General features: G+C 39.9%; 6 protein-coding genes and 1 long non-coding RNA gene across 21 annotated transcripts in view; 3 read left to right on the top strand and 4 right to left on the bottom strand.

Moving 5' to 3' along the window:
• Positions 1–770: 770 nt before the first annotated feature.
• C5 (complement C5) lies at positions 771–86,387 on the bottom strand. Its single transcript, XM_042912455.1, has 41 exons — positions 86,323–86,387; positions 82,500–82,692; positions 79,719–79,881; positions 75,663–75,733; positions 72,423–72,514; positions 69,096–69,178; positions 66,387–66,477; positions 63,961–64,075; positions 62,037–62,163; positions 59,887–60,002; positions 58,315–58,500; positions 56,829–57,032; positions 54,862–55,071; positions 54,583–54,735; positions 53,392–53,521; positions 52,011–52,073; positions 50,408–50,605; positions 47,923–48,013; positions 45,822–45,895; positions 44,984–45,123; positions 42,769–42,996; positions 41,262–41,322; positions 36,277–36,366; positions 34,190–34,402; positions 33,645–33,720; positions 30,158–30,317; positions 28,106–28,201; positions 26,414–26,585; positions 23,745–23,950; positions 22,302–22,454; positions 19,827–19,889; positions 17,978–18,059; positions 17,395–17,452; positions 12,430–12,532; positions 11,958–12,032; positions 11,736–11,841; positions 10,803–10,886; positions 9,784–9,873; positions 7,510–7,593; positions 1,937–2,075; positions 771–1,355 (listed from the first exon to the last, which is right to left on the bottom strand). Exons 1-41 carry the CDS (start codon positions 86,385–86,387, stop codon positions 1,217–1,219), a joined length of 5,043 nt encoding a protein of 1,680 aa, XP_042768389.1. The 3' UTR covers positions 771–1,216.
• Positions 86,388–96,006: 9,619 nt separating this feature from the next.
• On the bottom strand, positions 96,007–153,091 carry LOC122204766 (complement C5-like). 6 transcript variants are annotated; one of them, XM_042912448.1, is made up of 23 exons: positions 152,930–153,091; positions 152,163–152,292; positions 151,470–151,528; positions 137,570–137,908; positions 135,604–135,766; positions 133,944–134,014; positions 132,376–132,467; positions 130,631–130,713; positions 125,718–125,820; positions 124,675–124,789; positions 124,022–124,148; positions 123,124–123,239; positions 122,496–122,681; positions 119,907–120,110; positions 118,677–118,886; positions 118,431–118,580; positions 116,841–116,970; positions 109,259–109,321; positions 106,550–106,744; positions 103,858–103,942; positions 101,885–101,958; positions 99,677–99,797; positions 96,007–96,209 (listed from the first exon to the last, which is right to left on the bottom strand). In XM_042912448.1, exons 4-22 carry the CDS (start codon positions 137,648–137,650, stop codon positions 99,712–99,714), a joined length of 2,334 nt encoding a protein of 777 aa, XP_042768382.1. In that variant the 5' UTR covers positions 137,651–137,908; positions 151,470–151,528; positions 152,163–152,292; positions 152,930–153,091; the 3' UTR covers positions 96,007–96,209; positions 99,677–99,711. The 6 variants fall into 6 exon arrangements, with proteins under 6 accessions (XP_042768382.1, XP_042768383.1, XP_042768381.1 ...); XM_042912449.1 differs by lacking the exon at positions 152,163–152,292; XM_042912447.1 differs by having other exon boundaries at positions 152,163–153,091.
• LOC122204768 (60S ribosomal protein L6-like) lies at positions 136,024–136,941 on the bottom strand. Its single transcript, XM_042912453.1, has one exon. It carries the CDS (start codon positions 136,939–136,941, stop codon positions 136,075–136,077), a length of 867 nt encoding a protein of 288 aa, XP_042768387.1. The 3' UTR covers positions 136,024–136,074.
• An 86-nt stretch (positions 153,092–153,177) lies between the features above and the next one.
• CNTRL (centriolin) lies at positions 153,178–236,685 on the top strand. 7 transcript variants are annotated; one of them, XM_042912440.1, is made up of 45 exons: positions 153,178–153,286; positions 155,742–155,853; positions 160,163–160,410; positions 163,916–164,046; positions 167,691–167,821; positions 169,122–169,263; positions 171,651–171,837; positions 175,143–175,336; positions 182,755–182,874; positions 183,415–183,643; positions 185,067–185,176; positions 187,185–187,379; positions 191,374–191,527; positions 192,597–192,817; positions 195,787–195,963; positions 198,090–198,224; positions 201,790–201,935; positions 202,584–202,791; positions 203,276–203,455; positions 206,103–206,282; positions 207,030–207,146; positions 207,412–207,556; positions 208,267–208,415; positions 210,089–210,278; positions 211,321–211,634; positions 213,133–213,338; positions 215,575–215,767; positions 218,212–218,342; positions 218,483–218,623; positions 218,725–218,851; positions 219,892–220,056; positions 220,816–220,975; positions 222,104–222,219; positions 222,302–222,519; positions 225,292–225,449; positions 226,478–226,551; positions 227,933–228,121; positions 228,529–228,754; positions 230,231–230,436; positions 231,438–231,578; positions 232,155–232,427; positions 232,598–232,660; positions 234,347–234,553; positions 235,772–235,857; positions 236,101–236,685. In XM_042912440.1, exons 3-44 carry the CDS (start codon positions 160,194–160,196, stop codon positions 235,826–235,828), a joined length of 7,023 nt encoding a protein of 2,340 aa, XP_042768374.1. In that variant the 5' UTR covers positions 153,178–153,286; positions 155,742–155,853; positions 160,163–160,193; the 3' UTR covers positions 235,829–235,857; positions 236,101–236,685. The 7 variants fall into 7 exon arrangements, with proteins under 7 accessions (XP_042768374.1, XP_042768373.1, XP_042768375.1 ...); XM_042912439.1 differs by lacking the exon at positions 155,742–155,853; XM_042912441.1 differs by lacking the exon at positions 155,742–155,853 and having other exon boundaries at positions 160,163–160,359.
• Positions 236,686–240,093: 3,408 nt separating this feature from the next.
• On the bottom strand, positions 240,094–263,445 carry RAB14 (RAB14, member RAS oncogene family). The gene is made up of 8 exons (XM_042912454.1): positions 263,170–263,445; positions 254,406–254,464; positions 253,227–253,280; positions 251,549–251,726; positions 246,833–246,899; positions 241,923–242,010; positions 241,490–241,520; positions 240,094–240,502 (listed from the first exon to the last, which is right to left on the bottom strand). The coding sequence occupies exons 2-8, from the start codon at positions 254,455–254,457 to the stop codon at positions 240,325–240,327; spliced, it is 648 nt and encodes a 215-aa protein (XP_042768388.1). The 5' UTR covers positions 254,458–254,464; positions 263,170–263,445; the 3' UTR covers positions 240,094–240,324.
• Positions 253,288–263,229, top strand: LOC122204587 (collagen alpha-1(I) chain-like). Its single transcript, XM_042912106.1, has 2 exons — positions 253,288–253,953; positions 261,445–263,229. The coding sequence occupies exon 2, from the start codon at positions 262,672–262,674 to the stop codon at positions 263,227–263,229; it is 558 nt and encodes a 185-aa protein (XP_042768040.1). The 5' UTR covers positions 253,288–253,953; positions 261,445–262,671.
• A 149-nt stretch (positions 263,446–263,594) lies between the features above and the next one.
• The window catches only part of LOC122204772, a 19,256-nt gene continuing 9,106 nt past the window's right edge, over positions 263,595–273,744 (top strand). For 2 of the 4 annotated variants that reach the window (XR_006195779.1, XR_006195780.1), the window contains exons 1-3: positions 263,595–263,903; positions 264,036–264,221; positions 267,552–267,690. This is a non-coding gene — a long non-coding RNA (uncharacterized LOC122204772). Of the gene's footprint in view, positions 263,904–264,035; positions 264,222–267,551; positions 267,691–271,140; positions 271,326–271,446; positions 271,689–273,744 lie in introns of all 4 variants that reach the window. The other 2 variants (XR_006195777.1, XR_006195778.1) reach the window with 2 other exon arrangements.

Below are 273,744 nucleotides of genomic sequence, written 5' to 3' on the forward strand. Positions count from 1 at the left end.
TTTGGTCTCCACTGCTGCCCCTTACCAGGCTGGGAAAATTGCTTCACTTTTCTGAGCTTCCATTTCCTCCTCCATAAATTGGGGATAATAATAATCCCTGTACCTTGTGAGATTATTGAGACATTAAATGGGAATCTATTGGGAAAATTCTTTCCTAAGATCTAAAAGTCACTTAGGGGCACCTGGGCGGCTCAGTCGGTTAAGCGGGCAACTTTGGCTCAGGTCATGATCTCTCAGATCGTGGGTTTGAGCCCCATGTCGGGCTCTGTGCTGACAGCTCGGAATCTGGAGCCTGCTTGGGATTCTGTGTCTCCCTCCGTCTTTACCCCTCCCCTGCTTGTGCTCTGTCTCTCTCTTTCTCTCTCAAAAAATAGACATTAAAAAAGAAAAAAAAGAAATGAACATCCTGTTATAGACCCTCTTTTAGAAAAGTTTAAACACGGCTCCAGGACCTGGTTAGGGCCCAGCAGGAAGGTCTCCTGATCACCACTTGGCTTCTCCTCACCAGGTGCTGCACTGCGGGCTGCCTCCCAGGGTGATTATTGCTGAGGGAGACTCTGGGGGAAATGGACAGGTGCTGGGAGGGAGCGGAGGGAGTCGTGGGACCCCCACGGGGGGAAGGGGAGCCACAGGGGCGAATGCTCCCGCCTTCTCAGTTTGCTGAGGACTCTGAGGCTGGGCCTTCTCAGGTCTTTGTCTCTCAACTTGCCCATCTGTGTGGGTCCAGCTGGCCTCGCATAAAATAATAGGCCTCTTCGCTTTTTCCCACATTTTGAAAGCAAAGTCAGGTTTTAATGACCAGCTCTCTGCCCCTCGGTATTTTCTTTCAAGCAAAGGCCATGTTATTGTAAGATACTCCATTTCAATGGGGGCTATTCTTTGGTCCCCGGCAGACATTCCTGAGCGGTAGGTTTTAGGAGGTGGTCCAATTTTTATTGCTTCTGGTGTCCGATAACCTTGGAACGGGTGTCTGTCTCCATGCTCCCTAAGGCCGTGTTATTTCCGAAAGTTACGCTCTTAAAATCATCCTCTACTAAAAGCAAAGTGCCACTAATTCTAAGTAAAGTGAGCTTTCCAAATAAGACCAGCTGTGAATGTTAAAAAGAAGAAGAAGAAGAAGAAGAAGAAGAAGAAGAAGAAGAAGAAGAAACAAAAGAAAAGGAAGACACTTCCACAACAGGAGTCCACAGTGAAAACCCTACATGATTGAACTTCCTCAGGGGTTTTCGCAGCCATTTAGAAAAATGTCTTCAGCAAACTCATCTAAATTAGCCAAGAATGCCTGGCATGATGGGCACATTGCGTTTGTAGGCCAATATTCAATCCAGGTGGACGAATCCAAAGGGTAGAGGTACCTGCCGAGAAAAAAGGAAAATGAATAGCGAAGAGCCCAATTCAAAGGCACTCAGGCTGCTCACCCCATGTGTCAGCCGGACTCTGCTGGGCCGGCCTCCCCCTGGGAAGGGCCACAAACCCTCAAATCTCATGAAGCTGCTTGGGGCCCCACGATTAAAGGCGGGAATGGCATCTGTTTCAAGATCTATTTTTTTAAGAAGAGATCATAAGATGCATATTTAAACATCTCCCTCTTTACAAACAGAACAGTCTGAGAACTTATTGAGGGGGCAGATGTGGCGGAGAGGGGGTTGGAGGGGCGCCTTCAGAAACACCTACACACCCAGGTGCTCAGTCGGTTTGTCCGTCATTGAGTTCCCGGCTACCCTGATGGTTATAAGTAGTTCTTTGTTTCCAATTCTCATTGTTTCACTGCTTCTTGGCCTTTTGGCTAAGGTCAAGTGTAAAGTCACATTATTTTATTTATGCTCCTAATGGTTTGTTGGTTAATAGCAGGACACATGAGAAACGTATAGTGTATTTAAGAATAAATTACACCTAGTTTTGAAGGAAAGATCAGAGGGACTCCAAAATGACTTACTTGAAACTGAAATTGTATTTTATCTGGAGGGCTTCTTTACCCATAATCAAATATTGTCTTCCTTTTTCCAGATCAGCGTTAGCACACGTTGCCTTTTTAATGAAGGTGACGTCAGAGTCTTTCTGGGCAACAGCTTCTCCTGAGAGGCACACACATGTAAGGTTATCACATTCATGTTATAATGTCACGATTATAAACTCTCAGAATTCTAGTACCTCGTGGCTATTTACTCAAGAGTATATGTTTATCTCGAGTGGCAATTGGAAAGTGACAATGTCTATATGGTTAAGACTCTGGAATCTGGAATCAGGCTCTCTGGGACAAACCTCAGCTCTGCTGCTTGCTGGCTGTGTGGACCCGGACAAATGAGGCTCAGGTCCCTCATCTGAAAGATGGAGTGACGATGAAACCCACCTTGGGAAACTGATGTGAGATTAAATGGGTTAACATATATATGAAAAGTGATTAGAACACAACAAGTGCTGTATAAGTGCTTGTTATTGTAACTCCTGTAGAAACAGGAATTAAAAGAACGTCTCTATAGTTAAACAATATTAATCCCCAAAATACCAAAAAAGTATTTGGTAGCTGGCAATGGACAACTTTGTAGAAAAATGTAAGCCGTGTGAAGGACTTGGAAAATTTTAAGGAGGATAACTTGGGATTCCCAAAGAACTCAGAGATTGGCAAAAAGCTATCTCTTCTACCTGGAATGCATTCCTCCCCATGTTGTCCTGTTAAATTTCTACCCATCCTCAAACACATCATCAATTCTCAAGGTATCCAGTAAACACTCCCAGAGGCTCTTTCTCATAAATATCTCTCTGTCTCTCCCTTACTCCCATTATACTTGAGCTTCTATCACAGTATTTCACCCCACATGTATCTTCAGCTAGGCTGGAAGCTTCTTGAAGCAGGGACTGGGCCTGATTCATTGCTATAGATTCAGGACTGATGATCAGTTATTAAACTCTGACAGAGTTATCCTAAGCATTAAATCCTGAAAATCTTCTGAACCTGTACATAATAGTAACTACATCAATGGCAAACTTTAATTAGTGTTCTTTAACTAGTGTGCACACATCAGCTCTCCTGATGACCATTAAAACATACATGACTTCCCCTGGCAGCAATATCTAAACAATATTCCCAGCACTGTTTACCAACTCAGCCCATGTCACGGCCTTATCATTATTTTTAAAAGCCTCTGGTTATGGAAAATTTCAAGCATATTCAGAAAGAGGGAATAATTAACCTTGGCTCAACAATCACTGATCTTTTTTTCTTTTTTTCCCATTTATATCTTCACTCCAAGCACCCTATGATTTGGGGGAAACACCAACTTGTCATTATCCTTGAACTGTATAATTGCTCTCTGTTTTAAATAGTTTAGGTTTTAGTTTGGCTTATTGTTAGTGTGCAGCAATTCTTGGGTAAGTGGTAAATGTGTGATGTTTTGATATTTATAGACATTTAAAATTTGTATATATTAAAAAATAAACACCCAGAAAGAAGAGATAATAAATTATGCAAAATTTTCTTAACATTTCCTTTTAAATGTCATAAATGTGAATCTTCGGAATGGACAGGAGAACAGAAAAGAAATGATATTAAAAAGAACTACAGCTTGGGGGGCACCTGGGTGGCTCAGTTAGTTAAGTGCCTGACTTTGGCTCAGGTTATGGTCTCATCAGGCTCTGTGCTGACAGCTTAGAGCCTAGAGCTGCTTCAGATTCTGTGTCTCCCTCTCTCTCTCATTGCTCTCTGCCTCTCAAAAAATAAACATTAGGAGCACCTGGGTGGCTTAGTTGGTAAAGTGTCTGACTTCGGCTCAGGTCGTGGTCTTGTGGTCCGTGAGTTTGAGCCCTGCATTGGGCTCTGCTCTGTGCTGACAGCTCAGAGCCTGGAGCCTACTTTGGATTCTGTGTCTCCCTCTTTCTCTGCCTCTCCCCGCTTATGCTCTGTCTCTGTCTCTCTCTCTCTCTCAAAAATAAATGTAAAAAACAAAAAAAAATTTAAATAAATAAGAATAAATAAACATTAAAAAAAATTAAAAGAACTATAGCTTGGGAATCATCTGATACTGCACAAAATTGAGAACAGTCTGGAATGTCTTTTGATTCTGTGCAAGAATTGGTGCAAAATAAAACAAATAACTTGCATTTCTGTAATGAAAAGCACTTGATTATTTCAGCAAAAATAGGAATGGCTTATTATTGCTTATAATGTGAAAGCTGGATGCAATTGGTGCTCAAAAGTTGGGCTGTGAAACGATCGAAGTGCTAAACACCTGTTTTGTCAGAATGACGATCATGGTTCAAATAAACAAACTTTGTGATCATCAATGAGAAAAAAACAGAATAACATGCTAAATCAATTTCATACAGTGAAACATTTGAAACAATAAAAACCAGAAAAGCATTTTATCAGAGTATTGATCCACCAAATAAATATTTGGAAAGTATTATTAGAATCCAACTCTAGTCTATGGCTAACAATGATCAAGCATTTTCAGACTCAAAACTCTTGATAGAATATCAAAAGAGAAAGAAAATCAATATAAACATATTGCAATTTAGATTTATGGTCCTACTTATTGTAAAATTTATATCTACTGAAATGAGAGCACAGCTTTTTGGAAAATCTAAATAAGGTGATAAAATTAAATTCCAATATTTTTTTATTAAACTCTTTTTTAAAATGTTACTTGTTTATTAATTAATTCATTAATTAATTTAGAGAGCACATGAGAGTGGGGGAGGGGCAGAGAGAGAGGGAGACTCCCAAGCAGACTTTGCACTGTCAGCACAGAGCCTGATGTGGGGCTTGATCCCATGAAACATGAGATCATGACCTGAGCTGAAATCAAGAGTCAGACGCTTAACTGACTGAGCCACCCAGGCGCCCCTTAAATTTCAATAATTATTGAGAAAATCAAGTACTTAACATCAAAAGTGTTTAAAATAATGTAAAAAAAAACCTGCCGACTTCGAAGACTGCTTAATGGGTTTTATTGATATCAAGGTACTGGAAGGAATAACTGAACAACTGTTTGAGAGAATGGAGTCAATGAGGAATATTCATGTGAACTCCTTACTGGTGCAGATGCAATGCCAAAGAGGAGTCTGGGTTTCAGCAAAAATTTGGAAGTTCCCAGCTGTTCAATTTGGCTTTGACTGAATTATGTATCAAGTAGATATCAAGTATCTCTGGACAATATAAAGATATGAGCCAAGCAAAAGATCACTTTAAATATTGTCTTAATAAATTTAGTGTTTACTACCACATATCTAATACACACTAGACAGAAGTAAGTAATAAGAAGAAAGCTTTAAAAATTGTAATAATGAAAACAATTGCAATAATCAAAATTGGAAAAATATTGGGATTTTGATGGGCAGCTGGTAGTGCTAGAATCGTGAAGGCAGTTTGGAAATTATAAGTTTGATAGATTCACTTTGATACATAATTATGTACACAATTGTGTTATAGGAGCAAATATTTAGAAAGTGGATAGATATACTTTTTGGTGATTTGCTTATGATAGTCTAGCAATTTTGTCAATATCATCTTTAGCTGTTCAAGAAAAGATATTTCAGTTTTGATAAGCTCACAGATTACAGAATGATAAAACCATATAAAAATAAGTAAAGGAAACTACAAAAGTGGAACAAGAGCTGTTATAAAATCAAGAATGATCATAAATTTGACATAAAACAAAATAAAGTCAATTTAAGGGAAAAGCAAATTTATGAAAATATTTTTGTTTTAGTGACAAGAGTTAAAAATATGACAAACTTTTCAGTTTTTTAAAAAATTTATGAAGTCTACAGTTTTGCCTATGACATTTGGAAAACTGAGGGTTGAAGGGGAATAAAAATGAAGAAAATTGGGAAAACTAAACATGGCATTTCAATAAATTGTTTTTATGATTTAGCTGATAATAGAGATATGTTGAACATGAAAAATGTCAGACAGTATCCAAAGGACTAGAAACATTTTGAATGTAATTACTACCAATTTAGCTTGAGCTGAGAGAGACTTCATTACCATGAACAATACTGTCACTATAGGAGAAATTACTTATTGAGATTATAGGTTGTGTAAAGACTATCAATGCAATAAAGATGTAATTGGAAATGTTTGAGGTGGTTCCTCATTGTCAAATCAAAGCTCAGATGGGCAATTCTGTAGTGAGGCAAGCAAAATAAAACTGACAATTTCTAAAAATAAAAAACTTATTTGGAATTATTAGAATGATTTAATGGGGGCGCCTGTGTGGCTCAGTTGGTTAAGCGTCCAGCTCTTGATTTCGGCTCAGGTCATGATCTCACAGTCCTGAGGTTGAGCCCCACATCAGGTTCTGAGCTGATAGCACAGAGCCTGCTTGGGATTCTCTCTCTCCCTCTCTCTGCTCCTCCTCAGCTTGTGCGTGCGCACATACTCTCACTTTCTCTCTCAAAATAAATAAATAAACATTTAAAAAAGAATGATTTAATGAATCATTTGTGTGGTAATTTATGTAATTTGACAAGCAGCATTATAACATTTATAGCTTAGTTTGATTAGAGAATAAAAGGGAACATATTTTTAAATGTTTTATGTGTTATTTTACATACAAGTTCATTTTATTCTATTGGTTATTGAAACTCTCATTTATCTTCACTGAGCCTCTAACCCAAGCCTTTGCACTTCACAGATGTCCTTAACTGGTTTCCCTCTTTCTATTTGTGTTCCCTCCAACAGAAGAAAGCCAGAGTTATCTTTTCTTTTTTTTTTTTTTTTCAATTTTTTAAATGTTTCTTTATTTTTGAGAGAGAGAGAGAGCCAGAAACAGAGTATAAGCAGGAGAGGGGCAGAGAGAGCCAGAGATGCAGAATCTGAAACAGGCTCCAGACTCTGAGTTGTCAGCACAGAGCCTGACACGGGCTTGAACTCACAAACAGTGAGATCATGACCTGAGCCGAAGTCGGATGCTCAACCGACTGAGCCACCCAGGCACCCCCAGAGTGATCTTTTAAAATCATAAATCAGATCATGCTATTTGCCTACCTCAAACCTTTTATTAGCTTCCCTTTGGACTTCTAGAATAAAATCCAAATTTCTAGCCATGCCTTATAAATCCCTGTATGACCCAGCTCATGTCTATCTCTCAGCCTCTTCTCAGGCTAGGCTCTCCCTGTCTCATTACAGCCCAGTCACCCGGGGTTCATCAGTTCCCTGATGATGCCTAGTTGCTTGCTGTCTCGGGCCTTTGCATATTTGGTTCCCTCTCTGCCCCGTCCCTTTAATGGCCACACCCCTAAACGATGCCGTCTGTTATCACAATACAGAAGCTTCTCACACTAATTCCATATCTCAAATATAGTGCTGGCTATGATTAATAATTGTTTAATTTGTTTTTTTCATTTCCTTTTTAAAAACACGTGTCTCCTTATATTATGGAATATAAGGTTTATGAAGGCAGGAACTCTGGTTGTGTTATTCAAGTTGTTTTCTCTGTGTCTAATAAAATGGCCCATAGTAAGTACTAAATATTGGTGGAGTGAAAGAATAAATGAATGAATTCTCACCAGCTTTGTAGATATCCAGGAGGGTTGCCGTGTACTTAACAAAGACATTTTCTTTGGTGATGGATGTGATACGAACTTTATAAGCTGGTAGAAGAAACAACACAAGAATTCATGCTTAATGTCACTAATGCCGTGTCCAGTAGAAGCCAGAGTTTGTCAAACAAATGAGAAAGGAAGCATAGCAAGCTTTTACGGGCACCCTGAAGTAAATCTCATTTCTTTCAAAAGGCCTTCCTAGATTCTGATAATGACTCATGGTTCCATTCTACTTAGAACCATTTGCCCTCGCCACTGTTACAGAACGGGCTGATCGGGATAAGAGCAATATTAAATTAAAAGACAGAAGCACACTAAACAGACAAAAATATGCCTTTGTTAGATGGAGTGTTCAGATTCTGATCCTTTAAGATTAGTGGGGTCACACCCATGGGGAACGTGGAGGAGATCCTTCTCCATAGGCCCACAGACAGTTTATCTACCATTCAGGCCTGCCCTGTGGGCCTCCTGTCTCCTTGCCTTGATCCCTTGCCTACCTCCACTGGCTTTGATCTTTGGGTTTTGACAGGATTCCGTTTTCTGACTCATCTTTGCTTGGATTGACAGCTATCTGACACAAGACATTCTCTATCCTGGTTTCTCTTCCTTCAGGCGTTACCTTTTAATCCATGGTATTTGATCTCACTTTTGGAATGGGAAGCTTAAAGAGATCTATCCCATCTATGTGGCCTAAGAAAAGATCTCATTTTTGCTTTGGGTGGGGTTGAAGTGAATGATCTGAAAGGTTTGCCCATTTTGGGGATTCTAGCTAGCGAGCTAGATGAATGAACTCATTGTGCCAGAACAAAAGCTGAGTGAATTAGTAGTTTAAAACAGATTTTAAAATGTCCCGAATTTCAGATTTATGTCTCTATGGTGCATATGGGCAACGTACCTGCTCTGGACATAGGTGGAGAGAGGGAAATATTTTATTTTGTTTTTATTTTATTATTCTAATATCAACCCATAGTCTTCAAAAAAGCCAGATAAGCCTTTTCTTGAGAATAATAAACTACATCCAGATTGCATTTATTCTATGTGTTAAAACAGGTTTTTGATATTCAAGAGTTAAAATAGTTCTAAAATGGAGGGAAGAAATAATTTGGTGAAATTTTTATTTATTAAACAATATAGTATTCAAATCTTAATGTGTTTTAAAACCTGCAGTGGGTCTTGGCTGAGTTAGGCAGCTTTTTTAGCTTTTTTAAAAAAATCAAGATGAATTCTAAAAAAAGAAAGACTATAAACCATACCCAATTCATCCTGAGATGGCTGCATTTCCACTAAGAGAGGTCAGTATAATATAACGGAAATGACACTGGAGACCAGGATGCATCCTCATTTTCCTACTGACTTCTTGCATAAATTTGAACAAATTACTGAGTCTCCCTGAGCCTCAGTTTCTTCACTGGCAAAATGTAGATAATTCTCTGTTACCTCAAAGAAGTCTTAGGGGACCCCACTGAGGAGCCATATATGAAAACAGTTGGTAAACACAAAGTGCTGAATTAGATGTACTTATCTTTCATTTATAAATAACACCCTACTTACACACACACATGGCTTGAGATAGTGTACAAAATGCTCTCTTTCTCTCTCAAAACACACACACACACACACACACACACACACACACACACCAGAAATAAATAAACACTAGAAACTATGGGTAGAAAACAAGACTACAACCATACTGGGCATCAGATTTAGCTCTGTGCTCCGGGTAAACAGAAGGAGATGCTCCTTTTGAAGTGAAAGATTGCAGTTCTGCATACATTTAAAATGATTTAGTACCAATATTTTTACCTTGTCTTTAAAGGGAGTTTGAAAAAACTCCAAACCCCCGAACGACCTTTGTCTCTCCCTCTGCTCTATTGACTGGAAGAATATGCTAGTGAAATCTTACATCTTCCTGGCTTCTCAAAAGTTTTCTTTAACTATATTTTAGTTCAGTTTAATTCAATATGTTTAATTCAATGTGATCTATTGGAGTAAAGTGTCTTGGCCAGGTGTGTACATCACTCCAATCATTTTAAATGAAAGTTACATTTCTTTCCTGAAGGATGAATAATTTTGCATGTTAATGCCAAAAATTGATGGCATTTTCCTTCAAGGGAACACATGGAGTACAGTATTCACAGATATAATCATTGTGAAAGGTTGTTGATCTTTCTAACTGATCACGTATTCATAACATCTCATGTTTAATGGAACTCTACATTGAACCTTTGAACTTACCATAGGCAATGTCTGGTTTACAGGCTGTTTCTTTTCTAGCATCTGCAGAGATTGTCAGATCCAATTCTGTCTGCATCTGTCCGCAGTCAGCTGGATTTTGCGAAAAGTGCTAAAAGTTAGGTTAACGTAAAGAAGCAGCCACTCCCTTTGCATTAAACACAGTTCTCATGAGTCCTGAGACAATCCAGTATAACCTTACAAATACCAGACACCTACAACCTGTCCATTTTCTCCTCTTCCACAAAGTAAAACATTATGCAAAGCAAAACCAAAACAGACACAAGCACAAACAAAATCTTGAACATGAAGGCTTAGAATGGGCAGTCACTCCACATTCAGTTCTTTAGAAATGTATATGTTTTCACGGAAGAAAGGAGGAAAATTTTCCCATTCCCTTCCTGCCTTGAAGGAACCAAGATGATAACTGGACTGATTTACGGTTATAAAATGGTATAGTAGGTACCTAAGAAATGTATAGATGTTAAGGTTTCTGAAAAACAAAATAAACCCCAAACCAGCTCAGACCCACATGGAATCGGTTGTTGACTGTTGTTGGGTTCTGGGTCTTTTTCTTGACCAAGAAGACTGTCTTAGGTTTACAGAAGACTGAAGGTAACTGAACAATAAACAGAGATGTCACAAAGTGGGAAGGACAAGGGAAAAAAAAAAAAAGAAAGAGGAGCTAGTGGCTCAGTCTTGAGCCTCTGTTCTCTTAGGTTGTGGTCCTATTACATTAAAAAGACCATGTGAAAAGTAAAAATTTCGCATCATGCTATCCCTCTGATATCCAACAATTGTCTAGAGGGTGTTTCTCCCGCTCTGTATAGTAGAAGCTATCAGGATGTTCACGAGTTGTTGAGTAGTTTTATCATATTAAAGGAATCAGCTTTCAATCAGCTGAGATTATATGTCTACTTCTGAGAAATGAGTTTGTCAAATAGCTTCCCCCAGATTAGCCCTGGATTATGAGTGGCTGCTTTAAACAAGCATGCAGCCTAAACATGTTAAATGAAGTTTACCTTCTATGCATTTGCATGTTACTCCTTCACAGACTTTCTGCAGTCTGGCATCGAATGGGTTATAGAACATGGTGCACTGCTTATCTGTGGCAATGAAAACATAGTTAGGAGAAGTGGCTTGATTAACTCTCAATACATTCATGGATCAGTGAGTCTCCCATGGGAACTTGGAGATCGCGTATCCCAAACCTTTCGATTTTGTAACTTAGGTGCAGGGAGGTTAAATTGTGAATTGCCTCTCCTGGCATGGGCCCCTTCCACCCTCCCTCAAAGACTTGCCTTTCTATGCTTGAAACTTACTGTTCCATATTTATTTCTTAGAATTAAAATATTTGGTGCTTCCATAAATGAGAGGAAATAAATTGTGTTACACGAGAGTCAATCGAAAGAGCTGTAATTGTTTGGGCTGGAGAAGAACAGGGGAAGTGGGGCTGAGTGTGTTCCATGTGATTCCAGAAGACACAACTAGAATGAATGGATATGAGAGTTTGGTTCAAGAATTTTTTTTTTTTTTTTTTTGGAATAAGTAGAACTGCTTAATGTGGACTTGTCTGCCCTGTGACCCAAAGAGCTCTCCAATCACTTAGTATTAGAGGCTGAGTGATCAAAAGTGGGGGTCATTCACTCAACATTTATCAATACGTGTTATATACTGAACACTGGGTTAGATGCTGGGGGCACAAGGACGAAAGCCTTCCATCTGGGTTTGGTGAGAAAGACATGCAAACAGATAACAACAAAGCAATGTGACAACTGCTACAACGGAGCCCTTGGCAAAATGTGATGAGACTATCAGTGGACAAGGTGATTCTTGGAGGATGAAAGAAATAGGGGGGCGGGGGAAATGGGCTTCTCCAAAAACGAGAGATGCGGTGAGTAGTGTAACGAAGGCAAAGTCATCCTCTGCAGAAATCTTCAAGTCAAGCTGATTACCTGGTCTGTGGTATTCATACACCGTGAAAGTAGCAGGATTCAGAAACCCAACTTGAAACAGCTCAAATATCCGGAACCGAACACAAAGGAACTCATCAGAAGGAATCTGTCCGACAAATTCAAGGTTTGAGGAAATTAATGGGAGAGAAGAGACTCAGCATTTTTAGCCTGTAGATTTTGGATAGTGATTGGAAACGGAGAACGGTGGGAGGTGGAACTTACCGAATTCAGTTGCAGAATAATATGTCCATCTTTGATTTGGTAATCAGCTAATAGTTGGTCCACCCTTTCCACAAGCTAAGAGAGGAAAGTGAAGGCTTGAATTTAATTTCATGATCTTTAAAAAAATTTTTTTCTCAAAGTTGATCTTTTTGTTTAAATGCTTTCATCCAATATTGGGATGTTAGACATGGGGATGTAATCCACTATTCAAAAAAGCTGAAAAGCAGCTCCTCTTCTTGAAGAAGTCTGGACATGTTATCATATGCACTCACATTTTGTTCAGACCATGCACACATATGTCCCCACTTTACTTCGGAAAATCAAAGCTTAGGTAGATTGTTGGTTTGGAAAGAATATTCTAGGTGGTTCCATGAAAGTGATATATTAAAAGGAAAGAAAATAGCTTTATCTGTAAAATAATGCAGTAAAGAAAACCAAACATCCATAACCATATGTAAAAGACAACATTTACAGCTTTTAAGTCTTCCTGGTTTGCACCGATTCCAGTAGGCAAAGAGATATCCATCACTGCATGGGAAGATCCCGATGATGATTCTTCTTTGCTGGGCTTGTAGCTAAAACAAATTAGAGATTAGGAAATGCAATAAATACGTGGACAAGATTCTTCAAGAAAAGGTCTTATTTCTTAGTAGGCTTTAATTTTTAATTTGGGCCTCCACTTCCTTGCCTCTCTACAATACATGCATTGCAATCTCTAAATTTTAGAGTTGCAAGAGACTTTTGAGTCATCTATTCTAACTCTTGCTCACTTGGCAAATACTTTAAATGGACCACCATTCTGGAGCTGGAAAACATCATAGAAGTCATTCAGTCCAAGCTCTTTAATTAACTAGTTGAGGAAACTGAGGATGAGAGTAAGGTACTTGTTCAAGGTCACATGACTAGTTCACCCCAGAGCTGCATAAACCTCTTGATTTCTATTCTAGTTCTTTTTTTCTAACAGAGCACATTTGAAAAAGAAAATTAGTTCTATATTGGAAAAAGACTCAATAAACATGTTTAGGAAAAGACTGGAAGGAAATACCTAAAATGTTAGCAGCTACTTTCTCTGGATGGTGAGATTATAAGTGATGATCTCTTTTTCTTACCCATGCTTTTCTGTGTTTTCTAAATTTTCCATAATAGATAATTTATTCTTTAAAAAAATTTTTAATGTGTATTCATTTTTAAGAGAGAGAGAGAGAGAAAGAGAGAGCGCACAAGCATGGGAGGGGCAGAGAGAGGGAGACACAGAATCTGAAGCAGGCTCCAGGCTCTGAGCTGTCAGCATAGAGCCTGATGCGTGGCTCGAACCCATAAACCACGAGATCATGACCTGAGCTGAAGTCAGGTGCTTAACCAACTGAGCCACTCAGGTGCCCCAATAGATAATTTATTTTAAAAAAGTGTTTGAGGACTATCCTTTGCTAGGAATTGTGTTTGGGAGGAAGCTAAGGAAAAAGGCAAAGGGGGTAAAATGGGAGATTTAGTGTTTAAGTTTTTTTTGTTTTTCTGATAAGAGAGAGAAAAAAAAACCACTGAACTGGGGAATCAGGAAACTTGGGATTCACCCAGTTCTGCTGAGACATTTCCACAAATTGTTCTCCCTTTCTAGAGCTCATTTTCTTATTTGTAAAATAAACTGTGAAGAAGAATGAACTTGTGTGTTAGTTTTATATTTATAATTCCAAGGCTTCGTTTTGAGTGGCAGAGGTTGATGCTACCATTAAGCAGAATTAGAAGATTTAAAAGGGGCAAGTTGGCAGGTCCGGGACTGGGGCCCAGGGACAGGGGCAGAGTGTGGTTCTGCAAAGGTTGAGTTTCAGGTCCCAGCTTCACCTCAAGATGCTTGACAGGTAGCCAGACTTTTGAGAGTGGAGCTTAAAGATCAATCAGGATTAAAGGAAGAAACGGGGGAGACAGTGTCGTAGGGGGGCAGATAAAGTGATCTCACCTGAAGGACTGAGTTTTAATTAAATGGGAGGCTTTATTTGAGATAGAGGTGGCAAGGGATCTCTTTCCCCCAATTGCACCTAATCAGGGCAGACCCCCTTAGATGTCTTGCATGTAATAGTTACCGTAAAAGATATTATAAAATCTCTGGTTACAGAAATTTAACCCCATTCTTCACCAAATTAACAATTAACAACAGACTGTAAGACAACGTGGAACTGTAAAGTGATATCTGGACATCTCTCCGTAACAGGGCGGGTGAGTATCACCAGAAGCAGAGACCCCTTGCTCACAGATGCAAATCCTCTGTCAACAGAATGGAAAAGGGCCTCCTGAATGGAGAATGTCTATGAAAAGTTGCTGGAGCCTTGATGACTGGTTGCCATGGTGACTGTTTCAACCATGGAACAGAAACCTTCCTTTCAAGAAGCCCCTTGCCTGCTGCCAAAGACAGCAATCTCCCCCAAAGGCATTTTGTTCAGAGAGGAGAGAAGAGAAATCCTTTTTTTCTTCTCTTATGGATACAACAGAGAGGTTATAAGAAGCTAAATACAGGAAAGAGACCCCCTGAATACAGAAACTGTATGCTGGTGTGGTTTTTTGTTTTTGTTTTTGTTTTGTTTTGTTTTTTGTTTTTAATCAGGAGAGAGAATATTGGATGGGCAGAGAATTTTTCACAGAAATAAGTACTACACAGTCACTTTTGGACTTTATCCAACCACACTTCAGCTTTACAGAGCCAAAGCATATTCCACCTGGCTTTTTTGAACATTCTGTTCCAAATTTGTAAAAGTCAAAAAATAGAAAATTCAATATTACATCTCCATTTGCCTTCTTTTGTATGTTAGCAATCTGGAATTAGGCCTCCTGTCAATGAATTCAAATGAATGAGTTTGGTTTTTTTTTTAAGTTTAAATTTTTGAAAGTGAGAGAGAAAGCATGAGCAGGGGAGAGGGACAGAGAGAGAGAGGGAGAGAGAGAGTCCCAAGCAGGCTCCACGGTATCAGTGCAGAGCCTGATGTGGGGCTTGAACCCACAAACTGTGAGATCACGACCTGAGCTGAAATCAAGAGTCGGAAGCTTAACGGACTGAGCCACGCAGGTGCCCCTCTCATGAATGAGGGTTTGATAAGAGCCTTTGTAGGTATTGCACAGCTGTGGAACATAAGAATTGGAAAACACCTGGGGATGAGATAGTTCGGTATCCTTGTCCTACAGAAGAGGCCCAGAGAAGTGAGCTGGTTTGCTACAGGTCACATGAGGACTTTGCAGCAGAGGCTACCCCCCAGGTGGCCTCCTCCACTATCAGAGAGCCCTCCTTTGCGCCCACTATAGGGTCCCACGCCGTGACTCTGGCTTTGCCCTGAACAAGTTTGCTCACCTCTCCCTGTGACAAGTATTGTGAATATAAAGACAACTCCCCCAGAAGAGAGGTACCCAAGAGCAGAAATGGCAGTTAGGAGGAAGGGAAAGGGGAACCTTCTTCGCAGAAAGACATGAGGGAATGAGGAAGGATGTCTGAGAGGGAACAGAGGGCAGAGACTGGACAGGGATGGAAGGAGATATCGTGAGCAGACTGGCCAGTGAGGGAATCCTGAAGAGAGAGAGATTGGGCAAGCATTGGCAATGGCTGGGAAGGAGGCAGTGGGAAGCAGTGTGCTGTTCCTTGAGGTCAGTGGGTTCAGGTTATACTGATTGGAGGAGGTGGCTCAGATCCTGGACTGGGTGTCAGGGTCTGCGGCTTGAGGCCCTGGCTTTGCCACCAACTCTGTGACAACTTGGTGGGTTACCTCACCTCTTTGTGTCTCTTTATTTCTAAACTTTTTTTTAAGTTAATTTATTTATTTGGAGAGAAAGAGAGAGAGCATGAGCAGGGGAGGGGCAGAGAGAGAGAGAGAGAGAGAGAGAGAGAGAGAATCCCAAGCAGGCCCAGCACTGTCAGTGCAGAGCCTGATGCAGGGCTCAAACTCACAAACTGTGAGATCATGACCTGAGTCGAAACCAAGACTCGGAGGCTTAACAGACAGAGCCACCCAGGCGCCCCTCTTTATTTCTAAAATAAGGGATTACAATATCATCCCTAAAATCCTTTTCATCTCAAATCTATGACACAACTCGATGGAATTTCTGAGTTATCCATACTGAGTGCTTTGACATCACATGTGATGATCAGTAAAATCAGCAGAGTACCAACCACAGAAATCAGCTATTGAGAATATGAAGAATAAGGAAACAGAGCCCAACAGGAAGTGCTGAGGGGTAATGAAAGGAAGAAGGCAGAAGCCTGCGCTCGAACATGGCTTTGCCACTGACTGATTCACTCTATGTGAGCACTAAGATACGTACACATAGAATAATGGCCCCTGAAGACGTCCACGTCCTAATTCCCTGAACCTGTGAATACGTTACCTTATGCAGCAAAAGGGACTTGCAGATGTGATTAATTTAAGGGTCTTGCAATCAAGAGATTATTCTGGATTATCTGGGGGGGTGCTCAGTGTAATCACTAGGGTCTTTATAAGGGAAAGAAGCAGGGGAGATGGTGGCCTCCAGCATCTGGAAGAGGCAAGGAAGTGGATTCTCCCCTAGAGCCTCTAGGAGGAAGGCAGCCCATTGATTTCAGGCAGGACTTCTGACCTCCAGAATTGTAAGAGAATAAATCTGGGCTTTGTAACCATTAAGTGTCTGGTAAATTGTTACCAAGGAGCAACAGGAAACTGATACAGTGGCCAGTTCGGGGCTCTGGAGTTAGCCTGCAGAGGGCTGGTGGCTCTCGACACTGGCTGCCATCAGGATAACCTCTGGGGGTGAGGCTAGAGTTTTGGATAGTTCTAAAAGCTCTCCAGCTGACTTCCATGTGCAGCCTGAGTTGAGAACCACTGGCTGATAATGGCTAGGGAATTTTCTGGGGGAATGGGATCTAAGTAAGAGAGTAGAAGCTGCTTATAAGAAAATCTTTTGCTTTTTCTTTTCCTCATCCTTCTATCTCCTCTCTACCTTTCTGGAAGACAGAAAAAATAGATATTATAGTGTTTGAATTAGAAGAAGGCCAAATGTGGGAGGGAAAACTATGAGCAAAAATGAAGCTGTTCTACAAAGTAGCTAAGAATACCCATTATGGGGGCACCTGGGTGGCTCAGTCGGTTAAGCGGCCAACTTCGGCTCAGGTCATGATTCGTGGTCCGTGAGTTCGAGCCCCGCGTCGGGCTCTATGCTGACAGCTCAGAGCCTGGAGCCTGTTTCAGATTCTGTGTCTCCCTCTCTCTGACCCTCCCCCGTTCATGCTCTGTCTCTCTCTGTCTCAAAAATAAATAAATGTTGAAAAAAAAATTTTTTAAAAGAATACCCATTATGTTCTGCATTTTAACAAGCGCACAATTTTGCATCTTCCGGCCATCTTAAAACTCCAAAAGATGTAAAGAGATAATACCACGGCACAAGTGAGGCCCTGAGTCTGTGCTCCCCTCTGTGGAAACAGGCTTACCTGGCACATGCTACTATGCGTTTGTAATCTGAGTCGCTGTAGCGTCTGTAGCTGGAAGCTGCGCATAAAAAAACAAGCAAACAAAAAATGAGAGTAAACCATTCTTAGCTGTTTTGTGCCCTGTTGCAACAGAATAATCAACGAAAAGGTCCCTGAACACATTTAAACATGATTTTTGACTTGGAAGCTGGCGCTGCTGGTGATTTTAATGGCAATTCATGGCTGCTGACAATACCAATAGCTGTAACAGTTCCCTGCTCTCAAAGAAGTTACGATTTAAGGAAGGAGTTATTGAAGGTAACGTGTTTGCAGAAGGTTGGAGGGAGAAAGGGCCGATGCTTGGATTCACTGGTGGCCGGAAAGTTTCCTGTAGGAACAGGCCTTTGAGCCACAAATGGAAGCTATCAAGGCAGAGGAGAGCATGTATCCTGACCCCAGAGCCAAGGTTAGAGGGGTACCTCAGGGTGCAAGGGGGCTTGCTTTTGGAGTGGAGGAGAGAACCAACCCACCAGGAGAGGGATGTGAAGGCCACAGGTAGAAAAAAAAAAGGCACACAATTACAGTGTGTATCATTCTGTTTTACCTTCTATGTCTTGGGCTTCAATTTTCAAATGAAAGCTGCAGATTTCCTCAGAAGTACTGGTTTTCTGAACCACGGTTGTTACCTACGTTGGGACGTGTGAACAATAGTCTATTTAAAACAGGACAGGGCAGCCACTCTGGAAAACAGTGTAGAGGTTCCTCCAAAAATTAAAAAGAGAACTACCCTATGCCCCAGCAATTGCACTACTAGGAATTGATCCAAAGGGTACAGGAGTGCTGATTCAAAGGGGCATATGCACCCCAATGTTTATAGAAGCACTATCAACAATAGCCAAAGTACGGAAAGGGCCCAAATGTCTATCAACTGATAAAGAAGATGTGGTATGTATGTATGTATATATACATACACACACACACACACAAATATATATAATGGAATACTACTTGGTGATGAAAAAGAATGAAATCTTGCCATTTGCAACAACATAGATGGAACTGGAGGATATTATGCTAAGTGAAATAAGTCAGAGAAAGACATATATCACATGACTTCACTCATATGTGGAATTTGAGAAACTTAACAGATGACCATGGGGGAAGGGAAGGAAAAATAAGATAAAAACAGAGAGGGAGGCAAACCATAAGAGAGACTCTTAAATACAGAGAACAAACTGAGGGTTGATGGCGATGGGCTAAACGGGTGATGGGCATTAAGGAGGACACTTGTGTCGTATGTAAGTGATGGATCACTGGGTTCTACTCCTGAAGCCAAGACTACACTGTATGTTAACTAACTTAAGAATAAAAAACAAAAAACAGGACAGTGGGGAAGGCATCATGGCTGTACTGTTGCTGCAGGTGAAATGCCCAAAGTATTGACTCCACAATCCAGTACAAATGGGGTGTAGCAAAGACTCATTTCCCAACAGCTGGACTTTCAGCGAACTCTATAATTTGAAACATACCTGAGAAGCCCAAGTAGGCAAAAAAAAAAAAAAAAATGACATCTAGCCAGGCAGAATCTTGCCAAATCCCATGTGGTCAAATCTGAGTACTTTACTGTATAGAAAAGTTCCTAAGCCTCTTGTCCTGGAACCTGTATACTCTAGTTTCATGCAAAACACTTCAAGGCCAGGAAGTATGGTTTTCTCCTAACCCCCATGCCACCATAGTAAATGACAAATTACAGGTGTGCAGGGAAGGACAGAGGTGCTGCCAGAAGTAGATATACTGAGAACAACTACAAGTGACAGAGAAAATGCACAGTCTGTCTCCCCCACCAACCCAACCATGCAATCTCATAAAGTCTTAGACGGAATGGACATGCCAAAGATAAGAGTGTAACTGAAATCATCAGTAGAGTGTTAACTGATGCTTAGAATATGTAGTTCATCTTAGCCATTCGGCAGTCAGTCACACGTTTCTCTAAGCTGTTTGTGTATGTGCATGCAGTCTACAGTTAAAATAATAGAAACTTAAGTCCTTACATATATTCATCAATCTGCAATGATGCTGGAGAATTGCGATGTGACTATGTTACTAACCATAGAAAGCAGGGATATGTATGTGTGTATAATCACATACATGCATCATATGCACATACAACTACAGAACCGTAAAATTATATATATATGTATAATTATATATATATATAATTTCCACAAATACAAAGACTATATACGTACAAGGATTAACGTAGCCATCTGCAAAAAGAAATTGTGAGGACCGCTACTGAGACAGCTAAAAAGAACGAGTAAATGAATCCTACTTTAGTCCTGGTTGCCCAAGCCTAGATCTCTGTAACTTTGTGGCAAAGTCCCTAACTTTCTTTCATGTTACTTAGGACAAGCAGACATATGGTTGAAATCGGCTCTCAATGAAATACTTACGTGCACCGTAGCCACGCCATTGCTATACCCAGTACTGACGACGAGGTCATCATTGAGGGGCACCTGGAAAGGTGGATGAGAAACTGTGCTTTGTTTTCTTCTTCAATAGGGAGGGAGGACAGAACAATGAAAAGTAGCCTGACACCTGCCAGCTTCCTCTCTCTGGGCTTCTGTGAGATTCAGTGGATAAGACAGTGGAGATCCTGTGCACACAGACGCTAGAAGTGCTGGAAATTCCTTTTCCCTTGTCCGTATGAATACCACGTCTTGAGCTCTCCTGAGCAAGCCCGCAAAACCAACACAGCAGAAGCCACTTTGGGTTATGTTTTCATTTATATATGGTTATGATAGAACTGGATCTTCATCTCCTTTTGCCAACGGAATAAATCCCTTTCAGTGCCTCAGGAGGAGGCTCATCTCCTCCACTTCCACTGGTCTTTTATTCAAACCCCGTTGCCCCATCCGGCACCTCACTTAAGCCTGCCAGATCCTTAGGTGCTGACACTCTTCTTCCGTCCTTCCAGGAGGAGAGCGAAGGTCAGGACTGGGTTAAGAAAGCCTCCCCTCCGGAGAAGCTCTGTTGTACAAATGCTCCCTGATGTGTGGAAGGCGTGGGAGAGGCCATCCTGAGCAAGAGGCCCAAAGAGTAGGTTTCTTGCTCGCTCCAAGGCTGCGGGCTGCCCCTTCCCTCACTTAGCACACTAGTGCAAAGGGGATCCGGTGTGCATGAAGAGTTGTCAGCCCTTCCTCTAGATTTTAGTAAATGTAGATAACAAGGCCAATTCTCTTGTTCTCCCTGATGGAAGATAGCAGCATTTACTGAAAAGCCAGTGCATCAAGATGCTGCATGAGGAATGGGTTCTATGAACTTGAGTGACAGATAGGTTTGGGAAATGAATACTGTTGCCCTGCCCCCGTCCCCATGTCCCTCCATTGCCCATTCTTCCCCAGGGTCACCACAATTACTCATATACATATGAAGGGTGGGGTAGGAATCCTCTATGAACAAACTTGATTAACTTCATTTAAACTAGAGTGTCCCACACTAACTTGACCACCAAACCTTTGTTAGGTAATGCATTTCAGGAAATGCTGGCATAGAGATATTCCAGACTAGATACTCATAGCCTGAGTTTTATACAAAGACAGCGTCATGGGCTGAGTTTTAGTTATTTAAAAATGGCAAGAGGCCCTTACAGCATTAGCCCTGTAGAGAAGAATTGACTGCGGTTACATCTCTGGTGGGCCTACCTTGCCGCTCAGGTCAAGAGCTCCTCATGAGATCTTACACCATTGGCTTGGAATGTGAACCTCTGGTGAAGTCTACACGCTCCCAGAGAAAGGAGACACATTGCCAACCCTGGGGGCCATAAGCACACGTGCCTGCAGAGGCCCAGGCACCAAGCAAGGGCACACAAAGAGCGCACACACACACACACACACACACACACACACACACACACACACACACATATCACGTGACTGCCAGAAACTGGGACCGGCTGAAGAGTGCTTGCTGTGGCCAACACCCTGTTGCCTGATCGTCCGGTTTTTTAAGAGTTTGGAGGCAGATTTTTATTTGAGGTCTCTGGACTTTCAAGTGTTGGAATATTTCTATATCTCTGTCTATATATCCGTATCCATACCTATCTTTTTCTTTTATCTGTGGGCCAATTGTTTTTAATTTTCGCGTTCAATTTTATTTCTCATGCCTACTTACTTCTCCCAACCATGGATTTGTAGAGCATGTAGACAGTTAAAAACTATTTCCAGTCATCTGTGTATTTAAATATGACCTAAAAGAATCTGAAATGTGGTAATTAGAAAAATATATGTTAGCAGCCGTTTACTAGCAGCTACTCTTATCGACACAGAAACTAGTTCTTCCAACGTGTCCTTTACTTTGGGAAATTTTCACAGGCCATTGAGGTTTTCATAAAAAAAAAAAAATTCAGCAGGGGTACATGGGGTAAGCTGTCAGGGGACCCAAAGGCCAATCCCTCAGTTTGGCCATACTTTGTGTGTATGACGGGCCCACATGGAACCACGTGGATGTCCACACGTGTCTTCCCTCTCACTCTACCACTGCACCTTTGTGCATACTGTTCTCTCTGACTAGAATGTTTTCCCCCTTTTCTTCACCTTGCTAACTCATCCTGATTCTCCCAGATTTAACCTGCGCATCTGGACGCACTTGACAAATTCCTACCTCTCACCTTGGGTCAGGAGGCCCTGCTCTGTCCTTCCATGTCCCTACCAAGGCTCTTATTTTTTTACTGTCTGTTAAAACAGCAGTCTCCCCGAGTACCCAGTTTCTTCATACACTTTGCTTTTGAATTCCCAGTGCCCTGGGACATAGCAGGTACTCAATGTATTTTTAAGTAGTAAATAGATACATTTGTAAAGTAAGAGGGGAACACATGACTTCAAAGGGCCCACCCACTTATAAAATTTTATAAAAAGTCCTTAATTTACCTCTATTGGCCTCCCAAGGAAATTCGTCTCTGTCATCTTATAACGGTGGAGGTCACCTTTATGCTTGTAAGAGACATTGATGTCCATGTTCAAGTGGAGTTGTTTTATCAGGAGTGAATATTCCGTCAGGCCCTCGATGGCATTAATCGTATCCTGTCAGCAATCAGCAAGGCACAAAAACAGGTTTAGCTCATTTATATCTTCCCTGTATTTACAAATCCGCTTTCTTATGAGAGAGTGAGGATGCACTGACCAGTGGGGAAACTCCAACTGACTGAGTGAAACTGGTGAAGGGCTCCTAGGTGGAGGTCTCTCCCTCCCCAGTAGGGATGCTGCTGTTGGCAGGGAGAGGAAGGAGGTGTGGCCTCAGTTCCAGGCTCTCCAGGTGTCCTGGGTGCATGACCTCAGGCCAGTCACTCTTTGCAGAATGCCTCCTAATCCTTGCATGACTGTCTCCTTTTTATCCTTAAGTCTCACCTCAGATAACTCCACAGTGAGGCCATAAATACGTTCTCCCTCTCTATTATTCCGTTTTCATTTTCTGCTTCTACCACTGTAATGTAAGATTTCTTGGCATCCATTACATTTAGTAGCTACTGAACAAGTATTTGTTGAAGGAATGAATGGGTGAACTTTATTTTTCTAGGTCTCCTCTTCCTCATGTGCAAGATTGGGAAATGTGACTGACTAGATCAGAGGCGTCAAACACGTGGCTACCCCGTCTGCCTGTGACATGGCATGATAATCAATGGGACACTCTTCCCTGCTAAGCCTACACTTGTCTCCAAGATGAAATTCATTTGCCTCCTCAGATTACATAATCACTAAAGTAACCTTAAAGGACCCCTCTAGCTCTAAATTTTATAAACACATAGAAACACATTCTACGATCATCCAAACATTCAAGGAACAGAGAAGATGCTAACGTTTGAGCTCATCTTTGAAACCAGAGCATATTATACAACTACATAATAACTATAAAACATACATACATAAATGAGTTTACACTGGTAGCTAGGCAAACCGTAAGAGTCAGTATTTCTCTCACTTTTTACTCATTTTGGGGGGGAGGGAATCTCAGTACTTTGGTCCACACGGTGGCCTCTGTTCATTACATAGGATGTGATGGAATCACTGATAACCTTACTAGCCCTTCGTGATCATTAAGAATCATAGAGGAAGTACTGGATTTAGAGTCAGGAGATGTGAGTTTTGATTTTGGCTGTGCCACTAACTCCATGAACGAACCTCTTGGGGCTGACTTCCTCTGCTGTAGGAGAAGGGTGTCACTGCAGATAATCTCCAAGGGTCTTTTGACTCTAGTCATTTATTCAGATCTTGGCGGGAGGACGAAAGCATGGGCGACAGAATGAATGTGGCACATGTCATGCAGGAGGAGGGCAAATGTCTTCAGGAGGGTAAAACCAGACAGAGAAATGTTACCTGGGTTGAATAAAAGCCGCCTCCGTACCTCTGCTCTTCAGATAGCCATCTGATGATTGGGTTAACGTAATTTATGTCTTTCAAGCTCAGACTGGTGAGTAAAGCGTAGGCAGTGGTTTCTACCACGTGTGCTGTACTGGGGTTAGGTGTGGATGTGCTTTCCTGTTGAAGATCGTCTTTCCAGAAGCGATAAATGACTGGATCGCCTGAACATCAGCAAATCACATTCATTAATGTGATTAAAAATGTGAATTTGAGGGGCGCCTGGTGGCTCAGTTAGTTAAGTGTCTGACTCTTGATTTTAGCTCAGGTCATGATCTCACAGTTTGTGAGACTGAGCCCCATGTTGGGCTCTGTGCTGACAGTGCGGAGCCTGCTTGGGATTCTTTCTCTCCCTCTCTCTCTGCCCCTCCCCTGCTCATGCTTGTGCTCTCTTGCTCTCTCTCCCTCTCTCAAAATAAATAAATAAATTAAAAAAATACATGTGAATTTGATATACTTCTAGCAGGTTTCTAGACATTTTTACTGGTAGTGGCCTTCTGATTTCTAGAAGTTTCTTATTCTTTTGTAAGAAGAACTTCTTCAAGGTGACCAGTACATAATAAGATCTCTTAATACAGTGCTCTTTGTCTTTACTCAAAAAGGTCATCATGCAAAGCCCGCATGTACTGGGGAGAAGCAGTACTGTAAAGGGAGAAGTGTAACCAACTGGTAACCAGTACACCCAGGTTCTAATCTCTGCTCTACTAGGAAATGACCATGTCATTTTGGAAGAATTCTGTTTTGTTCTGTGGGACTCATTTTCTAATACCTAAAGTGTACGTAGTACTTATTTCCTTGTAGTGAAACTCAGATGAGATACCAGATGTAACTTTTTATCAACCAGAGAGCACCATACACATAGAAAGCTTTATTGTGATTATTGATGCGGTGAGATAGATTGGAGAACTTTTCTCCCTGACAGAAAAAAAATCTACAACCTAGAAATTGAGATCACACCCAAAATCTTAGTTCATTCTTTTTTAATCTCCTCAAGTTTAAAGCACTAAAGATAATTTCATATATGTAGCACTTTTCATAAATTAGGTTCTAAATTATATTTGTTATTGCTGTAGTAATTTAAACTGTCACTTTAAGTCCTTTTTTTGTGCAAATTATATTTTAAAAAACAGTGAGGCATATTTGGAAATTATTTTTGAAGATTAGTCAAAATTTTGATGTATCTGTTTACAATTCATAATTACATTATTTACATGACTTTGGGTAATGCTTCCCCTCCCTCTCAGAGACTCAGATTTGCTGTATTCAGAATAAAAGATTTGGTTTTTAAAGATATTTGCAGCTCAAACATTATTTGAATTATTAAGATCTCTTCTAGCTCTTCAATTCTATGATTTTATGATCCCTGTCTTACAAGACCCAAGACATTTCTTTTGTGTTATTTTAAAAGCACTGTACAAGTGGTTTCGAGGTGTATTTTATGATTCAGTCATTTTTAAACGATGACAGAAATAAAATCTTGTAAACAGTGACACACCTCGTGTTAGATTTATTAAGCTTTCAGAAAACCTCAGCCAGAAGAGGGCTCAGAAGTACCCAACCATATCCATGCTGGTACGGGCACACTGGCCAATGATCACTGCTACCCTCTTTCCATTTCTTTACTCTTGACCTATAGGAAGTGGTATCTTTATGTTTCAAAATGAAATACGTATATAGCCAACTCAGTACAATATAAGCCAGAGTGGAAAGTGCAATAAACTGGTAATCAGTACACCTCTGATAAAAAATCCTCCAATGCCTTTCCTTTTCACTCAAAGCAGAAGTTAAAGGTTTAGTGCTTCCACTGCCCCCCTCCCCCCCACCCATCCAGTACCTTGATGTGAATGAGACACAGGCACCCTTTGCTCTGGGCAGAAGCAGACCCAAACTAGGATGCATGGCTAGGGGGGTGCCCGGGCTGGATTTCAGCCTCAGTTCACTGGCTTGGGTGGGGGCTGTCTACATTGCACAACTGTATACAGGGGTCTTGCAGAGCTCCTGTGATGACCTCCAAGGCTGTATATGACCTTCCTTGTCATTCATGGAGCTCCAGGCACCCTCCTGCCTCAGGCATTTGCACATGCGGCTTCTCCATCAGGAACATTCCTCAAGATATCCACCAGCTTGCTTCCTCACCTCCTTCAGGTCTCTACTCAAGTACCACCTTCTCAGTGAGGCTCAAGCCTGACCACTGTATCTAAAATTACAACCTACCCCTTCTCCTTGTCTCCTTTCCCTGCTTTATTTTGCTTCATATCAATCGTCCAACCTATTCACTGTATGCACTATTTTACTTACCATGTTTGTCTGTCTCTCCATAACTAGAATGTAAGTTTCACAAGGACCTGGATTTTTTTTTTTTTTTTTTTTTGTTGCTTTGTTTTGTTTTATTTTGGTCTGTTGCTTTATCCCCAGAACCTGGAACAGTATCTGGTACATAGGAGGTACTCAGTACATAAGCTGCGTGAATGAATTACAGCACTTAATATATCGTATTGTGACGGTTGGTTTCTCGAGGGCAGACACCGTGCCTTACTCAACTTTGCCTGCCCTAACCTCCTTCACAGAATTGGCACACTCTACATGCTTAAACGCTTGCTGAAAAAATTGTGTGAAATAAGTCATACCTTTAACCAAAGCTTTCTTCTTCAGGGCTGAGACAATTGAACGAAATTGTGGGTGGGTTTTATCTCCCAGGGAAAGAGCGTAAGCAGCAATGGCCAGTGTAAAGGTGCTCTGGGCTGAGAGGGTATTTTCAAGCAGAAAGGTGTCAGCTTTAGTGATAGCCGTGTTGATTTTCTGGAACAAGAGCAGAGGGTACCTAAGTTTGTCAAGCCTCAACCTGTCAACTGATGGGAACCACCCCCGGGGGGGCACCATCCTGGGGCAGGCAAGGCGAAGGGTGGAAAGAAGACTGTCCTCATAGAAGTGGATGGTGTCTCACTGGAACAGATCCCTCTAGGAGAAGGAGCAGAGCCTAATCTCAGAAGGGGAAACATGCTCGTCCAAACCGGGTTAGGCTTTTTGCCCCTGGCAAAGGGCATCTCTGGAGACGTTTTCGCCTTTAGTTTCTGCTTCCCGCAGCAGATGCAGCCCCTGGGAAGGAGAAGCCAGGCCTAGACTTTCACCACTCCCCCTCAGCAGAGCTGGGACAGACTCACATTTTCCAACGTTTTTTTTTTTTTTTTTTTTATTTTTTTTATTTATTTTTGGGACAGAGAGAGACAGAGCATGAACAGGGGAGGGGCAGAGAGAGAGGGAGACACAGAATCGGAAACAGGCTCCAGGCTCCGAGCCATCAGCCCAGAGCCTGACGCGGGGCTCGAACTCACGGACCGCGAGATCGTGACCTGGCTGAAGTCGGATGCTTAACCGACTGCGCCACCCAGGCGCCCCCAGACTCACATTTTCAAACAGAGTTTTACTAAAGAAAACCATAAATAGCAGGAAAAGAACCAAAAGCTACCAAAGTGCTTTTTGATCCTAAGAATTCCTGGGAACATCGTCTCTATTACTCGGTCCCGACCTAAGTGCGTGAGGAGGAAGCCGGAGTGATGTCGTGGTCAGCTCTCCTGGCTCCTCCCGTCCCAGCTCCCCTGCCCCTCCCTCACGCACCAGTGGGTGTCAGCTTGTCCTCTAGGCCCCTGGGAACTTGTCCTTGTTGACTATTTTGCCTCGTTAAGTATAAATAACAATTCTCTTGGAAAAAACTACAAACATTATTTTGTTCTGTGGCTGAAACCCTATAACCCCCTTTGGGATTTTCCATGTCTGTTCTCTATGCTGGTTTGAAGGACATGTCTCATTCGCTTCCGATTTGTAAGCAGGCACGTTTGGCCTCAGTGTGGGATGGTCTCTCCCCCGATCAGGGAAGCTCCTGCTCCCTTGGAGTCTTTCACATTGATCCACGCAGGCGAATCCTCTCCTCTCTCCCCACAACTTCCAAGCAAATGAAATGGCACAGCCCAAAGAAGCAGACAGGCTATCGTGTGTTCTCAGAGGTTCCACAATACGAGATGCCTTGGGTGTAGGGTAACAGTCACATCCGCATCAGAACATTACCAGAGATGCAGGCAGGAGGCAGAGGAGACACCGCCATTTTCCCATGTCAGCCAAAAGTTACTGGTTCTGCTGTCAGCGCCACAGTTTGCTGGCCTGTGACACTGGACAACTGAATTCACCTTACCCAGGGTCTCTAATACCTATCATAATTCTGAAATCCTTTGACCCTGAAACTAAATTCATTTTCAAGGTGGCCCCTCCCACTAAATGGTTAGGAAACAGAGGATGGGTGTTGGAGAAAGGAAACTCTTACTTACCACCAGGGAGCATATATCAAAAGCCTTTCTAATTCCAATCACAGCAAAGGCTGTCAGATATAAGGTGTTCTCCCGGGCTTCGACAGGCAAGGTACCCTACAAGTAAGCAATGTTTTGTTTTAAAAACAGAATGAAATGGCGTCCTCACAGTAAAATGACCTGGGTCTAATCTCCGTTTTGAGCCTAATCTCGCCCTCTCCCTTCATCATCAGTCCTGCAGGACTGCTTGCCATTTCTCAGCAAGATCTGGGTCTTTCTTACTTGCATATGTTCACGTGACTTTCTCCCCCTCATCTCCCCCCTCTGAAGCTCCGATTCATACCTCTTCACCACAAACTCTCCCCCTCCTTCGAGACTCCGTGAGGGACACCTGGGTGGCTTGGTTGCTTGAGTGACCGACTTGAGCTCAGGTCATGATCTTGCGATTCATGGGTTTGAGCCCAGCGTTGGGCTCTGTGCTGACAGCTCAGAGCCTGGAGCCTGCTTCGGATTCTGTGTCTCCCTCTCTGCCCCTCCCCTGCTCACACTCTCTTTCTCTCTCTCTCTCTCTCTCAAAAATAAATAAACATTAGAAAAATTTTAAAAACTATTTAAAAAAAAAAAGACCCTGTGAAAATGCCACCTCCTCTCTGCAGCACTATCCAGCCTCTGTTCTCCCATGCTATTTCCTCTTAGGGCAGTAACATTCCAATGCGATGCTTATAAGACCTTCCAAAGTGCCCTCTATTTACCTCTCCAGCGTTATTTTATGCCACTCATCCCCTAGCTCTCTTAGCCCCAGTTATTTGAGTGAACCTCCCTCCCTCTCCACCTCAAAGTGCCAGGCACACTGTTTGCGTCAGATGGAACATTCTTCCTGCCTCCCTCCTACGTATTTCCCAGGGTCCTGGCCAAGTCATTTTCTTCAATTCCCCCACACCAGATTAGATCCCCTGCTTTCAGTGAAACTGTATTTCCCTTTTCTTAACATGCATCGCACACTTGAAATAACTTGCTCATGTCTGACTTCTCTGCTAGATCGTAAGCTTTATGGCCTCAGCGACCACATTAGTTTAGTTCACTGTTGTGTCTCTACCATGCAGCCCTTAGTTCCCATTCAGTAAGCGTTTCTCGTATGAATAAATGAACACACACAGTTATATGTAGATTAGTGTTGTGAGTATGTAGAGCCTACTTTCCTTACCAGTGTGTGAGCTTCTCTGTGGCGGGCCATCCTTCCCACACCTCCTCCCAGATTGTGCTCAAAATAGACCCTTGCCTGTATTAGGTGCTCAGTGAATGGTTGTCGAATAAATATGGATAGATGGATGGATGGATGGATAGGTGGGCATCTTAAGTAAAACACTGTTGTAGTATTTTACTCTTCAAATAGCACCTGCATGGTGTCAGTTGCCCTCCATTTCTTGTGGGAGTCCTAATCTGCTATTGGTGCAGCAGAGTACCATTATGAGCCCCATGTTAGCCAGGGAGGGATTGGGTTAGGGCAGGCAAAAAAATAAAATAAAATTTAAAAAAAGGCTGTTGAATCTTAAAGAAACATTCTAAGGAGCAGAAGATACTGTAATGACATTTTGGAGAGATACTATAATTGCTTTGTAATTCAAGTTTATAAGTAGATTCTAACCTTAAACAACACTTTGTTGCAGTTTAACAGACTGACCCCAATCTCTCTTACTACTAACAGGATATAAATAGAGTCTCACCTTTCATGACAACACCTTGCAGCCTTGACCTGTAAGAGGGCTCTGAACTTCACATACAGGTTCTCTACCAAGGGTGTGGGGACATATTAGTACATTTTGCCTGTTCTGAGATCTCTAGCACTTACACCCCATGAGCCACCAATGCCTGTTACACAAGATGATGTCAAAGACATCACTCATGTGACCTATACTGAATTTTCTGAACTTTCATATTCTTTGCTTGTACGTGACAGGACTTTCTTAAAGGGTTACGTATGTTTTCTCTTCTTGAAACTCCTAAAATAGGATGAGAACAAAACTCAAACTTGTAAATTAAACTGTTGCTAATCTGTATACTTGGTTTCCTTACCTGTAATTTTATTGGTTGATAGCCCGAATTCTCCTTGAAAGATCCATTTTCTAGTTGACAATTCTCCACCAGCCACAATAAAGTATTACAAATTGAATTTCGGTTCTGTTCTATGTATTTATTTAATTGTCCAAGCACTCTTAAAGCAAAGGCTGTTAACCTTTAAGACAAAATCACATGATGAATATTTAGATGTTCAATCCCTATGGGCTCCCAATTTATAGTGTGTTTTAGTTAAAGCAATATTTATTCTTTAAAAGAAAATAATATTTTTAATCATACAGTTCTGAAGTAAGTTGTCACCATTGCACAGAGGAAGAGAAGATTTTAGGAAGATCTCCAAAAGCATTCAGTCAACAAATGTGAACAGCACATCTTTGGTGATTGCAGTATTGTTGACCAGCACACAAACTAAAAAGTGGTGCCTGATGATTAAAAACAAAATTACTCTAAAGTTAAAGACAATAGTGGTGAAGCAAATAGTTTTGAGTCAGGGCATGGACACATGAACTTGAGACACTGAGGAGCAAAATCCTAAAACTCTAGATTGTAAAATGGGTAAAGCGGTCTAATCTAAAGTCTTGTCCAAAGCCTGAATTTTCCTCCCCAACATTCGTGGGAGTGTTTGCCTCGTTTCTCCTTGAGCCATGCCATTGATGCAGAACTCACCACCTCACAAGGAAGCTTGAACTGTCATGATTACTGAGGTGTTTGGTTTTTTTGTTTTGCTTTGTTTTTGCTTTTTGAAGCAATGTCAGTCTTTACTAAGATCTCTCAAAGAATACATAAGAGTATCTAATTCATAAGCCCACAACGCCTCTACTCCCTCCTCCCGCTCCCGTTCTCTCTCTCCGAGCTGCCAAGAGCTGCCCACTCTTCGGCCCCTCGGGTGCTTTTGAAAGTCAGCCCACTTGACTTTCACCCTCACTTAAGAAATTTATTTTCATTTTTCTTTCTACAAGGAATGATGCATTTTTCTACGTACTTTTTTTGTATCTTCCTTATATTTCTCAAAAAAATATTTTGAAAGTATTCAGGTACTGACCATTTTCTTCTGTGTATATGTTTCTCTCAAGGAACTTGTAGAGTTGGGTCTGGGAAAGTACCCAAATATTTCTGTGTTTCTGGCTGAACTCAGGCTTGCCTAGAACTCTTGAGAGGTATTTACTGAGAGGTGTCTACTGAGAGGTTATTGTATCTTCTGGGGGGAAAGGGGGATTTTCTGTTCTCTAGGCATTTAGTCCCCAGCTGCTGCTGTGCTGGTTTCCAGTCTCACCAACACCAACCCCTTGCATCCTGGTTGGTATCCTCCAGTCGGCATGTTCCAGGGGTCTATGTGTCTTTTAAAATGTGCCACCCACACATGGTTAGACCCACTTCTAAGGTACAATCCATGGGACTTGATCACTGATTGGATATAGAACAAAAAGGAAAGGGAAGATTCAAACTTTAGTATAGAGTATTGCTGCCCACATATTAAGGAAACAAAAACAAAAGAATGAATTTGGCATAGATTATGTTTGAAGGGCTTTGATTCCCAGATCCCTAGAAATATGAATCTGGAGCTTAGGAAAAAAGTTAGGCCTTGAGACATTAATTAGGGAATCACCTGTGTAGAAATTATGGAAATCATGCGTTAGGATGAGATTGCACAATGAGAAACTACAGAAAATAAGAGGGTCAAGAATGAAATCCTGGGGACTGTCAGTAGTTAAAAGGGCATAATATAAAAGTCAGTTATTCCAGATTGTAAAGTTCTTTTTTTTAAATTTTTTAATGTTTATTTATTTTTGAGAGAGAGAGGACAGAGTGTGAGCAGGGGAGGGGCAGAGAGGGAAGGAGACACAGAATTGGAAGCAGGCTCCAGGCTCCAAGCTGTCAGCACAGAACCCATGAACCGTGAGATCATGACCTGAGCAAAAGTTGGACACTCGACAGACTGAGCCACCCAGGCGCCCCGTGGATTGTCAGATCCTTAAAAGTGTTTCACACAGTTGAATCTACAAGGCACCTGGAACACCATGTTTTCATTAAATATTTCGTCAGCACATGATAGCATTTTTTGAAAGCAGATTGCCTTGTAGCCTTTCAATTAATTCCAATGGTCTTTCCTTCAAATCATCAGAAATAAGGAGGTTATCATGCTTCACTGAATAAGCACTTCGTGAGCACCTGCTATGTGTCAGGTATGTACCAGGCACGAGGAACCCTTGGAACTGCCCGTGTGGAGAGTACATTCTAGCGGCAAGATAGACTACACGTGAGATAAGTAAGAATGTTAGTGACAAATTTTAAGGAGAAAAGGAAAGCTTGGGATGAAATGTTGGGATGAGAATGAGATTAGAATGATTAGCAGAGGCCTCGCTGAGAAGGTGACTTTTGGTAAAGACCTGAGGGAGGTAAGGGAACTAGGCACTGATGCCTGGGGAGGAGCATCTCGGACAGAGGGAACAGTCAGTGCAAAGGCCCTAAAGTGGAAGCATCCCGCTAGGTTCAAGGAACATCGAAGAGGCCAGTAGGGCTTGCGTGGAATAAAAGAGAGAAGTGAGGGATGCAGTTGGAGAGGTGAGGCGAGGCCAGACCAGGTAGGGTAGTTCACAGTAAGAAGTCTGGTTTTTACCCAGGGTAAGTTGGGAAGCTCCTGAACCGTTTCGAGTGACGTGACCTAACTTATGTTTTAACAGGGTCACTCCAGCAGCTGTGTTCAGCATAGACAAAGAAGGGCAAGGGCTGAAGACAAAAGACAAGGGGAGGTTAATGCAATAACCCAGGTAAGAAATGATATATTACTTGGTCATCAAAAAGAATGAAATCTTGCCATTTGCAACAACATGGATGGAACTAGAGTGTATCATGCTAAGCAAATTAAGTCAGTCAGAGAAGAGTAAATATTGTATGATTTCACTCATATGTGGAATTTAAGAAACACAACAGATGAACATAGGGGAAGGGAAGGAAAATTCAGATAAAAACAGAGAGGGAGGCAAACCATGAGAGACACTTGAATACAGAGAACAAACTGAGGGTTGTTGGAGGGGAGGTGGGTGAGGGGATGGGCATTAAGGAGGGCACTTGTTGGGATGAGCACTGGGGGTCGTACATAAGTGATGAATCACTAAATTCTACTCCTGAAACCATTATTACACTATATGTTAACTAACTTGGATTTAAATAAAGTTAGAAAAAGAAAGAAAGGAAGAAAGAAAGAAAGAAAGAAACAAACAAACAAACAAACAAACAAGAGTGGCTTGGACCAGGATGGTGTGATGGGGTTGGTGAGAAGCAGCCAACTTCAGGATATGTTTTGAAGGTACAGCCAAAAGTATTTGCTGGATCGGATGTGGCTTGTAAGAGAAAGAAGGCAATGAAAAATTACTAGACTTTTAGCCTGAGCAACTGGATGAATGGACTTTCCATTAAGACCGTTATTCTTTAGTTAGTTAGGCAACCATTTTATGAAAATGCAAATCAAAACCTTTATACTCACCAAGTGCTAGCACTGCCACCCTTCCACATGCTGTAAGAAGAGTCAGCATTTCTGTAGGACATGATGCTCACCATCCCTACGAGGCACCAGAGAAAGAACACAGTGCTTCACTGACCTCTATCTCTACTCACAGAGTGCTTTATTAGCTCCTGGGAATGGTAAACTTCCTTCGGTGTTGGGCAGCACGCATGTGCTCTGTGGCCAACGTTAAATTTCTCAAAAGAAGTATGTGAACAGCTTGAATTGGGAATTATCAAGTAGAACATTTTGAGCTCATTCAAGAAGTAAGGAAGTGCTCTGTAGAGTTTGGAAGGCAGATGTCTTGTCTCTCATCCAGGCATTTTGGTAAGTTAAGCCAAAATGCTACAGAAAATAGTGTTTATTTATGTAGTTGCATCTACCTCACGATTCTCTTTTTGTAGAAATGCTTTTACAATTATGTGTTTGTATAATTCATAAAATTATATATTGGTTTAATGGCACCATTGGTTTAAGAACCACAAGATCTTTAGGTATAATGTGTAAAATGGATTTTTTTTTTTTACCTTCTTTTAATTTTTTCCTCAGGTTCTGGTTTTGAATAAGTGAATTAGTAGAAAAAATGTTCCAATTTTTTCCTGCTTCCAGGTAGTGAAAAACATAGAATACTGGGACAATGCTCATCAGTTCTGCTTCTGCATTCCCCTTGGGGAGGTGGGTAAGAATGTCAATGCCTTCCTGACTCAGAACTGTAGACATGACCTCTCCTATAAGCAGTCCTGTAATAGACAAACAAACAAAAACTCAAGGTAGATGAAATCAATTGCTATCAACTTCTGAGTAATGGTATATTTTAAACAGAGAGCAGACTTGGGGTGTCTGGGTGGCTCAGTAGGTTAAGCGTCCAACTTCGGCTCAGGTCATGATTTAATGATTCATGAATTTGAGCCCCATGTCGAGCTCTGTGCTGACAGTTCAGAGCCTGGAGCCTGCTTTAGGATCTGTGTCTCCCTCTCTCTTTCTCTCCGCGCCCCCCCCCCCCCCCACTCTGTCTCTGTCTCTCTCTCTCAAAAATAAACACTAAAATTAAAAAAAAAAAATTTTTTTTAAATACAGAGAAGAGCAACTCTCTCTGTTCTTTCCTTTTTATCTAAGCAATTGAATTCCTTCTTAGCTGGGGAGAGACAAAATAGATCTGGTCAGGAATATGGATTTAAAAGAAACACCAAGGAGCACCTGGGTGGCTCAGGTGATTGAGCGTCCGACTCTTGATTTTGTCTCAGGTCATGATCCCAGGGTCATGGGATTGAGCCCCACCTGGGGCTCTGCACTGAACATAGAACCTGCTTAAGATTCTCTCTCTGCCCCTCCCCTGCTCTCTCTTTAAAATAAAATACATTAAAACAAAAAAGAAAGAAACATGAAGAATAGCCTTAAAAATAACCACTCAAATATGGTGGTAAGATGGTATAATGTAGTGGGCAGATTACTGCATAGAGGACATGGAAAATTAGTTGTCGTTCAACCTGATAGCTTTAGACATTGTAGACCCTATTAATCAATTGCTCCCACAAAGGAAAGCAAAAGCCTGGACTGTGAGGGCTTTGTCCATAACTCATCATGCAATGTTGGGCAAACCAGTATTTACACATCCAATAGGATTGCACATGATTAGACAAGTTGTTCCCTGGGGTGCCTGGGTAGCTCAGTCTGTTAAACATCTGACTTTTTTTTTTTCTTTTAATGTTTATTTATTTTTGAGATAAATAAAGAGAGAGAAAGACAGACATACAGACAGACAGAATCCAAAGCAGGCTCTAGGCTCTGAGCTGTCAGCACAGAGCCCGATGCGGGGCTTGAACTCATGTACTACAAGATCACGACCTGAGCCGAAGTTGGAAGCTTAACCGACTGAGCCACCCATGTGCCCCTAAACATCTGACTCTTGATTTCAGCTCAGGTCATGATCTCAAGTTTTGTGAGATTGAGCCCTGTGTCGGTGCTGATAGTGTGGAGCCTGCTTGGGATTCTCTCTCTCTCTCTCTCTCTCTCTCTCTCTCTCTCTGCCCTTCCCACCCTCACACTCACTTGCATGCTCTCTCTCTCAAAATAAATAAACTTAAAAGTTTTCTCCAGTACTAACATTCTGTGAGTCCAGGGCTCTCTCTGAGCTAAAATGCAGTCAGGACATTCTATTATTTTAATGATATGTTATTGACTTATAAAGGCTAGGGACGAGGGAAAGCCCACCAAAGCTTCCCCTTCCGCCAATGTACCAGAAGGAAGAGAACCCCTTTGGGACTGATGTTGTGTTTCAGTAGAGCAGTGCACCCCTGGTGAGGCCACATGTATGTCGTAGAGCCTTGTCTGGTGCAAGAGTGGTCGCTAAGATCATGGAAAGTTTTAGAGAAGTCTTTGGGTCAATGACAGCCCCCCACCCTCCATCATGGGAGCATGAACCTCTATTTAAATCAGGCCAGTGGAAGAAGACGGTCGGAAAAGTGGTTGGAGGTTTGAAGGTGGAAGGGGTAGAGATGGGTTTGTATATGCTGCTGAGGAGAGAGGAGGAGAAACAGAATAATCACGAGGATATTTGATTGTAGTGCAAAGCATAAAGTGAAATGAGAAATGAAAATGGCATATGTCAATTTACCTTTTACGCTCACGATCCTTTTGACTTTTGTTTTGGGGACCAAATCTAACGGTATCCTGTATGGGAACTCTTTTCGTCTACTAACGACACCTGAAAATTAAAAAAAAAAAAATTAGATTGGGGTGGTTGGGCGGATCAGCTAGTTAAGCATCTGACTCTTGATTTTGGCTTGGTTCGTGATCCCATGGTTCATGACATTGAGTCCTGCATTGGGCTTTCTCTCTGCCCCTCCCTCCCTCTCTCTCTCAAAATAAATAAATAAACATTTTAAAAAATTATTGGATTTACACAGAATTCTTGAGGGAGCACCAGTAGCAGATTATTTATAATATACCAGCTTCCAAGGAATTGTTTTAAAAGACTCTTTTATAATAACATTAAAATCTAAAAAGGAAATTAAAAATAATCAAGGATTTTTATCAAACCCTAGGCTTATATAATCTCTTTAAATAGAGCATTCAATTTAACTGTAAGCTTCCTGGTCATTACAAGATAGGAAATAAATAGGATATATAAATTTTATCCACCAGAAAAAAGGAGCACGCCGTTTTGTCCAAAGAGAGAAAATTATTCTCAGAACTGAAAGCTAAAAATAACTAAAGTAATTCCTTAGTCAAGGGTACATGAGATTATCTCCTTTGGGAAACATGCCCTGAAATTCTTTCCAATCTCGCTTGATTTAACTTAGACACTTTTGCTCTATGCGCAATAACAGAATTTTAGCATACCTGTATCAGAGCATTTTTCTACTTTAATCGTTGGTTTATTTCACAAAAATGACATTTATCATTCTATTGGTAGAACAAGCACTCTGCTGAGCTCTTAAATGCATTGTTATACTGGATCTTACAACAATCCTGTATGCCAAGTCTATTGTCATTATTTTTATTTTATAGATGAGGAAACTGAGGTTTGGAAAGCAACTTGCTCAAGGTCACAGAGCTGTGCAGATGGGGCTTGGATCTGAGCTCAGGAAGTGTTACTGCAGAGCCCACAGCAGTCATCACAAAGAGACCCCCCCCCCCCCCCCCCCACACACACACTATTGTCTTGCCAAGAAAGCTCTGAGGGCAGGAACCATCTCTTATTAAATGTTGTAATCCCAGCATTTAGCACAGTCCCTGGCACAGGGCAGATGTTAACAGAAAATAGTGACATTTTGCCATTCAATGGACAAGCCAGAGGACTTTGCAGAAGAGACAGGAATGTTCCTCAGGTAACTTCTTTCTTCACTAACCTTTAATAAATGCCGAGGATATAATATTGAAATAAAACTCAGTGAAGACATTTAAGAGATTTGCGGTGTGGTTGAAAGAGCATGGGGTTCAGATGGAGCTCACTCTATACGTGACACGGGGCAGGACACTTCAGCTTTCTATGCCTCACTGTGCTCCTCAGTTCAACAGAGGCAATCACATTTTCCTCCAAGGGTTTTTATGAGGGCGAAAGTAATACAGACAAAGAGTCTGGCAAACAGTTCATGCTCAATACATTGTACTTAATGACAGTAGGCTCTCTGAAATTATCTAAATTCGATCCCCCACTATTTTTCCACTGATGCCCACCCTTGACTATCTCAATTCTCATTAGCAACTGTGCTCCCAGATGGAAAAGGTACAGAAGAGAAAACTAAAACTAAGAGAAGTAAATTTTACTCTTTGTCAGAAAGCATGATAGAAGACTCATCAAGACATCACATAAGAAGCTGGATGCCAGAGGTGGGGCCCCTGGGAGGCACAGTCGGTTAAGCATCCTACTTCAGCTCAGGTAGTGATCACAGTTCCTGAGTTTGAGCCCTGCGTCAGGCTCTGTGCTGACAGCTCAGAGCCTGGAGCTGCTTTGGATTCTGTGTCTCCCTTTCTCTCTGCACCTCCCCTACTTGTGCTCTGTCTCTCAAAACTAAATAAACATTAGAAAAATTGTAAAAAAGAAAAAAAAAAAGGTAGATGCCAGAGAGATTAAAACATTTACGAGTTAAATCTATAAAACCAATAGTATACAACATTATCTTTGTGAACTAAGGGTGGGGAAAGACTTCTTAAAGATTACCCCCCAAATATATAACAGCCTTAAGGTAAAATTATAATGAATTTGACCGTATCAGAGTAAAGGATTCCTGTTAAAATTATTGCTCAAAAAAGTACACCAGAGACAAAAATCTTAGTATATGTGCTACCAAAGCAAGCACATCAGAGACAAAAATCAATAGACAAGAAAACCCAAATGGCAAATAGGAAATAGGGCAAAAGATAAGAATAGGTAATTCACAGAATAGGAAGCGCAAATGGCCCATAAACATATGGAGAAAGGTTAAAAATCATTTGTAATCAGAAAACTCCACATTAAAACAACGAGATACTGTATGCCCAAGCGGCACATTTTATAGATGCAGGTAATAATACCAAGGGTTGGTAAGGATGTAGGCAGATGACAAGCTTTATGCAATGCTGGTGGATCTGAAAGCAGCACAGTGGTTCTGAAGACCAATATGACAGCTGTAAATAATATTCAGGATATGTATGCCCTTTGACCCAGGGGTCACACTTCTGGATATACAGTCCAGCTAAAGGCTGATGCGGATTTGTAAAGGGAGACGTGTAAGGATGTTCAGCATGGTTTATGGTGGTGGAAAATCTGTCTCTAAGAAAAACTGTGGTGGAATAGACTCTGAGACACTGTGTAAGAAGCAGTGACTATTTCTTTAAGACAGAGTGTTGCGTTTACAAACTGGCGACATAGAATAGGATGTAGATAGAATAGGATGTAGACGAGGATTTGAGTGCATGTCAGGAGGAGAATGGAACTAAGAGTAGGGGTCAGCAATGCAGGGAGAAAACACGAGAGGGGTCTGCCCTGACCTCCAACGATGTGGTGTGCCAGGAAGAGAGGAGGGCGAGACGGGCTCCCTGCAGCCGAGGGAAGAAAGGATTTGGAGGCAAAGGGCTCGTTGGGGAGAGAAAGCAGGAAGTCAAGATGAGGGCTTGTGGGACTGAGTTTCCAAATTTAGTTCTCATTTTAAGCTGATGTCATGCAATTTTAATTACTTTACAATTTGCTCTGACACTTCCTTCTCCCTCACTGACATATAGTTTTTCAAATTTTCAGTGATGTTATTGTCCATTTACTTTTCCAAATACATCTTAGCCTTTTTTTTTTAATGGAATTTTAGGGGCATCTGGGTGGCTCAGTCGGTTAAGCGTCAGACTTTGGCCCAGGTCATGATCTCAAGGTTTGTGAGTTGGAGTTCTGCCTCTGTCAGCGCAGAGCCTGCTTGGGATTTTCTTTCTCTTTCTCTCTGCCCCTCCCCAGCTCACACTCTCTCTCTTTCTCTCTCAAAAATAAATAAATAAATAAATAAATAAATAAATAAATAAATAAACAAACACTTAAAAAATGGAATTCTATAAAGTATCATACTGGTATAGAAATTCCAATATATAAATATTGGAAGTATTTAATAAAATCTCCAAACTCAACTGGACAGAATTACTTGTCATCTTTACCCTATTTAGCTCTCCAGAAAGTAACAAAGCTGCTTAAATCTAAATTGTCTCAAACAATAAGGGAAAAAATCAGATGGCAAGATTGGAAAGAGACATAGACATATTATTTATTTGATCAAGATTTTTGATGGAGAGATTTATCTCCAGATAAAAGATCAATCCCATCTTGTGGCCCTGATGTCCACGCCTGGGATGTGTAAGACAGGGCCATTTTGGGCACAGGAGGCATTAAAGGTACAAAGGAAGGAAAGCCAAAGGACCCAGTGGCTCTGAGGGTTGATTTAATTGCATGAGGCCCCAAACCTCAGGATTTGTAATATCTCTACCCACAGATCCTTCACAATGGACAGGCTGGAAGAAGGTCTGTGGGAAGATAAAATTAAAGAAAAAAGTTAGCATATGCATGTAGGATGAATTTTTCTTTTTGTTACTCTGTTGAAGTCATCCTTAGTATGCTTATGATTCTCAGCTGATTTAAATGTAAACGTCTGAATTCTTTGCTTTCTCAGAGGAAATGTCTTTCTTGATGTGTAAGTAAACTTTTTTTCTCATTGCTATATGACTGAAAGAAAAGGAAAATGATTCGATGCAATAATAAGGTTAAATTTTAACCATTTACTAAGGACTATGGAAGGCTGTCTTCTTTGTTGTTGAAAAGAATTGTTAGTTGAACACATTCTAAATTTCATATATATATATTATAAATATAAGTATTTATATTTACATATTTATTTCATGTAGGTATATACTTAGGCCTTGATTAGATGCTCAAATGTTTGCAAAATTCTAACTGTGAGAAGATTCAGAATATCTTTATTGATGGGTAAAATCAGGGAAGCAGGAACAACGAGGAATGGGTTAGTTAAGTGATTAATCAGCATTTTTGTGTTTTCAAATCATGCATGTTAAATTAGTACATAGATGACTTTTTCTTAGGTGTTCTTTGGATTGATAGCTCTATAAGAAAGTATTGTAAATTATTGTGATAGATACAAAATGACTAATATATAAGAGAAATCATGCAATTATTACTATTTCAATGCTTTGCACTAAAACTAATGGAATTATTTCTCTTTGTTCTAAACACGTTCAGATTACAGTATAACACATGCTATCAAGAATGTCAATGAACTAAGAAGTGGTATTTCTGATCCCATACAATTAACATTAAAAAAATTTTTTTAATGTTTATTTTTGAGAGACAGAGTGCAGGCAGGAGAGGGGCAGAGAGAGAGGGAGACACAGAATCTGAAGCAGGCTCCAGGCTCTGCACTACCAGCACAGAGCCCGACTTGGGGCTCGAACTCACAAATTGTGAGATTGTGAGATCGTGACCTGAGCTGAAGTCGGTTGCTCAACCAACTGAGGCACCCAGGCACCCCCAGACAATTAACATTTTAAAAAACAGTGTTTCAGGTTACCTATACACTTGAATTTCTAGGGCAAAAGATAACATATAAAATACAAAATCATTTTGCCTACCATAAATACCCCTTGGGTCCAGAGTAACACCAGCATAACTTTCCTTTTTGACACCTTCTGGCTAAAAAGGCAGAAAACATTCAGTCAAGAATATAATTAAACTTAACTCCCTCAGTTAACTTGTTCCTCATTTAACTGTAACTTAATTTGTTCACTGGATTTTGGATGCCCCCTTCAAATGACAAAAGAACATAATTAAATTTATATGACCTGAATTCTTGGATCAACTTGACCACTTTCTGATTGAAAAATCATTTTTTTAAAGGTCAAATATGTTTAGATATTTACATTCATACATGCAAGGATAAGATTTTCTGGCTATTTTCATAATAGAGCAAATACCTAAATAGAAGTTATTATAAGCCAGGTAATTGATCTAAGTGCTTTGTATGTATTAGCTCATTTAACCTCAAAAAATACTCTATGAAGTAGATGATATTATTACTCCCATTTGATAGATGAGGAAAATGACACATAGAGAAATCAAGAAACTTATCCAATGTCACACCGCTTGTAAGCAGTGGAGCCAGGATTCAAACACAGAGAGCCTGTCTCCAGAGTCTGTGCATGGAAACACCATGCAAGGATGCATAGAGCATGCCTTGGACAAAATAGGTCAGTACATGTTTACTGAAGTGATTTCATGGCTTAAAACAGAAATCAGAGAATGAAGACCCAAGAAGGCCCAGTTCTGTCATTAACTAGCCATGTGACTCTTGGTGAGAATCTTAATCTTAGTAAAATAACATGAAAACACTCAACAGACTATGTGGGTAAATAGTACTTTAATAAATGATAGTTTTCTTTTTTACCCTGTTTACTCATTTGTAAATGGAAAATTTCTGTAGACTATAAATCCTAAACTGTAAATGCATGGGCTGTATCTTATCTACTGTTATATCTCCAATACCTGGCATAATGTCTGGCACATAGATTTTAAGACCTTCTGAATGTGCTAGGGGGAAAAAGCTTGAAAGGCTAGATACCAAATTGTTAAAGCTGTATATCTCTGGGTGTGGGAGGTATCAGTGATTTAATTTTCTTCTCTGTGGTTTTTCAGTATTCTATATTTTCTACAATAAGCAAGTATCATTGTTTTATTTAAATTTTAAAACACTATGTCAGACTTAAGGAAAAGTTATGATAATAGTAAAAAAAAAATCTGAGATAACCTCCCCCCCAGTTTCCCACAAATGTTACCATTTTATTACATTTACATTATTCTTCTCTGTGTTCTTTCTGAACCACTTAGTGATAAGTTGCTGACATTTTTTTCAGACTGAAAAAAGTTGGGTTTTTTTGTTGTTATTGTTCTTTTCCTTTCTTTTTAAAAATTTTAATTCCAGTGTAATCAACATACATCATTATATTAGTTCCAGGTGTACAATACAGTGATTCAACAATTCTATACATTACTCAGTGCTCATCACGGTTAAGTGTACTCTTAATTCCCTTTCTATGAAAAAAGTGTTTTTAAAAAGAATCAGAAAAAGCATATTTTTCTTACCACCACTCGTAATGTTTTTACTAAGATTTCTTTTCCAAGTGAAGTCTCCAGTGAAAAGTTGATGTTGTGGAGGCCGATTTCCAGGGGAAGCACGCTGAAGGTCACCAAATGACTGGAGGAACCTTCTACTCTCTGGGACAGACATTTGGAGGGATTTATGCCCTGGTGGCCAATGGCTTGGCTTCCGGATGTACAGATTCCCTCCACGGTAGACATTTTAACACAGAACTGAAATATCACCAGTAAACAGTTACATTAAAACACTTTATGATAAGGAAAGTATGCCTGGACCATGTTTGTCTGGATACAAACTCTCCCTGATATTTTTACAGTGTTAAATAATCCCTTAGATTCTAAGGCAGAGGAGAAATGTGTATCAAAATCCTTATACAATTTAAACTAAATCCTCAAGCAATTACTTGACACTTGGGGTCTTATAATCATAGAATTTAAATATATTTCAATGTCAGCGGCACCTGGGTGGCTCAGTTGGTTAATCTTCGTTTCGGCTTGGGTCTTGATCTCATGGCTCATGAGTTCTAGCCCCCATTGGGCTCGATGCTGACAGTGTGGAGCCTGCTTGGGATTGTCTCTCTCTCCCTCTCTCTGCTCCCCCACAGCTTGTGCTCACTGTCTCTCTTTCTCTGCCTCTGCCCCTACCCTGCTCATGCTCTCTCTCCCTCAAAATAAATAAATAAACTTAAAAAAATATTTTGATTTCAGATATCTACTTTTTTTGCATCATAGTATGAGGGTGATCAATAGAAAACATTCAAGCATAGCATATACAACATTAGGAGAGTGAAATGGAAATATGTATTCACAGAGGAATTGGTATTTAATCTGTTGGTAATTACAGTTTATTTGGGTATATTAAAATGGAATTTTATGGCATTTAGATTCTGCTATATACATTCAGAAATTTGATATAACCATTTCATTAAAATATTAATATTTAAATATTCCAAAAGTTATAGATTAGCATATTTTTTGAACTTATGATAAAAAATTTTAGAAGCTAATTCAAAATATGCCAATGGGGTACATAGCTTTCCCCTCAGCATTTAGAGAGCATGTAAGCAAAATTTTTGGAAACCGCCGAGAATGAAATTAGAGCTTTTTAAAAAATATAGTTATTATGTGGATGGAACTGGAAGGTATCATGCTAAGCAAAATTAGTCAGAGAAAGACAAATATATGACTTCACTCATATGAGGAATTTAAAATACAAAACAGATGGACATAAGAGAAAGGAAACAAAAATGATATAAAAACAGGGAAGGGGACAAAACATAAAAGACTCTTAAATATAGAGAACAAACAGGGTTACTGGAGGGGTTTGGGGAGGGGGGATGGGCTAAATGGGTAAGGGGCATTCAGGAATCTACTCCTGTAATCACTGTTGCACCATATGCTAACTAACTTGGATGTAAATTAAATAATACATAAATTTAAAAAAAATAAATAAAAACTATAGTTAGATTTTTGGACACACTGAGTTCCCATATAAAGTTTTGTGACTGTGATTTTCAAATGAAATCAGTCACCCTATTGCATAATTCTCTATTTAGCTGTGTGCGGCAAAAAGAAGAGAAATGGTGGGTCCAACCATGGTTGGAGTTTTTCAGGGAGTGTACCCAGGAGTGAGAGAGAATTAAGGGAATTAACATGACTTTAACTAGTGTGGTTTATTATTATAGTGGTAGTTTATGGATTCTAACCTGAACAAGGAGCGAAGTAAAGACAGCAGAGGGCTAATGGATAACAGAGGAGTGACGAAGTCAAGGGATTGGAGGTTTCAGTGATGTGCAGACCTGTAGCTACAAAGTAACGGTGCGATGTCTGAAATAACTTTCAGAGGGGACCCGGACATCTACAAAGCAAAGATGAGCATGACTGGTAAAGACAGAGAGAAGGAAAGGGCTGTTAGATGCAAGACGATGAAGAAACTCAGAATCCAGGGACATAAATGAACTGCCTGTGAAGCCCTTTCTCTGAGCCTCCACAGTATACTGATTATCTTACAGACTTGTATTCTTCTTTAAATTGGAGTTATAAGAATACATGTCTTAAGTCTGCCTTTCTTCATCCCTTCACTGAGCTGAATTTTTGTGTTTTGTGTGTGTACGTGATCATTCCATGAATAGAATTCATATAAAATCAGAGAATTCTTCCTTTTTCCATTTATCTGAACATACCATAAATACCTACTCACCTGCATACCAGACATTCTATAGTTGTAAACAGTTCCTTTCAACTGGATCTGCTCCCCTCGCACAACAGAATATGGTATATTCACTTCCAGGAAGACATCTTTGAACACCTGTGCCTTGAGAGTATCAGCAACACATATACCTTCGGTCCAAAGGGAAAGCAAAGTAGAGGCATATTAGGGAATTCCTATTAATGCCTTGTTAGTACTACTACACCTAAGAATTGCTTTCCTTCAAGGAAAAAGGAATACTGTATCATATTTTTCTGTGTACTGTCATGTCCTTGAATTTTCCACTCATTGATCTTTATTTCAATAATTGTTGGTATTAACAGAAAACTTCATTTCTCCAACAAATATTTAATTCTATTTAAGGCATGAGAATGTTTATCAAACTGAAGTGCCAAATCTCTTTTTGGATATGCATTATTGGCTCTATTTAATAGGTATAAAATTTTGATTGTGGAAACCACGATTTTAAAGAAATAAAAAATACAAACAGATGAAACCAACCCTGAAGTGATTTATAAAGTACCTCCACTAAATCACCACAAAAGGGAATTAGCCCAAGGGAAAAGTAATACATTTGCTTCTAACTCTACTCAAGCTCCCAGTCACTGAGAAAAACAAAGGAAATGGGAAATGGACATTAGCATTTATAAAATGCTCGTCAATATGGTCAGAGATATGGGCATATCCAAGTCTTTTTGTAGTATATTAAAAAGATATTTAACAAATGACACCACTGAAGTCCTGGGTGAGTTTATAAATTATAACAAAAAAACCACATTTTGCTAACAAAATCACTCCTTAAATGAGCATACAACTTAAGTTTGCTTACCACTATTTGAAATGCCAACACCTTGAATTTCCCAGGTAGTTAGAGAATCAGGTAGCACAAACTGCAATCGGCTTCTGAAAATTAATGTGTTAATATTCAAATACAGTGAAACATTGAGTAGCCCAATTTGCCCCCATTCACTAAACAGAATGTTTGCTGCCTACTACTTTAGAAGAAAGAAAAAATTCACAATAAAGCAAAATGACGTCAGGTGTTAAGGAAAAATCAAACCAGAAAAATATATTCATTAAGTCTCCTACTTGTTGCTTGTTTTTAAATATTTCACTTGTATGAGAATTCAAATTCAGAAAGATGCCTTTGAAACACCGCGAACTCAAAACATACAGAAAAAATATTTCTCGTGTGCTATGTTCTAAAATAGGGCAGAAAGGTAATGCATCTTAACGGTGCTCATAACAAAGTCAACATAACTAAGAATTTCTTTTTTTAATATATATTTAGGGAGAGAGGGCGGGGTGGGGGAGGGAGGTAGAGAGAACCCCAAACAGGCTCTGCTGTGTCAACATGGAGCCAGACTAGGGCCCCATCCTGAACCGTGCGTGACCTGAGCTGAACTCAAGAGTCAGATGCCCAACCGACTGAGCCACCCAGGGGCCCCCATAATGAAAAAATTCTGATTAAGATTAAGCTTATACGTTTATTTCTTTGATCCAACAAACAGCTGTTGTCCACCAACCTTGAGTCAGGCATAGCACTGAATACTGAATATGCAGCACTTACGAGATAAAAACCTATTCTCAAGTAGTTTATAGTCTAGTAGAAGAGACAGTTAAGTAAATACATTGTAGTTCATTGTAATAACTGTACCAATAAATCATCTAAAAAGTTCAGAGCCAGTGTGCATTGATTCAACAGATTTATTTGAGTGCCTCTAACAAGCTGGACCCTATGCCAGGTCTGGAATATAAAAGAGTAATCTGAATTTAGTCTTTGCCCTGAAAGAATCCTTCTCATGTGGGAGACAGCAGGTAAACAGGCCATTATAACACTGTATGATATAGGCAACAGGGTTGACTGGGAGGGGTAATTACCCCAGTCACTGATAGGGTGGGGGAGAGTGGTGGGAAGGCTTACCAGAGGAAGTGCTAGCCCCGGGGGAATGTCAGCTGAAATGGGTGACACTGTGGAGGAAAACTTAGAGGAGACGAGGGTAGAGACGAGGAGACCCATTTTAAGACTGATGCCAGTGTTGGGCCTTGAGGCTTGAAAAGTCGATGCTTGGAGCCCCCAAGGGACAGTGATGCTCAGGGACTCAGCACTGTTCATCACTGTTTCCAGTGCCTGGGATAGAGTAGGCGTTCCCTAAGAGTGTGTTGAAAAACAAGAAGAGAGTCTTTCTTCTTATTAATCAGTATTTATTTTCTAATACAGATATTTCAGGATGAAAATGCCTGCTTAATTCTCTCTCTGCCTCTCCTCTGTTCTCTCTCTCTCTCTCTGTCACAAAAATAAATAAATAAATAAAAATAAATAAATAAATAAATAAATAAATAAATAAATAAATAAATAAAATGGGGCACCTGGGTGGCTCAGTTAGTTAAGCATCTGACTCTTGATTTCAGCTCAGGTCCTGATCTCAGGGTTTGTGAGTTTGAGCCCCGTGTCAGGCTCTGCACTGTCAGCATGGAGCCTGCTTGGGATTCTCTCTCTCCTTCACTATCTGTCTCTTCCCTGCTCTCTCCCTGCCCACCCCCCCCCCAAAAAAAAAAGATGAGGGAGAAGAAGAAGAAAAAGAAGAAAGAAAGAACAGAAAAGAAAAGACAAGACAAGATGATGGCTGCTCACTGCAGCATATAGCACACATTTGAGCAAAGGCTTACTGAAGCGGGATGAAATTAAATAGAATAGTACCCTTCCTTACCAAGAGTTAATTTTGTCCTGGAAGTAATGACTAGAGCAAAGCACACATTAAAAAAAAAAAAAAAAAAAAAGGTAAAGCAAATAAAACAAAATTTAACCAAATGGTAATATTGCCTTAACTCTTAAATAAACTATTGGGAAATGGGTAGTTTCCAGATTTATGGCCATAATATTTGCATTTTCCCACATTTTTCAGAGGAAAGTCAAAGAAGTATAATACCTTCTGGGGACATGATGAACTTCCCATAACCAGCTTTCTGGAAAATAGCTCCTTATTTCTGGCTTGCTCACTGGTAACAGGGTCTTTATATCTGGGGGGAAAAAGTATATGTGATTATGAAAAAACAACACGCATTTTATTTAGAGCCAAATTTTAAAACGTGGACAGACATTAATCTATAACTTAAATATTTTCTGAAAGGTCAATGAAACATTTTGTTTAGTGATTTTCAAATAGAGCTTTATTAATTTTTTTTAATGCTTATTTATTTTTGAGAGAGAGAGAGAGAGAGAGAGAGAGACAGAAAGCAAGCGGGGAAGGGACAGAGAAAGAGGGAGACACAGAATCTGAAGCAGGCCCCAGGCTCTGAGCTGTCAGCCCAGAGCCCAACACAGGGCTTGAACCCACAAACCGTGAGATCATGACCTGAGCCAGTCAGACGCTTAACCAAGTGAGCCACCCAGGTGCCCCCCAAAATAGAACTTTATTTATTTTTAAATAAAGTTCATTCATTCATTTTGAGAAAGAGAGGGTGCAAGCAGGGTAGGCACAGAGAGAGAGAGGAGAGAGAGAATCCCAAGCAGGCTCTGCACTGTCAGCACAGAGCCCAATGCAAGGCTTGAACGCATGAACCGTGAGATCGTCACCTGAGCTGAAGTTGGACGTTTAATGGGCTGAGCCATCCAGGCGCCCCACAAAATAGAACTTTAAAGGTCTTGGAATTTCTCCACTAATAGTACTGAGAGAACAAATAAAGCACAAAAATATCTTCAATGATTTGTTTCTTAAATTGCTAAATGTTTAGTGTTCCTGAGATTATAGAAGATACTCATCAATCTATAAAGTTATTTGCATTTTTTCTATTACAGTAATTATGTTTATATTATAAAATAAAGAAGGTTTACCTAAGGGAAATTTATTTCTACTTCCCTTAATAAAATGGACAGAATTTCTGCTTCTGTCCAAGATGCACTGATAAGAGTTACTCTTTTGCCTTAAAAAAAAAAATCAAGAAAGAAAAAAACCCCAGGAACTAAAAACACCAGGCACGTTATATAAAACAACAGTTTTCAGACATTAGAGCATAAGTGACCCAGGGCCATGATTCCTGAGAGAAGGGACACTGGTTTGTTGAACCCTGAAATTGTCCAGGTTTACTGTCTGCAGGCAGTTTTCAGGCTGCAGAACAGGGAAAGAAACCCATGTAGACCTTTGCAGAGTTGCAAAACCCGTAGGAGTTTTGGGAGGCCAACCTATCTAGAATGAGGGGCAGAGCGGAGCACCAGAGAGGTGGGGTGGATTGGGGGCAATAGCAGAAACTCAGTTCCATGCAGTGGAAGCCAAACCAGATGATTACAGTTGAAAAACCGGACAATGAAAAATATATGTACTAGGTGGCTTGTGAAAATGCTCCTTGAAATAAGCAAACATCTGAAAACAACCTAAATATATCTAATAACATGGTTTTTAAGAAATGACCACAAAAATTTACGTTTGCAGAAATATATCCATTCGGATGGACGCTGTTTAAGACACACTGTTAAGAGAAACAGATTCTGAAAACAGGAGCTGTCATTCTGCTTTTGTTCCTTTTGTTTTGATTAGATATAGATGCAATGAAAGTCCTGAAAGTTCTGGAAACATATCAATGAGAGTTTTCTAAATCCTGAAAATATATTTTATTGAAATGGAAGATTTAATCTTTTGTGTAAGTACACTTAACCTCATGCTAGGTTTAGAAATTGTTTGCTATATTTGGTCAACATAGGCATCAACAAAATTTTTAATGGTTGTAATATCACAGAACCCTAGAATTCTAGAACTCAAAGGCATGTTGGAGATCATCTAAGCCTACACTTCTTGCTTTAAAAATGAGGAGGTTGAGGCTCAGAGGAGATACATAATGATTCAAGTTTATAGAAAGAGCTGGCCTTACACTTGCCCTTGGGTCTTGACTGTGGCCCCGTGCGCTCTGTTCTCTACTACATATGCCTCCTTTGATTCCCAAAAACAATAACTGATTTTCTTCTAATGGGCATTTTTTTTCCTAATTTCAATTAAAAATTTTGTTCTTTTTTTATGTTTATTTATTTTTGAGAGAGAGGGAGAGAGAGAGAGAGAGAGAGAGCATGAGCAGGGGAGGGGCAGAGAGAGAGAGAGAGAGAGCATGAGCAGGGGAGGGGCAGAGAGAGAGAGAGAGAGAGAGCATGAGCAGGGGAGGGGTTAGAGAGAGAGGGAGACCCAGAATCTGAAACACGCTCCAGGCTCCCAGATGTCAGCACAGAGCCCAACGTGGGGCTCAAACTCATGAACTGTGAGATAGTGACTTGAGCCAAAGTTGGCCGCTTAACTGACTGAGCCACCCAGGAGCCCCAGTCTAATTTCAATTTTAAATAGAACATGAAAACTGTCCTTTTTTAGCAGAACAGGATCACACAAAATTCCCCATACTGAGCAGAATTCTGATAGAAAATGTCAAACTCACGCAGCCTTCCCAGCCGGATGTTTTTACTAAGATCCTCATCACGGTGCTGCTTTGCTATAAGACAACATTCCTTGAAGATCCTGATGCATCTGGGACCTAGTGTAATGCGGGCAGCACGCTGCTCACAGTCCTCATCGTCGTTACGGTAGGCTCCGTCGAGGCAACATTTCTTGAATAGTGTGTATTTGTATTTAGCAACTGAAATAGTAATGATGCAAATGTCCTTGATTATGCACAGAGTCGTAGCACCCCAGGTTCAGAAAGGATCCTGAGGGGTCCTTGGGTCTACGGCCACATGACCCTGCCCCCATCCCCGGACCCGTAGCAACAGCCAAGGCTAGGTGAGTGACCCCCCACACTCAGCTGGGTACTCCAGGAATGGGGAGAATGTGGTCTCACAAGGCAGATCATTCTCATTCATATTAAATGTTTAAAGAGCTTCTTGCAATTAAGCTAAATACTGACTTTTGACACTGGCACCTTGGGTTCAGCACCCTTTGAGTGAAATAAGTTAATGGAGAAGCCTTCAAATATTTGAAGATGGCTATCAGCACTGTATAAGTGCTTCCTTCTTTAAGCCACATATCCTGCTTTTTAAAACTTTTCTTATAGGATGTGGTTTGTGGAACTCCACTGGTGGCATCGTAAGAGCTAATATTTAAAAAAATATTTTTAACGAATATAAATTTGAATGTATAAAAATGAATATGAATAAAAAATTTTTAATGTTTATTTATTTTTGAGAGAGAGAGACAGAGCATGAGGTGGGGGGGTGGCAGTGCAGAGGGAGAGGGAGACACAGAATCTGAAGCAGGCTCCAGGCTCTGAGCTGTCAGCATAGAGCTCGCCTTGGGGCTTGAACTCACCAACCATGAGATCATGACCTGAGCCGAAGTTGGACACTTAGCCAACTGAGCCACACAGGCATCCCAATAAGTGCTCATATTTTATCATAAGTGCCCAAACTACTCAGTGTCTTTCATATTGTTAGAACTTAGAACTAGGGTTGGAATTAAAATAACTCCTATATAGATGGAAGGAATTCTTATCTTACTCTAAGCATGATTATTAGTTGAACTCTGGCCACTGACTTTCAGTTCAACATTCTTCCTCTTTTAATATCACCAGTGATCATATTTCCATTTAAATAATTGTTCAAAAATAATTTCTGTTAGACTGATTTCCCAAAGAATAATCCAAAATACTATCAGCTGTTAAATACACGGAATAGAAGAAATAGGTTTCTAGGTACACTCCAAAGTTAATCGAATCATGATTTTGGTCAGAAGAAAATGGAAGAATATAATTTTAATTGCCAAATGAAGTCTATGCAGAGGAAATATTTGTAACAAGTAAAAAGTTAACCTTTTAACTTTAGAGATAGAAATAATACTTATTTTCCTCAGACTGAGGTTATGCCAAATGAAGTTGTAGAGTTATTTGGATTAATATTTCTGAGAGAGGTAAGCTAAGACATCTGTACATATCTTTCTTTTCATCCATTCCATTTGGATTAGGAATAATTAGATAATGGTTCGTTCTCTCCAGCTTTTGAATAATAGGATCATAACCTTTTTATAATTGCATAAAACTTTTAGAGTACCTTTCTCCTCTATTTTCTTTTCCAGCATTCTCTTTGGCCTGAGAATTTCTTTGCAGGGCTTATCTGTTAAAGGAAGAAGGAGAAGGAGAAGGAGAAGGAGAAGGAGAAGGAGAAGGAGAAGGAGAAGGAGAAGGAGAAGGAGAAGGAGAAGGAGGAGAAGAAGGAGGAGAAGGAGAAGGAGAAGAAGAAAAAGAACAAGAAGAGGAAGAAAAAGAAGAAGACAAGAAGAAGAAGACAAGAAGAAGAAGAAGAAGAAGAAGAAGAAGAAGAAGAAAAGAAGAAGAAGAGAAGAAGAAGAAGAAGAAGAAGAAGAAGAAGAAGAAGAAGAGGAGGAGGAGGAAGAAGAAGAAGGAAAAGGAGAAGGAGGAGGAGGAGAAGGAGGAGGGGAAGAAGAAGAAGGAAAAAAGAGTTAAAATGACAAAAAAGAAAATTCCATGAAATTATTTAAGTACTTAAAACATTCATAAGTCATTCATGTATTCCACAAATTCTGAGAGCCTGTGTTTGACTAGGCACCATGCACAACACATCTTAACATTTATCTTACCTTAGAGGAGCTCATGATCTAGTGTCCTCTAGTTTGACTTGTTTGATCCAAGTTTGGCTTTGAATCCTGCAACCTCTTTGACCCACTGATTACAGAGAAATAGCTAAGCATTTAAAGTGAGCAAAGTTTTTGTTGGGTATGCTACTTTTATCATTTGCTCTTTGTGCTCTGTTATTATGAATAACAGGTCAAATATAATTATGAACAGTTTTATAGCCACAGAAAGAATATGATTAAGATGTGGTCCTTGTCCTTCAAGAGCTCACAGTGCATTGGCTGAGGCAAAATACATAACGAAATGGAAGAATATTCAGTGATGCCCTGCTACTGTGTTACTTATAAATAGAGCTAGTCGCCACAGTATTCTCTCTGTGAAAGGAGGAGGGAATGATCAATTCTGTATGGGGAAGAAACCTTATTGAGGAGGGGATTCTTTTATCGGCTTCTCCAGGCTAATACAAGGGAAAGCAGTCCTGATGGGGAAAGGCCTAAAGGTATAAAATAAAATAGCAGAGAGCCACCCCTAGAACTACACTTGGGTCTGCACAGCTTAAACCTCAGGTAAGATAGAGCAAGACAAAAGATAACTGGAGAGAGCTGGGGAGAAGACTGTGGAAGATCCCTGAGGACTACACTAAAGATTTTGTACTTTATCTTGATGGCCAGTAAAACATTTTGTACTGGGGCGTTACGTAGTCATGTCTCTCTAAGATGAGCATAGAGAATTTGTGGAAGACAATTACAAAAACGGTATCAATGTAAATTGATCAATGTAAATTTCAGTAACCATTTTGAAGAATAAACCAAAAAAAAAAAAAAAGCTGAACATTTTACCATCTTCTCGGGTGTCATCTACATTTGCGTTGGTGAGAAAGAGGAGTCCAGCCAGATGGAATACATCTGCATTGTTGCGGCCACCACCTGCCCCACAGCCCAGGTCGCTCGTCTCTAAGACTTGAAATACCTGTCCAGAGGTGGTTAGCTAATTTAATAATTCTTAGGAATTAACTCAAGGCAAAATGTGGAGTCTACTTAGATGTATAAATTATTTCCCCGAAGAATTACAGGTACTGGTTGTCACATGGGTAGAACAAATCAGGCCATCGTTCATCTGTCAAACGGCCAAAGACCAGATTTCCCAACTTCATTATTTTAGTGTGTCCTTTTATATTTATAAATACACACACATTCAATATTAAAACAAGAACTAAGTTTTACACTTTGGTGAGAAGATTCTTAGGAACTAACCCATGGTGTGTTGGACATAGAACGAATGCTGTGGTCAATATAAGATCCAAACAAACAAACAAATAAATAAATGCATGAATGACTAAATTAACAGACAAATTAATTTTTAAGTTGCTAAAAAGAAATGAGCACAACCTCTTATGTTTAGAGGAAGAAGGCTCTAGGTTCTAAGTGGGTGAGAACTTGTTTGGGGAAGCTTATTCCAGTTTTAATTTTGATCCCAAATGTTTTTTTTTTTTTTTTTCTTTTCTGAATGGTTTTAACTGTATAGTTATCTTTCTTTTTTGTTCAAAGAAATTCAAGCCTACAAAACAGTTAGCAGGGCATAGGGGAGATAAATGGGAACTTAGGGGAAGTGAATAATTCTCACATTCTTTTGTTCCAGATTTTAATGAGAGTAAAAAAGAAAACAAAAAACAGAAAAGTCTCCATAGGCTGCCTATCCAGTCTTCCATTATGCTGCCACTTTATAAAGCCCCCTGCCCCCAGGTTCAATCTCAAAATCGTCCAAATTGATGGCACTTTTGTCCCAGGAATATAATTGCCATTATGGTCATATGCTACACTTGGAAAAACAAAAAAGGATGAATCAATGTTTTAGAGACTAACACGAGGATAGCTTACCTTCCTAAGAGCCATTGTTTTGAGTATATTTACAGAAGAGCAGATCCAGTCTTCCCTAATTCTTCCCCACAACCTACCCTTGGGGCCACACTTTGTGAAGCATTATGCAGAGCCACCCCAAGACCCAGCAACCAAGGCCATGCACCACTTAACTCTTTCCAGAGGTTTCTTGGCTCTTCTCTGGACTCCATATATAGCACTGTCCACTGCTGATAAAGCCACCCAGGAATTTGACTCAGTTGCCATATTAAGAGATACATGTTGGCTTGGAGAATATGATGCATCTGCACTTGGAGACAGATGAACCTAAAAGATCATTTGAAAAAGAAAAGACAAGGTTATTTGCATGAGACAAAACTTCACAAGTAGTTATATTTATAGTCTCCTTTATTCAGAAGAAAATTTGATTGTGACTCATAATTTGTGGCTTACCTGGAGCTGATTGCCACACTTTTCTTCGATATTTAACCAGACTGAATCAGACACCAACTCTGCTGTCTGCTCTCCTGTGACGATGTAATAGACCAGGAGACGGGCTGAAGGAACCATGTTTTGTGTCACTGGAATGTTTATGTTTTGATAGGATGAATCTGGAAGTTTCTCTCTTGTGCCAAAGTGGACAATTTTGCCCTTAGATAAAATCTAAAAATAAACAGCAGTAGTGACCATGTTAAAAAACAAAAGTTTTGCTTTCAGTATGGAGCTTGGAGACGGAGTAGAAAGTATGTTAAAGAGAAAGAAAGGTTCCTGGTTAACAGGAACCAGGAAAGGTCAGGAACCTTTCCGTTTACTTAATTCTTTTCTTTCTCACAAGTCAGTTGGATAGGAATATTACGCGCACTGTGTAGATAGATAAAGGGACTGGGGCTTGGGAATTAACTAAATGTCATACTGATTTTAGCTCAAAATCACATAACTAGGAAATCAGAGAGCTAAGAGTTGATCCCAAATCTATTTAAAGTCATCATGCTGTCACTAAAATCTCTTTTGTTTTATTGATTGAAACAAAATAGATGCATGAATAGAGTGCATCTTATTTGGGAATTAAGGTTTTTTTTTAATTAAAACATTTTTTCTTTTAATGTTTATTTATTTTTGGGAAAAAGAGAGAGACAGTGCAAGTAGGGGAGGGGCAAAGAGAGGGAGGGAGACAGAATTTGAAACAGGCACCAGGCTCTGAGCTATCAACACAGAGCCTGATGCTGGGCTGGAACTCGGGAACGGTGAGATCATGACCTAGGCCGAAGTTGGATGCTTAACCAACTGAGCCACTCAGGCGCCCTTTTTTAAAAATTTTTTAATGTTATTTATTTTTGAGAGAGAGAGACAGAGTACAAGCAGCGGAGGGGCAGAGAGAGGGGGAAACACAGAATCCCAAGCAGACTCCAAGCTCTGAGCTGTCAGCACAGAGCCTGATGCGGGGTCCAAACCCATAAGCCGTGAGATCATGACCTGAGCCAAAGTCGAAGCCTTAATCAACTGAACCACCCAGGTACCCCTGGGAATTAAGTTTTAAAGCCAGAGATTAGGTTCTGTATTGGAGACATATGGTTAAAAAACAAGTTACAAACCACATGAACCCAAAATGTCCTCAAACTTAAATTGTCCTCAAACTTAAATAGACTGCATATGTGGTTTTGGTACATAGTTCCTAAACAGGTCCCATAATTCTTCATCCATCAATATGATCTGTGTTCCTCATTTATTTTTTTAAACTTCTTTCTCAAAAATGTTGAAAAAGCTATCACCACCTGTTTGGCCTGGCCACTGGAATAATTCATTCCATTTCTTTGGCAATGTCAGGAAGCCCTTAAGATTTCCCCCACCTTCTGTCCTAGGTTTCACCTATAGGCTTGATTGGCCACCTTTGTTTAATATAAGGGATGTAATAGGGATGTTGCTAAAGGGTAGAATTGTGGTAGATATCATATGACTCAACTCTTAAGAGCAGGATTTGAGTCTCCCTTTTATGCCAATGAAATGCACATATTTGAAATAGGTTTAGGCCTGTAATCTTTGGCCATGAAATAGAGCAGAGGTAATGTGAAAATTTAATCAGTCTCTGTGGAGTAATCAGGCTCTCTTAGGCAAAGGGCGTATCAGATAAGGAGTCAGAGGTTCCCAGTTCAAATAAAAAAAATATTCCTCTTTCAAGCTGAGTGACCATGGTGAGCGTTTTAACCTCTCTGTTCCTCAGTTTCCTCCTCTGGGAAATGGTCATGAAAATCATGACCCATCTCAAAGGTTTTTGAAAAAACTGATTATCAAATTGAATTATGTCCTTGAAAGTACCTTGTACAAACAAATATAAGGGGTCATTCTAATGTTCCTCTGTAAGCAAAGAGAAATGTTCAAGGTGGGGGAATAGATAGTTTTAAATCTATCATTCCTGTACTTACCAAGTAATTATAGTGAGATATTTTGTTAATATATGGACTTCTGGGGGTAACAATAATATTCAGATATTCTCCCACAAGCAAAGGTTTATAGTTTCCAGTCCAGTCAATATAAAGGTAACTTTGGCTGAGAGATGAATATGCTATTGCTTGGTAAACTTTGCCAGCTTGATTTTCTTCCGGAAGAGCTGGGTCATCAGTCTTGACCTGAAAAGGGAAATTTCAAAAAAGACATGTGGACTGTGATGAAATATTTTTTATGAAACATACCTTGTAAATTTCTTTCTTTGCTTTATAAATTTCTAACTTTCACAACACCAGATGCTAAAGAGGAAAAAAAAAAAAACCTCCACTACTCCAATGTTTGTACAGCTGTGATATCAAGTAACTTTACAAAGACTATGGACAATAATTGGAATAATATGGGGTTATGAGCTATGGTGGGAAAGTCTGGTGAAGAGGAGAGGCAAAGATGCTTCTGGAACAAATATTGGCACCTTTCCTGAAATGTCATGGAAAGTTGGGGACTCCTCTTCCCATGGGTTAGCAGGGATTGGGGGTAAGAGAAGGGTGGTAAGAGGAGGCCTTGAGGACTGGGGACAGGAGTGAACATTGCACAGACTTTCTGGTCCAGTTTCATTGTAAAGGAGCAGCACGGAAGTGTACTTATAAATATGGAATGGGGCAGAAATGATATCATGGCTAATAACCCCTTTGATAGCAAAGGGGTTATTAGCTCACACTCTGGAGTGAGCTATGCATTGGTTTGCATCCCAGAGCCACCATTTATTAACTCTGGATAAGTTAATCACAAGAGAGGTTAGAAGCCTATATTTCCACAGCTGCAAAATGGCAAAAATAATATTCTCTAATTCATAGAGCTGACTAACTGGGTATTAAATGTGTTCAACAGAAAGCTCTTAGCATTTCCTAAGTGCTTAGTAGATGATAGTGAATGTATGCATGTCACTGTCATTAATGTGCATTAACTAATCATTTATGGGGCGGTGGGGAGGGGGGCGGATTGGGAACTTATACATTAGTTGCTGAGAGAGAAACCTGTTAACTGAGCTCTAAAGTAGAGTGGCTCATGAAGCTAGGAAAAAGGGAGACTTCCATGTGTGACTCCTTTGTGTCCCTGAAAAAAGATAAGAAGTGGGGGTGAGGGAGAGAATGTTTCTACCACTGACTTCCACTGCTATACTTATTCCGAAGCTATACCTATCCTAATAAAGTCTTGCTAATGTAAGAGAAAATCATTAATTCCCAAATAGAAAATGATAGATTTATCTTCCTCAAGAACCAGGCAATGGATTAGCATATTGCCTCTGGTGCCTTCCCCCCACCCCCCCCCTTTGAATGCAAAATTGCGGATCTGTTCTCTGGACTCATGTTTAAAATCTGCTGCATCTGTTCTGCACACTAGCCAAAACACACAGTCAAAAAGCACACATTGTCCCAGAAAGTCCAACAGGAGAATTCAGCTCACGTTAAACTCCAACATCCTTGCTCCAGATGGAAGATTAACCATAAACGAAGCTACTCCATCACTGGAACGTGTTACACTTTTCTTCGACTCCAAGTTAGACATCTCTTGGTTTACATCGACCGTTTGTGCGCTCAGGGTCACCGGGACCCCTCCTACCAATTGGTCAAATGAATCCTTAACCTGCACCTGTTTGCCAGAACAGTCCAGATCCATTTCAGCAGCTCATCACTTTTTTTTTTTTTAAAGCGGAACAATTCTGAAATAATTTTTCTTCTTCCCCACCAAAGTATAAATTATTCACATTTAACTCAGTAGAGAGAGGCATGGCCTTAGATTATAGAACGGCCTAATTCTATTTAGATACTTTAAGCACATACAAAACTTGCTTTAGCTTGGTAAATCTTTCTCTCTTAAAAGCCAGTGACCCACAGTGAATATTAAGTAACACATTTTAATTATACTAAAGTTGAGTTTTAATAGCAACACATTTCCAAAGAACAAAAAGGTAAAACACTCTGTTCTAGCTTTCTAAGTTAAGAACAGGGAACAAAAATTTTCATCTTAAAAATGATTATTTTTTTATATTATAAATTATAACATGTACTGTATATAGTGAAATATAAAATACTAAATAAAATATAATTAGAAAGTCAAATGAACACATTAACGCTATACTACCAATATTTTAAAAAGGAAAAGTAGAGGGAGGAGAGAAAATAGTAAAAAGGAAGGAGGAAGCAAAGAGAGAGAGAGAGAGAGAAAGAGAGAAACAGAGAAGCAAGAACAGAAAGAGCCAAAATGGAAAGCATGGCGAATAACACAGAGAGAGGTGAGACAGGTGTATGCAAAGACCACAGGGGCAGACTGAAAAGCACAGAAATGCAAACTCAGATAAGACACATGGGAAGTAGAAAATGGGGAGAGAAAGGGGTTTTATTTTCAAGGAGTGATATTTCTGTTTTAAGGCTTTTGAAGAACATGCCACCAAATAATTTTAAATGTTAGCATTATTTTTACTTTTTAAAAATTTTTACTTTTTATTTATTTTTGGGAGAGAGAGAGAGAGAGAGAGAGAGAGGACGGACATGAGCAGGGGAGGAGCAGAGAGAGGAAGACACAGAATGTGAAGCAGGCTCCAGGTTCCAGGCTCTGAGCTGTCAATACAGAGCCTGGCGTGGGTTTTGAACTCAGGGACTCTGATGAGATCATGACCTGAGGTAAAGTCAAACGCTGAGTCACCCAGGCGCCCCAAACGTTGGCATTTTTTTTTAACTATAAACTTACGGTGTTTTATTTACATATAACTTAATGTAATGCTTTTTAAGGGAATGCCTAGCACAGGCTACCTGACTACTTGCTAAATACCGGCACTTGCCCTACAGGCTGAAATCACTCTGAGGCTGAAGCTGGCCAGCAGTTTCCCACCTCCTTTTGCATCTTAAGGAGCAGGTTTTACAAATGAATTCCCTCTGTGATTCCCTTCTCCAGCTTCCCTCCCCTGTTTGCCATCCCCATGCTCTCTGTAAACAGAAAAAGAGAACCATATTCAGCAATCTTCCCTCCTTCATCTACCTTGATAGAATACGGAATCCCGGGCTTCATGAAAAGAGGAGTAGCAACCAAATTCAGTTTGTAGGGAGAGAGGACATATTTGATGCCAGGAATTTCTGCCTCTTCAGAAAATCCACCTAAAGAAATGACATGCATCACGTTGACCTTTTTTAAGAATATGCCAATCCTTACGGGGATCTGTTTGACCTGTATATGTCTCCACAGACTTATTCACTTACTTGCTCCATTCCTGCACTCATTCATTTATCAGTAGTCTTGGTTCAAAGGGGGTAGTGCAGAGAAAAGTTTAGACCTCAGGTGTTTTCCAAAGCCTTATATCCAAGGCTTGTGCAAGGAGAGCTACAGGGTTGGACTGGGGAGGAAGGTGAGGAAGGGCCACCACTTTTTCTCAGTGGCCTGAGTTTCAGTTGAATATGTACAAGGGATTATGGAGAGAGGGAAAGGACTAGGCACTGAGCTTTGCAGGGATTCACCTGTAGAGCACAGGGATATGGAGAGATATGGAGAGGAAAACAGAAAAAGAGTGCCTGAGGTAGAGGGAGCCCTGAGAGTCCACTGGCAGGGGCCCAATAACATACAAAGCTCCAGTATCCCCAAAGTCCTTTCCAATATTACATCCGTAACACCCATATGCATATCCTATACTTCGGCCAACTGGATAATCAGCCAGATAATCTCAAAGATCAAGTCTTGCCTGCTACCTGTGGTATGTCCTCTCTATGGATGGTGTCCCACTTCTCCCCATCTACCATCCCTGCCTCAAAACCCTACTTATCCTCAAGACTGATTACATTCAGGGTGCTATACTTGGTTGCTCAGCAATCATCTAGGAGCTCACCTACCTCTGAAGGTCAGTAGCATTAAGTACTTTGCCTAGAGGGCAAATAGAATTCCTGCTTATAACAGAATTCTTCGTTTACCTGTCTTACAGCCGATGCTAGTTTGTAAGCCACTTGAATGCTGGGATTACACACATTCATATTTGTAAGCCTGTATGTTTAGCAACACTCTTTGAATATCTCATAAATGTAGCTTAAACTGAATTTATTTGAAATAAATTGAGAAAAAATAAAAGTAAAAAACAAACATTAAAATAATGTCGAAAGTAATATCCTGGGCAAGGAGTATCATTCTCCAACATCTATCAACCATTTGATAAATACAAGGTACTCAATAACTGGATAATTATCGCCATTCTTCATTCTACTACCCTTCAAGGACAAATACAAAGAGGCGGAAGGGGCCTTGGGGACCATGTGGTCTAACTCTCATTTCACCACAAAAAGGAGAGGCTAGTGTGGTTACATAACTTGTTCAAGTTAGTTTGGAGGTTTAATACAAACCTGAAAATATAAAGAACATCAGTAATCAAGACGCCAGAAGTAAGACAAATTGACCGAATTTGGAGTAATATTTAACGACTATTACAAACCACTGGAGTCGGGGTTGAGAGCACAAAATACTTTTAAGGATGCTAGGAAAGTAATAAGTAGAAAGAAGGAGGAGGAGGAGGAAAAGGAGAAGAGGGAGCAGGAGAGGAAGAGGGAGGGAGGGAGGAGAAAAGAAGATAGAGGGGAAGGGGGAGGAGGGGGCTAATACCTTATATGGTATTCACTAGCTGACAGGTATTATTTTACGTGCTTTGCATATATTGACTCTCTGATCCTCACCACAACCCTATATGTATGCTATTATTGTACCCATTTTAAAACCATTATCTCTGATTTTAGATAGAATTCCTGAATATTACAGCTGAGAGGGGCTTTAGGTGGTATATTCGTTGTACGGATAAGGAGACTAAATGATAATGCAGTATCTTCCATTTGCATAGCATTTTATCACACATTTGTACATACCTAATGTCATTTAGATTTGTATTCTTACCAGGTGAGAACATTGGGGTGCTACATGTTCAAGTCACATAGCCTGCTAGGCTACTCAAGATGTCAACTGGGCAGTGCTATCCCATTTTTGCACATGGGGTGATAGAGACCCAATGATAGAGTGGCAGAGCTCTACTCTAATCTGTTTTTAATGATATGAAAAGGAATATTTAGCTATGGAAGAAAATAAAATATGAAAGAATTTTAGAAATTATTTATACTTTTAATATGCTGTCTAAATATTATTCAAGGAAAAAAAAAACTTACCTGTAGACTCTATGACTGTGACACCAATATAAAGGTACTTGTTGTTTAAATCTTCCAGACTTTCATAGGACAGTTCCTTGGTTGCCATTTTAGAGTTAAATGTGACTTGAGCAATTCCATTGATCAACTTTTTGAAAAGGGAAAATGAAAGAGGTATTTCAGAGAAGAAAGAGGTATTTTAGAGAAAATGAAAGAGGTATTTTCAGAAAGAGGTATTTCGGTTTGTTGGGGCACCTGGGTGGCTCAGTCAGTTAAGCGTCCGACATCAGAGAAGGGAAAAATTAACAAAATCTGCCTTTATTACCTTCTAAATAGAAGGCAACTATCAGAGGAGTAGTTTATTGTCACCAGTAGAGTCAATGATTGAGTCTACAGTTGAGCCCAGAATACTATTTTCTAACTTAGTTTGGGTAGATGTATAGGAAGAGTCTTAAACACTATATGGTTCAACAAGGTTGGTTGTTGTTGGTTTTTTGTTTTTTATACTAGCTGACACAGATTCCTTCTTCTAATCTTTGAGTTGTCACCCATGTTTCTGGGCCTGCTTTTAGTTCACTTTTGCTCCTGAGAGTTTGTTGGGTTCTATGATATTTAATTTGGACTTCACTGCGTACACATGGAAACACTAACTTAAAAACACCCAATGGGTAAAGGGACATAGAGTTAAGTCATATCGTATTATTTAATTATTAACCACAACAGTGAAATAGATGTTGCCTTATTTTTCTTCTAAAATCCAGTAGCTTGAGGCCAGGGACTTTTGTCTTATTTACCTTCAAATCTCAGTGTCCAGCATAAAATCTTACATTAAAAAGAGGTGTCTGATTTATAACTTGAATAAATAGAACTCTTTGGAAAACTATAGGCTAAATACAAACCACAAGATGATACAAACCACAAGAATATACAAGAATCAGTAGAATGTATACAAGAATATACAAGAATCAGTAGAATGACATGAGCCCTTATCATCTGAGGTATAGTGTCAAGAACACTGAACAAGGGATAAGGGGACCAGGGCTCTAGTCTGAGCTCCGGCAACCACTAGCCCTTGACCATGAACAAATAACTTCCCAATGAGTTCATTCACTCAGAAATATTCATAGAGCACCTGTCATTTGCCAGGAACCAGGTTGGCTCTGGGCATATAATGGGAACAATTCAGACCCACAAAGGGTTCAGTGTAGAGGATGAGAGAGAAGCAAGTAAACCATTGCAGTAAAGAAGGGCTTCTCAGTCTCAGCCCTGTTGACATTTTGGACAGGATAACTTGTTGTTAGGGCTGCTCTGCACATTGTGGGAATTTGGCAACATGCTGGCCTCTACTCACTAAACACCAGTAGTACCCCCCTCCTTCCCAGCTGTGACAACCACAAATGTTTTCTGGACATTGCCAAATGTGCCCTTGGGGGTAAACGATGTCTCTGGTTGAGAACACTGTAATAAAGTACAAAACGTACTCCAGTAAGGGAGGCTCGAGAGCTGGCAGGGGCAGCCAACCTAATTTACGGGAGTCAGGGAAGACTTCTCAGAGAAAGGGTGTTAACACTGAGACTTAAAGAGTAGGAAGGGATTAGCCAGGCCACAAAGAGGCAGAAGCCACAAAGGGACAGAGCATTCCCAGGCAGGAGCGGCACTGCAAACACCTGGAGGCAAGAGAGACTAGTGAGAGTTCCAGGAACTAGTGACCCGAATAGGAGAGAGGGAAAGGGGAAAGAGCAGGAGACAGGCTGGTGAGGGAGGCTGATGTCACGCAAAGTGGACTTCATCCTGAGGCTCAGGAGAAGCCAAGAGAGCATTTTAGCTTCGACTTGCACACCTGTGTAAAATGGGGGGTTGGACTCGATGATTTGGAAGTGACTTTTCTCCAGCCTTTGTGATGCATCTTTAGGTACAAGTGAACGCACGTGTCTTAACATCTTACCATTGTGTTTTGCATGGCTTCTTGCATCATTTCTTTTTGATCATCTTTTAAGTCGTCTCTTATTCCGAAAGTGACATAAACTTCAGCCTCATTGACGACTTTATTATAAAAATATCTGCCAAACAATAATGCCATAGAATTGTTTTGCTAACATGGTTACAATAATAAAATTCAGATCAAATGTAACAACTCGAAATTACATAAAGCACTCGATACACTTTTTTTTTTTTTTTTTTTCAACGTTTTTTATTTATTTTTGGGACAGAGAGAGACAGAGCATGAACGGGGGAGGGGCAGAGAGAGAGGGAGACACAGAATCGGAAACAGGCTCCAGGCTCCGAGCCATCAGCCCAGAGCCTGACGCGGGGCTCGAACTCACGGACCGCGAGATCGTGACCTGGCTGAAGTCGGACGCTTAACCGACTGCGCCACCCAGGCGCCCCAGCACTCGATACACTTTAAAGTGTCTTCCATCCCCTATTATATCTCATCCTCATAAAGCTATAATAATAAAGCCGAAGTGCGGATTTTTATGACTCTGTGCTAGATGAAAAAAACGGATCTTGCTTGAGGAGATCAAAAGACCTCAGGTCCGGGATCAGGAAACACTGCTTCCTTGATGATTTTGGTATCAGTGAAGCACTGTGCCCTACCTTCTTTGACACCTTTGGAAGCAGCACGCTCAATCTCATTGTTAGAGGAGATAAGTTCTTTTTTAACATTCTAACTTTGTATTTCCTTTTTTTAGTTTAGAACTAAAGAGAGGCTAAAGGAAACTTGCTGCATAGAAAACAATACTATAAAAAAAAAAACAAAAAAAAAAACAAACAAAAAAAACAATACTATAGCTAGAGTTAACCTCCCTTATCCGTGGTCTGCACACGTAAAGTAAGTTCCTCCATTAAAAGAAGTCAGTTTGTTGGGGTGCCTGGGTGGCTGAGTCAGTTAAGCGTCCGACATCAGCTCAGGTCATGATATCGCAGTTCATGGGTTCAAGCCCCACATAGGGTTCTAACAGCTCGGAGCCTGCAGCCTGCTGTGGATTCCACGTTTCCCTCTCTCTCTGCCCCTCCCCAGCTCGTACCGTGTCTCTCTGTCCCTCAAAAATAAATAAAACATTAAAAAAAATAAACTACAAGAAGTCACTTTGTTAATTCTCTGTCAGATGAGTCTTTATGTTGGTTTAGACTAAGTAACACTCTATTTTAGGAATAAATGCTACTAAGAAAGGCAGTGTAGGATAGGGTTGAAAGGCCTGAACCCTGAAACCAGACAGACCATGGGACTTCCTAGCTGTGAGATCTTGGGCAAATTACTTAACATTCATGTACCTCTGTTTCTTCATTTGTAATATGGGGACAGAAATAGTAACTATCTCATAGCGATTTCATAAAGATTAAGTAAGCTAATATATACAGAGTACTTAGAAAGATGCCCAACACATATAGTTATGCAAATTGGTTATTGTTACTAATAATGATATTATATTGTCATTTTTAAATGACCTGAGCTTTTGTGGGAGATTGCTTGCAAAACTAACTCCAGTTCTCCACTGCCCCATATATCTACCACCTTTGGAGCTCCTTGTGGGTAAAAGGTGTAAAAGAAATCTGTTTCCTTTGGGCTGGTCTTGTAATTTGCTTTGGACAAAAGAACGTGGTAGAAGTGATGGACTTTTATGCCTTCCATATTCTTTCTCTGAGCACTGCTGCTACTACAGACAGATCTGCTAGATGATGAAAGATACACATAGTCCAATTATCTTTGTACTTTCAGTCAATCTAAGTCAACTGCCAGGCATGAAAATAAGACCTCCCTAGACCAGCCAGCCCCCAGGTGAGCTGCCAACCGACCCCAGGCACACGGGGGAGCACCGCTTACATTCAGCCTGGACCAGATCAGCAGAACTGCCCAGCTGTGTTGTAAATGGTTGTGGTTTTAAAGCATTGGGTCTTGAAGAGGTCATGCAGCATTAGCTGGTTGATTAAGCCATTAAAAAATGACGAGAAGTAAACTCTTCACATCTCAACCCCAATATCCTTATGTCATGCTGGTTCCTAAACACACACATTGAACTTAAAACTTTAGGAGTTTTTGCTGTTGAGTAACCAACAAAACTAAAATCAGAATCAGCAAAAAATCAAAACAAATAAACTATAAGCCCAATGTTTCCTCAGTCAATCCCAAAGTCACGAAAAACACTGCCAGTAAATCACAGATCTCTGCAATATATATGCAGATTAGATCAACACATTGTACACCTTAAACTTGCACTATGTTACATGTCAACAATATCTCAATAAAGTGGATGGAGGAATCACACTTCTCACTTTGGGCAACTATCACCAATAAGAGTTAGCACTCAATTTAACTGGATGATCTGAAAAAAAAAAAAAAAAAAGAAAGAAAAAAGAAAACTTTCTTACCTTGCTTTTATAGTAATTTCAAAATCATTGAAGTCCTTATAGCCAATGAAACTATTTTCTGGTTCTATTGAGACAGAAAAATGTGGCAACACTGAAAATAAAAACAAAGAGGCAATTTTACCGTTTAAATTAGAGTAGCCTTCTTTCCGGTATAGTTAGACAAGCTGTGACATCAATACAACATCCACCTTGCCATCGTCATCCTCCTTCTCATCACTGTCAGCAATATCTCTGGGACACCTCCTACTCTACCCATCAGAGGTTTATCCAGCTCTGTGTACCAGAAGCACTTTGCTTATACTTTGATTACAGCATTTATTCACTAAAGTATAAGCTCCTTGAAAACCAAAAAGGCTATACTCTATGTATCTTTGTATCTCTCCCCCTCCCATGCTTCTCATGAGCCTTAAACATAGTATATGCTCCATGAGTTTTGTTAAGTTTAAAATAGAAGAGGAAAATTCTGGCTGATTTAACAGTTCCCTTTTTTGTCTTGTAGATAAACCCATCCAGTCTCCAAATTCCAACATAAAACTTTGACTTTAGTCAAGAAGAGAAAGCTTATAATTAGCTAAAAGAAAGAACATTCATGCAAAATTTAAAATTAGGGTAGACAGGAAGGAGTTCTTTCCCTCTCTCTGTCTCTCTCTGGTATCTTGATTGCTCAAGAAAAAAGAATTTCACCTGTCAAAAGGGCACTGCCTTCTCTTTATACTAAAGCTGTGTACCAGGGCTTATGGATTCTTTATTAATTTTTTCTTGAGGGAGAGAGAAAGAGAGAGTGCTCGAGTGGGGGAGGGGCAGAGAGAGAGAGAGAGAGAGAGAGAGAGAGAGAGAGAGAATCCCAAGTAGGCTCTATGCCCAGTGCAGAGCCCAATGTGAGCTTGATCCCATGACCATGAGATAATGACCTGAGCTAAAATCAAGAGTTCAACGCTCAGCCAACTGAGCCACCCAGGGGTCCCATAGATTCTAGTTCTATTAACCACCGAAACTGTTAATAGAAAATTGGGTAATTGGGGCGCCTGGGTGGCTCAGTCAGTTAAGTGTTCCACTCTTGGTTTCAGCTCAGATCATGATCTCATGGTTCATGGGATTGAGCCTGACATTGGGCTCTGTGCTGACAAAATGGAAATAAAGAGGAATGCACTTTGTTGCTCTAGGGTGCATTCCCTATTTTACCAAAGATGAAGGCAGGTGTGTTCTCTCTGATATGACATGGAGGAAAACATTTCATCCTTTCATCTAATACCTATTTGCTATGTGGCAGGCATGCTCCTATTGACAAGGATATCCCAGTGAACAGAAAGATACAAACCTTGTCCTTAATGAGCTCATTAGTCAAACAGTAAAGACAGTGGTAAGCAAATAATTACACAGAAAAACACCTATACCACAGTTATGAAAACCAATATACATTACAGAGAATCCTTCCCAGGAAAGAGAAGTTAGGAACAGATTTGCTGAATAAATGGCTTTTCAGCTGAGACTTGAAACATGAGTAGGAGTTGGCTAGGTAGTGGGGGAGGGGAAGAATGTTCTGGGCAGGTGGAACATTGTGTCCAAAGTCACCACTGCTGGAGGGAAATAAGAGGATGAATGGTATAAAATGAGGCTGCAGAGGAGGTAGGCAGGGGCCAGCTCAAAATAAGGATTTTGATTTTGATTAGCAAAGGAACAAGGAGCTATTGGGGACTTTTCAATAGAGAAATAACATGATGAGATTTGCATTTCAAGATTATTTTGGCCAATACCAAGTGAGAATAGCTTGGAAGAAGGGACAGCAATTAGGAGACTTTTGCAGTAGTCCGGGGAGCGGGGGGAGCCTGGTGATGAATGGATGAGGATGGTCTCAGATGGTAAGAGGTGGATGAATTCTAGATATACATGAGAAGCAGCAAACATACTTGGAGGGAGTGGGATCAGGTAGGCTTATAGGTATTGAGAGGGTAGAACCTTTGAAATTGTTTCAGCATAACAAGTTATTTTTTGTCACTGTTTTGTTTGCCAATCGTTAACATCTGTGGATTTATTCTCCATATTATTATGAGTCTCCTGGAGGAATAAAAAATGACTTCAAGCAAAACAAAGTTAAATTTGATATCAAAGCACATAAATACTCTAGTAAACAACTATAAGAATGGAAAGATAAGCTATTTATATGTTAATTATTAGTCCATTAATACGATTGATTTCGAAATAAGAATATCTTAAGTTTTCAGATAAATATATTAGGGATTAGTGAGCCAGAAGGAAAATAGCACTGAACTTGGGGGATGCAAACCCAATTGCTCTCGTTCTTGCACCAGTTGGTTTTAATGACTTGAGTAAATCATTCGTCTTACTGGGTTCTGCTCACTTCATCTCAGCCTACTTAAGCTTCTCCTAAAATCATAATTTTTGACCGTCATTAGTCAAGCTCCCTGGGGGACTAGGTCTCTTCTGGCTCTCTGATGAGGAACACAAGTCCAGAGAGGTTTGTGAGCTTATTGGAGGGTAACAAAGGCATGCTAGAGCCAGAGCCTAGGCCTTCCAACAATGAGCACACACCCCCTCCCCCCCGTCCCCGCCCCCAGCCACTGTTTACAACCATGCCAGCCGGGCTGCCTCTTCATCTGGGACTGATTCTGCCGTAAGTTCACTAATGGAAAGCATTAGTGCACAAACACTAATTTTTTTACAGGTAAGCTTTTAATTATCACAAATTACCATATTCTTTAATCTCAAAATATGCGGTTGCAGTCGTTGAAAAGTCCTCTTTATATTTAGCTCGGATTGTCCACACACCGTATCTGTGGAAGGAAAATATTTAAAATTATGGAAGTCATCAAGTAGTTTTAATTTGCCCAGAGGAAATCCAATTGATTCGTGTTTTAAGGAGGAGAAAATGGGGCGCCTGGGTGGCTCAGTCAGTTAAGTGTCCGACTTTGGCTCAGGTCATGATCTCACGGTTTGTGAGTTTGAGCCCTGCGTGGGGCTCTGTGCTGACAGCTCAGAGCATGGAGCCTGCCTCAGATGCTGTGTCTCCCTCTCTCTCTGACCCTCCCCCGCTCATGCTCTGTCTCTCTCTGTCTCAAAAATAAATAAATGTTAAAAAAAATAAAGAGGAGAAAGTAAGTAGAGATGAATTTAGCCTACGTAATGTATTTTATTTGTGTAGAACTTTAAGTAACAAACAAATAATTGAGCATTTTCAGGACAATAGAAATTGTTTGGTAATTAGTTCTTCATATATTGTTATTTTTTTCAGGAATTTTGTCTTAATCTAGTCAATGGCTTTGATTTGAAGAGCTTGTGAAACTTGAGGATTAACTTAATTAATCTAAACCATAATTATACTAACATAATACTAAAATCTGCACTATAGTAGGACAATGTTTGTAGAAAGATACAAGTCGAGCTTACCCAGATGATACAGCACACACCTCACATAAAAGAAGTTATGGTTAGAGACAAAGCATGGTTCATTTAAAGAGGAAAATGTCCTGGGTTTAATTAACAACCTCTATTTAAAAATATTTACTGAGCACTGGAGAAACAACTGGAGATAAAAATGAACAAAATGGAAGAATTTGTCTTCATAGAGCTACAGTCCAAGAGATTTGTAATTCCCACTTTTCCATTTACTGGCAAATTGGATTTGGGCAAGTTGCTTAACCTCATTTGTGAAATGAGAAAAATGCTATTTATCTTGCATGTTGGTTATGCAATCAATATACTTAATATTGTGACTATCATCATCATCATCATCATCATCAATTCAATGAATATTTGCCAAGTGCCTGTTATGTTGAAGTGCTAACGATGTAACAGTGGGCAAAAACAGACAATAAAGAGGCATATAAATAAATGTAACATTGAGGTAAGTACCATGAAGTAAATAAATAAGAGAGTAAAAAAAAAAAAAAAAGAGAAAGAGAGAGGGACTACATTAGATGGTGCATCCAGGAATAGCCTCTTTGAAAAGGGAGCATTTACTTTGTGTCCCAAAGAATGAGAGGAAGCCAGCCTTGTGAAGAGCAAGGTGAAGCACATTCTAAGCAGAGGGAACACCATGTGCAAAGGTACTGGGGTAGAAAAGTAGTGATCGTGAGGGGTTACCATGTCTGATATAAATAAAATCTGTTAGGGAGCAAATGGCACAAGATGAAGTTGGAGAAATGATAATAGTTATAAAATAATAAGATCAGTTCCGTGTGATAGAGCATGTAATATTTTCAAGGAAGTATGCATTATAAAAATTAAATCCCCAACTTCACTCACATTTCTAGAACATCTTCAGTGAATTAATTGCAAACAGCAAATTAACTGCAAACTCCCTTCCAGAGGTCAGAAAAATGACCATAAGGAGATTTTGCTTTAAAGTTGTATTTAGCCATTTATTTTTTTTAACTTTCAAATTGATTTTTTTTTTTAATATGAAATTTATTGTTAAATTGGTTTCCATACAACACCCGGTGCTCCTCCCAACAGGTGCCCTCCTCAATGCCCATCACTCACCCTCCCCTCCCTCCCTGCCCCCCATCAACCCTCAGTTTATTCTCAGTTTTTAAGAGTCTCTTATGGTTTGACTCCCTCCCTCTCTAACTTTTTTTTTCCCCCTTCCCCTCCCCCATGGTCTTCTGTCAAGTTTCTCAGGATCCACATAAGAGTGAAAACATATGGTATCTGTCTTTCTCTGTATGACTTATTTCACTTAGCATAACACTCTCCAGTTCCATCCACGTTGCTACAAAAGGCCATATTTCATTCTTTCTCATTGCCAAGTAGTATTCCATTGTATATATAAACCACAACTTCTTTATCCATTCATCAGTTGATGGACATTTAGGCTCTTTCCATAATTCGGCTACTGTTGAAAGGGCTGCTATAAACATTGGGGTACAAGTGCCCCTATGCATCAGCACTCCTGTATTCCTTGGGTAAATTCCTAGCAGTGCTATTGCTGGGTCATAGGGTAGATATAAGTACACTTATTTGTCTTGCTCTATTATAATTTCCATGAAGACACGGACTGTAGATTATTCATTTCCATTTTGTGTATTCATTCCCTATGTGCTTTGCACATACCAGGAAGATGCTCACTAAATATTTATTACATTGAATTCATTTTATTACACTGAGCAGTTTAAACTGTTCTTACATCCATTTTTAAAATGTTTACTTATTTATTTTGAGAGAGAGAAAGAGAGAGAGGGAGCATGGGAGGAGAAGCAGAGAGAGAGAAGGAGAAACAGAGAATTCCAAGTAGGCTCTGCACATGGGGTTTGAACCCATGAACATGAGATCATGACCTGAGCTGAAATCAAGAGTCAGATGCTTAACCACCTGAGCCACCTAGGCGCCACCTTAAATCCTTTTCACAGGAGGCCTAAATAAATAAAGAAAGAAAAGAAAAAAGAAAAGAAATGGCTCTGAGAACACTCTCCCTCCTGAAATCTGTCTTCTGGTAGTCTACACAGACAAAGACTACAGAGGACCAATATTTTTATAACTCTCAGAGCAAGGCATGGGACCATACCAGCCTTTTAGACTGATAGTCTCTTAGGTTCCTTGAAGGGTAGAGGGTTGATGGTTTTAATGAAAAAAAAAAAATCCTGGGGACTATTTTTGTCTCTCCCAAATTTTTATTTCTATATATAAAGAGGATTGATGAGAAGTGGGAGGTTTTTGTTTGCCAGAAACTGAGCCTCACTTCTCATTAGACTTACATTTTGTTTCACACTTACGTTGTGCCCTTTTTGTTTAAGAACATTTTTTAGGGTCTTTCTACTTTTTCATTATTTATTTTATTTTAGTTCCAGTTAGTTAACACGCAGCGTTATAGTAGTTTCAGTGTATAATATAGTGATTCAACATTCCATGCATCACCCGGTGCTCATGACAAGGGCACTGTTTTGCACAGCCTCCTTTCTTTCACGCTTACACCATTTGTTAGCACTAGGTGGCTCCATTTGACGGGTTATCTGCCTCACAACCAAAAGTTCCAGATGTGCTTTTTAGAGAAAACTTATATTAACAAATACTTTAAAGTACTTAGGATTGGATGGAATCTTGAAGTCAGGAAAAGAGATGATTCCGGTATAATCATTTTCTTCCATAATGTCCACTTCCGATCCTTCAGGATCCTTTGAATAAAAACAAACAAACTCAAATCACATAAGCCACATTAAACAAGTCAATTGATTTATATTATCTTTGACTTGTGGAAATATTTACTAACGAATATCTATGTCTCCAAATTAAATATGAAGGAGGAAGATCACTTAAATGTTGTGAAAGGCAAATATGGTTCATTTAAGCTCCCTCTTTTTAACCTCTCCTCCATGTCCTGCCACAGGGAGAGGGAGGGAGAGAGAGGGAGAGAGAGTCAAAGAGAGAGAGGAAAGGAGGGAAAGAAGAGGGAGGGAGGACAGAGAAAGAGAGAGAGAGAGAGGTTTATATTGGTGTTCGGCATATCCTAGTCTCAATTATCTGGAAGAGACTCAACTTTCTGTTGTAATAACTAAAAAAAGAAGTGTAACAATAACTGATGTTATAACTAACCAAATGTGAACTTACAGGCTTTATAGGTACCACAACCCAAATTCCATATCTGTTCATGTGAAGTTTTCCAAAGCAAACATGCTATAAAATGCTTTTATTAGCAAGACATTTTAGAATTGTGCCCTATGGACATTTTGAACTTGATTAAACACCCAAAATGGTTAATCAAACTTGAAAGTTTTCGTAAAGCTTCCCCCATAAATTTCCTTCTATGTGTGGGTTTGAAAATTATTGAAAGGAGGTTTTTTTAATTTTCTTTGGACTACATGCAGAGGTCCATTTTGACCTTAATCCAGAAATTTACCACCATGTGCCATGACTATGAAATTCACGGCCAGGATTTTAAGGTGTTTTTCCCTCGAGGTACAAAGGCCTATTCTGAACCAGAATCAGGATGGCAGCTAAATATCTTCTGTGCTGTTCTTTATCCCTGGAGTTCGTCCCACCCAGTGCTTCCGTGATGATCTCTCTTGAGCACTATTTTCGGGACACTTCCTGTATACAGATTCTCTGTGGCTCTGGGATCAGATTCCTCAATCCTCTCTTCTTGGGGCAGCTTATACATGGGATGACTGGCATCCAGTCTCCCTTGTGCCAGGATTTTTCAGCACTGAAGCTCAACTGGGAGAAATAAAATAAAATAAAAAGCATCTGTCCACATCCTCTTGTGTTTTCTGACAGAAAAAGGGCATTTGAGCTGACACTGCCTCTCCTCACTCTGTCCCCTCCCAGACTCCCAATACCACTTGGCCAGTTTATTTGCGATCTCATTTCTTACTCCCTCCTGCTGCCATTGGAAAACTCATCCTGTTCCCTACATAGGAAGTTCTCCACTACTTTTACAAATCTGGGTCTACTCTTTTAATTGAAACCTGTTCTATTCCAGAAAAGGATCGCTTCAGCCCTCCCTCTCACCTCCATTTAGCCTTCCCTCTGATCTCATGTGCCATTGGCCCTACTGTATAATTTGTTTGGTTTATACTCCAGTGGGTTTTGTCCTGTAGTATCTACTCCAGTATGTATAGCTATTCCTCAACTCAAGTCTTGGTTCCAGAGGAAAAGGCTCATAGTTTTAGGACAAGCCAGCCCACACAGACCCGTTATAAACTGGTAAATTCACATTGGCTTCCTAGTGGCTGTCAATGCCACTCTCACAGGCTTCTTCTCCTCACCCTCATTCAGGCAGTCTGAGGGGCCTCTCTCTGCACTTCTTCTGCTGCTGCTATCACACCTCTCCCTGCACCTAGGTTTCTGCAGCAGCCCAGCATGGGATTCCCTTACTGCACATCCCTTCACTTCTACTGTAGTGGTGCTCATGACTACACATTTGCCCTCCATTCTTTTCCCTGGTCTCTTCAGTAAATCCGCAGGGGTTCTTCCCTACAACCTGCTACATCAACTCTCAACTTCCAGGTCTGGTTATTCAAGCCTCTGGTGCCCTGTTCTAACTTTCAGATCTTATTGACCCCTCTCTTCCCAGGGATGCCTCTGCTCTGGAATCAGATTGCTTTCTTCCTGTCCAGTTCCTTTCACCTCTGATTCTGTTCTCGGTTGTTCCTTTCTAGCAACCTGCCCATGTCTTCTCCACCACTCTCAATTTGGCTCAATTGTTACAGGCCTAGTCCAAATCTCACTTCTTCCTTGACCTATCCCTTGGCCATCCTAAACTCTTTTCTGGACTGCTGGAGTTTACAGTCTATATCAATAGTTATCAGCCACATTCTTGGCACACTCTGATGTTTCACAAGTAAATCGTTATCACATAGTCAGAGGTTAAAGTTTGTTAAAGGTTTATGATTTTTGTAAGCTATACAGCATTCCAAGTTATCCCTGTAGTTCACTCCTTCTTGTGTTCTGGTAAGGTTTTCATCTTACAGGCTTTTTTAGTAGGAGAAAAGGGGCTGCAGCCTATTGTGAAAGACCATGACTAATATACCTGCTGTTAATGGGTGAGTGTTACTTCCTCACAAAAGTTTTATAGGGCTGTGACACAAACTGGTAAGACCACAGGAGGCATGTCTTCTATTATGCATGTTATGGCTGATAAAGGGTTGATAACTACTGATCCTTACTTATCTCATGTTTTAACACTATTTTTCGCATGTGTTAGTATGTTACTAAACTCTAAGGTGTTTTTTTTTTTTTTTTAATGTTTATCTATTTTGAGAGAGGGAGAGCAAGTTGTGGAGAGGCAGAGAGAGAGTGAGAGGGAGAATCCCAAGCAGTCTCCCCACTACCAGCGCAGAGCCTGACGTGGGGCTCGATCTCACGAACCGCGAGAGATCATGACCTGAGCAGAAATCCAGAGTTGAATGCTGAACTGACTGAGCCACCCACGCGCCCCTAAACTCTAAGTTTCTTAAGTGTAAGTGGCCCAGATTATAATTCTTTATCTTGAATGGTACAAATAAAAAATCTCAGATGTAATATTCAATTAATAGTCAACCAACTCTTAGTGGTTGATTGATGCATTTTAAGAAAGGAATCATGAAGGATATATTTAAAGCGTTTAGCTCAAAGTCATAACTGCTGAAAGTTAATTTTTATGAGTTTTTTTTACATATATCTATTGTCGAGGTGTAGACTTACAATGTTATACTTACAGAAGATGTTCAATAACCGTTTACCAAACATTGAATGAGTTATTGTGGGGTTAGGGCAGAGTTATGGAACCACATACCTAATCCTGAAGATGAGCTAAATTATTATTTAAATAAATAACATACTTACGATGTAAGTTAAGACAGTTTCTCTTTTGGCTGGTTTCAGGTCATCATTCAGTGAATAAACTCTAACCTTTACTGTAAGAATAATTGATATTATCAAAACCTCCATTAAACACAAGAGTATTTTGATTTTTTTTACAATAATCATCCTTAAAAGAGATGAGTATAATTAAAAAAAAACTCAATCACAAAAATCTACACAGGAAAAATCCATATTTGGAAGAAAGAAAAAGTTAGTTTACAGACATATACATTACTGAAGATTATTTTCTTTTAAAGAGAATTCTCTTGGATGTCTTTAAAGAGCTACTTTTCCTAGTGAAAATAAAGTACAGGTCATTTTGTTAAAATGTATATCCATACAACTTTTTGGGGAACACACATTAGGCCACTGTTTATCAAGAATTTCATGGTAAATAAAAAAAGAATTTCATAGTGATCTCTACCATATGGTTATATGGGAATATAATGTCTCGTATAAGAGTTGAAGATTTCGGTGGAAAATTAGGTAGTTTGATTTCAACATTATATACTTTTGCACTTATAAAAACCAGCAAGGCCCCCAAAGTATCCCTTATTGTTGCTAATGGCAGCTTTGAATTGTGTGGTATTAGATTCATTGAGCCAGATCCTACCATTGTTCTGTCATTGTTGAATGTGTAATGGCAAGGGCTCAGGAACAATTAGTTCTCTTCATTTGTTTTCGCCAGCTAATAGATCCCTCCCTGCCTTTTAAGCAAATGCATCTGCTTAGAATTGAACTCTTAACTGCTTGAGACCTGCTGATCTAGTTCCTCCCAATACGACATATTGTAATTTCCCTGATGTTCATTTACTGATGCTCAAATCATTTCATGACCAAAACTTTAGCCACAAAATAAAATTGAAGTGGAGCCATAATCCTTTTAAAGGGTTAGTATTATGCAAAGCTCTACATAAAGAAGCCACATTAAGCTCTCTAAAATTGGTTTCAATAAGGTCAAAGCAAAATGTTCAGTAAATCTGCCCACCCCCCACCCCCCCTCCCCCGCCACGCACACTCTGCTGTCTCCCTTGCCCTCATTCCCCTTCTGCCTCGTGTCCTCCCTTCTGCATTAGGGACATACCCAGTTCAGACTGAGTGTCACTGGGATGCTGCCAGATGCAGTATGTCACAAAAAGTTAAGAGCTCAGGCCCTGGAGACTCTGGAGGTCAAAACTTTGGTTTCATTCCTGGGAAGGTCGCTTCCTAGCATGCCCCGGAGTGAGAGACTTAATCCCTCTAAATCTTAGTTCCCTCATCTGTAAAACAGAACTGCTGGTATCCATTCTGTAGCATTGTGAGGGCCAAATGAGACAAAGCTGTTACACAGCCTGGCGCATCATAACTACTCAACGAGTGCTTATTACTTTTATTTTAGTATTGTTATTTCTACAACTGCTACATATCTACTTTTTACCCAGTTGGAGTCTAGATTAGAAAATTAATCTTGTCTTCATGGCAACAGTGTATTGGAGGCAAGATCAATATAATTCTTTAGTACCAAAGATAATGGCTTCTTAGGTTTTGAAAAAAGCGTATCGAATGCCTTCTATGTGTCGACACGATGCTAGACTTGGAGATAGGGCGGTAAGAAAATCAGACACGGAGTGGAGGAGAGAGAGAACCCATGATATCACAAGTGTATGTGCAATCCAGGGTGAGAAGCACTACGAAGACACTGCCTGGCTTTCTGAGAGCATAGAAGAGGGAGATCCGAAGCAGTCATAGAGGTCAGAGAAGGCCGTGCTCTATGGATAACATGTGGGAATCGAGTGGGTGTTAATAAGGCAGGCGGGGGCGGGGGGCATGGATGTACCAGGCAGAGATATACAGGATTTAATATGGGCAGGAACGTAGTGTGAGAAAGCAGCTAGAAAGAGGTCAGTTTGACTGGTTTCCACAGATGAGGGGGAGCATGGTGGGTGATAAGGCTGGAGGGGAAGGCAGGACACAGGTTGTATGGAATTGAAGGATTTTGGTTAATATTCTGAAGTCCTTAACCTACAAAGCCTTGAAGACTTAAGCCTTTAGCCTTAAAGATGGTTACACTAAATCCCTCAAGGATCTTCAGATTAAATGTGTGGATCAAGACATGAGAGCTAGAAATAACAAGATTTAATCAGTTCTAAGAGAATTACTTTTAAGTAATTTTTTTTCTTCTGTGTAAATGAAGCTTTGTGCTATTCCACAGATCAAATAGTAATGGAAAACACTTCCCTAGTGCTTACTCTGAGCTAGGCATTGTCTTAAGTGCTTTATCCATATGAATTCACTTATCTCTTACAACGATTCTGTGAGGTAAGTTCTAGTAGTATCTCTATTCTACAGATGAGGAAAGTGGGGCTCAGAGAGGTTGAGTAACATGTGCAGGGTCATAGAGCTCACAACAGCCCAAGCTGGGGTTTGAACCCAGACACTCTGGCTCCAGAGTGTCTAATCTCCTAAATTAGTCCTTTGATATAAGAGGAGGACAAGGGCAAAGATATGTCTGTTTCTAGGTATGATTATGTTTTAATGTTTGTTTTTGAGAGAGAGAGAGAGACAGAGTGTGAGTGCGTGAGGGGCAGAGAGAGAGGGAGACAAAGAATTCGAAGCAGGCTCCAGGCTCCGAGCTTCTAGCACAGAGCCAGATGTGGGGCTCGAACTTACGGACTTCAAGATCATGACCTGAGCTGAAGTCGGTCGCTTAACCGACTGAGCCACCCAGGCACCCCAAGGTATGATTATGTTTTAAAGGGCCCAAGCTTTATGGGCTCTATGTACATACTAAGTCCTCTTCCTGGAGTCAAGAGATGCTATTACTCTGCCAATGACCATCTGTCCAAGCTGACAGCAATATCCCACCCTTTCTAGGCCTTTCCTTTCTGAGCTTGTCTGAACAGGAACCCCTAGTGCAGTGGTCACGGTTAGGCCTGTTCCTTCCTACTACTGTCATCACCAACATCAACCAACATTTAGCAAGTATGCACTGTGTGAAAAGCATTTCCACAAAGCTGGCTGGTCCCTCTACCCTTCCCCCTGTCCTTCACCAACAATAACATTATTGAAAGTCCATAAACTCCCCTCCCACATGTAGCTCTCTTATAATGCTATCTTTGATGTACTCAAAAGTTAACGATGGTGAGAAGAAGATACAGAGGAGTCAACTGACTGCAGACATGTGACCTTTATTCAGTTTTGAGAGACAGAGCGCAAGCAGGGGTGGGGCAGAGAGAGAGGGAGACACAGAATCTGAAGCAGGCTCCAGGCTCCGAGCTGTCAGCACAGAGCCTGACACGGGGCTTGAACTCACGAGCTGTGAGATCATTACCTGAGCCAAAGTCAGACACCCAACCAACTGAGCCACTCAGGCACCCCTACACTTTTTTGAGTTTTACTTTTGGTTCACTGGGAATAAATCCAGTCATCCATCAGTCATAGAATGTTGCCTGCTATCCTGCCCTTTCTCCCACTAACAGAGGAACCACGAATATGAAGCAATATTCTATTAGAAACTTTCTTAAGTAGAGTCCCTCAGAAAATTAATATCCATATATCTGTTATCTAATTTATTCTTTGCTGAATCATCTGATTCCCTAGGGTTGGATTTGTTTTCTGAATTTGAGGAATAGCTCCAAAGTCAAAGGAACTTTTTAAAAAATGAACATGGCTCCATAATAAATTATTTTCTCATTTCCAAAATTATATTTGCAATTACATCTTCTACTTGTTTAACAAATAAAATATAACACAATATTTCACAATTTTTAAAAAAGCTTTTTTCTCCATGGAAACAACTAATGGGGCAGATTATATAATGGTTCATTTTGTACTTTCCATACGAATTTAAAAGTTATACTTAAATGGTGTATTTAGTAATTTCTATATAAATTTTAGATTAAAATGCTATTTATAAATATAGAAGTCATTGGGAATTGAGACTCTTTTGATCAAGTGGGAAACTTGTGTCCATTTAATTTCAAGTGTAAAAAAAAACTCTACAGTATAATGTTAATCCCCCCCTCTCCACCACAGAGGAAGAGGCATCTTATACCCTACCTGACTGTTGTGGAGTGTAAACAGGCTTGTCTGTATGAATGAAGAGAAATCCATTGTCATAGGTTATTGGCACTTTTTTTGATCTTGAAAAATGCTTCGATACAACTTCCAAATACACATGTGAAACTGGGTTCTGTCCTCCAGACAACTGTTTGGGTTGTACCTGTTAAAGAAAATGTTGATGGACTATAGTTTTTAGGTTATAAAAACTGTTGATTTTCTGAGTCCTACTGTCATTTCAATAGAACAAAAAAATGGGTATGAGTATTTAACCATTTAAAAGTCGTAGAGGAGCCAGAATACTGAATAAATTTTACCCAAAGTGTGTCATGTCAAATATCATAGTCAGGATTTAGCCTTAAGCAATTAAAAGTCTTTTGGTTTCCATGTTTCTTAAATTTTATATACCCTTAATAAAGCTGCTACTATAGAAGCTTCTTAACAAACGTTCATTTCATCAGCTCACTGGATTAGCCCGTGCTCTCCAGTCCCTCAGTGCCACATCCTGCCTGATGTTCAGGACACTTTGTACTCTCTCTATCCTTCTGCTCCCACGGGTTGATCTGCCTGCTTTCTCATTTGGTGTATGTAATTGTAATTACTTTACATATGTTTGCATGATATGCAAATATAATACATAAAGAGTAATAAAAGAAAGAAAAGTGTTTCTATGAAAACTCAGGCTTTGGAAACATGGGGTAAAAGTTAATCCCTAAAACCAACACCCGTGGAATTAAATCTGTGAGATCACTGTCAAAGTTTGGAAGACAGTAAAAACCTATAAAGACTGCACTCAGATTGCTTTACAAGTGTCTTTACATTCTTTCTCTGCTTTAAAGAAACAGAAACTGTAAACAAAGATGATTTGTTAAAGGTGCAATGCATAATAAATAAGATTTGACACTCCAACCAGGGTGCCCATGCTTAAAGAAAAGACTTTGGCACAACATCAAACAATTGGCAAACAAAGACACATTACGATGTAAAATTAAATGCCGAAGATATGCATCAAATTTTATGATTGCCTACTTAATCTACTCTTTGAATTAACTATCTAAGTCTGCTCAAGTCATGAGCACTTTCTGTGATGATGGAAATGTTCAATATCTACATTGTCCAATATGGTAGCCGCCAGGTCACATGTGGCTATTTGAGCACTTGGAATGTGGTTATTGTGACTGATGAACTGAATTTTTTATTGCAGTTAAATTTGATTGATTTAAATTTAAAGGTAACAGCCACACATGTGTGGCCAGTGACATCAGATATAAGAGTGTCTACTGAAATTAATTGGGAAATTAATTTTAATTCTTAATAAACTTAGTAACTGGAAGTATTTAAGAGATTAGAGGATTTGCAATCAAGAACATTAATGAAAAAATTCCTACATTTGGTTACAATTTATTTAGATCAGTGTTTCTCAAACTTGAATAATATACAGACTCCATTTAAAGGATCAAATGTGGGGTGCCTGGGTGGCTCAGTCAGTTAAGCATCCAACTCTGTTTTGGGTCAGGTCATTATCTCATGGTTTGTGAGTTCAAGCCCCACATCGGGTTCCGTGCTGACAGTGCGGAGCCTGCTTGAGATTCTCTCTTTCCCTCTCTCTCTGTCCCTCCCCCTCTCACTCTCTCTGTCTCTCTGTCTCTCAAAAAATAAATAAATAAACTTAAAAATTTTTATAATGGATAAAATGTTCTGGAGGACTCTCAGTGCTGACTTTTTATTGTTTATAATATAATAAAAATTTATTTTTATTACAATGTTACTTAAATATGTAAAACCTCAGACCAGTGTAATCTTCTTATGCTTATGAGTTTTATATAATTATAAAACCAAAACAGATTTATGAAATAAATTCAAAATACTGAATATCAATATAATTCTCATCTTAAGCTCTTTTGCTTTTTATTTTTATTTTTTTAAATTTTATTATTTTTAAGTAATCTCCACACCCAGCGTGGGGCTTGAACTCATAACCCCGAGATCACAAGCGCACAATCTACCGACCGAGCCAGCCAGGCACCCCTCTAATCTTAAGCTCTTTTAAAATTTCAAATATAAATTATTTTTTAAGGCGCTCATTTTAAAGAAACACTGGTCTAAATGAGCTTCAGAGCCCCTTCCACGTCTAGTTGTCTTTGATTTTCTGGTTGTTTACTTTAGAATCTATATCAGAATTTAAAACAGCATTTTGAGCAGGAAGTAATTTTTAGTTAGAATTTTAAATAAGAAATGGCTGCAAACACTACTCTAACCAAGGTACACTACAATATCTTCATAGAAGGAAAAGTTATTTGATCCAGAATGATACAGCTTGTCAATGGGAGCTGTTCACTCAGGTAACCAATAATTTTATTAGTTTGGGAAGCTATAATTGCAGAATATTGGAGTTCAAGCTAACAAATGTTCTATAGCATCGTTGGGGTTTTGTAGGCAGTGCATTACAGATCAAGATGCATATTCATATTTTTCAATTTCTTTGTAATGGTAATTTTCACAGTTAGCTAGTATTTTCACTTCATTTCCAAATATTTTTGCATTAGTACAATTTTACTTTTCAATACGATCATTACAATTTACATGCATTGCTCAAAAATCAGATACAACTCTTCTAGAGTTTTCTGTTTCATCCATATTATCAGGGGTGACTGACATCATTTAATAATTACACAGTGGTGAGTGATAATAAATGGCCAAATCTCTACAACATTCAAAGTTGGTACACATTTTGTTGAGAATATTCTGTATGTATAAAGAAAATGAAGAATAAATACATACTGTTAAGACTGCAGAGTTTTGGAATTTATTCTCCATGGATAAAGTAACATAGCCTGAAGAGTAACTAAATTTTTTATCAGGATAACTTTTAAGAGAGATTGTTGCATCAAATGCTTCGGTGTATCCATAAACTTGAATTACAATATTTTCAGATGCTCCAACACGGAATATTTTTGGCGCTGAAATGACATACCTGTTGAAACAGGATAAAAAAAGGGCCGTTATCTTTAGGTGATTGCATTTCGTCGTGTTTCTTATTTTTTCATCTCATTTGAGAAATTCAAATAGGCACATTTTCTCAAAAGTGGTATTTTTAAATCAAAGTTTATTAGTGATCTATGATAATTTCGGCATGGCTTCCAAGAAGAAGACGCTTGGAATTAAGACTTGAGAAACAGAGCTGGAGATTTAGTTAGCATTTAGAAAGGTACTAATAACACTTTCCCTGAGCCGCTGCAGCAAAGAGAGACTCTGAATGCTGTTGACTGGAATATGTACCTAAGGTCAATATATTTACTCAATGAAGAAGGCGACAAAGGCACCAGGGATTGAATTCCAGTCTGTCATCTACTGGTTGAGTGACCATGGTAAAGTCACTAACCCTTTCTAAGACCAAAATAATTTACCTGTGAAAATAACACCTTCTTTACCAGCTTGCAGTAAGGACTAAATGAGAATATGTATATGAAAACACCTAGCGTGCTTAGTACTTGATAAATGTTAAGTTTCATTAATTTGACTAAAATGAGTTAAAAGCTATTCCCAGTATTGTTTTTCACATGGTTTATACAAGAATGCAAATGAGTCTATATAGATTTTTGAAATAAATTTTTTAAATGTGTGTATTTTCATTGGTTTATTAAAAGAACACTTACAAATATAAACTCTTAGTTATATTTCATGAAAGTGGCTAATTTGGATAGTGAGAGCCATATGTGTGATTACACAGGAAAAGAAAAGTGTGCTCCAACCCAAAAGGTCACAGTGACGGACTAATTCAAGTGGCCGAACAGGCCTGGAGACCACCTGCCACGGCACCTGGCAGAATTATTGCGGGCCCCTGTCAACAATATGACGTTTAAAAAGTCAGGAAGTCTTTGGTAACAAATGAAATTAATTTGGAAACAATTAAGTCCTTTTAAAGCATCTGGCAGCAAACAAATTGTAAAAGAGGGGAAAGATCTCCAGATTTCCAACCGTCATCTGAATTCCTCAAATGCTTACCCAGGAAGAGGAGGAAATGAGAAAAGTTAAGTTTTGCTGATAATAAGATACATTTCCTGAAATCTGTGCTAGGTACTGTTTTAACAACTAGATAGATAGATAGGTAGATAGATATACTCACTTTGTGCTACAACCACTCTGTGAGGAAGATCTTATTATTACTCCCATTTTACAGATGAAGAAACTGATAATTTACTTGCCGAAGGTCACACAGTTAAGTTACAGAATTAGGAATTGAACCCAAGCAGCCCGTTTCCTGGGTTAACAATTTCAATTGCTATACTAGACTAGATAGCAAGAGTTATGCAATCTGAAAAATCTAGAAAAATACGCTATTTTAATTTCAGCATTCTCGTAAGTTTTATCTTTTTCAGTTTAATATTGTTTTAATTTTGAATTGTCCATGTGGTGGTGGTGGTGGTGATAAGACATAAAGTATTCAGTATTTAGAAGTCCCTAAAAGATGGCTTTGGAATCACCCTTCATACAGATTCTGGTCTTTATTGGCTTATCAGTACCACAATCTATTTACATAAAAAAGTCATTCTTAAAAAAATATATCCTACTTTTCTTATTTTCTTTCAACAGTTTAAGAGGGTCAGGCCAGGGACGCCTGGGTGGCTCAATTGGTTAAGTGTCTGGCTCTTGGTTTTGGCCCAGGTCATGATCTCATGGTTTATGAGTTTGAGCACCACATTGGACTCTCCACTGACAGTGGAGAGCCTGCTTGGGATTCTCTCTTCCCCTGCAGCTACCCCACTCGCTCTCTCTGTCTCTCTCAAAATAAATAAATTAATTAAAAATATTTTAAAAAGAAAAGAAGATCAGGCCACTGAGCTTGCAGAGAGGCAAAAATATGACTTTGGCCTCTACCTGGAATACTCTTTCCCCAGATATTTGCATAATTTGTTTCCTCTCACTTTCTACAACTTTGGGGTAAGGCCCCATCATTTCTTTATCCTCTGACTCTATTTTTTTCTTCCTTGTACTGATAGCCACCTAATATTATTCATTCATTCATTGGTTCATTCATCCACCCATCATTTGCTTCTCCCACTAGAATGCAAGCTTTATACCACCTATTACATCCCCAGTGCCTATCACATGGTAGGTGCTCAATAAATTTTGCTGAATCAATCAATCAAATTAATTATATTGTTTGCTATGCTGTAAACAGCACACTGTCATTTTTTCAGAGAAAGGAGATGCTCATTAAGGGCCAGTACGGTGTAGTAGAAAGAATTCAGAATCATGAGACCCAGGTTCTAGTCCTAATTCTACTACTAATTTGAAGTCACTTAATCTCAATCTCCCTGAACTTTTACCACTTGCCTCTCAAAAGCGAGTATATAAAAACTACCGAGGGAAGGGGGTAAGACTGTGGCCATGTGAGAAAATCAGATAGGGGTGGGAGAGTGTTGTAAATTTATGACATCCTGAGTATACATTTATATTTATATTTTCAATATTTATGTATACATTTATGACAAAATGAAAAAAAGAAAAAGCAAACCAAAGTGGAAAAAAAAAGAATCCTTAATACAAGCCCTGCTTTTGTCCCCCTCCAGCAGCATGATCTTTGGCAAGTCACTTTCCCCTCTGTCTGGGTTTATCCTTATATGTGAAATAAGTAGGTTCAATTAGATACTTTCCAGTTCCTTTTCAGTACTAAAATGCTATTTCTAGATACAAAATCATTTATTTATTTATTCATTTATTTATTTATTTAGAGGGAGTGAGAGTGAGCACGAGCGGGAGAGGGACAGAGAGGGAGACAGAATCCCAAGCAGGTTCCACGCTGTCAGTGCAGAGCCTGACCCATAACCTGAGTTGAAATCAAGAGTTGGACGCTTCACTGAGCCACCCAAGTGCCCCCAAAATCAGTATTTTTTTTTAACATTTATTTATTTTTGAGTGGCAGAGTGAGACAGAGCATGAGCAGGGGAGGGGAAAAAAGAGAGGGGGGACACAGAATCTGAGGCAGGCTCCAGGCTCTGAGCTGTCAGCACAGAGCCCGACATGGGGCTTGAACGCATGAACCTCGAGATCGTGACCTGAGCTGAAGTCAGATGCTTTACTGAATGAGTCCCCCAGGCGCCCCCAAACCAGTATTTTTTAAGAAATACTTTAAAATGCACAATATTTCTATAACACCAAAATTTGTGAAGAATTCATAAATTTAGAAACAGTTACAATAGGTTTTCAAATCACAGTATTAGAATTGACCTCAAAGTAACATGTGCTTTACTATGTACAATAAGTACATGGAATATACAAAGAAAATTATGAACCAAATAGAAATAAGCAATCAATGGCAAGAAAGTTTATTATCTTGAGTTTATTTTCTGCTCTTCTGAAGAGGAATTCAAACAATCACTTATGTAGATTTTTATAAATAACAATCCCATAAAGCTGCTGTGTTGTAAGCCACTCCTCAAATCAAAATGCTTCCATGACTTTCTCATTCAGAGGTGAGACTATTCACCAGGTGCTCTAGGAAGTAGAAAGTTATTTTCAAATTAGCACCATCTACTGAATTTATTTTTCACTCATCACAACTAAGATGCATTGATAAATGAAGATGGGTTCTTTTACTTACGTTTGTTCCTGTCCCCAACTTTTACCCAGGAAGATTAAAAAAACAAGTATGCCCCAAAGGCCCATGGCTGGAGGTATCAGTAAATCATGGATATAACCTTTTTGAATCTACTCTCCTTTTAAATAAACTGAGGTTGAAGAATTTGGGTACATTAGTTTACTGGTTAATTATTAATGCCAGAAAGAGGGACTTTTAAGTCGGAAAACTAAAATCAGAACTGAAAAACACCCTTTAATGCCCAGATGCAGAGGTGGGAGATCTTTTAGAAAGGGATTTACACCTAGAGATTTATTTTGATTAATACAAATAAGGAGATTCTAACATGGGAATTTGACAGAATGAATGGCTCAAAGCTAGAAGCCAGTAGGTCTCTTTGCCTTTGGCCTTATCCCTTTTGACCAGGACACCTGCTCTGAAGTTGTATCAATCTGTGAGCATGCCTCTGATGAATCTATATGCTCTGATACTGACAGAGACCCACCAGGATTCAGTTTCAAAATGAGATGATTTTAGGATAGGTCTGGTTTAGACAAGGCTCATGAAGTAATCTTTCTAGAGAAATCCTGAGTGGTCACGTTATTGGCACTGGAAATGGCCTAAGGATAAGACAGATCTTCAGAGAAGCTCTATGGAATTGTTCCTTGGTCTGTCCCAGTCTACAGAAGATGCTGAACATTAGGTAGAGGAAAGATTGTGATAGGCAATGAAAATGCCATGCTGAGGACACTGGCATTGTTTTCTAGGAAATAACCCATCAAATACTTTTCTATTTAGCAGGGAATGGATATCCTCCAATATCTATTAATTCATATGACACAAATTCCAAATTTGCATTCATTCAGATGCAGAATATCTTTTTTTTAAAATAAACTCATGTTTATACCTTTCAATGAAGATTTTAATAATTTTAATAGAAGAGCTGAAGAAAAAAAAAGCTTCCTATAACAAACAAGTCTATTAACTTAGAATGAAATAAAACTTTATCCTTGAGATTTGTATGTTTTATGTTTGCTAGAAAAAATTTTATGTACAATCTTCCTTATATTTGTACTCATCTACCTTAGTACGTAATAGGTACTTTATTCTAAAGTAACAGAACCAATTTCTCTAGACATTTTTCAATTATTCAGATGTTTTAGGGTCACATTGGCATTCCTTGCTTTGAATTAATAAGGTTTTAACCTTACCAACATTTTAGTACTAAACTCATTAGAAAAATGTCACACAAAAGAGAATTTGATATACAAATTTCACTAAAGATATTTCTTGCATGTTATTGAGGTGATAAAAAAAAATCTTCCATGATTGTCTGACAATCTAGTACATTTATTTCAAAAGGGAATCTGTGAAATGATTAAACTGGGTTACGAAAGATGGGTCAAGTTAAAACAAACAAAGTCCTTTTGCCATCATTTTCGGGAAAAGATACTTAGGAGAAAGCAAGAATACTCAAATCATCGTAGATATCTGTGTTTTAAGCCCAAGGAAGTTTGCTTGTATTATAGAATCAATAGTGATAAATGATATTTGCAAACATTTCCAAACATTTCCAAACATATTGGCATATTTCTGTGAAAGAAAACACTTTTTATTTTTTTTAATTAAAAAAAAAATTTTTTTTTAACGTTTATTTATTTTTGAGACAGAGAGAGACAGAGCATGAATGGGGGAGGGTCAGAGAGAGGGAGACACAGAATCTGAAGCAGGCTCCAGGCTCCGAGCTGTCAGCACAGAGCCCAACGCGGGGCTCAAACCCACGGGCGGCGAGACCGTGACCTGAGCCGAAGTCAGACGCTTAACCGACTGAGCCACCCAGGCACCCCGAAAACACTTTTTAAAATAATGGATCTCAGAGGTCCCCACTAAAACCAAAATTCAATTCACAGATTTTCAAGTGTGTTTGAAACTTTTTAACTGCCTTTTAAACATGGCTCAGAGGTGGATTCTTCTTCACAATGTTGCCTTTCGGGGGTAGTTTTTAGCTTTTACACAAATATGCAACTCTAAAAGAGGAGAATCCAAGTCTGGCAGAAACTTTGCTGGTCATCTGGCCTTCCTGCTAATGCCATGTTGATTCTACCCTCAGGACAGAGCCCACATGACTTCACTTAGTTCACAAGGCCCCTCCTGATCTGGATTCTACTTGATTCTTCAGCCTCAATGTTGCCCTTCTTCACTCCAGTCAAATAGCGTAATTCCTTATTATTATTCTCGGAAGTCACCATGATATGAAGGTGTTCCTACCACCTAAATAGTCAGCCCAATACTATCACTATTATTCTTAACTTATTTATATCCTCAAGTTGGTGTGTCATCAGAAATATGGGATATATATGGGTTAGTGCTACCAGCACTGAAGAATGCAGCCCACTCAGTCTATTTATAACAGCCGCGTGAGAGGGAATATTGGGGTACAAACTACAACTAATTGGGAACCTCATATATAAATATCTCTCCTTAGTCACTTGTCTTCCTATATATTTAAATGGATTTTTAAAAGTTTATTTATTTATTTTGAGAAAGAGAGAGAGTGAGCATGAGTGGGGAAGGGGCAGAGAGGAAGAGAGGGAGAATTCCAAGCAGATGTGGGGCTCAAACTCACAAGCCCTGAGATCGTGACCTGAGCTGAAACCAAGAGCTGGGCACTTAACTGACTGAGCCATTCAGGTGCTCCTATTTAAATGGATTAAAAAAAACCACTTAGCTACAATAGTTTACTGAAACAAAGTCTTGCCAAAAATTCCAATGTGTAAAATAGTTGGAGTAGAGGTGCTTTGAGAGAAGCACAGTGGGGTGCAGGCTGTCTGCCTGTCTCCCCCAGGTGCACCCCCAGGTGGCCCTTGAGGAGGCTTAATGGGAACTCTGGGGTCCCTGGGCACATGGTTTAAAAATTGTTGACTTAAAGTACCAACAACCTCTTCCAAGCGTTCTTGCTTCACTTGGTCCTTTCCCGTTACTTCTACTAACATCTCCAAGTCCAGCTTGAAATTAGTTTTTCAGTTGATCAGGCCAAAGGAGAAACTAATCTCTTTTTCATCTCGTGCCCAAGAGCCACTGCTTTAGCTGCAAATTAAAATTCCTCTCCCAAGTGACTTGGGCTGTCAACACCAAGTCCTCTATAAGTCCCTTGTTCCTTCACAATCCTGTGCTTGTATCCTACAGCCAAGACCCCAGTACCCCAACATTGCTCAGCAATTCACCACAAGCTCCAAGAGGCCTGGTAGAGGATAATGGAAAGGTCGAAACTCTAGGTATATACCCCAGAAAATGTGCACACATTTGCCTAAAGAGACTAGCACAGGAATGCTCTTTGTAGCATTATTTGTCATAGCAAAATGTGGCAGCAACCTAGAACAATAGAAAAACGGTAAATACATGACTGTATTTTCATGCAATGGAAAGCAATGTTGGCTGATAAAACCAACCTGCAAAATGACACAAAGACCATAATAACACAAACATAAATTTAAAAAAATGCAAAGCAATGTTATGGCCTATAGACATTTACATCAGTAGTAATAACATAAACATGATTGTGAAAGATAAATACTGCATCAGGATAAACGGTAATGTCTGGGAAGGGAAGGAGAATGGGGGAAGGGGTAGGAAAAGGGTACACAGACTGTATCCCTTATGTTTTGTTTTAAAGGAAGATCTGAAGTCAGTATGGCAATATTTTATAAATAATTCAGGGGAGTTTCGCAGTAGTTATACTGGTGTTTGATACATCACTCACTGTACTTTTCTAAAAGTTTGAAATGTTTCATTGAAAAAAAAGAAAGGATGGTTTGAAGTGAGGCAGGCTCGAACTCAAATCCTAACTGCCTATCTAGGGATAGGATCTTGGCCAAATTAAGATCCACTTTCATTGCCTATAAAATCAAATGATAATTCTTCATAGAGCCGATGGGAGAATGATATGAAACATGTATGTAGTTCTTGACACATAGCGTGAATCTGAGAATGGTCACTGTTCTTCTTATTGGCTAGGACAGACTTATGACCTTCTACTCTTTTTTTTGGAAATATGTGCACAGCATCACGGCAATCTGTATTTGATACAGTTTTATTTTCCTGGCCGCTGCCGGGCAGACCACAACACCAACGGTAGCATGACTCTCAGGATGAAAGGTTATCTTTATCATCGAACCCAGCAGATTTTGCTTCCCACTTCTTTTGTTTGCAAATGTCAATTAAAGGTCTGGGATTAGATGACTAACATTTTAAGAATCTATCTAATTGCTACATCCTGAGAGTCTGATAGCCTAACTTAGCAAAGGAGCACAAAAAGGTTTCTATGGACCAGAACCTTTTTAGAAGGCATTTAAAGAAAATTTGCTTTTGTTTATGACATTGATTTCCATTAGCAGATTATGTGTACCCTACTATTTTCCTTATAAACCGTAAGAAGTCTTTGCTCAAAAAGGTCCTCCTCACTCTGACCCTTATGAAAGATACTGTTTGAAGCATTTTCTTATTTCGCAGGAGGAGGTTTAGTAATTAAGAAGGAAAGCCATAGGGGCACCTGGGTGGCTCAGTTGGTTAAGTGTCCAACTCTTGATTTCGTCGGCTCAGGTCATGATCTAACCGGTTCATGAGATCGAGCTCCGTGTCTCTCTCTCCCTCTCTCTCTGCCCTTCCCCCACCTGTGAGTGTGCACACACTCTCTCTCTCTCTCAAAATAAGTAAATATTTTTTTTAAAGGAAGGAAGGGCATAAATGTTAATTCACCATCTCAACAAGACCTATTGAACTCCAGTGAATTTTAATAGGTGCTTTGTGAGAGCCAGACATAGAGGACATGTTCTCAACTTTTAAAGAACTTATCCAAATAATGACAACGTAATAGCCACCGATTACTAGCTCCTAATGTGTATCCATTATTGCAATAATGAAGTTACACAAATGGTCTCTGATCTGCACAACCACTCTGAAGGGTGCTATAACCTTCAGGTCACCAATGAAGAAACTGAGGCTCAGAAAAATACAGTGGTTTGCCTCAGGGAACACATCTAATAACTAGCAGAGATGGGGATTTGATTGTGGTAGGGTCAGTAGGAAAAAGAAGAGAGACATACCAAATCAGGCTGCAGTCTTAGCTTCTCTTTGACCCCTCCTCCAGCTATTTGTAATTGATTCTCCATTTTATAAACTCTATAATACTTTATACAGCCTTATCCACACATTCTGATTTTTATTTACACACCATTGTAAATTCTAGACAAAGGCTCAAAGGTACTACATGGGAATAGGTATGACATTAAGTGAAGGACTAATCTGACTTCTGTCCGGTTCTCTCTTCCTCACGGGGTGCTGAGGTAAGACTAGCTGATCAGACAACCAGGCAGATCGTAGACTGGGGAGATGACCTGACAAGGCTAGAGGTAGGCACAGCCAGAGAACAACCAGGTAAGCCACACCCTAGGAAACACGGCGATTCAAATCCAAGGATGGATGATCTTGTATTTAGGTCCTTGAGAGAACCCAAGTCAAAATGACCCAGCTAAGGCATTCCTGAATCCCTGCCATTACCTAGCAACACTAAACTTGTACACTAGAATAGCTGCTTCTCTAAAGATACAATGCTGGGGAAAGCTCCTTGTGCTCAGTACCACCACTAATGGGCACTTGCTTACCAGTCAATAATTCCCAAGCATACTCTAGGGGTGCCTGGGTGGCTCAGTCGGTTAAGCGTTCGACTTCGGCTCAGGTCATGATCTCTCAGTCTGTGAGTTCGAGCCCCGCATCGGGCTCTGTGCTGACAGCCTGGAGCCTGCTTTGGATTCTGTGTCTCCCTCTCTCTCTGACCCTACCCCGTTCATTCTCTGTCTCAAAAATAAATAAAAATTAAAAAATAAAAATTCCCAAACATACTTTAAGTTCTTAAAGAGCAGCAGGTTCAGACAGCTCCTTGAAAGCGCCACCTGCTGGTAGTAACTTAACCTCATCCCAAAGCAGACTGGAATAATTTGTGCTGTGCTGATGGCCAGTGCTAACACCTAACACCTTCTCCAAGGTAGACTCAGACTTCCCTTTTCTCGTCCCTTCTGAGAACTAGTCTCTTCAGTTCCTGGAGAGAGCAATGCCTACCTTGCCTTCTTATAGGAATCCTGAAATGTGATATCCCTGAGCATTGGAAATCATATAAACATGTAAGTTCTTATGATTATTTTTTTAAGCATCTTATCTCTCCTGCTTTATCAACTTCTTTCTTTCTGCCTGCAAACATGCAGAAGTCTCCATTAATTGGACGACAAAAAAAAAAAAAAGCCAAATATCACAGAACTTTTCAATGGATTTTTCTCCAAAAATCACTGCTAAACCTCTCAAAGGCTTAGTCTGCTCCCTTTTTAGAATTTTCTTTTCCTCCATTTATCCATGGACTCCCCCTCACCAGACTGCTGCACAGATATCTTCATGGAAGTTATTTAGAAAGAAAATAAGGAATGAATAAAGTGATTGCTCAGCAGCAGAGGCCACTTGATGTTGGTTGGCATGATTTGGCATTGTTCTCATTTTACACACAAAGACCCTGATGATCAGAAAGGGCTCAAAGGAAGGAAGGGGGCCTAGAATCACACAGAAAGAAGTAGCCAAGGCCACCTGTACAATTTGAGGGTCCCAGTGTAAGATGAAAATGTAGACCTGCTTATTCAAAAAGTAAGAAAAGGTGCGGTATTAAAACATAAAAACCATTTCTTCTGTGGTCTCTTCCTCAACTTGCAATGGTGTTTTTTACTTGCTATTTTTAATGTCATTCTAAGTCAAGCAAAATCAAAGGTTTAAATTAATGGCGTGAATTTTACCATTCATCTTCATTTAGCGCGATGCTAGTTTTAAATGCTAATACAAGGGCCCTTAATTCATATGTAGAATCACCAAGACCACGCAGTTTGTTTTTCAGATCTCATACATTCATGTATACTTTGTTCTTATCAGAACATTGGAAATGCAGTGCAAAACAAACTCAATTGTTATTTTACTTTTTGACATGTGTGTATTCTACCAACACTCTCTACCTTTGCTTACTGAAGAATAAGAAAAGCCTGAATGGAAAAGGAGCTATGGGTTATCCTGTATTTCCCCTTCCTTCTGTGTCATCATATTTAGTTCAAGTCATTGGCTAATAACATGAACAAGAAAGAATATGATGAGTTTCCTCTGTCATTTGTGTTTCTTAGAATGCCATTGTGGTTGTTGTTTGTTTGTTTTTGCATTCAAACCAAGTTCTGGCTCCAAAGGAATATATGGCCTCTAAAGGCTGTCAGCACCCTGCTTGCTGAGTCATAGACATGACATACTTACTTTGTATTCACTTTGAGTCTCCCTAAACTGCATTGTGGGTCCACTGGTATTCTGTGTTCATGGGGTATCGTGAATGCTCTATGTGAATGGGGTGAAAAGGAATGGTGGGCACATGTGTTTGCACATATCTCCTCTGTTCACCTACATGCTCCATTTCCCCATCAGACTTATAAGACACAGGTTCAAAGATATAACTATTAATAAATTCAGAAGTGTGGGCCCTTTTGAGTGCTGGGCCCTCTGTGACTACACAAGCTGAATGTCCACGAAGCCAGCTCTGGAGTAGCAAAGCCAGGAGCAGAGCCATATAGGACTCCAAAGTCTCTTAACATCACATGGAGTCTCTTCAAATAGCACAGGGCAAGTAGCAAAGGGATTGCAATCTGGGAGGAGAATGATAAGGAGGAAGAAGTGTTTGGGAAGATGGTTGTCAAAAGGACACAATAGCTCAGTTACTTTAGGCAGACGTACAGACTGGCATGAGCTAGGAGATATGACCTGGAAGCAAGCCAGCTCCCAAGGGTTGGACAGACAGTGTCCTAGCTTGTAGATGCTTAGAAAGCATTCCTTTTGGCAGCCAGCATCTACAGAGCACTTTCAAAACGAGGCAAAAGAGAGGCAGCCAGTATCAGGGGTCTAAGAAAGTAATATCTTAACAGGTAGGTCATGTTGGGATGCGTTCCTCAAGAGGCCAGGCAGAAAATCACATTAAGATGGACTATTGGCAAATAGGTAGGACCTACCTAACTATACGGCTGAGGTCAGGGGATGGCCACAATGGAGGCAGGGTCCCTGATCAAGAAACAGACCAGGATGGGGGAGTCATCATTTAATAGGCACAGAGTTTTTGTTACAAATCATGAAAAGGTTTGGGGTATAAATGATACTGATGGTTACACAACATTGTGAATGTATTTAATACCACTGGGTTGTATATTTATGAGTGGTTAAAATAATATTATGTTATATATATTTTACTATAATTTTTTTAAGCTGCAAAGAAAAAAGACCAGGGAGGAGGCAGACATTCAAAGATCAGAATTGAGGCATATATAATATGAGCAAGGAGAAGTAGATGCCAAATCCTATACCACATGTACTCAGCATTTAATAACATCTTGCCTCTAGACCACATAGAATCACTTCTGGGAGTTCTGCACTTTTCCCTTAAGAAAATAAGATCTTGGGGGATGATGGATGTGATCTGGCTGGGGTGAGGGTAGGGCCTCTTAAAAGCTTTTCCCTACTCTGTTAGGGGAGCAAGAAAGGCAGTTCAGTGTGGACATCTCTGGTGGCCTCTTCACTTGCTTGGACAGGTTTCCTCATCTGAGCAGCTACTATGCCAGCTACTGTGGGACAGAACCTGGGGCTGAGACCATAGGGATCTGGGAAAGAGGGAGGGCTAATTCTGCCACATAAGGGGGGGATCCTGTGCACCAAGCCCTGGCACAGGCCATGGGTAAGGGGCACCTTGAGAACTGCTAAGACCATGGTTTGGGCTTGGAATTGTCTCTCAGAATTCCCCAAGGGTCCTTGGAACCCCAGCCCCAGGTGCCACATGGGATCTAGCTTCAAGTGCACTTGGCGAGAAGGCCTGTATTAGCATCCTAGCTCACCCTTTTAAGAATAATGTCCTTCACCCTTGTGAAATTGGTGGAGTGCATCCCAGGTATCCCTGGCTTAGGAATGAAGGATGTGGTGGACAGGGATGGGAATGTTGCAGGGGGTGGCAAGAGGCTGGGATGAGATAGAGAGATGACTGGGCTGTCATTAGGGATGGAGAGAGATGAAGGATGACTTAATCAGATGGAGAAGTCTGATAGCAGGAATAATCTATAAAGGATGGAGAAGAGAAAGAGAGAAGAGAGAATTGAGATTTAGGTGTGCCTGCAGTCAACCATTCAACAAATGTTCATTGGGCACCTAAAATGTACCAGACAGTGGTTGGGGCAGCAATGCAGAACTAGACAGGATGTTCAAGGAACTTGGGGTCTTGTGTTGAAGACAGACCATCAAATGAACAGTTAAACCAAACTGTGATGAGCGTTATGACAGGGGAGCTACACAGGGCCAGAGAAAGAAAATGAGTTCATAATAATTAGAATTAGGTTCTGCTGGGGCGCCTGGGTGGCGCAGTCGGTTGAGCGTCCGACTTCAGCCAGGTCACGATCTTGCAGTCTGTGAGTTCGAGCCCCGCGTCAGGCTCTGGGCTGATGGCTCAGAGCCTGGAGCCTGTTTCCGATTCTGTGTCTCCCTCTCTCTCTGCCCCTCCCCCGTTCATGCTCTGTCTCTCTTTGTCCCAAAAATAAATAAACGTTGAAAAAAAAAATTAAAAAAAAAAAAGAATTAGGTTCTGCTGTATATAACACACAATCAAAATCACTGTTGCCCAAATGAGGTATATGTTTATTTCTCTCTCACATAACAGAAGTCCAAGGCTGCAATGGCATTTCCATATGTCCTCAGAGGCAGGGGCCGTTATTTTTTTGTTCCACCATGCTATCACCTAGCTTCCATCTTCAGTGTTACCTCATGGTCCATGTTGGCTGCTGGAACTCCAGCCATTGTTTGTAGGATGAGGGCTGCAAAAAGGAAGGCAGAAAAGAGACCCCTCCCTGTTGAATCCACTTGCTTTGAGCAGCCTTCTCCAAAGTCCCATACATACATTTCATTAAGAGACTTGGGAATAGGCTGTGTCCAACTTCAAGGGAAATGAAGGCCAGCTAAAATTCAGGTTTTGATAATAAGGGGGAAAGAAAGAATGAATTCCAGGTTAGTTAGTACTCGCTGACACAAGTGTTTTCATCTTTTGCATTCCATATTCCTGAATATCAAAACATGATGTTGAATTCTAGCAGAACTCCCAAAGATTATTATTTTTGGCAATACAGAGTATTCTTTTGTAATGAAAGGCCGAATTCATAAATATATTTAAATATTTCATTTTAAGACCTTGAGCTTATGGGGGGGGGGGGGAAGGTGAATTTTTCTGCCAGGAATGTACTCAACTAAGGAGATCTTTTCTCTGGCCATCAGTAGCCAGAGATGAGCAAACCACCACGAAGATACTCAAGGCAAGGGCAAGGACCCGGGGCCAAACAGTACAAATCAGGGTATCAGGTCAAGTTTGGTCAAGCATACCTTGCTATTACAAAATTATCTCAGTTGCAGAAAAAAAGGAAATTTCTATATTGATAACAGTGGTAGGTGGTGTTTGGGAATTTTTCTGTTTTTCTGCTTCAGCAGTCACTTCTTATTGCCATCTCAGTGCCCGCCACCTGAGTCAATGCTAATAACTGTGGGCTGAATGAACACTGGCAATGAATTTGTCTCTGAGAGATTCCCTCTTTTTACTTGCTTTAATATAGAATGACTTGAAATCCATAACTTCAAGTTGCCATAGTATTTCAAAGGAGTCAAGGAGCTGAGTACAAACCTGAAGGTTTAGTTATGGTGCCAGAATTTGGGGTTGATGTCTAGGTTTGGATCTCTACTACAGGGCTTGCTCCAGGGCCCTCACTTCTAATAAAAGCATTAGAAATAAATTAGAAATAAAAGTGGGCACCATAAATAAGAGCAATTCACTGCTTTTGATTCATCTGTTTAATAACCTCTTTCTTTTTTTAGGTAACCATTTATTTAGTGGCTTTATAATTAGGACAGCCAATCAAAAGTGAGTGACCCCATTACTGTTTTTAAAATGGAAATCAATTCCCAAGTAAGGTTAAGTGTGCTTTTATTCTACTTGAGGCCTTAATTAAAAGCATAAATAATACACATAAATCTTATGAATGCTGAACTCTGAAGGAAATGAAACTGAGCCTATTCCAATATATGAAGGAAGAAGTTAAGATCTATGTGAAGCCTCTGTCCAAAAGGCAATTAGCTGTCATTGCTGGCAGGTTACTCAAGCCAGTGAGAATTGTTACCAAATAATGCGTCTCATTGAGGCAAATCATGCCACTGAAAGAGACTTCTACCTGAACTTTTCTTAAAATGCTTTTTGAACAAAAGTGAATCCAAATCTATGATTCTCTCAAATAATTAAAGTATTTAGAAGAATATAATTTATGAAGCATCCTTACTATGTCATCCTGTACATTTGTATTTATTTAAACATTCATTCTTGTCCAAGGTGTTTTCACATCCATGATCTCATTTGGGCTTTACAACTCTAAACATGGTGGTTAGGATAAATGTTGAGTTCAGAGAAGCCAGGTGACTTGCTCAGGCTACACAGCCAAGTATGAGCCATTCCTGAGCTCGCATTGAGACCATGCGTTTGTTTGACAGTCGTGCACACGCTCTGGGCAGGCAGGTGCCGAGGATGCAATCATAGAGACAGTCGCTGCTGCTCTCAGGGAGGAGCTTCAGTGTGTGGACTCGTGAATCAGTCTGCTGGGGTTGGGTCCTGGTTCTGCTACTCACTGTTTGACTTGCACAAATTAATCGCTGTGTGCCTCAGTTTCTCTATCCGTAAAGGGAGAACAAATGAAATATCTACTTCATAGGGTTATGGTGAAAATTAGGTAAATGAATTCTTGCAAAAAGCTTAGGATGGATCTGACCTTGATTAAGTCCTCAGTAAATGTTAGGTCGGATTAGTAGGAGACTCAGACATTAGCTATATAAGCATGCTTACGAGTGTAATGATAGACTTGAGATAAATAGAAAGGAAAGTAACAGTTCTATCAGGGCTTGGGGCTAATAGAAGGTTCCCCAAGAAAATGGCTCTCACTGGAACTCTGAAAGACAAACTGGTGTTAACTATATGGTCATTCCAGACTGAGATTTGGGGTTTTAATTCCTGGATTACATATTCATTTTTAAACATACTGCAACTCTTTTTTTTTTTTTAAGGTTTTTTATTTTATTTTTTATTTTTGAGACAGAGAGAGACAGAGCATGAACGGGGGAGGGGCAGAGAGAGAGGGAGACACAGAATCGGAAGCAGGCTCCAGGCTCTGAGCCATCAGCCCAGAGCCCGACACGGGGCTCGAACTCACGGACTGTGAGATCGTGACCTGAGCTGAAGTCGGACGCTTAACCGACTGAGCCACCCAGGCGTCCCTATACTGCAACTCTTAGTACAATTTATTTAAGACCAATTTGTTGATCTAAAGCATATGGAATCAATTATTTTCTATAGCGAAAAGAGCACAAGCCTAAAAGTCAAAAGACCAAAGTTCTAGGTTTAGGTCTGCCATCAACTCACTGTAAGACTGGGAAGGGTCCTTTAGTCTGCTTCTGGGAATAATTTAGAAGTTCAAAAGAATGTTTTACCTCTAAGCCTACTAGGGTCTGGCTGCAATAAACTGTCCATGGTTTCCCCTTTCCATATGTATGCTGTTTTATCATCATAAAATACTCCAGTCGTTATTTCTACTTGTGAAAATCCTACCCATTCTCTGAGATCCATCCCAAATGTCCAGAGTGATGTGGGGGTGGGACAGCGATGATTTTATCTGCCAATCCTCCTACTTTTACAGAGGAGGGGACTTCCACTGCCCTCCCCACCATTAGCTAGTACAAGAAGACTTCTTTGTTTTGAGGTGAAATTCATATAAAATTAACCATTTTTAAGTGAACAATTCAGTGGTATTCAGTACATTCACAATATTATGCAATTACTACCTTTATCTAATTCCAAAATATTTTCATTGCTCAAAAAAACAAAACGAAACAAAACAAAAAACCCTTACCCATCAGGCAGTTACTCCACATCTCTCGCAGCCCCCAACCCCACCACTGGCAACCACCAGTCTTGTGCTTCTGTGGATTAATTTAAGGAAGACTTCCCTCAACTCCCACCATTCCCAACAAAAATATGACCTTATTCTCACCTAAACTTCCATTCCTTTTCTCTGGCGATACGTTAATTATATACAACTTGAGAGTCTCTCACTCCTTCCCCCTCACCCCAATCCTCCCTGATGTCAGACCCTTTTGCATTAAGGGCGGTGTTCATGCCACATTAAAGTGAATTGTGTGTAGTGGATTTACCATCAGATTTCTCAGCCCTTGACTCTGGTGCCACATATTTACCTACTTGCTTAGGAACTTTGGTGTGGGAAACTGTCCCTCTTAATTGACGATCGCCATATTGTTGTCTCCGACCAGGAAACTGTCTTTGTGCACCTGGAGCTGCAGCACATCAGCAACGCACAGACCTGTGAGGGGTGACAGCGCACAGAAGCACATTAGGGGGCCCCCAGGGTACTTCTTCTTCTCCAAAATTCTTGCATTTGACTTGGAGGAAGAGAAAAAGACGATATTGAGTTTCCTTTGTTTTCCCCCTGTATTTCTCTCTTCTTCTTGAAAGTTCTACTTAGTGATGCTTATTTCTCGAATCAATTAATACTTAGTCTCCTACCATGGGCCACTGTTCTAGCTAATGCAGATACAATAGTGAACAAGACAGGCAAAATCTTCCCTCTAGTCACGAAGACATAAACAACATGTGATAAACTATCAGGCAGTGACACATATAAAGAAGATAAGGTCCGGTACACAGGTTGGTCAGGGGAAGCCCGGAACCTGTGGCAGAGTGAGCCACGGGGCTATCTGGCGGGCAGGCCTTTGTCTTCAACATTCAAATAATGGCCGTAAACAAAGAGGCCTTATTATGATTATTTGTAAAGTTAAAAAAGTACCCTTTTGGTTATAGGAAAAATCAAACTTATATAAACAGTAGAAAGAATGGCATAATGAACCTCCACGTTCCCACTACCCAGCTCAGTGATTATTATCAACTCATGGCCAGTTTTGTTTCCTCTGTACCCATCTCTCCTGAACTTCCTGAAATATCTTGAAGCAAATCTCAGTATCACGTTATTTTCTCTGTCAATATTTCAGCATATATCTCTCAAAGACAATAACTTCCGTTTTTTTAACCTCACTGTCAAAAACAATGAGAGTTTTTAGTATCATCAAATATCCACTCAGTGTTCACATTTGCACCATTAGTTTGTGAACTTCAGCCACCACCACCACAACAAAACATTAGTAACTTCCATTAGCCTGAGAATCATTTCCTTAAGGCACTGGCTAAAAATATTAAGTACACACGCACAACATTTTTTTAGGCACAGTCTGTTCAGCTCCAGGTATAGGCCTGAATGTTCTTAGCTTGCAATGACTGCTAAGACAGGGAATGATGGCAATGCATCCTGGTGATTCATGTGCACTTTTTCGCCTAACACTTCAATATTTTTGGCCACCATGTAATAGGAGCTGAACACAAGTACATTACTCAGCTGAAAGCAGCCAGCAAATGAGGAACCGAGTACTATGACACAACGTCCATTTGCCCCACATATTTTCATCGGCTCCATTTGGCCATCAGCTTCCCCAGACGTCTACACATTTCTCCATAACTCAGCCACCACAGCCATCCCTCACACAACCTTCTGTTTAGCTACCTTTACTTGTGTTCTTTTTAAAGATTAAGTACTGTATGTACTATAATATTTTCTGTTAGAATTTAATATCTTTGGAACTTTATCAGATTATTGTTCTTTTGTTGCTGTTGTTAGTGCTCTGGTTACAAAATTGCATAGTTTTTTTTTTTTTTTTTTTTTTTTTAAGCAGTCTGTCTCCATCCTATTTTTCAGTGTAGCCAAAGACATTAATACATTATGGAAACCATTTAATGGGTGAAATATTGAATTATAAAAAATGAAATAACTTTTTTTTTTAATTTGAGAGAGAGAGAAGGTGTGCACAAATGGGGGTGTGTGAGCTGGGGAAAGGGAGAGAGAGAGAAAAAAAAAATTCCCAAGTAGGCTCCATGGTCAGGCAGAGCCTGATGTGGGGCTTGATCTCACAACCCTGGAATCACGACCTGAGCTGAAATCAAGAGTCAGATGCTCAACCAACTGAGCCACCCAGGCACCCTTCAAATAAATATCCTTAAAAATAATTTACAAATGATATTGATTTGCACTGTTACCCATAGTTTGAGGGAAAACTCAGTAATGAGTCCTGTTTTTATCCTCCACCTCAACCTCCCAGCAAATCATAACAGTTTTAGGAAAGTAGGAACTTAAAACTGTGGCTCATATAATGATGGCTTACAAAAACATTAAATGAACAAAATATGTTCAAAAACATATAGATAACTCTTGTTCATACGAGCTTATAATGAGAGTCTAAAATATGCTATCGCCAAAGTTCTGGATAAACTGTCAATAAAATGATAAACACATTGCAATGAATAAACTGCTCCTTAATTCAGTATATCATACTAGCTGTTTACCTTGATTTGAGATGCCAACACCTTGAATTTCCCAGGTAGGTAGAGAATCAGGTAGCGTCAACTCTATCTGATGCCTAGAAAATAAAATATTTCACAGCTATCACACACAGGTGAGCCTTAGTTAACCTGGAACCAATTTAACATGGTCTATTAATCAGAAATGTTTACAGTTTTCACATATGGGCTCTTGAAGCAAATCACAAGAAAACAAAGTTAAATCAGTGACCATAGGTGGGGAGAAAGTCAAGAAAAGAACAAAGGACAACAAGGGACTCCTACATTCTCAGAATGATTGCCTATACACCAATTAAGTTGAAATATATGAAATTGCTGTGTGGGTCAAGAACGTTTGGTTACAGGCATATACATGTGGTTTGGCATAGATTGAATGTTTGCATTCCCCCCAAAATTCATACATTGAAATATAATCCCCAGTGTGATGGCATTTAGACGTGAGATCTTTGGGAAGTGCTCAGGTCATGAGGGTGGAGCCCTCATGAACTGAATTAGTGTCCTTACAGAAGAGGTCCTGGGGAATTCCCTCATTCCTTCTGTCATGGCTATCCGTGAACCAGAAAGTGGGCTCTCACTGAACATTAAATCTGCCAGTGCCTTGATCTTGGACTTCTCAGCCTCCATAACTATGAGAAATAAATGTCTTGTTTATAAGCCACCCAGTCAGTGGTTTTCTGTTATAGCAGCCCAGATGGATTAAGACATGGTTCAACATACTCCCATGTTTTGTTTTCATTGCCCTACTTTTATAAACTGAAAGGGCTGTGATAAGTTATCAAATTAAAATTATATTATTTTCAGTGAACTCTACTTTTAAGAAAAGTAATCAAAAACAATTGAAACAAAAAGGAATTTTCAGAATATCAAAGTCCATTTAGTCTAAACAGTACATTTCCTAAGTGCCTATCATGTGCATGGCACAGTCCTAAGACTAAATACAGGGATAAGTAACAAGCTGTCTGCCTCAAATAACTTATTCTAGAAGAGGAGAGAAATACGTAAACAAATACATGATCACAGAGGTAATAGGGCTTCAATACAAGCAGTAAGAATGCAGAGAGGTAAGTATTTAATTCTTTGGGGGCCACTTTCTGGTGAACCCAGTGTCTGAGTTGGTTGTCAAATGTGAAATGCCTTTTGTTAGGAGTGGAGGGTTAAGAAAGAGGATTTCCAGGAAAAGGTAAGAAAACTGCACAGACCAAGTACTGCTGGAGCACAGAGGGCACAATAAAGGATAGTGGCAAGGGCTTCTGGGAGATGGGCTGGAGCCATTGGCAAGAGCAGTGGATGAGAGGGTCTTAATCTACATTGATTTTGCCTGATGGGTCATGGAGAAATGGTTTTAGGTGGGGAAATGGCATGATCAGATTTGGATTTTAACATAATCACATGGGTGGCTGTGCTTAGAAAGTGAATCAGAGAAGTGGATAGAGCTGGAATCAGGGAGGGTAAAGGAGGCTGTTGGGCATCAGGCAAGTCATGATAACTGAAGAAAAACTGATCATTTCTCAAACCTTATGGATAATCGGTTATTTACAGCGTGTGTTTATAATACAAGGAAAATATTGCCTTCTCTTATTTGTTATGTAGATAAATAGCATTGGAAATACATACCTAAATGGATGATATACATTGTTGGTGTGTTTGTTACACACCAGAGTCTGTTTAGAAGTACTGAAACAACTACACAGAAGTATAATGCCCAGATATCACCCCAAACTACATGCTCAGTATAAGTTCAAGGTAAGTGAAATGGCATTCGTCTACAAAGATCAGTGCTCAGTTAACCCTGCTACTGAGGGAAAAACCAGCCCAATAGCCAACCAAATTAACCTTGATCAAATGTCAGTGCTATCTTTAATAATCAAAGAAACCCTCTGAAGATTGACAGACCACTTATATATCATATTTGAATAATTTTTAAAATTCCTAAGGAAAAGAATAAAATCTTAGAATACCTTTTAGAGACATGATGTACTTCCCATAACCCGTTTTCTAAAAAATTGCTTCTTTCAAACATTATTGGGTACCTGCTTGATGGCTCTAAATTATAAATATGAAAACACAGGGTAAACATAACATACAATAGAGTTACATGTTAAAGCATGATGGCTAACTTTAAATTAAATATTTTAATGAATTTGATCAAACATTTAATTTTTGTAATATCAAAATAGGAAAATAAAATCCTCGATTTAAGGTGTCTAATATGCATTACATGCAAAAAGCAAAATACAGAATGGTAACCTCCCATAGGTATAAAACAAAATGTTATACAGAGATACAGCTACAGGTGTAGACATAAATATTTACATAGGCAGAGAAAATTTCTGGAAAGATAAAAAATTTTAAACAATGGCAATGTCTTAGAAAGCAGGTAGTACAGGGGTCAGGAATTTTTACCTTGTACTTCACACTCTTCTATTACAGTATTGTTTTTGTAATGAAAACTAGTGCAAATTTTTAATAAAAGGGTAAAGAAGGATGTGCCAAAGCAAATCAACAAAAGGCAAGAAAGGATATAAAGAAACAATAAGGAAGCATATTCAATAGAAAATATAAGAGAACATGAATAAGTATAAACTCAACAAACTTGAGTGGGCTTAAAACATCTCATTAAAAGTTAGACATTCTCAAAACAGGTTAAGAAAAGAAAACTTATCTAGAAACAGATTTAAAAGCTATACAACAGCACCAAGTGATAGAGAAAAGTTTAAAATAAAGGGATAGAAAACCATATATAGGCCAAATACTGACAAAAGATAAGCTAGTAGTTAAATAATAACTTCTGATAAAACAGAATTCAGAACAATTTAAATGGGGTAAAAAAATATTTTATGTGGATAGAGTTACATTTTGCTAAAAAGAAGAGGTAGGCATAAACTATGTACGTAAGAACACAGCTTTGAAGTACATACAGCAAAAACTGTAAAAAATACAAGGAGACACCTGAATCAATAATTCATATGAAAAATAAATGTAGTTAACTTACAAAGTTAGAAAAAGAACAATAAAACAAAAAAAAAGTAGAAGGTAGAGATTAATGGACCATATAAAACAGAAAACAATTATAGACGTAATCAACAAAACTAAAAAATTGTTTCTTTAAAAAGATCAATATAATAGAGAAAGCTCTGGCAAGTTTGAGAAGAAAAGAGGACATGAATTAACATGGAAGGCATTATGCTAAGTAAAATAAGTCAGGCTAAGAAGGACAAATATCATATGATTCCACTCATAAATGAAATCTAAACAAAACAAAAACAAAACAGTAAGCAAACAAAAAGCAGGATCAGACCTATAAACACAGAGAACAAACTGATGGTTGCCAGAGGGAAAGGAAGTAAGGAGTTAGAAAAAAATGGGTGAAGGGGAGAGGGAGGTACAGGCCTCTCCAGACAGGCAATGAATAAGTCATGGGAACACAAGGCAGAGCATAAGGAAAACAGTCAACTGACAGAGCTTTTTTTAATGTTTATTCTTAAATATTTTGTTGATTTTCCTCTAAATTTTATTATTGGGCTTTTTTAAGCCTATAGGTTATATTACTTTCATATATTTTTTAACTAATAAAAATATTTTAATCATATGCATTCATAAGTTTAGAAAGATTTCCCAGCAATATCACTATTATTGAAGATTTAAGATAAGTTTTATATTTTAAAATATTTTTCAGAGCTTACTTGTTTATATACTTTTATAGGTTCATGGAAAGGCACAAAGAAGTTATTAAATCCTTTTTTTAAAAAAAGTTATTTAACAAGGAAAAAAATTGTAAGTATGAGAGGTAATAGATGTTAACTGAACTTACTGTGGTAAACATTTCACAATATATACATAATCCAAATGATTACGTTGTACACCTTAAACTTACACAATGTTATATGCCCATTATATCTCAATAAAATTGGAAAAAAACTAAAAATAAAAAATTTAAAAAATAATTTAAAAGTTACTGACTTTTTAAAGCACCAGATTAAACAAACATTGCAATATTTTTTCTTAATTATGATCATGCCTTAACTTGCATGATCTGCACAGTAGGGCAGTTAAGTAGAATTCAGATGAAACCAAGGAAAATAGGTGGAAAAGGTTATTAAAATTAAACAAAATTGTAATAAGTTGTACTCATCAGGATTTTCCATGAAACCATGTGAAATTGAAGTAAAGGAAACTCTTTTCTGTATATACTTACTGGGATTTCTTCTACTTCTAAAATTTCTTATTGGTTATGCTTTATGGCAGAATCAATAATGATATTTTGATTCTTCAAAGTCTCCTATTGTCTTTTTGCAAGATTTTAAGTATCATGTGTGGTCAATGATGTGTGTACAAAGTGAGTATCACAGAATCATTCCGTCAAATATTTCCATTTCACAAACTAGCTCTTAGAGGATAAATAACGACCTGCAAACGCTACACACTGAGTTAGTGAGAAAGCTGGTCAGTGGGACTAGTGGGACTAGTGGTATCCAAACTAGTATTATTGCCACTGACCACTCTGTTTTTTTCAAGCCAAATTGGCAGGAGTTCATACTTCATCTTTCCTACATGAAGCCAAATTTGGAAGTACTTCTTCCAATGGCAGCACAGACTCTGCTTGGCACCCTCTTACTGTACTGCACACAAAACAGGAGCGCTTACACATACCATGCCTTCCAATCATTACATGGATGTAAGACGTGTCCTCCCGCAGTTTATTTGCCAGCTCACAACACTGAGAGAAAGCTCTGGAACAACGTGGGCCAAGGGTAATCTTTGCAGCTCTCTGCTCACAGCTCTCCTCGCTTTTAAAGGCTCCGTCATAACAGCACTTCTGGATCAATGGGTGTTTGAACGTGGATGCTGAGATAATACAACTGCTCTTAGTCAAGTACAGATTCAAAGTCTTGGGGCTAGACTTACAGGCCCTGGTTCATCTTCCTCCCTGGTACCCCCGGCTCCACCCCCTCCAGCACCAATGGTCAACCAGCCCCTGCTGGAACAGCTATCAGAATGGGAAGCTGCTTCCTCTCCAGGCAACCTGTTCCATTTCAGAGAGCTCTAATTGCTGAAAAACTCTTCCTGACATCTTCTAAATCAAACTCTCACTCCTATTTCTTTATAGGTACTCATAGAATTAATCCTCTTGTGCAGCAAAAGTCACATAACCACCACTTCCTTGAATATTTGAAGACAGTCATCATGACTACCTAAATCTCATCCTTTCTCCAGTAAACATCCCTGAGGCTTTTTTATTTGGACCATGTTTTCACAGGATATGGTTTCAAAGCCCTTGTACAGTCACTCTCCCCTGGACACGCACTTGGCCAAGAAGGTCAAGCCAGCCAGCACAAAGTCTGAGTGAGTGAATAGAAGAGTAAGAACTTTCACTGAGGTTGCCCTCCTGTTTTCTCAAAAACCTCTGAAAGGGACCTTAGACTTGGTCATGTCTTCTCTGTCATTTAGAAAGGAGGAAATAATAGTACAGATAGGGGAAGAGACTCGTCCCAGTGGGTGTAGCTGCTAAGAGGCAGGGCCGGGGCTGGAGCTAAGAGGCAGCATCATGTAGTGAAAAGGCCACTGGGCCACAGAATAGAAGCTCTGACACTTGTGGCTGCCCCACCTCTTCCAGTCATCTGGACTTTGCAACACAGTTCAGTTTTCAGAAACTCATTTTGCCATCATTAAATGATTATAGTTTCTGCCTAGCCTCGGTCAGAGTGTGGCTTTGGTGAGAAAGAGCTTTAAAAAGAATAAAGCACTGGGGCACCTGGGTGGCTCATTTGGTTAAGTACCTGACTTCAGCTCAGATCATGATCTCGCGGTTCGTGGGTTTGAGCCCTGCATCAGGCTGTGTGCTGACAGCTCGGAGACTGGAGCTTACTTTGGATTCTGTGTCTCCCCCTGTCTTTACCCCTCCCCTTCTCACTCATTCTCTCTCTCTCTCTCTCTCTCTCTCTCTCAAAAATAAATAGGCATCAAAAAATTTAAAGCAATAAAAAATAAAAAGAATAAAGCATTAAACATTAGTTCCTCCTAAGCTAAGTGCTTTAGCTGTACAATCTCATTCAATTCTCCTAAGAGCAGAGCAGAGAGAAATTATCTCCATTTAACTTGGCAAAGATCACTTAGCTGTAAGTAGTAAGCTGAGACCCAAACCTGGTCTCTAATTCTAAAAACATTGTTTTATGTGATGCCTTCTAAATATGCTTTTGTGGCAAATCCCTGCTGGAAATGGGGGGGGGGAGCTTTATAATAATATTATTATCATCATTATTCTACTAATAATATTATCATCATTATTATTAATGACATATACTAATGACAATATTATCATTGTTATTATTAAAGCACAATATCTGTAACTCCTTGACATTATTGATAGTATAACTGAAATGTAAGTGCTATATTAAAATCAGTTCTCTCTCTCTGTCTCAAAAATAAATAAATGTTAAAAAAAAAAAATTTAAAAAAAGGGGCGCCTGGGTGGCTTAGTCGGTTGAGCGTCTGACTTCAGCTCAGGTCACGATCTCGAGGTCCGTGAGTTCGAGCCCCGCGTCAGGCTCTGGGCTGATGGCTCAGAGCCTGGAGCCTGCTTCTGATTCTGTGTCTCCCTCTCTCTCTGCCCCTCCCCTGTTCATGCTCTGTCTCTCTCTGTCTCAAAAATAAATAAATGTTAAAAAAAAAAAAATTTAAATCAGTTCTTTCACACGCATCTTCCAAGTGACCCGGACAGGTTCTGAACATCCAAAGGATAGAAGTAGTGCCCAGCAGAGCACAGCAGTCACTAGTGTAGTGGGCTCTGCTGTCAATCTGACCTGTGCCACTCACTATCCCAAGATGTTGGACATGTTACTTAGTATTAAATTCTCTGGGCCTTGATGATTTCATCTGGAAAATGGAGGCAATAAGAGTACCTACTGCATGAGATTGGTGTGAGTGTTTAAGGAGAAAATCTGATTATGAGGCATCCACAGTGCCTGGCATGTAGTCAGTCCTCAATTAGCATTAGCTATTATTTCAACCTAAAGTTCATCAGACCTAGCTTTTGTGAGAATGTGGGGGGAAGCTACACATTTAACTGCTGCACCAGCTACTCTGAGAGAGAGAGGAAGATCTATGAGACAATTAGAAAGCAACTCTATCATCACTATAGAGAATGGCTATGGTGGTGACCTATTTCTTTTAAGTTAAGACTCTGCGAAGTAAATGTGTGTTAATTTAACCAGTTTGCTTTACTCCTATAAAGAGCAAAAGCTGGGTGTGCCTACAGATCTTTTCATCTGGTCTACATCAATTAGCTAGAATGAGAAAATGTAGCAGATCCTGGATCACTTCATCATAACCTCTGAAAACAACATGAGAACTTTGGAGCACCTAGACTTTCTATTTTCTCTTTTAATTCTCTTCTTGATCTGGGAATTTTCTCCAACAATCCACCTGTTAAAAAACAGAGAGAGAGAGAACATACCTCAGAATAAATGCTTCCATCAGATTATCTAAATTACCAGTTCACAGAATGGACTGTGTATATTTTATCAGAGATCTGTTCTATTTCCCACAACAATTCTGATCTGTATACCCGTAAAACAGAGATGTATAAGAGCAGAGTAAGCATATTTTTTGGTAGCACTATTATTATTTGTTCTTTGCTAAAGTATGACCTCAAGAAGCTCAAACATAATAAGACAGAAAGCATCAAATACACACATTTTTAAGGTGTTTGTTCATCTGTTTAAAACACTTAGTGAGTGCCTTTTGTCTCCCAGTTAGGAAACAACAAAAATCAGTAAAATCCTGTCCCTATCCTGGATATCACAAAAATCTAAAGACACGAAATATGGTGGCACAAAAACAGACACTCAGATCAATGGAACAGAATAGAGAGCCCAGAAATGGACCCACAAACGTATGGCCAACGAATCTTTGACAAAGCAGGAAAGAATATCCAATGGAATAAAGACAGTCTATTCAACAAGTAGTGCTGGGAAAACTGGACAGTGACGTGCAGAAGAATGAACCTAGACTACTTTCTTACACCATACACAAAAATAAACTCAAAATGGATGAAAGACCTACATGTAAGGAAGCCATCAAAATCCTCGAGGAGAAAGCAGGCAAAAACCTCTTTGATCTTGGCCGCAGCAACTTTTTACACAACATGTCTCCAGAGGCAAGGGAAACAAAAGCAAAAATGAACTATTGGGACCTCATCAAAATAAAAAGTTTCTGTACAGCAAAGAAAACAATCAGCAAAACTAAAAGGCAACCAACAGAATGGGAGAAGATATTTGCAAACTACATATCAGATAAAGGGTTAGTATCCAAAATCTATAAAGAACTTACAAACTCAACACCCAAAAAACAAATAATCCAGTGAAGAAATGGGCAAAAGACACAAATAGACACTTCTCCAAAGAAGACATCCAGATGGCCAACTGACACATGAAAAAATGCTCCACATCACTCATCATCAGGGAAATACAAATCAAAACCACAACGAGATACCACCTCACATCTGTCAGAATGGCTAACGTTAACAACTCAGGCAACAACAGATGTTGGTGAGGATGTGGAGAAAGAAGATCTTTTTTGCATTGTTGGTGGGAATGCAAGCTGGTGCAGCCACTCTGGAAAACACTATGGAGGTTCCTCAAAAAATTAAAAATAGAACTACCCTAGAACCCAGCAATTGCACTACTAGGTATTTATCCAAGGGATACAGGGATGCTGTTTTGAAGGGGCACATGCACCCCAATGTTTATAGCAGCACTATCAACAATACCCAATGTATGTAAAGAGCCCAAATGTCCATCGATGTATGAATGGATAAAGAAGGTGTGGTATATATACACAATGGAGTATTACTCGGCAATCAAAAAGAATGAAATCTTGCCATTTGCAACTATGTGGATGGAACTAGATGGTATTATGCTAAGCAAAATTAGTCACTCAGAGAAAGACAAACATCATATGACTTCACTCATATGAGGACTTTAAGACACAGAACAGATGAACATAAGGGAAGGGAAGCAGAAATAATATAAAAACAAGGAGGGGGACAAAACATAAGAGACTTAAATATGGAGAACAAACAGAGGGTTACTGGAGGGGTTGTGGGAGGGGGGAAGGGCTAAGTGGGTAAGGGGCATTAAGGAATCTACTCCTGAAATCATTGTTGCACTATATGTTAACTAATTGATATAAATTTAAAAAATAAAATTAAAATTAAAAAAGAATGAAAAAAGAAAGACATGAAATTAGGGTTTCATTCTATTAATATTATAAAGTCAGACTGAGTATAAAGGGATTGTTAGGTGCTGAATTCAGTTTTCCTCCACAAATTCATATGTTAAAGTCCTAACCCCCGTACCTCAAAATATCTGGAGATGAGGTTGTTAAAGAGGTAATTAAAGTTAAATTAGGTCATTGGGTGGGCCTTAATCCAATATGGGGTGGGTCCTTATAAGAAGAGATTAGAACACAGATACACACAGAAGAAAGACTGTGTGAGGACTCAGGGAGAAAGTGGCCATCTGTAAGCCAAGGAGAGAAGGCTTAGAAGAAATCTATCTTACTGACACCTTGACCTTGAACTTCTAGTCTCTAAAAACTGTGGGGAAACAGTTTCTGTTGTTTAACCCACCCGGTCTGTACTACTTTGTTTTGGCAACCCTAGCAAATTAGCACAGGGGGAGAGGTCATTCTCCAAGGCCAGCTTGGGAGTGGGGTTGGAAGAAAAGGTGAAGCTTGAGCTTTTATGGCAAATGATAGGAGAAAGGCATGCCAGGAAGTGGTTTGACAGAACAAGACCCCCTCTAAGGTGCTCCCCAAGAAGACAAGTGAGGTCTGATCACAGGGGCCTAAAGCAATGCAAGAAAGGAAAAGATCCAGAAGCAGTTTGATCTGACCTAAGACAGACTCTCTTCCTTAGAGGGACGTGGATGCTGGTGGGGGGGGGGGGGTTCATGCAGAGTGCTGACAAGCTTATCAGAAATGTGTTGTGGGAGTAAAGGATGGAAAAAGATATCCCATGCAAATGGTAATCAAAAGAGAGCAAGGGCGGGGCGCCTGGGTGGCGCAGTCGGTTAAGCGTCCGACTTCAGCCAGGTCACGATCTTGCGGTCCGTGAGTTCGAGCCCCGCGTCAGGCTCTGGGCTGATGGCTCGGAGCCTGGAGCCTGTTTCCGATTCTGTGTCTCCCTCTCTCTCTACCCCTCCCCCGTTCATGCTCTGTCTCTCTCTGTCCCAAAAGTAAATAAAAAACGTTGGAAAAAAAAAAAAAATTAAAAGAGAGCAAGGGCAGCTATACTTAGACAAAATAGACTAAGTCAAAATTGTCACAAGAGACAAAGAAGGATATTATATAACGATAAATAAAGTCAATCTACAGGAATATATAACAACTAAAGATGCATCTAACATCAGAACACCTAAATATATAAAGCAAATATTGACAGAACTGAAGGGAGAAGTAGGCAGCAATATAGTAATAGGAGGAGACTTCAGTATCACACTTTCAATAATGGGTAGAACATCCAGACAGAATATCAATAAGGAAACAGAGGACTTAAACAACACTATAGACTAAATAGACCTAACAAACATATACAGAGCATTCTAACCAACAACAGCAGAATATATATTAATCTCAAAGGCACACAATCCTTGTCCAGAATAGATCATATGTTAGGTCACAAAATAAGTTTTAACAAATTTAAGAAGACTGAAATTATACCAAGTATCTTTTATGACCACAATGGAATGAAACTAGAAATCAACAACAGAAGGAAAATTGGAAAATTCACAAGTATGTGCAAATTAAACAGCATACTCTTGAACAACCATTAGGTCAAAGAAGAAATCAAAAAGGAAATTAGATAATACTTCAAGAAATAAAAACAAAAATTCAACATGCCAAAACTTATAGGATGCAGCAAAAGCAGTACTAAGAGGGAAGTTCATAGCAATAAATGCCTAATTTAAGAAAGAAGACAGATCTCAAATAAACAACCTAATGTTACACCTCAAAGAACTAGAAAAAGACCAAACCAAATCCAAAGTCAGTAAAAAAAAAAAAAAAAAAAGAAAGAAAAAAAAAGAAAATAACAAAGATTACAGCAGAAATAAATGAAATATTAAAAAAAAAATCAATGAAACTAAGACTTGGTATTTTGAAAAGATAAACAAAATTGGCAAACCTTTAGCTAGCCTAACTAAGAAAAAAAGAAGACCCAGATAAGTAAAATCAGAAATGAAAAAGGAGACATTACAACTGAGGCCACAGAAATAAAAAGGATCATAAGAGACTACTATGAACAGTTACACGCTAACAAACTGGATAACTCAGAAGAAATTAAATGGATAAATTCCTAGAAACATAAAACCTACCAAGATTAAATCATGAATAAACAGAAGGACCAAAAAACCCTATAACTAGTACAAATTTTGGGTCAATAATCAAAAACCTCCCTGAAACCAAAAGTCCAGACCAGATGGCTTTACTGGTAAATTCTACCAAACATGTAAAGATAAATTAATTCCAATCCTTCTCAAACTCTTCTCAAAATTAAATAGGAAGGACACTTCCAAACTCATTTAATGAGGCCGAAATTACCATGATACCAAAGACAAAGACACCAACAAGAAAATAAAATTCCTTGATGAATATAAGTACAAAAATCCTCAACAAAATACTAGCAAATAGAATCCAACAGCATAGGAAAAGGCTCAAACACCATGACTAAGTGGGATTTATACCTGGGATGTAAGGGTGGTTCAACATATGAAAATCAATTAATGTGATACACAGTGATGCACCACATTAACAAATAAAGAAATAAAAGCTACACAATTGTCTCAATAGATACAGAAAAAGCATTTGACAAAATTCATCATTCTTTCATGATAAAAAAGTCTCAACAAACTGGGAATAGAAGGAAAGTACCTGAACATAATAAGGGCCATATATAAAAAGCCCACAGGTAACATCATACTAACATCATACTCAATGGTAAAAAACTGAAAAGGGGGCACCTGGGTGGCTCAGTCGGTTGAGTGTCTGACTTTGGCTCAGGTCATGATCTCACAGCTCGTGACTTCGAGCCCCTTGTCGGGCTCTGTGCCGACAGCTCAGAGCCTGGAGCCTGCTTTGGATTCTGTGTTTCCTTCTCTCTCTGCCCCTAACCCACTCACATTCTGTCTCTGTCTCTCTCGAAAACAAATAAACATTAAAAAAAAAAAAAAAAAAAAAAAACTTAAAAGCATATCCTTTAAGATCAGGAACAAGATAATGATTCCTACTCTCCATCATTTCGATTTAACATACTGCTGGAAGTTCTAGCCAGAGTGATTAGGCAAGAAAAAAAAAGGCATTGAAACCATAAAGGAAGAAGTAAAATTGTCCTTGTTTGCAGATAAAATGGTTATATATATAGAAAAAAAACTGCATAAAAAACTATTACACTAATAAATTTATTCAGTAAAGTTGCAGGATAAAAAAAATCTACATAATCAGTGGTGTTTCTATACAGTAACAATGAACTATCCAAAGATGAAATTATGAAAACAATTTAATTTACAATAGTACCTCTCCATAAAAACCTTAAGAATAAACCTAGTTAAGGAGGTGAAATATATGCTTGCTGAAAGCTACAAACACTGATGAAAGAAATGAAAGAAGACACAAACAAGTGGAAAGACATCCCATGTTCACAGACAAGAAGACTTAATATTGTTAAAATGTTTGTACTACCAAAAATGATCTACAGATTAGATGCAATCTATCAAAATCCCAATGGCATTTTTTTTATAGAAACAGAAAAAGCAATTCTATAGTTCATATGGAAGCACAAAAGACCATGAATAGCCAAATCAATCCTGAGAAAGGAGAATAAAGCTGGAGGTATCACACTTTCTGATTTCAAGCGATATTACAAAGCTACAGTAATCAAACAGTATGATCCCAATATAAAGACAGACATGCAGACCAATGGAACAGAATAGAGAGCCCAAAACCAAATTCATGCATATATGGTCAACTGATGTTCAATAAGAGTGCCAAGAGTACACAATGGAGAAAGAAGTTCTCTAACAAATGGTGTTGGGGAAATAGGATGTCCACATGCAAAAAAATAAAATTGGGCCCTTGTTTGATACCATATACAAAAATCAACTCAAAATGAATACAGATGTAAATGTAGGATTTACAACCCCAAAATTCCTAGAAGAAAACATACGGGAAAAGCTTCATGACATTGGTTATAACAATGATTTCATGGATATGATATCAAAAGCACAGCAACACCATTTGCAATGACATGCAAGGAGCTAGAGTGTATTATGCTAACCGAAATAAGTCAGAGGAAGACAAATACCGTATGATTTCACTCATATGTGGAATTTAAGAAACAAAATAGATGAACATTTGGGAGGGGGGCAAGAAAGAGAGAGAGGGAAACAAACCATAACAGGCTTTTAACAATAGAGAACAAACTGAGGGTTGATGGAGGGAGGTGGGTGGAAGATGGGCTAGATGGGTGATGGGTATTGAGGGCACTTGTTATGATGAACACTGGGTGTTGTATGTAAGTGATGAATCACTGGATTCTACTGCTGAAACCAGTATTGCACTGTATGTTAACTAGAATTTAAATAAAAATTTGAAGAAAAAAAATATTTCTGAGGAGCTACAAAATAAAAATAAAACAACAAAAGAACAGCAACAGAAACGATAAACAGGTAGAATCTCATCAAACTAAAAAGCACAGCAAAGGAAGCAACTAACAGAGTGAACAGGCAACCTAGGAAAGGGAAGAAAATATTTGCAAACTATATATGTGATAAAAGGTTAATCTCCAAAATACATAAAGAACTCCTACAACTCAATAGCAAAAAAACCTAATAACCCAATTGAAAAGTGGGTTAAGGACTCCAAAAGACATTTCTCCAAAGAAGATATACAAATGGCCAACAGGTATATGAAAAAGTACTCAATGTTACTAATCAGAGAAATGCAAATCAAAACCACAATGAGAAATCACATCTGTCAAACTGGGTATGATGAAAAAAAAAAGATAAATGTTGGCAAGAATGTGGAGAAACTTGAACCCTTACACACTGTTGGTGGGAATGCAAAGTAAGGCAGTGAAAAACAGTATAGAAGTTCTTCAAAAAATAAAAATAGAACTACCATATGATCCAGCAATCCCACTTCTAGATACTTATTATCTAAGAAGAACTGAAATCAGGATCTCAAAGAGATACTAGCACTCCTGTGTTCATTGTAACACCCATTCACAAAAGCCAAGGTATAGAAACAACTTACATGTCCATTAACAGAGGAATGAATAAAGAGTATGTATGTATAGTATTCCATTGTGTGTATGTATGTTACACACACATTATATACATATACACACACACAACATACATGTGTGCGTATGTATACATGTAATACTATTTAGCCTTAAAAGAGAAGAAAATTCTGCAATATGCACTAACATGGATGAACCTTGAAGATATTAAGCTAAATGAAATAAGCCAGTCACAGAAAGGCAACCAGCATGGTTCCACTTATATGAGCTATCTAAAATAGCCAAGTTCATAGAATCAAAGAGTGGAATGGTGGTTGCCAAGCGCTGGGGGAGGAGACAATAGGGAGTCACTAATCAAAAGGAATAAAGTTTCAGTTAAGCAAGACAAATAAGCTCTAGAGATCTGCTGTACAACACTGTACCTATAGTCAACAATAATGTATTTAACACCTCACTTAATTTGTTAGTAGGGTAGATCTCATGTTCGGAGTTTTACCACAATAATATAATTTTTTTTTTTTTAGTTAAAAAAATTACGCAGTGGAACAGGGAGGATTTGGAGGGAAAATTAGTATGGGTCCAGGAAAAGAGGTGTATTTTCATAACAAGAATATTCAGGTTAGTTGGTTGAAAACAGTTCATTACCATCTTGTTGGGAGTCATCTCCATTTGCATTGGTGAGGACAGTGAGTCCTGCTAAGTCAAACACTTCAGCATTATTCCTGCCACCACTTCCTCCACAGTCCTGGCCAGTTTTATCAAAAGATTGCAGTATCTGTTGAGAAAGGAAATCATTCCCCACCCCCCAAGAAAAACAGTTAGTGGCCATTATGAGGAATTCTTGAATTGGGGATAATGTTAGTTGTAAGTCTCTCACTTATTAAATGTTAAAATCTAGTTCCCTGGTTTTCCCAAACCCTACTGCATTTCACTGGGTTTCACTTCTTGAATATATACTATCAAAATTCATTCAGTATAACTTTGATATGGAAGTTCTTAGGAAACAGCTTACATTCTCCCTTCTTAGAGCTTTGTACAGTACATTGAATTAATAAAATATCCTTTGCACAAATGTATGAGTGAATGAATGAGTAAACAAAACATTCACTACCTCTCATGGTCCTTTTCCAGCTCTAAATTTTGAGGGGGATCAGACCCCATGTTTTGCTGCTCTACCCAACATAGGGCAGAGCATTAAAATCGGTTGGGGATACCCAACGAATTATTTTTGATGACGAGGGTTGGCTCCTCTGAAGAGTTTGTGACCATGACCCGAGTGGCCCCTGAGAGTGGCTGGGGAAGGGGCAGGAGCAGACAAAACAACTGTTCATGGCCACAGTGTTCATGTGTAGCCACAAAGTCTCCCCCCACCCCCTGTTTTTCTGCTCCCCTCTCCATACCTCTTCATTGACTTTAATATATTCAATTCACCAAACCCCAGCATTTTTATTCATATCCCTGCCCTGGAGTAAGAAATTTAATTTTATAGATTTGCTTAAAAGGTATCCACACACACGTGCTGCTGAGAGTCAATAATGTTATTTTTAAAAAATGGTTTAGTAAACAAGATGATGTCATCAGTCTCTGAAAGGAAGCTAGTTTGGAATTGATTGCATCTGAAGGTTTCTGAATGTGGATCTAATTACATTTTAGTTTATTCCCAGAGAAAACTGCATTTTAGCATTTAACTGAAGATATTCCCAAATAAAGTGTGTTCATATAAAACAAAATAAATTGGAGAGTAAATTAACTGGATAATTATCCTTTATATGTCTAAAAGAATAACCAAAATGGGTAACTCAGATCAAACAAGTTCACTCGATTATATCCTGTGCTGGGATTCTACTCAGGTCACAAGAAACCTAATCTGTGACTTAGTTTTCCTCATTCATAACACAGGAACTCCACTAATAAGGACTCAATACATTTTAAATATCTTTATTGTTGGTTTTTATCTCATAGGATTGTTGTAAATATTCAATGGTATAATAAATTAAAAGGTCTTACAATAATACTCAGCATATAGTGTTCAATGAATGTTAGCTGCTGGTATTACTATCCTTAAATTTAGCTGAGAAGATAGACATTGGTGCAACCATATTTTTTTCCTTTATTTTTCTCCCATGAGTGACCCACAGAACAACGAGAGAACCATGGTGGCCACCTGGCCCCGAGCCATGTAATAACATGTAACGACATGTAACAACAGGAATGACAGCATTTATTCTACTTAACTCTTTCCATGTTATTTTTGCTTCTTTCTTGGATGCTATTTATAGCACGGCTCACTGATGATAACGCTACCCACGATTCTGACTGAGTTTCCATAGTGAGAGATACAGTTTCGCCTGGAGAATATATATCTTTATTTGGAGACAGATAGATCTAAAATGAATTGAAAAAAAAAAAAAAAGTATCTCAAGGTGAAATTAAACAGTTACTCAGGATGACCTCAGGCTAGGGAGAGTCTCTGTGGCTCACCTGAAGCTGGTTGCTACATTTTTCTTCAATATTTAGACAGACTGAGTCAGATACTAATTCTGTTATCTGCTGTCCTGTGACAATGTAATATACCAGGAGACGGGCTGTAGGAACCATGTGCTGAGTCACAGAAAGGTTTAAAAGCTGGTAAGATGAACCTGGGAGTTTCTTCTCTGTGCCAAAGTGTATGATTTTGCCCTTAGATGAAATCTAAAAATACATAACAACAAACATCTATCAAAGTGGGCTTAAAGTTGGACTAGTAATTAGGCAGTGATTAAAAAAAAAAAAAAGAATTACTATCTCTTGGGCATCTACTATGCATTAGGTATATATAGATGGACATATTTAATCCTCACAATTGTATGTTGTGATTTTATTTATTAGCCCATTTAGAAGTTGTAGAAATTGAAGCTCAGAGATGTAAACTGCCCCATTATCTTAAAAGGTTCCTCTCTCAGAATTGATAAGGTTATTGCTTACTCCAACAAATGGCTTAGTAAACAAGATGATGTCATCAGTCACTGAAAATAAGATAGGTTGGAACTATTTGCTTCTAAAGGTTTGTTTTTGAACATGGATTTATCCAGGAAGTGAACTCTGATCTTCCTGACTCAATGTCATGTAAAAGACCCATGTCTTTTTCAATATATCATGCTGCTATCCTTGCTAGTTTGTATTTTAAACAGCAGTGAGCAATGCCTGGAATCACTATATCTGTTCTTGAGCACAGGACTTAAATTCTTCCCTTTGTAAATAGGGCATGTTCTTAAGGAATGTTAGCAAGGCCTAGCAATCTAAAACGTGGTAATGCTCTGGTTGGTCATGAAACATTGCTGAGGTCACTGACTAGTCTGGGGACTGAATGAAGGCTGTGATCAACCCTTGGCATCATGCTGTGCAGAGAATATCAGTCCAAGATTCAGAAGACCTTGAACAAAATCCTAAACATACCACTAAAAACTTGTGCATATGGCAGGTCATTTGACCTCTCCAATTGGTTCCATTGTTCACTGAGCTCAAAGAAGTGTTGTGAGCTCTGTTATGAGGATGTTTGTGAACGTACTTTACAGATTATAAAGTGCTATGTAAGTTCATCCATTCATTCACTAAATATCAATTGGGTACTACTTTGTGTCACGTAAGAAATCATTTAAAGGATTATTTGCATAAGTAAAGAAAATGTTGCAAGCAGGGGTCTGGGTGAATGTAAGATATTATTGAGCTTACCAAGTAATTGTAGTGTGTAATCTTGTCAACATATGGACTTTTAGGGGTAATAGTTATGCTCAGATGTTCTCCCACAAGCAAACTCTTGTGACTGTCTGTCCAGCTAAGGGAAAGGAAACTTTGGCTATGTGATGAGTAGGCCACAGCTTGATAGTCATTGCTGGCCTGATATTCTTCTGGAATGTCTGGATCATCAGTTCTGACCTAAAAAGACAGTGTCAAAAAAAGTACAACACTGAGGCTTAACGTGATGATGATGATGAAGATGGTAAATGTTAACACTTTTCTAGTACCCATTTACTGCCAGGTCTGGCTTTTAGCGCTTGACATGTGTGAATGTATCCATATACCTTATACATCTCTCAAGTTTCACAACATCTTATGAAAAGGCAAATTAGTATTCTACTGCCTTAACATCATGGTAAGCCACATTATCAAGAGATTACAGAAAAGGATGTTAATTTTAAAAATAATAAAGTTAACTATGAAAATCTAGGCTATTGTAGAAGAGTGCAGTGAAGTCAAAGAAAAGATCTTAGATCTAAAGTTGGCTCTCTTTCTTAAATGACATGCCAGCTTACTGACTCATTTCCTTCTGCCACAGGTTGGCAGGAACTAGGAATTTGGAGAGGGGGAAAATATGGGAAGGGATGTAGCAATAATTCTTTTTATAAAATTTTTTAATATTTATTTTTGAGAGAGAGAGAGAGAGAGAGAGAGAGAGAGTGAGAAAGTGAGTGCAAGTGAGTTGGGGAGGGGCAGAGAGAGAGGGAGACACAGAATCTGAAGCAGGCTCCAGGCTCTGAGTTGTCATCACAGAGCCGGACATGGGGCCCGAACCCATGAACCGTGAGATCAATAATTCTTAAAAGCTAATAGAGATATTGGTTGTGAATGGAAATGGTGGTAAATAATCTCAATTCTTAGGAGAGTAAACAAGATCTGTTCTTGAGGGTAAAGTTCAGGGTCACAGGGCACTCTTATAAATATATGTGCCATGCTGTGCCAGTTCTTGAACAAGAGATTACAACCACTTATGTTTTCCATGAAGCTGAAGAATTAGATGTCATTTGCTGGGGAAGGTAATTTGATAACAAGTGTAAAGGAAAAATGGTTCATGCTATTAGAGGAAAGGGAGACTATAACATTTGGCCCTTGTTTAGGTTTGGAAATAGATATACATTCAGCCAATCAATGTTTAGTGGTCCCTAACATGTGTCAGGAACTATGCTAGTTGTTGGGGACACAACGGTGAACAATATAGACATAGCTCTTGCCCTTAAGAAATTTGAAAACTTGAGGCATTCAGAGAGTAAAGGATACCTACCCTGATTAGCACAGGGTACTTAGAGAAGGCTTCTTGCAGGACACGATTTAAAAGCTGACCCCCAAATAAGTAGGAGCAAGGGAATCAGAGAAATGGGGTTGGAGAGTCCAGGTAGGGTTACAAAGGGCTTGTGGCAACAGAGCACTGGGTGTTAGGGGGCTGCAAACTTTCCAGTGAAGCTGGAGTTTGAGGAGCCATAGGAACAGTGGCAAGCAATGAGTTTGGAGAAGGCAGCAAGGATGAGGTCAATTGAGGTCCTATTTGTGTCTCAGAAAGATCACTCCACCCCCTTTGCCTCAGTAAGGAGAGTGGGAGGAGAGCGAGGAACTGGTTTGCTGTGGGGCCATTCTCTGAACAGGGCACTGGGAGGAGGTCTAGGTTTGAGATTGGTAGTGGTCCTCAGTTTTAGACAAAGCAATGTTTAGCTTCTTTGAAATATCCAAGAAAAAAAATATGGTGAAAATGGTGTCTGTAGGAATCTTGTAGGATGAGTCTTCAGCACAAGGTATGAGAGCAGATGGAACGACAGAGGAAATAGGTCAAATAAAAAATGTGTCACATAAGAAGAAAGGAAGGTCTGGATAGAACCCTAAGGATCACTTCCACTTAGAGGGCAAACTAAGGATTATTAGTCCAAAATGGAGTCTATAAAGAAGGAAGCAAAGAAGAAAAATAAGAAAGAAGAAAATGTGGCATCACAGAGGCCATAACATTGTTTAAAGAAAAAGACAATTGTCAATCACACCAAATGTCTTAGAGATGGAAGAAAGACAAGAACTAAAAACTATCCAGTGGTCATAGCAAATGGCTGATGGATATCTTTGGTGAGAGCAGTTTCAATGATATGGTGGGGGCAGAAGCCAGATCTCAGCAGCCTGAGGAGGTATGGAACGGGGAGAAGAATGTAGGTTGTTCTTTAGCAGAATTAGCATGGGAACTGAGGGAGAGATGATAGCTGGAAATACTGGACAAGAGAAGACTGTATTCTTGTATCCTCCTGGCAATTCTTTTTCTAAATTTTCTAGATTTTAGTAGTATTTTGTTTAGCATAAGAAAAAATTATTTCCTAATTACAAAATTGACAGATTCACACCCTTTATGGAATGTTCAGTACACTACATGTTATTGCCTGTGCCTATAAGTCAAATGTCTGAGTTGTTCACTAGATTTATGCATAAAATCTCACGTATCTTTCCTGTGTACTCACTATGACACAGACTGAGGCGACATTTGAAAATACAACAAATGAGAATTCAGCTCACATTAAACTCCAGCGTTGTCACATCAGAGGGAATGTTAACCACAAATGAAGCTACTCCATCATTGTAATTTGTTGTGCTTTTTATTGGATCCAGTTCTCTCTTCTCCTGAGTTTTACCAACTGTTTTTGCTTTCAAGATTACCGCAATCCCTCCTACGAAATGGGTAGAGGCATCCTTCACCTGTACCTGTTGACCAAATCCATTTCATTGGTTGACATTGATTCTTTACAAAAAGAAAACCCCCAAAATAATCCCCTCCTTCAGTCCCAAGCACAAACTTTGTAGGATTTAATTCAGCAAATGTGGTTCTCTTAAGGTCATGTTTTAACCACTCCAGGCATATATGATATGAATTACATTCAATCAGTGTACAGTTATTGAACATTTAATAAGAACAGAGCACATCTCCATGTGCCCCATAAGCCATGGGTTGGAAGAAATTATTACCATGTCTGGATCAAGACCATTGTTTTCCTCACAGCATTCGTCATTGCCTTGTCTATTCCTCACCCTCTATTCATGTGTCTGTACTGAAGGTCACAGAGAAGCAAGATCTATCAGACATCCTTTTCCTCTGTCCTCCCACAGACCATAAAATCCACCATATTAGATTTTCTAATCATCTAACCTTGATGCAGTATTGAATTCCAGGCTTCAGGAAAAGAGGAGTAGCAACCAAATCCAGTGTGTAAGGTAAGAGGACGTATTTGATATCAGTCATTTTGGTTTCTTGGAAGAATGTACCTAAGGTAATAAAGTGTGTCACTTAGAATTTGGCAAGTTCTACATTGTAGTACATAGACCTGCACGGGTACCCACTCCATCCCTCTGCATTTCTTTATTTGGATAAGGACAAGCTATCCATTCATTCCTTGGTCATTTCACACACAGTTATTAACCCAAGTCTCGATGAATGTTATGGTCGCCCTAGAAGAACCTGGCCACTCCATGACCAGTAAAGCACAGTTTGCAGGAGGTTGGGAAGACGCCCATTCACCAGTTTCAGATACAGTGTTCTCCTGTTCCAGACCACTTGTCAGATTATTTATCCCATTTTTAACTTAAAAATAACTGAGCAGGGCCTCATGCCCTCAAGGAGTCAATAATCCTGTTAGAAGAGGCACTCACATGTAAAGTGGATGGTTCTCATTTCCAAGGCAACATCCAAACAAGTACCAGGTAGTATGGTATAAGATATGTGTAAAATGTTTAATAATAGGTAAGCAAGCACACAAATGACTCAGGGATGCTTTCATAATGTGAATAATTGTTGCAAGTAAAATTTTCTGGTACCATCATTCTATTCTTTTTAAAACATAAAAGTCTATCCTTAGCATGTGGGAGTAGGGCGTCATCACTTTCATGAGCATTTCCCTTGCACAGAGCTGGTGGACATGTATTTTGGTGGAGCTCATCTGGCAAAGGCACTTCCCCAAAATGCACCAATAATAAGCTGCAGATTTCTATCCAAACTTTGTAACAAGAACTGTGAGAAATGAATTTGATAGATTAATTTAAGAACTCACCTGTACTTTCTTGTACTTCCACAAAAATATTAAGATACTTGTTATTTAAATCTTCTAGACTTTTATATGACAGTTTCTTAATTGCCCTTGAAGTATTAAAATTAATTTGTGCAACTCCATCAATCAGCTGATTTTTTAAGGGGAACAAAAAGGTAGAAGTTATAATATTAGAGAAGAATTCATTGAGAGGGAATAACAAATTCTGCTTTTACCAGCCTGCAAAATCTTCACCTGACAATGACATTGTAGTTACAACTTGTGGTAATACAAAGTATAAGCTTGATTCTGTACTTACAACTGATTAATATTCAGGTCATTTCTTTCAAGCCTGAAGCTTCAGGTCATATTGCAGGATCAGAGATGGAACATCTCTGATTTGACATCACGTCTCATCCTATTCAGAATCTGAGGCTAGAATTTGGGTATTACTGTCTATCTGATGGAACCTTCTCTAGATTGAAGACAAATATCTCGGTAGCTTATCTGCTTTCACCAGTGGAACTTCTCAAAGCCCGAAGTTCTATTGGTTTTGTTTTGTTCTCTTCTGTTTAATTCCGTGGACTCTTGAGGGTGAAAGCCCACTTTCAGTCTCCATGTGCTGGTGAACTGCCTCAGTTCTCCATGACTGTGAAGGTAGCTCAATCTCTCTTTACCTCTGTCTTCTGTGTTGCTTCATGCATCATTTCTTTTCCACTCCCATGTAAATCTTCTCTTATCCCAAAAAAGACAGAAACTTTAGCCTCTGTTACATTCTCATTATAAGAATATCTGTCAAAAAGGAATATAATTAATTGCTTTTTGATAAAGCAGTTATAGTAATGACATACAGATAAAATGCGAAATTTGCTTTGTACTCTTGAACTGTGTACACAGTAGTACATCTCATTGTTACACTCTGCAGGTGCAGGGGAAAGTAAGTGTTTTTATTTCTATTGACAGATGATGAAATTGGTTCCCAGGGGGATAAAACAAACTTGCTCAACTTCCCATGGTTTTAAATTCACAGCAAGTTCATGGAGAAGTGAGCTTAGGACCTAGGTCTCTTTGTAAAGAGCCACCCTTCTTCCATGACTGTGGCATGGTGTGGCAACAACAGGGAGCCACTCCCCAGTGCTCCTTTTAGCCAAAGGGGCAATATCACATCCAACCTGGAGGCGTGTCATTTTCAGTTTAGCCCAATATTTGCCTTTGAGTCCATGAAAAACACAAACTTTCCCTATTTAAATATAAAACAGGCAAGTCTGTGTTCTCATTAGCTCATCTGCCAAGTATGACTTCTGAGCATTTTCAATCTGTTCTAGAACTGCTTTTGATAATTAAGTTGTATGATCAATTAATATTAATGAGGTCATGAATATAAAGAACTGAATGGTTTTTATATCATATTTTTAATACCTAACCAGTTATAGTCATCCGAATAGTCACCATGACTTCAATCTTTAGGGTTCTTTGCTTACAAGACTGTAGAATAACTACAAGACTGAACTCAGCCAATATACTTCAGGCAATTCTCCTTGAATCCACTTCCCACAGCTATTAGATATTATTAATCACAGTATTTTTTACATTGAACCTCAAAGTCTTTTTCAACATAGGACCTCAGGCAAGCACTACTAATCAGTCAATTTTGACTCTTGAAATTAAAGCTGTTTCACATTCAGGGGCTACATTAATCTGAAAATAGTTATTTTCTTACCTAGCTTTTATAGTAATCTTGAAGTCCTCAAAATTTTTATGGCTAATGAAGTAATTTTCTGGTTCTACTAAGATAAAGAAGTGTGGTTTCACTGAATGTAAATCTAGGCAAAAAAAAAAAAAAAAAGATATACAGTTTAAACTATGTTTCAAACAAGAAACTTTTCGGTACAATGGGACTTAACAGTATCAGTCACACAGCCATCCTTCTTTATGACAATCATCAAGCTTCTGAAGCTTCTTTATACTCAAATCAGGGATCAATCTCATCTTTCTGCTCTAGCAGTGATGCCCTTATTAAAGCACATGTGTTGCTATCAAAGTATGAGCTCCATGAAGACAAGCCCTGATCTTGTTAACCTGTATAAACCTTTGCCCCAAGTGCCTTTCATATAGGGTTTGATAAATGTTTATTAAATTGGAAATACTTTGCTCCTTTAGCATCTAGCGTTTGACTCTTCTTTTCCATTCAGTGTCCAAAATGTAAGTGTAAATCTTCAACTCTCAGGAAAGGCATCTTCTAGTTATTAGCTTTAGAAAATAACTTTCTTACAAAAATGAGAATTAGAACAAAGGGAAGTTTTAGACCGTGCAGCTCTTTGAGGCTATAACTCACAAAGAATCCTTTTTGACTGCTTACAGGACTATGTCTTTCACTTCTGCCCATTCAAGGAGTAACGTTAGGTTTCACAATCCTACTTATGCACTGCTCTGCAGACTGCTTAACCCAAAAGGAGAAGCTGCCTTTCAGAGACAAGGGAGACTTGGCTCCATGGTGACCAGGACAAATTGGGAGGGGCTGGCTGCAGAAGGGCAAGGCAAGTGTCTCACGTTCTGCCTGCCCTTTTTTTTGTTGTTGTTGTTGTTGTTAATTTACTTTGAGAGAGAGTGAGAGAGTATGCATGAGCAGGAGAAGCTCAGAGAGAGAAGGAGAAAGAATCGCAAGCAGCATGGAGTCTGACACAGGGCTGGAACACACAAACCATGAGATCATGACCTGAGCCAAGATCAAGAGTGGGAAGGTCAACCAAGTGACCCACCCAGGCTCCCACTGGCTGCTTTTTTGTGTCAGAGAAAAATGCCCTCTGGTAGTGAAAAGATAGAGCAAGGACTTTGTAAATATGAACAGCGTCTAAGAGTGTCAACAAAGCAATTTTAAAGTTCAGTTTAATTGCTTCAGAGGATATTCTGTTGCTGTGGTTTTAGCATGTTTAATAATTCAAATTTTTACATGGGATTGCTCTTCTCTCCTAATTATAAATACCTTTCTGTCTCCTCATCAACCTGGTAAGCAGAGAACATGGTTTAAGTAGTTGAGTAAGAAATTTATAGTCAATGAAACCAAGAGTTGTTTTTTTGAAAAAATAAACAAAATTGATAAACCTCTAGCCAGGCTTCTCAAAAAGAAAAGGGAGATGACCCAAATAGATAAAATCATGAATGAAAATGGAATTATTACAACCAATCCCTCAGAAATATAAGCAATTATCAGGGAATACTATGAAAAATTATATGCCAACAAACTGGACAACCTGGAAGAAATGGACAAATTCCTAAACACCCACACACTTCAAAAACTCAAACAGAAAGAAATAGAAAGCTTGAACAGACCCATAACTAGTGAAGAAATTGAATCGGTTATCAAAAATCTCCCAACAAATAAGAGTCCAGGACCAGATGGCTTCCCAGGGGAATTCTACCAGACATTTAAGGCAGAGATAATACCTATCCTTCTCAAGCTATTCCAAAAAATAGAAAGGGAAGGAAAACTTCCAGACTCATTCTATGAAGCCAGCATTACTTTGATTCCTAAACCAGACAGAGACCCAGTAAAGAAAGAGAACTACAGGCCAATATCCCTGATGAATATGGATGTAAAAATTTTCAATAAGATACTAGCAAATTGAATTCAACAGCATATAAAAAGAATTATTCACCATGATCAAGTGGGATTCATTCCTGGGCTGCAAAGCTGGTTCAACATTCGCAAATCAATGTGATACATCACATTAATAAAAGAAAAGATAAGAACCATATGATCCTGTAATCGATGCAGAAAATGCATTTGACAAAATTCAGCATCATTTCTTAATAAAAACCCTCGAGAGAGTCGGGATAGAAAGAACATACTTAAACATCATAAAAGCCATTTATGAAAAGCCCACAGCTAATATCATCCTCAATGGGGAAAAACTGAGAGCTTTCTCCCTGAAATCAGGAACACGACAGGGATGTACACTCTCACCTCTGTTGTTTAACATAGTGTTGGAAGTTCTAGCATCAGCAATCAGACAACAAAAGGAAATCAAAGGCATCAAAATTGGCAAAGATGAAGTTAAGCTTTCACTTTTTGCAGATGACATGATATTATACATGGAAAATCCGATAGACTCCACCAAAAGTCTGCTAGAACTGATACATGAATTTAGCAAAGTCGCAGGATACAAAATCAATGTACAGAAATCAGTTGCATTCTTATACACTAATAATGAAGAAACAGAAAGACAAATAAACTGATCCCATTCACAATTGCACCAAGAAGTATAAAATACCTAGGAATAAACCTAACCAAAGATGTAAAAGATCTGTATGCTGAAAACTATAGAAAGCTTATGAAGGAAATTGAAGAAGATATAAAGAAACGGAAAAACATTCCGTGCTCGTGGATTGGAAGAATAAATATTGTTAAAATGTCAATATTACCCAAAGTGATCTACACATTCAATGCAATCCCAATCAAAATTGCACCAGCATTCTTCTCGAAGCTAGAACAAGCAATTCTAAAATTTGTATGGAACCACAAAAGGCCCTGAACAGCCAAAGTAATTTTGAAGAAGACCAAAGCAGGAGGTATCCCAATCCCAGACTTTAGCCTCTACTACAAAGCTGTAATCATCAAGACAGCATGGTATTGGCACAAAAACAGACACATAGACCAATGGAATAGAACAGAAACCCCAGAGCTAGACCCACAAAAATATGGCCAACTAATCTTTGACAAAGCAGGAAAGACTATCCAGTGGAAAAAAGTCTCTTTAACAAATGGTGCTGGGAGAACTGGACAGCAACATGCAGAAAGATGAAACTAGACCACTTTCTTACACCATTCACAAAAACAAACTCAAAATGGATAAAGGACCTGAGTGTGAGACAGGAAACCATCAAAACCCTAGAGGAGAAAGCAGGGAAAAACCTCTCTGGCCTCAGCCGCAGCAGCTTCTTACTTGACACATCCCCAAAGGCAAGGGAATTAAAAGAAAAATGAACTATTGGGACCTCATGAAGATAAAAAGCTTCTGCCCTGCAAAGGAAACAATCAACAAAATTAAAAGGCAACCAACGGAATGGGAAAAGATATTTGCAAATGACATATCGGACAAAGGGCTAGTATCCAAAATCTATAAAGAGCTCACCAAACTCCACACCCAAAAGACAAATAATCTAGTGAAGAAATGGGCAGAAAACGTGAATAGGCACTTCTCTAAAGAAGACATCCAGATGGCCAACAGGCACATGAAAAGATGCTCAACGTTGCTCCTCATCAGGGAAATACAAATCAAAACCACACTCAGATATCGCCTCACGCCAGTCAGAGTGGCTAAAATGAACAAATCAGGAGACTATAGATGCTGGAGAGGATGTGGAGAAACGGGAACCTTCTTGCACTGTTAATGGGAATGCAAACTTGTGCAGCCGTTCTGGAAAACAGTGTGGAGGTTCCTCAAAAAATTAAAAATAGACCTACCCCAGCAATAACACTGCTAGGAATTAACCAAGGGATACAGGAGTACTGATGCATAGGGGCACTTGTACCCCAATATTTATAGCAGCACTCTCAACAATAGCTAAATTATGGAAAGAGCCTAAGTGTCCATTAACTGATGAATGGATAAAGAAATTGTGGTTTATATACACAATGGAATACTACATGGCAATGAGAAAGAACAAAATATGGCCTTTTGTAGCAACGTGGATGGAACTGGAGAGTGTTACGTTAAGTGAAATAAGTCATACAGAGAAGGACAGATTCCATATGTTTTCACTCCTATGTGGATCCTGAGAAACTTAACAGAAGACCATGGGGGAGGGGAAGGAAAAAAAATGGTTAGAGAGGGAGGGAGCCAAAACATAAGAGACTCCTAAATACTGAGAACAAACTGAGGGTTTATGGAGGGTGGGAGGGAGGAGTGGGTGGGTGATGGGTATTGAGGAGGGCACCTGTTGGGATGAGTGAGCACTGGGTGTTGTATGGAAACCAATTTGACAATAAATTTCATATTTTAAAAAAAAAGGAAATTTACATAAGAGCATACAAATTAATAATCTAGCCCCTATGAGAAATGAACAGAAGGAATTATTAATAAGTTAGTTATTAGTACAATTAATATTTCCAAAGTAAGTTATACTTTATTTTTTTTCTAAACATTGTAATTTTCCAAACACAGCATTGATTTTTACAGCTGATGGGAAGGAGCACTGGCTAAGTCGGAGGTGCCATTCTCCTTGTCGGCCTGGACAAAGTGGTTGTGAAACCTAGACCAGTCTTCCCATTTCTCTGGGCCTGACCCTCCTCACCCGGCCTCATTTTCAGACAAGGGGGTCAGACTAGATGATCCCTAAGAGTGTCAGAGAACCATGGTTCTTGCAAGAACATTATCTAATCCTACTTCCTTACAGGACTTGATTCTCTGCAGAATAACGACGAGGGAACAAGGTTCAGAGCGTTCAGTGACCGAATTGAGGTGAGCCAGACTAAGAGCCCCAGGTCTTTGGTCTTCTGTCCCCCAGTCCACTTCTGTCTACCACTCCTCACTGCCCTGTATTTATTCTTTAATGAGTCTTTAGTCTATGAAATTATTGAGAACAGTTTTCAAAAATACACATTGGAAATGTCAGTAACTTATGAGAAATTACCATGGCTTTTAACTTCAAACATTGCAACTGCTGTTGTTGTGAAGTCCTCTTTGTATTTAGCTTTAATTGTCCATGAACCGTATCTGTGAAAGAAATACATTTAAAACTTTAAGTATCACCAAGTAATGTATCTCTAACTCATCCAATGACTGTAGGTAACATTCAAATGAGCACTTAGTATAGGCCAAGCACCGTTTTAAGAGCTTTACATGTATTAACTCATTCAATCCTCAAAAAATACCATAGAACAAGTTATATTATTATCCCCATTTTATCATCAGAGAAATGAGGCTCACAGAGGTGAAGTAACTTACTCAGGGACACAGAGCTAGTAGGTGGTGGGACTGGGATTCAAACTTTGTTACTCTGGCTCCAAAACCCTTGACCACAACTTCATGTTTAGACGACCCTGACAGCAGTTTCAGATTTATGCACCACCTAATTAATAGACTATTTTTGAAAGATGTTTTAAAATTATAAACAAAAATATGCACTTTGGGTGGAGTTGTAAATATACTGAAATTTATTTTCATATTACTGACTCACTCTCTAGTATATCATAGTATTTAGCTAGAAAATGTTTTTCATTTAAAGGCATTGTTTTTTCATTTGATGAACCAAGCTTAAAGTTTAAACATATTAATATATGTTACACTATATAACATGCCAGAAAGTCAAGGGTACATTTCTAGGACCATTTGATCAGGTGAAACTTACCAAAATGGTACAAATATATAGTTTTGAAAATTTTACAACTGAGGCCAGAGTGAAATTCCTTTTAGAGGGACAGTGTGGTAGAAGGAAAGAGTACGGAAGAACCTGGCCAGAGAGATCTGGGTTCCCATTTCAGGTCCACCATTTAAAGTCGGGTGGTTTTGAACAGGCCTAAACATTTATCTGAGCCTTAATTTCTTTATCTTGAAAATGGCAATAAGAAAGAACTTAGCAGAGTGCTTGGTACACAGTAGAGGATCCATAAATGTCAGTTCTTTTACTGCAGTAAAATACCGCTTTGAGGTGTTACATTTTCAAGACATTATGCAATGTAACTCTCAAATTGGATCTCAAAATATCTTCCAAGTTCTGGGAATAAATGTCAGAGAAAATTCCAAATCTACTATAGAATATTAAACACATGTTAGTGGACATCTTCCTTTTGTACATTTTTTTTCTTTCTTCTATTGTACTCTCGGCATTTAGGGGGTAGGGTCTGTCTCCCACAGTGTCTACTGCCTGGACTTTGTTGTAAAAGGTGCTCACTGAACTGAATACAGCAGACTAGCTTGGTGCTTACAGCTGGCATTATTACATCAGGCCCCCTGCCTCAATGCACAAGAGCCCAAGCAGGCTCCACCTTCCTTTCTGTTGGAAGGATACTCAATAGGGCCTGATAAGGATAGCCAGAACAAATCTTTGTGTACATCAGCACCTTTCAGTCACACGTAAATGGTTCCACAGACTGTTCAATTACCCCAGACACCTCCACTGCTTTTAAGAGAAACAACTTTACCCCAAAATAAGTTAAAATACTTAGGATTTCATGAAAATTCACTTGTTTTTAAACACATTGCCCTTCACTTTCATGTAAGAAGAGACCAAGAAATAAAACACCTTCTCTTGTGTCTGTACATAGTGGTCTCAGCAACTACACAGATCAGTTATTCAATAAAAAAAACCCATTATCTGCATAAAATAAAATAAAATAAAATAAAATAAAATAAAATAAAATAAAATAAAATAAATACTTAGGATTAAATGGAATCTTGAAGTCAGGAAAAGTGATAATTCCAGTATAATTTTTTTCTCCTACCATGGCAACTTCTGACCCTGCTGGATCCTTTGAGTGAAAAGAAAAGCAAGTTTTATTTTTTAAAACAACTATAAGTACCGAAGTTACACATAAACATGACATGCGGTTGACAGTCTTATAGAAATATTCAGTAAATGCTAAGGAACTTTGTTGAAATTAAGCACATGCAATGTTGGCCTGGCATTGAGGTGATGACACCTGGTCAGGCTTGTTAAGAAAGACTAACTTCTAAGGCACAAAAAACATATTTTGAACAGGTGTGTAAGTAGTAAATATTTAAGATACATTAAGCAACTCCCAGCAAGGCTTTTTTCCACCACCCTTCTTCCTGAACAGGACTTGTGGATAATCTTCAAACACTATTTTCATAATGTTGTGCCATGCGCACAAGGCTTCTTTGGCTCCATGTTTCTTCAAGATCAAACCTGAACACGTCAGGGCATGCCAAAGCAGCAGCCTCTACCTGTTCAATGTCTTACCTCCAGGGGGACCTCTGACAAGAGAATGATGGGATTTGTGAAGAATCTCAACAGGTTCACTTGAGTCTGTCTGTCCCCCCGCAAGTCCCCAAATGTAAAATAATGCTTCATTGTGGTCACTGTCTCTCCCTAAAGTGTTTCTGGGTCAGTCTGCTGTGGCCAAGCCACTGTCGTGGTCATCTCCACATTGTGCTTCTTCCTGGCTCCATGACATCTGAGACACCATCCCACTTCTATCAAACTCTCTCCATGGTTTCCATTAAAACCAGCGCAGGACCAGGCTTTGTCCCTTCAGAAGTCCCTCTAGAATAATTTAGTAATCGTCTCTAGCTTTGCCTCCTGTTCAAGCTGGCCTGTTATTGACAATACATTATCCTTTACTTGGTTTACCATATTATGTATGCTTGTCAGGTTGGCTAAACTCAAATATCCACAGAAAGACACATCCCATAATCCCCCAAACAAATCAAGAGAGCTAAGTGCTAAGGTTCTGGAGACAGACAGACCTGGGTTTGAATCCTGATTCAACTCATTAGTATCAGTATGATCTCAGTGGTTACTTAACTTCTTTAACCCTCAGCCTTTTCTTCCATAAAAAGGAAATGATTATGTTGATTGCATAAGACTGTTGTAATGATATACTGCATGCCATGCACATCTCAAGGTACCACAATTTATACTTCTAGAACCCTCACTACATCTGCCCATGCTTCTTCACAGATGGCAAGAGGATACAAACTAATTAACTACATCCACTTTGGAGATGGAGTCACTAAAGGGTGTTTTTTAATGGGGCCATATAAAATATATTTCACTATTTAATGTATACACAAAAATTAGCAATCAGGATAAAAGAAGCATAAGATTACCAGGTTGCACCCACAACAGGTGCTAAATAAATGCCTGCCTCTATACAATACTGAATAAATTAATGCCACACTTGACTTGTGTTATAGTAAGGAAAACTATTCATATAATGAAAATGCCAAGGTTAAAATTTGATTTAAATTAAAGGCATACTCACTATAAAAGTTATGGTAACTTCTCTTTGTGATGGCTTTAGGTCTTTGTCCAATGAATAAATTCTAACTTTTACTACAAGAAAAAAAAATTGTCATTATTAGAAACTCTGTTCAACTCTTAAATGCTCTGACAATATCATTAATAACCCTATAACATGAGGGTCATGAAATCTAGATTAAAATTTAGAAACCCCAAACATAAAATCCTAGTTTAAAGGAAAAGATGAATTAGGGGTGTCTGGTTGGCTTAGTCAGTAGAATCACGTGGTTCTTCATCTCAGGGTCGTGAATTCAATTCAAGTCCCACTTTGGGCATAGAGCTTACTTTACAAAAAAAAAAAAAAAAAAAAAAAAAAAGGGAAAAGCTGAGTTAGAATATTGGATGTGAACTTTAAAGTGAAAAAATAAAAAAATGTTCTTTTACCAAAAATTTCCTGAATGGGTTCTTTTAAATATTCCTCTTTATGTACTTAAGATATGATTCAACTTACTGAGTATTTTCACTCGAACTTTTTTATTTTTTTAGTTTATTTTTATTTATTTTGAGAGACAGAGCAAGCGGGAGAGGGGAAGAGAGAGAGGGAGACAGAATACCAAGCAGGTTCCATGCCGTCAGCACAGAGCCTGATGAGGTGTTCAAATTCACAAACCATGAGATCATGACCTGAACGGAAATCAAGAGTTGGACACTTAACCGACTGAGTCACCCAGGTGCCCCATTAACTTTTTGTATTTTTTAACCACTGATAGATAAGAAAGACTGCAGCTCCCTGGTATCTGAAATTATTATAGAATAGAGGAGGAACATAAGTGGTTATTTGTGTCAACAGACCCAGTGAAGCATTCTCTAGCAGAAAAAATGCAGGCAAGAATCTGCATACCTCAAGGTGTAATGAAGTACCTAAATGCATAGCAGGGGGAGAGTCTCATCTCTCCTTAGACACGCAGTGATTTTTGCAACAGGCTTCCAAGAAACAGCTCTGAGTGTCTAAAGAGCAGTTAATGTGTACTGGCAGGGAGCTTGTACTGTTGCTAAAATTATGGAGGTGACCTCCATCCTCGGTCACCTAATTAGCATCATCACCATCGCCATCATCTTTAATGGCAATTCAGAAAGCACTGCAGCATTCAATATACCCGTTACTTCACCTGCCTTCTCTCCCTTGAGATAATTTCTAAAAGGGAATTTACCTGAAGAAGACTAAAGCTGTTTCGAACAGAAACACGGGAGACAAACATTGCTAGGTGCATTTTGTAATTTGGTTCACAATTTTCTACGTTAATGTGAAATTGAAATTCTATTCGTAAAAGAAGAGGATATTGAGAATAAACATGAGATTGTTTTCAAGTTAAAATTCAGCCTCTTGTATTAAGTTCTATAATACGTCACTTCAAATTAAAAAAAGAATTTAAAAGGAGACTTGGTATCATTCTAAGAAAGGTCTTCCTTACCTCCAAATTATATTCATATTTTGCTGATTCTTTGTTTTTATAATGTAAAATTTAACCTTTAGTTTGTCAACTCTAGTTTTGTGTATGGTATAAATTTGGGAATTAATTCCATTCCCCCCCCCAAAGATAAAATCCATTGGTCTCAATACCATTAATTAGGTCATCCCACTTTTTTTCCCCCCAGAAATTAAGATTCCCTCTCTATTATACCTGACTCATGTGAATTGTAAACAGATTTGTCTGTCTGAATGAGGATAAATCCATTGTCATAGCGGAGTGGAATTTTTGTTGCTTTTGAAAAATGATCACATACAACTTCTAAATATACATATGAAACTGCATTTGGTCCTCCAGATAAATCTTTTGGTTGTATCTGTTTAAAAACAAAGTTAAAGAAGGAATATTATAATCTTAAGATAACAAAAGCATTTATCTTTTAGGTAGCTATGAAAATGAGTTGAATAATTGTTTATTTGTAACAAAAATTTTGTAAAATAAAACAGCAAATACAGAGGTGTTCCTGAAAAAATGTATTTCAGTTTCTTCTCAAATTTAGTTTGAAACAATTACTTCAAAAAATTATCCAGATTTAATGTCTGTTAAAAATGACAATCACTGAACAAAATTCAATTTTTTTTTTTTTGATGGATCTGTTATTTAATTAGGTTCTTTGTAAGAAATTTAGAACACCAATTTGTGAGGGTAAACTCCATTCGTGAGAGCAAACACAGAGCGGAGGTAGCCCTGAAGCTGAGGAACGGCTTTGATTTTTGGCAGAATTTGCAAGTCCACAGCTTTCTGATCAACCTTGCGCTGCTCTGTAATCTCGTATTTCTCTTTCTCCGTGTCGAAGATCTCACCTTCCTGGTGTCTGGGCTTACGCAGCTTCTTCTTCTTGAAGTAAGCATCAGTGAGGTGTTTGGGGATTTTCACATTGCTGATATCAATTTTGGTGGAGGTGGCAATGACAAATTTCTGGTGTGTTCTACGCAGAGGAACTCGATTAAGGGACAGAGGTCCAGTCACAAGTAGCAAGCCACTGCTCAGTTGCTTCAGGAAAACCACTCTCTTGCCTCTGTGGCGCCCAGTGAGGATGATCAAAATGGTCCCAGGAGTGATGCTAGCTCGCAGTTTCCTCACATGCTGACTAAAAGGTTTTTTGCCGTGGCTCAACAGCTTCCGAGGCACATCTTCAGTAGGATAATACCTAGGCATTTTGCGAAGTTTAACCACTCGGGTACCACCATTCTTATCACCACCAACTGGTTTTGTGACAGTAGCAAGAACCTTTTCCTTCTTTTTCTTTTCAATCCTGGATTTAGCTGCTGAATACTTCCTCTTGTACATGGCCTTTCTTGAATACATAGCCGATTGGGAATATCTGCCAATTCCTCTGACTAGGACAGGGTTTCGGCTGCAGTGGGGCTTCCCCTTCTTTGGCGTTTTAGCCTTGAGGTTACCCTTCTTAACCTTGCCACCAGCATCAGCCTTCTTGGCTTCAGGTTTCTTCTCCTTAGCATCCGGCTTCTCAGCGTTTTCGCCTGCCATCTTGCAAGATGGGAAAGAGAACTCCAAAATTCAATTTTTAATAGAACATATCTATTAAAGGGTGAGGAAAAGGGTTGTGGACATGTCTCTAATTTTCCTTGAACGTTGTTCACAAATCTGTTTGAAAAACTTACTTGATTCAAATCCAAACTGAAAGTACAAAAAGCCTATGATAGGTATATACTTTAGGAGAAAATTAATTTTGTAGAACAAAGAGGTTAAAACGTTGTACATAATTCAGGAAAACAAATGTTCAAATTGTTCTCTGTTCACTTCTTTGAGTTTTTTAGATCAACAGAGTCAAATCTATGTCTATGTTTCTCTTCCTCTTATTTTTTCCCTCTGAATATATAAAATTTAAGTATTTAATTATTTCTTTCTGGTACAGTTTATCCGTGGAGGATACATTACAAGACTAGGTGCCTGAAGCTGTGGATAGTACAAACTCTATAAATATTGTTTTTTTTTCCTATACATAATACCTATGATAAAGTTTAGTATATAAATTAGGCACAGTAAGAGATTACCATAACTAATAATAAAACAGAATTATAACAATGTACTGTAATAAATGTTATACACATGTGGTCTCTTTTTCTCTCAAAATATCTTACTGTACTATACTCACCCTTCTCCTTGTAATGATGTGAGATGATAAAATGCCTATGTGACGGGATGAAGTGAGGTGAATGACGCAAACACATGACATAGTGTTAGACAACTATTGACCTGATGATACATCAGAAGAACGATCATCTGCTTCTGGACACCATGGTTCACCATGGTTAACTCAAACCACAAAAAGTAAAACAGCTGATGGGGCGGGGGGGCCCCACTGTATTTATCTTGAAATTTTTTAAGCAGGTATATGTGGTGGCTGATTTTGTTTTCACCTCATGTCATCAAATCTTTTCATATTAATAACCTTAATCTGCTTCATTCACACTTTTACATTTCTTTACATTGCCTGCAAATCAGAAGCAGATTCTTAACATTTCCCACTTACTTATGTATATAAACATATGACACTTATCTCTTCTCAACTAGTCAATGCACTTAATAGTATGATGTAACACATTTTTATACCTACATGTAAAAAAGGATCAATGTGTGTTTTATAAAGAAACACTTGGCATATAAAAGAAACTATGATAAGAATACATACAGTTAAGTTTACAGAGCTTTGGAATTTATTTTCTGGAGACAAATTAACTTGGCCAGAAGAATATGTAAAACTTTTATCAGGATAACTTTTAATAGCAATGGTCACAGCAAATGAGTCCGTGTATCCATGAACTTGAATTACTACATTTTCAGAGGCTCCAACATAGAATACTTTAGGGGCTGAGACAACATACCTGTTGAAACAGTAAAATTACAGAGACTGTTAATAAAACATAATTTTTTAAAAACACTTCACTTAGGAGAATCAACTGAAATTAGCACTGTTTCTTATATTTAACAACATATATTTTATTTCTCAATGTTTTATTATCTATGACGAAGCCAGGATAGCTTCCTGAAAGTATCCAAAGGATGAGATTTCAAGGAGGCAGATCCAAGTGGTTTTGATCAGTTGCAGCCGGGGGGGGGGGGGGGTATGTAATAGAGTCCACTATAAGAAATGCAAATAGGGATCATGCTTCTGTCTTTTGAAGAACCTTTTTTAATCAAAATCCCAATCAGTAAGTTACCCTTCCCCGGAGCAGAGGTAACAGCTTGGGAAAAATACAAAGTTTTTGAATACAAGTCATGTGGTGTTCACAAAGTACTCATACAGAAAACAGAGTAACAGCATTGGACAATAGAGAAAAGAAGAAGCTAACCTGGAGTTTTCAGAAGTAGAAAATTAATTTCATGTGGCAGTGATTGAGTTCTGTTTTCTATAAAAGCATAACCAAAACACGTTGCAAATGAAAACGGGATTTTTCACTTACGTTTGCTCTTGTGCCCAACTTTTTCCCAAGTAGAAAAAAATACAGACTACACTTAAAATGTCCATGCCTGGGGTAGCATTAAGCTGTTGACAACTTTCTGGAAATTGTCCTCCTTTTTGTGAACTCAGCTTGAAAATTTTGGTTAAATTAGTCTTCAGGTTAATTATTAACATTAGATAGTGGGATCACTGAGAAGGAAAGCTAAGAATTTAAATCATAACCTTTGAATGTCTACAAGTAATTTTGGGATTTGAAATATAAAGCAGATATTGATGAGTAAAGCAGAAAAGACACCCAAATGGGAGTCTCTAGAAAAATGTTTCAAAGCTGGACACAGACACAAAATACTTGGAGGCTGCTCTGGTCTTGCACATTTTCTGGGTGTAGTAGATGCAGTTGATGCCATGACCAGATCCCCCTTACTGGGCTTGGTGCAACCATTCTATAGATACCTTGAGTGCTGGCTGTTAAAGTTTCTCACTTGCCCCCTTCTCCAAGTAATTCACCTCAGCCACAGATGACAGCTTGCCCAGAAATGCTTGAGATGTTACATCTCTGTCTGGGATTGGTTCATAGTCAATAACTGATTGATTCTGGGGGCACAACAGCCTACCTTCCTTGCTTCAAGGTGGGACAACTTCGTGGTAGCATCCATGCTACAGAGCACCCTGGTAGGGTCGGGGTGAAGCTAGACCTCAGCTGATAACCACATCTTTGCTTACTTCTTGCCCTGCCCCGTGCAGCTTCCCTTACTGCTTACAGGTTCTCTTGAGAGAAGTCTTGTAATAAACTCACTTGCAAGGAATGTCTCCCTGTCTCAGGCTCTACATTCTAATTTTAAGGAGCATGGGAAGGGACTATCATCCTGGATCTCATGTAGAATGTCTCAGATATGGAAGTGGTTCTGAGGCTTCCATGGAATGGGTCTGGTTGAATGAGGCCCACGAGGTCTGTACTGATCCACTGTAGAGCAGGTCTAAAGTCCCAAGGCAGCTCCCCAAATGCTGAAATGTTTCCAGGGAACTCTAGGACTAGAAATGACTCCTCAATGTCGACAACCAGGGCATGGGCAAGGGAGCAATGAAGCTATTGCTGTCTTAGGCTTCCTTAAGTCTGCATTCAATTGCACGAATGGTCCCATCCTGAACTGCCAAGTCTCTAGGTATATTGGGTGGCTAGTAGTTAGGTTATTGGGTTTTGTAATTGCATCTTCACTTGACTGTTTTTCTCTCTAGACTATAAGTTCCATGAGGACAGGTACTGGGTCTAACATATATAATGGGGATATACCCCAGAACTTATTACACTGTCCAAAGGATACTTAGACACTCAACAAGTTGTTGCCAAATGAATGAATGAAAAGGTGGGCCAAGGAAGATAATGTTGAAAGGCAGGTTGAGGGCAGGTTGTGGATGGCCCTGAATGCCAAGTTAATGAGCCTGGATTTCATTTTGTATGCAACAGGAAACAAAGAATTTCGGCATTGCTTCTCTGACCCTGGGGATGTTGCCATCTCCTTATGACTTACTGTTCTTTGTTCCATGGAAATAATAGGTAGTACATTTTATGCAAAGTATTAGTGAAAATGTTCTCTACGGTAAAATGCAAGCAGAAATTGATAAAATTCTGAGATGTCAAATGTTCATTCACAACAGCAACTTTAAAAACTGTTCTATCATAACAGTTTTAGATTTTGATAAGCAAGAGTTTTATAGCTATAATGTTAGACTTTATACTTTTGTCGGGACTAATGGCCTTGTGTGAGTAGTTAATGAACTCTCTCATGAAGTGATGTTGCTGACATACATGTTGTTGCAACACATTTTTTTGAACAGGGGCCTGTAAGCTAATATTTAAACCATTGATTGAGTTCTAAACCATGTCAAGCAGGAGCAATGATAGGAAAATTAGTAAGCAACAATGTATTGAAAAGGATCATTTAATGTAAAAAGACCTTAAGATTGTAGCTGCATAGATCCAGTCCAGAACATTTTCAAACCAACAGTGTCAAAAACACTCTCATCAGAGATGAGACTAATTTTAGCTTTGTTTTAATTTTTGGCCAACCATCTCAGTTACTGAAGCCATCTGAAAGGAAAAATCACTTTATTTCAAGGGCATATTTAATATATATCTTCTTCTCATATAGGTTCAAAATTTGGGCCACAAAAGGACAATCTGTGTTACTCGTTTTGTACTCAGTCCCATGCATGGACTCACATGATTACTAAGAAGGAACAAATACAATGACAAAGATCGGGAATGAAAAAAGTGTCAGGTCAAATTTCACACTATTATCACTTTTTTTTTAAGCATTTTTAAATATATTTTTGAGAAACAGAGAGACAGAGCACGAACAGGGAAGGGGCAGAGAGAGAGGAGACACAGAATCTGAAGCAGGCTCCAGGCTCTGAGCTGTCAGCACAGAGCCTGATGCAGAGCTCGAACCCATGAACCATGAGATCATGACCTGAACTGAAGTTGGACACTTGACTGATGCTTGACCAACTGACCCACCCAGGTGCCCCTATTATCAGTACTTCTTAAACCTAAATAGGCCACATACATTTAATATTCCCTAATACTGAAACTTTCAGAGTTTTCTCCCCCCAACCTCGTGACAAATGGGAAGAGAAATTACACAGGTGGAGTTATCTCAAGGCTTCTCAACCACAGCACTACTGACATTTTGGGCAGAGTGATTATAATGGGCAGCTGCCCTGTACATTGTAGGCTGTTTAGCAGCATGTCTGGCCTCCAACCCCATTAGATGTCAGCAGAACTTTCTTCCTAGTCACGGCCACAAAATGTCCCCAACACTACCAAATGTCCCCTGATGGGAAGCAGGGCAAAATGGTCTCTTGTTGAGAATCACTAGATTGCTGTATGTTTTAGTATTTAAGGAGAGAATGAGGAAGGTACTTACTTGTGCCTCTATCAAAGATACAGGGGTGCCTGGGTGGCTCAGTTGGTTGAGCATCTGACTTTGGCTCAGGTCATAATCTCATGGTTTTTGAGTTCAAGCCCTGCATCGGGCTCTGTGCTAACAGCTCAGAGCCTGGAGCTTGCTTTGGATTCTGTCTCCCCCTCTCTCTGCCCCTCCCATGCTCATGTTCTCTCTCTCTCAATAATAAATAAACATTAAGAGAAATTTTTTTTTAATAAAAAAAAAGATACAGAATTCAGTAGGCTCTTCATTTGAGTTATTTGGCTACTTTAAGCTCCCATGGAAATCTGTAATTCCCTTAGTTTCTTCCACAAACAGGAATGTCATTATTTCATTTCTTAATTAAAAAAAAAAATTGTTTTAGAGAGAGAGAGTGCAAGCGGGAAGAGAGGCAGAGGGAGAAAGAGAATCTTAAGCAGGCTCCATGCTCAGTGTGGAGTCCAATGGGGGACTCGATTCCATGACTCTGGGATCATGACCTGAGCTGAAATCAAGAGTCAGACGCTCAACTGACTGAGCCACCCAGGCACCCCTGGAAGGTCATTATTTCAAAGACCACTGATGGCTTCCAAATTTATATCTCCAATTGATATCTGAATGTTGGAGTGCCCCAGGGTTTGGGCCTTTTTCTACTTTTTAATGTGCATTCACCCACTAAGCAATCTCATCCAATCACATGAATTTGAATACTGTCTACATACACCAACGCACTTAAATTTCATTCTCTGGACCACCCCCCTAAGCCCTAGAGTTGTATATCTAATTGCCTTACTCATAACCTACACTTGGATATCTAATTAGCATCTTAAACTTACTACATTCACAACAACTTTAAAGATCTCCTTGCTCTACAACAGAATATCAAAAAATTAGGACAGCTTCTAACATATATGACAAGGATTGAAACATTCAGAAAAAAAAACTTGGAGGATATACAGGTTATGCAAAGTGAAGAAGACTATTCATCTACCCCCCCCCAAAAAAAACCTCCCTTAATATACTCATAAAAAAAGAGAAAATATTGCAATCATGAAGCAAGAACAGGATACCATAAAAAAGGAACATTCAGAGAAAAAAATGAGCTCTTAGGTATTAAAAACATATAAGAAACTCTGGAATATAAAGTTGAGTAAATCTTCAAAAAAGCAAAGAGATGGTAAATAGGAGAAAAAAGGATAAAATATAAGATAAAGAAGGATAAAATAAGAGGATTAGGAGGCCCAGCAGCTGAATAATGAGAAATGAGAGCTCCAGAAAGATAGGAGGGAGCTTATTATCAGTGAAATAATTTAGAAAATTTTCCAGAAAAGAAGGATGGGAGTTGTCAGATTAGAAGATCCTTCCAAGGGCCAAGTAAAAAGATGAAAATATATTGATACCAAGGCACATCATCTGGAACTTTGGAGGCACTGAGGACAAGAAATAGATCCTAATAGTTTCCAAGGAAAGAGAGACAGACAGACAGAAAGACACAGAGAGAAATATGACATATAAAGGATTAAGAGTTAGAAGGATTATGAGTTAGAATGGAGAATGGTATGAACTTTCAATAGCCACAGGGAAGCAAGAAGACAATGGAGGGATACCTTCAAATTTCTAAAGGAAAATTATTTCTAGTTTCTACAGTCAATCAAACCATCCATGAGGTGTTAAGGGTAGAATAAAGACATTTGCAGAAATGCAAGGCTTTAAAAAAAATTGCCTCCTATATATCTGACTTCAATGTGCTAGGAGAATGTGCTCTACCAAAATAAGAGTATAAACCAAGAAAATAAAGATATGCAGAAGGTCCAATGCAGGCTTGAGGCAAAAGGATTTCTCAATGGGATAGTGAAGGGAAAGTCCAGGATGACAGCTATGCACAAGATGTACAGGAAATCCAAACACTTGTAGCAGTTGAGACTCAAGGGACAGATTTGTTGAGGATTTTCATCATCCAGATCCATGTTGCTGGGTTTTTAAAATTTTTTTTAACATTTATTTATTTTGAGAGAGAGACACACACAGATAGACAGAGCCTGAGCAGGGGAGGGGCAGAGAGAGAGGGAGACACAGAATCTGAAGCAGGCTCCAGGCTCTGAGCTGTCAACACGGAGCCCGATGCGGGGCTCGAACCACGAACTGCGAGATCATGACCTGAGCCAAAGTTGGACCCTCAACCGACTGAGCCACCCAGGCGCCCCCATTCTGCTCTTATATCATCTTTTTCACTTGAAGTCAGAATGCCCAGGTGAACCTGACCCAGATTCTTATTTGTACTTGGCTTGTTGCAGTTTGTTCTGATGAAATTCCTACTCTCCATTCCTGATCTACACTACCCCCAACCAGACGCCCAAATGCAGTAACTTCTGTGCTTATCATAACTCACTACATTTACCATGTACACAGGCACAGACATTCCCCAAAATGGCTCTTGTAAATTCTCAAGAGATAAAACTAGGTTGTGACCCAGAAACTATTCACCTATCTACTCTAGGAATACTTCATCTACTAATGGCAATCTTGACTTTTCCTTAGTAACTATACTTGGCTTTCTATTCAGTTATTCAGAAATAAACATTATACAAATTAAGGATAAACATACACCTGGTAAAACTATAATGAAAAGCAAGGAAATTATTCATATGCAAGGATTATTAATATAAAAGTCATCTTCTTTTGGGGAAGAGGATGGGACACCATATAAAGAACGGGTACATACAGGCACACAGAGAGCTTCTATTTCTTAACCTGGGTGCCCTATATGCAAGTATTCAATATGTTATTATTCTTCAAGCTATACTTATATGTTTTACAATCTCTTCTTTCTTTATGATAAATATAGTAATAAATACCCTGCAAAAGAAAATTAAATAATGCATTTTGAGAGTGATGAGACTTCTGACACATCAAATTTAAATGAAAAGTAAATATACTTTACAAATATATATTTGTTTTTTCTTCTCAGCTTATTTAATAATCTTATATTTTATAAGGTAATAATTATGTTAAAGCATTGGTGTGTTTGTAACATATATTTAGGCACGAAATATAATAACAGCACAAAAAGGAGAAAGAGGAAAGCTTATGAGAACAACATTTTTATGTATCGGTACAGTTAGGTTAGCATAAATATGAAGTAGATTCAGATAAGTTATGGTAAGCCATAGAGAAATCATTAAGAAAATAACTTCTAGAGACCTGGGTGGCTCAGTTGTTTAAGCATCTGACTCTTGATTTTGGCTCAGGTCATGAGATCAAGCCCTGTGTTGGGCTCTGTGCTGAAAGCAGGGAGCCTGCTTGGGATTCTCCCTGTCCCTCTCTCTCTGCCCCCTCCACTCATGCTCCCGATCTCTCACTCAAAATAAATAAATAAACATTAAAAAAGAAAAGAAAATAACTTCTAAAAATAGAGTAAAATTACAGGAATTAAAACTAACACTAGAAAATAGTCATTTAATGTTTTAAAAAAAGCTATAAGGGAGGAATAGAGAAACAAAAAATACGTGATATATAGAAAACAAAAAGTAAAGTGGCAGATATAAATTTAGATATATCAATAATCACATGAAATGTTAGTAGGTTAAATTACACAATCAAAGGGTAAAGATTGTCTGGCTGGATTTTTACAAAAACAAGACCCAACTATATGCTGTCTACAAGACACACTTTTGATTCAAATATACAAATAGGTTTTGGGTAAAAAAAGATATATAACAGCAACCATAAGAAAACTGGAGTGACTATATCATATCAGACCAGGACATATGTATACAAGAAGCATTCTCCGTTCACTCATATGGTAGGCTATAAAACAAGCCTCAGTAAATTTAAAAGAATTTAAATTACATAGAATACGTTCTCTGATCACAGTGGAGTGAAAGTAGACATTAATAACAAAAAAAATTGGGAATTCACAAATGTGTGGAAATTTTTTTTTTTTTTTTACAATTTTTTAATGTTTACTTATTTTTGAGAGAATGTGTGAGTGGGGGAGGAGCAGAGAGGGAGACACAGAATTTGAAGCAGGTTCCAGGCTCTGAGCTGTCAGCACAGAGTCTGACGTGGGACTGGAACCCACAAGCCATGAGATCATGACCTGAGCTGAAGTCAGACGCTTAACCGACTGAGCCACCCAGGCACCCCACAAATGTGTGGAAATTTAACAACACGTTCCTAAATAACGAATGGTTCAAAGAAAAAAAATCACAAAGGAAATTGGAAAATACTTTGAGATGAATAAAAATGAGGACAACATACCAAAATATATGGGATGCAACAAAAGCAGTGCTTAGAGGAAATTCTGTAACTGTAAACATCTACATTAAAAAAGAAGAAAGATCTCAAATCAACAACCTAATCTCCATCTTAAGACAGTGAGAAGAGAAAACTAAGTGCAAAGCAAGTAGAAGAAAGGAAAAAACACCAATTAGATTTGGAATTCTAGAATAGGAAAACAATAGAGAAAGTCAAACCTAACCAAAAGTCGGTTCTTTAAAAAAAAACAAAAAAACAAAACAAAAAAAATCAACAAATTAGTCAAATCTTTAAGCTCTCCAAGAAAAAAGTATTGTCAGAGTTTTTTAATTTTTATTCACTAAATATTTTTATTCACTAAATTTTTGTTCACTAAAATAATGAATAAAGAGGAGACATTATTTGCAATATTCCAGAAATGGAAAGGATTATAAGGGAATGCTATGTATAACTGTATGCTAACAGATGAAATAAAAAAACAGATGAAATAGAAAAGTTCCTAGAAATACATAAACTACTAAAATTGAAGAAGAGATAGACGATCAGGAAAGACCTATAATAAGTAAAGAAATTCAATTAGCAATTTAAAAACTACACACAAAGCCCAAGTCCAATGACTTCACTGGTGAATTTCTGTCAAACATATAAAGAAGAATTAATGCCAATTCTTCTCAAACTCTTACTAAAAAATATAAGAGGAGTGAACACTTCCCAATTCATTCTATCAGATCAGTGTTACCCTGATACCCAAACCAAAGACATCATAGGAAAACTATAGAACAATATCACTTATACATATAAATGCAAAAGTTCTCAACAATGCTACAAACTAAATACTACAAACTAAATACAAGCAAACTAAATTAAGCAGCATATAAAAAGGATTATAAGCCATGAGGAAGTGGGATTTATCCCAGGAATGTAAAGTTGGTTTAACATCCCAAAATTAATTAATGTAAAACACTGTAACACCAGAATGAAGAACAAAACCCATGGTCATCTCAACAGATGCAGAAGAAAACATTTGACAAATTCAATCCTCTCTCATGATTTAAAAAAAAAAAAAGTCAACAAGCTAGAAATAGAAGAAAACTTCCTCAACCTGATAACAGCATCTAAGAAAAATCCACACTTAACATAATATTTAAATGATGAAAGACTGAATGCTTTCCTCCTAAGATCAGGAAAAAGCACTTGCATTCAAAATTATACTGGAAGTTCTCATCAGGACAATTAGGTGAGAAAAATAAACAAAAGGCATCAATATTGAAAAGGAAGAAGTAAAACTATCTCCATTTTCAAATGACATGATCTTGTATTAGAAAATCCTAAGGAATCCACTTAAAAAACAAACGAACAAAAAACCATTAGAACTAAGAAATCGGTTCAGCCAGGTTGTAGGACACTGAATCTATACACAAAAGTAGATTGTATTTCTATATAGCAGCAATGACTAAACTGAAATTAAGAAAACAGTTCCATTTATAATAGCATCAAAGAAAATAAAGTTACTTAGGAAAAACCCAAAAGAAGTATAAGTTATACTCTGAAAACTATAAAACATGTTGAAAGAAATTTAAAAAAACCTAAATAAATAGAAAGACATCCCATGCTTATGAGTTGGAAGACTTCATATTGTTAAGATTGCAATATGCCCCAAACTGATCTACAGATTTAACACCTAACATGGCTCATCTGAGCCCCTTTGGCTGTGGCACCTAATTTACGGTTTTACTGCTCCAACTGTGCTCTAGCCCTGCTGATGAACTTCTGGTTTCCTCAAGTTGCTCTCTCAAATATCTTTGGTCCTCGCACAAGCTACCTATTCCTTTTGCCTTAGATGCTCATCTCAACTTTTTCATGTGGCTAACTTTCACGGGTTGTCCTCAGGTCTCAGCTTACAAACCCTATTTTCTAAGATATCTTCCTTGATCTACTCTGAAAAGGATAAATGCCTCTTTCTGTGTGTGCCTTTACGACCCATTCTTACGGATTTCAACACTTCCTATACAATTCTGCCAATCTCGTTTTATATTCTACTTGTCTGCATTGCCTTAATGAAATGTAGTCATATCTGGTAGGCAGGGCTGAGTCATATTTGCCATATTCATTGAACAGATGAATTGAACAAATCGAAGAACTCACATGTTGATTTTGTCAAATGATGCTCCTTTCTTTGGCTTCCACCACCACCAAGAGTAGTGGTTCTCAGTCTTACCTGCACATCAGGATCACCTTGGGACTTTTAAAAAATCTTGAGTCCTAGGTCATACCTTGGTCTGATTAAATCAAGGTCTCTGAATAGGGTGGGGTGGGCAGGCATTACCTCGGGTAATTAAATATGTAGCCAAAGCTAAGAATCACTGTACTAGAAGTAGATTCTCTTCTATGGGACCATCTTCTAAGATTAGTTTGGTCTCTTTTACTTTACTTTTTAGAGTATGAGCTGGAATCTAAGTGTCACCCTAAGTGAGGGCCATCTAAGGCATAATTACTAAGGAGGTCCTCAGAAGTCATTATAAGAGGAAGTTAAGAGGAGTTCAAGTTCCTGCATCAGTCTACATGGAGATGGGGAGAGGACTCTGACAATACATATTGTCATCCTGGCTTTCCTTGGGTTCAGCTTCAATAGGCCTATGCTTAAGTTCCCAGGAAACCCCAATAACAGGTTAGCTGAAATTGTTTAAGTCTCCATGGGGAATTGAGAGACAAGAAGAGCTCAGTAGTATGCTTTTGATTGGTTTTACATAGTAGTGATCAGCATTAACAATGAGAAAGAGTCAGTTATATCTGTTAAGGACATAAAGGGGAAAAAAAGAAATAATGACAAGAGGCCAGGACCTCTTGGTTCAGGAGACTCCTCCCTCAGTACAGAAGCACACTTATCATCAGACACCAACTCCGTCAGCACATAGGCACTTTGGCAACAGAGTGGTATCTTTGGTTGATCAACAGCAGTGTGGCAACCATGAAGATGGTCTGCTTGGATTTCCCTTAAAGAAAGAACTTGCTGGGCGCATGGGTGGCTCAGTCAGTTAAGCGTCCGACTTTGGCTCAGGTCACGATCTCATGGTTTGTGGGTTTGTCGAGCTCTGTGCTGATAGCTCAGATTGTGGAACTTGCTTCCGATTCTGTGTCTCCCTCTCTTTCTGGCCCTCCCCCCACTCCCAGCTCATGCTCTCGCATTCTCTCTCTCTCTCTCTCAAAAATAAATAAACATAAAAAGAAAGAGCTTGCCATCCAGCTTCAAGGAGCATATTAGTTAACAGCTTCCAGTTGTCAATGCTTTCAAGACCCACATTAGCTTTCAAGCTGTGCTCTTCCCAGGCAGCCTTCAGCCAATGACTTAACACTAGAACCTGGCCAATTCTAGGTAAGAAAATAACTTTATCTTTTAAGACTGAAAGATGATAATGTTAACTGTAAATTGAAAGAGGTTAGCTAGAAGATATGACCAAACCCTGAGATTCTCTCTAGTTCTTACATTCTATAAATCTGTTGAAAAGAATCTGGGAAAGTTTTACATGAATAGTTAATCTTGCTCATCTCTGATTCACCTGGCAATACAAATACATTGTTTTCCTTCTTCTAGAAATTTGTTTCTAGTTCACTTCCTTTTCTGATGCTATCCTGAATTTATTCCCTTTTGCTGATATCTGTACACGATATTTTGAGACCAAGTGAATATGTTATTCCCCAACTGTCTTTCACGTAATGGTTTTAATACCTATTGATGATCTTTGAATCAAATATGTTGAGGGTGGCAAAATGGCAATTTGCTAACTTGAGCATTTCATCTATAGCTGGAATGCTTCTGAAAGGGTTTCCCTTTTGTAGAAATTCAAAATGTTAACTTACAAAAGCTTTAAAAAAGGAAGTTACAGGAATTTAGAGCTTAAAATATTTCAAAGCTAGATACAAGCCAATAGTATTTGGAGGCTGTTTTGGTCTCAAATATTCTCTGGTCACATGGGAAAGCCACTCTAACCCTGAATAGGTATATGATAGATAATAGTGTGGATTCAGGTGGTATGATTCAGAGACAGAGGAGTTCAGGATCTGCTTGAGTGGGTCTGGTTTGGACCTGAGCACAAAAAGCCTGTTATTGGCCTTTAGATCTGAGCTCACAGAGCAGGCCTCAAATTCTTCAAGTCTCGGTGTCTTTACCAACCTTGGCACTGGAAACAGCCCAAGGTTAACCTGGATGGGGTTGTTATAAATCACTGGATATTCCAGGTCCTTCCCATTCTGGATTCAACCCATACACAAATTCACATTAGAACTTTAGTGGAACACCACCAAGTCTCTAATTCTATTCCATTATCAGAGTGTCTTACTTTTCTGTATTTCCCACTAGATTGCAATCTTTTTGAGGGTAAAAACTATCTCGTTCACCACTGCATTCCCACAGATCTGGCACATAATAGGGTTTTAATATATATAGGAAAAATGAATAGAGAGGAAAGCCAAGGACAGATGAACAACAATAAAAACAAAAAATGAACCCACTACATTGAGACAAGATGATCAACAGTTTTGCAAACCAAGCCCAACGAATTTGGTATTTTGCAGACAGGTCATTGTACATTATTGTATAGAGTTAGGTTATTTTCACATATCAATATTCATAGGTGTCTAACGCAAAATTTGCATTTAGACAAAGTACATGTTTTTCTATTGCAAATTATACCTTACTCTGTGAGATTAAAAAAAACAAACAAGCATTTATTTAAAAATACATCCGTAATTTAGTTAACTTTCAAAAGTCACAGGCAGAAATGGCAGTAATGGAAGCTGCTGTCCCTGTCTGATCAGCTAGTCTGATTCTCCTCTAAAGCAAATTTGCCAAATGATTAAACTGGGTTTCATAACATGAGGCAAGTTCAAACAAACAGAATAACTTTGCTATCATTGGGAAAGAACCGAGGGACAGCTAAGTCATTCTACCGTGGCTAATATTTGTATTGTAAATGCAACTCAGAAGAGAAACAACTTTTTCATGTTATCAGATAAATACGTATTGGCGTGGAATGAATGAGTTACCCTCACTCCTCTCCAATTTTCACTCTTGCTTTAGGGAGGGAGGTTCCTGTAGCATGCTAAGAGAGGCAGTTAATATTCAAATTACCTAGAGAAAGGTTTCCCCTCTGACATCTTCAAGGCCTAAGGTCTGTCCAACACCTTCATGCTAGACACTAATAGAGGGCACTGTATCTGGTTGAAGGAGGAAAATTGGCAAATAAGGGACTGGAGAGTACCCATCAAGGCTGACTGGATATGGACTGAGAGACTACCCACAGGAAAAGTGTTTCGCACCATCCTCTGGACTTTGTGTATATTTTTGGTGGCTACTGATAACATTGATAGCGAACTATACCAGCACACCATGTGTTGATATTGGAACCCACCTGAATATCGTTGCAGACTGTGAGGCATAGCAGTGAGGTTACGCGATAAATCCAATTCTCTGGGGGAAAAGAAAAAGAAAGGAGTGTCGAAATAAACGAACAAACAAACAAAATGACCGAACAGAAATTCAGCAACGTGCACGTTATTATTCCAAGCTAATTTCAACCTAATTTCAATAAAAAAAATGAATACCTCTTCCTCTTAAATTTAAAACCTGGAGCTTTCCAGGAATTTCACCTTTTCAACAACTCCAAGGGCTTCCTTCTGTGTTGCATAAATAGCGGGAGACAGGTGGGGAAGCATCATTCATGAAAATGTGAAGGCAATAGTGCCCCCTGTTGGAAGTCACCTGAATTTCTTATTGAAGTGAATCCACCTGACTTGAAAAACTAGAAGGGCCCGGTGTGGCTTAGAATATGGCTCCTCTTCCACCTTCTTCTTCTTCTTCTGTTTATTTTTAGCTTTTTCATTCCAGATTTTTGCATTAAATATAATGACCTACTTAACAATCAGCTGATTTTCAAGCTATTTTTTCCCTCCTCCTGGGGTTTGCACAAGCTGTTCCCCTTTGCCAAGCAAATTCTTCCCCCACTCTCCCACACCTTGACTAAATTCTTCTCCTCTTTCAGGCTCACCTCTTCCGGGAAACCTTTGCCTGATAATAAAATAACTAAAACATACTGAGAACTTACTGTGGGACAGGCACTTTTCTAAGTTCTTTCACGGGCATTAACTTGTGTAATTTTCAGGAAAACTGTAGGAAGTAGGTGTGATTATCCCATTTCGTGGAGGAGGAAACCGAGACACAGATGGGGGAAATTTCTAAAAGTGTTACAAAGATGGACCATGAACTCTGAGGAAGGAAGAATCTGTGAGCAAATGCCTAAGAACTAGGGATGGGTGGGGGGGGGGGGGGGGGGAGGAGGTCATAACGAAGTTAAAGATTATGCCGGGATGTTGGTCTTTTGCGCAAACAAGATTCGAAGATTACGGTAAAAGAGAGGTAGTGACTGCTCTGGAGATTTCTGGAGACGGTGCAGCCTCTGTTGGTGACACGGTTCGAGGTACGAGCAGGGGAGTGGGAGGCTGGGGGGGCGGGGGGGAGGAAGGTGTTCTTGAGAATGTTTCCAAATTCACAATATCCGCCAAATTCTACTTAAATGAATGCTGAATGCATGTGGTGAAACGTAGCACTTTCAGGAAAGCCCTAACCCACGTCTCCTCAGAGGCTGCTTGCTTTTGCTTCTCGGTCCTCAACCGGAGGAATATTCTGCACAGCGCACGAGACCGTTCGCTGCCCGGTTTCCCGGGCCCGTCTCGCTCCCTGACTGGTCCCTGAAGGAGAGCCCTCGCCTCAGAAATAGGCCGCGCCAGGAGAAGCTGCGGCCAGCACCGAAAGGGCGGTTGCGCGGCGACTGCGTTAAGTCGGCCTCTCAGGTCGGCCTCCGGCTCAGCCCACCAGCAGCGTGTCCGAGGTCTGGCGTGAGGCAGCTGCGGCTTCGCCCCAGGGAAGGGAGATGGGCTAGTCGGCGACTGCAGCAGGAAAGCTCGCCTCCCACGGGACCCGCGTCCACAGGCAGCCAAGGGCGCCACGGCTCGAGGCGGCAAAGGCGGCGGGAAGCCGTGCCCCGCCCACTCAACGGCTCCAGAAGAGGCGTGGCCGCGGCAGGCCCCGCCCACACCGCGCGCGCGGCCCCTGGGCAACCGGCACAACACAACAAAATGGCCGCCGCCTCGCTGGACGCCTGAAGGGAACAACCTGCGCGTCTCCCGCCCCGCCTCGTCCCGCGGGCCCGCTCGGATCGGCTCCTCGGCGGTGAGTGCCAGGCCGGGTCGAGGCCGTTCTCCGGCATCGGGCGGAGCGGTGGGGGCTGGCGACGAAGGCGGGAAGGCCTGGAGCGAGCGTGGGGTGGGACGGCTCGGGATGGATCCGGGGGCGGGGGCGTGTGCCTGGAAATTGGGATTGGATGAGAAGGAAGGGAGGGCCGGAACGGGCGTGGGGAGGAGGATGAAGGAGGGAGGTTTGGATGAGAAGTGAGAAGGTGGGCATGGGGGTGGGGGGCGGTTGGGAATGGAGAACCAGACTGCGGGGAGGTGTGGACGTTGGGTGCGGCTCCGAGAAGGATGGGGGTCCTGCCACCCGGAGGAGGAGGAGGAGGAGGGAGAGGCAGGGGTGTGCCAAGTGTCTGCGGGGAATGGCAGGGATAAAGGACGGTTTGGGTGTCCTTACGAGTGTCCTGGTATCCGACAGAATACAGTACGTGGAGAATGATGACAGTTAGGGTATTGGGAAGAAATGTTGAAAGGAAAAGCAAATATTTTGTTGTATAATGGTTAAAGGATGGGTGAATCCTGATGTCAAAACTTGGGTTCAAGTCTTGGTTCTACCAACTTGTGTTACTTAACCCGCTCTGTGACTTTGGGCATGTACCTTAATCTTCCTGAGCATGTTTTCTCATTTGTAAAAATAACTGCTAATTACCTTAGAGTGTACAGTATGTGTCAAATTCAGCCCTAAGCCCTTAGCGTGTATTAACTAATTGAGAATTTAAAATAACCTGTATGAAGTGACCGTCTTCATTTTAAAGTTGAAGAAACTGCGGACCAGAGAGGTTAAGTAATTTGCCTAATGTCACACAGTAAATGGAGAAGCAGGATTTGAACTCCCGCTGTTTAGTTCCAGAATTCAAGGTCTTAATTCTCAATGACATACTGCCACTTGTAAATGAGATGAATAATTCTCACTTTATACACCATCTGTGAGAATTTAAATTTGCTAATGTCTTTAAGAGTGCTTAGCACTGTGCTCTTTTCATTCAACAAATATTTATTGTGCATACAACAATAGACAGAATCTCTGCCGTCTTGTAGCTTGGAAACAAGCAATAATCAAGTTGTGGCGCAAATGATCATTTAATTGTAATTGTGAGATGTTCTAAAGGAGACTACTTGGTGCAGGGACTGTATATAATAGGGAGATGTAATCCTTTTGTGCATCTTGAGTGTAGAAACCCTGCCTTCTCAGCATTATTTTTTGAGCCTCACAGTTCTTAGTGCATAAAAGTCACTCAATAAAACTGAGTTACTGAATAAATTAATTAATGGGAAGAGACGGGCAGCTTGTGTTTTAGGATACCTGAGTAGACTGGAGAGAGAGAGGAGAGGAGAACCCGGGATGTTAATAGGGTGAAAAAGGACATGGAGGTCAGGGTGTTGGAAGGGAACGGCCAGTATCCAAACAATCACATTGGGATGGAGAGGAATGGGTAGAGGTTTGGCTATTTTGTTGGGGGAGAATAATTTGAAGTCAGAGTATAATAATAGAGATTAGGATGTCAGGGTATTTGCTGAGATGAGTAATTTGGGGAGCCAAGATGGATATAGAAGCGTTGAGATAGGATGCTGGAAAGCACTGCAGAGGAAAGGAGGCTAATACAGCGTTTGGGAATTGGGACGGTGTTTGTGGGGGAACTCGGCAATGAGAATGGGATGAAGTATGGGAGGCAGAGGCTGACAAGCACAGGAGTGGAGGATTGCCTTTGGAGAGGAGTGGGAATCAGCATATTTGAAAGGGCCAGAGAAAGTTAGAGTATTTAAGTGGGTCAATGTGCATGGGATGAAGTAGAATTGTAGGGAAAGTGCGGAGATGTGATTCGAGGGCTACAGGATGGAGAGGGATGTGGAGGTCAAGAAATGGGGATCAATGTTTGCATATTGAGGTGGGCTGGGAAGAAAGAGGGAGGGTTTCGGGGGAGAATGGAAGTCTGTCTCATTTGGAGAAGATCAAAGAAGACGGAAAGTTAGAAGTGCGAGGAAAGGCTGAGTAGAGGGGGAGGTATGGTCTTTACTAAGCTGTGTATCAGGGCAAGGGGGTGACAAGATGGATGGTGTTTTCTGACCTGGTCATTTGATTCTGATAATCACATCATTCCAATAACTTTCTCTTGCTGCTGCAGACCTCCTTCTGGGCCTTCGAAATATGTCTCCAGCTCTGGACTTGTTTTGCTTTCTCTTTATCCTGCCCCTTCACACATTCTAGCCCTGCCTCTAAGTGTCTTATTTCTCTGGCTTGGTCTTTATGGGATTGCAAACTACATCTGGGGTCAAACAGCATCCCCATCCCTCCCTTAAAATTGTAATTGACAATTTACTATGTCCAGGTGCTAGTCTCTGAAATAATGCCAGCTGCTCTCAAGCACAGCCTAGTTCACTATTACTGAGTTAGCTGTTTTATGAGATTGTAATACGTATCTGTTGTTCGAATGTCCAAGTCTTACAGGAGCTATGGCGACCCAGAGAGGGGACCTGAGAATGCATTGTGACTTTGGAGCCACGTTACAATTCATAAAAGAAAGGAGTTGACCTAGATTTCCCAAATCCATTGTAAGATATATTTTTTTAAACTATAAATGAGTAAAAGTTTTTCTGATCAGAGTTTTTCTGATCGCGAGAGGTAGCAGAGGACTTCATGATAGTCTAGTGAGGCCCAGGAGGTCTTAGTCCTTAGGATGTTATGAGGAGAATTCAGGATGGTTCAGTTCAATATTTTAAGAATTTAGAGAGAAGACTAAGATGTGGGATACAAAATAATTGCATTGCATAGAAATATAAGATGTGCTTTTTTTTTAACTATTTTTGAGAGAGCACAAGCGGGGGAGGGGCAGAGAGAGGGGGACAGAAGATCCAAAGCAGGCTTTGTGCTGATAGACTGACAGCAGCAAGCCTGATGTGGGGCTTGAACCCACTAACCCCAGGATCATGACCTGAGCTGAAGTCGGACACGCAACTGACTGAGCCACCCAGGCGCCCCTAAGATGTGCTTTTTTTTAGCCACGAAACTCAAAAATCTATAAAGCATATCTCTGTAGCATGTGGCACACACTATTATTCTAATTATGTAATTTTCTATCATGTTATAGGATAGAGAAAGATACATAGAAGTGACAGCTGGGCCCTCCCTGTTCCTCCCCTCTTTTATTTTTTTAATCTCTTGCCCTTATGAAAAGTACATTTTAATTCAGGAATAAATACAATTTTTAACTAATTAGTTAATTCGTTTTTATAATTTTATTTTTAAAGCACATGCCTCTTAGCTGTCCTCAAGTTTGAACCTACTAATCTTATTTAAGAAGAGAAGCCATTTCAGCTTGTTACAGAACCGATAGTATTCCTAAGAGACTGGTTTCCATGGCAGAGTAGTGTGATAGTAACACAAGTTTTTGGCCACACTTGTGAAATGAGGACCAAAAGCCTTGTCACTGGCATAACGAGCTGTTCTGTGACTTGGAGGAGGCTTTTCTGAACCATATGGATAGTTTAACATGAAAAAATGAAAGAAAGGGGTGCCCAGGTGGCCCAGTGGGTTAAGCGTCTGACTTTAGCTCAGGTCATGATCTCATTCATGGTGTGAGAGTTCAAGCCTCTCATCGGGCTGTCTGCTGTCAGCTGAGAGCCTGCTTCGGGTCCTCCGCCTCGCTCTCTCTCTGCCCCTCCCCTGCTCGTGCTCTCTCTCTGTCTCAAAAATAAATAAACATTAAAAAAAGTGAAAGAGAAAGTAAAGACACATAGAAGTTTGTAGTTTAAAGTGAGCCAGACTATTGATATAAGGAAGTTGCCATATTGTAATATATAATTGTGAAATAATCACTTAAAAATTTTTTTTTCATGTTTATTTATTTTTGAAAGAGAGAGGGAGGGGGCAGAGAGAGAGGGAGACACAGAATCTGAAACGGGCTCCAGGCTCTGCACTGTTAGCACAGAGCCCTATGTGGGACTCGAACTCAGGAGATCGAACCGTGAGATCATGATCTGAGCCGAAGTCGGACGCTCAACAGACTGAGCCACCCAGGCACCCCAAAATAATCCCTTTTTAAAAACAAATGTAACAGTTTTTTTTTTTTCTCTCTCTTCAAACTAGTCACCTTAAGAAGCTAGATCATAAATAAGTTCAGTGATGCTGTTGTATTAAATTTTCTGTTTTTCCTCCAGGAATTGTTCTTACATTACATGTTATTCATTGATCAAGGTCCTTTAGTGGCATTTTTTCTGGTCTATTTTGTGTGAGGCACCATGCTAGGCTCTAGAGAGCAAATCAAACATGATCTGGACTCCAGAAAACTCACCAATATGATGCAGTAATGAAGACACGGGCTTTGGAATCAGATCAGGATTCAAGCCTTGGCTTAACCAATTAGTTCTGGGACTTTGAACAAATTACTTAGCCTTTTAATCTTTATGGGGGGGGATAATAACAGCTATTTCGTGGAATTGTTGTATTTATTCTTTCTACTGTGATGATACATGTAAGAGCTTATCACAGTATTTGACACTTGATAAAGTTAATGATCAAACTGGGAAAGGAAAAAGTTGTAGCTGAAGTAATGGGTCTGATTTTCTTGTGAGATGTATAAATTAATTCTGAAAGCAGGACCCAAAAAAGAATTCTAGAAATGTTTTTGCGTAAGATCAGCATTCCTAGAATGACTGTATAGTCATTGAAAGGTGTTACATCTGCCAATTGTTGGTTAATTGATTGACTATATTAATGGCAGCTCTCTTTTACCTATATTGTGTATGTTCCAACCATTTAACAAATAAATTTCTTCATAATCCCAGCCTGTATAATAATACCCATATACTTGTGAAGGTTTTCACACATCAAACCATTATAATATCTTTCTAATACCAATTTATATAGCATTAACGTTTGAGCTGCCCCAAATCTTTGAATTGAAAACTACTTTTCTAGAAATTAATTTGTGTTTTGCCTTAATATTTTAAGAGGGGAGAGTAGGAGAGATTATGGATGTTGAATAAAAATAGGATCATTGTTAACGCACCCTTGCTTATAAAATGGACCTGTCCATTTTATAAGATTTTTTTTGCCTAAAAGTTTGTCAAACTTATAATTTTTGCAATGTTTTTAGAATGATTACACTTCTAAGAGCAATTGTGTATCATGACAATCTTTTTTGCATAAACCTAACCTTGCATAGTAGGAGTCGAGGTTGAGGACTAATATTGCTCAAGAAGATATCCTTTGCTGAGGTACTAAATATCATTTTGTCAGTTCCAAGTTCTTCATGAAGAATTCATTAGGTAAATATTACTTATCTGCTTTCTGCTAAGCTCTGTCCTAGGCCTGGAATAAATCAGTGAACAGTATCCCTACTTTCGTGGAACTTACATTCTACTAGGTTAATTATGTTATTTGTGTTACAAATTAGTTTTGAGAGGAGAACTGATTCTCATGGTTACTACAGCTAGCATTGTGTTTGACCAGGTCATTTACTGTTCTGGGCCTTAATTTCCTTTTATGAAAAGTAAAGGGATTTGACTAAGGTCCCTTTCATCAATAAATGCTTCCTTTCCTTCTGGAAGATCTGAACTTCAACAAAATTGATTTTGGACAAGCAATAGAAGCCATGCGAGTTTGAAGTGATCAGATGTTTTTCAAATAGAATGAGACAAATGTGAATGAGTATCTGAAGCATAATGTTTAACAAAGAAGGCAGATATAAAAGATATTCTATGATTTTATTTACATACAGCTCAAAAATAGTTTCTGGGGCACCTGGCTGGCTCAGTTGGTAGAGTGTGCAACTCTTGATCTTCGGGTTGTGAGTTCAAGCCCCAGGTTGGGTCTAGGGATTACTCAAAAATCAAAATCTTTAAAAAAAATAGTTTAAAAAACCTCTGGCATTGGAAATCAGGATAGTGATTCCCCAGGTGTGGGGGTGAATGATTAGAAGGGGGCATGAGGAGGCTTCTGGGGTTCTGGTAATATTCTGTTTCTTGATCTGGATACTGGTTGTATTCAGTGTATAAAAATTCATGGAGCTGTACACTTATGTTTTGTGCATTGTTCTATATGGGAGGAAAATGGAGGAATGGGGGAAATGATAAATTCAGTTTGGACATGTTGAGTTACTAAGGCAATGAGATATCAAGGAGACAGTTGGGAATAGGAGTCTGGACCTCAAGAGAGAGGTTGGAATAAATATAAAAACATCAGTATAGAGGTGACACTGGGAGCCATGGGTGTGCATTAGATTGTCTAAAGTGAGATTAGAGAGAGTAAAAGAGACTTGAGGAGCTCTGACATTTGAGGATTGACTAGAGTGTGAACCAGCAAAGGAAGCCAAGGAGTGGCCACAGATGCAGGAGGATACCAGGAGAATGTGGTGTCCCGGAAGCGAAAGAAGAAACGTTATCAGGAGGAGAGAGTACTCATCAGTATGAAATACTGCTGGTTGCCAGATATTTCTACCTTCTTGCATTCTAGGACCTTTGTGGGTATGAGGGTGTTGTGACTAGTTTGGCCCAATAGAGAACAGAAATGACAGGTAAAACTTCTGGGTGGAGCATGTGTCAATACAAGACCCTCTGAAAGTCTGCTTTTCCTTTGGCCAGGTGATCAGCAGTGTCTGAAGCAGTGTCTGCTTCCATCTGCCTGGAATAGTATGGATCCTGGCATCTATAGCCTCTGAGTTTCTAATGTTGTCACCTTAAAAACACTAGAAAGAGGGGCGTGCCTGGCTGGCTCAGTCATTAGAGCCTACGAGTCTTGAACTTGGGGTTGTGAGTTTGAGCCCCACTTAGGGCACAGAACTTACTTAAAAAATGCTAGAAATTAATAGTTTTGAGAACTCTAAAAAATTAACCTTATTAAATATACTGAAAACTCTTACAGGTTTTGATGGACACCTGGCTCTATTCTTGTCATGAAGAAAGGTTCTCAGCAAAAATTTTCCAGAGCAAAGATGCCCCCATCACCTCGTTCTCCTAGTTCACCATCCCTCACGTCCAATATGAGATCTAGGTCACTTTCGCCTTTAAGTGGATCTGAGACTCTACCTTTTCATTTTGGAGGACAGTGGCATGAGCAAGGTGAGATCACAGATGAAAACACTATGCTTCTGGACTACCAAGACCATAAAGGTAATGCTTTTTAATCTTAAGAATTTGAACACACAGGCACCTGGGTGGCTCAATTGGTTAAGCGTCCAACTTTGGCTCAGGTCATGATCTTGCAGTTTGTGGGCGTGAGCCCCGTGTCGGGCTCTGTGCTGACAGCTCAGAGTCTGGAACCTGTTTTGGGTTCTGTGTGTGTGTCTCTCTCTCTCTCTGCCCCTCCCCTGCTCACGCTCTGTCTCTGTCTCAAAAAGAAATAATAAACACTAAAAAAAAAAAAAATTTAAGAATTTGAACACATACTCTTGAGTAGAGATGGAAAATACTGAACGTACCTTTTTGGTCCAAGTGAAATACGTATCTTGGTACTAACATGACCTATTGTTTATGCCGACGGAAAGTGTCTAAGGACAGTGGAGGATGAAGTCTTCTGGGTGAGGGTGAAGCTGTCTGAATGCTGAGGGCAAAGGAGAAGGGAGTTTCCAGAAAGAGGAAGCTTTATTTCCTGTGGTGGGAGAGTGCCTTAGTGCTCATCTGCCAAATTTACCATCATCTTTGGTTAGAGGAAAAGCCTATGTGTTCACTTCAGAGTGGAGTGCCTTAATTCAGTGCAGAAATGTTATCCACCCTTGCACTATTCCAGTCTGCTTATTGACAGAGTGCCTGTCTGTGAACGGACTGATTTTCCTGTAAGGGACATGTAAATATTCCACCAAGGTTTTGTTTTTATTTCTTTCTTAAAGACAGTCTGTTAGTGTGGGAATCTGTTTTCAGATTCTTTTTTTCAAAGAAACGATTTAATGTGACTAAATGTGAATGAAAACTATGTGATTTCTTTGTTAAGTCATGAAGTCATAGCTATCTATTTGATCGGTTTTTATTAATAAACCTTATCAGATCAGCAATTGAGTTTAGACTATACCCTTGCTTCCAGTTGGTACATTGGTGACTCTAATTTGATTAATATTTTAGAATATTAATTTCTTTCCAAAGTAAAGGAAAATCATTTTATTTGGAACCAGAATAAACGTAATATTAACTTATTATAAACAGTCATAGGAAATCTTTGTCACACAGCCTGAATCGGGAACCCGGCGTTAATTTTTTCTGACTCATAAAGAATTTTCTTTTTACAGCCGCTTTTGTAAAATGTAAGATGGCTTTAATAAACTTTGATAGCAATATGCAGGCTTAGGACAGGGTATGCAATCCATCACGTTAGTGCTTTATAAAATATGTGGTGTTATTCTCTATTTATAAGACCAACAAATTTGAGTTTCTCACCATTTAAGAAAAGATTTTTAAGAATTCCAGTGTTCCTCACAGACCAATGGAATAGAATAGAGACTCCAGAATTGGACCCACAAATGTATGGCCAACTAATCTTTGACAAACCAGGGAAGAATATCCAATGGAAAAAAGACAGTCTCTTTAACAAATGGTGCTGGGAGAACTGGACAGCAACATGCAGAAAGATGAAACTAGACCACTTTCTTACACCATTCACAAAAATAAACTCAAAATGGATGAAGGGCCTGAATGTGAGACAGGAAACCATCAAAACCCTAGAGGAGAAAGCAGGAAAAGAACCTATCTGACCTCAGCCACAGCAATTTCTTACTCAACACATCTCCAAAGGCAAGGGAATTAAAAGCAAAAATGACCTATTGGGACCTCATCAAGATAAAAAGCTTCTGCACTGAAAAGGAAACAATCAACAAAACTAAAAGGCAACTGACCGAATGGGAAAAGTTATTTGCAAATGACATATGGGATAAAGGGCTAGAATCCAAAATCTATAAAGAACTCACCAAACTCCACACCCGAAAAACAAATAATCCAGTGAAGAAATGGGCAGAAAACATGAATAGACACTTCTCTAAAGAAGACATCCAGATGGCCAACAGGCACATGAAAAGATGCTCAACGTTGCTCCTCATCAGGGAAATACAAATCAAAACCACACTCAGATATCACCTCATGCCAGTCAGAGTGGCTAAAATGAACAAATCAGGAGACTATAGATGCTGGAGAGGATGTGGAGAAACGGGAACCCTCTTGCACTGTTGGTGGGAATGCATACTGGTACAGCTGCTCTGGAAAACAGTGTGGAGGTTCCTCAAAAAAATGAAAATAGATCTACCTTATGACCCAGCAATAGCACTGCTAGGAATTTACCCAAGGGATACAGGAGTGTTGATACATAGGAGCGCTTGTACCCCAGTGTTTATAGCAGCGCTTTCAACAGTGGCCAAATTATGGGAAGAGCCTAAATGTCCATCAACTGATGAATGGATAAAGAAATTGTGGTTTATATACAATGGAATACTACTTGGCAATGAGAAAGAATGAAATATGGCCTTTTGTAGCAACGTGGATGGAACTGGAGAGTGTGATGCTAAGTGAAATAAGTCAGGCAGAGAAAGACAGATACCGTATGTTTTCACTCCTATGTGGATCCTGAGAAACTTAACAGAAGACCATGGGGGAGGGGAAGGGGGAAAAAAAGTTATAGAGAGGGAAGGAGGCAAACCATAAGAGACTCTTAAATACTGAGAACAAACTGAGGGTTGATGGCAGGTAGGGGAGAGGGGAAAGTGGGTGATGGGCATTGAGGAGGGCACCTGTTGGGATGAGCACTGGGTGTTGTATGGAAACCAGTTTGACAATAAATTATGTATGTGTATATATATATATACACATACACACACACACACAATAAATTACGTAGACAATAATTATACATATGTACACATGTATGTATATATAAATATATATAGAAAGAATTCCAGTGTTTTTGAACTTTACGTTGGAATTTAAAAAACAAACCCAGGTTAGTGCCAGTTTATTTAAAAAAAAAAAAGCTAACATCAAAATATTGCTGGAAACTTCAGTGCTGCATAATTATTAAAAGTGTAAGTTTTAGGGGTGCCTGGGTGGCTCAGTTGGTTGAGCAGTTGACTTCGACTCAGGTCATGATCTCACGGTTCCTGAGTTTAAGCCCCTTGTTGGGCTCTGTGCTGACAGCTCAGAGCCTGGAGCCTGCTTTGGATTTTGTCTCTGTCTCTCTCTCTTCCCCTCCCCCACTCTCTCTTGTCTCTCAAAAAAATGAATAAACGTTAAATTTTTTTTTCAAGTGTATGTTTTAGATTCATCTGCCTGCATTCAAGCCTGGATTTGCACATCACTAGTTACAAGATCTTGAGCAAACTGTTATAATTTTTTAAAAATAAATAGATATAGTAATTTCTATTTCAAAAATTTGTCCTACAAATCAAATTTTCTAAGTGTAAAGCACTTAGCACAGCGTGATACATGGTTAATATTTAGTGACATTATTATAGATGCTATATAATTGTTATTATATAATGCTATATAGAGTAACATTTAAACATTGCAATTAGCACTAACCAGCTGTTTTAATATTTGCATGGCTTAAAACAATTTTTTTTTTGTTATATAACATCAAACTAATATGTTTTTCAGAAAATGTGTGTCATCTACTGATGATGATCTGTTTCTCTAATTGCAGAAGCTGATTCACATGCAGGAGTCCGATATATTACAGAGGCCCTTGTTAAAAAACTTACTAAACAGGACAATTTGGCCTTGGTAAAATCTCTGAACCTTTCACTTGCTAAAGATGGTGGCAAGAAATTTAGGGTAAGTTATCAGCATTTCTAAATATGGACATTGTTTTTAATTTTCCTGTGTTTTAAAACTAAAAATTAAAAGATTATATTAGATTTACAGTAACATCTCTTGCTAATTTGTAGCAGATATTGTATTGTTTCCAGTGAAAGTTCTGTCAGAACTATGACATTTTCACATTCATAAGCTGTTACTATTCTATACATTATTGGATTCTCTCTAGAGAAGTGATTGGCAAACTACAGCTTGTAAGGCCAAATCGGGCCTGCTGCCTATTTTTGTAAATAAAATTTTATTGGAACACAGCCACACTCATTTATCATGAATATTGTCTGTGGCTGTTTTTTATAAGGCCCACAAAGCCAAAAATATTCATTACGTGGCTTTTTCCAAAAAAGCTTGTTGATCCCTGCTCTAGAGTGTTTACTGGTTTATTCATAAACTATCCAATATGAACACATTGTAAAAGATGACTTAAATTTTTGAACTGGAAAATATATAAACTTAGATGCCTACTACAATAGTCACAAAAATTAATTCCAGAAGGTTGAATATCTTAAGGAGACCAAAGCAAAACCAACCCACGGAAATACCGTAACAGTATTAGGAAAGAATATAGGAGAATATATTTTAGAAGAGTCGGGAAAGCCCTTTAAGCAAACACCAGCCTTAATGCCACGTAGAAAAATATTGACAGACTTAGCTTGTGTAAAGATTAAAAAGTGTTTAATGAAAGGTACCTTTTAAAAAGTTAAAAGCAACAAACTGGCAGGGACTGTTTTCAACATCTGTAACAATACCCATATAATGTAAAGAGCTTCTACAATTTGGTAAGAGAGACAACTCAATGGAAAATGTGCAAAGGGTATGAACAAGGCATTCGCAAAAGTATTATAAATGACTAATACTGACATGAAAATGTATTCAACTTAATTAACATCAAATAAATATGAAATAAAATAAGAGTTTGGTACCATTTTCCATCTTGTGTGTCTAATGGACAAGAATCAAAAGGATTATTTCATGTTCAGAAAGGTGTGGGAAGTGCATATTATCATATGGTCTTAGTGGGACATACAGATTGGTGCTGCATTTTATAAAGACTGGTAGCATTTATCCAAATGTCAAATGTACTTATTTGATCCAGAAATTGAGTTTATATTTACTGAATTTATACTTACTAACCCAGCAATTCTGCTCCTCAATGTCTGTTGTACTCGATTTACATATACATTTATCCAAAAGTATATAGGCATGTTTATTAAGCATTATTTAAAATAGAAAATTTGGAAATAACCAAATGTCAATAGGGGATTGGTTTTAAATGAATTGTGATACAGTATACCATGAAATACTACCAAGTTTTTTAAAAAATTGAGTTAGAACTCTATGTATTAACATGAGAAAATGTCCAGTGTATTTAATAGGGAAAAAAAGCAAGTTCTAAAACATCTTGTATAGTAAGATCTAAAAATTCTGTTTTTATATATGTGTATGTGTGGATGTAAATGAATTGAAAGGTACAGATGTATTTCAACAATGGCTACCTTTGATCAGTTTGATCTTTTACATGGGCCTGGGGACGTGATGAAGACAGCTTCTTACGTTTCGTTTGAAATTTTCATTAGAATATATTTATGTATTACTTATGTAATTAAAAAGGAAACAGGAGAGGGCACCTGGGTGGCTCAGCTGGTGGCTCAATCCGCCTCTTGATTTTGGCTCAGGTCATGATCTCATGGTCGTGGGATCAAGCCCCATGTAGGGCTCTGCACTGACAGTGCAGATTCTCTCTCCCACTCTCTGTCCCTATCCCCTTTCAAAATAAATAAATAAAATTTTTTAAAAAAGGAAAAAGGAGACATTCTAGAGTTTACAAGTTGCAAAAATGACACCAAAGTGGTAAATATTTACTGTATGCTTATTATATGCCAGGCATTATGTTAGGCTATAGGAACACCATACACAGGTAAATAAGCTCGGTTTCTGATCTCTGGGAACATAGAGCTTCCTAGAAGAATGCCTAGCATTAAGAGGAGAAATAGTGAAGGGGAATCAGAGAAAGCACACAGAGGAGAGGCTGAAGGGGCTATGAGAACAGAAGATCTAAGAGTATGATGGAGAGAGGCCAATGGAGGGAGAATATCAAGCACAAACGGATGATAAAAAATGTCATGGAATCATTAAATAGGACTAAAGCTTAGAAGACGTCATCTGGATCTGGTGGTTAAAAAGTCCTTCTGCTTCTCAAACCAACCAAGTTCATTCTTTTAGGGCCTTTGTATTTTTTCTTTTTTACTCTGCCTGTTCACACAGCTGGCTTTTTGTTATTTAGGTCTCAGCTGAGTGTACATCCTCTGTGTGCCACCCAGTTGCAATTAACTCCCTTCTCAGTGACTCCTCATTCTTTCAGTCACCGAGTATTTATTCAGTGCCCATTATGTGCCAGGCATTTATGCTATCACAGTGAACACAGCAGACAGATCTGCCCTCTGGATTCCTTGCATGCTGTCATGTCACATTATCTTTCTTTTCTTGTGAATATGCTTCAACGTCTGAAAATGTTGTTTATTTCTTTACTGGCTTTCTCCGTGAATGAAAACAAGGACTTTGGTTTCCTTATTCAGCACTGTATTTCCAGTACCTAGAACAGTTCCTGGCACATAATCCATGTTTGAGAAATATGTGTAGAATGGATGAATGAATGGCAGTCTTAGAACTATTTGATTACCTAGTAAAGGCAGAAGATATAGTGCCTTACCAATAGAGTAAGAGTAAACGGAAAGCAGAATGAACAAATGTACACAACTCTTGTGAGGACATGGTCACAAATAAAGGAGATAAAATGATAGCTTGATAGGAAAACAGGTTCAGCGTGAGGTGATTTGCTTTATACAGAGGAGACTGAGCCTGCCAAAAAAAGGCTCCTGCAGCAGGGGGGATGGTCTAGTTCATTGGTATCCATTGCCTGGTGCTGTATCTGGTATGTAGTAACTGCATAATAGCTGTCTTTTGAATAGTGACTTTTCAAAAAAGTTTATTTATTTTGAGAGAGATAGGGAGCCGGGGGTAGGGGGAGGGCAGAGAGAGAGAGAGAGAGAGGGACAGAGAGAATCCCAAGCAGGCTCCAAGCTGTCCATGCAGAGCCTGATGGGGGGCTCGACCCCATGAACGTTGAGATCACGACCTGAGCCAAAATCAAGAGTTGGACGCTCAACTGACCAAGCCACCCTGGTGCCTCTGAATAGTGACTTTTTAAATTTGATCCAGGAGAGATAGAGATTGAAGATGCAAGAGCATGGGGTGGGGGGAGGGGGGTAGATGAGATGATGCAAGAGTGTACGTACCTCAAAGAGTGTACTTTGAGGAAAGAAGGAGAAGAGGGAGAGGGATAGAAAAGTTGAGGTGGAATTCTTGGTGGACAGTCTTGAGTGTCTCAGTACATAGGAAGTGTTGTCTGTCGAAGGGCAAGGAAAGTTTGGGGAGAGCTGCTATTCCTGGTCAAAGGAATCCCGTACCAAGGGATTGTCCAGGAGAGCAGTAAGGGTTTATTATTTTCTGGTGACTGATCAAAACAGCCCCTGATGCACATACATACACGGTGTACTTTATGTCAAAGAATCTGTTGTCTAAAGTATTCATTTGTTTCCAATTAGTATATCGAAAATTTGGAAAAATGTGTTAAACTTGAAGTACTGAATCTCAGCTATAATATAATAGGGAAGATTGAGAAGATGGACAAGCTGGTAAAATTACGTGAACTCAACTTATCATATAACAAAATCTGGTAAGTAAATACTTCCTTAGGTAGCATTGCAGGGTTGTCTTTGTTAGAGAGATTAATGCCACTCACATTACTGAATTGAAAGAGTCCTTTGAAATAGCAGACACCTGGATCCTCATTCATTGCTAGCCTAGTGCTTCACATATAACTGCTTTTGTGTTTTGGCATTACTAAAGTGCAGAATAATATCTTTCTAGCGTTATCCAAGGAGATACATGAGTACCAAGTTTTATCTTAATTCTGTTTTTGACAGGAAGTTTTCACAGGTAGAGTCTTTGATCCACTGCCTTATTACATTAAGAAAGTTGACAGGAAGCAGTGTTTTAACCCTATCATTTTGATCCTAAAGATATTCCAATGTGTTTTGATCCTATGTGTTTATCCTGAAGTTTTTTGTTTATTGCTCTAAGAAATACACTCTCAGTCATGTTTCCACTTCATAGTATATATTACTGTGAGAAAGAAACATAATAAAACTGGCAGTGGCAAAAAAATACACATAGAAAACCTGTTATAAACTAAAGGATGCAATTGTCAAATCTTGAAAATCTTTATATACTTCGCCCTGCCTTAGACTTGGTAGATACAGTGGCCAACAAAATAAAACAACTAACAGTGGCAGAGGCTCTAATACAGCAAAAATGGAATGGGGGAAAAACCTGATTAATGAGTTAAATCCTTAACATAAGGTTTATATAAAAAATAATTGATCGTAATGAAAGCAATTCCAATAAAGTGAAAATGAAGATATAAAAGCTTGGAAATATTTGCCCATATAGAAAACTTACCAAGAAATTAATTTGACAATTCAGTTGGGAAAATGTTTCATCAGTGAAAATTCCTCAGTGTGGGTGATGCTTTATTGATTTAAATATTCTGACTGAAATATTTATGTTCATAAATATAGTGTTGTTTTAGGGAGGCCACAAGTTCAAAATGGCAGCCATATCTTGCTGGCATAGCGTGTGTGTGCTCTTGAGATTTTCACCTCTCCTCTAGCTTCCCACTAGTACTTCTCACAGTGATTAGAATGCCACGGACAGACTCTTTTCTGTATTGTGGGATCCTAAAGTTTGATAGTAAGATACATAGGATTCCTGAACCCAGTAATGAAGAGTTGGCAGCTTAGCTGTTCTGATCAATTTCTTTTCAGCCACTTTTTGTTTGTTTCTCATTTATAAAAAGGGTTAACAAATTTTAATTACAAAAATTAACCCCACATAAAACGAAGGCAATTTATTCTAAACATACAAGGGAAGGACTGTATCATTATATTTACTAAATTTGATTTTATTTTTTCCAGCAAAATTGAAGGCATAGAAAATATGCATAATTTGCAAAAGCTAAACCTTGCAGGAAATGAAATTGAACATATCCCAATATGGTTAGGGAAGAAGTTAAAATCTTTGCGAATCCTCAATCTGAAAGGCAACAAGATCTCATCGGTAAGTTATTCAGAGTAGCAAGGATGTTTTTCAAATTTTTAGACTTGTGGAAAAAAAAGTTAAAATCTAAGTTTTTAAAAAAAAAAAATGAGATTTCTTCTTTCAAAGTTCTTGGTCCTGTGACCAGATATCGAATTCAGGCATAATCAAGGACTCTCTAGGGTAAATACATATAGGCCTTTCTGGTTGTGCAAAGTTCCATGGTAACTGAGAGTTGGCCTCTTAGGATTTCTGCATCTACCATTTCATTTGAGCCTCAGAAAACTTTTTTTAAGGAGGCAGTAAAGGGATTATTTTTATAATACTATCAGAGAGTATAGTCTTTTTTCCATTTTCGGGTTGAGTCTGTTACCCAAAGCACACAACGTGGGCCAAAATCCAGGTCACTGAATGTCAGGAACAGAGTTCTTTGTTTTTTTCAGACTTACAAATTAAGCTTGATTATAATGTCAGGTGTTGTAGAAGGTTAATCACTAGCTCTTTATATTAGAACAACTTTGTTATCATGGCTCACACAATCTGATAATCCTGTATATTTTTCTTTGGAGTATAATTTATTATTTTCTTCTGACGTTTACACAGGTGTTCAATATGTATTTAAGTAAAAACATTGATTTATTTAAATTTAAATATTAAAATGAGGAACAACCATGCCTAATTTAAAGAACATCAGTCATAGAATAGACAATAAAAGCTGTGCCTTCTGGGACACCTGGGTGGCTCAGTCAGTTAAGCTTCCAACTTTGGCTCAGGTCGTGATCTCATGGCTTGTGAGTTCGAGCCCCGCGTGGGGCTCTGTGCTGAGAGCTCAGAGCCTGGAGCCTCTTCAGATTCTGTCTTTCTTTCTCTCTCTCTCTGCTGCTCCCCTGCTTACATACTTTCTCTCTTTGTCTCTCAAAAATAAATAAACATTAAAAAAAAAAAAAAAAGCTGTGCCTTCTAATATGGGTCTAGACCTGCCTTCTGTGACCTTGGAAAATCCCTTTATCTGCCTAAAATTCATTGTTTAAATTGGAAAAAAAACCAAATTCTACCCTGCCTTCTTTCCTTACTGGCGTGTTATGGGGCTCAGATAAAATGATAGATGTGAAAATGCTTTAAAAACTTTAAAACACTAAATAACTCTTAGGGTTGTATTCCTTAAACCTTCACCAATAGAAGCCAATAATGATAATCAACATTTGTTTAATTGCGGTGCAATTCGCATTGTCTTTGCTTTTTTATTTCACCTTTTATAAAGTTGTGGTAAGATGACTCTGTGCCATTTCACTGCAACAGCCCAACAGCCTCAGAAGAGCCCAAGCCCTGTACTATGTTGCACAGCATCACTTTGGAGCTCTTGTGGCTCATGCAGTGATGGAAAGTGGGAGCCATGAATCTAAAATTTGCTAAAAATACTTCTCAAAGTAGTTGATTTTCAGATAGGATTTGGTGTCAGCTGATGTTAACAGGAAAATCATTCAATAAGTATTTATCATCATTTCTAATTTTGCATGACTTTCTCATCCCAGTTTATATTTGACATTGACATCAGTAAGAGTGATACACATTCACTTGTGAGAGAAGATTTATTTGTACTAGCTATTAAAAATAGTGTTTCTCGGAGCGCCTGGGTGGCTCAGTCAGTTAAGCATATGACTGGCTCAGGTCATAATCTCATGGCTTGTGGGTTCCAGCCCTACATCAGGCTCAGTGATGACAGTTCAGAGCCTGGAGCCTGCTTCAGATTCTGTCTCCCTCTTTCTCTGCTCCTTCCCTGCTCATGCTCACGCTCTCTCTCTCTCAAAAAATTAACAAACGTTAACAAAATTTTTTTTTTAAATAGTGTTTCTCAACCTTTTAAAATCCCTCTTTGGATAAACATAAAAATCATACTTCAAAAATGTGAGTAGCCCTCCATATTCTTATTTATTTTAACTACCAATTTTAACCGTTATCTGAAGATTTGCCAAAATCTTTTTTTATAGCCATTTATATTTTTGATGTGTTCAATCAGTACAGTGAAAAGATAATAGGTTTTAAGTTACACAGACTGGAATTCAGGTCCTGTTTTGTTCATTTGTAAGCTCTGAGCTTTGGGCAAGTTATTTAACTTCTTTGAACCTCAGTTTCTTCATCTCCAAAATTAAGGTGGTGTTTATATCATAGGTTATTGTGAGGAATCATAAATGAAATGGTATATGGAAAATGCCTAATACTCCTCTGATATACTCTAGATACTCCCTTTCTGTTCCTCCCCTCACACCAGTTTTGGATAATGGGTTCTATGCATAGGACCATGGGTTCCTTGCCATGCTGATAGCAGTTTTCTTGATTTCTTACTTCCTTGGGTATGTTTTTATTTTAAAGTTAACTTAGACTAATACTAATGTTATATATCATTTCAGCTCCAAGATGTAAGCAAGTTGAAACCACTTCAAGATTTGACTTCTCTGATCCTACTTGAAAATCCAGTTGTGGCCCTTCCTCATTACATCCAGTTTACCATTTTTCACCTTCGCTCATTAGAAAGTCTGGAAGGTCAGCCAGTAACTACTCAGGACAGACAGGAAGCTTTTGAGAGATTCAGTTTAGGTAAGGTGACATTTTTAAAAAACTAAATTTGGGTGGGGGAGGAATTTATTTGCAGGAGTTATCCAGAAAAATATATTGACATATGAACTTTATAATGCTATTACAATTTGCGTGGAAAATGCATCATAAATCAATTGACATCAACATCATTATACAACAATTGTACATTAACATTATTAAGACTTGGCAAATATTCATTGAGCACGTACTGTGAGCCAGGCACTGTGTCCGGCACCGAGGATACAATGGTGAACAAGATATTGGTACTGGCCTTCAGGCAGCTTGTGTTGTAGTGGAAAAGAGACAAAAAGCAAGGAAACTCAGGTAAAATAACAGAGGAGGACACGCTTTTGGGTAAAGTGATGTAAAGGTATGGCTCTCTGAGGAAGTGACCTGTAAGCAGAAGGCAGAGGCAGGAGAGGATTAGCCATGTAAACAAAGGCATTCAAGGAGAGGGACAGCTTGCTTGCACTCTCAGGCTGGAAAGACCCTGGTAAATTAAGGAACTGAAAGATCAGTACGACTGCAGAGTCGCTCAAGCAAAAGTTGGGAGAGATGGGGGGAGGCATGAGATGACACAGGGCCTTGGGGTTTGGATTTTATTTCAGGGGCAATGGGAAGCAATTGAGAATTTTTAGGCAGCAGTGGGACACAATCCAGTTTATATATTAATGATTATTTTTAGAGTACACTTAGCATGATGAGAGCACTGAGTAGTGTGTAGAATTGTTGAATCACTATATTGTATACCTGAAACTAATATAACACTGTATGTTAAGAATACTGGATGGGCGCCTGGGTGGCTCAGTTGGTTGAGCATCTGACTTCGGCTCAGGTCATGGTCTCAGGGTTCGTGAGTTCAAGTCCCGCATCGGGCTCTGTGCTGTTAGCGCAGATCCTGCTTCAGATCCTCTGTCCTCCTCTCTCCCTGCCCCTCCCCTGCTCATGCTTGCTTTCTCTCTCTCATTCTCAAAAATAAATAAACATTAAAAAAAATACTGGAACTAAAATTTTTTTTAAAGTTGATTTTTAATGCAAGATGGAGATTGATTTAGAACAAGGCAAATGAAGATAAAAGGACTTGTTCAGAGGCTATTATGGTAATCTAGGCTAGAAATGGTGGCTTGTATTTAGGTGGTGGATGTGGAATAGACAGATCAGTTTTGGAGGTAGAATTAGCAACATTTTCTAATGAATTGGATATTTCCCAGGCTTCTGGCTTAAGTAAGTGATTCGATTGGTGATATTGTACATAAAAAAGGGAGAATTCAGAATGCTGAGTTTGAATGGCTGTGAGACAACCAAGAAGAAGGTTGGAAATGTGCATCTGAAGTTCAAAGAGATCTGTCCTAGAGATATTGTTTGTCAGCATAACAGAATTTAATCCCACTGGAATTGATTGGCTCACTCAGACAGGCGTTGGGAGGAGCAAGAAGGTGAGCCACCTAAGAAGACTAAGAGAGGCCAACAAGGTAAGGGGAAACCCAGGAAGTAGTAGGTTGCAAAACCCCAAGATTTCATGAGAGGAAGTGGTCAGCTACGTTGAATGTTGCTAAGACATAAAGAGAAAATAAGATGGGCACAGAGAAGTGCTTTAGATGGGCAACATATAAGGAGTGGTTGTAAAAATGCTAGATTATATAGATCCAAGAGTGAATGGAAGGGAGACATTTGGGTGAATATTTGAAATTTTCTCCCATAATTTCTCTCTCCTAGTACCTAATAAATGATTTTTTAAATCATTTAAATTTTTCAGTTAAAAAAAATATATATATATACACACACACATATACATATACATATATATATTTATTCACCTATAGCTTCCAGACCAGGAAATGGGCAGAACTGAATGCAGTAACCAAAGAAAGAAAGAGAATATTCAGGAGTGGAGTGGAGGGACAATCATGGCTCAATTCTTACGGCCCAAGATGGGATCAGAGAAAAAGAGGAAAGATTGTCTCTTGATAAGAGAGACACTTTATCAGAAGGGAGCAAAGATGTGTGCAGTTGTGGGTAGTTTTATTGCTTTGGTGGTAGGAAAATGAGAAAGTTCCCGGGGGGTGGGGGTCTAAGTTTTCTCAGTGGAATATGAGGTCATCAGCTGAGAAAGAAAATGAAAGGAGTATGGGAGTCTTGAAAAGAAAGAGAAAGGTCTGAAATAGTTATGTCAGAGCATTAGGAAATGAGTCTATGTTCTATCATTTGAAATTGATGTTAGTCCATTTTGACTTACGAAAACAGCAGTTTCATATGGTTTGATCTCATGCTTGCGAAATAGGACACATTTTTATTTATTTATTTTATTTTAACTCCATATTTGTTACCCTGGAGTTTATGTTTTGGAATCATTGAAAATATAAATAATGCAAAGGAAAGTCATCATATAAATACAGTTTTCGGGCAAATGTTTAAATTACTTATGAACATGACTTTGAATATTAATTAGGAGCCTTTAAGGCTCTTGGGATCCAGTAGTGAACCAGACACATGCAGTTTCTGCTTTTACAAAGGTTTAGTGGGAAAGGCCGACAGCCTAGCTATTTGATCACATCTTACAACTCATTGGGTGATGAAGGCCACGGCACAGATGCAGGGTAACCTAAGAGCATACCTAGGAAACATCACACCTGGGGAGAGGATCGAGTCAGAGCAGGCTTCTCAAAACATTTTCCAAAATCGAGACCTAGAGGATACAAAATAAGCCAGTAGGAGGTAGAGGAAGAAAGTTCCGGGCAGAGGTGTGAATAAAAGCCCGCAGGTAAGAAGAGCCATCACAAATATGAAGGAGTAGAGTCACTTCAGAAAGGCTGCAGTGGGGTGGACTTGACAATGAGGCTGGAGAGGGACTTTGGGACCAAATCATGAAGAGCTTTGTCAGTTCTTCATGTAAGCGTTTTGGATCCTATTCTAAGCATAGTTGGAAGCCTTTGAATGATTTTTAAGATCGCACAGTATTTTACAAACATGCTTACGAATATGAAATAAAATATTGCATGTATTTTAGTAGGAGACCTGGAAAAAACCCTCATTTACCAACAAACTAATTGAATGAAATACTTGGAAGTAAAGTGTTACCTTTTAAAATTGTTATCCAAATGATAATGCCTTCTTACCTCTTAGTATAAATCACTTTCTAGCTCAAGATAGTCTTTTTTTCCCCCAAAACCATAGTGAATAGTTTTCAAAGTAGAATTATACCTCTACTGTTGTAAGACTTCTTTTGCTATTATTTGAGAGATAGTCTTACCTTTATTCAAGTAGAAAATACAATGCTCAATAAACTATTACATTTGTGTTGGCAGAAGAGGTAGAGAGACTGGAAAGAGACCTGGAAAAGAAGACAACGGAAACTGAAGAGCTTCGGAGCGCACAGACAAGGTTCCTTGAGGAAATTAAAAGTCAAGATAAATTGAACAAATCACTGAAAGAGGAGGCCATGTTACAAAAACAGAGCTATGAGGAGCTGGAGAGTAACCTAAACACGAAAAATGAATTGGTAAGCCCATGTTTTACATTGCTTTGACTATATTCTTTTGAGATAGAGAATTCTTTGTCCTTGGGTCTAAAAACAAAACTTCTTGGACATAAAATGGGGAAGGTGTGGTTTAACAGAAATTTGTGCAAAAGGTTTTACAAGTTGTAGATAACTGTGAACTGTGTGAAATGGCTCCACAAAAGACGAATACTATCTTGGGCTGCATTATGTGAAGCTGGTATCCAAAACAGGAGGACGGTGAAGCCCCCCACTATGAGGAGTCAGACTGCCCCTAGATGTATGTATTTTGTTTTCAACAACAACATTGTTGGTGAGACTATACATTGGCAAAAACTTTTCAAATTGACAGGGGCGCCTGAGTGGCTCAGTCAGTTAAGCGTCTGACTTCAGCTCAGACTTCAGATGGGCTCTGTGCTGACAGGTCAGAGCCTGGAGCCTGCTTCAGATTCTGTGTCTCCCTCTCTCTCTGCCCCTCCCCTGCTTGTGCGCGCTCTCTCTCTCTCTCTCTCTCTCTCAAGAGTAAATAAACATTTACTCTATGTGGATCCTGAGAAACTTAACAGAAGACCATGGGGGAGGGGAAGAAAAAAAATGGTTAGAGAGGGAGGGAGCCAAAACATAAGAGACTCCTAAAAACTGAGAACAAACTGAGGGTTTATGGGGGGGTGGGAGGGAGGGGTGGGTGGGTGATGGGTATTGAGGGCACCTGTTGGGATGAGCACTGGGTGTTGTATGGAAACCAATTTGACAATAAATTTGATAATAAAACCAGGAAACTGAAAAATAAATAAATAAATAAATAAATAATAAAAAATTAAAAAAAGAAGGCAAATTGACAAAATTATCCAAATTTATTTTTTTTTTTACTTTTTTTTTTAACGTTTATTTATTTTTGAGACAGAGAGAGACAGAGCATGAACAGGGGAGGGGCAGAGAGAGAGGGAGACACAGAATCTGACACAGGCTCCAGGCTCTGAGCTGTCAGCACAGAGCCCGACGCGGGGCTCGAACTCACGGACCGTGAGATCATGACCTGAGCCGAAGTCGGACACCTAACCGACCAAGCCACCCAAGTGCCCCCAAATTATCCAAATTTAAATGGACATGCCTATGTTCTACATATTGGAAATGTTACATATAATAGTTTTACATATAACACACATTTCTAATGCATTTTGTAGAAATGGTAGCAAGAATGTATGAAGATATTATATATGTACCTATACACACACACACACACACACACACACACGTGGACATTTGCTACAATATTGTTTATATAAGTAAACTATTGAAAATAGCTAACCTGTTCCTCAGTGGATATGCATCTGGTAGAATACTCGTGTTGCTAAAATGAGGTAGGGCTGTATGTCCTGATATGGAAGTATGTCTAATACATATTGCTATGTGGAAAAAGCAGGCTGTGAAAGAGTAGATCAAGTATGATGCTAATAAGTAGTATGTATGATGGTACAAGTATATATAGGAAAAAATGGTAACTCTTGACATTCTGGGGGGCGGAATTTTAAAGCACTTTCCAATTGCCATTTATGCACATCTATAATGTTTAAATTGTATATAATTTAGCTTTATGGTTGAAACAGGAATAGGAATAAAAGATATTTTAAAAGAGATTTAGACAGATTAGATTTAGACAGCCTTATAGGGCACCTGGTTGGCTCAGTCAGTTGAGAGTCCAACTCTTGATTCGGCTCAGGTCATGATCTCATGGTTCATGAGATCAAGCCCTGCACTGGGCTCTGTGCCAAGGGTGGAGCCTGCTTAGGATTCTCTCTCGGCCCCTCCCCAACTCTCTCTCTCTCAAAATAAATAGACTTTAAACAACCAAATAAAAACCAACAAAGAAATAAAGGTCATTTAGTCCATCTCCCTATCTAATGTTTTTTCTCTTTTCTCTAAAACCTGAGCATAGATGCCTGTTTTAGTGATAGCAATCACATTCCAGAGTTACCACATTTTATCTCAGGACAGCTATTAGAAATTTCTTCTTTATTACCAGATGAAAAATTGTTTTCTTATAATTCTATTTGCCATTTCTTAAATTTTTCTCTGGCACCTAGGTCAGTAACTCTAGTCCCTCTTCCATAAAACAGTCCTCTGACTCTCGAAGGTAATTTTCATCGCATGCTAGATCTCCTCTTCTCCAGCTTGGACACCCCTGTTGCTTTGGCCATTCTTCACGGAACATGGACTCAAGGCCTCTGAAGTCTCTGGGTCTGGCACCTTCTGATCATAAGTTCATGACCTAAGCTGAAATCAAGAGTTGGCCACTTAACCGACTGAGCCACCCAGGCACCCCAGACTACATGACCTTTAAAGGCTTTTTCAACCCAGATAATTTGATTCTATAAAAATAGCTATTGCTTTTTTTTTCTTTTGACCATTCTTTTTTCTGCTCTGTGTATAACTTAGAGTATTTGATTTCTCATATAACTAGCAGAATCCTTGATACATTTATCTTTTTCTTGCACCACCCCCCTTTTCAAGATTGGCATGCTGGCTTGAATGACTTGATTTGTTGACAAGAATTCTGCTTACGCACTTAAAGTTTTTAGCAAGAAAAGTGTTTCCTCCTCTGTGTAGAGATGGAAATTATTTCTTCAAATCTGAATACTTGACTACCTCCTTCTTGAGCTCTTCTTTGCCTGAGAAAAAAGATGATACAGGGGCACCTGGCTGACTCATTCAGAAGAGCATGTGATTCTTGATTTTGGGGTTATGAGTTTGAGCCCCATGCTGGGTGTAGAGATTACTTTAGAAAAATCTTAAGAAAAAAAGAAAAGATGATATATACCAGGAGGACATCATGAGAGACATATGTGATATTAATAATCTGATAATTACCAGTAATTTTATACTATACACCTATCTGTTGCTCTCTATTTCATAATAGAGTAGATCGATGCCTAACCTAATCATTGGAAATTTTTGTGACGATCAGTTTTATTTTAGCAGTGCACTCTTTGGGCCACCACTTAGCATTTGTATTTAAAATGCAAATATAGGGGGGCGCCTGGGTGGTTCAGTTGGTTGAGTGTCCGATTTCAGCTCAGGTCACGATCTCTCAGTTGATGAGTTCGAGCCCCGCGTCGGGCTGTGTGCTGACAGCTCAGAGCCTGGAGCCTGCTTCCGATTCTGTGTCTCCCTCTCTGTCTGCCTCTCCCCCGCTCATGCTCTGTCTTTCTCTGTCTCAAAAATAAAGATAAATGTTAAAAAAATTAAAAAAAAATACAAATATAGGGGCACCTGGGTCTCTCAGTCAGTTGTGTCTGACTCTTGATTTCATCATCTCACAGTTTGTGAGTTCAAGCCCCGTTTTGGGCTCTACGCTGACAGCAAGGAGCCTGCATGGGATTCTCCCTCCCTCTTTCTCTGCCACTCTCCCATTAATTAGCATGCGCACATGCACTCTCTCTCTTTCTCAAAATAAATAAATAAACTTAAAAACAAAAAACAAATATAGGGGCGCCTGCCTGGCTCAGTCAATAGAGCACATGACTCTTGATCTTGAGTTCATGAGTTCAAGCCCCACGTTGGGCATGTAGCCTACTTAAAAATAAAAAATAAACCTTAAAAATAAAATACATATATAAAAAACAATACTTACTATGGTATGACTTTGACTTGGTATTTATGAACATTTAATAAATTTTCCTGAGTTACTGATCTTTTTTATGTTTTGCTGTGAATAAATGTTTTGTTATTTGTCAACAGTTTTTGCTGGGCTTTTGTCCACTATTTTTGGCTAGAAGACATTGCTCTTATGATGTTATTTTTACCATTAACCATTTAAAAACATATTTACATACAAAGTTATTATATATTTATCATAACAAATTTTGACAACACAAATGTATACAGTAGACAGTGAAGGTTTCACTCTTTCTCTTCCCTATTCCCTGGATGTTAATATATATTCTTTTTGTTTTCTATGCTTATAGAATATTATGTAATGTATATGTAATTGAATATATGTACCTCTAAATGTTGTGTGATAAAAAAGAAACTTCCTGTATTTTTGATTATGCATCTTATTCTTTACAAAACAACGTATATCATAGCTCTCCAAGTTAAAAAACATACCCACATGTGCATACACACGTACACACAAATCTATTTTTTTCAAAGTCTGTATTGTGTTCCATTATATGGGTACTCCATAATTTAACCTACTCTTATTGATGAATATTTAGATTGCTTCCACTTTTTTATTAGAAACAATAATACAGAGAAAAATCCATGTGTGTATATTCCTATGCGTTCATAATAGTAATTCCTTAGTATAAATCACTACAAGTTGGGGCATTTGACTGGCTCAGTTGGTAGAGCATGTGACTCTGAGTCTTGGGGTTATGAGTTCAAGAAAAAATTTAGGGGCACCTAGGTGGCTCAGTTGGTTGAACATCTGGCTCTTGATTTTGGTTCAGATCATGATCCCGGGGTTGTGGGATCAAGCACAACATTGGGCTCCACACAGAGCGTGAAGTGTGCCTGAGATTCTCTCTCTTTCTCCCTTTGCCCATCTCCCCCACTCATTCTCTCTCTTTCTTTAATTTTAAAAAAATTAAATCACAAGTGGAATTACTGTGTAATTTGCATCTTAAATTTTAGTAAACATTAAAAGCTTATAACAGCTTTATACTTCTACAGCAGTGAGTGAAAGAGCCCAATTCCCCACTTGATATTATTATTTTGAACGTGTAAATAGGATAGGAAAAAAGTAGAATCTCATTGCTTTAATTTCACTTTTGTTTAGTTGTTGGAGAGTTGAGTATTGCATATGTATTTGCCTGTTCTTCTTTCATTATTCCAAAAGACTATACTATGTTACAAAAAGAATTCTGGCTCAAGCCCCAAAAAAAAAAAAAAAAAAAAAAAAAAACAAAAAGAATTCTGGATCTTATTCTAAGAGCCTACTTTTGAAAAACACTTTCCATTATCTTCTGCAGACTATTTGGTGATAATATTTTCTTTAGTTGTATCATGCTTTCCAGTTTCATAAAGTAATTCTTCAGGTAGCAGGTCAATTAGCCTATAAAAGAAATGTAGTGACAATGAAGTAAAACTTCTGGTGCCATTTAAACTATAACAGTCCCCTTCTCCTGCCACCAACAAATATTAACTTTAATTAACTTTAATGTTAATATTACTCTTTGTCTTTTTGCAAGTCCCGCCAGCCTCACAGAGTCGTGAGGACCAAGTAAGGTAATACAGGTGAAAATAATTTGAGTTGAATTAATAGGTAATGGAAAGTGGTACATCTGTAACCTAGTCAGAATGATGGTAAAATGTGTCCATATAAGAATGGTGCAAGTTCTAATAACATTATGTTCCTAAGGTAAGTTTTCAGTCAAGAGCAGCTTCTATTTAACTACAGCTTAACTCCCTAAAGTTCTCCAGGTGATGGTCTCTGTCTGCTTTTTTCTCCTTTTAGCCCTTGTCTTGGTTTCTTGCAGAGCATTTTCTGCCGATTCTTTATTCTTCCTTAAAGGTAGTTCCTTCAGGGATGAATTGCACACTGTGTTTTTCATGGTCTGCATGATACCTTGTATTAATATGCTTATGTACATTTTAAGTGTTGAATCTGGCTTGCCTTCTCAAGAAATGTGCTTGTGTGTGTGTGTGTAATTTTTTTAATTGATGTTTACATAGAACTGTGAATTTGTGAAGGAAAGAATTTGTATCCTTTTTCTTATTGGTAAATATGTTAACTGCAGTCAACTCTTGGTTATCCACAGCTAGTACCGTAACTAGCCTTACTTTCCGGGTCCTTAGACTCCTCATTTGCTCTCATTTATGCATTTCTTCAGCAGACATTTATTGAATGCTTACTAAATGCTACGCCTAGCTCTATAAGAGACACAAGGTAATTTTAAGATGCACAGAGTATGTATCATTTGCCTGCAGAGACAAGTCCCTACATTGTCCATGGATCCCGTCACATTTGCCTTTGTTTGGGCCTTACTGCCAATGATCTTTCTTTGGGAAGAGAAGCCCAAGATTAGTTGATGCCGTTGGTTGTGAGTTGCCTTCTTGAGATTCAGGGACTTAAGAGCGAGCATTCAGTGAGAACATCAATGTGGGTAATGAGCTGAACACCCTGCAGCAGCAGACAGAGTGTTGAATTTGAAATCCAGGAGACTTGGAATTGAACTCTGCCTCTTCCACTACAAGTTGTGCAATTGGGCAAGTTATCTAGCCTCCTGGTGCAGCCTTTATCATCTCATAGGGTAGTTGTGAAGATTCAGTGAGACAGCACACGTAAAAAAGGCTTAGCACAGTGTCTCCCATACAGTGAGTACTTGATCAAGACTACCTGTTATCCCAGTTAGCCTTACTTCCATTTTGATGGATAATCAGGAGATGACTGTAAGCTAAATCCTGCACGACTTTGATTTCCTGGGCCTTGTAAAATGTTCCTGTCTGTTTATGTCTTACTCTCTTCAGCTTGCATTTTTATATTAATGAAGTTTTTCTGCATGTTTTTGTCTGGTACTACTATCAGACCCTGTCAAAAAATAAAAAAGACAAAAATCACTTAGCGGACCTTTGAAATGAACTCACCGGATTGGTTTAGTAGAAAGGGGGCTCGTAGTGGTAGTTAATAAAATATTTAGCATCTGCCACTAATCTCATGTGTAACTTTTGACAAGTCAGCTCACCAATCTAGGACTCAATTTCTTTACTTATATTTCAGAGAATTAAATTGGATGATCTCTTTTCTTCTAGCTCTAACAATTTCTAAGAATAAGTAAACCGTAATTATAGTAGAATTATTTTATTAAAAATGTAATATTACATATTGGGATCTGATTGACATTATTTACATCCTTTATCCTCTATTACAAAGAATAATGTTCAGAACACTGAGATACTACAGCAACAACAGTACAACAATTAAAACCAGTCTCTTAATTTCCTCCTTCTCACTCCTTCTTCTGATTCCTTTGTAATTAATCCCAAATATCATTTCCATCCATAATTTGAAGCTGCTATTAAAATTGTAGAGTAAGTTAAATAAATTAGTGTTAATTATTGGACAATCTGGAAGCAGGTACTTAATAGATTACATAAAAATAATTGCTACAGAATTATTTTCACGTTTGGATAAAGCAAATTTAGATGAGTTTTTAAATCTTTATTCATTAAATCTTTATACCCTGAAATAGCATATAAACTTCAAAGGTCTTTTATGTGATCTCTTATGAAGTGGTAATTTTATATTGCATTCTTTATAATCCTTTAGAATGAAAACAAAATGCCGTGAGTGTTCTGCTATTTGCTGCGAGGTTTAAAACAATCTAATTATTAGCTATGATTAGAACTTGCCATACCATCATACTTGTATACTAACTTACTGACACTGTATGTTGTTTCATATCACATTGGACCAATAGCTAAAACAGAAGACCATGGAACTAATGCGAGCGTGTCAAAAACAGTATGAGATGGAACAGGAATTGGCCTTTTATAAAATTGATGCCAAATTTGAGCCACTAAATTATTATCCATCAGAGGTGAGTTAAACTTCTTAGTAATCCACAGTTAAAGCCAGCAGGGAGTGGAGTGGGGGGAGGCAGATGGTGGAAAGAAATTTTCAAGGGACATTCCACTTTCAGAGTAAACATATTTTGCTTGAAACAGTGAATTTTTGGTTCAGTAAGTTAAAGCAGCCTCCAAAAAAGGTAAAAAGCCCCAAGGGAATCTGTGATTCCAACGAATATCATAATATTATTTCATAAAAAAGTCAATTATTATCACTTATTAGGTGGGGTTTTACTTACATATCAGCTAAGAAACCAAAATAAAACACTGAAATTTCTGATTTGAGAGATTAAGCAATGCTAATAATCACATACCTGTAGGCAGTTCTTTAATCAACCAAGCTAAACCCACTCTTTGAGGATGGGAAGAGGAACACCTTGAGACCATTTTTTGTTTTAGTTCTTTTTTGGTATGTTAAGGGTAAGATAAAAAAAAAAAAAAGTATATATTTTTTACCTGGCTGCTTAGAAGTTACTTATTAAACCATAAATCTTTACTTATTTTGCTTTTAGTATGTCGAAATTGATAAAACCCCAGATGAAAGTCCCTACATTGGCAAATCCAGATATAAGAGAAATATGTTCACTACAGAGAGTTACATTATTCCAAATGCCCGGACCATAAAGATCGTAAGGATGGAGCCAGATGAAGGGGAACAACTCAAAAATGAGCACGTGAACTTGAGAGCCCATATGCCACTGGACATACAACTGGAAGACAAAGAAAAAAAAATAAGTGCAGGTTAACAAAAGTTATTTTAAATTCTTTAAAAATGTAAAAAGATTGGATATATAGGCGAATTTTGTTTTACAATTCTTTTGAGTAATCATGCTGAAGGTTACTGTAGTGTTGTTTACATGAAAAGCCTAAAACAAAAGTAGTAATTCATGGAGCAAATTATTTTTTAATAATTCCTGTTATGTTGAAGAATGGGGTTCTTGACAGTAATTTGGCGGCAGTATGTCCAGGGGATCCAAGAATGCTTAAATCTTGACCTGCCAGCAGGTCCTTCTCACCATTGGAGCTGCACACTCAAAGGCTAATTGGTCATAATTGTAGCAAGTACACTTAACTGATTACTATACATGTAGCCAAAACCTAAAGCAGTACTTTGGATAAGCTGGATCAGTGCACCCTCCTCAGGCTTGGGCCTAAGACCAGCTTCTGACTCTTCCTAACCTGTCCCAAAACATCCGATTGAAAGGATCTTACCACTTCCTGGCAAGTCACAAAGAGGAAGAAGTCAATCCAAAAGGGTACTTAGAGACCCTGCTAATGGCAAACTCCACTTACTCGATGGGCTTCATGGATACGGAAGCAGAAAGCAGAACTGAGTTTATGCATCCCCTTAGTAATTATGGTCCATGGTGGGGCTCTTTAACAATCCAGTGGAGTAGCTCATCTTTCCTTGGTTGGTAGCTAAATGGAAAACAGGGAAGGCCAGTAGAGAGGCTGACTTGGAGAGGGGAGAAGAGAGACCTGAGATATCCATCTCATACACTCTGTACAAAGTTCTGGAAGAGAAAAGCAGAAATAAATCAGATATTTGTGTAGACTAGCTTCAAGGGGCTCATGGTTTTATAGGAGGCAGTTTTATAGGAAGGGAAGGAGACAGAGAAATTAGAAGTTTGAGGTAGAGAGTAATTGATTGGAGATCACCCCCACCCCAAGCTGGAAGAGTGTTCAGTGGTGAATTTCTTGATTTTGAGCCCTATCATAAAATAATTACCTCAAATACAGGGTTTTTGTTACAGCTTGAACTTAATTATAACTTAGTGACAAAGAAGTGTGTATCTATCAATAAAAACCTTATTTGCTCAAAAGAGTTTACTATTGGACATAGCAAGTAAAGCCCCTTTAATGTTAAGAATTTTACAATATAATACAATATAATTGATATAATTATCAATTAATTAATCAATCAATTAAATATCAATTATAATATAATTGATATAATTATCAATTATAGTTCTATAGCCTATGATGAAACTAGAGATTAACTGAGAGGAAAACCGTCATAAGAAATTACTTTTTTTTAATTTCTGTGATCTAGAATGACAATTTAATTGGGAGGAGGTGGTTATTGTGAAGAAAAAAAATCCCATGGAAATTTGAGAATTCAAGATTTTTCTTGTGTCTGTCTGCATGGTTTTTAAATTTGCAGCACAAACTCGACTATCAGAACTACATGATGAAATAGACAAGGCAGAACAACAAATTTTAAGAGCTACTGAGGAATTTAAACAACTGGAAGAAGCGATACAGCTTAAAAAAGTATGTAAAAGCAAAGTAGCAATGCAAGAGGAAATGCAAAATATTAAAGGTTTTCTCCCTTCATAACCACGTAAAACATTTTAAATCAGTGCTGCCTAATTAATTATGGTGTAACAGTTTTCAGAGTCAGCTTTGGTTCTAGCATTTTCCAATTACATTTTCCTTCCACCCATGATCACATCCTATTAGTGTTTTATAAAGTACGTAGAAGTAAATGACGTCTAATTTATGTAAAAATACGTGTTCAGTAGGAAAGTGTCTCCTTTACCCAGGGAAGTTGCTGTTTCCTGTTGTATCTGTTATAATCTGATTAAGCACTACCCACCTTTAAGATCCTGGGACCTAGGTTAAGAGTCAGAAGACATCTCTACTATACATGAACATTATCAAACACAAGCAGCAAAAATGTCAATGATATAAAATATGGTGAACAAAAAGAAGTAATTAATACACTCTCGGAAAGTTTGTCATGCAGAAGTAAGCAGCTCAAACCCATGATGTGATTGCACAGGGAGAAACTTAAAAAGGAAGTATTTTGACAGTTTTTCAGTGTGTAAAAGGTTTCAGTTATTTGCAACTTGTAAAAAGCAGTATTTCAAAATTATGATGGTAACTGCATTCATACCACAGTAGGTAAGGCAAGAATGTGAAGTTCAAATTGTAGATTATTTTAAAAGATACACTATTGTGATTTTAAAATTATATACTAACTAGAAATTGATTCAAGTTTATTGGAAGCTTACTATATGCTAGTCCCTGTCTGGGCTGGGCCCAGAGTGATGAATAAAACAGGTATGTTTCCCTCCCACATGCATAGGAAATAGGTAATAAACAGTAGAAAAAAAAAAAAAAGAAAAAAAATAATATAGTTAAACAAAAATGTGTTATAGTAAAAAAATAGAAAATTAGGAGAGGCAGTAAAAAAGATAAAATTTAGATTGTGAGGACCACAGAGGCCTCTCTGAGGAGGTGACATTTAGGCTGAAACCCAAAGGACGACAAGGAGCCAGCGAGGCAGAGTTAGGGGGTCAGGTATTCCAGGCAGAAGTGAGAGTGTGCACAAAGACCTTGACACTAGAGATTGCTCCGTGGAGTGAGGGAGAGTGTTCCGGAAGATGAGGGTAAAGAGTAAACAACCGGTTTCACAGGCTGTGGTAAGGGGTTTGGATTTTATTCGGAATGTAATGGGAAGCTTTTGAAGGACTTCAGGAAGTTAGAATGGCTAATCCTATTTGTGTTATTGTGAGGTCACTCTGGTTACTGCATGAGAGCAAAATGGGGTGAGGGAAATGGAAAGAATGGGGATGTGTCCCATGTCTCAGGGGGCTGTTGTTGAGTACAGGCAAGAGATGACAATGGTTTGGACCAGGAGGGTGACGGTGGTGGCGGAGAGAATGCACACTGATTGTCAGCAAAATGTAGCAGTGAACTGATCAGACTTCAAAATGGGTTGGAAGTGGGACCTGAGGTGAAGGGAGCCATCAAGAAGGAGCTTACTAATTAAAAAAGAATGTTTTATAATAAATGTTGGCCAGAGCTTATATAAATAGATTGATAGATGTAAATAATGTATATAATGTTGAAATACATGGATGCTTATAAAATGTGCTTGAAAAAAATTATTTTAAATGAGTACATATAAGCCTACATTTTTCATTACACTATAATTTAGATGACATGCTAGTAACAAGGGTAAGGGCGAAGTCAGCTACCATTAATGTTATGGTTATTATTATTAATAATTTACGAGTTGCTTATACTGAATGACAACTTCGTTTTTACCTATTATGAGTTTTCATAAACTTTTATAAAGTGAGATTTTCCTCATGTAATAAGCATAAAAGTATAAGATGAATGGAATGCCTAGATGACTTTTACATTAACTTTTTTTTAAAAAACTGGTAGAGCACAGAATACCTTTTAGAATTTTAGAAATCATCGTCTTTAAATTTGTAAATCACTGTTGCTATCCTCTGTTAATTCTGTTTTGGGGTGTGTGGGGGATTAGATTTCAGAAGCAGAGAAAGATCTTCTTTTCAAGCAGTTGGGTAGTAGGATACAACTTCTCAATAAGTTACGCCAAGAAGTTGTGGATCTCGAAACACAGATGGAAAAGCAAAGGCAAGAAATTGCTGAAAAGCAGAATGAGATCAAGGACCTGCAAATAGCCCTAGATAGCCTGGATTCCAGAGACCCAAAACATGTAAGCAAATGGAGAGATTTTGGCTTGTTTTATGGGGACTAGAATATCATTCCATCTAGAAATTATGTCTCTTCATTTTAGCCCCAGAGTTCTTTCTGAAAGTGTTTGAGTTTGATGCACAGATTTGAGTGATATATATGTTTATGGATGTGTGTGTCTGTCATATATATCTGGTTGTGTATTTTATACCTGTGTGTGTGTGTGTGTGTGTATCACTGTGTTGAAAACAAAACCTAAGGCTTGAAGGAGATAGCTTTTAATAGAATGATAGATGCATGGTACTTATTTTTTTAAGTGACTGAGTTTCGTTGTATTTCAAATCAAGAGAAACCTGCTGCAAGGTGCTGTCCAAACCTTTACCCTTTGTCTTTTCTTGCCTTATTTTCTTAAGAACAAGGTGGTGAGATGGGAGAGCTGAAAAGGGTCCAGAATCCTTTTTCTACCTCTTTAATCCTTTATGCAAATATTCTAAAGCTATTTGTTTCATATTGTTTTGTTTCTTCCTTAAAAAAGGAAACATTTTTCTAGAGTGTGTCCTCCTATGTGGCCGTAGGTGGGCAGGTGGCTGCAGGATGGAGTTAAGTTGTCTCTGTCTTGAGAAGTCTTAGTAATAGCTTACATTTTACCCAGTATTGGTAAAAAAGGAAGTAAAAAAAAATTCCTGCATATTTTACTGGTATGCTTTGAATAATAATGTTATATTTTAAAGGAAGTTTAAAATCTCTGGATTAAGAGATATCATAGAATTTGACATGGTAAGAACAATACACTATAATTACTTTCAATATTTGTTAAGTTATTTATCCTTTTAAACATTTTAATAAAATATCATAGATAATTTTGAGAAGAGGTAACCTTATCATTCACAGACATAAGGTGTCTTCTAACAAAAGCTTAAGACTAGTAAAATTGAAAGTAAAAGAGGACTTAATTATTTTAAAGAATTTTCCCTATGCGAAAAAATTGTAGATTTTCCAGTAATATGTCATATGGTCAATAATATATATATTTTAAGTTTATGTATTTTTGAGAGAGAGTAGGGGAGGGGGAGAGAGGATCCAAAGCAGTCTCTGCACTGGCAGCAGAGACATGGGGCTTGAACCCCATGTGGGGTCATGACCTGAGCCAAAATCATGAGTCAGATGCCCAACCAACTGAGCCACCCAGGCTCCTTTTTGGTATTGTTAAAGCTACTTAGTTTTTAAGGTTACAGCTTTAGCCAAAGCACCAGAGGATGTCTCTTTTTAATTTGTTCACCCTGAGGGAGCGTCTTTTTTCTGCTTTGCACAAAGTCACCTTCTTGGCTAGGTTTAGGCTCCTCACATTCTACAAAATATAAACATTTTAGCAAGAGGGAAGGAATCAGGAGTGGGATCCCAGCATACTTTTCTATAGGTGTGGATAGACTTTTATCCACTTAAGTTTTATTATGTAAGCAGATAGAGTATTTTTCTACGTAGCAAATAGAATTTAAAAGTAAAAGTTTTTGAGAGATTAGAAAACAGTATGTCAGTCTGCGATTGGTGGAAAACAAATATATTAAGTGCCAATGATGTTTTCCATTATGCTGGGGTTTTTTGCATATACTGGTGAGGAACTTTCTCACAGCGTCCATATGGCTGAGGACATTTTTAAAAATTTTGCATAAGATGAAAGTGTGATTTTAAAAGATGAAATGATTTCCTAAATTCACCTTTTTAGGAAGAGGCTGAGCCCATGCTATGCTACTACAATGACCCTTTCCCCACAAAGGAACTAAAGGTGTACAGGGATTAATTATTTTTAAAATTAGCTAAGAGCCAAACCTAGGCAAGTTTTCAACAAACGAAAGCATTTAACTAGGTTTCTAAAGGAAAAAGTACTATTTAAAAATCAAATCCCATTTTAGCTATAAAAAACAAAACAAAACACACACTTCATAGGTAGAGGCACAAACACCACAGCAGCAACCATAATAAAGGAAGATTTGTGTTGTTCTTCCCTACCTGGCAATGCCCTGTGGAAGCAAAAGGTAACTGACTGTTCTCTGTAGGGAATTAGCCTGTAGTAATCTGTTGCAAAGGCTGTGCGTGATTGGTCCTCGGAAGCTTCCTGTGTTGTGATTTAAAGCACGGAGGGTGGGGCCTGCCCGCAGAGGCTGCTCGTGATTGGATGGGTTGGGCTGCCGCTCACTCTCCGCCAAGAATGTGGTTTGAAGCCCTGGGAAGTTACTGAGACTCCAAGCCGATGACAAAAATGTGGCTGTCAGAGAGGGAAGTGCACGTGAATTTGAAAACAGCCTTAGAAAGTGTTCCGCCCACAGTTTCCCTGTTCTCAACGGCTCAGTTCTAACAGGACAAATGTTAAGTTAAGGTATGATCCTTTTCTCTCTCTCTCTGCAAAAGACTTGAAAGGAGGAGGAGTCAGAGATGTAAGTTCCTGTTTTTGTAACTCTTGTGAGCGCCACAGTTGTGAAAATCGCAGAATCTACTTTTGCTCCCATGTGTTTAATGCAAATCATTGGCATATTGAGCTTTTTTGGGTTTTTTGCCCTGTCTGTAAAGAGATTTCAGTGGAATTTTTAATGGTGAATTTTAAAGGTTTATGAAGAGAGACATGAATGCAGGAGTTTTTTGTTTTTGTTTTAATTCTTTCTTGAGCCATACAAATTCTAAATGTACTTAGAATTTAAACTGTTATCTGCACTTACCTTTCCAGAAAGATTTCAGATTGGTGTTAGGAGGGCAGAGAAAGAAAAGTTTTGAAAATTCCACCAAGTTTCTATTAAACAAAAACCATCTGACCAGGCTCTCATTCACTTGTTCCTTAAAAATGAAGAGACTTTTCTTTCTTGGCTTTGGTGGCAGCAGACATCTAAAATTGAGAAATGTTCTTTTATAATCAAATGGGTATTAGCCATGAGAGCCTTGGAGTTGGCTCTTCGGCCTGTGATACACTTCTTTCTCCTGCTAACGTTCTCTTGGTTTATTGTTCTGTTCCTTTGATCCCATGGGGGCAAACCGGAGCCCTGAGGATGTCAGTGAGAGGGCAAAGGTTCTCTGGAGAATTATTTTGTCTCCACATGAACAGTTGCCTCTAAGGAAGACCTGGGCAAGTCATTGGTAGATCTGAGATTCCGTTTTCACATATAAAAAGAAGAGTTAAGCCAGACATTGATTCTCAGTTTTTTTCTTCCCTGAGCCCACCTGGAAGTACAATCCAGTTTTCAGTTGATAGTAGCTCCCTAATGCGGTGGCTCTCGGGGTGTGAGTGGCTGTGTGAATATGGGAAAACTCAGTTTTCCACCAGGGGCATATGTCTTGGTAGAGGAGTGTGCCTCCGTGTGGCCCTCCATCTTGACAGTGACTGGGCTGAATGGTGTAGGTCTCAGCTACCAGTTTATCGAACCTAAAAATCATGTGTTTCTTTGTCTAAGGAATCAAAAATACACTTGAATTCTAAGTAAGTGTTTCTTCCATGTCTCTGTTTCTCCCTAAGAAACCTTTTTTTAAAAAGCGTGTTTAATGTGCTTTTCTGATTAAAAAGGTATTGTCTATTACAAAATGTTTAGTACTAAAAATATTCATTAAAAAAATCTGTAATCCTTCCACCCAGATATAATTCTTGTTAACATTTTAGAATACACTCATTTTCTATTGCTATACTGAGTATAAAAATCAGTTAACATTTTGGAAACCAATTTTAATTGGTTTTTAATGCCCTGCAGAGAATATTGAGCTTGGCTACATTACCTCGTGGCTGTACCCTTGGAAAAATAATTTAATCTCCTTGATTTTCAATTTGCATATCTATACAATGGAGGTGATTTTCAGATCAAGTTATCATGAGGTTTAAATGAAAACCACTGCGTGAAAACAACACAAGGCCTGACACAAATAGACTCAAAACGTTACATTTTATTTTCCATTCTGCCTTTAGAAATGGTAAGCATTATTATTTTTTTTAAGAGTATAAGGAACTCAGGACTTTGTTAATTTTTTTTTTTTCAATTCAGTGCCATATGAAGGCTCAGAAAAGAGGTAAAGAACAACAACTTGACATCATGAACAAGCAGTACAAACAACTTGAAAGCCGTTTGGATGAGATACTTTCTAGAATTGCCAAAGAGACTGAAGAGATTAAGGACCTTGAACAACAGCTTACTGAAGGTGAGAATTTAAGTAAGATTTAAGGTAAATCAGTTCTAGTATTAATAAAAGACAAGTGACACGCAGGCAGGCATTAATCCTGATATGCCTCAGTTGTTCGTACTAGTGTTTGATAGGGAAATATTTGCAGAGTACCCAAAATACTTGTTTCATCAAAGTAAAAAGTAAAAAACAAAAAAATTCAATTTTAGTTTTGTTGTATTGATTCCTAGTGAGTCAGGTCATTGCATTCAGTAGGCTAGAAGCCAGTGTATAATCATGGTAAGCTGGGGCATGTCACTCTCTTTCAAAGCATATAATCCTTTCAGGAACAAAGAGCCCATTGACACCAGGGCATTCAGTTTCTAGTTATAAGGAGAGTATGGGAAGAATTTAGGACCTACATTTGCAATGCAGATTGAGATTGTGACTTTGCCATAATGGTGGGAAAGGAAGATAATATAGGTTGTAGTAGTGTAAAACGATCCCAATCCCCGTTTTGCCATTATCAGCTGTGTGGCCTGGGACAAGTTATTTCTGTCTCAGTCATTAGTTGTTGGCAAGATTAAACGAGGTAGTGTTCGTAAAGTGCCTGGCACATGGTAAGCACCCAGTATATGATTTGGGTTGGTGGTTTGTTTTTTTTTTTTTATAAGTCTTCAAGTTACATGTTTATGCTGCCGGTCTTGGATTAGTCTTCTATGTTGAGTGGTTTTGTTTTGTGTATCTAGCGGCAAGAACTCACAGTGTTGCTGCACATTTTTCATTATTTTATTTGGAAATTTATTTAGAAAAGTTTACTTTCATTATTTTATTTTAAACTTTTTATAGCCTGAATTGAGCATTTTTTAAGCAATGCCCACTGAATATACTGTTTTTATTGTGTAGCTACTTAGTAGTCCTGTACTGTGGACCAGAGAGGGGAAAAACTATCATTATATCTTGAAAAAGAAAAAATGAGATAGTACACCATTTACAGTTTCATTCTTAGCCAGTAACAAATAACTAAGGAGACTAAATGCTGTAGTTCTGTATCTTGAAAGCATTTTCTTGTATACATTATCACCTTCCCTTTTTCCATTTTGCTTAGGACAAATAGCAGCAAATGAAGCCCTGAAGAAGGATTTAGAGAGTGTCATCAGTGGGTTACAAGAATACCTGCAGACTATCAAAGGCCAGGCAACCCAGGCCCAGAATGAGTGCAAAAAGCTACAGGATGAGAAAGAGACATTGCTCCAGAGACTGAGTGAGGTCGAGCAGGAAAGGGACCAACTGGAAATAGTTGCCATAGATGCAGAAAATATGAGGAAGGTATGATTTGTTTCTTCTTACCTGTTTCCTGAGCCTCAGAAGTAGGTGACGTCCAAATTAAGATAGCTAAGGAAGTTAGCAGCTGTGCAATCTGAAGTGACAAAAAGTCACAGTGGCTATTTAGTGGGTTCCCCCCCCCCAGGTGTGACACACTTGGAATCATTATTTTTCCTTTACTAAGAAAAGGAAGGTTATTTTAGCTGAATTTCTATCCCTGAAATGTGTTATCCCATAACTCTAAACAATGCGAAATTGTAGCTGTTACATTAGCTGTATTAAGTGGTTGTTATTTGTACAGCAAAATTAAGCACAACATAATTTTCTTGTTCATAATTTTAACTATTTACCAAACAAGAGGCCGTGTTGTAAACTCTACCCTTCTATACCTGGCTTGTTGCCATTCATTTGGAGATTTCACTTGATCTGTTTTAGTTGTTTGACAAACTTTATCTTGCATGAGAACCCATATTCCCAAATTTCATCCCTCGTAGGGTTTGTGCTGGAAGTTTGAGGTCATATGTGCAGCATTATGAAATTTCTCAGGCAGATAAAAATGTTAAAAATTGTTTTTAACACCATGCACTCACAACTCAGCTTAAGAAATGAAACTACGGATATATTCAAAACACTGTGTGTACCTCCTTACAGAGGTAACAGAATCTTGAATATACTTATTTCCCTGCATCTCTCTTTTATTATATATAAAGTCATCCGTAAGCAATATGTAGCATTGTTTTGCACAATTTTAAGATTTATATAAAAGATATCATAGTGTACATATTCTTTGGTCACTTTTGTCTTCCTTCCTGTTTATGTTTTGGGAAATTATACACGTTGATACATATAGCTCTGCTTTGCTTATTTTCGTGAGGGTATATAGCATTCCGTTGTAGGTAGCTACCACAAAGTTATTGCCTATCCGTTCTCTTCTTGGAGGACATTTAGGTGGTTTCTGGTCTTTTGCTATTACAATGTTGAGCGTAACATCCTTGCACACAATCTTGAGCATGGGGACTATGTTCACATTGGAACTGTGAGTCGGAGGGTATGTGCCTGCTCAACTTCATTACATGTCAAATTACCATCCATAGCGATTCGATCAGTTTCCACTCCAACTGGCAATGCGAGGGCCACCACTATACCACATCCTTGCTAACACCTTAGTGTTGTCCAACTTTTATTTTTTAAGCTTTTATTTTGAAATAATTTTAAATTCACAAGAGAGTTGCAAGAATAATCCACATAACTCACTGTACCCGCATTCAGAGTCCTCAGTGAATATTTTGCTACATCTGCTTTCTCTTCTTCTCATATATAATTTTTACATACTCTTATATGAATTTTTTTCTAACCATTTGAGAATTAGTTGTAGACCTCATCCTCCTTAGCTTCTAAATATTTCATCGTGTATTTCCTAGGAACAGGGACATTTTCTAACATAGAATATCTAAGAGAATAATTATCACATTCAGGAAATTTAACATTTTGTCAGTTTTATTGTTTGCCAGCCTGCTGAATTTGAAATGGTATCTTTTTATTATGAAAATCTTACATTTATAAGGAAAGTTGAGAGAATGGTTCAGCGAATATCTATATGCTCTCCCAGACTCAAAAAATATTTTGCTGTATTTGGTTTTTTTCCCCCGAGTTATTTGAAAGTTGGCAAACATCATGACATCGTCCCTTAAATACATATCCCTTAAAAATCAGGACATTTTCTTACATCACTACGATACCATTATTACACCTGGAAAAATTAAAAATAATTCCCTAATATCATCTAATATCTGAACCATGTTCAGATTTTGCCAGTTGTACCAAGAATGCCTTTTACAGCTGTGTGTGTAAATGTATGTGTAGAGACGAGGCCAGTGGTCCCACAGGGTGTCCCACATTCTGAATTTGTCTGCTGTTTTCTCGTGGTTTGTTCAGCTTGTTCCCCTATGCTCTAAATAAACTAGTATCTTGTTTTAACTGCATTTTCCCTTGAATACTGGAGAGACTGGGCACCTTCCATTTGTTAATTTGCTATTTAGCTTTCCTCTTCAGTGAATTCCCTATTCATGTTTTGTGTCCATGTTTTCTCCTGGATTGTCTGTCTTTTTCTTAATGATTTGTAGGAATTCTCTAAATATTCTGGACCTTTGTTGGTTGTATATGGAGTTTGCATTTTGAACAAGCAACTCAAATAATTCAGACCTCCCCGAGAAACTCTTCTGTGGAAGTTCTTATCACAAGAGCCTCCTCTTTAATCCAGAATCGTTTGATCCAATTCTTCGAGATCCCAAATAAATAGGTGAAAGCTGTAATGTTTAATCATAAAAAACAGACGGGCTAAAATGAATCAGAACTGTGGTACGCCAATCAGTATGTATTTCTGTTGTCAGTACTCACTCGAGTTACTCTGTCATCCTTAATATTAGCTCTAGTCCCATTTTGTTCTTGTAATAAGTGAACATGCTGTGGTTTAATAGAAGAGGGTGTGGGCTTTGGAGTCAGAGATCTGGGTTCATATCCTGTCTTTTTAACTGCGCAGCCTTGTGCAGTTTACTTACATGTTCGTTCTGTCCTCTTCTGTGAAATGAGGATAATGCCGTGCCTTACACGGTTACCGTGAAGGTTCAACAGAATACACGTGAAAGCATTTATTCCAGTGTCTGATGGAGAATAGGCCTAACATTTTATACCCCTCTCTTCTTACATATTCAGGCACATTTAAAGTATCACACAGATGGTTACTTTGGAAAACATGTTGGTAGCTTACTGATTTTTCTGATTACATTTAGTCAGGACTTTGTTTTCCAGCCTGGATAAGCACAGCCTGTGGCTTCATTGTATTGTTAATGAGGGCTTTCTGTGCCAGGCCAGCATTGGCTGGCCATTTGGTTCACAGTGCTCAGGTTACTTATGATGGCTTGCGGATGCTTAGGCAGAACAGAGGGTTCCATAAACATACCGAATCCTTACAGGAGCTCGCAGAACTGGAGAGTGCCCTCCAGGAGCAGCATGAGGTGAATGTATCCCTGCAGCAGACCCAGGGAGATCTCAGTGCCTATGAGGCTGAGCTAGAGGCTCAGCTGAAAATACGGGATGCTGAAGCCAGCCAGCTCAAGGAGGAGTTGGAAAAACTTAGAAGGTTCAGCCAGGTAAGCAGCAGCATAAAGCCATCTAGAATCCAAGCCCTGTGGTCTTAGCATATCAGCCTTTCTTTAATTAAATGCAAGATTAAAGACTTTGTCATATACTGCATATGGAATGATGGGAAGAGTATACATTTTTGGAGTCAGATACTCTGAGTCCAGATACTACCTCTGTGAGTCCCTGTGTGAGCATGCAGATCACGTCATAGCTCTTGAGCCTCTGAAAAAATGCCTTCTTGTCTGTAAAAGGGGTTATAGTGAGGATAAGGGAAATACTGGGCACCAGAGCACCTTGTTCTATGTTATTTTGCTACTTTCTATTTGGGTTGGACGAAGTATCTACTAGTTTATATTGTACTTGCAAATTAGAGAAATAATTATTCACCCAAGAACCGCTTACTGATTGGCCTTTGAGGGCCAGGTGCTGTAGATGCTGCAGTGACCAGCACAGTCACTGTCCCTGTGGAGCTGACAGTGTAGTAGGTGACACGGGTGTGGGAGAAAGAAAGGGATAGCAGGGGAGGGGTGGTCAGGGAAGTCTGCCCTAGAGAAACTCACTGAAAGGGTGAGTTGGATTTTGCTGTGCAGAGGCAGCGGGGGTGCAAAGGGAAGGGGTAAGGGACGAATGTTCTAGGCAGAGGCAAGGAGAGGGAGCACAGTGCATTTGAAGTGCTGAAAGCATGGCTCTTGGATGCCAGGAGCAAGAAGAAGAGTAGGCAGGAATGTGAGAGATCAAGGCAGAGAGGCAGACGGGCCAGTTACAGTGTATTCTTACTCAGATTAAAAATGTCATTTTCTTCAGCTGTTAGTCACATAGGCTGCATCTTTCGCCAGGAAGTCCATCACGACCTTCCTCTTGTGCCTGCTGGAAATCTGGGTTCAGGATCCTGCTTTGGTTTTCCTATAGCCTGTGCTCAGTTAAAACATTTTATCATGTGTCTGATAATCATCTGTTCAGACTGTCTGTCTCTCTTGCTAGACCCAGAGCACAGTGAACACCCAGATTGTATATGCTTGTTTCTCTTTTCTCAGTGCCTGGTCACGAAGGGGGTCAGTATGCACTTATTGGATGAAAATGACATAAAATAAGATAGTTTAAATCCCAGGAATGTATGTAAAATAGCATTCGTGTGATTAGAAAAGGAAAAAAAAAGTCATGCTTATTATAGTAATTATGTTAATTTGTATCCCTTTACTTATCAGATATCAAAACCACTTGACAATTGTCAGGATTATATTTCTCAAGAGTGCCAAGGTTTACAAAACTACAGTTGATAAGATCAGACTGCAAAAATAGGAAGCTGGGGGAAAACAATTAAAATGCCAGAATAAATACAGATTTCTAAATAATGGTAAATAAAATGGCATCTCATTTCAAATAAAAAATAAATTCTCTTAAGTTTTCAAGCCAGCCTTTACTAGTTTAAGATCTATTCTCCGTTGTATTTCCATTGTCCTTTTTTTCCCCCTCGTGAGTCTTGACAGAAGTGTTATAGCAGCCTAGCCTTTTCACAGATTTACTGGGTATTGAAAGGGACTCTCCCCTTCTTGAAATCAGCACTGCCAGAATTGGTCTTCAAGCCATATGTTGAGGGTACGGAGCACAGCAGTCTCTCCCTGACCCACAGATCTCTAATTGGTGTACTTTAGCTCTATGAAGTCACTTGAGATGCTTGTTAAATGCAGATTCCTGGGCCCTGTCCTTGAGCTTCTGGCCCATTGAGTCTGAGAGGTAGTCTGGGCATCTGCATTTTTCACAAGCACACCAAGTGATTTTTGATGAGGACCGCAGTTTGAGAAATACTGGTCTGAGGAAAAGAGGAGCAGTCGCTGTTGAATCACTCACAGAACTCTCAAAGGTAGGTCCTTGGGCCCAGCGCTGAGATTCTAATTTGGTATATCTGGGCTGAGCCCATTGTGATGTCTACTCTTAAGTGTTAATAGTTGAAGGAGACATGTGAAAAAGATGAACTTGGGCTTTGAAATCTGAGCGTACAGACATAAAATGGAGTTACTGTGAAACCATAGCTAGCAAGGAATTGTGCGTGTATGTAAATTTATTTATGGCTTTTTAGATTGAAAAAGCTGTCGCTGTTTTATGTTTTCATACCGTTTGCTTCCCACGGCAATAGTTAGAACAGTCGGCCCTTCAAGCAGAACTTGAGAAGGAAAAGCAAGCCCTCAGGAATGCCCTCAGAAAAGCCCAGCTCTCCGAAGGAAAGGACCAAGAGAACAGCGAGCTCCGCACGCAACTTAAACAGCTGCAGGTAGAGACGCGTTCGTCCAGGGTGCATTCTCACATAGGACACCCTAAGGTGTTGCTGCCTGTAGTCAGACCCTTAACAGCCTGTGCCAACACGTTGTAGGCTACTTGAATTGTTAGAAGAGAAGAACTCTGGGTGGGACGGTACCAGAGCCTCTGTCCTCCTGTGAGCCCGTCGTTGTAAAATTATGAACATGCGCATCTTTTGTGTTGTGGTGGTGATGTGAAGAGACGGGGGCAGTGTCAGGAGTAAAGAGCCAGCGCTGTGGAAACTCACGGGTGACAGCCATACCTTGCGTTTCTCTGAGAAGCAGATTTGTCACCAGCCGGAGCTAAAAGGATCAGATTGGTGCATTCTTCTTCCCCTGAAATATCTTTGTGATTATCCAGGAATTTAGCTAGAGTGGGCCGCAGAACTTCTTAACTGTAAACAGTGTTCACAGTCGCCTTCTCAGAAAGGGTTCTACTAAAAATGCAGTCATTTTACATCTGTGGGGGTTTGCCTTGGCGGAATGTCTTTACTGCTACTGTCACAGTAATCTGCCCGACAAACTGCCAGAGAAGCAGGTGGACAGGATTTTCCAGACAATTAAACTCTCCGAGAGAGCACAGATGTCTGAGTGAACAAGTACCTGAATCAACACTCAGGTCTCCAAATCCGTGAGGCCAAGGGCCACTTGGCTGACTGACAGGGCAGGTGTTATACTTCACCAGAAATAAAGGCACAGAGTTGCCAAGGTCTTAAGGAAGGCTTCCAGGCAGGGGCTTTTGTGACAAATAAGCCTAAACAGCTCACCCACATTCTCTCCCTTCTTTCAAGGCCTTGGATATTTTTTCCTTAAAGTTTAGGGAAATGTAACCTAGAATTTAATTTTTACCTCTCTCAGTTTAATTTCTGAAACAAGTATCAGAAAAGATGTGCGCGTTTTCCATTCTCGTTTGAGTTGTGTGTGTGTTGGCTGCTCAGTAGATTATTTTTTTATATTTACCATGGAAATTTTTGAATCACAAAAATAAAATAGCCTTATGTCCTTTTGTTTACCCTGCTGAAACAGTTCCCGGCATTCTGCCATTCTTGTTTTAGTTAGTCCCCTTTTATATTTTTTGGCTGGAACACTTCAAAAGAAAATCTCGTACATCTTTATTTCACCCACATACTTCAGCATACGTCGCTTCAAGGGACTAAAATGTGTTCTTCGGGGGCCTTCTCCTCCAAGGTAGAAACCGAAGTCAGCTTTCCAGAACACTAGCCCATGCTGTGACACTACCTTAGTTAAAACTAGGTCCTTGGCCTACTAACCTCTTGATAACAGAGTTCAAGTTAAACTCACTCTGCATTTGTCTTTGTCAGACAATCATTTAGTTGCAGTGAACCAGAACCTACTAACACTAGAAAGGAGACAGAGCTGCTCTATCAGTCAGTCTTTCAGGAACTACATGGCTCTCTCATTCTCCTCTGTCTCTGTGGGTATTGTATTTGGCCCAGCATTGACTCCAGCCCTAAGCTGACATACCTTTACAAGGCCAGCTTTTACAGACTTGACCATGTACTGGATCTTGGTTCAAATTTTGGAGAGAGTGAGAACTTGTTTCCTGGCTAGTCTGTGGATTGTTTGGCCTTTGGTTTGATCACCTGTGCCCAGGATTAGACAGTAGTAGAAATACGGGCACCTCAGGGCAATGTTCAGGACAGTTTACAGATAACAGACTCCAGATGGGACAGGCAGTTAACATGTTCATTGCAATTCTGAATTCTCCATTTTAGTTAAGAGTGTTTCGCTGAGTTTGAAGTAAATCACTTCAGGACAATACAATCAATGTCTTAGGATGTAGAACAATTTTTCTTTACAATTAAGGGTGATTTTTAACAGTTTTCTTTTACTTTCTTTCACTCAGTTTGTCACCAGACTGAGCTAACAGGGTCAGATTGGTGCATTCTTCTTCCCCTGAAATATCTTTGTAATTATCCAGGAATTTAACGAGAGTGGGTTGCACTCTAGTGCAACCCCTTTCAAGGGGCATTGTATGAATTTAATTCTTGGATCTACGTATGTTTGTTTGTTAATAGTGAAAATATGCTGGCATGTAACAGATACTCCCACAGAGAATTATATAAGCTATTAGAGAAGCTTTAGTATTAGAGGTTTCAGGTTTTAGTTGCTTGGCAGAGAATTATGGGAAAGTTGTTGGTTTTGTTTTTTGTTTTTTGTTTTTTTTGGTTTTGTTTTTTAACTTTGAATTGTGGACATTTCAAACACATACAAAAGTAGAATACTAAAATGACTCCTCATATACATATTACCCATCTTCAACAGTTAGCAACCCATGGCCAGTGTTACTCCATCCATAATGCCTGCCTACCCCAACCCTCCCACTTGTTCACACACTGAATTATTTTGAAGTAAATCTGAAAATCTTACTTTATCTGTAAGAGCCTTAAAAGGCTTTTAAAAAGCTTTTAAAAGGCTCTGTAAGAGCCTTAAAAAAGAAAAAAAAACATAAACAGATACCTCTTTATATCTTAAAATTATAAGAATTCCCTAACATCAAATTTTAAGATTATCTGTTTTTACAAGTGTTTGTTGGAACCAGGATCCAAATAAAGTGCACACATGGCATTTGGTTGACTTGGTTCTTAAGTCTCTTGTAGTCTATAGATGTCCTCCTCCTTTCCCCCTTTATGTTTTAAAGAAAACCAGGGGCACCTGGGTGGCTTAGTCGGTTAAGCGTCCAACTTTGGCTCAGGTCATGATCTCACAGTCTGTAGCTTCAAGCCCTGTGTCGGGCCCTGTGCTGACAACTCAGAGCCTGGAGCCTGCTTCAGATTCTGTGTCTCCCTCTCTCTCTGCCCCTTCCCTGCTCATGCTCTCAATCTCTCTCTCTCTCTCTCTCTCTCTCTCTCTCTCTCTCTCTTTCTCTCAAAGATAAATAAAGATTTAAAAAAATTTAAAAATAAATAAAGAAAACCAGGTCTTTGTCCCTTGGAGTTTCGCATCCTAGATTTTGCTGGTAGCATCTTTTATGGTATTGATTAACATGTTCTTTTTTTTTTAATTTTTTTTTAACGTTTATTTATTTTTGAGACAGAGACAGAGCATGAACGGGGGAGGGTCACAGAGAGAGGGAGACACAGAATCTGAAACAGGCTCCAGACTCTGAGCTGTCAGCACAGAGCCTGACGTGGGGCTTGAACTCACGGACTGCGAGATCATGACCTGAGCCGAAGTCGGCCACTTAACTGACTGAGCCACCCAGGCGCCCCGATTAACATGTTCTTAAACAGAGGCTTATTTAGATTCATCTTAGTTACTTCTCACCAAGAACATAGGTACTTGTTTTCGTATCACATCAGGAAACATCCTAATGCCTGGTTCTGTCTTTTGTGACTTTAGGTTGATCAGTAGATTCAGATACTGTCAGCCCAAGTAGAAAGGGTTTTTAAAAAAAATTGGTAAAGGGGGTTGAATAAAACTCTCATATGACAAGTAATACAGGCCGTGTATGCGGATGTGCATGTATTTTAATTTCTTTTGGTAACTTTTACCACCCCATTATACCACCATCCATAGGATGACAATGACCTGTTAAAACAGCAACTTAAAGATTTCCAGAATCACCTTAACCATGTGGTTGATGGTTTGATTCGTCCAGAAGACGTGGCAGCTCGTGTGGATGAGCTAAGGAAAAAACTGAAGTCAGGAGCCGGGGAAATGAGGTAATGGAAAATTGGGATGGGACCTCCTGGTGTTAAGATTGCCAAGTTATGAATGTGAGGTTCATATGGACTCACCTTCCTAAGTTACGCTAATGGCTGATTTCTTTTGTAAGGTTTCCCAAGTCATATTTCCATGATTGAGACACAAGATTGCTTCATTCAAATTGCCTGTCACTGATTTTTGTACATTTTAAATCTTTCATACTTTTAGGTATTCTTTAATTTAAATTAAATCATTTTAATTAATTTATTAATTTACTTTAATTAATTTAATTAAAACAGAAGTTTTAAGAGTAACTCTTGGAAGTTCATTGCATGTGGTCAGGAAGTAAAGCCACATTATGCATTTTAAATAGAAAATCAATTTCAAAAGAAAGCCAAGGTGCATTTAAATATATGAAGGGGACATTTATTCTTTGAGCAAACATTGTTAGCCTGCTAGGAGCCTGTGTTTTCGGAGTGACGGCAGTCATTGGCTAAAACATTGATTCGCACTTAGGAGATGCTCAGTTGCTCTGTGTGCTGATTCCCGTCACTGTTCCACGCAGCTCCTTTTAGTCCGGCACTGATGTTACCAACACAGTTTGCATCCAGTGTCTGGCATGAGAAAGAAGAGTTCACATACCGTCTTTTTTCCCCCCTTACCAGAATCCATACTCCTTCAGATGTCTTAGGGAAAAGTCTTGCTGATTTGCAGAAACAGTTCAGTGAAATCCTTGCACGCTCCCAGTGGGAAAGACAGGAAGCACAAGTGAGAGAGAGAAAACTCCAGGAAGAAATGGCTCTGCAACAAGAGAAACTGGTGAACGGACAAGAGGAGTTCAGGCATGCCTGCGAGAGAGCCCTGGAAGCGAGAGTAAGAAAGGGGCCTGAGGCAGCTGGAGGGAAGCGCTTGGCCAATACTCCTGTTTTTCAACAAATTACAGTGCTTCCTTCCTCGCGTAAATACAGTATAATTACTGTTATTTTCACTCTTAACCAGTCAGACTGCGTGCGACTAAAATTCAGCCCTGAATATGGTTACTGATATCAGTCAGGCTTCTTTGTGGCTGTGTTTTCCTTGTTCTGGAAGCAAGTGAGAAATGTTTCTGAACCTGTGGGTAAACAATACCATATTGCTAGGGTGCAGTATGATGCCAGAATCTGATTTTTCTGGATGTAATTATTTTAATGATGAGGCAAACATTAAAATGGATCCTAGAGAACATTCAAGATAAAACCGCCCCCTGTAACTCATTAGTACAAAATGTCATTATGCTCTTTAGTAAAATGAAATGTAGCTCTCTAAGAAGTTTATATTCTGCTTAAAAAATCATCTTCAAAACTTGATTTTCTCACAGATTAGTTTCGATAAGAGGCAGCACGAAGCGAGAATCCAACAGTTGGAGAATGAAATTCACTATTTGCAAGAAAATCTAAAAAGTATGGAGGAAATCCAAGGCCTTACAGATCTCCAACTTCAGGAAGCTGATGAAGAGAAGGAGAGAATTCTGGCCCAACTCCAGGAGTTAGAGAAAAAGGTGGGGAAGACTAGGGGAGTGTGCCATCTGTGTCCCTGTGCCTGGACCCTGCCCCTGGGGAGCAGGCCCACAGTTGCCTCCGGCAGCATTGCTGGCTCAGGGGAACTGGACCCAGGGGAACCCGGGCGGGATGCACTGTGGTGCCCGAGACACGGTGGTGCCATGGTAGATGAAAACGAGAGAGCTGGCATGCGAGGAGTGACTTCAGACTCTTGAGTGCCGTTGGCAGGAATTTGCCTCCTCAGAAATCCTGTGCACAGTTGGACACATCCACAGGAAATTACTTTTTAACTCCTCATCTTCCTAATCCTGCGGCCTCTCTTTGAGCTTCTCCATCCCCCCTCGGCCATCTCCTCCCGTGGTCACATCGTCGACCTTGTCCAGTTGAGAAATTGTGCCCACCCCTTCTGCAGTCCCGAACCACAGCACCCCGCTCTGTCTCTCTCACTGCGCCCCCACACTGACGATTTCTCAGCTTCCCTCACAGTTCCAGGGCATCAGCCCCACCTTTTCTGTCTGTTAGGCTTTCCTGGCCGTATACCTTGTCATCCAATTTAAATTCCATGGTCCACCACTATAGCCGTTTTTGCAAAAGTCCTCAAATCCCTTGTCCTTTTCCTTCTCACTTACCTGACAAAACTGTAGCCAAAAGCTTTCTTTAGGCGGGTGCCCATGCTAAGCATTCCTGCAGAAAAACAGCAGCCACCAGGCGTAGTGGTATCACTGTCATCTCTTGGTCATCAGCCTCAAATGGGCAGCGTTCCCCTTCTCTCTGGGAAGTTCACTGTCCTACGCCTCACCGTTTCATACCTTGTCACTCCCCACACCTCCCTTCTCCCTTCTCCCTTCTCCCAGCTTCAATGACGTGCTTCGTACTTCACTGAGAACCCTTCAGTTCCCAAGTCCTGTTCAGTCCACCCCCAAAATACATGTGGAATATGGGTCCCTTTTTTCTTCTCGGATGCCACCACCCCATCCAGCCATTATTTCTCGTCTGGACAGCTGGTGTGGCCACCTGACAGTTCTCCCACTCCCACTGATGACCCTGCTCCACAGAGCAGCCAACATGCTCTTTAAAAACATAAATTAGGGGCACCTGGGTGTCTCAGTCAGTTGAGACAGTGTGGAGCCTGCTTGGGAGTCTCTCTCTTTCTGCCCCTAACCCCCTCCCCCAAATAAATAAATAAACTTTAAAACACTAACATGAATTGGCTCTTGTCAGCCCCCCTCATTTCTGCTTTCTTCAGCAACTTCTGTTGTTGTTATAAAAAAAGACCCAAATTCTTAAGCCTATAAGGCCCAGCATGCTTTGCCTCTCCTTAGCTCCCTCTTATTCTTATTATCACCCTGCTCCTCCTTTCAGTTCCTCAAAAATACTAAGTTCTCCTGACCTTCCCGCATGCCATTCCCTCTCCTGGACCACACTCTTCCACCCTCCTCTCTGACTGCTCCCTCCCTACCAATCTAGGTCTCTCCCACAGTCTCTCAAATAGTACTTCGTTCTGTCCCTTGATAGCACTGACCACCATTTTGGGTTATATGTTTTTCTGAGTATTTGTTTAATATCCATCTCTCATAAGCTCTTTGAGGCAAGTCTGTTTTATTTATCGCTGTATGCCCAGTGCCTGACCCAGTGATCCCAAGGGACTGGTCTATCACTTGGTGATGGCGCCAGGAAATGTTTTTCCAATGAATGAGTGAATCTATGATCACTGAGGTCCTTTTATAACTTTTTTTTTTTTATGTTTATTTATTCTTTAATTTTAATGTTTTTATTTGTTTTTGAAGGAGAGAGAGATAGAGCATGAGCGGGGGAGGAGCAGAGAGAGGGGGAGACACAGAATTCGAAGCAGGCTCCAGGCTCCCAGCTGTCAGCACAGAGCCCAATGCGGAGCTCGAACTCAAACTATGAGATCATGACCTGACCCGAAGTCAGATGCTCAACCAACTGAGCCACCCAGGAGCCCCTTTAATGTTTACTTTTGAGAGAGAGAGAGAGAGAGAGAGAGAGAGAGAGACCGACCGACCGTGAGTAGGTGAAGGGTAGAGAGAGAGAGGGAGACACAGAATCTGAAGCAGGCTCCAGGCTCTGAGCTGTCTGCACAGTGTCCAACGCAAGGCTCAAACCCATGAACTGTGAGATCATGACCTGACCCAGAATTGGGCACTCAGCAGACTGAGCCACCCAGGCGACCCTATGATCACTGAGGTTCTTGACTAAGAAGACTGATTTCCTTCTAAGTTTACCATACAGTTTTGAGTTGGTTTTATTTATTCATTCACTCAGTGAATATGGAACACCTACTTTGTACCGTGTATTATTTTTTTTAAGTTTGTTTACTTTTGAGAGATCATAAGCCAGGGAGAGGCAGAGAGAGGGAGAAAGAGAACCCCAAGCAGGCTCCATGCCACCAGTGCGGAACCCAATGCCAGGCTTGATCCTACGAACTGTGAGATCAGACCTGAGCCAAAATCAAGAGTCAGACGCTCAACTGACTGAGCCACCCAGGCACCCCTGTACCATGTATTATTATTCTAGGCACAGACCATGCAGCAGTGAATGGAGTCCCTGCCCTCATGGAGCTTATGTCTTAATTCATCGTTACCAAATGACTCATCTGTTTGTTTAATGTTTCTTTCACTTTAGAAGAAACTTGAAGATGCCAAATCTCAGGAGCAGCTTCTCGGCTTAGACAGAGAATTAAAGAAACTAAAGAAAGCCGTGGCCGCCTCTGATAAACTGGCCACAGCTGAGCTCACCATTGCCAAAGACCAGCTCAGATCCCTTCATGGAACTGTTATGAAAATTAACCAAGAGCGAGCAGAGGTGAGTCCACACGTGCAGAACAAGTTTCCACGGTGCTGCTGCTGTCCCCAAACCATAGCTGCTTGTATCACTGCTCTTACAGGCTTTGGCTGATTTATAAACCACCGTAAAGTTGTCTGTTCCCCTTCAGACTGAAGATTGTATTTCTCCAGTCACAGCCCTGCCATGGGTCCCTCTACTGAGCCCTGACGAGAGCCATCAAATGAAACACACTATCCCCACCTCAAGGTGTAGAGCTCCGCTTAGGGAGGTAGCTGTCCATACACACCTGAACTAAGGTTTTAAAGGCTTGCCACAGAATCTTTCTGAACCCCAGACTTTTCATCTTGTGCAGTCAGATCATATGTGACCTACAGGACTGTTTTGCCTCCTGACTGAGATGGTATCTGTTAACAGTTTTAAAGGGTACAAATGCTCATGAGATTAGGACAGTAGATCGTAGAGAAAATGTAATGATGAGAGTCCAGAGAGACCTCAGTCGTGGAAAGCTGTAGAACAGTGAAGAAAAAGCTAGCCCTTGCTCTTTCAGATGCAGCCCCCTGCTCACGTGGCCCCCATAGAGGGGCGGAGCAGGCTGCCAAGTGATGGGAATAGCACAGGATGAGGTGGGACCAGGCGCCACGCACGCATAGGGTGGCCAGGCAGGCAGTCAGACGAAAACAGAGGAGTCCGTCTGAGCGGCAGAAAGAAATGAAGACAACAACACGTGATGGCAGTGCTGCCTTTCTCATACCTCTGTCCCAGCAGGAGTTGCAGGAGACGGAGAAGTTCAGCAGACAGGCAGCGCAGGCGGCCAAGGATCTGACCCGAGCAGAAGCTGAGATTGAACTCCTGCAGAACCTTCTCAGAGATAAAGAGGAGCAGGTCAGTGCTGGTACCCTGACACCTTCCCCTTATTGGTCCTATGTCAGCTCCCGAGAGACAGAATTATTGGAAATATAGTCAGTAGTTCATCAGCACTTTGTCCTCTACCACGTGTCAGGCAGAGTGCAATTTAAATACAAGGAGTAATGTGTTTTCCTCATTAGTAAAGTGTAGGTAAAAGTTCTGGATTTACTAAATCAAATTGCAGGGTGCATGTAGGAAAGAATATTCGTTGGCAATTTTGTGTATGTGATTTTTTAAATAGTTTCGACTTGAGATGGAGAAAGTAGATGTGGGCCCTGGAGTAGCAAACTCACACGTGCTGGAGATGGAGAAACTAAATGAGACGATGGAGAGGCAAAGGACAGAGATCGCAAGGCTGCGGAATTTACTAGACCTCACCGGGGCTGGTAAAGCATTGGGCTTTGATTTTTTTCGTTGTTTTGGGTTTTTTTTGTTAAAAACATTTATTTTTGATAGAGTGTGAGCAGGGGAGGGGAAGGATGAGGGGGACAGAAGATCCCAAGCAGGCTCTGCACTAACAGCAGAGATCCCGATGTGGGGCTCGAGCTCACGAACTGAACTGTGAGATCGTGACCTGAGCCAAAGTCGGACACTTAGCCGACTGAGCCACCCAAGGGCCCCTAGGCTTTGACTTCGGTAGTGGTTTTATAGTTCTAATGTCAGATCATCTTTAAAAAAAATCATCTTGTTTGTTTTTCACCTTAGCAATTTATTTAGCTCTGATAGATCAATTCCATGCTCGATTTCCAGAGCTGTGATAATTAGCTTAATGAATAAAAGCAAAGAATTTAAACATTTTACGTAAGTGAGGTATTAAGAAACTTGATTACAATGAGACAAGAAATTTTGAATTTTCAAAAGAAATAATGTTTACAAATCTGTTTGTTTTCTTTCTCTGCCTCCCTTTATAAATGAACAACAGAAGGGTACGTCTATCCTCTTTAAGTGTTAGCAAAAACTTATTACCATGGGAGAGGCTGAAAAGTCAACTTTGAGGAGCCAAAGTCATTAGCTGTCATGGAATCACTTGTGTAGGTTGAGAGGAGGGAAGTACATGATTTCATGCCCAACTTCACAGAATGGCTTTCCTTGGCAGGTAACAAAGGAAGCTTTGAAAATGTTTTGGAAGAAATTGCTGAACTTCGACGTGAAGTTTCTCATCAGAATGATTACATCAGCAGCATGGCAGATCCTTTCAGAAGACGAGGCTACTGGTACTTTATGCCACCACCATCATCATCAAAAGTAGGAAGTCTGTGATGCCGGGAATGTGTACTGAATTTTCTTGAAGGAAGTGTGACCATGTTCTCTTCCCCTAGTTTGTGAGCAGATGTCAAGAATAATATGTCTAGACCAAGCCATGCATTGAGGTTCTTAAGTGTGTTTGATATGTGAGATGAAAATAGGACCTTCTCAAGGAATATTGCCATTGCCCATTGATGCTCCAGTGGTATGTTGTGGGTCCCTGATAGCAGATCCTGCAAGGGGATAAGGTGACTTGCGCCCAGAGAGCCTGTTGGAAATGGGTATAGAACGATGCAGAGGCTGATAGAGAACTGGGCACCTGGATTTTATTTGATTTTAACCAGCATTTCATTCTGTATTTGCTGAAATCTAGGTCAGGTACTAGGTGGGGCGGGCACCATGAGGAATGGTCAAGCCCTTGCTCTCAAAGGCTCATGCACTGGTGGGGAGACAGGGATACCAGGGGAGTTACAAACAGGGGCATGCATGTGACAACAGATTTGACCTGTGTGCTCTATTACAGAGAAGTGTTAGGGATTCCTCTCATTGGGGAAGTTCAGGAAGGAAGGCTTCACACAAAGTCATGAAGTCAGCACTTAGCTGTCAAGGGATGGGCTTTTAGGAGGGAAGAGACATGTGGAAGGGGAGAGTTGGTTTAGCTATGGTGAGTGGTCTTGTGGGGCTGGAGGATTGGCTGGCAATGGTGAAAGGTGAGTCTGGAAAAGTAGTTTGGGCTCATGTTTTTTGCATAGGGGCTCAAAATGTCTCGCACTGACTTGTGGAGGCCTCAGGGATTTAGGACATGTATAATATAATCAGAGCTGTAGTTTAAGGACAATAATTGGGCTGAGTGTGGAAGCCTGATTTGCGGTGGGTAAACTCGGGGAGGAGGGAGCAGGGTGCTGTTTGAACTCATTCCATGAGGGACAGAAGCCAGGGCTAGAGCAGTAGAACTGGAGGAGAAGAGGTGTCGCTGAGAGGGTGTTCAGGAAACAAAATGGTCAGGGGGTCAATGGGTCTTGAACGTGGGACGTGAGGAGAGAATGGTAAGCAGCCTGCATCCAGAGCAGAGGGACTGAGTGACATCCTGCTACGATCAGCTGATAGGCAACCGTCAAGGAGAAATAAGTGGCTATGACAAGTTAGGATCCAGCGCTGTGTAGAGTCAACCAGAGTCTACATCTAAACCTGCTTGACAACCAGGGCTGGAGGTGGAAGCTGTGTAGATATTCCACACTATAACATCGTAAGGCCAAGCTGGGCAAGGGTTGGAAAGGTAGACCTATTTATGACTGGGAAGGAGGGAGAGTTAGGAGAGTAGAGCTTTTCAACCATGCCAGGCTCCCAGGATAGTAAGAGACTGATCTCCCAGATGGCCTTGAAAATTCACTTGTTTCCTTTGCCTTCATCCGTGGGCCATCAAGGACAAGGCAAAAGAGGAGAAACCACCAGGAAAGAGGAGTACTGGAGAAGAGAGGCTGACACTCAGGCAGTTTACATGACTGTGTGTAATCATGTCTCACTTCTCTCTGTGAAAAATGAGAATTGTGATCTGTGGAAAGAAACCAGTTCATTCTCAACTTTGCCACATCTCAACTTTGTTCTAGACTTTGGCATTTCTCCAACTCAGCCTTTTCATTTCTAATAGTGGGCTTTGCTGTCATTTATTTCAGGTTTCCAGCTATAGTTCCCAGGCCACCAAAGACTCTGGTGTAGGCCTAAAGTACACAGCCTCAACTCCTGTTAGAAAACCATGTCGCGGATGGCAGGATGGAAAGGAGGAGAGTGGGCCTCCACCTGTCTCAGGATACTGGGTTTATTCTCCTATCAGGAGTGGGTTACATAAATCGTTTTCAAATAGAGGTAAGTTAAATCACAGAAGAGAAGTTGCATTTCTTTTATTGGTTTCCTGAAATCCATAAGACTGAGTCCAGGCTCCTTAGCTTGGTCTGCAAGGCCCTCTGCTGTGATCTTGGCCAGTGACCTCCTGTCTCACCTCCATCACTGTTCTGCACATCAGTCCTACCCAGTTGCCTAAGATAGTCACAGCATGCCATGTTCCTCCAGCCTCCATGCTTTAAACCCTCTCTTTAGGATGTCCTTCTCCTTCCTCTTCCAAACCTACTGCTGCTCGACTTTCAGCAAGACTCAGGCCCTCAAACACCACTCCTTTAGGGAGCCTTCCTCCATCTTGCCTTACCCAGGCACACTGAGCAGCTTTTTCACCTGTGCTCCTGGAGCATGGCAGGTGCGTACATCCTTGTATCATGACACTGATTAGCTTGACTAAAATGAAATGTTCTAGGTCCATCTTCAAAAGCTCCAGGAGGAAGAGTCAATCAGACTTGGGGTAAATCCTCGCTCTTTGACCAAGCAGCTGTGTGATCCTAGGCAAATTTTCTAGCTGCTCTTAGACTATGAAGCCATAAAATGGGAATGTCCCCTTCTGAGAATTTCTTTATTCAAGAGCTACTTATTGAGTGCCTGCTGTGTGCTAGGTTGTCTGTCATCCATGATAGACAAACCTAGACCTGCTTGTAGGGGAGGCGAGTAAGGAAGCTAGCACCTTGGAGAGTGCCGTGCATCATGGCACCCATAGACACTGCGAGCCTTGGTGTCTCAGCACACATCTCCGCTTCTCTATCTTTATGCAGCCTGAGGCAGACACCCAAATGGTTGCCGAATAAATGAATGAATAAAGACAGAAAAAAGCAACTCAACACATAGGCATAAGAAACACTCAAGTATCAGCCTCTGAAAATAATACGAATCCCTATTTTGACCTTTTCACAGAATTTTACTCCCAGTTCTTGGGGATCTTGTCCTAAATGCTCCTGTTCTCTACTAAACTTGTTTACCCAATAAACCATGTGGGTAAAATACTCTTCCGTTTATTTCTGTCAAGATGCAGACAGTGGAGGAGATAGTCAGGAAGAGAGTGAGCTGGATGACCACGAGGAACGCCCATTCGTGCCTCCTTCTGGATACATGATGTACACTGTGTTTCCCGATGGTTCTCCTGTTCCCCAGGGCATGGCCCTGTACGCACCACCTCCTCCCCTGCCCAACAACAGCCAGCCTCTCAGCCCTGGCACTGTTGTTTATGGCCCACCTCCTGCTGGAGCCCCCATCGTGTATGGGCCTCCGCCCCCCAACTTCTCTGTCCCCCTCATCCCTGTGGGGGTGCTGCATTGCAACGTCCCGGAACACCATAACTTGGTAAGTGGAGAGACATGAGACCCCCGTCTACCCCGCTACCATGGGAGACTGAATAAGGTTGTGTATGTGATGATTTGACCTACTTAGGAAGGGATTATGTCCCAAAGTATGTTCGTAAAGTTGATGTTTAGAATGGAGCAAGCGTTCTCTTACTAAAATATCCTTCTGGAGGGGAGTTACGGCACCAGGCCAGACCACAAGCTTGGTTTAACCACTTTATAGCAAAAATACTTTCAGTCCAGAAATTAACCATTTTTGGAGAGCTTATTGTATATTTTTCTATTGACAAGTATGATACTAATGTGTACATACAGGAGTGTTCACCTAGTGGGGCCTGTACTTGTACACGCATGTGTATGTGTGTGTGCACGCATACACATGGATGTGCTTTGTGTATTCACACGTAGGAGCAGTATATAGCAAGGTTGTGATGGGGATTATCTCTGGGTGGTAAGATTCATGATTATTCTTTTTTTCTTTTCATAATTCTTATTGTGCACACATTTCATATTCTTTCTCCCACTTAACATTACAAACATTTCCCTGTGGTTTTACAGATGGTTTTAAGCAGTATTTTAATGATTGCATAACATTTCTCTATTTGTAGGCAGTGTAGTTGACTCAACTGTGTAAATTTTTAGTGTATTTCATATTCTTTCCTAAGGCTACATTTCAAGAGATGATTACTTCCTGATCACCAGCTTATTTTGTAAACTTATGGTTCTAAAGAATTAAAATGCATGACAAACTCCTCCTTCAAACTCAAGATGCCTAGAGCTCTTTCTGTTTTCCTTTTCCTCCCAGCAGGTTAAGAGGAAGACAAGGACTAGGACCCCTGAGTGCCGGGCAGTAGGTCAGACTAGTTGCAGAGGGCCTGTGTGTGCTCACGTGGTTGGAACGATAGTCCCTCCCGTTGCCCTGCAGTGTCTCAGCGCATGTGTGTTTACGGCAGCGCCGTCAGCTCGGCCTGTCATCACCTCTCGGGCTGGTTCCTTTACCCACCAGCCGTCCCCAGCTGTTCTGTAGTTTCTCACATGCCCTCTTATACCTCCGTGCATTAGCACGTGTTATTTCTTCAGGTTAGGTCTTCCCCGTTTCACTTATTCTTCAAAACCCAGGCAAAACCCCTCTCCCTCTGGGCAGCCTTCCAGGCAACTCCCCTCCCTGTGCCCAGAGAGAGACCCCTGTGTCCGTCTCTTCTGCTACTTGCTGAACTCTGGAGGCAGAGATTATCCATAAGGGGTGCTTGGTGAATGTGTATCAACCATAGTTGGACTGATGGAAAAATTAAAAGCTCTGTTAGTTCATCAGTTTCATCTGTGGCATGTGAAAAAATTGGCCTGACTTGATTTTTCGTTTTCATACTGAAGTCTAGAAGCTACCAGCATTTTCACGTCATAGATAGCACTTTAAGCACAGTCGATTGCAGCTTTTGGCAGGAAAGAAGAGAAACATCAAGTGATGTTTCTCAGGATTGCATTTTTTTTTCTTTGTTCAGGAGAATGAAGTTTCTAGATTAGAAGACATCATGCAGCATTTAAAATCAGAGAAACAGGAGCAGTGCACGAGAGCATCCACACGGCAGTCGGTGAAAGAATTGGAAGAGCTGCATCGTAATATTGACAGTCTCTTGCAAGAGAAGAAAGACTTAGAGCACGAAGTAGAAGAATTACATGATACCATCCAGAAACATAAACAGCGAAAGTAACTATGATTATTAGCTATTTCACTTTTATAGTTCTGATAAACATGACATTGGCTTATTAAGGTAACCTGAATCGGTGTTGTCCAGTTGAACTTTCTGTGACCTTGGCAATGCTGTCGATCCATGCCATCTGAAACAGTAATCACCGGCCACGTGTGCCGATTGAGCACTTGAAGTGTGGCTAATGGAACTGAGGAATAGAGTTTAATTTAAAGTTGTAGCCACAGGTGACTCCCAAGTTGCACAGGGCAAGTCCAAGTTCTCTTGGCCCGTAATCCAGATGAGCCCTTCTTGTGGCCCCTCTTGGAGAATGGCATAACCCTCCGCCCTCCCCAGTTACTCTGGCTAAAAACAAGCCGGGCGTGTGCAGCTCCGCTTTCCTCGATTTCCCAAACCTCCAGTTGGTCTCCGGGTCCTACAACTGTACACAAAGAGCTGTCAAACTGGTCCCCTTCTTTCATCTCCACCACCCTGGCCTTTCATCATCTCCAGCCAGGTCGTAGTAATAGCTTCTACTTTGGCCTCCCGTGTCTAGGCTCTGTCTCCATTCTACCCTGAACGTGGTTACAGATCCGAGCTAGCCACTCTCCCAGGTGACTCAGTCCCGTCAGAATGCACACCACCCTCTGGATCTGAACCTGCCTGCCTGTCTTATCCTTCTCTCCTACACGCAGTGTTTGTTCAGGCCCTACCTACTTTTCTGTGGTTTCCCCCAACACCACATTCTCCCCTGCCTCTCCACCTTTGCACATACTGTCCTTGCCTAAAATGGTTTCCCTGCCCCCTGCCTAACTCCACCCTGTCTGTCCAGATAAAGGTCAGAGATCCCCTTTTACACAAAGCCTTCCTCATCTCTGGCTCCCACAGTTCGGGTTGGCAACCTTGGGTAGAGTACTGTTCACACCGTGTTGTAAGGAGCCCAGGAGGGCGGTGGCTGGGCCTCTTTGTGCCCCAGCATCTGGCATAGGGTCCGTTAATGAAGGCAGTATCTGCTGAGAGGGCCAGGTGGGTAGAAGCCCATCTTGTGCAGTGGTTCAGGAGTTATGACGGTCCCCAGCTTTTGTCGTGTCAGCCAGACTGGCCCAGGCACCAGGGTTGCGGGGAGATCGGTGGACATCCCAGGGGTGAGTGAGCTATGGTCTCTGCCTTCTAGGAGCACACCTGTGACTGGCCGGTAGACCTGGCAGGGAAAAGCCAAGGTCACACTGAGAGAAGATGGGGAATAAATGTGTGAGCGTTTTGGGGCACCTCGGTGGCTCAGTCGGTTGGGCGTCCAACTTGGCTCAGGTCATGATCTCGCAGTTCGTGAGTTTGAGCCCCGTGTCGGGCTCTGTGCTGACAGCTCGGAGCCTGGAGCCAGCTTCAGATTCTATGTCTCCCTCTCCCTCTCTGCTCCTCCCCCACTCACGCTTTGTCTCTCTCTCTCAAAAATAAATAAAGCTTAAAAAGAAATTTAAAAAAATGTGTAAGCGTTTCAAGGATGGTTGCTTCTCTTACTTTTGTAGGCATATGGTGGGGAGAGGTTAAAGTGAGATTTTTTTGAGGGAGGATGGTAGGGCAGTGGGGTAACCACTTCTTTTCCTAGTTATAAAAGTAAAATAAATGCTTACTTTAAGGAATTTGGATAACACGAAAATATCCAAAGAAAGGATATGTTTGCCTTCACTTAAAGAGAAACAATGTGTTAAATGTTGATGAATGTATTTTCATGTTTTCCTGTCATAGTTTCATTTTGAAAGAATTTTGACATGTTAGCCTTGAGTTAGTGACTTCTGTGTCTTGCTTTCTGATTTGTGAAATATCGTTACTATCATTGTATCATTGAACAGTAAATCACAAAATTAGGAAGTCTTTGGGATGGTTGGTGAGCTGCGACTAGAAAGATAGATTTAGGGGAATGGATGATTATTATGGTGGTGGTTGGCTTTCTTTTTATACCATAGGAGAATAGAAATGTCAACATTGTCTTGACCCAAGTGCTGACAAAAAAAATAATAATCAAAAAAGATAAAACAGCTGCATCGTACTTTGTATGCATTGTGCACTTACTCTCAGCAGTGTACCATGTTGAATAAAAGGGTAAACCTAGGCCTTGAACATGGTCAAATGTAAATGTCTCTTCCGGCCCTTCTCATAGGAGAGTAGAAAATCATCGTACATCTTTTTATCAGACTACAAGTGTCTGTATTGTCTACATTTAAAGACTCTTAATATGTTTGTATACGATTTTTTTAGAGACTTCCTTGATGGAAATGTCGAGAGTCTTAGGAACGAACTAGAAATAGAGAAGTCACTCAAACACCATGAAGATATCGTGGATGAAATTGAGTGCATCGAGAAGACCCTTATGAAACGTCGAGCAGAACTCAGGGAGGCTGACCGGCTGCTGGCGGAGGCCGAAAGTGAACTTTCACGCACGAAGGAGAAAGTATGTTCTGCTGTGGTTTGGGGTGAGGCAGCTCACTGCCCGCAGCATGAAGGACTAGAAAGAAATCGTGATAAGAACATGGTCGCCCAAGGCGGACAGTTGGGTTCCAGGCTGCACGCTGCTAGTTAAGGAGCTGTGAGAATTCGGGCAAGCCACCTGACTCCCCAGCTTTGCTCCCCTCACCTATCAGTTCAGGCAAAGAATACTTAGGCTGTTCAGGAAGACTTAAAAGCTGCCGAAATCATTCCGTTCCTGACACAACCTACTTCCTAATCCTGTGTGTGTCTTTAAATTATTTGGGCTCTGATATCTCTCTATATTAAATAATAGGTCAATGCTAGATTCATCTAAAAGCAACAGTGGATCTCAGAAGACTTCTTCCTGGTATTACTTCGTTCTCCAAGTTGATGATAGAAAATCAAGCATTTTTTGGTCTGAGGTAGTGTTCTTGTGACTACAATACAGAAAGAAATGGAGGAGGAAAAGGAGCCCCTACTCTATTGGGCCCCTACTCTGACCACACATTGGCTATTTTATAAATACTGCTTCATTAACCTTTCCTGGCAACCCTGTAAGATGGTGGTTAGCCCAGTTCACTGGTGGAGCTCAGAGAAGCTGGTAGCTGGCCCAGGGCCACACAGCTAAAGTTCTGCCTCACCAAGAGAGCTTTTTTTTTTTTTTAATGTTTTATTTATTTTTGAGAGAGAGACAGAGCATGAGCAGGGGGAGGGGCAGAGAGAGAGAGAGCGAGATACAGAATCCGAAGCAGGTTCCAGGCTCTGAGTTGTCAGCACAGAGCCGGACCCAGGGCTCAAACCCACGAACCATGAGATCATAACCTGAGCTGAAGTTGGTCGCTTAACCAACTGTGCCACCCAGGCACCCCACCCAAGAGCTTTCTTAGTTTGAGGAGAATTCCAGGGTAAAAAAGTCCCATACCCACATGGAGCATCTCAGAAACTATTTTTATGTTATTTCAACATGGATGGATTTAAATGAATAGAAATCTGTAACCCGGGAACTGAAACAAAGGATTTATTAAAGATATTCTGTGAGTGATGGCTTTAATAAGAATGGAAAAACATCCTGGTGTCTTTTCAGATGATCAACTGATCATGTTCCTTCTGTCACATGTTAGACGATTGTGAGATAACATAGGCGTGAGCAGGACTAGAGAAAACTTTATCACTGGTATATAAAAGAATATTGATACCAGTAGTAGGCAGAAATAGTAAGTGAACTGAGGCTAGTAAGCTCTTCCCCTTTTGTCCTCCCAAAATGATTCAGGGAGGCAGCTTGCTAAGGGGGAAGAGCGAGGGAGAAGGTGGTGCATTTTGTGAGAAAGATGCCAGACATGTTAAAACCTAACATAGAAAGAGATAGAAAACTACTTAGAAATGTGACTTTCTGAAGCACGTAGTGCGTTTTGTCCAGTGCTTTGCTGATGAAACTGACAGAAACCAGGGATCTGGAATGGAAGGAAGTGTGGTGAGCTATCTAGCTGTTTGGGAGCTCGCCAGCCTTCTTGCATCCACACGGGAGATGTACTGGACTAGTTTAACAAGCCTGGGACTTTGGTGCAGCTGCACAGCTTGAGTATTTGGCCCGAAGGGGAGTCACTGTTCAACGAAGTGCAAAGCAAGCACTATTTTTGGACCTTTGGTGGCATTGTCTTAAACCTCTTATTTTAGACAGAAAAAGGAAACCAAGTTGATTTAAAAAAAAAAAAAAAATCTGTTTTTGAAAAGAAAAAAAAAAAAGTAATCTCTTTTTGCCAAATCCTGTACAGGAGGAGTTTTAAGTACTTCGACAAAAGTACTTAATGTTTGTGTTTCTCAGACATTATTAATTCATCTTTAAATGAAGGAGGTTTTATTTAACACGATCGGATCTAGAGTACAGTAATAATCTCTGTGAAGGAGGGACTGTTGGTAAAATCAGCTTGTTGTCACTTAATTGTGGAGATATTTTTAATTGAATAAGATAGCATAAAATAGTATACAGATTATTTTTAAGTAAAAGATCATTCACAGTGTCACCACCCTCAAGTGACTTTTTCTTTTTGCAGAGCCTTTCTGTCTTTGCAGACACAGATCTAATTGCACATAGTTGCCCTTAGAGTGCCATTTTAAATTTGTTTTTTTCAGCCAACATAATACCATTAACATTCTTCCATGTTGCTATATTGTCATCTTAAAGGCTACACAGTACTCCATTGTGTTGATGCTTTATCACTTAATCTATCACTTGTCAAGTTGTATTTCAATACACAATGAGCATTTTTATGTAGTCATTTTTTTACTCCTGAATTCTCTTCTGAGAGTTGGAGAGTCAAAGTGAATGCACATTTTTCTCAGTCTTTCTGTATGGCCTTGTCGTTTTTCCTAGGAGGTGCAAAAGGAGTGTGGTAACTGAATCGCTTCTAATGACAGTGTCTTTTTTAGACAAAAGATGCCGTTGAGAAGTTCGCTGATGCCAAGAGAAATCTATTGCAAATCGAAAAAGATGCTGAGGAGTTAGAAAGGAGAGCCCAGGAAACTGCTGTTAACCTTGTCAAAGCTGACCAACAGCTCAGGTAGGTGGAGTCCCTCTTGGCTATTGATGTATTCAGGGAGATCAATGACAATTTCGGGGGTAAGGGAGTAGTAATCGCCTTAAGATAAATAATGCAGGCTAAGTCTAAGGGGCCTTGGAGAGTAAAGCAGTGTGTTGTAGATTACTCGAGGCTGACACAAAGGGTTTGGAGCAGCACAAAATGGAGCAAGAAGAAACTTTGAAAGAAATAAACAAAGTTGTTGCAGCAAAAGACTCCGACTTCCAGTGCCTGAACAAGAAGAAGGAAGTACTGACCGGAGAGTAAGTACAGCCTCTGGGGGGCCCAAGGGGCTTGTGCTGGAAGACCGCTCTTGGGGTTCAGCCTTCCTTCAGATCTGCTCCAGTGCTGCTGGTGTTCGCAGGCTGCAGAAATTGCAGAAGGACATCGAGGCCGCACAACACAATGAGGATCACCACCTGCACGTCCTGAAAGAGTCAGAGACCCTCCTGCAGGCCAAGAAAGCTGAGCTGGAAAAGCTGAAAAGCCAGGTATGGCAACCGATGCCTTGGAAAAGCAGTTCATGCTGCTTTGAAACCTGCGTTTCTGTTACGATTATAAAAAGTAATACATGTTTGATTGTAGAAAAGACTGGAAAATACAAAATAAGATATAAAGCATAAATGAGGCTCTGTATCCTAGTGATTAAGAGTAGAGTCCAACCCAAATTTGAATCGCAACTCAGTAGAATAAATAGAATATATTACTGAGTAAAAGAAGTGGGTCTAAAAATGGGATACACCCCTCAGTTGGCTGAGTGTCCGACTTTGGCTCAGGTCATGATCTTGCGGTTTGTGAGTTCCAGCCCCACGTCGGGCTCTGTGCTGACAGCGTGGAGCCCAGAGCCTGCTTCGGGTTCTGTGTCTTCCTCTCTCTCTGCCCCTCCCCTGCTCACGCTCTGTATCTCTCTCATAAATCTAAATAAACACTGAAAAAAAAAAAAAAAAAAAAAAAGTTTTTTAATAAAAAAAACCCAAACAGGATGCACCCTAAGATCATTTATGCTAAATGTGTTTATGAACACTCGTGCTTATATTTTTGGTCTGTATCAAAGTACAAAAGCAGTCATCTGATAAGGGGAGATAAATATTTTCTATTTTCTTCCTTTTGCACATCTGCATTTTCTGTTTTTTATATAAAATATGTACTATTCTTAAAGTTGACATTTTTAAATTTACAAAATGAATAAATTTAAAAAATCCCTGCCTGACTTCCATTGCCAAGGTAATGGAATAAGGTATATAGACACACAAGTATTTTGAAAACCATAACCTGAGGGATATCCCTTATTATCATCTTGTTGTTTTTGCTATGATTTGATGGATATGCTTTTATGTATGTGAACTCAAGATCTTTATTAGGCATTTGATGCCTGTACCCCCAGCCTGGCCCTCCTGACTCTTGCAGCTGGGATAATTACAATTAGGCTAGCCCCTGATTTCCCCACTACCGTTAGCTGGACTGAATATTCTCCATCACAGCAAGCACGAAGGTTGTCAAGCTTTGCATTCTTCCCTTTTCTTGAACGCAGGTATCCGATAAGCAGCAAGAACTGGCCGTCTTGGACAGGGAGTTAGGGCATAAAAAGGAAGAGCTGCGTCTACTCCAGGGAAGCATGGTCCAGGCCAAAGCTGACCTCCAGGAGGCGCTGAGACTGGGAGAAACCGAAGTAACTGAGAAGTGCAATCATATTAGGGTGTGTTCTTTACTAGTTTTCTTAAGAATCCAAGGGTGATGTTCTAGGTTTATCTTAACATATTTTAATTAGTTTTCTCTCCAAATGCAGTTCTAAATTCCTGAATCGTGAACCCTCTGTAACATCAGTTTGATGTACTGTTCTGTATCCAGGCTGTGGCTGCGTGGGTAGCTCTCCCGTAGTATTTTCTGGACATACCCAAGGTTCTCGGCCTCTGTGCCTTTCTCATACCATTTCTTCTCCAGGAATTTCCTTTTTGGGAATGTCCAGATCCTAGCCATTTTTCCTGGTTCAGCTTCATGCCACTAAGTTGACTTTCCTGACTTCTCCTTTACCTTGGAAGGAATTTCTCTCTTCTGAGTTTGGAGGCACTCTGCAGGTTTCCTAGGGCATCAGAGCCTTTCATGACCATGTTTATGCTCCTTGCTGATTTCCCCCAAGGTGCTCAGCCTCTTGAGGGCAGGAGATGTATCAGAGTCAGCCTTTTCTTTCTATAATACATTGCCTTGCACATAGTAAGTACTGTTTATGCATTTTAAATGAAGACGATATGTGACTTCCTTACTTCCGTTATACAGAAATATGTTAGTGGGAAATAAAATACAGTGCTGTTCTTGACATAAAAGGCAAAATTGAACTTGTTTCCAAATTGGAGTTTTTGTGAAATGAGATAGTTAATAACAAAACTGTTCTCAGTATAATTTCCATTCATAATTTTATGGAGGGGAGTTGACTTTTTTTTTTTTTTTTTTGGCACAGGAAGTAAAATCTCTTCTGGAAGAACTGAGTTTTCAGAAAGGAGAACTCAATGTCCAGATTAGTGAAAAAAAAACTCAACTTGCACTCATAAAGCAGGAAATTGAAAAAGAGGAAGAAAATCTTCAGGTAGTTTTAGGGCAGATGTCTAAACATAAAACTGGTAAGTTTAAAGGGAAACAATCATATAAAGTCAGAGTTTGGAAAAGTGTTTTTTCCAGATCACAGGAAAAATATGAATAGTGAAATAAACTTCTTTTAAAGATATGAAGGAAAGCAGTATGATAAAAGGAATACAGTATTTTTTGTCATTCAAATTGATAAAGTCTATTTAAAAGCTAAATAGTCCTGATCATTGCTGACCAGAGCATGGAGAAGGAAGAGCACTTATAGGCTGTTGATAGAAAAATAAATTGGACCAACCCCCCAGTGTTTCAGGACTGAACATTCATACCTGTTAAACCATTTAGCTCAGTTCTAGTTTCTGAGAGAGGGCAAGCATTCATGCACGTTGCAGCAATATTGGATTTATTTATTTATTTATGTAGCGAGTAAGTATTTCCTTGCTTCACAAATTAAGCTGGCTGAGTTGACTACTTACAGCAAAATTTATAATGACAAAATTTGGAACCATGACCAATTTAAGAGCTATGTTTCAAACATTGAAGGGCATGCAAAAATGCCGATGGGAAGACTGAAAAAATAGATAAAAACTGAATATAGAGTGGAGTCCCAAGTTATTTTGAAAATCTGTGTGGTACGTGTGCGTGCGTGTGTGCACGCTCCTGGAAGGAAATGCGTCAGGATGCTGTCGTCGTAGTGATCATATTTGGATAGTGGGATAATGATGGGTTTTCTTTTTTTTTTTTCTTTTTACTCTTTTCTTGAAATTTTCTATGGTGACCAAATATTTTTTTTAATCAGAAAAAAGTTAATACTTAAAAATCTATATTTTAAAATATAAAAAATTATTATCTGAATCTCAACTTACATATTTTGAAGTTTTTCCTATTTTTTTTTTTTAAATTCATTTAGATGGAGCACTTGCTCGTAGAACTAGATCTTTGTTACGTTTTGGGGTTAAAATTTTTAAACAAAATTTAACAAATTAACGTTTAACAAGACTTTAAAGAATTGTTTTAAGTTAAAATACAGTTAGCTCCAGTAATTCACACAACAGATATGTTTTGATGACCTATTGTTTCTTGTATCCATGGCACTGTTTTCTGTTTCAGTTTGTAAGTGCTGTGAACTTCATTTAACAGCATGGGCCATGTTCTGTTCCTCTTAGAACTAAAGAATATTCTGGACATGCTGCAACTTGAAAGCAAGGAGCTGCAAGGTTTGAAGCTACAACATGAGCAAAAGTTGTCCGAGTTAGAGAAGACTCAGGTCGAAGTGCTGGAGGTAATAAGCAAAGCCGTTTTACCCCCAGCCGACTGCAGTCTTCCTCGGTGGGCACATGTGAGTCCCCTTTTATCTGACTTAGGAGAGACTGGAGTTAGAGAATCTGCAGCAGACAGCCCTGCAACAGAAAGGGGAAATTGAGTGGCAGAAGCAGGTCCTCGAGAGGGACAGACGGGAAATAGAGCGGATAACTGCCGAGACCCGAGTGCTACAGTCGTGTGTTGAGTCTTTGAGCAAAGAAAAGGAAGGTCTCGAAGAAAAATGTGACAGCTGGGAAAAGAAGTTGGCACAGAGCAAACGGTAAGAGCAAAAACCAGTAAGCTTGCAAGGTCTGTTCTTGAAGGCTGAAGCATAATAAGCACACTATTTTAAAAAGAGTGGAAAATAGAGAAAAGGAAAAAAAAATACCCCACGAACTCAGTGTCACAATACAATTCATCAGTACCATTTCTGGGGGAATTTCCTTTTAGGCTTTTTTCCCCCCAAAGCACTTTTTTAAATAACCTGTTGTGTGTGTGTTCAAGGAAAATAATGGATGCTGGAAGATATAAATAAATGGAGAGAGATACCTGTTTGTGGGTAGAAAGACAGTATAGTTAAGATTCCATTCTCCTCAAATTGATCTTTAGATTCAAAATAATCAAAATTGCAACATGCTTTTAAAATAGAAATTGAGAGTCTGCTTCTGAAATTCGTGTGGAAATGCAAAGATTGGATGTAGAATAGAATCTAAAACTTTTTAGATATGACACCAAAACAACTTTGAAAAAGAACAAATGTTCAGAGCTTAACACTGCCCTATTTCAAGACCCCACATACAGCTGTGGTGACCGAAATGCTGTCGTACTGGTAGAAAGATAGACAAAGCAGTCCGTGGAACAGAACAGAAAGTCCAGAAGTAAACGCACGAATGTGTGGACAACTAATTTTGACTAAGATGCAAAGGCATCATCTTCAGTAGAGAAAAGGCAGACTTTTCAAAAACTGTTGCTGAACCAATTGTATATCCAGAACCCCAAAAATGAACTTCAGTCCACACCCATGCTATAAATAGAAATTATCCCCAAAAGGACCATAAATATCAATGTGAAAACCTAAATATAAAACTTGTAGGAGAACACAGGGAAAACACCTTGGTGACCTCGGGTTAGGCAGGATTTCCTAGATGTGACACCAAAAGCATGATCCATAAAAGAATGGTAAAATTGGGCTTCATCAGAATTTGAAACTTCTCCTCAAAAGACACTGTTAAGACAATGAAAAGACCTGTCCCAGCCTGGGAGAAGAACCTTTGCAACATGTATTCGATAAAGGAGTTGTACTCAGGGCCGCCTTCGGGGCTCAGGCCAGTAAGCGTCCGACTCTTGATTTCAGCTCAGGTCATGATCTCAGGGTTTGTGAGTTCCAACCCCGCATCTCACTTCACCCTGGCAGTGCAGAGCCTGCTTAGAATTCTCTCTCTCTCTCCCTCTCTCTCCGCACCTGCTTGCGCGCACTTGTTCTGTTTCAAAAAAAAAAAAACCAAAAAACTTAAAAAAAAAACCCTTTCCTCTTAAAAAAAAAAAAAAAAAGTACTTGTACCCAGAACGTATATCTTAAAGAGCTGTAATTAGAAAACAAACAACCCAGTTTTTTTAAAGGGGCAAAAGACTTGAAAAGACATTTTACTTAAGATGAACGGGTGGCAAATAAACACATAAAAAGATGCTCAACATCATTAACCATTAGGAAAGTCCAAATTCTTAAAAGTTTTATTTATTTTGAGAGAGAGAGTGAGCAAGCTTGTGCACAAGCGGGGGAGGGGCAGAGAGAAGGAGAGACAGAATCCCAAGCAGGCTCCGCACCATCAGTGCAGAGCCTGATGTGGATCTCAAACTCATAAACTGTGACATCATGACCTGAGCTGAGATCAAGAGTCGGGGGTGCCTGGGTGATTCAGTCGGTGCAACGTCCAACTCCTGAATTTATGAGTTCATAAAACTCGTGAGTTTGAACCCCGCATCGGCTCTGGGCTGTGAGTGCAGAGCCTGCTTGGGATTTGTGCTCTCTCTCTCTCTCTCTCTCTCTCTCTCTCTGTCCCTTCCCTGAGTGTGCTCTCCCTCTCTCTCTGTCTCAAAATAAATACATAAACAAAAAAAGAAAAATTAAAAGACGTTTAACCAACTGCACCACGCAGGCCCCGCAGAAAATGCAAATTAAAACCACAATGAGATATCATTACACACCTATTAGAAGGGCTAAAATTAAACACTGACCATACCAAATGTTCGCGTATGTATTTTCATACACAGTTGCTGGCAATGTAAATTGTTAGGGCACTTCGGAGCATGGTTTGGCAGTTATTTTGGAAACTAACACCTACCGGAAGACCTAGCCATTCCACTCCTAGATTGTTCTTCAGAAGTGAAAGTGTACGTTTATACAAAGAATGACAGGCATTGATGTTCATGGCAGCTTTATTTGCAACAGCCCAAACATGGAAACAACCTAAAAGTCCCATCAGCTGGTGAATGCATAGACCGATTCCAGTACACCCATCCCTTGGAATACCATGTAGCAATGGAAAGGGAATGCAGTGTTGCTTACACACAACAACATGAATGACTCAAAGTGACTACGCTCAGGGGGAGAAGCCAGACAAAAGACAAAAGCGAGCCCCTACTGTAGGACTCCATTTACGTAAAAGAAGTTATGCTCGTGCCCGTCTGTCTTTTGGACAAATCCTATTACATGCACAATCGTGTTTCCTGCTTTCTCACTGATGAGAAGCTAGCGATCTGTTTTAATCGCCAGACTTTTGGAATTCTGAGTGCTGTCCATGTTTTTATCCCTGGTGTTTATAAAGCTTCAGTTTAGGGAGTCCCTTTTCCAAAAATCTCCTGTTTGGAAAGCGGAAAACAAGACGTCTTTTGAAAAGGAGTTGAAGAGCCTTCGGTTTTGTGAAGATTTATGCTCATTCGTAGTCTGTAACTACCCCGTGAGGGCAGAACACTCTTCCTCGGTTGTGTCTTGTGCGTACTTGAACATTTTATTTTACATTTCATAGTCTGACTTACTCTGCTTGGACGGTAGGGTTTTGGCAGCTGCAGAAGAGAATAGCAAAATGGAGCAGGCAAACTTAGAGAAGCTGGAATCGGATGTCAGAAACCTGCAGCAGGGGCTGGACCGACTGCACAGAGAGAAGCTCTCACTGCACAAAGACATGGCAGCCACGCAGCAGCAGCTCCGAGGTAGGCGGCCGCATGGTGGGAGAGACGAGGCTCTTTCCTGCTCTGGCTGCTGCTTTTCATTGTCTGCTTTTCTTATTCTAGAAATAACTCCTTGCTAATGGGCATGGGGTTTATTTTAGAAGTGACAAAAATGTTCTAAAATAGATGGTGGTGGTGTTTGCACGACTCCGTGAATATACTTGAAGCCACTGAATTGCATAAACAGGTGAAGGGCATGGTGTGTGGATTCTGTCTCAATAGAGCCGCTTAAAAAATTAGTTGATGTTCCTTAAAGAACAATTTAAAAACATAGGTCAAAAAATGAAATAAACACCCTCAGAGGGAATTCCTGTTGACAGGTTGGTGAATATCTTTCCAGATTTTTTCCTTGGGCTGTGGGTGTGTGATTAAAAAAAAAATGCAGATAATGCCTTTATTACCAAATCTTTGTAAATATTCACGATTAGGAGAAGTTACTAAGTAATCCTAGCTAACAACATGCTTGTTAAGCACTTACTCTGTCTTAGACGTGATGCAGTTATTTGATATGCATTTTTTTCATTTAATCCTGGTAACATTTTCGTGAGACAGAAACTATTTCACCCATTTATAGATGAGGAAAGCTTAGTTTCCTTGTGGCTTAACTCAAGTGAGAAGTGGCTTACAGCTAGTAAGTGACAAAGCCAGTATAGATACAAAACCTGTTCCCAAATTGTCTCCCTTTAAGGGTGTATCAAATTTACATTTCTGTCCGCATTGTAGAAGGTACTCATTTCTGAGCCATGCACGTCATCAACGCTAGGCATTGTCTAGAAACTGTTTTTATTGTGAGGTTTCGAACATGTAAGTCTTTACAAACCTGAGCGCCATGCCCAGGTGTATGTGCCGCGCACATCACTCTTTCTTCTGACCTTTTAGTAAGATGACACGGTATAAGCCATACGTTTAACAGCTAAGTTTATGTTCACCTCCACTTTCTTTGGGGGGCCGATGGGGATTTGGAAAATGCATACGAATGTATTTGTTTTATGTAAATATTATTTCTATAGAAAAACAAGAAGCAGTAAACTCACTACAGAAAGAACTAGCTGATGTCCAAGACCATCTGAACCTAGCGAAACGGGTAAGCTCCGTAACAAATGCGATCTTCCAGTACTGTCCTGAAGGCATGCAGACCACTGGTTCAAATAACAAACAAATCAAGTAGGTTGGTTCCTTGTCACGCCAGCAGGTCCCAGCGGGTCTTCATATAACAAAGACGTACATACACACACCTTTTGGTGCAGAGCAGTGATTTTCTCATTTATTTTAAGTTTCACTCAAAGGTCATAAGTAAGGTGGGAAGCTAGAGCAGAGCCCACCCTTCAGCAGCCCCTCTGGGGGGCTTTAGGCACCAGATGGACCATCTCTTATCCATGGCACAGACAAGGCCCCCAAAGGCTGGGCTTAGATGCGGTCATTCATTGAGCTGCACGGTAACTGCCACCTGCAGGGGATCTGGGCATCCGTCTTATCAGATGTTCGTTGAGAGCTGTTCTTGACCCTTCTACTTCTGACAGTCTTCTTAAAGGTAACTGAGTGTCGTCCTGTGAGAACAGTGTGTAATTTAAGTTTCAGAGAACCTCAGGCAAGTTCTGGGCTTCGGTTTTCACTGTGTAGATTAGGAGTTCGATTAGACGTCTAAATCCCTCCATCTACCTTAAGGATTCTGTGTTTCTAAGATGTAGAAAACTTCAAATCAAAGTATCCCATCTTTAAAAAATTCTTACACAGGCTCTAATGAGTATTTTCTGTGTTATTAGAAATGGAACTTTTTTTCAATTTGAGGGGCGCCCGGATGGCTCAGTCGGTTGTGCGTCCAGCTCTTGATCTCGGCTCAGGTCATGCTCTCACAGTTGGTGAGATCGAGCCCCATGTCAGGCTCTGTGCTCACAGCACAGGGCCTGCTTGGGATTCTCTCTCCTTCCTTTTCTCTCTGCCCCTCCCGCACTCATGCTCTTTCTTTCTCTTTCTCTTTCCCCCTCAAATAAACATTTTTAAAAGAAATGTTTAATTTGGATTCCTCGCAGAAAGAAGAAGTTACTGTTTTCTTGAGTTTTTCAACCCACATAAATATTTCAAATAGTAACAAAACCATGACTTTAGGTTCATTTTCAATAGGAATTAAGCCTTATTCACAGCTCTCCTTAATCTTCTTAGCAATCTTGTGAGGTGGGTGTTGTTTATTCCCACCTCAGTGACTAAGCAACTAAAGTTCAGAAGAACTGGGTCTCTTAGGTTTCAGCGTCTTCTGTCGTCCTACTCTTGAGACACTAAACAGGAAACCTGATGATTAAGTTGCACTTCGGGGGCCTTAAATAAGTTTGTTGAGGTAATAGAGGACGTGGGACTTCTGAGATGCTTCTCACGTCGTCAGACTTGACTGGTGCCAGGAGGGGCACTGGCCAGCCCTGGAACGGATGGATGGCTTTGTTAGTAGCTTCCGTTTGTTCTGTCACACGAAGGACCTGCTTGACATCACCGAGCAGAAGGACGTGCTGCTCAGCGAGCAGACCAGGCTCCAGAAGGACGTCGAGGAATGGAGGAAGAAGCTTGAAGACTGCCAGAAAGAAGGGGAGACAAAGCAACAACAGCTTCAGGTGCTTCAGACGGAGATTGAAGAAACCAAGGCGAAGCTAGCCCAACAAGAAACGGTACTGCACATCTATGGCGTGACAGAAAAGGACACGCTTTGTCACTCGGGCGTTTTCTCCCCAGGCGGAAGCTATGAGGGGTCCCCCGTAGGACTAACTTCCCTTCACTGCCCTGTGTAACCGGGGAGGGTTTCACACCAGCACTTTGACTCTCTTGGCATTAATATTTGTGGACCATTAAGACCGCAGAACATCGCTCCCGGAAAGAATCTTGATGGCCACATGCCATTTGCTGCGTGAATCCCCGCCTCACGTGCCAGCCAAATAGTTTTCCAGCCCCCGCTGTCTGTCACTGTGGGATGTTTTCTGCTTTCTCTTGGACTTGAAAATATCTAGCGCCCATGAAGTTTCCCTCACCTGGGACACCTGTGTTTGTTATTTTATGACTAAGGTTATTCTCTGTTAAGATGTTTCAGAGACTCCAGAAAGAGACAGAATGTGAAGAAAAGAAGTTAGAAGCCAGTAAGGCGACTCTGAAGGAGCAGCAGCAAGAGCTGGAAAAGGAATTAACGAAGCAGAAGAGCAAGCTGGACCAGGTGCTCACAAAGGTGTTGGTGGCGGAGGAGCGTGTCAGGGCTTTGCAGGAAGAGGAGAGGTGGAGTGAGACCCTGGAGAAAGCGCTCTCCCAGACCGGTACGTATTCCCCAACGTGGCGGTCTGGCAAGTGTGTCAGGGAGACCCGAGCCTGGCCCCGGCCCGGCAGGGCATCGGGAGGAGCACGGCAGGAAGGAGGTGCCGCCCCCCGCGCCCCCCCCACCCCCCGCCCCTGGGTCCTGCCGGCCCTGTGAGAGAGGACACGGGGCATTTGTCTCTGTGGAGACGGGATTTGACCCTGAGGCTGTCAGGTCTTTCTACTTGACCACGTTGCCTTCTTCCAGAATGCTGCCTCCAGGAAGAGCGACGTTCAGGCAGAGAGGTGCCAGAAGGCACTTGATCTAAAGGCCTTCTGTGAAGCAGTACATTGTTTTGAGCTTTGGGAACAGTGTTCCATTTCATCTCAACCAATCAGAAAACAGTATTAACAGTTCCACTTCTGTCTCAGTTTGACATAGTGAATGGTACCAAAATACAGGTGTTCGTTTTGGGGGCTGTCGGCGCTCTCCTGAGCCATATCTCGGTCAAGGTGGAAGTCCAGGGTGAATCATTGTTCCCACATCAATGAATGATTCTGTTCTTAGGCTTCAGGGTTTAGTAATGTTCAGAAAACTTTGCTCTCCCCGAGTGAACTCAGTGAAAGGGTCATTAGTCCTTTTTCCCCAGCAACTCTTGATACACGCAGACCCAGCCGTTTCATCGTGACAACGAAACTTCCCAGATGTGCTGCACCTGACCACACCAGACGTGTGAAAAGTAAAACCTGGACAGGGTGTTACTCCAAAGAGTATGATTAGAAAAGCCTATTTTATTTATTTAAAAAAATTTTTTTTAATGTTTATTTTTGAGAGAGAGGGAGAGTGGGAGAGAGAGAGAGAGGGAAACGCAGAATCGGAAGCAGGCTCCAGGCTCTGAGCTTGTCAGCACAGAGCCCGATGCGGGGCTCGAACCCACGGACTGTGAGATCACGACCTGAGCCGAAGTCGGCTGCTTAACTGGTTGAACCACCCAGGTGCCCCAGAAAAATCTATTTTGAGCGTCAGTGTTTTTCATAAACATTATTTACGGAGTACTCACTAGGTACTTCGCGTTCGCATACACAATTCCCGTTAAACGCCAGGAAGTAGGCGCCTCCTGAATCGGGTAAGGCTCGTGCTGCTCCAGATCCCATGTTCTTTGCACCGCGCTGCCTCCCGTGAAGGAGAAGCACTGGTGCACCTCCGTGCAGGTTTATAAGAAGCATTTCGGCCGTCTGTTCCAGGCCTCCTGCACCTCAGGATTGCTGTATTCTCACTGCTCTCAGACACCCAAAGGGAAGACAGTAGCTGTCTGTCACTTTGGGATCCGGCCCTCCAGGACCCAGTGATGTCAGGAGGCACCTTCATCTGGGCTCTGATGTGGGTCAGGGGGGAGCTGGAAGACTCCGTGATGCCTGAGCGGGTGACATGGCGTTACGCAACCCGCCCACGGCCAGCCCGGGGCCTCTGGCTAAACTACTCAAAATGCTCGTTTCAGAACGACAGCTTTCGGAACGGGAGCAGCAACTAACGGAAAGGTCAAGTGAGCTACTGACTCTCCAGAAAGAGGCGGACTCTATGAGGGCAGACTTCAGCCTCTTGCGGAACCAGTTCTTGACAGAAAGGAAGAAAGCCGAGAAGCAGGTCGCCAGCCTGAAGGAAGCACTTCGGGTCCAGCGGAGCCAGCTGGAGAAGAACCTTCTGGTGAGTCCCCGCGGCCCCGGCAGCTGTCGCGGAATTCGCGCCCCTAAATCCTTCGACTAAAAACTGCTTCGGTGTAGACAAAATCAGTGACCTGTCAACCCGGTCCCTAACCCGACTGTTGTTTCTGGTGTGTCTGTGCCTGATTTGAGCTTGAAGCTGATGGTGTTTTGCCTGAGTCTGAGCCGCCAGCCCTAGAGGAGCCCGGCCGGCTGGAAAGATGGTCACGTGAGCAGACAGTGTCACCACCAAGCAGAGAGCGTTCTCCGCAAGGGAGCCCCTGCCTGCGCCTCCACCCGCAGGGGCTGGAGAGGGTTCTGGGGGAGGAAGCCTTCTGGAGACATCTTTGCCCCGCTGCAGTCAGCACTCACGGATCTCATCCTGCCCTTTTCAGTCAGCCTTCGCTTTAATTCATCATCGTCCTGAAACCAAGGAGTTCAGTCTCCCGGGCTTTTATCCCTAAAATACATTTAGGATAAAAATTTGGAGAGGTCCAAAACAGCTCACGGTGGGTGGAGGCAGATAGGCAGGAGTAGAGACTGTCACGGGAATGGACTTTTCTGACACCGCCTGAAGGAAATCGATGTCATCCTGTTGTGTGAACGGGTGTGTTGCTCCCCAGAGGGTGCTGTATACACTGACAACTAGCGATTCGGCGACGTGATTGCAAAGATCTGGGCATCTAAATTTTCATCCTCCAGATGGCTCTGTGATGAGGTAGTACCGTGCTCGTCACAGACAGTTAACGGAGGGGGAGAAACGGAAAGTAACGTGTTGTCACGGGTAACGTTGCAGACGCAGAATTCCGACCGTGGGCTAACAGGCTCGGCCCGCGTATGGACTCCCAGCTCTGCCACAGCTGCTGAAGAAGGCAGGTGGCATTATCCCCACTTGACAGCTGGAGCCCAGATGGGAAGTGTCAGAACTAGTGGGCGTGTAAGGCCGTGATGCACGCACGCGTCCACGTGCCGGACCCCGGGGTCATTTTCCTCCTCCCGTGCCAGGAGCAAAAGCAGGAGAACAGCTGCATGCAGAAGGAAATGGCAACAATCGAACAGGTGGCCCAGGACAACCACGAGCGGGCCAGGCGCCTGATGAAGGAGCTCAGCCAGATGCAGCGCGAGTACGTGGATCTCAGGAAACAGGTGCGCGCCCGGGGACCCCACGGGCCGGCCGGGCAGACGACGCTCGCTGGGCTTGCCCACTCCCCGCGGGGCTCAGGGTTTTTCTCTTAAATAGCTCTCTGAATAGGAGCATTTCTTTGTGCGAGTTGTAAAAAGCCGATTCTGAGAATGTCCTTTAAATCAAATCTTTTTTTTCTAGTCTTAAAATTGAGAAATCACCTCTACGAGAAAAAAGCATTCGTTTAAAATGTACTTCTAAAATCCCCGTAAGTGCGGCAGGCTTCTTCTGTTAGTTTTTGAAAGGAAAGTGGCAGTTCTTCAGCATGAAATTTTATCACGTCCCAACGAACTGTGTTGAAATGTTAGATTTTCTGCCACAAACAAGTCTATGGGACCCAGATCCCCAGGCAAGAAGGAATGACCCCAGGAGAAAGCTCTGCCATCGTGTAATGTAACCAGGCTGAGAGCCGTTTACGCCGAGAGTGGGAGAGCTTAATTCTGCAGATGGAAAGTTCCAGACATATTTGATGCATTAAATAGTTCAGTTCCGTGTAAGTCCCAGACCTTACCCAATGGTATTTGACTCTCACTCTTTAGATGACAAACCAAAAAGATTTGGAGAGAAGACAAATGGAAATCAGTGAGGCGATGAGATCACTTAAATGTGAGGTGAAGGATGAAATCAGAACCAGCCTGAAGAATCTCAACCAGTTTCTTCCAGAACTACCAGCAGATCTGGAGGCTATTTGGGAAAGGAATGAAAACCTAGAGGGAGGGTTGGAAAGCTTGAAAGAAAACTTCCCATTCACCGTGAGTGAGAGACCATCACCTTTTGAAGAAAAACTGAATTTTTCCCAGATTCACATAATGGTAAGGGTTTATCCCACTGATCTCTGGACTCTGAAGAAGGATGATTTTATTCCCACCTCCTCCCCCAACCCCCCATAAGCTGAAAACCAGAATGGGGCTGGGGGAGGGTGGGAGGCGAGAAAGGCTAGTGGTGTCTGGGACTCTGACGTTTCCCCCTGTCTCTGAAAAAGGATGAACACTGGCGTGGAGAGGCACTCCGAGAGAAACTGCGTCACCGTGAAGATCGACTCAAGGTTGCCCTTTATTATTTTTTATTTCTCTTTTATTTTTTTATTTTAGAGAGAGCGTGCATGTGTGCAAGTGGGGGAGGGGCAGAGGGAGAAAGGGAGAGAATATTAAGCAGGCTCCACGCTCAGCACAGAGCCCCATGCAGGGCTCAATCCCACGACCCCGGAATCATGACCTGAGTTGAAATCAAGAGTCAGACGCTTCGCTGACTGAACCACCCATGCGCCCTGCAAAGTCCCCCTTTGAAACAATATGGTAGGAGACCCTTGGTGTGTTGAGGAGAGTAGGGGAAATTGCTCACCTGCATGCACTGCTGTCGTTCCCTCTGTTACGGCACCAGCAGTTTTCTAGATCGCACGGTCGAGGCTCAGAGAAGTTGGCATCGCACAGTCAGTACGGTATTGAAAACCATGAACTGTGGTGTTCGGCCCAGTGTTCTTAACCTGTGTAGTGCTGCTTTGCCTCAGCTCCAACTGACAGAAGCCGAGTACTTGGGACAGAAAGTAGAGATGCAGTGATGAACCAGAACGGGCTCACAGGCCAGTGGTTGGGGGAAAGACTGGCACTACTGGAAAAGTAGGCTTGGGTGTCAGACGGGAAGTTGTTAGGCTCAGAACACGCGGAGCCTGAAGGCCTGTGAGCCAACCAGGGCCGCCCTCTCCCTGGGTAGCTGCAGAGTCTGGGATTTAGCGGTCAGTGTTGACCTAACGATTTGGGGGTGAAGGGTGTAGGTGGGAGTTGGAAAGTGGGAGGGGGATAGAATGAGAGGACAGGATGTGTCTTTGGAGAATGGCTACATATATGGCATGGCTGAGGAGGAGCCGTGAACCGTGTTGAGGGAGTGGAGGCCCTTGATGTGCCATAGCCTCCAGTCACGTGTGGCTGTTTAAATGTAAACGAATTATAATTAAATCAGGTTGAAAATCGAGTGCTTCAGTTGTCACATTTTTAGTGACTCAATAGCCACCTGTGGCTAGTGCTAACGCTTTTGGACAGCACAGATACAGAACATTCCCGTCATCACAGAAAGTTGTGTTAGAACTGCCGTAGCCTCATAGCCTCGGAGAGAATCATTTTGAAGAAACAGCACAGGGGCAAGTCGCAAATAGTGTGGGGCTGAGGATTGAATATACTGTGAGAGACACTGAAGATATCACGTATAAACCCATCTTCTGCTAAGTCTGGGCGGAAAAGAGAGAGACGAGGTAGTCATTTAATGGGGAGGCCAGGGGTGCAGAAATCCTAAGCGTTGTTACGGTGGAGAGAACAGGCCGAGCAAGAGGCCCAGGTCGGGGTGCCTGGGTGACTCAGTGAAGCGCCTGACTCTTAATTGTGGCTCAGGTCATGATCCCAGGGTCGTGGGACTGAGCCCCACTTGGGGCTGAGTGCTGGGCACAGAGCCTGCTTAAGATTCTCTCCCCCCTGCCCCTCTCTCAAAATAAACAAACATTAAAAAAAAAAAAAGGCCCAGTTAATGACAACGCGGAATGATCCAAGTTTTCCGCACGCTGAGAGTAGCCACCAGCATCCTCCTGGATTTCTTTTTTTTCTTGAGGACAAGAGCATTTTCAGCAGCCATTCCTACTTTAGAATCGTCAGATTTGCCTATCGGTGTTAAGATGAGGAGACTACTGATCGTTCAGGTACGTTGCTTCTGTGTAAAACCCTGAATTTCACCGTGACACTTTCAGGCCCAGCTTCGACACTGTATGTCCAAGCAAGCGGAAGTGTTAATTAAGGGGAAGCGGCAGACAGAGGGCACTTTACACAGCCTGAGGAGACAGGTCGATGCTCTGGGGGAACTGGTCACCAGCACCTCTGGAGACTCCACGGCGTCACCCAGTCTGTCTCAGACAGAGTCTTCCCTTGCTGAGGACTCTCAACCTGGACCGAGCCAGGTAAGAGGAGGCTCTGTTCTACACATGGGAAGTCTCTGAACGCTTTGGGGGCCACAGTCTACACAGAGGAGACTCAGAACATAAATGCCACCTTCAAGTCTCTGGAAAACTTGTCTTATGGAAGACTTGCTTGTTTTAAATGGTCCCTGAGAAAACTAGAATCGGTTGGGTGGGAGACATAGAAAGAGGATAAGGTGATGGCTTCGGGAACAGCCCAGAACTCGAGACTATCAGGGACGTAGTGAATCCTTTGCTGTGCTCCCCCGGTGGATTCCCTTGTTCTCTGCTCCGTCAGTAGAGCATTCGGGCTGTGAGGCCAGTCCGGGTCCTGGTTTAGCTGGTCTGTCTCCCTCTCTCGTGGGGAAGAATGATTGGCGTGTTCCTACTCCGCCTCCTCAGCAAAAGTCTGAACTCAGGCCTCTTAGCGCAGGGTCTTTAGAACCCCCGAAGTTCACGAAGGCATTCTGTGTGAGACGTAGACGAGGTTATTCATAGTTGAGGACCATGAAACACGCTCGTGGAATTAGTAAATAGTGACCCAGAGATAGGGAACGGCTCCCACTTTTGAGCACCTACTGTGTGCATGTACGAAGCACTTTACATATATCATCTCATGTAGCCTTTGCCTCCTAGGAGATACCTCCTATCTGTAGATAAAGGAGTTGTGCACAATGAAAAATGTCCTGGCAAAAGACGAAACCAGGACTTCAGGGCTCATCTGTCACCACTGCAGAGCAGTATATAGCATGGCTGTGCCTCAAGGAACATTCAGAAGCAGTTGCCTCTTTCATAGGCACATAGCTCTGCAGCAGCAAAGCAAGATTTGAACGGGATTCCCTTAACACCCGTGGTGGGACCAAGTCGGGTACAGGCCAGAACCAGAACCATCATGGGCCTCGGGCAGCCTTAAGAGAGTGTCGGAGGCACCGGGTGTTGGAAAGAAGGTGGCTTTAGAGGGAAGACAGCCTGCGGCAGAGGTTGAGTGCATCGGGGTTTAGGTGCGTTCAATTGTCAGCTCACAGTGGTGGCCCCAGGGGTTGAGGTGCTCTGAATTCAAATTCAGGAGAGTAACAAGTGTTAGAGGAGGGGGGCGGGGGAAAGACTGTCAGAAATATCTTGGAGTCTGGGGTCGCAATCCAGGTGTGTGGGATGAAAGCCTGAACGGAGTTGGAGTTAGGGGCTGGCTTCTGAGCCCAGTGTTTTCATCTCCCTTTGCAGAGCTCCTTCCAGGTTCTACAGGGTCCGTCACAATTTCTGGACAGTTACCGACACTGATGCCATTCCCAGCTCCCGGCTCATGGGGGGTACGTATTACAGAGTTCTTTTAACTACCACTTCCAGTTGGAGGACCTTCAATTCTGTCTTATACAGTCTTAAGCTTTTCCCTTTACCCTTGGGTAATTTTACACAGTGGTTCATCTCAAAACATTTTTCCAAAGAGGTACTTGCAAGTAGGTCTTTTACCTGTTAGCCATGGCGCTGTCACTTGGTTCTGTTAATACTTTGGTTACTGTTGCAAGAATTCCTCCTTTTGTCTTAACTGCAGGAAGAGAACTGTTCAGCCAGATGCGGAAACCCATCTGAGGAAATACCTTCTCTACCTCACTTTGTAACTGGAGTGCCGCTTGGTTTTTATCAAGATCCAGTGAACTCCGATGCTGCACCTCCACTGTAGCTTACCCCACCTGTATCGTTAAATGCCAGGGTTTTTGTAAATCACATGTACATATGGGAATCGTTGTGTACAACTTAAACCAGGGTCCTAGATGGCTGAGGGTTTTGTTTTTTTTATCTTTGAATGTGTTGCCATAAAACTACTGCTGATTGTAATTGCAAATTGGAAGCTATAAACTGGTGAAATTATAGCTACGTAGAGAAAAAAAAAATGTACTCAAGCCCTTCATTTATAGTGTCAAATTTTATTTTTGGATTTTGCTTAAAATCTATTTTCATATGAAAATAAAAGATAAAATAGTCTGTCGTCTGACTTTACATTTCGTAGATCTACAGTAAAGCCATCAAATTTGTACCTTAACTCCCAAGAAAACGGCCATCTTCCAAATGGTTTTCCATCTTTTGCCTGAAGTATGTTGTATCTGTCAATGAACATACACCATATGGAAATCTATTATAAAACTACACTTCGGGTGCTTTTTCTCAACCAAAAATATTCTTTGGTGGAAAATTAGTAGAATCTGACCCAGTGGTAAATTCAAATTGTGTTCAGACTTTGAAGGTTTTGAACGACTATAATTAATGGCTCGACTCCATGATCTACAAATACATCATTTCAGAACAAGAATAGCAACTACTGTCACAAAAAACCACGTGGCAACAGAATCACCCTCACGGTGAGGTGAAGTACGAAACTACAGGTTATAGATGAGGTTTTAAAATACTGCCAAGGACTATTTTCTAGGCCCGTAGACAGCTTCCGAACCAGAACAGTACAGAACAGCGCAGTGCAGTAATCCCTCACCACTCACAGACGTTATGCCCAAGGTGTTTGGCCAGACCTGGACCGGTAAGATATGGGATAGACAGAATTACAATCAAGATAATGAAAGTGGCATAAAATCGGCATAAAATCTGTTAACACTCAGAAAGTTCTAAAAGGCATCTACTTGCAAAATAAAAATGGATTTGGTGGTGTCTTTTGTAATTACACTCTTGTTTCATTTTCACAAGTCTTCGCAAAATGCTTTGAAGTCAGGCCTCTGCACAGTTCTATTGAAATCCTTCAGGGACACATTTTCCCATTCTTCTTTCTAAACTGCCACGTGGACCCTCTCTATTCCCATGTTCTTCGGTTTAAGAAGGAGGGAATTGAACCACACACCTTTCTAAAAAGATCACACTTGAAACAACGGATACGTGAGCAAAAGAGTTCTCAAAACTGTAGTCTGGAATTAGGTGAGGTAATCAATGTATGAAGCCAAACACCTGGTTCCAAAAGACAGCTTTCCAAAGAAACTTTACTACCTCTAGTAGGACATGAACATCACCACCAGAAAAAAAATTTTTTTTTTTTTTATCGAGGTTACTGCATCAAACACTTTATTATCCATGAAAAACACCTGAACATTGTACTGGAACGTCTAACCCATAAAGAGTACTGAGCACCAAGTACTAATCAAGAGGGGCTCCTCATAGGTGCACGGTTAACAACCCAGAGAACCGGGTGACCACAGAGGTAGTAAGCTCTCCTGGATTAAAGATTAAAAGAACTTCACTCTCTCTACTTGCCCAGTGTCTGGCACACGTATGTTACAATATGACAATTTGCTCTTCTGTTTTTGAGCACCCAAGTTTATTACAGGGGGTTACACATGCAAATAACAGAATTTGGCCCCAAGTACAGTCAAGGGAGAACACTATCAGGCACCAAGGGTGCCGATCTCACGCTGAAAAAAGTCAACTTAAACACTGCAAGTCTGATCTGAACACAAGAATAAAAGTGTAGGTCAATTACTAAGCGATGTGGATTTATACGCTATATACATAGACTTCTCTTTATACAAGGACAGTTCTGCAATAAAAACTGACAGCTTCTGCCAGATAACTGTTTGCCTGAAGAAAATACGAAATCCTATTGTAATTCAGAAAATAATGCAAACCATTTTAATTTAATCTAGATACAGGTACTTTATTTACAAATATTTAGATTAATAGCATTTTGTTACATCAAATGAAGAGTACAGCAGTCTGAATAAATCCTGTCACAAAAACAATAAGACCCACTGTAACTAACTTTGGGAATCAGGGTATTGCACCTAAACAAGCCACAGTCTTTAGTTTGTGATTGCTACCTTATATCCCAATGGGTGGGTGGTTGGTTTTGTTTTTGTAAATATATACACACACCAGCAGGTCATGGTCCCTGGGCAAGTCCCTTGTGAAGCAACAGGGTAAGCAAAATGGGTCACTTTTAAGTCTTGAACAGAATATACCAATCTACTCCAGGAATCTTGTTTTTAAAAAAGTTCAACGAAGACAAAAATAAAGATGAGTCCACAAATTAACCCAATCCTATTTTCTGCACATTCCAGTTTTGGCTTTTATTTAACATTGACTATACAATACTCCAGTACTACCACATGTTTACAACCCAGAAAGTCGTATTTTTTATTTTTACTTTAGTGTCTGTAAAGAGGGATTTCAAATGTGTATTTTAAACACAGCAGGTGAGCTGAGTGATTTTAGGTAATACACTAAGGTTGACCTATCCTACTTCAAATAACCTCAATTCTCAGTCTGAACCATAAACTCCACCAGAAATCAATCAAAAGAAGTAAAGAACCTGGTGAAACAGAAGTTTGTTGTCTAAAGAGATCATTTCCCTTGCAACACAGTATCCTTTCAGTGGCCAAACCACCCAGTGCAAAGTAATAACTTACTTCGGATCGGATCGGTGCAAACACTGGCGCAAACACTGAAACACCGTTAGAAACACTTTCCCTTTTACAAAACAATTTATGCCCCCATGACATAAAACAGCCCCTTATACTAAGAACACCAGGGATACCTTAAATTATCTCACTGTAGTGTTAAAAATGCACAATTTAAAATCCCTTAACAGCAGACCTGCGGTTCTGACGGTCCGGTCCACAATCTCACCATTCCAAGAAGATAAAGGTATAAAAGCTTAAAATGTGCAATAATAAACCCAGCCTTTTTTCTTTTTCTATACAGTAAGGCAAGAAATGCAGCCTGTAATGCAAAACGTTTACAAAGAGAAAAGCAGGTTAGCACATTGTCGATTGCACAAGAACAGTTAGGAAAATCAGCAGGTAAGCCACGGTGCGAAGATGGAACAGAATCTGCTAGTGTTAATCCTCCCGTGCTAGGAGCTCCTTCCGGCATTGTGTCCCCAAAGACTGCCAGCACCAGAGGGTGACGCCAGTATTACCTGTGAACTGCAGTTGTGTCTATTTCCTTGTGTGAAATGGAAGGGAGTAACATGGTCACATATAGGTCATACTGTACAAACTGGTATTTTATACTGTTCCAATGCCAGTAATCAATTTATTTTCTTCATTAAAATAATATACACAGAATGTATTGTTAGTTCGGTTCCTTCAAATTTTATACATATTTACTTTCTGCTAAAGAGAAAAGGATAAAATGGTGTAAAAAAAAAAAAAAAAAGATAAAGCTATTAATTAAGCACGAGAAAAGATAAGTGGATATTTCCCTGTGCAAGGCTAAGACAGAAGCAAACCTCCACGAGAAAAATGCCACCCACACGACAGAAAATTTATCCAACGAAAACAAAACAAAAGCAGTTATAGAGCCCATTCTCTATCATCAGAAGTCATTCCACAGCAATAAACTTACTGGTTACAACAGACATACTTGAACAGTTAAAGATGGGGAGAAAGGCTTAAGATATCATCAAATTAAACCATACAGTAAGACAAAGCCTTGCCAAAAAGAGGGAAGGATAAAAATCATTTAAGTCCAGCATCAGTGCTCAGTTTAAATCATGTACTGGTGACATACCTATCACGAGGACGATCAAGGGGAAAAAAAAGTCTAGATTTACCATGCAGGAGAGATTTATTACTCTACTTGCCTTTGATAACCTGATTACACCTAGTTGTTTAGCAGTTTAGTATTGTGTTAAACTGTTTTTACAACAGAGTTGTTTTTTCCTTTTTTTTTTTTTTTAATTAAACCCAGTAAGATGTACAGAAGACAATGAGGCAGTAAAAAGTACTGCTTCCAACAGACAGGTGAAAGGTCAAACGGGAGCTACGGCAAAGAGGTCACTAGCAGCCGCAGCCTTCTCTCTGGGGTTGGGGTTCACTGGTTAGCCGGCCTCCCTGCGGGGCTGAAGGCTTGTGTTGTACACCGGACTCAGCAGCATTCAGATCCAGGCTTCCATCCTGAATGTTCTGATAGATTTTCTTGGCAGCTTCAAGGAAAGCATCTTCTACATTCTCTCCCCTAAGAGGCAATCGACAACTTTATTCAAGAATCACAGCTCTCCACGAAAGATTAGACATGATGCACTTTTGCTAACCTTTAGTCAACTGCCATGATGTCTTCAACTTAGCCACTGTCATCTAACAAGAGATTACCAAAGACTGAGCTAAGGAGAGCAACGTGGGGAAATAATTTCTGTGGAAAAGCATGTGAACGCGGTACCAAGAGCTGTTTCTACAAGCCCCAACTGGATAACAGGGTACGTTCCAATCATTAAAATGTTATATACTAATATATAATGAAAATGAAGAGCCAGTTTGGTAACTGTGAGAAGGCATTCCAAACACAAACAAACATCTCAAAACATGCAGAAGAGGATTCCAGGATTTGTATGGTCTGATTAGCCAAGCACCAACTATACTGTTTTTATCATGTGATGGTGATATATTCATGCTCGGCTGAGTTCACACTTCAGTTCTCTTCATACTAACAATACAGATGTCACTGAACAAAGGGGCTGGCTTCTCACCAGCAAGAGATGTTTGACTTAATAAATGAAGATGGGAGGCCTGGGGTTCAATAATGGACACGGAGTAACAATCAGAAAATTAATTATGCTTCTAATTATTCTTAGACATTGTTTCCTTAGGTCATGCTTTTTAATCAGCAGTATTAAATGAACAGATTAACCAAGCTTGAGTCTAAGATGCCAAACTCAACCTCAGTTGTGAAAGTCAAACGCTTTTGAAATGCTAACACAACTTCATTTATTAACCTGGATTACCAATGGGAATAATCAAGGTACAATCTTTTAGGCAAAGTTAACAAAAAATATTACTTTTAAATGTGAAACAGGAAGCAAAGGGATGCGTGCTTACTATTCTTCCCACCATAAGCGTTATTACATGCAAATATATTAGAATCCATTTTCCATATGTGTGGTTCTACTTTGAGAAGTTTGAATGTAATTAAACATAACTGAAAATGATTAATTTTAGCCATACGTACGTTTTTGCACTTGCTTCAAGGAACAATAAGCCTAAAAATAAAATTCAGACGTATGATTAAGACATTTCAAATGAACTCAAAAGGGCATTATCTTCAATAACACTTGAATAAAACCTTCCCATGAATAAAAGTTTCCCATCAGCTATCAGTACTCCTATCATAGTATTTTATGCAACAATACATGTTAGCTTGAGATGGCGGGGAATCTTTATATTTGTTATTAAATACTTGCACTACCCCCAACATGAATAACACGAATGTCAAATAGAAACATTTTATTTCCTCACTCTGGAAATGTAAGCAGTTGCCATTAAAAAAAAAAAAAAAAAAAAAAAAAAAAAGTCACATAATCTGCAGTATCAAAATCCCACCCTTCCTTAGAAATTCTATGTGTGAACCAAAACCACCATTAAAAATCTTAAAAGAAACCCACCATTTTCTTCAGCAAACTGTTTGGCTTCTTCATATGTTACATCTCTCTGGGCCTCCAAATCTGCTTTATTTCCTATGAGAATTATTACCTAATTTGTGACCAAAAGAAAGACATCTTAAAATAAAAGCAACCATTTAAATCAACCATTAAATTTCTGAAATCCAAAAACCTTGACAGAAAAAACACAGGGGCCTAAAAAGGACACCCAAGTACTAGCAATCTCATCTAGCAGACACGTATGAAAAATCACCAAGTCAGTACTATTAACAGGGATCTCAGCAATTATCTAGGCCATGGGCTGACAAACTGTCTATAAAGGGCAAAGAGTAGATTTTTCAGGTGTGCAAGCCATTCAAAAACAAAACAGTCCATGAGGCACAACTGGTCTAGGCCAAAGGTTATGACTTATCTGAGTAAGCTTACTAAAGGGGTCACGGACAAGTTCCCGGGGATCTGCGAATGCGCTGAAATTAAGCACAGAATGTTGTCAACAAGTACATTCCCTGGGAGAGAATGCTCATGGTTTTCATCAGATTTTCTAAAGTTTCTAGGACCCTCAAAAAGTTAAACTACTAGTTCAACTCCTTCAGGCTATAAGTAAGGAAATCAATGCTCAAATAAGGCAAAGGAATTTGTCAACGTTTACTCGGTGAGTCAGGGGGAGGAAGATATTAGAACCAAGGCAGAAAACCCAAACTGTGACCTTCAAAAACTGTCCTTACACTAGCTAGCCCTAGGCAGGACTACATTTGTAGCAACTGATAACAAATGTCTGTGTTCTGTGGGGAACAGTGGTGGTGGGAAGAGGGAGTGGGGGGGACACATATGCAGACAAGTTCAAATCCAAGGCAAAATACACACACTTATCTATACTCGGTTTGGAATCATTTATACAGGTGAAGTTAGGCCAGAGTTAAAGGCAGCTCTGAAAAGTTCTAAGAAAAAAGTCTGCAGCCTTGGAAACAGAGCTTTGATCGTCATGGTGCTTTGGGAGGGCGGGAGGCATTTATGGATAAACTGTCTCTGTCCATATATAACCTTATTTCATACTAACGAGTGATCCCCCCTTCCTTTCCCTTCCAAACAGATGTGGTAATCCAGATACAGACAGGAATGGATGGTTTCAACCAAAAGTGATTTCCACCATTAACTTTTTCTCATGTGACACTGCAGACCTGGCTCTCCTGTTTCTAAAACACGATGTCTAACGAACTGAAGAACCACCATGATCTGAATGTAAACCTTGAGCAAGAACACTTCAGCAGTGTAACAAATGTGAGCATTTTTCAATCAGTGTGGACAAGGGCCCACTAAAGAGGGAAAGATTTTCACATGGAGTCAGTCTTTTAAAGAATAAGGTAAGAACACTTAAAAAAGGAAATCAGCTTTAAAAAAAAATCAAGGCTGATAAAGTCATGGTGGCCTAATACAGAGCCATTATAAGACAAGTACTCAAAACAAGAAATGTTTTGTATGTCAACTAGATTTCAGTTAAAAAAAAAAACAACAAACAAACCAGGGTGCGGCACCTGGGTGGCTCAGTCGATTAAACCTCTGACTCTTGATTTCAGCTCAGGCCATGATCTCATGGCTCATGAGTTCAAGCCCCACATAGGGCTCTGCACTAACAGCCATGGAGCCTGCTTGGGATTCTCTCCCCCTCTCTCTGCCCCTCCCCTGCACATGCGCGCATGCGCGCTCTCTCTCTCTCTCTCTCTCTCTCTCAAAATAAATAAACTTAAAAACAAAAGAAAAACCACACCAGGGTGCCTGGGTGGCTCAGTCAGTTAAGCATCCAACTCTCGATTTTGGCTCAGGTCATGACCTCACTCACAGTCTGGGAGATGGAGCCCTGTGTCGGGCTCTGTACTAACAGTGCAGGGCCTGCTTGGGGTCCTCTCTCTGCCCCTCCCCAGCTCATGCACCTACATATGCATGTGTGTGTGCGCTCTAATATTTAAAAAAAAAAATTGAACTGCACACCTTACATGGGTACATTATGCTAATTATATCTCAGTAAAGCTGTTTTTAAAAATAAAAGATAATTTAAAGAATTATTTTAAATGGTAGCTGAATGGAAACACTGCCTCCTCTCCCAGTTCCTTAAGAAGTTCCAAGCCGTGCTTTACCTATCATCCTGAAAGGAGACATGAAAGTAGCATGCTAACAAGACAGAGATACAAAATATACCAGACAAAATGGGAAGGTATGTAACCCCCATATAGAAATTGAAGGCAACTTTATAGAAAATGTAACATTTGAGCTGGACCTTAAGAGATTTTCTTTTGTAGGGGAGCAAATTTTGCCACCTCAAGATAGGCCTCTTTGGAATATTAATTATCTTAAGCTAATTTATTTTTAAGAAACACCAGACAGAGGTAAAGCTCTGAAAACCCAAAGTTACCCTTTACCTTAAGAGATATTTACACTTAGAAGAAAAATCTCCATTTGTAAGGGTATTTCCCTCTCAGTACCAGGGAGAGGGTACCGACTCAACCTCCAGAAACTTTTAACAACTCTGTCAATTTATTTCTTAGACCAACCAGAAGAATCTTGAAAGGCAGAGGAAAGTTTTTCCTCCATTAACACTTTCTTCTGAAGATGTGGTAAAATTTAAAGAGGCATAAATAAGACAGGAAAGACATGCCTAACTTGTCATTATACTCCTCTAAGAACCCTCTACAATGAGGTTTTTTCTTTTTAACATTTTTCTTGAAGTAACTATAGAATTACAGAAGCTTACAAAAGTAGAGATTCTAAAGACCCTTCACCAAGCTTCCTCAACAGTAGCATCTTACAGACTTTCAAAACCAGGGAAGTGACACTGGTGCACTCAATTTCACCAGCTGTACACTCTCGTGTGCACACAGTTCTATGCAATTTTATTGCAGGTGCAGATCTGTGTCACCACTATCAGGATACAGAACTGTTCCATCACTACGAAGGAAGTTCTCTGTGCTGCCCTTTTTATAGTCATCCCACACCACTCATAGCCTTCACCCCCATCTGTTAACTCCTGGCAACAATTCTGTCTTTTTGAGAGTGTTTTATAAATGGAGTCATTCAAAATGTCATTTTTTAAATTGACTTTTTTCACTCAGCATAATGTCCTTGAGAGCCATCTAAATTGCTATGTGCATCAATAGTTCATTCCTTTGTTTCCCTGAGGAGTATTCTGTACTATGAATATACCAGATGGGTTAACCACTCACCTACTGATGGCCATCTAGGTTGTTTCCCATTATTGTAAATAAAGCTGTTATGAACATTTATCTATAGCTTTGTATGTATACCTACAGTGGGTTTAAAATGATAATTGATACGAAAATTCCAGGCACAGTCCTTGACATAAAAGGCAAATGACATTAACTTTCAGTTCCACCAATTGCTTGCTGTTCCTTGATTTAAAAAAAAAAAAAAAAAAAAAAAAAAAAAAAAAGCCAATCTTATCACTGATAACAAAGCCAAGTAAGACACAGGCCTTCTTCTGAAGAAGCTCAGAGTCAGTCACAGCTCACGGCCTTTCCTCACCTGTTCCTGGAAGCCTTATTCACCTCTACAGTCCCAGTTCAAACATCACTTTCTCTGTAAAGCTGGATTCTCCAGACAGCACTGCTTATGTGGAGCACTTCAGGAACACACACACCAGTTGCTCCACCTCCTATTTCACTCTGCTTTTCAGCGCAGCGAAACACATACGCACAGCTATCTCCTTACTAGACCGTAACATTCCGTGGGCCAAGATGCATCTTTATCTCTGGCTACTACAGAGTCTAGCCTGGTAGTTGGCCTTTAAAATCTCAGTATCTTCTCACTCTGGCTAAGAAGCTAATTTTGATTTTCATTTTAAAAAGAAAAAAATTTTTTTACGGTGCCTGGGTGACTCAGTCAGATAAGCATCCGACTCTTGATTTCAGCTCAGGTCATGATCCCAGGGTCACGAGATTGAGACCGAGTCAGACTCCACACCCAGTGGTTAAGATTCTCTCTCCTTTTCCCTCGGCCCCTCCCCGGCTCATGTTCTCTCTCAAAAAAAGTTTTTTTAATTTGCAGTTTGAAAATATAGCACAATAATGCTTACTTTTTGAATTTACCTTTTAATATTTAAGTATAGTTGAGATTTTTTTGGTAAAAAATTTTTTTTAATTAAAAAACTGATTTTTTAAAGCATGTAGAACTCTTTTATCTTTAATTGAAATTTTACTGATAATTGTAGATTCACAAGCAGTTGTTAAGAAATAATAGAGATCCAGAAACAAAGAAGATGAAATATAACAGATGAACATAGTGGAAGGGAAAGAAAATTAAGGTAAAACCAGAGACAGAGGCAGATACTTAAGAGGCTCTTAACTATAGAGAACAAACTGAGGGTTGATGGAGGGAGGTGGATGGAGACGGGCTAGATGGGTGATGGGCACTAAGGCACTTGTTAAGAGCACTGGGTGTTGTATGTAAGTGACGAGCCATTGAATTCTACACCTGAAATCAATACTACACTATAAGTCAACTAATTTGAATTTCAATAAAATCTTGGGGGAAAAAAAAAGAAAAAATAGAGACCCTTTATATTTTTCCCAGTTTCTTCTAATGATAAGGTTTTATGAAACAAATGCAGATCCCTTTCAAAGTGATTGTTTCAGATTTCATAGTCTCCACCTCACAGGAGGTCACCACTCCATTCATAACATTTTTTTTTTTAAACCACAAACATGAACAAAAACCAAGTATAAATACAAAACCTAGAGTAATTACTACTGAAAAAAAAGGTTAACTTCTCTTTAATTAATTTGAAAATAAAATGTTCTCTCATTCTTAGTACTCAAATACAAAAATCCTATTAACAAATAACTTTCCTTTCGGGGTTAGTGTAGTTCTCAAACTTTCTGTAGAACAAAGGTTATTCAACTTACAGTATTTGGATTGGTGAGATTCCTTGCATCTGTCAACCAGCTGCTTAAGTGGTTATATGTACTTCTTCTGCAAAAATTAAAGTTTACGTGTATGACTACCACATACAACTGCCATTTCAATTTTTTAAAAACAAACTTCAATAAATATTTAAAATATTCACTTTTATCAAAATCTGTGGAATGTAAACACATATTTTCCAAAAATCTAGCCTAAACCTATTATTTTTAAATAAATAAACAATAATCCAACAACTTTCTAATTACATTTCAGGAGTAAACTGCTTGCATTTAAAAGTACATTCCTAAAGCACACCAATAGGCAAGCAAGGAACAACACAGAAAATTAATGAAAACAATTCTGAACCCAGAATTTACAATCTGAAGTAAAAACTAAGATTATTTTTAAATCATCCAGATTTTCGACCACAAAATGGAGACATAGCACCAAAATGTCTCACAAATGGTGTATGTTCAGGGGCAAACATGTTTGCATCTGTCTTTTTCAAATTAGAAACCAAGACAGTCACACTATAGACAGATACAAAATTCACCTTTCCTTAGAGAGAAAGTTGAATACGACAGCATAAAAACTGGCTTTAGGGGTGCCTGGGTGGCTCAGTCGGTTAAGCATCTGACTTTGGCTCAGGTCATGATCTTGAGGTTTGTGAGTTCAAGCCCCACGTCGGGCTCTGTGCTGACAGCTCAGAGCCTGGAGCCTGCTTCAGATTCTGTGTCTCCCTCTCTCTCTGCCCCTCCCCTGCTTGTGCTCTGTCTCTCTCTCTCAAAAATCAATAAAACATTAAGAAAATTTTAAAACAAACGTGGCCTTAAAAAGGCACTTAATACCTCTGACAGGAAATTGAAGTCCCTAGATATCAGAGCAAGTTTATTCTAACTCTGTACTCTTATTTACCCAGCAGCTAAATCATTTTGGGATCCAGACTGCCTTATTTCTCCACTTTCTCCAAGCATTACTTTAGAAACTCATAGGCTCATTTGCCCTAGCCAAACAGGCCCGAAGAGAGCAAGCAAATTTAAATAATATACAATATTAAATACAGGATAGTATTAATATTTCTCAGACTCTACCAAAGGGATCAAATAAAATTTTGAAGGTTAAAAATGTTTCGGATTGGGGGCACGTGGGTGGCTCAGTCAGCTAAGTGTCCAACTTCAGCTCAGGTCATGTTCTCACGGTTTGTGGGTTCGAGCCCCGCGTCAGGCTCTGTGCCAACAGCTCAGAGCCTGGAGGCTGCTTCAGATTCTGTCTCCCTCTCTCTCTGTCCCTCCCTCACTCACACTCTGTCTCTCTCTCTCAAAAATATATATTAGAAAAGATTTTTTTAAAAAGGGGTTTCTGATTTAAATACATTCACAGAACTTTAATCCATCCTACTCATTTAACAGGTAAGTAAACAGAAGCCCCACAAAGATCCAAATGATTTCAGAGCCAGGCCTTGAACCCTTTGCACACACACTGTCCTCAAAGTGTTTCAAATTTAGCCTTGTGAATATATTCCATCATCTCCAGCTGTCAGTACCTATATAAAGTTGGAATATTCCAAACACTTAATCCCTTCCCAGTGGGAACTGAAAAGGAGTCCTAAGATTCTCTTTTTACTGTGCTAAATCATGTTACACACAAATCACCACCTAACTGTAAAAAAAAAAAAAAAAAAAAAAAAATCAAATAAACAAAAGTAACATTTTCCTGATGTTTTATAATTTTCTAATGGTCAAATATTTTTAAAAAGCACAAGCCATATCACTTTACTCTTCAGTATTTGCAGCACTGACATACTTTGCTTTTACACATAAATTTATCCTACTTTGTGCACAAAAACTCAAACAGCACAAATACAAAAATATTTATACTGATTTTAGTAAATTTTAAAATGTCAAAGCTGGCAGCAACAGTGAATTACAAACCGCCATTACTTTGGTAAACAGAGAAATCTACACATCCTTTTTAAGTATACAGATCACGTAAACTTTAGTTTTGGTAATTATTTTATTAACTTAAATTCACCATAATTTCAAATCTATAAATACAGCAGCATCAGAATATTCATTAATTAGTGGTAATAGTGCTAAAAAAAAAAAAAAAGTGCAACTATATCCCTAACTTTGGCATGGATGTTAAATGACATATCAAACAACTGATATAGCCAAAAAAATTGCCATGATAAGCTATGTTATCAATTTAGAAAAGTATCATGTAACAATTATAGTTAATGCCAAGAATAAAAAATATTACTAAAGCAGGAACTTTCAAGTTTGCAAAACGTCAAGGATTAATGCTACTATGAAATGTAGCATATGAAAAACACCGGTGTAAAGCCTGAAGTACTTTTTTTCAATAATACTTTTATTGGGATATGAACATACCATAAAGCTCATCCTTTTAAAGTATACAATGTATCAGTTTTTAGTATATATTCCAAAGTTGTGCAACAATCACCAGTATCTAATTCTACAACATTTTTATCACTCCCAAAAGAAACTCCGTACCCATCAGCATTCACTCTCTGTCCCCTGGCAATCTACTTTCTGTCTCTATGAATTGGCTTATTCTGGATCTTTCATATAAATGGAATCATACATGTGGCCTTTTATGTCTGACTGCTTTCACTTAGCAAAATGTTTTCTAGACTCATCCACCTTATGGCATATATCGGAGTTTCTTTTAATGGTTGCATTATGCTCCATTGCATGAATATACCCATTTGTGTATCTCTTCCTTATTTGATGGGCATTTGGGCAGTTTCCAGCCAAAGTACTTTTGATGACTTGAACAGACACATATTCTACCAAAAGTAGTTGCTATGCTTAAAAGGTATGCTTAAAAGCAAACATGTATCAAATCATCACTTTGTAGATCTTAAACTTACACAATGTTATGTGTCAACTATATTATCAGTAAAGCTGAAGGGGGAAAAACACAAGCACACACAAAATAAAACCAACTACATTACAGATTGAGAACTCTAAGCACATATCAGGACATTTAAATTGATTAATAATGAATAGAGTTTTTAATGATGCAAAGTCTTCGGGAATGCACCCCTCATAAGGATGTCTTGTAGAGATGGCCAGGTTCTTTAATATTCTTCCCACAAAACTATCTACTTATCATGTTACCAGTTCCTGGCTATAGAGAAAAGCATTAAGGCTATTTCACTCCTTTTGCCCTGAGATCACCCAACTCTAGAACTCAATGAACTTCAAGCACTGTAATTATAATCAGCCGCTATCTTCATTCTAAGTCCACATTTCCCAGTGTGTTCCTCAATAAAATAAGCTTAGGAAACACCAAACTAAATTAACTTAAAGAATTTTTCTGCAGAACTTCTCAGGGTGCTAACATGTTAATGTGCGCTGTATTGTGACTCTTCAAGAGCAAACATGTAAAGCATTTCTCAGAAGGAAATATGCTTGAAAGTCTAATTATCATTTGGCCCCACTCACCCATCCCTACACCTCCTCTCAAAAAAATAAGACAAGAGTCACAATGCTTTAAAACTGGCACTCTGCGGGGCGCCCGGGGGGGCTCAGTTGGTTAAGCGTCCGACTCTTGGTTTTGGCTCAGGTCAGGGTCTCACGGTTCATGAAACTGAGCCCGGCACTGGGCTCAGAGCTGACAGTGCAGAGCCTGCTTGGGATTCTCTCTCTCCCTCCCCTGTTCACACACTCTTTAAATAAACACAAAAATAAACTTTAAAAAAAAAATAATAGGGGCGCCTGGGTGGCGCAGTCGGTTAAGCGTCCGACTTCAGCCAGGTCACGATCTCGCGGTCCGTGAGTTCGAGCCCCGCGTCGGGCTCTGGGCTGATGGCTCAGAGCCTGGAGCCTGTTTCCGATTCTGTGTCTCCCTCTCTCTCTGCCCCTCCCCCGTTCATGCTCTGTCTCTCTCTGTCCCAAAAATAAATAAAAAACGTTGAAAAAAAAAATTAAAAAAAAAAATAAATAAAAATAATAATAATAATCAACTGGCACTCTGAGTTAATATGAAAGGTGATCCAGTTCATTTGCCAGCTTAGCACAGTTTAATGAAGTAGCCCAATTTTCCATGTTTTTCTCAACCCAAATAGGGTCCAGCTTTGTGATGTTGTATCAAGTGCTTTCAGTTTCCAGAAAGCCAAGCTGAAATAAACTTAATCTTGCTGCATGTGGTATTGCAAACCATTTCAATCCATTTTAGAGCAAAAAAGAATTTAAGTGAATGAACAATTAAATACCTCAAACACCTTCAGATGCAAGCATAAGCACTTTTTATAACCTACCATGTTGGATTAGCAAAACTACTTAATTCCTTCCGTGACCTGACTTTGAAAAAGTGTCTTTGAACAGAGTCACTCAAGACTCGCTTGCTTTGTACTGAAGTGAAAAAGAACAAAGTTTGGTATAAAATATTATTTCACCTCAAATAACTGAACAGATGCTGCTTTTCAGAATAGTCTTCTTCTATTAGCTCCACCAGCATCTCCTAAAGTTTTTCTTCGGTCATATCCACTTTCAGAAAAGGAAACCAACATGTTACACACGTCAAGTCTTCTACAGCAATTTAGAGAAGAAACCATAAAGCCCAAATAAGCTCACGTATAGGCACACAATCACAAACTAAGGAATGCCTGCATCGATAAAACAGGAGACCACGCTGCCTCAAGTAGACGTGTTTTTTCAAGTACGAAGTTTGAAAGACTATGAATCTCTTACCTAGTGATATCATACACCATAAGCGCTCCCGCAGCTCCTCTGTAGTAGCTCCGCGTAACAGCCCTAAACCTCTCCTGTCCTGCTGTATCCCAAATCTGCAGTTTGATTTTTTGGCCACTAACTTCAATTATTCTTGTACCAAATTCAACACCAATTGTGTGAGGACAATCAGCCATAACTGTCAGAGAGGAAAAGAAATAGAATATAATATTCCAACTTCCAGAAAGCTTCAGATTAAGACCAGCAGAAAAAAATCCACTGGACAATCAAATGACTTATTAAGGCTTGTAGGCTATGAATGGACTCAAGCTAGCGCTGAAAAAAAATTAACAAAAACCCAGAGGTCAAAGAAATCTGACTGGACTAAAACAGAGGTGAGCAAACTTCTACAAAGAACCAAACAGGGGGACCTGGGTGGCTGAGCCGGTTAAGGGTTCAACTCCTGGTTTCGGCTCAGGTCATCATCTCAGGGCTTCGTGGGTTTGAGCCCAGTATTGGGCTCTGTGCTGCCAGTGTGGCGCCTGCTTGGGATTCTCTCTCTGCCCCTCCTCCACTTGCACCATCTCTCTCTCTCTTTCTAATAAGTAAACTTAAAAAAAAAAAAAAAAGGACCAAATAATAAATATTTAAGTTTTGTAGGCCAAAAGGTCTGTCACAACTACTCAACTCTGCTGCGGAAGCACAAAAAGCAGCCAGAGACAGTAAGTAGGATGAGCGTGGTTGTGGAAATAAAACCTTATTTACAAAAACAGGCAGTGACTGGATTTGGCCCACAGGCTACTGTTTGCTAACCCCTGGACTAAAAGAATCTGCAAATTAAAAATAAAGATTTTAATAAGTTCTTCATAATATCAACATTATGCTATTTAGACTTCTGATAATCATTACATATAACAAACCAATCAATGGTTTTAAGACTCTAGGAGTTGTTGGTCAAATTTTCATCCTGGAAAATACTATCAATATCTCAAAGAAAAACACATTTAACATATACTTACAATCATACATTGGCAGGTTATATATGTCTAATCCAGTAGGACAAGCTTATTAGTCCTTTCCTTATAATTAGGCCACTGAAAACCTAAACCCACTACTCTGCGGTACAAGTACACACAGACTGCTGGAGCTTTCACAAAATGTTACATTAAGCAAAAACAAAACAAAACAAAACAAGCCATAAAAATAATTTCAACTATATGGAAACAATTTCAACTACATTCAGCCTATCAGTTACATAAAATAAGATGGTCTCTTCCTCTACCACCCAAGACAGAATTATACTTCAAATATTAATAAACCAGTCCTGGATACAGAAAGAATTTTATTTAAATATCTCCAATCTATTATTTAGTTGACAAATGATACATGCAGCAAATTTCTAATAATTTCTAAAATGGTGAAGTCAGAGAAAAGATTATTTAAATCTGACACTGTAATATACATTTTAAAAAATTTCCTACCATCAAAACAAACTAAACAAGAAACTCAAATTATATAGGGTATATAAAAATCAACACTCTGTACATGCAGGTGTATTTCACTATATATACAACTATTTAAATTCACTCTCTAAAGAAATGTTGTATTTAAATGCATATAGTGAAAATGGCACTTTTTGAAAAGTAGGAAAGTGACAATAAAGCATGTATTAATGTTTTACCTTATATATTGAACTTACATTTTTTTTCTGTAAATTGATGAAGTAAGCAAGATTTTCCTACTCCCATGTCCCCTGTTTCAAAAAAAAAATTTCAAGTGGCAATTACATACTCAGTTTTATACTCTTATAATTATATACAATGATTGTTATATCCCCTACCATATCACATCACAAATTTCTGGGACATTTGAAGTTATATTTCCCTAATATATAATGAGTCTGAAAGATCATACAGGTCACTTTTCAATGTGATGTACAGACTGACGATTCCTAACCTTCAGTATGATAGAACTGAAGTTATAAATTATGTTAGTTAATAACCATCAGATAGGAAGTGCTTTCTAACAGAGAAACTATTGTAAGAGCATTTTCTACTTTGAGCTGTTTCAAAGTTTTGTATTGTTTTTTTCCCCTTAATCCATGCATTAAAGCAAAAGACTTCTGGGAGTAAACAGGGCAGCATATAACTAGCAGAAATAAAAAATTCTAGAAGTCTGATGGACTAGATCTCATATTTTCTCATATTCCTTGTATTTCTTATAGAATTCCAAAAAAGAAAAGCACGTACACTACAGGAAAACCACAACAGAACAGATGCCATCTCCGATTGTACTATAGCAATTTAACCTTTGGTGAAGAAAAGTGTTACAATACAATCACATATGATCAACATGTGACAATCAGTACAATCGTCTAATATATAAAGTATATGTACTTTCAACTGAGCTCTTACAACTATACTTGGGTAAATAGCATTGTGTTTTAATTTGAGCAATATCTTGAAACTTAACGGAAAAACTACCAATATCATATTATATATATTACACAATTACTCTGAATCAGTGTTCTCTATCACTTTTTGGAATCCAGGGGGCTCCAAGGGCTTTCATGATATTTTTGGAATGTTATCAGTACTCCTAGCAAATCTGTCCCATTTCCAGGATTAACAGCTTTCAGGCAGTCCTCAAGAACAATCAACATCAGTTCAAAAGGTACCCACCACTGTACTATAGAAGTATCCATGGCCACAATGCAAAAAGTGTATTACTGCAAAAATAAATGTTATTAAAGGAGCTTGAATTTTGCAGTGAAAAAAATCATACACTTCTTCTGGAGTGGTATCTTAAGTTTTAGTATATAAATATTTTATACATTGACTTTCTTTGCAGAACAAGAGTATAAGTTAAGTAAACTTACCGATAATAATATATTTAAAGATGTAAGAGTAGTTGTATGGTGCAGTTGCCATGGTGGCACTAAAAACAAAGAAAAGTGTGTTACTGCAGAAGGCAAGTATACACAAGTTACCCAGTTGACCGCTGCTAGCCTTTAAAGATATATAAAATACAGCATATGATTATAAACAAAATGTATGCATGCATACATTTCTCAAATTGACCAAATGCATAAATTCTCTTGGATGAATATTAACATTCTCACATACTATCCATAGAAATATTAAGAAACCATTATATCAGAACAATTCCAGTATTTCACTGTAGGAAACATCCAATAACAAAATGTCAAACAAGGAAATCTTTATAAACTTAAGTTAAATATCACTGTAGGGGCGCCTGGTTGGCTCAGTCCATTAAGCATCTAACTCTTGATTTCGGCTCAGGTCGCCATCTCACAGTCCTGAGAGCCCCGCTTCAGGAAGCCTGCTTGGGATTCTCCCTCTCTTTCTGCCCCTCCCCTGCTAATGCTTCCTCTCTCTCTCTCTCTCTCAAAATAAATAAACTTTACAAAATCCTTATTTTTTAAGAACAGTCCTCCCTCCTCTTTGAAGTCCCCACTCGTCAACTGATCAAATGAATTACGGATGTCCACTTGTTCAGGACTCTTTGATTTCACAACAGAATGTTATAGAAAGTAACCACTAACTTATAAACATAAAATAACCCTTTTTAAAACTCTACTTTAAATCATGGTTAGCATAGCTTCCAAAGAAAGACCAATCATATGATTTCCAAACCAAATTACTGCCAGGATTAGATAAAACCACATGAAACTGTTGTTCTTGTATTTTTTAAAAAGTCATTTATTTTGCAGTTTTATATGGCTCAACCTAATACAGAATTTGAAGATTATGTATCAAATGCCTACTACATACTACTCTAGAAGCTGAAATAATGGCATAAAATACCACTTACGTTTATAAAAATTGGCAAGTTTATGTATTAGAAAAAAAATATATATTTTTAACATTTATTTTTGTGAGACAAAGAGAGACAGAATGCAAGTGGGGGAGGGGCAGAGAGAGAGGGAGACACAGAATCTGAAGCAGGCTCCAGGCTCTGAGCTGTCAGCACACAGCCCGATGCAGGGCTTGAACCCACGAACCGTGAGATCATGACCTGACAAGGCGGACGCTTAACTGACTGAGCCACCCAGGCGCCCCTGTATTAGAAAACATTTCTAAAAATCACAGCCTAGTCTTTACCTTCAGATAGACTTAACCTAAATAATTCTAATTTCTTTCTACTTTAATAACTTTAAGAAAAACCTCTCCAATTTATTCAAATGAATGCCTTGAATGTGTCAGACACTGTGCTAGGTGCTAGAAACAAGAAGTAAATTCTAATACTGGTAATGATTTCCTGTAGCATTTATTCTCAAACCAGTTTTCAGCTTAAGGAAAAGATAAAAAATTATACATACACACACTTATAAATATTTGACCCCATTTCTAAAATTTTAATTTCCAGTATTTTTTAATCTGATTTTACTGTCATGGTCAATTGTCACATTATATAAGCCAGACATATGACGTTTGTAGAAGTTCAATTACTAAAACTAACAAAATTACTACATAATAAAATTTAACATGTAGAAAAAAATATGTATTTAAAATAAGTATATAACTGCTATCAGGGAAGAGAAAAAAGTTCATTACAGTAAGGTATTAGACAATCAGGACACAGTAGAGTCTTCTCAATGTGCTGTAAGGATTACATTTAACAAAAGTGGATGCCCTGCTACCCATTCCAGCTTGACGTGTTGTAACATTTTTATAATCAGTCTTCAACATTACTGAAAACTCCTTTAACCAGTTCGTACAGGAAGGGAGTTTTTCTAGTTAGATTAACTGATTCTGAACATAATAATTTGTTTCCCTTTTTCCAGACAATGGGGACTCAAAACTTAAGAATGAACTTGGTTGGTCCTGAGGCTAAAATTGGTGTGGATTATTCACCAGATCCCAAACACAAGGAAGAAAATATTCTTTCACAATAAAAATGATATTTAAAGGTTATTAACTTCTTCACCTGTATTCTTCCCAGAACCCTGTAATTAACTTTTAACTTCCTTTTTAAGCTCCTCTTTTCCCATTCAAACTTGGGGAAAAGTAATCATTTAGTCACCTTGAAATTACTGTCTTTCATGTTCTTACCTTTCTGATTTTCCTATTTCCTTTCCCTCTTCTTACTGAAACTTGTAGCTATATATACTTTGCTGCCTTCCATTATATTATGTTGAAACCAAGGCCTCTAACAATCCTAATATCTTCTTGAAATGTTCTAAAGTCTAATCAGGAAATTATAAACCAATTCTAGTTGTATTAATTTGTGTGCGTGCTAGTCATCACACAAGCATTCATTAATTATCTATACAATGACCAATTTTCAAAACATTTTTACAAAATATCAAGCATTAATTAGCACACACTATTCCCAAATAAAAGAGAATGACCACTATTTCACAGTGAATACCAGTGCCCTGTCTTTACCCCACCACACAATTTTCTGGTTCGAGTTTCTTAAAAATGACCCAAAAAGCAGAGTTAAGAAAGGAAAGCTACTCAAACTTAGTAATTTCAGTAGACAATGAAGGCAGAAAATATCTACAACTGTAGTCACTAACATAACAGATCCTCCCTTTCTTATTATAAGCTAAGATACTACCTAGGTTTAAACATAATGTTATGCATAACATTCACTCAAAATTATGTATTTATAGAATTATATTCAAGTGGTCTTTTAAATATTAGCCATGCTTAATATGATTTTTAAAAAGTATTTTTCAACATCATTTCTTGCACATGGAATGAGACATACCACTGTTAAGGTGAAGAATGTACTTTTTAAAGTAGCTTTGGAAGGGGAAACAAGTTTTCTTCTTATTACTTAAGGATGCTTTTGCTTTACTCAAAAGTCAAAAACTGGTGGTCCAGTTCAAACACTGAGAACATGAGTTCATTCAACACTACAATCTCCACTAATTAAAAAACCTTAAAATACTCTGTAACTTGTACACAGCTACTGATGTGATTAAATGCACTTCTTTCCATGTGTTACAAAAGCATGTGAATAAAGTTCATATGAAGATAAGCTCTCGTTCAATGCCTTTGATTTCCTTAAGAGTAGTACTACGTTCAGGGGCACCTGAGTGGTTTAGTCAGTTAGGTGTCCCAACTTCAGCTCAGGTCATGATCTCATGGTTTGTGAGTTCAAGCCCAGCATCAGGCTGTCTGCTTTCAGAACAGAGCCTGCTTTGGATCCTCTGTCCCCCTCTCTCTCTGCTCCTCCCCTGCTTGCACTCTCTAAAATAAATAAACATTAAAAAAAAAAAAAAAAAGTACTATACTGAGACAACAAGCATCATTAAATACAGGTGAATAACTTCTAAACTAATAACAAATGTAACTGTTACATTACCATTCATTAGGCACTTAATATGTGCCAGGCAATGTTTTAAACGCTTTACATGCAATCTCAATTAATCTTTACTACTACACTCTTATAAAACATCTATAATCCTCATTTTATAGATCAAGACTCAATAGGTAAGTAACATGCCCAGGTCACAAAGCTAAGTGGTCAAGTCTATACTGAACCTGAGACTGTTTTGACTGCAGAGAACCCCCTCTAACCACTACACCATCCCACCTCCTCCATAGTTATGAGATGCACCATGAAACCCTTCTGTGATACTTAGGAACACATATCTTTTTCAGTTCACTCACTTGGTTCTAATTTAATACTCTAAGTAGTACTAAAAAAATTATATTCAGAGGATGCATTGTAACCAGGATTTGTAGATATGGATAAATGATAACACTAATTCAAATTATATCTACTTACAAAAAAGTTTCTGAAGTTAACATTCGCTGGGAGTAAACCATGGGATGATCAGGACTATGTTTCCCTATTTTGTCTTAATATAATTCTTACTTAATTCTCACAACTCTGCAGAGTCATTATCATTATTAGGTTTATGTAAAAACTGAAAAAATTGAGGTTTGGAGAAATTCACTGATTTGGCTACTGCTAAAAAGTTAGTAAAATGGCAGAGCTGGAATCTGAATTCAGGCCTGATTCCAAAGAACATGATTTTCTCTAAGGTAGCTATGTAGACTGATAAAATAAAATCAAAAACTCAAAAGAAAAATGGAGGATAATTACAATAAATATTTAGGGTCATAGTTTTACTATCAGCTCATGTAAAATTTAGCTCTGAGCTTCCTGGCTGTCAAGAGAAAGGATTAATAAGTGCACATTAAGCACTGATGATTGTTGTTTGGCCCCTTTTAAATATTAACTATGCTTAATATTGCTTTAACAAAAGATTTCCCTAGATTAACATCATCTCTTGAACAAGAAAAACATATCACCATTAAAGTAAGGAATATATTTAAAAATGGGGTATGCTACTGCATAAAACTATGCAGAGTGTTTTTCACCTAACAAAATCATTGATCTATTTCCAGGCCAATACACAGAGATCTAAATGGTTACTAAGTGCACACTAAACACTAATCATTGTTGCCCCCAAAATAAAACTGCATGGTCTCCATACAGTTAATCAAACATCTCTCCAAATAAGATTATACAGACATATAAATGACTGGATTTGAAATATGCTGGTAGATGGGAAGGTTAGGTACTTTTCATACACTCAGCTTGTGGAAGTATGAATTACCACATTTTGGGGGAAGTAATCAATATATTTTAAAATCTCAAAGATAATCCAAATCCCCCTTTGACCAAGAAGTAGCCTACAGATACAAAATCTTCAATCCATAAGGTTATAGGTCCAAGGGCATTTAATGCAGCATTTTTACAGAAAAAAAAAAAAAACAACACCAAAAACCAAAAACCCCAAAAACAAAACCTGGAGACAATCTATACTCCTATCAACAGGGAAATGATTAAATAGAGTACATCTGTATTATGAAATAATATGCATTTAGTTTAAAAACCATTTATATATATACATATTATTAACCTGAAAACATATCCATGATTTTAAGTGAAAAAAAGTTGGCAGAATTTTATGCAATAGCATACACACATACACACACACACACTCTCTCTCTCTCTCTCTCTCAATCCTGTATACAGGTAATATGGAAGGATACGCACCAAATTGTGAAAAATGAATACTTGGATTTAGAGCAGAAAAAGGATAGAAATTATTAACTTTATATATGCCTGCACTAATAGTACGAGCATGTACTATATTCACTAGTAACATTCTAAAGTATTCAAAGTAGAGACAATAAAAAACTATGAAATATTTAAGACATTTTAATATATAATTCTAATACAAAATAAATTAAAGACGAAACAGAACCAAAAAACTTCCCTTTCAAAACACTTTCAACATTATTTCCACATATACAATATGGGGAACATCATATGAAGTCAATCATATGATCACCCTCAAAAACCAGACAAAAACCACTCCCTCCAATAATCGACAGTAATTTTCCCATTTTGTTTTTTTTTTTTTTAAATAGCTTGGCTTTTTTTACTGTGTTAACTTATGCACTATGTCTGACTAATCCTTTCACAACTGCTATATAGCTATTTTATTCTACTCCTTAGAACATGTTACCGTATAATTTTTACATAACTTATTCAAGACAACACAGGCCAAAAACAACCCGCAAAATATTCCAGGTGATTTATATTCTGATCCGTATTGTTAAAATTAGTTAAGCTTGTTTTGTGTGTGTGTGTGTGTGTGTGTGTGTGTGTGTGTGTGTGTGTTTTACATGCAAGACATTTTGTTTAAATACCAGAGCCAAGATAGACTGCTTTTGTGATTCCAATACAGAAATATTTGTTGATCATCTACTAAGCACAAAGCCTTGGGACTAGGCTTGGACAATATAGTAATGATCACAAAAATCATTGTTCCTTGCCTTCATGAAACTTAAGAACAGAAGCAGTCTGATTTGTTTACAAGCCCTCTAACATGGAATGCTACTTGATCTGTCAGACAAGTGGACCCAAAACTTGGGCAGTTAATCTAATAATCTAACCTAACCAGCAAGAGTGGTCAATTTCCTTTCCTCAACAGTAATGCAATCTCTGAAAATAACCCCCCGTTTGTAACATCCACTTAAAAAAACTCACTTTGGACAAGATATTTAATGTCATACTTGTATATAAATTAATATAAATTAGGAACTAGATCCCTTACTGTGTCAAGAAAAATTTCTGTGTCAAGAAAATTTTCCAGTTAATTATGATGGTATGCTATGAATAAGAAGTACTCCAATACTGCACCTCTGTTCACAGAGTGAAAGTACTTAAAAGGGCAAAACACTAAAACCCTGTACTTACTACTACAGTTAAAAGGTTTAGTAATAGCAAAAAAATTACTGATGAAATATGGATGTCTGAAACTTGCTTCAAAATAATTTGGTGGAGAGGGTATAGGTGTATATAGATCAACAAGACTGATCACTGTTAACACTGGCTGATGGGTAGGAGAAGGCTCAGTATATCACTCTCTTTTGTACATGTTTAAAGCTATCTAGAACATAAAGTTTTTTAAAAGTACAGTCTCTGATACTTCTATCTGTACACTGCTGTCTCCAACCATGCCTGACATTTTTAACCACACAAAAATGTTTCATGCTTTAAAAAAAAATAAAAAATCTCTCAGTTGCCCTAGTTTTAATATATTTGCCTTAACCAAAAGTTTCCCCTAATAGTACAAAATCTTACTAAGATTATGCAAAAATATTTAATACTGATAAAGATTAATTTTAAGAACACTCCAAATTCTGTCGCACAGTTCAAGTATGCCACAACAATAAAGTTTAACATGAAATTTAAAAAGCAAAAACTTTTTAAAAGGTAGCTTTAATTTCAAGGAATTTTTTTAGGTTATTAGAATCTAAAGGGATCTTACCTCTTTACAATAACTGCCATTTATTGAATGCCTAATACACGCCAGCTACTTTATACGCAATCTCTAATCCTAAAAATTCTTTTTACAGGTAAGGAAACCAACAAAGAGTTGATATATCCACAGTCCCACACTACCAAAGGGAAAATGAAGATTCAGGCCCAGGTCTAACTGGACAACTCTCTGATTTGATTGAATCAACAAATATTAAACAACCACTACATGCCTGGCACTGTTACAATGGAGCACCTACTATATGCCAAGCAAGGTGCTAAGGGTTTTTAATCCCATTTAATCCTCGAAACAGCTCTAAAATGTAGGTACAACTATCCCCTGTATAGATAAGGGCACTGACTCTGAGAGGCTAAGTCAATTCCTTAAGGTCACTCAACTAGAAAGCGGCAGTTATTAGTGTAGAAACCCTCCAAAACTCTTAACCACCACATGCCTCGAGGCATGCACGAATAAAAGGGTCTAAGCAGAACTGTGGAAAAAAGTACAGGCAAGTGTTGGGGGAAGGAGTGGGAGCTGGATTACTGCAAGGTCAAGTCTGTCTCCAATAACCACATACAAATAAAAGGCGGTTGTGACAGTAACAAAATGAGCAGGAAACTCTGCAAGAGTTCAGGTGAGCTCTGACACTTGTGTGGGACCACCAGAAAAGCACCTGGCCTCCGGGAACCCCAGTTTCGTCTTCAAATATACAATGAAAACCTTGCCATCTCCCCTCTGGAGTTGGGAGAATGAGGACTGGCAGTGGAGGAGTGACACTACAGACTTCCAGTTACAAAGAAGTCGTCAGTTGTCATCCAGTGCAAACGTAGGGAAAGAGGAATTAAGCTGCGGGTACGTTTTACGTGGCCATGCCTGTAACCCTAGCCTAACTTGAGGGTAGCGGAGAAACACCAGGCACAGCGCAGGCAGAGGCCAGTCGGTAGGAAGCATCCTGAACCAACCAGTCACATCGTAACTTCAAGCCTCAGTTTCCTCCCTTGTAAAGGAAGATAACTTTGCTTATCACCACGGGCTACTCGAAGAAAACCCTGTGGGAAGACACCTGGGCTGCACCCGGCACACAGTAAGGTGCCAACCATCAAAACAAACGCTGGCTTCGCCTTTTTGCCTTCCGTTCTCAAAATGCCAAAACTTTTTTGGTCTTCTCCCCCGCTCCTCCATGCTACCTAAGCTCGAGGCCTCGGAGGGTGTCCGGGGCCTTACAGGGCCTCACCCCAACCAGAACCTCGCAAGCATAAGACCCCTTCCCCAGCCCAAGTGCACGGTCTACCCACATCGACAAGGACACCGGAGCTAGTCCAAGATGCCGGCGAGGCTGCGAGGTGCTGCCTTTTGTACTCCGGGCAGACGCGGCCTCCGGGACGGGGAATGCCACGTCTGGGCTCGTGGGCTGCGAGGCGGCGCTGCCCGCGTGGATAAATGCGGCGGGGGTGGTCCGCCAGAGCGGCAGCGCGGAGAGGGGCCTGCGGGAGGTGCGTGTGTGCCCGGTCCGGTCGAGGAGGCGGGGAAGGCGCGGCCGAACACACCCTTCCCCGCACGCCCCGCAGCTCTCGGCTGGGCGGGGAGGACCAGAGGCTCGGGCGGGCGCAGCGCGGGGACACCCCCCGCCCCCGCACGGGAGTCCCGTCGGGCCGGGCGCCGAGGTGCCCGGCGCCGACCCCGGGCTCGCCGCGGCCTGGCAGGGCCGGCCCTGCGGCGCCACCCGCCCGCCGTCCTGCTCGCAGTCGTCCGCACCCCGGCCCCCGGCGAGCCGGGCGAGGAGGCCTCGGCCGGACGGACACTGCGGAAGGCCCCGCGTTACCTGGGGGGTTGCTGGTGGCTGGGCAGCTTTCCGGGCGGGAGGGGGGCGTCAGGACGATGAAGAGGAGTGCGGGCGCAGCTGGAGAGGGGCAGGGGCGATCGGCCGAGGCCCCGGCAGCTAGCGGGCTGGCCGAGGAGGTGCAGACGCACTGGCAGCAGTAGCGGTGGCAGCGGCGACTGCTCCTGCGGCTCCCTCAGGATCTTCCTCGGGCAGGTCCAAGATGGCGGCGCTCCCTGCACAGGGTTTCCTGTCACCCTCGCAATGGGCCGGACCACAAAAGAAGGCGGGGAGGGTGGGGGGGAGGAGAATGCGCGCGCAGCTGGCGGAGCCCCGGAAGAGGGTGGCCGGGGCCCGGCTCCCTAGCCACGCCCCTTCCTCAGCCCTTCCCTCTGGACTTGTCGCGCCGCCGCCGAGGCCCGCCCCACTGACCGTGGCGCCTGAAGGGGCGGAGGAAAGCGCTTCCGCGCAAGCGCGTTCGCGTGCTCTCGCCTTCTAGAGAAGTTACTGCGCAGGTTCGCGTGGAACCTACGGGGAGACCAGTAGGTCTTGGAGGGCTAGGTTTGCCACTTTTCTGGACTTTTTACAATTTTTAATGCCACCGACTACTACTTACTGGACGCATGTGGTACGCCGGCCACGATGCTAACCATACAATTACAGCGTTCACTCAACGTGAATGTATTGAACGATTCCTACGTAGCAGTGAGCACTTTGGGTCCCTAACCAGGTCCCAGGTACCTATCCCCATTTTATCGATGGCGAAACTGAGGTTCACGTTGATCAAGTCACTGGTCCCAAGATCATGCGACTAGAACGTGGGCGCTTCCTATTCTGTTTCACCTTTGTCTTTTTAACCTCTCTTTTAGGATTCCTTTGATGGGAGCAGAGAAATTGTTACCACATTTTCCACAATTTGTCCACCGCTTCCCACCCTCCAACTTGGTCTGCTCTTCTCCCCTTCCCAGAAAGTTTAGCGCACTTCGCAAGGCCGCGTTATGACTTTCGTGGAACCGCGACACATTGGCCTTGTGTTTGTGGAGGTGGGTAGATAGGTAGGTAGATAGATAACATATACATATGTATATTTATGTACAAACATGCATATTCATGTATAGCTCACATTTTACAACTAAATTGGTATAGAGATGAATATATCAATGTTGTACAGCAAAACATTTTCTTTGACCTACAAGTTCATCTTTTTTTCCCTGACTTTTAAAAGCACTTAAAACATTTTTGTGGGCACTGTGCCTGTTGTAGCTAATGGATAAGACTGCCCTGTCTCAGTCACCCAAAATGAAGTTCAAGCTCTCTCTAGACACCGAAGAGCTTTCATAAGCTATCTTTGCTACAGACAAGTGAGATTTCTTTGGGAAAGTGCATGACAGGTTACAAACCTCTTATTTTTAGAAAGACCTGTGTGCGAATACCTCATTTTCATCTTACGAATGACCCACCATTGGGCATGTCACTTGATTTCTCAGATCCTCAATCTTTTCTGCAAAATAAGGATAATGATACCTATCACACATGGGTCCTTTTGAAAATTAAGTGAGGTAATATGTACAAAATGCTTGACATATAAATATTTAATACATAGGAATGGCTATTATGTGATAATCCAGGATAAGGTAATATTGGAATCTCTTCTAGCCCTATAGGTCTATGCTTCTATTCCTATATTCTTTTTTCCCCCTGTATTCCTTAACTCCAATAAGTATAGTTTGTTTGCGGTCACAATTTAACATCTCTGAAATCAAGAAATTCGCCTATGCGAAGTAAATATGAAAGCTGTGGATGAATTGCCTTTACTTGTCCAACTGTGAGCTTAGGTCTGGCTAGAGAGTTTCTATATATCCAATTGTCACCTGAATTGAAAACTTCATGTATAGCAAATGGTTAGGAAATGCTTCTGGAGTAAATGATTGCTCAGAGGCAGGGGAATGAAAGAGATGACCTTGAAAAAAATAATACCTAGGTTTCCATGTGCCATGCAGTGTTCTAAGCAGTTTCCTTGTATTGATGATTTGAGTTGGCAACCAAATTATAAGGTAGAGAGGACCATCATCCCCATTTTATTTATATTTTAGTTTTTTATTTTTATTTTTCGTCTCCCATTTTAAAGATAAGAAAACTGAGGTCCAGAGAAGTAGAGTAACTTGCCTGAAGCCACAACTAGGAAGTGACAGACCCAGGACTTGAATCCAGACAGCCTGGCTCCCAAGTCCATTCTCTGCCTCTCCTTCCCATCTTGGCCCCTGGGGGAATTTGCATGAAGTCCCTCTGTGAAGTAGGAACTGACCTAGGAATCATGTATACTTTCTTATTTAATCCTTGCAACATCCCCATGAAGTCAGTACTATATTCACGCCATCTTATGAATGATAAAACTGTGTGTCATACAGGTCAGAAACTATAAAATACATAAATATTGGTAGCGCTGGGACTTGAACTCAGGCACGTATAACTTCAGAGCACCCATTCCTAAGCCCCATTCTAGACTTCATCCCTTATTTCCACTTGTTAGCAGCTTAAGTGTAGATTCCTTTTATTTTTTTAATGTTTATTTAATTTTGAAGGAGAGAGAGAGCATGAGTGGGGGAGGGTTGGGGGTGGGGGGGGAGAGATTGAGAGAGAGAGAGAGAAAGAGAATCCAAAGCAGTCTCCAGGCTCTGGATTGTCAGCACAGAGCCTGACACAGGTTCGAACTCAGGTGAGAACATGACCTGAGCCAGTGGGCCCCATTAAGTATAGATTTCTAATTGTTACTGAAGTCTGTGTGGAAGAGGTTACCCTGGATGCAGCATTGAAGAGAAACATTGTTGTGAATATAATGTGTCTATTACATGCTAAGCAATACAATTAAAGACTATAGATATTGTCAATTCTTGTAATAAATCACAATTTTCAAAGGAGAGGTGTATGTGATCAACTGCAGCATAATTAGAACTGTCCATTGGATGCCTGTTAGGGTTCCTAGTTAACTTTTTTCTTTAAGGCTGCTTATATGAAAAGAGATATATACACAAAATATTGGTTACAGCACTGTTTGTAAAAGACTAGAGACAAACTATCACTAGAGAGCTGTTATAATAAAATTTTTAATGTTTTTATTTATTTTTGAGACAGAGACAGAGCATGAGTGGGGGAGGGGCAGAGAGAGAGGGAGACACAGAATCCGAAGCAGGCTCCAGGCTCCGAGCTGTCAGCACAAAGCCCGACGCAGGGCTTGAACTCACAGACTGTGAGATCATGACCTGAGCTGAAGTCAGACGTTCAACCGACTAAGCCACCCAGGCGCCCCTAATAAATTTTAATACATCCATATTGTGTAATATATGCAGCAATTAAAAGACTGAGGCACATAGTATGTCCTGATACGGAACTATCTTTAAGGAATACTTCAAGTGAAAAAAATAAGAAAAGCAAATAGTATGCCGACATTCGTTAAACTATAAAAGAAAGGGGAGAGGCACCTGGGTGGCTGAGTCAGTTAAGCTTCTGGCTCTTGGTTTTGGCTTAGGTTGCGATCTCATGAACCATGAGGTGGAGCTCCGCATGGGGCTCCGTGCTGACAGTGCAGAGCCTGCTTGGGATTCTCTCTCTCTCTCTCTCTCTCTCTCTCTGTGTGTGTGTGTGTGGCTCACCCACTCACACTTGCTCTCTCTCTCTCCCTCTCTCTCAAAATAAATGAATGGACATCTTTTTTGTAAGGGAGGGGGAAATATATATATATATAATATATATATATATATTATATATATTTGTGTAAATGGACATTGAGAGGGATTTTTCCTACTGTCCTGAAACTGCTGCTGAGGCCCAAATCTAAAAATCAAAAAGTACATAAGGTACCCACCGCCAGTTACTGGAACTAGCTGTCTTCCAGGAGGATATTTGAAGAGCCATTGGTTGGAGAAACCAGCCCTTCCACCAAGCCCTATCTCCACTCCGATACGCCCCGCCCATTCTCCATGCCCATCCCTTCTCCTCACAGATAAACCATCACCACTAATCAGTGGAAAGAATGGAGAGTTGAGAGGGAAGTCAGCCTTTGGGAAAGAGTGGTGTTCTGGAAAGAGACGTATCCCTTCCTGTCTCTCCATGGGGGGATTATATCCCTTCCTAGAAGCAAGGGAACAGGGGTCCAAGGGAATCACTAGTGAAGATTAGGTGTGCCTATAGGAAGAGGAGACTGGCAACTCCCCAGTAGCTATTTGAGCATCAGACTTACTGATATGCTCTACGCTGTTGCATCTCTGGCCAAGGAAAACACACGAGAGAGACCACATGGCAAGGGGCTTTGGATGGTATGGTGGAGGGCTGTAGATGGGGAGGCACTGCAACTGCCCCACCAACCCATACATACCTTGACTTTTCAGTCCTAGATTGGAGCGCGGCCAAGAGATGTTCATCATCGGCATGTGGTGTAAATGACACCAGCTGGCGGTCAGCTGGAAGATACAGCAAATGTCCAAGGGGCTACCCGTTCCTAGGGAGAGAGAATTGGGATCACTCCAGGTACTGATTCTTTGTCATATCTACCCATTCTTGTTTCATTTCTCCCTGTTTATATTTTTATAGTTTTTTAATAAAAATTGATGTTTTCCTGGTCTTTATCTTTCTCCAGAGCCTAAAAATTTGAAGTTATTTTCAGATCTATCTATTGTGTGTATTTAAACCAAATTAGTTCATCTCCTAATTGGTTTTATAGGCTTAATTACATTGGTTAATTTTGCTCATGCATTTTAGAATTTTTGTTCCTAGTCTTAGGTTATATATTTTTTCCCTCTCTCTCTGTCTCTCTCTCTCTCTGTCTCTCTGTCTGTCCGTCTGTCTCTCTCTCTCCACTCACCCCGTTTTGTCCAGTGGTTTTGGAGTTGCCATAAATCTAGAACCAGATACTAAAATTTTGGTGTTCTAGTTCCTGGATGATATTGAAGACATAGCAAAACCAAAACAATCTGTACTCTGAATTTTATTTAAGAACCTAATTTTTAAGTGCATTTTTAAGTGTAGTTGGTTAATCTCCAGTGATACATAATTCAATTAAGTAAAAACAAACAAATAAAAAATACTACATCAACCAAAAAAGAAATAGCAATTGATGTACTTAAAAATTTAGCAGATTGACAGAGAAGTCATAATCAAGCACATGAGACTTTTTAGTCTCTGGATATGAAAAAGGATTCGATGCAAATTCATGGTACAAAAGAAGAAAATAATGCATAAATGTAAGGATGAGTACATGATATACTCAATTGGAAAAGAAATGCTGTGACCATTAAAATAGTCCCCCCTCCAACGTACCCATAGATCTTATACCAATCCCCCCAAACTGTAATCCTCTGGCATTACAGTTTATTAGGGCATGACTTCTCCTAACAACCACAGCAGAATTACATAAGGTGAAAAGTATACTTAAATTCCTCAGGAAAGCTCCACACTAGAGACTGTTTATTGTTTCTTAGTTTTCCTGTGGTGTCAGATCTGATGGCCATCTCTTTGGCTGACCACCAAAAGAAGTGAGCGGTTTAGATTTAGAGGCCATGTTACGTGAAAAAAATGTGCATCTCTCTTTTTTTTAAAAAATGTTTCATTTTTGACAGACACAGAGAGACAGAACATGAGTGGGGGAGGGGCAGAGAGAGAGAGAGACACAGAATCCAAAGCAGGCTCCAGGCTCCCGAGCTATCAGCACAGAGCTCGATGTGGGGCTGAAACCCATGAACCATGAGATCATGACCTGAGCTGAAGTCTGACACTCAACCAGCTGAACCACCCAGGTGCCCCTAAAAAATGTGCATCTTTCAACTTTAGAATCACACTTACTATGGCAAATGACCACACCATGAGATCTACAGGATGAACTGAAATGTACTAAGAAAATAGCAGATTTGGCTCTTTTATCACATGCAGAATAGTATGATTTTCTTTATTGCTCTGTTGACCTTTTACATTTAGTTGAAATAATGTAGGTTAAAAGCGTGTGTGATGTGACACAAGTGTATCAAACTGATGGTGACTGTCACCATGGTACAGATATGGCAGGTGCTGTCAAGAACTGAGATTTTACCTTAGTTGCAAGCTAATAATTTAGCCTAATGCAGTTTCCTGGATAGAAGCAGAAGATGCAAAAAGACGCAAAACCTCTGGGTCAGAGACAAAGGACTGTATTATTCACAACAGTTCATGCAACACATACATCAACACTTTTGCCTCAGTTCTTGGCTGTCTGAACACACAATATGTTACAGGAAGGGAACTCTGAGCTTAGGGAAACCAAATCTTTCCTAGTGGAGAGTGAGCATTTCTGTCCTTTACTCTGAAGGGAAACTATTTCTATTTTCGAAGGCTCTTTGGTATATAAACATCCTTGAAAAAATAGTCTGGGAGGGACACCTGGGTGACTCAGTCCGTTAAGCGTCCGACTTCGGCTCGGGTCATGGTCTCACAGCCCCGTGTCCAGTTCTGTGCTGACAGCTCAGAGCCCGGAGCCTGCTTCGGATTCTGTGTCTCCTTTTCTCTCTGTTCCTCCTCTGCTCTCTCTCTCTCTCTCAAAAATAAATAAAGATTAAAAAAAGAAAAGAAAAAAATAGTCTGGGACAAATGATAGTCCTTGTGCTCACAAAGTGTGCAGAAACAACAAGAGACCCATGGAGGGTCGGCTTCCAATGGGGGCAAGATTTCAAATATTGTTGTACAGTATTTGGTGAGTGAGTGGTATGCTGCGGATGAAAGAATATGGTTTTAAGAAGCATGGTGACTGTAGCTCCATTTCTAGCAAACATTTTATTAATTACCTGACATTAGTCAAATTACTTCTCAGATCCTAAACTACAAAATGGAATAATAAATGTACCCCAATGGAATTGTTGTCTAGGTCAACTGAGAAAGTGTAACTGAAAGTACCAGGCACAGTTATCTAGAATATTCCAAGCATCCAACAGATGCTCTATCCTTCTATCTTTCCCTCATTCACTGATTCCCTCATACATGTGAATCAGGCGCCAGAGCCTTACACCCCTCCTCGAAATCGGGAAGCAACTTCTTGGGCCCCTACCTGTGTTAGTTAGGATACATGGGTTCAGATGCTGTAACTATGGGACCGAAAAATGATAGAGGCTTTCACAAGGTAGAAGTTTACTCCTCTCTCACATAAAAGTTTGGATAGGTAGTCTAGGGGTGATATAGCAGCTTTCAGGTGGCAATTTTTAAGCTCTTCCTTGGTTATTGCACTGCTACCCCCAAAACATAGCTTCCACCATCATGTCCCATTCCAGCCAGTAGAGGAGAGAGAAAGAAGTGGATAGAAAGTGCCTTCTCTTTCACGTATGACACAGAAGTTGTGCTCATCACTTCTACTCACATGGCATTGATGAGTCACGTGGCCACACCTAAATGCAAGGGACATTGGGAAATCTAGTCTTTATTCTGGGGAGGACTATTATTAATAGAAGGAGAGAAGAACAGATACTGAGAAACCTCTAGCCATTTCTGCCACACTGCCCTTTGCCTAAGAGGGGGCAGGCAATAGCGCTGGAAGGCCTGAGGAAGTTGGAGTTCTACTCTGAAGCCACCAAGGTAAGGATTGGAACTAGCAGCAGACCATGAAACTCTCCCACCAGTGTAATTCCCTCAGGCTATCCCATGTGGGCTCTCTGAGGGACTCTGAGTAAATAGCATCCCGATTACTTTGCCTGAGTTCTGAACAGGTTGGGGAAGAAAACAAAAAGATCGCCTTTACTAGTGATAAGAAGCCAGGCTGGCAAAGAAGCTTTCAGAGCTGGTAGCTGAAGGGCACCACTAATAATGAATCCCAGACCTGGGCTGCAAAGACTAGGACAGCTCCCACTGCTAAAGGGGGGCAGAGCCCCAGGAGCGGCTCCCTCCCCGTAAGAAGGACAATGTTGAATAGGCACGACCGGGTGTTTTCAAATTTATCAAAAGAGCCATTCCTCATCTATGCAGGAATGGATAAAGCAGGGAGAGGAAGCAGGAAATGAGGTTAGAAAAAAACCCTTCCAATTGAAACCCAGACTGGAGAAAAGGGGTTCCCCTCTACCGTCTTTGGTGAACAAAGAGCGAGGCTTAGAAACAGCGGAAGAAGCAACCATAACAGAACCAACAACTACAAGAAGGACCCAAACTGACAGGTCAGAAATTACCCAACACCATAATTGGATTTGAGCCCCAGCCCGGCCTCTTAGGAGCTGTGTGCCTTTGGATAAGTTCCATGAGGTCTCTAATTCTTCATTTCCTTGCCTCCAAAATTAGGAAATCGTAGTATCTAATTCCTCCGGTGGTTGTGAAGAGAAGATGAGGTAAAGCATGCCAAGCTCTTAGCAGAGTGCCTGGTATGAAGAAGCCCACGGGAAACAGTAGCTGCAATTACATTTCTGAGGGCCCATCAGTAGCTCCTGAAGCAGTCTCTCCATGTCTGTTGGGAAAGAAAAACACCTTTATCTGCTGTCACAGCATTCAACTGAGATCAGAAGAGTTTCTGCAGAATAATAAAAGTAATTGGGAGAGGGAAAGACAACGGGACAAATGGGAGAACAAGACTCCCGTAGGTTCAGCTGATCAGAGAGACTGGCTGGAATAGGGTCCAGGGCAAAGGGTTGGGCCTTCCCTTTTCCGTTCCTGCTGTGCTGCCCCAAACACACACATTTTGGGAAGGGGTTGAGAGGGGATAGGGCCCACGTATTTGAACCTCCCTGGCATACTGTGAGGTCTAATTAGGTGGTCTCTGACCCTGTCAATTCCCTCCTTAAACACTCCCTCCCCCCCCCAAACCCTCACGTAGCAGTTAATGTTTTAAGTTTTTTTTAATGGATGGTACTTCTGTTTAAAACTTTAAAGTCTGCTGGATAAGGGAATCTGAGGTTTCAGAAGTTCTGTGTTCTCTTCCCAAGAAAGCTATGAGAGCTACTATGAGAGCCAAGCTATGAGAGGCTGTCAGGTGATCACACATCACAGTTAACAGGGCATTCGCTCATCAGTGATTCACTCTTCAGTGACTAATGATTGTACTTGGACTTGAGCTCCTCTCTCCTCCTGTCCATTGGAGCCCCTCAGGGCCCCCATCCTGTTTTTCTGCTCAGCCTCGAATACTGGCGGACCAGAAAGGGTCCATGGACGCCTTTTGAGCCAAGCCTCCATTATGCAGAAGGGAAAACAGAGATCTGAGATGTTAACTGACTTGGTCAGCAGTTGCTTAGCAAGCCAGTTTAGACCTATGATGAAAAACCAGGCTTTGGATTCCTAATCTATTGCTTTTCTAACACTTAAATTCCAACTCTGTAGCCTATTAGCTCTTAGATTTGGGCAAGCTTTTGAATCTCTCTGGGCCTTAGTTTCCTTGTCTGTAAAATAGGTATATGGTACCCCATTTTGGATTGTTGTGAAGGTTAGGAATATATCTAAAATCCCTCTCCACCATAACCTGCCCCCCTTATTCCCATCCTTCTTGGGTGGCCACGATGTCAGGTCCCTCCTGGAGGAGATCCCTGCAGACTCCAAGCTTAAATCTGGGCACTGCCGCTGATTTCCCTGGGAGAAGAGGGACTAGCACTTCAGTATAGGTGAGGACTTAGTTATTTTAGAATCCCCAAAACACAGCATCTGTGACACAAATGAAACTTTTGAGAGCAGATAGACATAATTTTAATGAACTGTTAGGCTTAAAAGTCTTCATCTCTCATTCTTTGGTCTTGCTAAAGATCCTTTTCTTCTCCAGATATTGGAGAGAAAATAGGGAAAAGGGAATGTGAAGGAAAAATTCTTTCTTGCCTTTGAGTGTATTCTGGGTTTTACAGGTTTAATGTCTGACCTCCCTCACCGTGAACTAAGGAGGAAAGGTACATTTGTGTTACTGCTTTATACCTGATACAAGATGTAAAACAGAATGTATGTACAAGATGTAAAAACAGAAACAACAAGTGATCTGTTTCATCGATAAATGAATACAGGGCAGCTGGGCTTCCCTAAGTGAAGGGTGCCTTCTAACAGTCTCTGGATTTTTAAGTTTATTGTATTATTTGATGCCTTCAAACAATCTTTGTTTGTTTTTTAAGCATATTTAGTTTTGGGAGAGAGAGAGAGGTAGGGGAGGGGCACAGAGAGAGGGAGAGAGAGAGAATTCCCAAGCAGGCTCTGCATTCTCAGCCTGGAGCTGGACGTGGGGCTTGAACCCAGGAATAGCAAGATAATGATCTGAGCTGAAGTCAAGAGTCAGATGCTTAACCCACTGAGCCACCCAGGCGCCTCCAAACAGTCTCTGTTTTAGGACAATAGCTGGAGTTGCTGGTTTTCAAATCTATTAGGACAACTACTTCCTGTTTCCGGGATTCCTACATCTATTCTGGTACCGAAATGAAAAAGCTGGCAGAACGGAGCATTTCAGACATGCTCCACAAGAGGGTGTAATAGGCCCATGCCAGGCCAGCTCCCCAGTCAGAACTCCTGGTCTTCGGTCAGTGGTCCCAGTTGTGTTGCACAGATCTGGTTTGGCAGTTGTATGTCCTTGGGCCTCTGTTTTAGTTCCTCTCTTTTCCGAACTCAGGAGGAAGTGCA

The sequence above is a fragment of the Panthera leo genome, chromosome D4, assembly GCF_018350215.1.
Source record: "Panthera leo isolate Ple1 chromosome D4, P.leo_Ple1_pat1.1, whole genome shotgun sequence".
In the NCBI taxonomy this organism is placed as follows: Eukaryota; Metazoa; Chordata; class Mammalia; order Carnivora; family Felidae; genus Panthera; species Panthera leo.

What these genes read in the sequence shown, in the direction of transcription:
- LOC122204766 (XM_042912446.1), bottom strand. Translation starts at nt 138,943, where the DNA reads ATGGACATTTTAAGTGTAGTCTGTATTTTTTTCTACTTGGGAAAAAGT. An exon ending in AGTTGGGCACAAGAGCAAAC is followed by an intron (nt 138,300 to 138,878) that starts GTAAGTGAAAAA and finishes CTGTTTCAACAG; the next exon opens with GTATGTTGTCTCAGCCCCTA. An exon ending in GCAAAAATAACATGGAAAGA is followed by an intron (nt 116,971 to 118,430) that starts GTTAAGTAGAAT and finishes CTTTCTCAACAG; the next exon opens with ATACTGCAATCTTTTGATAA.
- CNTRL (XM_042912440.1), top strand. Translation starts at nt 160,194, where the DNA reads ATGAAGAAAGGTTCTCAGCAAAAATTTTCCAGAGCAAAGATGCCCCCA. An exon ending in TCAGGAGCCGGGGAAATGAG is followed by an intron (nt 201,936 to 202,583) that starts GTAATGGAAAAT and finishes CCCCCTTACCAG; the next exon opens with AATCCATACTCCTTCAGATG. An exon ending in CACGCAGCAGCAGCTCCGAG is followed by an intron (nt 225,450 to 226,477) that starts GTAGGCGGCCGC and finishes TTATTTCTATAG; the next exon opens with AAAAACAAGAAGCAGTAAAC.
- LOC122204587 (XM_042912106.1), top strand. Translation starts at nt 262,672, where the DNA reads ATGCCGGCGAGGCTGCGAGGTGCTGCCTTTTGTACTCCGGGCAGACGC.
- LOC122204768 (XM_042912453.1), bottom strand. Translation starts at nt 136,941, where the DNA reads ATGGCAGGCGAAAACGCTGAGAAGCCGGATGCTAAGGAGAAGAAACCT.
- RAB14 (XM_042912454.1), bottom strand. Translation starts at nt 254,457, where the DNA reads ATGGCAACTGCACCATACAACTACTCTTACATCTTTAAATATATTATT. An exon ending in CTTTAAATATATTATTATCG is followed by an intron (nt 253,281 to 254,405) that starts GTAAGTTTACTT and finishes TTTTTGAAACAG; the next exon opens with GGGACATGGGAGTAGGAAAA. An exon ending in ACAGTTTGCTGAAGAAAATG is followed by an intron (nt 241,521 to 241,922) that starts GTGGGTTTCTTT and finishes TTTTATTTTTAG; the next exon opens with GCTTATTGTTCCTTGAAGCA.
- C5 (XM_042912455.1), bottom strand. Translation starts at nt 86,387, where the DNA reads ATGGGCCTTTGGGGCATACTTGTTTTTTTAATCTTCCTGGGTAAAAGT. An exon ending in GGATTCCGTATTCTATCAAG is followed by an intron (nt 58,501 to 59,886) that starts GTAGATGAAGGA and finishes TCTGGCAAACAG; the next exon opens with GTGCAGGTTAAGGATTCATT. An exon ending in CCAAGAAACCTCTGGAAAGA is followed by an intron (nt 53,522 to 54,582) that starts GTTAAGTGGTGC and finishes ACCTCTGGACAG; the next exon opens with GTATTTCAAGTCTTAGAGAC.